A 273,220-nucleotide genomic window follows, 5' to 3' on the forward strand; every position below is an offset into this window, starting at 1 on the left:
TTGTTAGCAAAATCGGATGGAGCTAACGAAATGACTTGATTGTATCAATTTGCAAATTTTAGAATTTGATTGCACTTTCAGAAAGTTTTCGGACTCAATTGCTCGGAAAATTCTTATGACATGCAAAAAGGGAGCTCCCACTTTTTTTTTTTTTTTTTTTGTGGTCCCGCTTACCACCGGCTTTTTTAAACCTTCTCACTCTCTATTTGGAAATTCTAGAAAAAGGCTTTCTGCCAATGAAAAGGGCAACAAATATCAAGAGAAAGAAAAAAAATAACAATAATAAGACAAGATGAACACGCTGAAGACAAGGCGAGAAAAGGTAAGCGTCACGGGGGCTTTATCATACCAAACATTTGTAACCGTCAATGGCGACCTTCCACGTCACCATCACAAAATGGGACGTCATAACATTGGACGTTCCAGATTACATCACGGAAAATTTTGTTAATTTGTGCTTATAGATAGGTACACAACATTGGCCTATTCACTTGGTTGTTTTGCGCCTCTCGAATACATCTCACCTGATTAGAATTTGCCCGACAACGAAGATCAGCTGGGTTGAGGATAATCTTAGGTAAATCAAGTGGTATAAATTTGCTCTTGACATACACAAACTCATATTATAATGACTTTTTGATCATACAATTTCACATTATTTGAATTCGCTCGACAAATTAAAGTACATTTTACATAAGTCGGCTACTATTTCTATGCTTTCAATATCATAAATTCATTTTATGAATTCAAACCGGACATAGACGGGATTGCGAGGGGGACGAGTATCGCTGGACCGTACATAGACGGGTAACGAACCACGCCAATCTGAATTCAAACCGGACGAGGCGGGAGTTGGCCGATACGTTGAAAGGAAAGGTCAGTCACTCCGCTGCTTCTTCCAAAGAATCCAAACTCTAGTGACTTGCTTCGCCGGTTCACGCACCCTTCTTCAAACCACTGGCTGACGAGTCTCTTTCCCATCCATGCAGACACGAAACACCGTTGTCCATACTCGCAACCTTTTCTATTTAAGTAACCGTCCACCCACATCAAAATCTCCCCCCAACCAATCTCCCTCCCTCCCTCCCTCCCTCTCTCTCTTTCTCTCCGTGGCGAATTCCGTCTCGACACGCCCTTGTTCGCGGGGTTCTTCACGCTCTTTTTGCCTCCGATGCGCGTGTATTGGCCCGCGTGGAATCAATCTCCGGTGCCGCATCGGGGGCATCTCGCGTTTCTCTTCTAGCTCCACCTCCGAGCTCGGTTCGTGCCGGAGTCCTCGGATTCGTCGTGCTGCGAGTTCTCTGTCCTTGAGCTCTCCGTCGTTGAGGTGCGGAGTGATGGGTTCCGCGGATTCGGCGATTCCGGCTCGCGAGAGAGCGATCGGTGTCACTTGATTGGCCACTGACCCCGGGGTTTGGCATCTGAGAAGATAATTTCAGATTGAGAATTGGAATTCTGGGATTTTGGAATTCCTTTTTTGGGGTTGGAGGAGCGATGTCGAAGGTGGTGTATGAAGGTTGGATGGTGAGATATGGGCGTGGGAAGATCGGCAGGTCGTATATTCACATGCGGTACTTCCTGCTGGAGCCTCGGTTGCTCGCTTATTACAAGAGGAAGCCTCAGGATAATCAGGTTTTTCATTTTTTCTTTTTCCTTCTCACTCTGTCTGTGTTGGAATGGCGTTGAGCTGTTAATCTCGCAACTGGTATTGTTTCTGGTCTGCCCGCTTGAGAAAGCAGGCATAGAATGCTGGATACAGAGACACTGCACCTGTAACATGCTTGTTAGTTGCTAGTGCGAGAAATAGGAGCAGCAAGTTGGGAGAAGTGCACTGGCATTTGATTAGAAGTGCGTATGTCAAGAGGAGTGGAGACTCTCTGGGAAGTCCTGGAGTTCTTTTTTGGTTTCATTAACAATTTTTCAGTATTTCACTTCTACGAAGCATGCATTGGTTTCTCTGGTGGACATGAAATGTTCTTTTGAGCAGGGAGTGCTTGTTTTGTTTTTATTAGGTGCCAATCAAGACGTTACTGATTGATGGGAACTGTAGGGTGGAGGATCAAGGCTTGAAGAACCAGCATGGGCACGTGAGTTGGCTTGTTCACTCAATTATTCTCCGTCCCTTACATTTGTGAATATGCTGCAAGCCTGTAGGTAACCGGAAAAACTAAAAACGTGATCTCTGTTTTATGCTGTTCCAAAGAAAGAGAAAGAAAAAGAAAAACAGAGCCGTCATTTCAACCACTCTTTTAGGCATACCGTTGCAGAAATTATAACAGTGAGAACAAAGATAAATTGGCCTTTGTGCAGCACAATGGTGCTATGAGGATCTTTCATACGGTAGAGTACTCTACTCTATCTTCGGCCATACTCTCTGAAATGTAGAATAAGTGGAGCAAATCATCGGTAGCAATAGCCTTTGAAGTAAATGAAATGTTCGTTGCTCCTTTTAGAAATTTGCAGTGAAGTGATAGTCTGTTTAATTTTTGTTAGTGGGACATGGGAATGTCTCAACATGAATTTGCTTTATAGGGAACAGGAGATGAATGGCACACCGAAAAATTGTCGACATTGGGCATGAAAATGCAAACTTCGCCTGGTGAAAATTTTAACTTTTTCTAGGAAATGAGGGCCCGATCTCTATACAATTTGTTGGTGCCATGTAGTGATCAGTTTGGAAGATCTTTAGAGAAACAGAGAGATTGAGAGAAAGAGGGGCAAGAGTATTAAAGTTAACAAGAAGCATAAACCCTACAGTGACCTCCTTTAGTATTTATATTACACAACAACTCCGCAAATGACCATATTACCCTTTCTCATGGCTCCAGGGCAACTTAACCTACGATACACCAATACATATACTAAACAATTTAGTGCTGTCCTTATTTTTGTTATGTATAGAACCGTAACTTGTGTCAAAACTATGACTTTTCCGCCGGTGTGAATGCACTATGTTTGTATTGATCCAAGCTTTTAAATATTATCGAGACTTTGCAATATTGCTTTGGGATGTGTTGATAGATTTACTGCTGGTGCAAAAAAATGTGTTTTGTGGTAGCTCATTGACTGGGGCCTAAAGTGGCAATTGAGCTTTTTTCTAATAGGGTGAATGCTTTTGAAAGATAATATCGGTGTATGCCTTTCTCTAGGGATGTTGCCAAATGGTCAAGTGCTTCTGAATATCTGAATCTTTGAAAATCTTCCACTTTGTCCATACTTCATGATCATTCACATGGTCACTATGTAATCACCTGCTGAGTTATATATACAACTCTGCATCTTCCTCTTTGGAAATATCAAAGAAAAGCCATGTTAACACCAGATTGACTGACACCTTAAGGCATTTATGTAGGTCAATATTCTGACCTCCAATTCAAGTCACTAGAGCTCCTCATGTTAAATGGAGGGAGATTTTGTGTTGACCAGTACGGTGATGTCCTTTCAGTGTGAAGGGATTCGAACTATATAGTGACGAGTACGTCACAAGCTTGAGTGAGAACATTATTGAGTGCTCGTTCTGGAGGCTTCTTCCTTTTTATGTGTTTGGTTCATTGTGGAATGCTGGTTAGGGAGACAGTTGTTTACAATGGGACTCGGTAAAGAAGCATTTGCATTGCCTTGTCATTGCTTTTGTGAAGTCTTTCTCGTCAATTTTATTGAACCTAACATATCAGTTTATTTTTATCAAGATTACTGGATATTGTAATGTATAGATTGCCAAATGAGCGACATTGCAATACTATGGAGCACTGTTGCTGTCCTTTTCTTTTAGATCTTACACTGTGTTTGCTGTTTTTTCGAAAAGAAAATTTAATCAAAAGAAACTGTTCTGCTATATAATGGATATGCCAGAACAGATCAATTCTTAATTTGGATTTGGTTTTCTTTCATACGGATTCAGTTATTATGTTTCTAATATTTTGATAACGGTGCTTTTAGTATGGCATAAGTGAATATTGTCAATGAATTATCGTCTTCAGGACAAGTACCCATCATTTTGTATAATTCATATAATTTAATTTTTACTGCCAAAAATGTATAAGAGCTCATACATGATTGGATGTCCTATTCTAGTGAGCCTGGAGATAAATATTGTTAAATAGGTGTCGATTGCTTCTTTTTGTCATTCTGTACATTTGTTGGAAAGGGAGGGATTTGGGGGTTTGGGCAGGGGGTGTGCAGCGTTGGTTAGGGGGAGGTGTGATTTGAATGAGTGGTGCATATTCATGTGCCAAATATGCTGATATATGAAATGTTCTTCAATGTACCTCTTTATGGAATTTGCAAAATAATAGTTTTCATTTTTGGTGGCCTTTCTGTACAGATGGTTTATGTATTGTCTGTTTACAACATGAAAGAGAAGCACCATCGTATTACAGTAAGCGTTTTACTTTTCTAAGGAGATATATCTTTCTATTTAACTTTAGTAACCATTAACAATGTTTTTAACTGATTACATCTATATGAAGCAACAGAGATTAAGAAGGACCTTTCTATCATTGGTCAATTGCTTCTCTATACTTTCTCTTGTGCATGGTCCTGGCAACTCATTTTTCAGGTTTCTCGAGAAGGTTTGAATTGTGGATTTGAAGGCTTAATAATTTTAATCAATTTATGCAATCAAATTGAGGATTCAATGATTTAGCACCAAATTCTGAAATTGATTGAGCAGCATCAATCACATAATCAACTATTAATTTAGTTAATCTGTCATTATGTGTTTTTAAAATTACAGCAGGTGTCAAAATCAAGAATCGTACTGAAAAACTTATTTTCTTTTTACTACAAGGAATTAAACATACATCGTCAATGTGTCTTTCCATGAAAATTTTACGAGCATGAATGTCCGAGAACTGCATAAATTTGATGGTGTATTAGGAAACACTTCATTTTATTGATAGTAAGCATTTTGGAATCTTAGCTTGATTAGCCATATTTTGAACGTCTGGGAACTGCATAAATTTGATGGTGTATGTTATGCATGTTGCTAACCAACCTCACATAGGAAACACTTCATTTTATTGATAGTATGCATTTTGGAATCTTAGCTTGATTAATTTCTTAGGCAATTGTGTAATGCGTGCAATGTCACCAAAATTTCAGCTTTATTTAGCAGTGTGGTGCAATATATAGTATTATTAGGAACTATTAGTAAAGTGTGGTTATCCATTTTGCTCAATGCTTTTGTTTCAGATGGCAGCATTCAACATTCAGGAGGCATTGATCTGGAAGGAGAAAATTGAGTCAGTTATTGATCAGGTCAGTCTTTGGTCTTGGACCATGGTCGTAGATTGCCCCTTTTCCTTGAGTTTTTATGTTCAGCCCTGGTTAACAAGTGATGATGTCATACTAGAATCAAAATCCTTCCAGAGGTTAGGCTTACATTATGCAAAACTCATTTCTTTAGTTCCTCTGCAATAGAAGTTTCCTGAATTCTGTGAAGTTTATTGTATATGCATTCCTTTTCAGAGATGAGTTCTTTGACATTTTGCGAAGCTTATTAGTTTTGGGTTAGGGTAATTATATAGCTGGTGTAAATCCATCATTTTCAGGCCTTAGCATCGTTGAACAGGTAAAACAAGGTTGGAAGAGAATGATTATGTGAAAAACTTTGTTTGGGCAAAGCCCATTCTTCTCTATGCTCTTGCCCTTCTGTGGGAATACCTTTCCCTTTACATGCTTTAATTTGGGCCCTAGGGTTCCAGAATATTTGAAATTAGTAAATGAGACACATAAATGTGTTCCCAAGCCCAGAATTTCTGTAAAATCCACATAATATCAAAATTCAATATTGCTCTATGCTCATCTGCTTGTTACATTGGATTGGCTATGCATTTTTGACTCGCTCAATGTCTATCTGTGCAGCACCAGGAGTCACAAGTGGCAAATGGTAATAAGTATACCTCTTTTGAATGTACATCTGGGATGGGTAATGAGAGGACTGCTTCTTCATCGGACCGTGAAAGCCAGTAAGTGATTGGTCCTCTTAGTGCTTGAATGGTCATGCTTAGGTGGATGCTCTTGTGGATACTGGAAGGCTTATTGTGAATAGGATTCTGCCGATGTCTATTATCATGAAATGTGAAGCAAGTTTCGTGACACATGCTAGTTTACAGCATTTAGTGAGATTACTACCTCCTATGCTTTATTATTTTTGAGGTTCTTGATATTTGCATCTGTCATGTTTTCTACTTTAATTCTTTTCGATGAATATATTCTAGACTAGAAAATTGCACTTTTTGCTATCAAAGGGACTCAGTCAAAAGAACTTCTTTCTTTCCGCCTCATATCATCTCATCTTGTCAAGGAGGCTCATTTGAGGTCTAGAAGAAACAATAGGGCATTAGTTACTTTTCAACAATTCAATGTAGCATCTCTTAAAATGTTTTCACGAGGGAGATCTGAGAACTAATTAGTTTCATCTACATATGACCATTAATGGTTGAATTGTTCTTGATCTTGCTGGCTGCAAATAGATTGTTTTTTGTGACGCCCTTTATTCTCTTTTATGTTATCATCAATTTTATGGTCACTTGATAGTTGTGTACAGAACTTTAGATTGCCAAGTCTTGATCAATTTGTGTTGTTCTTGCACTTCCTGTTGTATCTTATTTAGGTATAGTGCACAGGAAGACGAAGATGATGCTCATCCAAATTTGTCACGAAGGACGACAATTGGAAAGGGTCAATTTTCTTTTCTTTGCTTGCTATTGTTTCTTTGTTAATTTCAGGTATATCTAACCTTCTTTGTGAATTCAACAGGTCCTCCAGAGTTGGGCTTTGACTGGACACAGGAAGTTGATTCAGAATTATCAAACCAGGATAACAATAATCAAGCATTTTCTATAAAGCATTGGCATCTTCTTCAATGTCAAAATGGTAAATGTTTGAACTGTGTCCATATACATTCGTATGTGTTTGCCTGCTTGCATGCATGTACCCCTTTGCTCCCACACACAGTTGTCATGGTCCACTGCCTTATTTGAAATGTCTCCTCCGTGTTCTTTGTCGGGATGTCAACAGGTCTTCGCATTCTTGAAGAGCTTCTTGAAGTCGACTACCTTGTATGAACCTGTCCTTTTTCTGCTCCTATAGAAACCTTTGTGTGAAATTGCTTCCTTTTGTGATCCATGTAGATCTCATATGTGCTATATGCTGTTTTAGGTCACATTCATGATTTATAATGTCTTTTTGCAGCCAAGGAGTAGTAGTAGAGCAATGAAGGCTGTAGGAGTTGTAGAGGCTTCTTGTGAAGAAATATTTGGGCTCATAATGAGCATGGATAGCACCCGATTCGAGTAGGTTTTCTCCTCATTAGATCATCATTTTGTTAAGGACTTCATAGCTTCACCGTCTCATTATCTATGACGAGAGAATTTACGCTCGAGACACTGAGCCCTTCATTCTGAGCGATCAGCTGTCAACGTTGAAGACCTTTTTCTAGACTCAAGTTTTTTTACGGCGTAGATGACCCAGAAACTAAATTCTGTCCAGTTAAGTGAGAAACCTAGGTTCCATATTCCTATCTTCTATTCGTTTTCGTTGAGCTTAGCTTGTGGTCTTTGCTCCATGTACCTTGATCCAGCTATCTAATAAATGGAAGAAAACTTTGGTTGGTTAATTGTCCGAAAATTGTTGTCAAATCCTTTACAGTCCTCAAGGGTATCCATTGGACCTAAATTCCAATTGCTCTGAATGGCTTTTTTTCCATATTGTAGTGAATAACTGCTGTCAAAAAGGGAAAGCAAGATAATAAGTTTACTTACTCTTCCCTGTGTTGCTGTTGGTCGTAAGTTGTACAAAAGGCAAACCTCATCCAAAGTAGGAGACTTCATTTTCTTTAGTGTTTCAAACTCTGCAAACTATTTTGACTTCTTCAAAATGTGTGAGATGACTGAGAAGAAAAATATAATGCAAGTTTTACTCGTGTCAACTTGCTAATAAGGGAGCTATTCATAGGACATGGCTATTAGTAAAGAAAGATAATTCATCTTGAATAAACTTGAGCTGTTATTTTCACTATTGGAGAATCGTTACAGTGTCGTGAATCATAAGTTGCCTAGGCATGGCTCTGTGACTTTGATCTTCATCCTTTATTCTATTTGTCTTTACCCTTGCAGGTCAATTAGTTTGAGCTTTATTTCTGTTCATTGCTGCTATGAAGTTCTCGTTCTTATTTTTGCCCTTGTGCAGGTGGGATAGCACCTTCCACAGTGGTAGCCTAGTTGAGGAAGTAGATGGACATACAGCAATACTGTACCATAGACTTCAGCTAGATTGGTTCTCTACGTAATTTTCTATCTAAATGATGATCTCCTCCCTTTTAATGCCTTTTGCTGCATTCGTGTTATCTCTGTTTTATTGCTTAATTGATTGTGGGTTGAATCCTTAAAAGAGGGATTTGAGTTGAGACAGATCAATGCTTCCTTTCTTGCTCTTGCTTTAACATGAGGATCCATGAGTAGTCCCTTCCCCTGTAATGGTCATGTGGCGCAGTTTGATCGTGGATAGAAATTTATTCAAACATCTTTGTATGTATGGTTTGAAAGAAATGTCAAACTCTATGACAAGATATCTATTTCTCTTCCATATTACATAAGCTGGTCATTGCCATAGCTTTTATGAATGTGGCAAGTGTTTCCAGTAATTTGCCAAGCATCTTGAAAGGCTGCTGTCCATTCCAAATTCCATATCCCGTATTAAGAAGTTCGAGTGATCTTTTGATATTCAAAAACAGAAGGGAGATTAGAGTGCTCTTAGGCTGGATTGTATTGTTCAGCTGGGCTGGGTAACTGTTTATATGGGGCTTATATCTGAGTATGCACAATACCATCTAGTAGTATTGAAAAAAACCACAAAGAAAGAAATTCCAAACCATGTATTGTTGCTAATAGACTACCGAGGTTGAATTTTGTCTTTTTCATTGAATTTCTCCTGTGAGCAACTGTAAAAGGCTGCAACTTCAATCACTATATTTATATGGGTTCAGCATTAAAGACTGACTGAAATGATGCCCCCAACTTTCTCTATACAGAATGTAAGTGGTATACAAGAGATCAATTTCACCATGTAGAAAGGAATTGAGGACTCCCAGTAAATATGGCGAGGGACATCGTAGTGTTTACACTGTTATGAAATGTATTTAAGTTGAAAATGATCAACTGAAATGATGACCTCCCTTTTTGGAGAGGGTGAAAATGTTTTTTTATCTTCTAATATCTCTTCGATAGACATTTCCTGATAATTAACTAGGAATATTGATGTGACAGAAATGCGTGGAGTCTTCATTTATCAGATGATTTTCAGCTTGTGTAGGCAATATTTTATGGTTTTTGGGGTCGACATCTTATGATTTGATAGTTGTATTGTTACAGTTCTTGTAGTTCTCTTTGCTTGCTTTTCATCAGGGAAGGCAAGATGTTTTTGTTAATTTCAAATCACTTATCTACTTTGACCAAGTCTTGAGAACTTCTGTCAAGGACATGGGCTGAGAAGAGAAAGTGTCTTTGCTCCTTGATATGGTCGAACTTTGTTGTAACAATGACTCTTCCAATGCACTTGCAGGTTTGTGTGGCCTCGCGATCTTTGTTACGTGCGCTATTGGCGAAGAAATGATGATGGAAGTTATGGTATTACTTCCACCGATAGGCTTGTTTGAAATCTTTGTTTACAGTTCCTGCTAGGACTACGTCCAGCTTCTTGTGTTTTGCTATTTGGATTTCGTTAGCTGTTATTTTGTGATTTTACTACTCTTGCCAATTCATTTCTTTTTGCAGTTGTTTTGTTTCGTTCCAGGGAGCATCTAAACTGTGGGCCACAGCCTGGATGTGTGCGGGCACATGTTGAGAGTAAGTTTTTATGTTGTTTTTGCTGATGCAGTGGGAAATGAACTTTGCACAGCTTCTTTACTTTAAACTGAGAAATGAACTGCACTTTCTTATGTCAAGCATTTTCTTGTACACGCAGGTGGAGGATTTAACATCTCACCTTTACAACCTCGACATGGGAGACCAAGAACTCAAGTGCAGCATCTCATGCAGATTGATTTGAAAGGATGGTTGGTGGGTTATTTTCCGTCATTTCAGCAACATTGTCTCCTTCAGATGTTAAACAGTGTCGCTGGTAAGTCTCCATCCTCAAAATTCACCTTTTACAGTTTTAAGCTTGTTACAGCTTAGGTATGAGTTTTGGTGGATTGGTATCTGTATCAGCTTACTGATCACCTGAACAATGGAAACTGTATATCAATATTTTCCTTTTGTCCTTACGCTTCTGTTTGTGTTCATTTCCAAGTGTAATGATGGGGCAAATTAGAAAATCTACCAGACAAACCATACTCAAAAAGATTATTGGGCTCTTGGATTTGGTAATAGTTTTTTTGGAGAATTTCAAATGAGGTCCTGAAATGCCCTCATTTTTTCAAATAAAAGCCTGAAGTGGACTTTGTTTCAAATAAGGGCTTGAAGTGGTCAAATCGTCTCAAATAAAGGCCTAAACTAAAGTGGTCAAATTGTCTTAAATAAGGACTTTTGGCCTGCCGGTGAGCATGTGACTATTCAAGCTGTCAGAGAAGGGGTATTTTAGTAAAAAAAGGATTCGTATATATATTTTTACTTTTCTTTTTTTTCCTTTTTTCTTTTTTCCACTTCCCTCCCCCAGCCATCGTTGTGCCTCATCCCTGCCATCGTTATGCCTCATCTCTGCTGGCCATCGATGAGGCAAAGCAATGGACGGGGGAGGGAAGAGGGAAAAAGAAAAAAAGAAAAAGAGAAGGAAAACAGAAACAAAATGGAAAAGAATAAACAAGGAAAAAATTTCAAAAATGTAAAAGACGAAAATGCTCTTCTGCTGGTGAGGTCAAGCCCTTCTTTGAGGCTGATATGGCCATTTCAGGCCCTTATTTAAAATAAGGTTCATTTCAAGCCCTTATTCGAAAAAATGAGGGCACTTCATGCCCTTATTTTGAATTTCCCCTAGTTTTTTGTGAATACTAGATTCACAATGTGCTTTGATGTTTAAGCCTGAGGAGATCGTTTAAAGAAGTCTGAATGTAAATGAGTTTTCTTGTTAGTTGCGTTGCAGAACTGGGCAACTTGTTTTAATCAATCTCTTTGTGAATTATTTGCTTCTTTTGGGAAGCAGAATAATTATTACACTTCATAAATCCCTATTCCTCTTTATTTGACCAATTTGACATTTCCAACTTAAATAATTGGTCCCATTTCTTGTTGAAATCAGGGTTACGCGAATGGTTTGCCCAAACAGATGAAAGAATTCCTCCTCCACGAATCCCAGTGATGGTTAACATGACTTCAACCTCTGCCTCTTCAAAGGCTCGAAAGCTGCAAGATTCTTCTGTTAATTCTGGCCCATCTCTTGAATCATTGAACTCTGGTAGAAATTCTGTGATGTTGGATGAATACTCTGATGATGACGAAGAGCAAGGCGCCGACACAGAACAGGAGGTCAGAATTACTCATGTTGGCTCTTGTTTAGTGGGATGAATATTGCTGCAGTCATGAAGTTTGCATTAACTCTATGTGAGAAACATTTTCAGGCATGCTCCACTGGACTCGAGAGTGATATCAAGAAACATGGTGCCTATCATTTGCATTATTTATTTGCCAAGAATGTTGACTGTAAAACCAAGTGATGGGCTAATTGGAGTCTATGCATGATTGAAGCAGTGGACGAAGAACAGGGAGAACAAATTGACTTATCATGTTTTACTGGTAATTTGCGGCGTGATGATCGTGATAAGGCTCGCAATTGCTGGAGTATTCCTGAGGGAAACAACTTCAAAGTTCGCGGCAAGAACTTCTGCTATGACAAATCTAAGGTATTCAGTTTGCTGTATGTCACTTCTTTTCTTTATTTCACGGGTTAACACTTTGAGGCCTTCGGTTTACTTACTCATAGCATTGTGGCTGTGAAGATTCCTGCAGGAAAGCATATGATGGATCTTGTTGCTGTTGACTGGTTCAAGGAAAAAAAAAGAATAGACCATGTTGCTAGACGAAAAGGATGCGCTGCACAAGTATGTGTAAAGCTACATTTTTTTTGCTTCTTTATTCCTTACGTTTAAGCTGCTAGAGTTATCTTGTAAACAACTGTGCTCTGTCTATGCCTCTAAACATGGAGCCAACGCATAAGTATAAACTAACGAACTTCCCTACTGCCCTTATTGCCATCTAACTTTTTCGAATCTATTATCAAATCAGATGTAAGACTGGCATTTGACAATTCTCGTGCTTGTTCCAGCTGACCTCAGCCCATGATTAGAGCTGGGTTCTTTGTATTTGGTGTGGGGAAATGTGGACCTGAGTAGCTGTTGTTTTTTCCAGAAAAGTTTTAACTGATGATTGACTTTTATTGAAAATTTAGACATCGAGGTCATTTAGGTCAAACATTGAGTCCCCATATTTCCTTCTTATACCACTTAGAGATCTTGGTAGTTTATTGGGATTACAATCTCATTTCTGCAACGTTCATTGCCTGTTTTAAAGTTCTTATAACAGGCACACAGTGAAATGTAATACACGGCATCACAAATAAAGTGAGTGCATACACTAATCAATAATGTGACATACTAATTTTTTTTTTTTTTTGGGAAAAAACCACCGAAAATCCCGAACTATGCCAATTGTGACACACTTACCCCAAACTTTTTTTTGTGACACCGAAAACCTCAAACTTTTACTCATGTGACACATTTACCCCAAACTTTTTATTGTGACATCGAAAACCCTAAACTTATAACCGTGTGACATATTTATCCTAAAATATTTTTTTGTGACATCAAAAATCCTAAACTTATATCTGTGTGACACATTTAACTCACCATTTGAGATAAATGTGTCACATGCCTATAAGTTTGTAGTTTTTAGTGTCACAACAAAAAGTTTGGGGTAAATGTATCACACGAGCACAAGTTTGGGGTAAATGTGTCACATACATACAATTTTAGGGTTTTTTGTGTCACAAAGAAAAGTTGGGGGTAAATGTGTCACAATGGGCATAATTTATGGTTTTTGGTGGCTTTTTCACTTTTTTTTTAAACAAAGTTTTAGCGCAATGAACTGGACGAACAGACCAAGGATGAGATGTCTTGTAAGCTACTTTTCCATCCGATAGTTAAACTGTTGTGTACATTCCTAAATTTGTCAGTCAAATGGAATGTTGACAGGTTTGTCCCTTACAGTATTGCTCAAAGACCAGCCGTATTATATTTTCTTTAACCTGTGATTTCTTTTATGTATATGTCCATTTCATATGGCAAAAATAGGATATATCACCTAGAATATGATATTCTAAATTCATATTCGATATTAGTGCTAGAGAAATAATGTGATGTTCAGTTAGGTCAATTTGTTTCTTGCCTCTATGCGGCAAATCAACCCCGAGATTAAATTATAAAAAAACCAGAGATTTGGTTACTGCCTATCCAACTGAACTTTAGAAGACAGTCCTAAATCAGCTTAAATTCTTTGAAGGGGTTTGTCCTTGTCTTGGGTAACTCAGATTTTCCTATAACAATGAAATGCTTGCTGCAACATTAGTCAATGTGATTGATAGTGACACTTGTAATTTGGTGATGCGTACTGTGTATTTTGTATCCGAAAGATTTTCCCCACACCAGTGGTTAATGTCATGGGATGTTTTTTCATAACACTACCCTGCATAGTCTTAATTAATGTCATAATGCACTTGGGGAGGGTCAGATGCGTAGCCTACCTCCCTGCCTAGCAAGGAGGTTGCGTTTGTGACCTGACTACATAAATTGGAGGAATTATGTACATCTAAGTAGGTAACTGTTACCTGCCTATTAAGCGATGTGTCTACTATGGTTTATATCATGAATTCAGCTAGATTGTTGGCCTCTTACTGCATTTATATTGGAGTTGAGCGTACTCTTATTGTGCAAGCAGGTTGCTTCAGAAAAAGGGCTTTTCTCTGTGGTCATTAATTTTCAAGTAAGTTGCTCCTCTTAAATACTATCAGTTCAAAAGTTCGGATGCAGGTTCTGGAAAAAGTTAATAGTGCGCTCCTGCAGTTGCCTGGGTCTACAAATTACAGTATGGTGTTTTACTTTGTAACAAAGGAGTTGGTACCTGGATCCCTATTACAGCGGTTTGTGGATGGGGATGATGAATTCCGTAATAGTAGGCTGAAGACAATTACTTCGGTTTCCAAGGTACTTGCCCCAGTTTCTTTTATGCCAATGTTGATGGTCAGAACTCGTCTGATGCTGTTTGAGGCTCATTCTGCATAGTGAAACTCATGCTAGCCATGACATGGGGTATTGGTGGATATGGGTGCTTGTAAACATTTGTCTAAGAACCTTCTAGACTATTGTTGGCTCATAATTGAAATTTTTTAGCCACCATGACCCTGGAGCTCTTTGTCAGTTGAGAGCCCTTTCTTGTTTATTTATTATACCAATTTACCCAGATATGTCTGTTTTGATGAGGATTGCACAGGGTTCATGGATTGTGCGACAGAGTATTGGAAGCAACCCCAGTTTGCTGGGGAAAGTTGTTGATTGCAATTACATTCGCGGCCCTACGTACCTAGAGGTAACGAATTTTCTTTATATAGTTACATGTTGCTTCATAAATTTTTCGGAAACCTCTGATACATTATACGAATTATCTCGTCTTTCTGCAGATTGATGTTGATGTTGGTTCTTCCACTGTTGCTAGTGTAGTATTGGGGATCGTAATTGGTGTTATGACAACACTGGAATTTGACATGGCGTTTCTTGTGCAGGTATGTCCTGTCCAGGATATTGGACTTTTATTACTCTTTCTTTTGTGTGGGTTTTCTTGTCTTTCTGGGTTGTGGCCTGGTTTTTTTTTTTTTTTTGTTCTCTTTTTTTGGGAGAGCTGAACTGTCTATAAGCCCAAAAGTCTGACACATATCCATACGTGCATGTGAGCACCTCTGCTGTGTCTCTGTCTGTCTGGGCATCTGGGCATGCATAGGTTTGTATTTATGCTGGGGTTGGGGACGTGTTTGCAGCTTGCCAGTTTAGAGCTTGCTTGAGCGCGACCGACATATTAACGATGTTGTTTAGATAGTATCTAGTTTGATTCCATCTTGAGATCTGAGTAAGTGTTTGCATTGTCTGTGAAGTTTAAAGAAGTTAAACATCATTGGTTTCAAGACAATTTTTTTTTCTTGCTTAAGATTTGAGGGCAGAAATAAACATCTTATATCTTCTGAATTTCCTGTCTATAATCCTCACAATCTCAATGTTCAATCTTCTAGTGGTCCACATTCTCCCAAAATAAAGCATGAGGGGATATGATTGAGGTGGCTCCTAGATTGCCAAAAAAGAAAAGGGGAAATATAGTCAGCTGAGCTCAGGCATGTTTTATGTTTGTTTGTTCTTTTTTTCAAATGATTCGAGTATTTGAATGGTTAACATAGATAGGGATCATTTTTTGGTAGATTCGTAGCTAGATATCTAAATCAACTCCAAACCATGAAAGGTAGAGGGAAAGTTTGAAAGAAGTTCATCACTTGAGGAGATTAGTTCAGGTTTTGACCATTCCCTGTAGGAATTCTCAGGCTGGTTCTTGTATACTTTTGGCAGCTTTTCTTTTTTTGTCTAATGCCGTATGTGTTTTATTACCGTCACTTTAAATAAATACAATCATCTTAAGCATTAGAAGAGCAAATAAGAGAAAAGCTGGATTTTGTTTGAAGAAGGCCAATTAAAGATGCTGACAAGAATTAGGGTACGGACTTGCTATGCTACTAGCTGATGTGGTCACAATCTGCGTTATGATTTTGCATTGCATCTTTTGATCATTTTGAGAAAGTTGAATAATATGTCTAAATTAAATGGGTTAACCCTTCTAGAAAACCGGCTCAATGCTAAGGGGTTATGTTCCAGGGGTCCTCCTGCCAACTAATTTCTCATGTCTGTATGTCAGCCATGTTTATTTGAGGAATCTTGACCCTTTGAGGTGATATCATGCAACAGGCTAACACTACTGATGAATTACCTGAGGAGCTAATTGGGGCCGTACGTGTTTCCCACATAGAGTTGTCGTCTGCAATTATTCCAGAGCTGGATCCAGAAACCCCTTGACAATCCGAAATACCTGCACAAAGATGTTTTTTTTTTCCCCAACTTGAAGATGCATGTATGCTATTCTTGAGTGTATCGCATCTATAACAGTTTATTGCTTTTGTCGGACAGCTCTTATTTATTTTCTTTGACCTTTATTCCAATACAGGATTTTGGGCAGCATATAGAGCTTCCCAGCATGCTTAGCATGGTGATCTGTAAAGATCCAATGCTTCCGATTCTCTCATTCACTCGTGGACTTGCAGACGTCAGTCATGCAATCCTTTTCCTTTGGAGATATGCAATCGGGGATGGGCACTTCCAATTCATTGAGTTCTTGCTTTATATATTGGGAATTCCAATGACTGAGGTATTACAAGGTGCTACGAGATTATCTCATTTCATTTTCGTTGCTAATACTGTTCAACATGTTCACACTTCACACGTTCTTCTCTTCGCCATTGGTTTGTGTATTCCTGAATTACAGTTCGCATTCAATGTCATTTTTAAGTTTGCATTTGCAAATTACAGGCGTATTACATTGTTGGTGGATATCTGCCTCTTATTATCGGCTCTGTTGAGCATATCCGCACCCTCATGCTGTGTTTGATCATCTGGACTTTTTTACTGGACAAGAAGATGCCAGATAAGATAAGGATAAGTAAAGGATAGGATTTTAAATTTCATTCCTATTTTGGGAATTACTGATGTAAAGAATCTTAGCTCTAGTACTGAACTACGGGGATATGGCTTCTGAAATGTTGTTGAGGTCCGAATATGATGTGGATTCAAATAAATAATGTTTAAATAAATATTTGATTTGTAAGATTAAAATGAAAAATAAATAACGTAAACAAAACAGGCCTCTTCTATGTGACTTTGAGGACGCCGACGGGTACACCATCTCGTTCTGCGTCCTCCCTTTCGCCGCCCTTGATCAATTTGATGGATTCTTTACGGTCGAATTTGTCACTTGGAGACACCCTCAAATTTGGGTTCTCCATCAGATTCCGGGGAACCAAACCGACAGGTACTGTAATTTCAACGATGCGATCCATCTATGCCCGCGACCCGTTTGACGGAATGACAAAGAGACCGCAGATCTGGGTTTCACTTGTTGGTGCCTTTATGTGGGGTCTGGGGAGAAAGAGAGAGATGGGGGAAGACTTTGGAGATCGAGGAGGAAGAGTGAAGGACCGATAAGGAGGAGAAGATTCGCAGGGATCTCCTCTGAGAAGGAAGAAGCAGGCCTTAAAGCTCTGGCCTCGCTTTTCCGGCTGCCAAAGGCAAGAAGCTGGCCGTCGCCAGTGGGAGGAGCGGTGGCCTGAGTATGCTGAGGCCGTCTGTTATAGGTTCTACCATGTGAACGCGTTGCATCAACTTCTTTGGGTTGCATTTCGCGAGTGACCTACATTTTTCCAGTGTTTTTTCCAAATTTCACGTATCCTATTAGGTCTATCCCACCCGTTAGGTTGGATTTTTTTATCCGGATTATATCCAGGCTATATCCGGCCATATTTGGGGTTCTCGTCGCTCCAAACACTGGATAAGACAAAAGTTATCGTATCTAGAGTTTTGTCCGGTTTACCAAACACAATCTCATTGTTTAGGATTGCATTTGGTTTAGCTTTCCTAAGAGACTTTGGGGCTCTAAAGTCATTTGAAAAAATTAGGGTGTAAGGCAAATATTTTTTGGGTGACTTTGGAAAAATGCAAGTCCAATGCTTAAGCTTTCAGCATTTTTGGAAGGGAGGTTCCAAGGTAAATGAATTTTTTTTATTTCCAAATTGCCACCACTAATATTTTCGTATTTGGATTTCGACCTCCAGGCTGTTTATCTTCTTCTTGCGGATTTGGACTTCGCGGAGGTGGAGGAGCTGGACGGACGCTAGTAAGGGTTCACACAATGCTAGCATTGCGTCACCTGGGTTCGAGTGGCCTTGGAGACCCGTCACTTGGCTCGTGCGACGTCTGAGTCCAAATCGAGTGCTTGGATCGTGCAATGCATGAGTATAGATTTTGCTCGCTCACCTGAGATTGCATGATCTCGGTGTCACCTTGTCTGGGGTTGCGCAACCTCGGCAGCCCTCACCTACCTAGGGTCATGTCGACCATTGGAGGGACTAAATTTGGGAAGCGCGACAATACAAAATCTAGATCTGAGAAGCCCAAGGTTGTGCGACCTCGGCATTGTTTTGCCTGAGGTCGAGCGATCCCGGCCACTCGTTGCCTAGGGTCATTCAACCTCGGCGATCCTTGCTTGGGGGGCCAGCCTCGGAGATGGGCCTCGCCTGAGCTTTCCTAAGCTCTTCTATGACGGTTGAGCTTCGTAGATTTGCTTGCTCGAGTGACAGTTGGGCCTCGTCAAGCTTTATTGGCTTTGCCTGAGATCTGCTATGATTGTAGACAAGATTTGCTATGACAAAGGTTGACACTTGCCTAGCCGATGATCGCCTTTGGTTGCCGTTGATGCTCGACCTGTGGTCGACATCGTCGTCAACTTGGTATCCCTACCTCTTCACCTTTGGTTATCAAGTTGTTGTGTCACGTAGGATGATCGACGCTAACTAAACCGTCACGTCAGCGATTTTTTTTTTATCAAAATTGACTGGAATTACTACATTGGCAAATTGTTTAAAGGTTTATGATTAAATTAGTATAAAAAAAAAAAAATAGGACTGAATTGAGCGCTATATAATAAGTTTTGAACTGTTTGAACAATTATCCGAGTTTGATTATCGTTAACTTGAAATAGATTCCATGTACAAACAATGCTATCTTTACCGAAAGAAAATGTTGCATGGTTTGAGACAGGAGCAATAGGTGGATTGTAGTACGCAAGTCATTATGACTGTATTGTCCGACGATAATACCATGCAAGTCATTACGATTCTCTTTAACGCATCTTGACAAGTGTAGCCCCGTCAAAGCATTTCAATTATGTCGGTAGAATCAAAAGATTACATTCAGCAACCTCAGACATTTTACTAGAATCCTTTAAGAGAGAGAGAGAGCATCCAGAGCAGCTCTTGAGCTCCCCGGGAAACTATTTTGCCCAAACCGAGACCGGAGCTCCGTAGCTCTGCTCATCACGTCTTCTTAGCCTCATCCCATCTGGGAAGTGCCCAGGCGCAGGCCCGCCTGAATTGGGCTTGGACCACCCAAATGAATGGCCATGGAGACTCTGCTAGTGCTAATGCATCAGCCAGTCCACTAAGATTCCTCCCGGGTCAAGCTCAGAGTACTACCGAAGGATCCATAAAGCACCAAGCCACGCGGTTTCGAGTCTATAGCCATCTCGCGACGTCGTCCTATCCTCGGTGATCTTGGATTGCCCCGTTCCCTTTGACCTCGCCATCGGTGACCACGGAGCCGTTTTTAGGCTTCCAGCATTTCTCGGGCAAGAGCCCACTCCCCAGGCCGGTTTCTTGAATCGTCTTGCCAGATAGTCGAGAAATGGGATCGCCGAACGTGTTGAACACGAGCCCGATAGCTCCCTCCCCCCTCGTCCACCCCAATAGGGCTTCTCCTCTTTGCCCTGGCGGGCCCACTGTGGCCGTCCCCTTTGCCAGCATAGGCCCAAAGGGCCTTCTCTTGATGTTCAATTGGGTCAGGCCCATATCGTGGGGTAGCCCGGGGAGCAAACGGACCTCCCCAGGAGCATTGAACACTATTGGCTATCTCATTACAAGGGAAAATGACATAAATAGCCACCGAAGCTTGGCCAAATATGCATCGTGGTCCCCGAACTATAGCCCGATACACAATATGATACTCGAACTTTTGATTTATTCGATGGGATCTTTGAAATTTTGGTACATGCTCAATGAAGTCCCTCAACTAAATGAAAATGTTCAATTTATCTCTAATCTTGAATTAATTAATGGCCAACATTGAACATTTCCACATAGTTGAGGGACTATATTGAGCATGTACCAAAAGTCTACAAACCATATCGAACAAATTAAAAATTCGAGAACCACAATGCACATTTAACCAAACTTCGGAGGCCATTTGTGTCATTTTCCCCGTTAAAAACCTTCTCCTTACGTAGGGTGATTTTTTGGGCTCTTGGGTTTGCCCTCGGTCCAAGTCTAGTTGTGTTGGTAGATTAGTCATCATGAAAACAAGCTATAATCGAGCAATCTTATTTTCAATTGCTTTTCGAATGTCTACCTAATGCCTCTTGGAAAAAAGCGTTTTTTCTTCCTCATTTCCTCTTGGATTTATGCCATCGTCTTTTATGACTCAAATGCACTTTCATGACAAGTTTTAAAACTTCAAATGCACTTTTTCCTACATCTCATAGTGACCGTACATTTTGAGCTTAGGAAATGAGGGAAAAAAGATTTTAAAAAATCCATTATCTACCATTACCCTTTTCTTCTTCCCATAATAGAAAAAGAAGTGCAAGTTCAATTCTGTCAAAGATGATGGTCCCCTTTCGAAATCTAGTAAAAAATATAGCTTAGACCTTTGTAGTTAATCACTTTAGTCCTCAATCTCAGGGTAGGTTTAGGTCACAATCCCTATGATATCAGCCTCAATACAAAAGATCTGAAATTGAAGAATTTAGCAGATTTAGGCTCCGTGAGTTTTGCGAGAAATAAGTGATTTATAAAACAATTTTCTAAAGATAATTGCTTGAAATACTTAATTAATGGAAATTATTCTCATTATCAATAAGATAATAATTTATGTTTAAATATTTTTGTGAATAGTGAAAATAGTTCTCGTTTATTCATTTTAGTACGCGATATATAAGCGATTGTTTCAAGAAAATATTTTTCAAATCACCTTAGGTATGGAAACCTATCAACCCACCAACCCTGCTAATTCGAATGCTCAAACACTTGCGTCCTCAGAGGAAAAGAAAATCGTGCATATGAAACATTTATATCCCCAGCTAACCCAAGTACTAGAAGACCTGAGAAGACCTTAAATTCAAACCGATGGTGTTCCGAAGGACACGAATTTTAGCATTTTACTATTGCTAGCAGCTGGTAATGTTTGATTTTTTTATTTTTTTGGTTGAAAAAATATGAAAAATCGGGAATAATTACCCAATCGGCTCTGAACTTCTTGAATTTGTCAGTGTAGTCCTAAATCTCAACGTGATTCTTCCGGTCAATTGTCGCCGAAAGTCGCCAACGTGGCGTTTAGTCGTTGCCGGCCGTCTTGCTGAAATGTCCACCATTTCGCTCCAACTACCGCATTGCTAGTCTATTAATACCCAGATTCTCGCACTCCTACTCCAGAAAAAATCCCAAAACCCCAAAGAAAAAGGGGAAAGAGTGACATCAAAACCACTGAATCACTCTAAACAGTTATTACTCTTGACATTGAAAAATGGAAATTAACAAGAGCAAGGTCCTGATCGTGGGCGGGACGGGGTACGTCGGGAGGAGGATCGTCAAGGCGAGCTTACAGCAGGGGCACGAGACGTACGTGCTCCAGAGGCGCGAGCTCGGCTTATACGACATCGAGAAGGTGCAGATGCTTCTGTCGTTTAAGAGGCTTGGAGCGAGGCTCGTGGAGGCCTCGTTCTCGGACCACCGGAGCCTCGTGGAGGCCGTGCGGCTCGCGGACGTGGTGGTTTGTGCCATGTCCGGAGTCCCCTTCAGGAGCCATAACATCTTGTTGCAGCTCAAGCTGGTGGACGCCATCAAAGAAGCTGGCAACGTCAAGGTATTTACTCATCAAGTATTTTTTTTATTAAGTAATATTTTTCAAATCATTCATTTTTTGTAAAATAAAAATGACTTTAATTGGATTGTTTTATCTCAACAAAGCGATTAAAACTTGTCCATGAGATTTATATTTATTAACTTGGATGCTGACATGAATAACCACGTGAGCAAAATCTACAAAATGAGAAAAAGAAGAAGAACAACATGAGAAAGGGGGGAGGGCGGGGTTTGCCGAGATGAGATTGTCTACAACTAAGGCCTTTTGGTTCAGATTTGGAGGGACTTTGAGAAAATGCAAATACCTTTAGGTAAGGGCCTTTTCAAAATGCAAGTAGTGTTTGGTAAAGTGATTTAAAAACACATTTAAAAAGCATTTAAAATGTTGTTTGGTGAAAAATGACTTTGTAAAATATTTTATTTTTTTTTTTGAAAAAAAGGGGGGGGGCGGGGGGGGGGGGGGGCAAGCAAGGTGAAAAATTAAAATAATAAAAAATTAGTTGCATTTGCCAAAGTCCCTTAGCCGCCGTGCCGTTTGCACCGGCGATGACTTGTAAGAGAAGGTGGCGCCGCCACTGTCGTTTCGCTCTACAACTAAGATTTAATAGTCATGTCAGTCTCATTAGCAAGGTGAAAAATTTAAAATATATAAAAAATTAATTCATTTAATTTTTAAAATTTAAAAAATTGCATCTTCCCAAAGTAGTCAAAAAATGAACCAAACACATTTGCATTTGGCAAGGGACTTTAGATCAATGTTTTTGAATCTTAAGATTTAATAGTCATGTCAATCTCATTAGCAAGAAAAATCAAATTAGTTCGAATCGAACATTCGAAAGATCAAATTGATCAAGATCAAAGTTCGACGACCATATTGAACATAGAGTAAGAATTTCAGCACCACCCATAATCTCGTATCCAAATCGGCTTGTTTTAAGAGGTTCTTGCCGTCGGAGTTTGGAATGGACGCTGGAAGGATGGGGCACGCGCTTGCGCCTGGAAGAATAACGTTCGACGACAAAGTGACTGTGAGGAAAGCGATCGAGGAGGCCCGCATTCCGTACACCTACGTGTCGGCCAACTGCTTCGCCGGTTACTTCATCGGCGGCCTCTGCGACTTCAACTCCCTCACTCCTCCGAAAGGGAAGGTCCATTTGTACGGAGATGGCAATGTCAAAGGTGCTCGGAAGTCCTAATACTTTCAAATAATAATTTGTGAAGCAACATAAGCCTATAGCGCTTTTTATTTTTTTTTTTATTTTTTGGTTGCAGCGATCTTTGTGGACGAGGATGACGTCGGGACATACACGATTAAGGCCATCGACGACCCTCGGACGCTGAACAAGACGTTGTATCTCAGGCCATCCGACAACATTCTCTCCCAGAGACAATTGGTGGAGATGTACGAAAGCCTGTCCGGGAAGAGGGTTGAGACCGTCCTCATTCCCGAAAAGGACTTCTTGGCCTCCATGGCAGGTGAGCCCCGTAATAAAACAAGGGAGAATATTTCATTTTGTATCCTTTCATATGATTTTTCCGGGTCGATGCTAAAAGTCGATCACAATGTGGCGAACTGAAGTGATCTCGACGTAAGAGATGATTATCGTGTCCACAGTTCAAATCCTTGGCGATGTATTTGATGCATGGGTTTCTTGTAAGCATGCATCCATCTCTCTAGGATGACGGACCTCATCGGATATCATCTCTAAATGCACGATAAAACAATACATCAATGAGAAGTTTTTTACTATTTCGAATGGAAGGGTAATATAAATTTAGTAGAACGGCTATCCACCTTCCAAAAATACTCATGATGTTTGGAAATGCTGAGAACAGGAAATTCGATCCAAGTTTTTTCATATCTTGATTTTGTATTGAACCTATAAAAAGATAACGATGCATATTTTGGCATGATATGTAACAAAATGTCTATTGTGATAATTGTGAGATTTTATGGGACTATTATCAGTTGTTCTAGTAGCTTAAATTGTTGAATTAAGGCATGATTAAATATCTGATTACTCTGTCGATAATACTCGGAACAAGTAGAATGAGCTAAAAATACGATTATCATTGGAATGTGGCAGGGTTGGACTACATTGGGCAGATAGGAGTGGGACATTACTACCACATATTCTACGAAGGCAGTTTGACTAATTTCGAGATTGGAGCAGGCGGTGTGGAAGCTTCGGAGCTCTATCCCGAGGTTCGCTACACTCGCATGGACGACTACATGAAGCAATACCTTTGACTTTCAGACAAGAAGAATAAAAAAGGATCATACTTTATAAATTAGCAGCATATGAAGAAGCACTGCATAACCATATAAGTGTCTCTGCTACACTAGTTATACCTCTTTCCTGTTGACCTTGAGTTATATTGAAAAATAAAAGATGGATTTTGAAGTTATGGGTTCAACTAAGTGATGAGGAAAAGGAGATCAGATTACTTCCCTTGTGGCTTGCAATTGATGTGCAAACAAGACTACTCCATCGTTTAGTGTTTGATTATCATCCATCCTCTTGGAATTGTTATACATTACCGTCCCGCTTCGCCAAGTTTACACAAATGGCATCGCCATCCAAATCTAATGCCCAATATCGGTGGAGGTGGCCGTTTGACCGTGGCTCGATCATCTCGTATTGGTAACGATTGCCAGCAACGGATGCTGACATTGGCGGGTGGCGGAATTCGTGGTTGTTCTTAAGTTAAAGAAGATTCTTGAAAGCGACATCTATTGACAGAATGAGAAATCAGAGAAGAAATCAACCAAGCTAATATACAATACAACTCCTGATTACGGTCGTGTCCGTGTGTTAATAATAAAATATCGATATAGTATAACAATGAAGCTTAACCTACATGGAACATTAGAGGCGGCCAAAAGTGGAGTGCTTGTGTGCTTGACGCTCCACGATTCTTTCCTTTTTATTGGCCTAAAGCATCATGTTGGGCTCTGATTTTGCTCCAAGAAAGTCATGCCCGCCTTTGATATTCAAGTCAAAATGAATCATCGACGACCCTCCTGGCCTCTTGGCCTCAACATCCTGCGTCTGTGGTCTCTCTCCTTCATAAATCTGGAATGCTGAGCCATGATTCTGATGTCCTCCTCTCCCGTACAGCTCTTCTTTCATGCCCAGCATCATGTCGACGAAGTTGCTGCTGTTCCTCTCTCCGCCACCGCCGCTTGTTTCTTCACAAGCGGGGTCGACATAGTTGGAGATGGCTAGATTGAAGTCGCCTATTTGGCCTCTTGCGGCCTCTAGATTCGCAGGATCGCTCGCATCGAGCGAGATGCTCTTTCGGGCTTTCTCTAGAATTGCTTGCAGGTACTTCCCTTGGGCCTCCATTCTCATCTGCAACTTTCTTTGCACCTGTTTTTTGTTTGGGATTTGAGTGATTTTTAGCATGGAATGATTTGGCTCTTTCCAAGGCTTTTTTAATCCTCCTAAACATTCGTGGAAAACTTACTTCTCTTAATTGTTTACTAGCTTAGTGAAGATTATCTTTGGACATATCTCTATGTAATACCTCTTGCGCTGACTCCGAGATTAAAGATCACATCGTATTGATTGTGATACGAATTTTAATCGACAGTGTGGTTGTCATGTTTGTGTTCCCTATATTCTCCAATGCAATTCTATGCTTATTACTATTAGGAAAAATTTTCAAATAAGAACCTGAAGTGAGGTTATTTTTTCAAAAGATGGCCCAAAGTGGATCTTGTTTTTAGATAAGGGCCTAAAGTGATCGAGTAAGTCTCGAAAAATGGCCTGAGCTAGCCAGTTGGCCAATTTTTCTTTTTCGGCTTTTTTAGTTTTTCTTTTTAATCTCTATCATAATTTATTTTAGACGAAAATGCTTTATTCCCGTCGACAAAGTCAGACCCTTATTTGAGGCTGACTTGACTCCTTTAGGCCTTCATTTAAAATAATGTATACTTTGGGCCCTCTTTTGAGAAAGTGGATTCGCCGCAGACCCTTCTTTGAAATTTTCTGCATTTCTTTTCAAAGAAATAAATTGCCAAAAAAGATTAGTCGTACCTCAAGTTGTTCTTGTAGCCTCTTTTGGACTTCCATCTGACACTTCAATGTCTCCTCAATTGGGATTTCTCTGCTGGGATGCATGATTTGTTAGCTCCAATATCTAGACGATAATGTGGAAAAAAAAAAACACACACACACACACAACTAAAAGTAATTTGAAAGATTATGAATCTCCACTTTGATTTTTCTTGCTCTTCGAGTTTAGATTATCAGTTTTAGAGAGGGTGTGAAAGAGTTAAAATTAAAGGACATACCCTGGCTGTAGGTGACCAGCTTGCGACGAACTAATGGCCATCCCGGAGGGACTAAATTGAACATGTGGAGTTCCTAAATTTATTTTTAAACGCAAATGAAATTAGGTCATTACCAGAAATAATTAACTGCAAAGGCGAGAATAGACAGCAACCGATTTCCCTAATTATCTATGAATAAACACATATATTTGTTCGAAATAACCAGTTACATTTTATGTGATCCGAGGAAATCTTATGAATGAAGGAGGGACTCACCATCGCTTGGTCTGGTGTTGTCGTCGCTATTTTGTCTCCGCATTTGTTGCCCTAATCTATATTTCTGCAGAGAATTCAACTTTGACAATATTAGATCCTTGTTTTTCATTTTCTGTTTTTCTTTTTTGTAAGATTAATGTTGCCAAATCAATGAAACAACATAAAGCAGCCGCACAAAATGAAGTCTTATAAGAGACTTTCAGAATGTTACCTGAAGATGGCTCTTTAAATGGTACAGTGTCAAGCCCTTCAAGCCCATTAATCTGTGCACTGACTTGGGAGTTGCTTCTGGCAATTGGGAATACACCAAAAGGTTCTCAGTGCTATGATGGTGATTAAACAACTTTGTCAAAGTTAATGCAGATAAATCCAATTCCATAACTTTATGTTTGTCCTAATGTAAAAATTCTTGGAATACATACTTATTAGTTTGGTGATTTAATCTAACCATGTGACCACACCCAATAAAATAAAATAAAATAAAAAATAAGCAAATCACCTTGAATATATTTCATAATATTTAGATAGAATCATAAATTCAGCGGTGAAGCATTTGTGTCACCATAAATATCTACTCTACAATTTAGATCACGTTAATATTGGATTAATTCGGTAATAGAGTTTTTTGATGAGATGTCTTACTAGAGATATATGGTCGTGGACCATTTCACTCTTTGCCTTTCCAATGGAGTTTAACAATTATCATGAACAGGCTGTGCATGGTTGTTTATCGAGCAGATCAGATGTGGAGTACTAAAATTTTTTGGAAGAATTGTCTCGAAAGTCTTAAAATACTGTACGTTGGCCAATTAAGTCACAAACTTTTTAATTGTGCTAATTTAGTTTTAGATCTTTTGATGATTTGCTAATGTAGTCCTTCAAGCCAATTATAGTCGGAAATGCCGATATAGACACCGACCATCCTACAAGATACAACCATCGCCAACGTAGACAATTTTTGCAATTTTTTTTGAGTTTTTCATCTCTTTCTTTTCTTTTTTCTTTTTTTTTTACCATTGTGTGATGGAAGCTAACCCATCGTTGGTTGTTGGCGAGGGTCGCGGGTCTCGCCCAAAATTGAGCAAGGGTCGCGAGGCCTTGCCCGGTCAGACCACCAGCCCTTAAAAGTTTAGAAAAAGAAAAGAAGAAAAAATTAGATAAAATTATAATTAAAAATAACAAAAATTTTCAATTCAGCTAGTATGCCATATAGGACAACCGATGTCCATGTTAGTTACATTCAGCCAAAATAACTGCATTGGCAAATTATCAAGGTGTAAGATGAAATTGATACGATTGAATGGTTTAGAATTTAACTGCTGTAGTACAACGCGTTTATCATTTTCTGGACAATGTTCACAAAATCGTTTTGCTGGTCCCTCATCTACCTACAATATCGGTAACACTGGTTATCCCTCATACCCTTTTACTTATCGAAAGAAGAAAAGAACTCTCGATAATCCTAGTCCACTTGATCAACACAAAAAAGCAGAATTGCATTGGATAAAAAAAACACATAAGTTATATTCGGGAAAATCATCCAAAAAGTCCTAAATCTATTATATTTTTTCCAATTTAGTCATAAATCTTTTCACTCTTTGCCCAATTGAGTTCATTCGGCTAATTTCTGGCAGAAATTGTTAAGCCATCTTACGCGGCACGACCGGAGTTAACGTGGATAATTTTTAATCCAGATTTTGTTATTTTTTTCCTTTTTTCTTTTTTTGTCTTCCTGTTACTTTTCACCTTTTTTCTTTTTTTTTTATTTTTCTTTTTCCTCCATCGGTGGAGGTCAACCTCGAGCAAGGGCGATCCTCACCAGCCTCGGGTGAGGGGTTGACGAGGGTCGCCCTCACTTAGGAGAGCATGGGTAGTCCTCATCAACCTAGGGCCTAGCGTCACTCGTCTGAGGTCGACAATGTTGCCTTAGGCCAATAGAGGGAAAAAGAAAAGAGAAGGAAAAATTGAAAAAAAAAAAAGGAAAAATTGAAAAAAAAAATTAAAATATTATGAAAAATTGTTCATGTCGGCGCCAATCATGTCATGTGGGACGATCGGGGTCTACGTTAGTGATTTCTGGCTAAAATTGGCTGAATAGACTCAATTGAAAAAACATGAAAATATTTAAAAGTGAATTGACAAATTTAATATATTTAGAATTGAATTAGAAAAAACGCAACATGTTTAGAACTTTTTTTACAATTTTCCCGGTTCTATTCACTGCATCAACTCTATAGATAAAGCTTATCTATATTCTTTCGATTTTTTTTCCTAATAAGACGTCATACACACATAGCTCGGTAGAATTAAGTCCCTTTCCTACGAATGATATGCTTCTTTTGCATCATGGGCAGACCGTTAGACGAAAATCGAAAATCGAGAACAAGAAGTGATCGTTGGGAAGAATATTTTGAGAGATGATAAAACAGAATCTCTACGTACGCTTTTATGAGCGATATCTATCTATTTGTATAGTTGGAAGCCATAAGCTCCGGACAAGCCATGTCATACAAATTAGATCCGTCTTTTGGACAATGAGGAAAAATGAACAGGAAACTAACTTCAAATCTTAAATCCTCTCTAACCTAGGAACCTAATTAAACATTCGAACGACATCTTGAAGAAATGAACATACAATACGATATAACCTTTTCAATTGTGTTTGATCCATTTCACTTCATTCCCTATATATTATCAGAATACAAAATGCCAGAGTCTGAAACTCCAAACGCCACTCCACATTTTCTGTTGGCAAATAAGCGATGTATATGCGAAGATTTTTTTTTTTTTTTTTTTGGTAATGAAATATATGCGAAGATTTGAAGGCAATATAATCGGAAAACATGCCGACTCGATGATAATAATGAAGACGTTCCAAAAACAAAACTAAGCCAAAATAAAAAGAGGATTGAAAGAAGTGGGACTCACTATCCGGGCCGCCGAGTTTGGTGACGGCGTCCACAAAGCGCTCGTGCAGGTCGGCCGTCCACCGCAGCCTCGGCTTCGGATCCCTCGTCATTACAACCCCGCCGTCCATCTCGCCGCCACCGCCACTGTACATTCTTCCACACTATTCCAGAGTCCCTCACTACCTATTTGATTCCCAACTATAATGACCCAACTCACTTTAGACCTCCACCACTCACCACCAACCAACCTTTATAAACCTCCTCCTCCTTTGCTCGTATCGTGTGACCCTTTGAACTCTCTCAAACAAAAGCAAAAAATTCGAAATTCTCTTGGACCGATTTCTTTTTCCCTCAAACTCCCCAGTGTCTTTCTTCTTTGTTCCTTTTCTTCCCTTTTTCCCTTTTGTTTTTCTGGTCACCCGCCTCTAAACAGCAGTGTTCCTTCGCAAGAAAGAGAGAACAAATGGCCCACAAATAGAGATCACAGAACAAGAGAGAGGACCCCTAAAAGCCAAGAAGAGGAAGGAAGCTGATACGAGCAAAAAGAGCAGGAATTTAACAAAGTGGGACTCATTGGGTTTGTCTGTTCACGAAGCGATTCCTTCTGGGTTGAAAGAGAAAGAGAAAGCAAAAGCGATTCTTCAAAGCAGCAGGCTTCGATATACAATCCAAAGTCAACCGAATCTGCCGACTTAATCACCCAACTGGCAGTTAAAGAAAGAAGGGAAGAGATCAAATGGAGGAATCGAGAGACGACCCTAGAACAGTGAGAGATGAAAGGAAGTCTTGCACAGAGCGAAGAGAGAGAGAGAGAGAGAGAGAGAGAGAAGCTTTTGTCCTGATAACGACATGCATAAAAGCAATTATTTGTTGTTTCACCGAAACCCCATATGAACCAAAAAAAAAAAAAAAAAAGGTATTTGTTAATAAAGAAGCAGAGCATGGAGGCACGACCAAGAACATGCAGAGGAAACCTCGGCGACGAATCTGAGGAAGCATGTTACCCCGACCCCAACGAAACTATAAACAAAGAGAGAGAGAGAGAGAATTCAATATGGCTAGGTGGAATGAATGAATGAAGCTGTGAATTTTGGTTGAACCGTTGGATGCGGATGTTCGGACGATCCAATCCAGAGGCGGGAGAGGGGCACGTGGATGACAGCGTGGAATATTCGCCGGCCGAACGAGGGGCGGTGGGGAATATTCACGGGACTCACGCGGCGGGGCGAGGGGTGGCCAAAGGAAAAGGAAAAAGTCCGGCCACTCCATGTACGATGATGCACCGTCATCCTCTTTCGATTTGACCCTCTGGCTTTTGCTGCGAAGAAACCGCGTTGAGGACGAGCAAACATATTTGTTCGTGATTTTTCAAGTTTTCAAAGGACGGCGATCTTATTAATTCCCAGGAAGTGATTCTTCTCATCCACGGTGACAATGTCGAATCTTCACTTGGAGGAGCATCCATTGTGGAAATGAAAATCAGGAATCAAACGAGTTCCGCGACTGTCTCGTCCATGGAGTCTGCCATCTCGCCAGTCCTCTTCCTTCTTCTTCCCACCTCCGTAGCTGAGCCATCGCAAACTCTCGAACAGCCACCGTGGCTGGAAAGAGAGGGCTCCAGTTGTCTTCTTATTTTTGTTCACCGTCAGTATTCTTCCTCTTGTTGAGGGTCGACATTATCGCCGGCGGTCATCACGAGAAGCCATTTCGTGGCTTTTTGTAGGGGTATTGAGCATGGTCCAGGCCGGTCCGATCCTAGCATGGAACTGGGGACCAGCAATCCGGTCCTATCCCAATGAGACCGAACATCAGCTGTTTATAGAAATCTAATCCTTGGATCTAAACTAATAACTTAAAATCTCAACTATCTAACCTAATAAAGTATACACATGACCATCGTCCAACCATAACACAAGTACTTATAATCCTAAAATAATGAGAAAAACCTAAATTAGGAAGAAAAACACTTAAAATAATTGAAATAGGATTATGTTTTTGCATCATTCTCCTCAAGTTGGAAAGAGTCAAGCTCAAATTGAAATTGCACTAGTACTTCACTAAATTCATGTGCAAACAAAACAATGAATTTGCAAAATATAATCAAGACAAAACACAATCGGAGACTGCATTATGAAGGCGGGACACGAGCATCGAGTAGAAGATGGGGAAATTAGGTGAACTAGTTCTTCGAACATTTCTATTTTTTTTCTAATTTTGTGTGTGTGGGGGGGTCCAATCCAGTCCCATCCACCATGGAACCGTCCCCCTCAAAGATCAAATCAACCGTATCGATTCAATCTAATTTGTTCACCCCTAGCTTTTTGTTTGGTGCCGCCGGGCTCGTGAGAACTTTAGGGCGTGTGCTTGCTGGTGCCGCACCTTGGTCCGAGGGCTTCTCCACTCCACTTTCCCAATATTTCACTACTTTTTATTTGGGCCACATTTTCTCACTTAATAACGTGCCTTCTTGTTAAATGCCTTCACTACACTAGGCCGCCTAATTGATATTAGAAAACCACCAAGGTGGTGATTTTAGAAGCAAATGAGTCTTCAATCTTCCATGAGATCACGAGTTCAATTTATATCATAAACATGATCTTGATGTTAGCTATCAAAGAATTATAAATCAATTGATTTACGAAATAATCAACAAATTCAAGGAAAGCAATTAAGTTCTTTTTTTTAAAATAACGTTAAACAATTGCAAAAACCTTTCCGACTGTGAACATTAGCTGTTGACAGCAATTAAGAGCTTGATTAACAACAAACATAAAGGCTAGCACATAAATTTATCATCTTCCATGTAGAATGATCAATCAATGGTTTACCAATAATGCACCAACTAAGCATGACCTTTCAAGATCGACCATTCTAAATCTATCGTATTTGTAATGAGAATGAAGCATTTGTGATCATTTAGATGTCACCCTTTATTAGTTATTCATGTTCACTTTTCTAATAAGACATTTTCGATGTTAAAATATAAATGATACAAATCAGACAAAAAAAATTTGTACATTTTTTTGATTGAAAATTTTTAGCTGATTTTAACAAGTGCCCAGAAATATAAATTAGAAGAAAATTTTTACTGTATCCATAGCAAGAGAATATTGAATATCACGAAAAGACTACATAACTCCCCCAAAGGAAAAACAAACCGATGGTCTCAATTTAACTGGAAGATCTCTTGAAATCTTGAAGAACAATCTGGGCAGCATTGCGTCCAGGTGCACCCATCACGCCGCCACCGGGGTGTGCACCACTTCCACACAGGTACAGCCCTTGAACTGGCGTCCTATAGTTCGACCTGCATTAACAGGGGGAAGAAAATGACCAGCATTGAATTCACAGACATTATTCTACGAGGAAAGTGAGGGCAAACAGGACTCGGCCTTGGCTCGAAAATTACCATCCCTTTACTGGCCGCATGAGGAAGAGAGAATCCAAACCCATGGCACCGTGGAAAATATTCCCTCCTGCCAAAGGATCCAGCAGAATTAGATTAACAAAGTCCTCAGAGAGTAATCGCGAGTTGCAGTCATCGCTAAATCTTGCTCATAATGTTCAAGGTAAAGCACGTCAACTTTCATAATTGATTGTCAAGAGGTACATCAGAAGCTTAAATAGGAGTGGACAACCATCACACATTGAGAAGGATTGTGTACGTATGACACATTCTGGAACCAGTTATGACAAATTGCTCAAAGTCTAATTAATGATGTGATTAGATTGCACTTCTTTTTCTCTGGTAAAAGATATTTTAAAATGATCGGATTATTTCTCTACAGATCTAAACAAGATCCAATCGACAATGTCATGCAGAAGGGGGCAGAGCCAATGACCAACCATGACAAATGGCTGAAAAGGACAAAAGAAAAGAGTAACAGGTAAGAGAAACACATGAACCTCACCATCTGAGCCAGGCCTCACTGCATGCATTGACTGAGATGCAAGGAGCACAGGCAATAAAATTGCATTACTTGCAAAAGAACTGACGTGCTGTAATTTTTGAAGATATGGGCAGCAACAAGAAGGGATATTCTCAATTGTCAACATGTACAGCGACTTTAACAAGAAACAGAATAATGCCACTTCTTCCATACCTTATTCACATACTAGTAGTCATAGTGGAAAATACTTGTATAGTGATACTCAGAGATACTGCAGATATGAGTACCTGTCAGACCAATTTCTCTTTCAAGATCAGGTGGAGTCAGCATATCATAGCCAATGACTGATGAGCTGAAACCAGGGCAATACTCATCAATCAAAGAAAAACATCTGTCTGCAAAGGATTTCTGCAAACAAAGAATAAGATTAAATAATGACGTTGAACAGCATATCACCAGGGAAATTAGCAATTGATATTCGGTCTCTAAACATAAACTCCAATAAGCAGAAAAATGAAGCCTGTAAGTGAGATACCAATGAGTCCAAAAGGTAACTCACCCGGTAAACAGGATCCATCCAGCTGCCATCTGATGGTTTATAGGGTGTGTATTGGATAAATAAGTTGATCACATGCTTACCTATATAAATAAAGGAAATTCTCATGACATGATGTGGCTGAATGATGCAGAAGTTTCCAAGAATGCCAATTGAGTAATGGTTACTACTCTTAAAAATTTCAAACTGGTACCCCATGACACATTTAGCCCAAACTAATTTTCCTTTCACAAAAAACCCTCAAACTGGTACACTACGATACATTTACCCCAAAATAATTGTCGTCTCATTAAAAAATCCAAACTAATAAACCAAAATATATCATCCATTAGCATTCCATCCAATATCCCATTAAATGCATACATGTCAACCAGATAACTGCAAGACAGTTCTAGCATGGAGAATACAGATCCGACATGGAAAGTGTATTGACACGTATGCATTTTAATCCAAATTAATATTCCGTGGGGTTACCAGTTTGAGATTCTTAATGATATTAGCATAGTTAACTAAAGCTCAATCCGTAGCTAGCATTTAAAGCTTTAACTCAATTCCTGGATAATCGGGAGTTGGATGGACCAGTGGGAGACAATATTCATGGTAGACAAGTAAGTGAACCTAAAAGGACACTTATCCTAGAAAAAGGAGAGAACAATAAAGAACACGAGAGAGACAAACCAAGTTCGTCAAACATACAAGGGACCAATTCAAAATGAACATGTATTTCTGGCATCAGTCAAAACAATTTACAACATCTGCTGCATAATTAGTTGCAAATGAAAATTCAACCAGAAATCAGTTCAGTCACATTTCCTCCAGATGTAGCTTATTGGCATTCTCAAGTTGTATTAGATGAATTAGCTACAGGCTCTAAATGCAATCAGGCATATTTAGCTGATATATTTGTAGATTAGGATAAAGCAAGTTGTTTTTCACTGAAAGACATTAGAAGTGAATCTTATTCAACAGATCACCAATAAAGTGCATCTACTCAGTCTGCACCTTCACTTTTGTAGGTCTTCTATGATTATTGTTTTGCTAAGGGCAAGAAGAGAAAGATAAAGTTGTTCCATGAGCTGTGGCACCAAGACAGCCATGGTCCAAGACAGCCATGGTCCAAGCTTTCTCTGCTCAAGGTTTGAAAAGATCAAACGATGATTTCTTAATACACTTCATTGTGAGAACATGGAATTAAAAAGATCAAATGATGATTCCTTCATTGTAAGCCATTGTGGGAACACTAAATATAGTTAAAGGAAGTTCTTGTACCAGGAGGTGCTATAGTCTTGTCGAGAACAGACGGTATGGTCATCTCAATAATTGGTCTTCTTGATGGCACTCCATTGACAGCATCTTGGCAAGCTGAGTCAATTTCTTCCATACTTTAAAATAAAAGTTGGAATCAGACATGACAGACATCGAATGATGTTCAAAAAATTATCAGGAAAAGGAGCTTAAGGTGGTACAAAGTATGTTCATTACATTTGGAAATACCAACTATCTTAGACAATGAATTAATAATCCAATTATCGCTAAGCAAGAGCTCTCTCTCATTCTTTCTGGATAAATCAACATATAGAAAGGGATGCATAATCAATTGCAATAAAGTAAAGGAGCTGGAGAATATCAATGTCATTGGCAATTCCTTTATCTGCATAACATGTTGAAACAACTTTATCATAAAATTCAACCAACAACCACCATCCTAGGTTTGATTCAGCAATCTAGGCTCAAGTCATGCTTGCTTCCCGCTGCTAAAGAACTGATCAATCTTGCAGCAATTTGAGGTCAGTTTTGCCAATCACTACCTAGAGATGACAAAATAATACACAATAGACTGAGAATATACCTCTCAGAACCAATATGAATTGTTCCCACATGCTGAGGACCTGCATGAGGATAACTCAACTTGCATGATTGAAAGGAAGGCAATCTGTCAACAGCAAGATTTATTTTTGTGGCTCCCTGTTAATTATATTTGACATCACAAAAAGAGGTGTAAGTTTTCACCAATAAAGGATGTGCACTTCATAGCTGTCAGTCGAAAAAGTCATGATGATGCAGGAAATTAAAGCTCCCAAGCTTGGCTTTCTGTAATTCACTTACCCACCTGCTGCCAATGGACAAATTCCACAGTGGAATCTAGATTAAAACTTAACGACATGAATGCAGAACTTAATATCTACACCAGTCACGTTTATAGGAAATCTAAGCTTCCTGTTATTAAGGTACAGAGACACTGAAAATGCAAATAGACAGTTTACAATGAGCAACACAGACAGTACTCATAAAGTTGTTGAATGCTGTCAAGAATAATTATCCAATTATAACTCCATACATATTGGGAATAATTGGGTTTCCTCTAGGACCTAGTGACCGAATGGACAAACAAGAACAATGCTTGAATGTGCCCCTGTAGACGTCTAACACTAGGTAAAAGATTTTACAGATCAGTCAAAAGCAACAATGGAGCTTACAGAGGTGTAATCAGCAAATTTGACAGACCGGAGAAATTCATCAGGAAGAACATCTTCAGGCACTAATTCCTGCAAAAGACACATTAAATCTACTAGAGGCAAACTTCACGCAACAGCAACTTGAGAACATGTATATGGTACGATTTTACAGATTAAAGGCCGAGTGTCATCCACCACTGGCCCACACCTTTTATCAGAATAAAGAGGTATATTACCATGAAGGTCTTATAAGGAGTTGCATTTGATAAAACAAGGGAAGAGTGCACCTCTGAACCATCAGCCAGCAGCACCTGAATATTGTTACCTATGCAATGTTAGAATAACTGTCTGTATTCGCCATATTTCGTTCACTGAGGAAATGCATATTTTGAAACTTACTCCCTTCGTTCTTCCATGCTCTTCAAGCATCAGCCGAGAAACCTAAACAACAAAATCACCCAAAACCTTATCAAAGAAAGAGTGAGAGAAGTCCGACAAAGGAAGTATTCACAAATACAAGGACTCCTGCCCGAAAGGTAGGATTACAAGGAGCTCAAGGAAGTTCATAACATACAATTGGTGCAATTGGCGACAATATGGATGAAACGTGTCTCAAAAGACAGACACCACCTAACTGCTATTTCCTAGCAACCCATTCACTCTCAATCAATTAAACAAGTAGTAGACCAAAATGGTGAAAAATCGTTTGCAAGATGTCTAACCAAGACAAATAAAATCGAAGGTGGTAAAGTCAATTAAACAGTTTCCAAAAGAAATCCCGCTGAGCATTAGAGGAGATGCCTCCACAAATATGCCTCTATAATTGACATAAGATACCCAATTCCAGTCTTGTCTTCACATGTCGTTTGGATAAAGAATCCCAATCGAACTCAATTATAAGACACAATCAGAGCTATATCCGTTGGGTCCCGGGGTAGGGTTCAGATTGTGGAAATAGCTTTTCTAGAAAATCAACGGTAAGGCTGCGTGCATCAATCCCTCCCACGATGACCCCAGTGCAGGGAGTCTTGAGCAACAGGAAGCCCTTCTTTTGTTTAACGAGATTACAATGATCCCAAGTCAATGATATATAGAAGGGGTTTGTGCACAACTTGAATTCAATCACTCATCAAATGAGGAAAAGATGAGGACATTTTAGATGTCTACACATTGATATAAGCCCTAGAGATGTGCATGAACAACAAAGAGCCTTGGATAAAAGTCTTGAATATTCCACTTACTGGTACTTCCCAACAATTGACCCTGGACGATACAATTTACAAGGCCACCAAAAACGAATTTGCATTTTACACCACGTTTTCTATGTTCTTCAAGGAAGGTAATTCGAAATCAGGAAAACAACCAACTCATCAATACCCCAAGCAGATCTGACAATTTTATGTTGGGTATCAGATAAAAGTGACATCATCTCTGGCTCTGACATAATTGAGAGAAATGATGACCGAGTAAGGCATTATAGACCCAGAGTTTCTAATAAATGATACCTCTGCATTTGTTATGATTTGAGCACCAGCTTCCCTTGCAGCATTACCAATGGCCAAGGACACCGCACCCATCCCGCCTTCTACATGCCTACATGAATAGCCAAGCATATCTCTAAACTGCCCATCCAAGTCCAAATCTAGGGCATGTCAGTTTAAAGAACATACACATCAAACAATATCCATAGCAGGGACAAAAACAATCAAGAATGAGGAATCAACTAATAACTCTGTATGTCCTGGAAACACAAAACATGTTGTAAAATGTTCAAAATAGAATCTGCCTCATAGCTAAGCTGGAAAAGTAACATGTTGGGAAAATGCCTAAAACGTGTTGACTCGTTGGACTAAACTTTCAAGCATGAGTAGAGGAAATGCTACATTTTACTGCCATGTTTTTGCATCACTGAAGCTTCCCAGGGGTCTATGATACTTAAAACATAATCAATGGTTTAATATATGTGCATTCCAAAAGCCTGTCATAATGACTTCATTCATGACACAAGCAAATGCATTAGTAGCATTTGTATGCTCTTACTCAACACAACTGAGCATCCTTCCTTTACAGAAGGTGATGCCAATAAAAAATGGAGAGGCTGTAAAAGTTAGATTTTAGTTATCTAGTGCTCCTTTTATGAGTGATGGGGCTCATAGTCTTCCACTACGAAATGTCTTGATAGAAGACCGTTGTGAATATTGACCCCTTATAATTACTCATGAATCTGGAGGAAATGCTTGGAAATAGTGATACATACGACCAAATCCCCTGAGCACCATCTGTTCCACCCATAACATGATGCAGCAGTACATATCCACTCCCTGGTGTATGAACACTCCCCTGCAGATGTAGTCGTGGGGCCAGAAGATTACTAATGTTTTCAATCTCCTCCTCAGATTATCGCAAGTACTTAGTTCACTAATTGTATGACAAAAGCTATAAACTGCTAATGAAAATGTCACTCAGCTAGTGCAAAAGCAAACCGCACCGTTGTCCCTATGACAGCATCTGTTGCAAGGGTTGCCTTCAGAACGTCAGCCTGCGTTAGTAAGAAATAGACAACATCAACTGCTGATGATCTATTAAAGCGATTAGTTGTACATCAAATATTTCTTCAAACATTTTGTAGTACGTATATGTTCATCATATAGTGCTTCATAAGCTTCGTCCTGCTTTGTATGATCTAGATGTACCATTAAGAAGACAAAAACTAGAAAAGAAAAGGTTTCATCCTTGAACAATCATCTCCCTAAGGGAGAATGTAATTACCAAGAACACACAGGTAAAAGTAATTTTCTCCTAGCCCCATGGGGCTAGCTTAGTGGTGAATGAATAAACTTGAGTGTGGATTAAGCGCATGACACAGAACGGACTCCCCATACAAGTGCAAAACAAATTCATGTTTGGGCTTTACTACCTGTACTTTGGCCCTCGTCTTACAGGGTCCATGAAATGAGATTAGTTGGATATTAGATAGCCTGGGGTTTACCTACTAGGCGGTCCTTTTCATTACAAGAAGAAAGCAATTTTCTTTACCAATTGGTCAGCCTTCTCATCTTTCCACTAAATTGTTATATGTAAATACCCCGACTGTGCGATGTCCTTGGGCATTTGAAACAATGCAGGGAGGAATTGGGTGATAGTTGAAGATATCTATGTAAATATGCAGATTAGAAAATAACTAGTAAAACATGAACGTAGTTAAGAAAATTGTGCTTTATTATATACAGTGTCCAAGGATTTAAAAAATGAGCAAAAAGGGAAACACATATTTATTGAAATAATTTTTTGATCAATCGCATTGGAATCTTATCAAGCAAGCTAGTATAGTGACGTTTTGATTTTTATTATTACAACATATTGTTCTATAGTTTCCATCCAGGATAATAAAGTATAAAGAATCAATGTAATTTACAACCTCAAACCATTTATTCAAAACCTTTGAAGCTGGCGAGAGTAAAAGTTCCATAAAATTCCTGCCAAAGTAAATAAAAACTCATAAGAAAACTATCGATTCCCAAATTCGTTAAGCCACACATGCGTCAACATTAGGTGGCACTGGCAATATTGGAACCTGGTAAATCTGAAACCAACCTCTAACTGAGTTAAAGAAGCCTTACACCATCTCATTTTGCCCCAGGTCAAGAGCTCGCCGTAGGCAATGAGCCCAAAAGACTGATCTGCGAGACCTATCTTTAAGCGTGTCACTGAAAGAGGCTTTCTCATGGGAAGTTTCTGGAGGAGGTGAATCAAAAAGGGGATCCATGAATTTGCAGAAGTTCTCTAGTTGATTTTCATATCTGTGCAAAATACTTAAGCTATCATGAAAACAATTTACCTAAGCAAAGATAAAGTACTCGTGTTGTGAGATCAATAGTAAGAGTATAGCACTTAAATGTTTATTGAAAATAGCAGTCAATTCAATCACAAAAATTGATGTTAAAACCTGTAGAATACACATAGTTCGTGTTGGCTTTTGATGGGTAACTGAACAGTTAGCAGAGTATTCATTCATCAGTTCCATTCTCCCTCTTTTCTTTCACTAAGACGATATCTTATCAAAGGCAATTGTTTGACATGATTTAAAGAAATGTTTCATTTCTCTCTGAGTAAGACTACCAAAGTTATTTCATGCAAATTAGAGAACTCACAGAATATCCAGAAACACAGAAAATGCAGAAACCCTAAGCTTTCAATTTAATGTTAGGTCCATTTCATTCGAAACAATTGAAAATATTCATACTGAACAGAACGTTACACACTAAAAAAGCTGAATCGGGGGGAATGTACAGTGGATTACACTCTAAACAAGCTTTATTGCCAGAGCCCCAAATGTAGAACAAATGAAACGCAAAAGAAAATGTAGAGCATAATAGGCCATTGTCCATTTTATGCAAACTACCAAGCAACATGCAAACCTAATACATTACATTACCCTTTGGAAGCAATCTTGAAATTTTTCTTTTCAAGAGGCATTTTTTTTTTAAAATACAGAAAGCAAATATCCGATCGTTTTTAATTCTGATGGTTTCTGTCAGTGATTCCATCAACAGCCCTGGATACCACCTGATTGATTGTGATTTTCCTTCAGCATTTGTAATTTTCCTCAGTAATACTGATTACCTATTACATAACATTTCGCAACTTTTCTTTACTGGACGTAATTTCCTTTTTCATAAGTTCTGTGCTCTTATGGTTCGTAATAGACCAAAAGAACAATAATAATTCGCCCAAATTCATTGTATATTTATTTTCCTATTGTTGGCAAATTACCAAATGGATCATAGCTTTCCGTTAGTGTACATAATTGTTTTCACTAACAGTGATTTCTTTAAAAGAGCGTAATTTCCCTCGGTGGTAGTAAGTTCTCTAGGTCCTATAACTCATAATATTCCGAGAAAAATAGTAATTTACCTATATTAATAGTAATTTCTTGCGCTATTATTCGTAAAATATCTAATTGACCTGACTTTCCTTTACATTTCATAAGGTTTTGAAACCCCCATGCATTAGTAATCTTCCTTACTCATCGTAAGGCATAATCAAATGTAAGTTTGTTCACCTTTGCGTTCATAACTTTCCTTCGAAGTCAGTAATTTCCATCATAAAACCTATTTTGCAAAGTAGATATGGACCGTGTTTTTTCTCTCTTTATCCGACATGAATACGACAGTTGATGGAGAGATATCAAGAAAAGAAAAAGGACCTACATATGGTGTTTATTGATCTTGAGAAGGCGTGTGATAGGGTTCCAAGAAAGGTTCCGTGGTGGGTTCTTGAGAAGAAAACTGTACCTTCAAAGTATGTAGAGGCAATCAAGAATATGTATGATGGTGTTACTACATGTGTGAAGGCTTATAATGGCACATCAAGTTATTTTCCAATCACAGTAGGCTTACACCAAGGTTCCGCTTTAAGTCCTTATCTTTTGCCCTAATTATGGATGAGCTAACAAAAGATATCCAAGATGAGGTGCCGTAGTGTATGCTATTTGCAAATGATATTGTGCTTATTGATGAGACCGGAGCTGAGATTGGCGCTAAATTAAAATTATGGAGAAGCACGTTGGAGTCTAAAAGATTTACATTAAGTCGAAGTAAAACCGAATACATGAAATGTGAGTTCGACACGGCAAGAAGAAGAGATAAAAAAATCCGTGAATATGCTCGGATAGGAGGTACCCAAGAAAGATGCTTTTAGATATTTGGGATCATTATTACAAAAGGGGGGAGAGATGAATGAGGATGTAAGCTATAGAATCAGAGCAGGTTGAATGAAATGGCGCAGTGCATCGGGGTTTTTGTATGCTCACAAAATCCCTCTTAGACTAAAAGGAAAATTTTATAAAACAGCGGTAAAGTCTACAATGCTACATGGAGCTGAATGTTGGCCAGCACAGAAGTAACATGAGCATAAAATGGGAGTAGCGGAAATGAGGATGTTAAGGTGGATATGTGGTCATATAAGGATGGATAAGATAAGAAATGAAGATATTCGACGAAAAATTAGAGTAGTACCGGTGGTAAAAAAGATGAGAGAACATAAATTGAGATGGTTTGAGCACATTCTTTGAAGATCCCTAGATACTCCGGTAAAAACAGAAGTTTGTTACCGAGAACATGACATGAAGAAATGAAGAGGTCGGCCGAAACTTACCCGAGGAAAAGTAATAAAACAAGATTTAATGAAGTGGGAAATAAATTCGCGTACGGTTTGTCTTAGGACGGAATGGAGGAAAGCTATTAGCATCGTAGAGGGGCACAATTCTTACGTTCCAAATTGTCCTTTTTAGTCATTTTTCCCTATATATATATTTATATATTTTTTATTTTTTTTATTTTTATTTTTATTTTTATATAATTATTTCTTTTCCCTCAATCAATCTTGCTTTTATTTTATTTATTTTTTGGGTTCATCGACTGTTGACCCCAACTAGTTTGGGATGAAGGTGATGTTGATGTTGATGTATCCGACATTGAATACGGAACCACTTCTGAAAAAACATGGGACCATAGAATTCTACTTCCATCAGTTAAATGGCTGTCAAAAACTATGGAGAAAAAAACTTGTTGGATAGTTTAGATGGACATTTAAGACTACTGGCTATGGCTATCTTTGCATCTATTTTCCAAATTTCATTTAAATAACGAAAAGAACGAAAGGAAAAAAAAAAGGAATAACGACCGTCAAGTATGGTTTTCCTATTTTCAGCAGAAAGAACAAGAACACTTCCCTAAAAACATGACCCAATAGAACAGCTTGACAAACAAGTCGCGGTGAACGACAATATTGCCAAAGAAACACTCAATTGCTGAGAATCAGAGTTCAAACCTTGGATAAGCATCAGCGTCGCGTTTCGAGAACTTTGAAATCTCCGCGCGATTAAGCTCCTTGTCAGGCCCTAGCAACAAGTACCGCCCGTCGAGACAGGGGGTGAACGACGACGGACTCCTCTTCAGTAGCTTCAGCCCGTGCCTTCCCAACTCCAGTTCCCTTCAAACATTCCAAAACCGCGCACACGTTGTAATAGGATCACGTACTCTAAACCTCAATCGACTCTGATATGCTGGGTTAATTCAATCAATCGGAGCGAATGTGGGGACCTACTTGATGACAGAAGGTCGGAGAAGGCTCTGGAGGTAGCTGCAGCGGGAGAATTTGAAGCCAGGGACGAGCTCCTCCGTCACCGCGGCGCCCCCAATGACGTGGCGACGCTCGAGGACGGCGACGGAGAGGCCGCCGCGGGCGAGGTAGGCGGCGGCGGTGAGGCCGTTGTGGCCGCCGCCGATGACGAGCGCGTCCCAGCGCTTGTCCTTGAGGAGGGCGCGTGAGGAGGCGCCGTCGCCGACGGTGGTGAAGGTCCTCCGCCACATTTTTGCGCTCGTGCTCGGCCTCTGTTGAGTTGGATGGAGAGTGCGCGCACGTGTTGACTGTCGTGGCACCGGGGTCGGGTCGGGTCGGATTCACGAGAGAGAGGGAGGGAGAGAGTGGACTACACAGCGGACCTGTCATAGATTCGTCTCTTTTGTCAGATGCTTGTCAATACTAAATTTTCATTTCCTACATTTCAATTCTATATAATTTGGCATTTTTTTTTTTTGCTAGTTTTCTAAGCATTCAATAAAAGATTATCATGTGAATTTTTTTTTTTTTGGTCTGACAAGCTTAACCAAATTGATGAATGTAGTAAAATGTACGAATTAAAGGTTTTAAATTTCAAATTTATTATAGTTATAATTTTAAAAACTTTTATTGTGATTGTCTTTTTTTTTAACACTACATTAGACGGTTTAAGGTAATAATAAAATGATTGACCAAAACAAGACAGGAAAGAAAAGAAAGGGGAGATAGATGGAGAGCAAGGAAAGGAAATCATATGTTTTGGATGTATGTTGGAGGAAAGTAGTGAGGAGGAAAATGAATTTAGCAAGGGAAATGAATGTGGAAAATAGTGGTCTTGTTTAAATGTTTCCTATGACCTTAAAAAAAAGGTGGCGCAAGGCTATCGTCACATCCAAAATGGCTGCATCCACACCCTCTTTTTTTTTTGTTTTTTTTTTTGCTGCTCCACTTGACAAATATACCTTTCTCTATTCCTTTGTCCTTGCGCTATCCATTGGGGGTCATTCCCATTTAAGAGAGCCCCGATCACGATCTGATCGCATCTTCGCCAGCTCCAAGTTCAATTGCTTAATTGGAGTGGTGTGCACAGCCCTCCACACTTCTTTGCTTTGCTCAACCTTCGCGATGAATTGAAGTCTTAACGCTTGGAAACCTCCCCCGAGCGGGCCGAGCCTACGCGATAGAAGTTTGGAAAAACGACACAATATGAGCCTCTCTAATAAAGGTATCTCTTTCTGAAATGAAAATAAAAAAAATTGGGAAAAAATTAGATTAAAATGACAAGAATCTACAAAATTAAAAAATAAATAAATAAAAGAGTGGAGAAAGTCATTTCAATTTATTGAAATTGCTTGCCACATCAACAGCCGACTGGTAATACTACACCGAGTATTATCTTGGGAGGCGAAAACAAGAGAGAATAATTAAACGAAGAAAGGAATGAAGCGAAGTCCCACAAAAAGGCTCCTTTCTACTTGAACGAGGCTAATACAGTCAATGTACGTGAAATGGCCGTGGTAAAAGCCGTTCGCGTGGAAATAAAGACAGGCGATCGGTTCAATTCTGTATCATCTTCGACAGAATGGAAGAGTTCCCAGTGAATCTGCATCAGCCTTCTCCTGTATGGCCCCAGTCAAGTTTGAAAGTTCCCTCCCTTGTCACATTGGCTGCGATCACTATACCTTCAAATGAGAATCACAAGCTACAGGTGCAAAACAAAAAACTGACCCTCTCGCTATGGTCACAGTTTCTCGCAATTGAAGATATCTACAAAACCAGAGGACACGGTCTATTGTAGCCTACAACCCAATCTCATGGAAATACCGGCTGATTCTTCACCTTCATAGGAGAGTCTTCGGGGTTCATGCAGGCTTAAAAGGAACAGAACATGAGCGGAACGAGAATATTTACAGGAATCATCTGCACCAGTAATCCATCAGACTTAAAGCAAACAGTTTACAGCAATACATTGAAACTTGACTTGCTAATTACGATCTTGCTTCTGAACCAGCAGAACCAGACCCTCATCAAACAGAACCGGCTCATTCCAAAAGCTTTGTACAATCGACTCCGCCAGTACAAATACATCCCACCGAATTTAGTTTCCTGAGCTACTCCCTAGCCGTTTCTCCAGTAAGGAACCAGGATAAAAAAATCAGGCAAGAAGAAAGAAACTGCAGAACCAACGTATTTGCATGAATTTTCTGGATCAAAGCCAGCAATTGCTTTTAATATTCCTACAAAACAGATGTCACTCGAGCATATAAATTCGAGAAGCTATGTCCTGAACCAACCAATCAAATCCCTCAAGAAGTCCCTCTCCTGTGTAGGCACTACAGCCCACTATTTTCCAGTGCCGGGTTTTGTCCATTGCTTCCAAGTTCAGAACCTGCTCCACAACAAAAATGAGAAGAAAAAAAAAATCACACCCCCGGAATAATCAGAGATTGTTTGTTCAAACTGATCACTTTGGAAAAACATCTTTGGTATTGTAGCAAGCAAGAAACTCGATAGTTTGACTGCTAAGGCAAAGAAGGATCTCTCTGCAGCAAGCACTGCTTTCTCAAGGATAAACAACTACAGCCCACGTAAACTAATAATCCATTCTCTTAAAATTTCAAAACAATCCAAAAGCTAAAAATGGAAAACAAATAGAAAAGTATAATAGCTTAACCAATAAAAAAAAGGAAACCAGCATAGCATAGTGAAAATTTTATCAAAAGCTAAAGGAACACGATATTATTAACAGCTCAAGGAGTTTTCACCTAAAAAAGGATCTTCTCCAGAAGATTAGTATAATTGTCCACCCTGAATTGAGGTGTTTTGAGTGTAAATACTACAAATTTATGCTTTGCATGTTAAACAAGAAGTTAAACGGATAGGCAAGCTTAAATATGGAGATACCATTCCATGGACTTGATTGGGAAAAAAAAAAAGAAGATGATGAAGAACAAGGTGTGCATTTTTGGTGTAAACACGCATGTGCACAAATCAGCAATTTATGTGATATCTTCTTCTGGGATTGTATAGGAAAAATTGGGACCTTAGGTTCAGTTGCAATCTTAGAAGTTCAACCTAACTTCACTCTCTCGTCCAGTACTCGTACTTGCTTTGCTCTCAGTAAATATGAACAAGTTTGCGTCACATTCCGCAATAGTAAGCGTAAAGGGAACTTTTGGAAAGTTAGGATTCTCTCTGGTGCAAATGTCTTAAGAATGAAAATATTAGATTACAAGGTCACAAAGGGAAAAATATCAAAGAAACCATGATGTATGTGCATTCACACAGACAAACTCAACTAATACAGACACCAATAAACGTCGCAAGCACACAACCTCACCTTGGCAATTTCTGCTGGTGTAAGAGCACCTTTAATATCCTGCTTATTTGCAAATATAAGTAAGGATGCTCCAGATAATCTCTGCCAAATGAGCAGCTACTTTAGTCCCTTTATCAACAAGTCTAAACAAAAGACTTTGTTACTCGAACCAATACATCTAGTTCTAGCCAGAAGTACCAATTCAGCAGTTCCCCATTTGAGTCCACATGAACCAGTTTTATGGACATTGATAGGACGTGCATAGTGGGTATTAGTATTAGGACCTTGTTAAGAAGTGCCCCCAAGAACTTGCTATCCAGCCAAATAAGGAGATACTGCAATTTCCAATGCACCAATTGTCCTCGTGATATGCACAATCAGTACTTTGAATATCGAGTATTTCCTCCCATATGTTTAAGAAGTGCCCCAGGAGTACTTGTGAACAAGACCGATCGTACCATTCCTTTTCAAAATATATGCCCACATTTGTAAGGTGTGCACAAGGATATTGTCCAGTCTACAGATTCAAAAGACTTGAAAGAACGATATATTTGGTGGGAAAACTTACAGACAAAAGTACACAAAAATCGGAAAGATTCTCCATCCAATTAGATGGACAAGCATTAGAAGAGTTTTACTGCGAACATGTAGTTATTATCAGAATATGCAGTCCCTTTTGGAATGGAAGACTAATGACTCATGAGATCTAGCAAAACGTAGATACTCAAACAATTGAGACAAAATTAAACCACACCAGATAAAAACAGAAGCAATGGGGAACAAATCAGCAAAAGTCGCCACATAGAAGCCATAAATAGGTTAAACAGACATTTTTTTAAAAAGCGAGAAAATTCTGCAATGGCATAATACCTCCTCCTTCAAGAGATTATCCAATTCCATTTTGCAATCATCAAGCCTTCTTAGGTCTGAACTATCGACTACCCAAATCAGACCATCTGTTTGCTCAAAATAGTTCCTCCAATATGATCTTATTGTTTTCTGACCCCCTACGTCCCAGATATTTAATGTATACCTGCCACAAAACATCAATTGGAGTTTGAAGATACAAATGTTTAGTACAACACAACATTGCCTAAGTTTCCATTTCTGACTAAAGCAGAGCTTAGTAAGCAATACAAGCAAAGAAATATCCTATTCAAGATAAATCCTAGGGCTTTTGAGATTTCAAAATAGAGTATAGTGTTGATGCGTAAAAGACAGACAGTTACAGTTGACTTCTTAGTTGATGCACAAAGAACTGAGTGATACCATAGATTTGATAGACTCTCTATCTCGCTTCTAGTTGTAAATGTAGGTCGTACCCCACTGCAACCCTTTCAACATATTTTCTCCTTTAAGATTTAGAAAGTGAAATATCAGGCTGGAGAGCAGCAATTGACAAATCAGTTCTTTAAGTTTTGCTAACCTTGTTAAGCATAGTCATAATCTGCACGAAAACACAATATATTCTTTGAAGTATATGATTATTACAATGTTTTCACTTAACATGACCCAATTTTTGAAGTACGATTGTTACTATGGATTCACTTAATATGACCATAACTTACTGCCGTTCAACAGTCAGCGACAGAGAGCCCCAGATACTAAATTAGTATTCCTTTATGAGTTATATTTTCTTTCCCCAAAGTAGGGGAAAATTCCCCAAACATGCTTCTCATTGGAATATCACAGGTTATGGACATCACCAACATGCAAACTTAACTAAATGTGGGTGAGGTCCACGATCTGTCATCCACCAATCAAAGGCATGGTCAGATAACTCCAACCAGAAATAGAGGAAAACATGGCACTTCCTCTATTTATGGTGATCTCAAGCTATTGAAAACACAATCATCTTTTTAATCTACAGATCTCTGTACAGATACATTAGAATTAATATGAGAAGACATTTGACACAGCAGGCTATATCTGTGGTTAATTAAAGTCGAGGAGAAAAGAAGAGAAACCGACAGTTCCTAGGTAAGCAAGTAATCGACCGAACATGGCACTAAGTAATCCTAATTTGCGGAGAGACCTGGACATACTTCTGGTATGTAATAGTCTTGATATTGAAGCCGAGAGTGGGGCTAATGACGCTAGTGTCCTCTCCATTGATCTTCAACACAATGGTCGTCTTCCCAGAATTATCCAATCCCCTAGAAAGCCAATTACAAAGCGCAACAACATTTGATACTTAATAGCGTACACAAAATGAGCACAAACTAACGAAACAAACTTCTCGATGAGGATGACACATACACCATGAGGATGCGCATTTCTTTCTCCTTCCTCTTGATCTTTCGGATGATGCTGAGCAGACCCATCACTCAACCTGACGTGATCAATCAGGAGAAAAAGAAAAAGAAAATCATAAGTTGATTTCATTTTTCAGCTGGTGTTTCTTGAAGGTTTATCGAACATCGGTCCCCTCATTTTATTTTTTTTCAAGCGCAATTCTTTCTTCATTTCGCATTGCACATAGAACAAAGAGCAAAATTGCTACCTGTGATACCCTACACTGAATGAGACGCAATATTTTACATATTCAACGGATAACAACGTCTAAGAGCCCCCTATCAAGTTTCAAACGTACAGAAAGGGAGCCCAATTCAAGATCCACAAAATCAAAGGCGAAGAAACAAGAAGACATGAGAGAATTTCACTCGCGAGCTTTTTGAAGTTCTCTTTTTGGGACGAGGCAAGCACGAGCTGAGACGAAGCTGGCCGAGTGAGAACGAATCTGAGGCGAGCGCCCGCTAGTGAGAGAGACGGACAGAGAGCGAGAGAGAGAGTTAAAAGTGAAAGCTGAGCCGCGATCGATCTTCTTGAAGGAGGAGGTCTCATGATCTCATCTCATGCCATTGAAGCATTTTGGCGCTTTTATTATATCCATTTTTTGCGGATTTGTTTTCCCTTTTTTTATGCAATTCTTTTCTTTTTTATCTGGTGCGATTTATTTCCTCAGGCTTGTTTGGGCATCTGCTTGTAGCAACATCTCATGAGTCTTCCGTTCCAGCGCGACTGCATAATTCTGATAATTGATTCCATTTTTGCTGTAAAATTCTTCTTGCGCTTGCCCATCTAATGGCATGGATTCTCTTTCCCATTGTTCATAGTTTTATGTAATGCACCATTGACCAAGTAACCATACCAATCCTGTTTTAAGTCATGCTAATGGAGAATTTCCTTTGTGATCGATACATTTGATTTCTTTTTTATTAGAAATTTCATCTACATAAAGTCGGATTGTGCATTTCATGATGTCCCAAATTTGACCACCTTTGCGTTCGTAGACTAATAAACATGGGGATGAAGACCATAATCGTGACGAAGCAGTGAGACTTCTCAACACAAATGTCGTGCATAGAAGAAAAGCACATCTTGTTTGAACATTGAACGTGCCTCTTCAATTCCCAATTAAATACAGATGATGGAACTTTGGAACTTTTCTTCTTCTCATAGACGTAGGACCAGCTTCCAGCAAACGCAATTAAAGCTATTCAAATGTATTGATGACGATCCCCCTAAAATCCTATGTAAAATCAAAGAAGTTCGCACTTGGTCTGTGAACACTGAAACCTTCACTTTCTTCTCCATTCATAATGAATCTTCGTACTTCGATATGAAACCAAGTTCCGAACATACTGTGCCAAAAAAAAAAAAACTCAGGACATCCTTTCAAATCTCATACACCACCACCATTTCACTTCCTTACTCCACAATAACCAAGAATTACAAAAAGACAGACAGAACTCAGACATAAGCACATAAGTAGATTCTAGTTCAACCGCAAATCTCTTCAATCCATCAATTTTCTTAGTGTGTGTGCATGGTGTGAGACAAATTAGAATATCTTCCCATCTATCATGAAAGGAAAAGCGCCACTGGGTTCATGATAAATCTCAAAGAATTGAAGTCAGCCAGTTTCAGTCTAAAATACGAAAGAATTGAAGCCGATGTCAAAGAATCATTGCACAAATGACAAACTGGCTCAACAAGGACTTCCTGTCTAATGTTGCAAAGCTTTGTGATCAACAGGAGGATCTAATGATTTCGTCAGTTCAAGATAAGTAGAAGTAGAGAACCTCCGGGGAAGGATCATATTTGGTTCATCCCCACTAAATTTGTGATATGCCACCCCCAAGGCGTAGCCCAAGGCCCGCGCCACAGGAATGGGAACTGCATTTCCTATCTGGCGGTACCTTCACATTGTAAAAAATATATAAACAAACAGATGAGCTTAAAAAAAAATTACATAGGCACATGCCAGACTGTATGTGCACTTAGCGACAAGATAAATTTATCCAGACTTAAGACAAATGTGATGAGACCAATATAAATTGTGGAGTCAGATGATGAAGCTAAAGGGCATAACAAATTTGCAGCAGAAAGAGAGAGAGAGATAGAGAGAGAGAGATGTTCATTTCTCAAAACATGAGTATGCTGTTTCCTCAATTCTGCGTATGGGCACTGAGGTTTCTATTTCACAGTTTGTCTGTCTATCACATTTACGATCTTACAATGCTGAGTTTATCAAATTTCTTCACTAGGTGGCCAACGGTTTCTCTCAAGATGAACACATTTCAAGAACCAAACCTTTCTTTTACTGTCCCGCCGAACCTATAGTAGTCTGGAAATCCTTGCAACCTTGCACATTCTCTTATTGTGAGAACTCGATCCTGCTCAGGATGCAATGCTGCCTGTACAAGTCTGAAATCAGTATATTACTCGCAAATGTTGCACCATGACATATAGGATGTGTCAAGGCAAACCTGGGTCCGATAATGAGGGAAGGTTAGCACGGTAGGCACCGTTTCATCCCACCATAGCCTCGCAAATGGTCTGCAGCTTTGTCTCTGGTTAGAAATGACATGATTTGATATAACAGTGCATAACAGAGATAGCAAGAAGGAAAGGTTTCACCTTTTCGACTTTCCTTGAACAAAGGTGAAGAGATAATCCGGCACCTGTATGTATGTAGATAGAACAAATCATCATTCTCCGTATCAAACATTACTGGAGTTCCATATGATAAATGTTTTAGCATGTGGTCCTATTTAACCAAGACTTCTTATTCAACTTCAGAACCCTTGATAACAGTTGGGCGAGTTTCTTTGGCTAATGTGCATTTCCTCGTACGTCATCTCAATCTTTACCTACACAATCATTTTCCTCATCACACAATAACGGAGTATATCAGAAACTGGGTTTGGTCATTGCCATATAACCATGAGGAAAAGCACGTAAATTGTTTAAGGAGGATGCTATGATGGCCCATGTCTGCATCTACTATAATATTATTTGAGACTATGGGATCAATTCTGCAAGCTCCAAACACATGAAATGAAATTAAAGACAAAAATGCATTACTTAAGATACAACAACAAAACTAATAACAGAGGCAAAAGATTCTAAGTTGAGGACTTGATGAAGTGTATGAACAATCACGAAGACCATAAATTATTGCCTCCACTGTGCTGATACTGTAGAGTTACAGAACAAACTCAACATCCATCAATGCTGTTTCCTTTGTTAACGGTATATACCACATGAGAGACTTTTTCTCTGTAATTTGAGCACAGCAAGCATGGTTTAAACCTTGCAGGATTAGTAGATTGCACATTATCCTTTCATTGATTGACACATTCAAATTGGAAGCCACATGACAATGAGGTTATTTGGCAGCATAATGTTCAAAAGACCATCAACTATGAGATGCAAAATCACATATTCAGTTGCCTGCGTAGCATTTTTCTCTCCAGAATGAAGCCCCAAAAGAAAAAAACCAAAAGGCCCTGCATGACCTCATTGTGGTTGCATAACAAACTCGAGTGCATTTTGGATGAGAAATAAACTGACAGGCAGCTGCAAGAACAGTTTCTTTGCTAAAATTTATGGGGATGAAATTACTTACCAGGGGCTCCCCAGACGGCAGCAGGTGCTCCTTTGTTTCATCACGCCGTACTGCATTATCGGCTCCTACAATTACACCTGGAAGGTCTCTGAAGTTCGCTCCCTGCATATGAGAAACGTAAGGATAAAATCAAAAGTTTCACTTGTGACTTACTTAAAGTATAATTCACATCCATCTACCTTCCTTTTTGGAATTTGGCAGATTCTTAAATAATTAACTCCCGATATTGGTAGTGGCCGATGGTCATACAGTAAACTTTTCATTCTTCTGCAATCATCTGATGGAGATCCGGTCATATCTGAAAACAGCAGAAAGAAATATAACAGTCAAAATTTTGTATCATCATCCTCGTAATCTCTCTCCATGAGCTCACAAGAGATCAGAAACTGAGTGCAAGTAGGAATGACACAAATTAACTATTCAGTTTACTTAATTTAGCAGACAAAAAGCACCAATTTTTCTCAATTCAAATCTGCATAACCTAGCGGCTTTTGCATCAGGATTAATAATATCATCAGACAGTTTTAACTCCTCATCTAAAGGACATCAGAGTACCGTATTTCGTTGATCTAATATACTTCTGGAAGTCCGTCTCTGGTAAGTTCTTGTATGGCATTTCCTCACGGGTTTCAAGGCTTGGAACCTGGAAGAGCCACTTAATTTCATAATGTGGGACATTGTGTAAGCAGATAACCACTACGACTACAATGCAGTAAGTTTACATCTGGAAGATCGGAGATAGCATCGCCAAGAACAGCCGCTTTTTCAAGGTCAGCGGTATGATCTTCATCAAAAGCCACCAAATTGCGCTGTAAAAGGTAATTGTTCCTTTAAACAGTATGAAATTGTTTACAAAATTTAGACTGAATGAAATAGACGAAAGGGAGTAACATTGCTTTCTCTGAGCAAAAGTTCAGTACCTCAAACTGTGGAGGAGGCCAATACCTAACAATGACATCATGCGTAGGGAGAGGAAACTGAGGTAGCTTCTGTTGGCAAAGAAAGGAAGGCCAAATATTAGCGAGCACAGCAGAATTACTACTCCCAAGATGAAGCTTTAACCCAATAGTTTCAATGAGGGTTGCTTATTCTTGCATCGCTGAAGTTGACTTTTATAGGTAAACCTTCTATACAATTGTAAATAAGACAGCTTACATATTGAAGCCATATACGAAATTAAATCACCTCTCTTGGATGAGCTCCCCAAAGGAAGACTCGCAAGCGGAACTGAGGGAGACCATAACAGCCAGCTGCCATAGTTCCTAACCTTGCTTGGTATCTCATATGTACCAATCGACTTAATGCATACCTTGCAAGTGAAGCATTATCTAATCTCAAGATGTCGGTTACATTTTCCATCAATACAAACTTAGGTTTTAGGAACTGCACTATGTCCATGAAGACAACAATCTGACGATTCCTTGCATCATCCAATGGAGCCTCAACATTCCTAAATCGATTGTAGCCACTGATTCCTTGGCATGGGGGACCCCCACATATGACATCAGCATCACCCTGAACCCACCATGAAGATATAGACACGGATGATCAGTACTGCAAATGTCGCTATCACACAGGGCTTTCAATCCTAGACATAAAGGTAGGAGTAGGACGACCATTTATCTGATACTTACGGGGAGTGGCAAGATTTTGGACTTGAAACCATTTCTGACAAAATTTTGCATTGCCTCTCCGCAGTTTCTGAGGAAGGAGATCTAAGATATCAGAAGCACGTATTGCATATGAAGATTGCGGTTGTTGAATATGGAGTACCTTAGGCCTTCAATTGGTTCCCATGTATCTTGCTTTGAACTGTAACCTTTCCAATGCACCTGAGGACAGATTAGTGAAATACTATTCATAAGCTGCAGGCAAGGAATAACTGAATATGAAAAGAAATTTGAGGAAACAAGAATTAAAAATAGGAATTAGATAAACTAGAAGCAGAAGTTCACCATCTGGTCACCTTTGGATAATCATATGAAGCTTTTTTTGGCTCACTGACAACCTTATAAAGCTGGTCAAGCATTAATTGTATGTCATTCATCTCTTCTAAAATTCAGGGGCCTCTTCAGTTCCATATAGCTTCCCAATTATCTGTTTTCTATGTACATTGTTCTCATTAACATTGAGATTTGAGGAATACCACTCCTGTTTTCAGGGGAACTACAAAAGGCCACTTTCCAAGTCCTTTGACTGAAATAACATTAAGGAATTTTATCATTGTGTTGACTTTTACGAAAGTGGTACCGAAATTATGAAGAGAGATGAAAAATAGAACTTGTAAAAAAGATACCAAAACAAATGGTTAAAACACACCAAAAAGTGCTAAAGTAAGTTTAGAAGTGGAAACAGAAAAAATTTTTACAAGATGTCAGCAACTCAAATCTAGAAACTATTTCGTGTACTGAATGCCACAAATGCATCCTAAGAATAAGGAACCTGGTTAAATCATACGATGCAGCACAAATGACTGAGGAAAGAGTTGAATCAATGTCCTCTAGATGTTTACACGTGGACAGATTCAAAACAGAAGTTCCAAATAATTTGGCACTGGAAACTTTATGGACACGTAAAATCACTAACTCCTAAATAATTTGTTGACAGCATCCTTTGAGATGAATTTAATTTCTTAGCCTTTGCTCTTGAACATCTCTACATGCTAATACTTCATTTTCATTAATAGTTTTACATATTGCGGTGTCGCAACAGCATGAGAAACAATAACGGGCTACAAAATCCATAACATGCAATGGAAAAAATTTCCAACACGATACTGAAGGGACAGCCAATTAAATTTAATAAGAGAAAAGAGATGAATCAGCAATATAAAACAAAAGCAATGAGCAATGACGATGAATGTAGATGGGAACCTTAAAATGTAGTCCAGGCTTGCCTATCTCATTGGGATCCCCATAACATATATTGACTAGGCTCGAAACTTCATATTCATCTTTTGGTGTATCAGCAACATCTGCAGGACTTCCATGACAACGGGTGACTCTACAGTTGTTTTCTCTCAATCCGTGCATACCATCAACACTATTCACTGCAAATTTTTTACATAGCTTTTCCCATTCCTTCAATAGTTTTAGGAACTCCGCAGCACCTTCATTCCTAATCTGAATAAGGACCGCGTGTTAGTATAACAGCTGTAGAGCTATGTGGAAAAACGGTGCCCAAGCCACCAAATTTGTGATATGAACTGTGTTTACGTGTGTCTCAGGATGATTTAACTTGAAGCTCTCGCAGGCAGACTCATCACAATCAAGGGCCCATCTCTAAAGCAAACAGCTGAGTCAGTAGAAATACAAATTAAAGGTTTTACGAACTCGCTTATTTAATGAATATACCGTCACAAGATCGGTGCAAGAAAGTCTGGCACCGAGATGTAGTCCAGTTGACATCCCTCCACACCCAGAATAAAGATCTAAGAGCGTTAATTCTGCTTTCTGAGTTCCACTTCTCAGCATATTCTCTAATGTTGTTCCAATGTCAGTTGAAGCTGAACCATTGAGGGAATTACATGACGGAGAATCATTGCCCTTAGCCGAACCATCTGATAGCAATACACAAAATTAGACATTGAAATGTCATCTGTATCTCACCTGAACTCATAGAGTTGCATTCAGAAAATCGAGTTCTGCAAGTCTCTCCCTCTAAAAATAGAAAGTGTGAATCTCAGAGAAGCTCAGAACCAGTGATGAAATGACCTAAAATTACCCCTGGCGTCAGTATTAACACACTCACCAGAAATCAACGTGCGAAATGTCGAATACTCCACAGAATACTCCATGTCATAATAGAAGTCAGACTGTAAGTAAGTTGATTTTACGCCAACCTGCCATGATATAGACAGACCAATAATTTCAGAAGGGGAGCATCAAAGAAAAGAATTGATTATGTAGACAGATAACAGGTGCCAAACAAGCACTACAGAACTTTCACATGATAAATCAATGGCGCGGGCTTATACCACTACGTTAATTTAGCATGCAATTCCCATTGACTCAGTCATTACAAGCTAGAAATAAAGCAACATGTGGAATACTTTGGTTTCCTTTGGGCCAGAACAGATTTATTGCTGCAAGCATAAAATGAGGTGAAGCAGGAAGGTTGACCCTCGGGAAGGGTAAGGCAACCGATCCTTACACACTTCAAGGATTTGTTATTTACTAAGGCAAGGCCACCTTCATCTGATGCCCCTGACCATACACAACAAGACGGAGATGGGTAGCTGCCTCTTACTCTACCAAGGCAAAAACAGGGAAAAGATAAAGGAAGGACTTCTAGTGCAGCGTATGACAATATGTTGAGCATTGAGTTGTTAGGAACAAAAGGCCTCAAATGATTGAATTATTGGTTTCTTCATGCATCTTTCCCTGATGCGAAAAAATCATGTAAAATTTTTGTAGTGGTCATATTTTTCCCCTCTTTTCCTTCCTCTTCTTTGTTTTCTGCCACTTCTACTCCATCATCTTTCAAGAAATTTCGCTCGTTTATCATCCTTTGATTCAGTATGGGTGCTCATTATCTGGGTAGAAAAGAATCGTCAACTGTTATCTAAATTTTAAAGCACCATTAAATTATACCTTAGGATTTAACCTTGCAACATTGACTTTTGAAACAATACAATCTACAGGATTGTCATTCTCCACAGCAGAATAAAACAGCCGCTTCTTGTCATGAAAAGAGGATTGATTTTGAATGACCTGAGAAACAATCAGCAAGAAAGTACCGAAAACATTAAAGTAGATGAAACTCTATACCAATCTATCCAAAGGAAAAGATAATAACCGTATCTTCAGCTCTGTAGAACCACTGAACCCTCAAATAATCTTCTTCATCAGTTGTTCTGAAGAACTCTAAGATCCTCCCCACGTGTTTCTTCCCTCCGTCACCCTATAACAATTTTCAAGAATGACTTATTGAAGCTCCCTAGCCGGAAATATCAGGTTTAAGTGCATCTTCCAGATGAAAAAGGTGCAAGATCTTTGTTCCTCATTGCATAAAGGAAAACAGCTATTGAGACCAAAAAAAAAAAAAAAATTCTTCCTGTGAAGCAATGTTATAACTAATCCTTCAAAGTTAACATATCCATAAATTCCAAAATCAAACAGCACAAAAGGAATTTGGCCAATCTGCATTGGACACACAGGATAATATGAACTTTTGAAACTCATACATTGGAAGACCACAACAACTCTATAAGTTATTTTTAGTGACATACAACGCCCCTAAATCTTGATACTTTCAATATTTATGCATCACCAAGGGAAATAGAGCATGAGGAGGAAGGAAAAGGAGAGCATCTTAGTTTTTTTCAATGGCACTAACATTTTTCTTAATTAAAATTCTACAGTTACAGGAGCTTTGGGGCTGACATATTTAAAATTGAAAGAGAAGGCATCATTAATATCTGTGACACGTCAAGTATGAGTATGACCGAGCTTTAGAATTTTGATCTCCAAGACAATCAACTGGTTCAGTGCTTGCACGAGAGAAGATGAGAAACTTTGGCCACAAGCAAATATGCGAGAGTCAATTGGCAGTGCAAAAATTTATCATCCCTATTAAAGTACGAAATGATGCTTAGGGAAAATCAAGCTGCGGTAGTAAGCAAAATTATAAACTTGTCTAAAATATTCCTGATAGTAGGACAACAACATTAAAAACAAGGATGAATTTTCAGTTTTTCAAAGTCAGCTGGTAGCTTGCATAATCTTGAGAAAAGTTGACTTTCAGATATCTTTAATTTGACAGAAGACAGATTATGTCGAATATATGACAGACTGACATTGATTTGCAGGTTTGACTGATGTAAAAAGCTTTACCCTTATATATGCACAGTCTCCAATTTCAAAAATGCACCCCCTAATTTCAGCTTGTTTGTAATGGCATTTCACGTTTGTAATGATCTCATCTTCGTCATCAGACCTATATGTCAAACCATAAACAACGTAAACAAGGAAGATACAATGATGAGCACAAATAAATTATGAAGAGATACCTAAAACAATTATACAAGAGACTTCCTGGCATAACTTACTCGAGTGATTTCTTTCCACTCTTCAATGTTTGGCTCTAAAAAACTCAATGGACATCAAGATCAGTAAGAACGTCTTCAGTGTTATGGAAGACAGATTGCAGATAAGTATAAAGAGAAGTATCAATATTCTAGCAATTAAATGGCACGAGAAAAACCATTTCAGTTATGCATGTTAGTAAGGAATGATCAAGAAAAGGCCCATTCTGTTAGAAAAGCTAACGGTAGTATTCAGTAAGAAGCAAGCCACATCTGATCTATGTCTGCAGAAAATAGGCATGCGAATATTGTAGCTTCCTACTGATCTAAAGCATGGAAGTTCCATAATCAGATGCTTGGGCAAGTCCAAACCCAAGAAATTATGCATCATCCATTAATCTGCATCCAGTTAAAACATATGATAGTACATGCATGGTTACAATGCAAAGCAGAGAAATGAGCCGAAAAACCGGAAACACCGTGAAAGTTTCAGTAATCTCTTTTCCTAAAAATTAGAGTTGCAACTAAACTTCCACAATGTTGTTGTTGTCCTTTGCTGAAGATCAGACAAAATTGAGAACACAGAAAGTGACCAATCTTATTAAAGTTTCTATATTCTTCAATTCAAATGCTTTTACGAAGATGCTTCCACACTTCCAATATGCTTTAGTCAAACTGCATAATAGGTGCCTCCTTCAATTCACCATCTTATGCCACAATCATACGCAATAGTATTTAATTACGCAGTAACAGATGCTTTATGCCCTAGGGATTGAAGCATGATTTCCATATTAACTGAATTGTTACCCACCCAACCCTTAGAAGGAGACCAATAGGGTGTCCGGAAAAGCACGTTGATTGACATTTAACCATGAGAATGCTACTAAGAGATGTTGAAACATCAGGAAAATTGAAAGATGGTGTCAAGTAAAATTAAGCTGAGTGATAGCCATTTATAGCAACTGTTACAATTACCTCAACAGGGATAGCATGCATGACAATTTAGTCAAAGCACTTGATGGGAAAGACGTGGATACAAGCTCAGTATATGTTAATAATCAAAGAATTATTCTAGCAATTGATTCTTCGATTTCCTGGTTTTCCTTTAGTATGTCATTCACTAGACTGTATCAAACTAACTTATAGATGATCCAACGTATCACTTGAAGATTGGTATCATTTACATAAACATTCTTCAGAAACTAGGGGACAATACCCAACTTCTACCTGGTGTGATACGCAGTTATAAAACTAATGCTGAATTTGTTATGACTAGCTGCTACGTTGATAAAGCAACACGAATTTTTCTTAGGAAATAAAATAAGTAATCAGTTAACAAGTCTTATGCTAAAAACATTTCTAACATTTACACTAACAATAGTATCCACACAAAGCATCTTCTTGCTTCACCTAAAGCTAGAAAAGAACATCAACTTAGTATATGATGAAACGGATTATGCAATTACCTTCATATCATAACGCCACTGCCACCGTCTTTTAGCTTCATCCTCGGGAATGGCATCTCCAACAAAGAAAGTAGCTTTTTGATTGTTCGATTTAATCGTTAAAGAAGCAGAAAATTCGGCTTCTGACAGAGTTTGTTCGCTTGCTGTCTCAATTAATGTAGTTGGAGCACAACAAAATCCATCATGTTCAGGTTTGATAGGCACGGCATACTCTGCTGGAGATTGCTTCAAGTAACTCTCGTCCAATCCTCTCGTATCTGAGTTCACTAAAGAGGGCATAAAATTCTTGAAAGGCTCTTTCTTTGATTTACCACTAGAGACATCCTTGACTTCAACATTGTCGCCAATGGGAACCGATGCGAGTTTTCCAGGGCTCCTTGATTGCCTACCATTCACAATGGACCTGTCAAAGTTTCTCGAGGATTTCTTACTGTCATCATTTGGAGTTGCCAAAACAAATCTTGGAGACCTTCTTAATAGCAGGTTGTCCATATTTCTGGGATCCTGGGGCATTGTATGCATGTGTGATTTTTCATCAACCTTATGCCTGGAGAGGGATAATCGCTTGACCTCACTAATTAAAACCTTCGATTTCAAATTACAACACTTTGCTGACAGGGATTTAAGACCGTCCTTTGGAGAGGACAGCAAGCTTTTGAAATGAATACTTCGCCCCCCTAATTCTGGATTATGCATTAAAGGCGTTGATGGATTCGAAAGCAATCTTGGAGATCTTCGAAAAATTCTAGCATCTGAAGAGCCCACATTTATAAACAGTTTTCTCTTGTAATCACTGCAAGGAGTAGACCGTCATATAGATAAGTAGAGAACTATTAACAAAGAAAAAAAGATCAGTCAGAAGATGCCTCTGGATATTGCTTACAATGAGCTGTGACCAGCAGATCCTTGAGACTGTGAAGTTCCACGACACACGCCGAAACACATAGGAAATAAGTTAGAAAATCATTGACACAGGTGGTATATAAGCAAAAAGAAAAAGTATCTACAGAAGATGGATATAACAACATATTACTAAAGCTCTCTCTCTCTCTCTCAAGAACACTTGCAGGAGGAGTATTAGACATTTTCATGCAACTTCAGGCTCTTGCAGAACTGCTGAAAATTATTAGAACCAGTAAAAGGTCGGATGATGGTTTATGTTTAATATGCCATTGATTGTTTCGAGTATATTCATTAGTGGTTAAGGAACAGAAATTTGTTTGCGGGTTTTGATTATACAAAGCACTTAATACAAAAGGTCTCATTTTGGGCACCCGCTTAGATTTTGCATCGCATGTTACTTGATTCAGTTTAGTGAGGCGGGCTTGGGGTTTACCTGCCCAAGGAAGGCTACTCATTCCACATGAAAGTATAGCAGATATTTCTTGAGATACCATGTCAAGAAACTATAGAGTTCTTGATTTTCTAACGGTTAATAAGGGCATATTTCTCAACTCATCCAAGATGCTGTTTAGAACATTAATTCACATTCCCTGCCTAACCACTGTGGCATAATAAGACAACCAGATAGAAAAAAAAAATGTTACATAGACAATCCAGCCAAAAGAAAAATTGAACACAGGGAGCACTTTTTCCATAAAATGCCACTACCAAAGAGTTCTCACTTTTTAACATTATATCCAGAAACAAATCAGCAACGCTGTAAAATTATCAGATAGAGCATCCTTTGGATAGGTTGTCTTTGAAAGGTACTAACACTGTTGGCCAGTGGCTGAAAGTTGTCCAGCTCTGACCTTCAGCTCCCAAAGTTCAAAAATTAAAAAAAAAAAATTGTTAATTATCCTTTTAGTGTTTGTTGGTTCCTCAGCCTCAATTCAGGCAGAGCTTGACCGATTTTCTTGCATGTGAAGCATCTCAAAGGGATAGACAGAGAGTTTGCCAACAATGCGGTGTATATCTCAAACCAAACAAATAATTTCAATTTGAAAAGTTCAACCCAAATCCAAATTAAACTGATAAGATCACAATCCAAATGAAATTGACAAAGGTTTATCGTACGTCGACTTGTCTTAGAACACCACATTTTCATAAGAAACTTAACATTAATGTAGACATCTGCATGTCCTACCTCACACAAGAAAATACAAATACCAATTATAGATTTGATATTTGGATCTAAATATGTGTCGAGAAGGGTACTCAACAAGGAAAAATATCTAAATACACATGCATCATTTAATTAATTATTTACAATCACACCAAAATAATAGCACCAATAATACAGCAAGAAACACTCTTTCTTCTATTTAACAACCAAAAGGATAGAGATAGATACAAAGTTATGCAGAAATCTGTATCTCCTACATACATAAGATCAAGTATAATTTTGATATTTGGGTCTAAATATGTGTCAACAAGAACATTCACCAAGGAAAAATATTTAAAATATAAGCATCGTTCAACAATTAATGATTTACCATCAAATCAAAGTTACATATTACCAATGATACAGCAAGAAACACTCTTTCTTCTATTGAACAACAAAAAAACATATAATATATATATCACTAGGTTTGTTAACAGAACCTAACAAAAAACAATTATGGCCTGGCAAGCTATGTAATAAACGCTGCCCCGCAGAAACATGGTCCGAGTTTGCCCAAAGCAATGCTAAAGGAACGGCTGACACATTGACACCAAAATGAGTACTGTTAAAATGAATGATTCCAATACTACATGGCCAAAAAGAATCTTTAGCTACTAAAATATCAAATTCCAAACTTAAAGGACTGCAGTGAAAAAGAATACACTTCATAGACCAGTTTGGCCATTCTCAAGCAAGAACGAGTAATTAAGGACGAGACGCACGTAATACTCAAAAGATTACTGCTAAAGAAGGTCGAACATTTTGCCGTGACAAAATTTGACTAGATAATGCCTACTCTGAGTGCAATTATATAACGCTGTGATCACTAAGTTTCGGGATAAAAGCAGAAAACATTCCTTTCACATGGATATCTCATCTTGAAACAAATACAGCTACTAAGTAGCATACCTTAACCGAAATCAGAGTAGTATTTCTCTTCCGAGTCCGAACATCCGACGGCACCAAACTCGAACTTCTCAAAGGCCTTTTGGCGGAATCCGCCGCACGGCGTTTCCTTACACCTCTCGCCGCCTCCCCGGGACCAGATTCGCTCGACAAATCGCCCAATGCAGGGGAACTGGTTGCCACATTGTCTATCTCCGTACAGGTCACGGCAAATCCCCGCCTCGGAGACCTCCTCAAGCATCTAGTCAAGCACACACCGGTCGCCATCCTCACACTGCTCTTTTCGGCTGCATGCATGCCTGAATCTAGCCTCGGAGACCTCCTCAGGCTCAATGCCGCAGCGACATGCCTCGCCAAGCGAGAATTGGGTTGACGGCGAGATTGCAGCCCAGATCGCGAGGGTCCTGGACTCGGAGAGAGCCGCGGCGACCGACGGAGAGATGGCCGGAGGACCGACAGAGGCGCGGGCTGGTCGAGGGGAGTGGAATGCGGATGCGACCGGAGGGAGAGAGAGGTGGCGGTGGAGCTGCGTTTGGAGGTTCGCGGCGGTCGCATGGCGATTGGAGCAGGAGAAGACGATCAAATTGGAGAGCCCGAGCTCAGTCTGGAGCGAATGTGGCGACTTCACGAGAGAAGGGGGAGACTTTTTATCGGAAGAAAATTTCAAATGAGGACCGCAGCGCCCTTGTTTTTCCAAACCAGACCTTAAATGAATTTTATTCCAAATAAGAGTTTGAAGTCTCATGCTTTTATTTTTAAAAAAATTGATTAAAAATATAATTGTTATTTACTCTTTTAATTTTTTTATTTTCTTTTTCCTTCTCTATCCTCCTCAAATCATGGGCAAGAGCCGCGATGGCTTGGGAGTGGAGACAAAAAGAAAAATAAAAAAAAAAACTCAAAAAAAGTAAAAAACGAAAATATATTTCGACCAAGCCTTCTTTGAAACAATAAAATAATAAAGCATTTTAGATTTTTATTTAAGAAAATAATGACATTTTAAGTCGTTATTAGGAATTTTCCCTTTATTGTATTTAGGATATATTCACTAAAAATCCTAAAATTTATACAATTGAATCATAAAACTTGTCAAATTAATACAATCTATTCCTTCCGTCTCTGTCCAATTTGAGTAACGAAAAATGACGACTTGACATTTTTTTTATTATTTTATCCCTCCTACATAGCGCCGATGTGATTGAAACAAGAAAGATAAGTACAAAACTACGTAGTTTTGGTCAAATTTTGATTTTTTTTTCTATAAAAGCTAGTTAAATTAATTTAAAAAATGAACTAAATTTAAAAAAAAAGAAAGGCAAAAGCAATAAGGACCTTGTAGAGCCCTCGCGCCACCCCCACCATTGCCAAAAGGGTTGACCAAGGTTGTTAGACCCCGGCTAGTGATCGGTGACCCTAGCAAACAACAAGTAAGGACCGTCGCTGTTTGGCGAGGGGCTGAGCAGTAGTCTGGGCTGAGGGCCGGCTACCCTCTCTTGATCTAGATGAGGGCCACGAATCTCGCCTGCAGTTAGCCAGGGTCGCAGCCATGGGCCAAGGGCTGCGACCCTCGGTAAGGTCATGATTTGAAAAGTCAAAATTGTTTTGTTTTTGCCCAAAAGGTAAAGTACTCACCTTTGGAATCATTAATAGCCTTAATCATAATCTGGTATTTTAAACTCAACTTCTTTTTTTCTATCACAAAAAACATGCGAATATATCCGCTTTTTGAGAAGAACATAAAATCGTCATCAGACAATAACTTTTAATTTTTGTAAGAGAGAAAGGAAATTTAAATTCTCAACGTAGTTACATATTATCAACTTCAATACGAGAATCTCTTTATCAATGACAACCGTCACCACCCAAGTTCATCGACTGCTTACGACTGCACATCTTCAAGCAGGTTTTACGCCACGGTCCAAAGTCCGATAAATCTTTCGAAGAACTTGCTAATCGGCTGAGAAAAGGGACATAAAGAGAAGCAAAAGAAAGATCCCCTTAATCCCATGATGATCACTTCAGATGCAAGAACAGTTCAATGGAGCTCAAGAGGCACACAAGCACTTCTTGGTGAAACCGATCCAGACATCATTGCAGCGTTCAGAAACCTCACTACACATACGAATATCATTACATGCGATATTTCTTCAAGCGATATGCTCCGCCAAAGTCAAAATCTTCACGCTCTTCTTCCTCAACTCGTGTGGAACTGGCCCAAACACCCTTGTCCCCACGGGGTCTTTGTCCTTGCTTTTACTCATGATGAGAACACAGGCATTGTCGTCGAACTTGATCTCGCTGCCGTCACAGCGACCACGCGGCATTGCGGCGCGCACGACTATGGCACTGAATTTATCCCCTTTCTTAGCTTTCCCATTGGGAAGTGCCTCCTTGATAGACACCTTTATCGTGTCTCCTAGCCTCGCCCCTTTCTTTCCTGCCTTCAAAGCTTGGATGCACATTGCCTTCTTCGCCCCTGAATTGTCCACGACTTTGAGAATAGTCCCCATCTGAATGAAAGTCCTTCGCTGCTGCGGAATTAACAATATATTAATCCAATTGGTGTTAAGAAAACCTTTTAAAATATGATACGGTAAAAGTTTCTTAACTTTAATACTTCCAAGTCCGCTAACCTTTGAAGCCACTGTTAAGAAACTTTCTTCTTTTCATTTTCTTTCCCGTTCTTTAAAACTGCCTAAACAATGAGATGTAAAGAATTTTCAAGGCACTGACCTGAGACAAGAAATTGCCGTTTGTCAAATTGGGCAATATGCTCCATGAATAAGAGTTGCTCATGAAACCACCCTGTCTCGTATGACCTGATAATTTTCCAATACAAATATACACAAAATGAATAAATAATTCTGAATCTCGAGATAATAACCTCATTGTCATGAAAGGCAGTCCAGATGAAAAATGCAATTCATTCCTGAAAAAAAAAAATACATGTCCAAGACTAGAAAAATATGCTCTCCCAATATGAACAGCTGTTGGATAATTTACCAGGCCTTCGAGTTATCAGTCCAATAAAATAACACACCTACACAACCATCAGTATCCTGACAATAGGAAACAACTATATTTCTATTTTTTGAGATGATTTACACAATACCACACAAAGGAAAAGAGGGATTTGATAGAATTTTGCACAAAAGATTTAAGACTTCTAGTGCAACTCCTTTATGAAGGATTTGACAGCATTGTAATCTCTGCGGTTACAGGTCACCTTAAGAGAGTGCATTTGATGTGTCAGACAACCTAGACATTCACAAATAACACCTATGGATAAGTTGAAAACCAATAATAGGACAAATTGACTACGGCATAAAAGATAGAACCTTCAACTTGCTATTTTCACACGTGAAATTCAACAATTTTTCCAATCAGAAATCATGCTTAGAATCATTCCATAGCCCTAGAGAATGAAGCAACTGAAACATCATCAATTCATCACTGAAAATGTCGAGTGTTATAAGTTTGCAAAAATGTGTCAACAACAGAATCAAATTGATCAGGGCACGAGCTGCTAGCATCAGCAATTTCTGGATAATGAAGCAATTTGTAGAATCATAGCCCTAGAGTGAGCAACTGAAACATCATCAATTGTCCTGAAAATTGTGTTATAAGTTTGCAAAATGTGCAACACAGTCAAATTGATCAGGGGAACGCTAGCACCAGCAAAAATTGTTTATAATTGTTAAGGCAAATTGTCAAATTTTTGTAACTACAAATTGCTTAGAGAGGCAAATTTGAGAGCCTCATTTCTTAAAACAGAAGCCAAAAATCCAGTTGAAGTGATATAGAGGCCAAAAAAATATTAATGTGAATCACATAGAAGAAATAAACATGTACCTTATAGTATTCTTTTTTTCTGACCATTTCCTTTTATTCTCTCAATAGGAAGAAAAGATCATCTTGTCAGAAGAAACCGCGGTAAATTACATACATATTGACAACTGAACAAGCTGTATGCTCTATCCATCAGTAGATACAACATTCTAGTTCCCAGATCATGCAACAATGATGGCCTATACATAAACTGTCGATGTAATTTTTGTACTCAAGATGAGATATTAGGACCTCCATCAGGGAATTCACTCACCATCGCAACACATTCTCTCTGCAGTTACACCCGCATTCGTTCTACTTCTACCAAGCCTTGTACACTTCCAGATTTGAGTATATATCCATCCTTTTATCAGTTCCCTTTTACTCAAAGAATGATACTCCCCTAATCGAGACCAATGACAGTGTGCCTCACCTAGCTCTAGTTGGCACCCTTGGTGAAACTTCTGCGAGATGACCCCAATATTTAAATCAACCATGTTTGCCCAATAAGTGGTCTTGACACCACAATGAGCTAGCTAGGAATTAACTATGAAGTTCCATATCATGCCACACAAATAAGTCCCAATGACTGCCTTGGTGACAATCAAAAGCTAACCAAGTCCTCGAAATTACGACAAGGAATATCAGATCCTTTGAGCCTTGGAAGTGATCAAAACAACTACTGAGCTCTCATAAGAAGTAGTCTAATATCAAAGAAAGCAAACGAGTTATTGTTAATAGAAAGAGACGGTGAATACCCTGGATCGGCATTGGCAAGTGGTTGCTGCCCAATTGTCCCACAGTTCTGCCACTAAAACGATCACAAACCCAGGACCAAATTCAGTTTCCGGGGAAAAAAACATAAACAAAAACCATAGTAGCTTTAGAGGCGAAACACTAAATGTGAGGAATGACCTGTTGATTGTAAAAAATGAGCGGTGAGGCTGGACAAAGTGGGCATCATCACGGCACAAAGAATTTCGCGAGGACCCGATCAAGGATCTCAAAGATCGGAGAAGCGAACCAGAACGACCAGCCATTTCTCTGCAACCTATGATCGCTTTCTTTAATGGGGTTTTGCATTCGGAAAAAATAAGAGAGGAAAGTAGAAACAAAAAAACAAACTTTCCATTGCAAAAACACGAGATTCAGCATTCCTTTCATATAATTAGTTCGTAGATTGCTGTAGTGGATAGTAATAATGCTTCAGTATCAATTAAAATCAGTCAATCACCAAAAGAATAGAAAAGAAAACAGCGCGCGGAAATATTTAAACTCTCAAAAAGAAGCAAAAAGTTCGGAACAATTTCAGTGGTGCAAGCAGCAAAATCAGACCAATCGACCACAAGAAACTGACCCGAGTGAGGTAACTTCACTTTGCATCCAAAGAGAGACTCAAGCTCTCAAGGGACGAGTACCTCAGACAGAAGACTTTGAAGAAACCCTAAGAATCGCGACGTCAGGACTCGAAATGCAGCTGAGGCTCACAGCAGGAACAGTCGCCGGCGGAGAGCGAGAGGCTGTATGCGCCTGCGCGAGTGCGTGAGTCTGGTCTCCGGTGTTAGCTAGACCGGTGGAGTGAAGACGACCCTTCCAAAATGGCACGTTAGGGTAAATTGTCTCCACTAAAGAGCACGCGTTGAGAAAGAATTAAGGATGTTTTTAAATAATACGTCATTATCTTTGAAAATAGTAAAATAAGTTGTTTAAAAGTATTATTTGCCATTGATAAACAGTACCTTCAAAAGAAAATTTTTTTGGGAAAAAATTTTAAAAAAAAGAGCGTGAAACGAAGGTTCTCTCTAGAGAAGCATTTCATAAAGAAAGTTTTCTTAAATTGAGTTTTTGTCTCAAAGGGCTTGAACTGGCAAATTAATCTCAAACAAGGAGGCTGACCTCACCAATCACTCGAATTTTGATATGGCCAGAGGCATTTTTTGCGAGAAGCCATTTTAGAAGATCCCCTTATGTGCTTCTGCATCGGAAAAGAAGACCCGCACTCCGCATCGATTTGATTTGAATTTAAATTGAGATCTCACAATCGTTTTACAAGCTTTGAAATTCGCCAAACTTCAGCCTGCTAGAGTATGTATGGCAACGTTTTTATTCTTGGGAACATATTTAAAACAGAAACATTTTTTTGTGTTTCTGTTCCCAGCCACGATTTTCGGGAACATAAACGCCTTTGTCAAGTATAAAAAAAAAAAATACTTTTTTCACCAAAAGGAATAATCTACAACCGGCGACGGTGGGGGCGGCGACCGGGGGCGGCGACGCGGAGGCGGCCGGCGACCTATGACAGGTGGCGCCCACCGCTTCAACTCCTCGCCGACGATGGTGAGCATTAGTGGCTTGCACAAGCTCACCCTCAAGTCGTTTCAAAAAAGTGTTCCAAAATCCATAAATAAGTTTTTTTTTTTCTCATTTTTGCTCTAAAAGTATTTTTGGAACAATTTTTTATCATATGTGTTTCTGGAATGTTACCATACGGATCCCTAGATTCCAGCAATTTTATCATTTTTTTGTGAAGGTAGATCAAAGAGTCAAATAGACCGCAGAAGTAAAAGGCTCTGTTTCTTGAAATCCTTTGCTTTGCTCACATCACCAAAATACGGTGGTTAGAGTTTTTTTTTTTGGTCAAAATATGGTGGTTAGACTTTGTTTGTGGTGGTAAAATTGTCTATCGAGCTTCTTGTGGAAACAACATCTTCTGCAAATCGTACAACATCGAGAATTCCTATTGAGTTCCGGTCTTGTCTATGGTAGTTAGAGTTAGAAGAATGGAGCAGGCCAATGGAAGACCAAACTACCGTAAATCTATCACCCAAATACGGGAAAAGTGTAAAAGAAGTCATAAATATATTATACTAGTGCCAATTCAGCTTTAAATTTTTTGTTGATGTCAATTCAGTATCAAATATTTTGCATTTCTGAGGAAAGTTGTCAAAAAAGTCTTAAACCTATTACATTTTTGTTAATTCAGTAATAAACTTTTTGCATTTATGTCAATTGAATCCTAAATTTTTTTTTTTTATCAATTAGTCGTAAGCCTTTTGCATTCGTACTAATTGAGTTCATCCGATCTGCTAGCGCCGACGTGGATGCCAAATGGTGCTAGGATGGATAATTATAAATAAGATTTTATTTTTTTTTTCAAATTCTTTATTTTGTTATTTTGTTCCTTTTCTTTCTTTTTTTTTTTTTTTTGGTTCATTTTCTTCCTTCATTGACGACCAGCTAGAAGCAAGGGCTGATGAGGCTCGACCTCTTTGCCACTGACGCTGCTGTCGTCGACCGAGGTCGAACCTCACCCAACCATGTATTCACCGTAGCTGGGATTCTTGCGAGGGATGGAATGACAACGAAATCAAAAAATCCATATGCACCCTCTCTCCCCTCCCCCTCTCTCTGAATTCTCAAGTTTGAGCGTCCTCCCGCCATCCTCTGTTGCTGATTCTTCTGCTTTTGGTTGAAGGAGTTACACTCATATTCATTTTGGATAGCTCGCATGAAGGTGACGCCAAGGTTGGGCAAGGCATGGGGTGGCTTGGCCTCACTAGATCCAGGCGAAGCCAAACTTGCCTAGCAACGGCGATGAACCCAATGTCAACCCTCGCCTCTAGCTAGTCATTGATCTGGCAACCGATTTGAGGAAGAAGATGAACAAAAAAAAAAGGAAAAAAATAAAGCATTTGAAAAATATCAAAATAATATTAAAAATTATCACATGAGTGTCGGGAAGCTAAAATTGGCCGGATGGATTAAATTGACATAAATACAAAATGTTTAAAATTGAATTGGCACAAAAAAAAAAATTAGTATTGAATTAGCACAAATACAAAATATTTATGACTGAATTGACAAAATTAAAAATGGTTATGACCGAATTGGCAAAAGTGAGATAGGTTTAGGACATTTTTGACAATTTTCCCTAAATTTGTGCTAATTGAATCCATCTATCCAATTTTAGCTTAAAATCGCAAACCAATCGTCCTACGTGGTAGGACTCCGCCGACATGGATATATGTTAATAATTATCAATATTTTTTTATTCTTATTCTTATTCTTTTTCCTTTTCTTTTATGTACACTTCTGTTATTGAGGGCCCGCGACCCTCGCTTGACCCCAAATCAAAAGAAGAAAAAGTACAGAAATGAAAGAGGAAAAAAAGAAAAAAATCATCAAAAAATAGAATATATAAGAAAATGCCAACGTCAGGGACAAAAGTGCTATGTGAGACGATTGACGTCCACGTCAGCGATTTCCGATCAAAATTAAATGGATAAACTCAATTTGCATAAATGCAAAAGGTTTAGGACTAAATTGGCATTAATAAAATATTTAGGACTGATGTGGCACTAGTGTAATAAGTTTGGGATTTTTTTTTTAATACTTTTTCCCCAAATCTTTTATCCCTTTAAAGCCATTATTATTTATTTGATAAAATATAGCTTCTGCATAAATCTTCCCTCTATATCAGCACATTATACACATCCTTCACCGGAAAGTTTTAATTATCTCGAACCAACCAATTCACCGTGTCTTGATTTTTGTGTTAGACATTTTCTTAATCATAATCTCATCACTTAAGCCATCAATTCTTGCTTATCAAAAGAGAGCTCAATAGCTCCTTTAATTGGATCAACATTTCAAAAATTAATCCCACAAACAACCGAAGGAGTTGCCAAATTTTCGTTTGATTAAGATGATAGTCTCCTCCGGTTTCTATATATTTTATTTCTTATTCCTTTTGTACTATCTAAAATCGATTGTCTTTTAGGACTTAATACTCAAAAAACCTTTAACTTTAGCTTTTGTCTCAATTCTCCTTTTGTCTCAACAAAAACCTCCAATTTTAGGTGCTGTCCCAATTCAACCCTAAACTTTTTTTTCTTCTCATGAAAAAACCCTAGCTTTAAGTTTGGTACCCAATTTAACCTTAAACTTTGCTTTGACTAAAAAAAAAAAAAATCTATCTTTAGATCCCGTTTCAATTTTACTCTAATTCTTTTATCTCGTAAAAGGTCATCAACTTTTATTTGAATTCTAAATCTACCTCTATTAACCCTCTGTCAAAATCACCTTGGTGATTTTGCGCTCGATCTTCGATCTTTCGTGTTTAGGAATGTTCCATCTTTTGTACTAAGGATGCTTGAATAACTCGTGCTCGTGAGTTTTCCATTTCTCGATTTTTAACGAGAAATTTTGGATGGAAGGTTAATGTGGGTAGATTTGTGACTCAAGTAAAAGTTTGCGGTTTTTTATGAGAAAAAATTTTAGGATAAAATTAAGACTCGACGGTATAATTGGTATAATCGGGACAATATCTAAAGTTGTGACTTTTTTACAAGACCCAAAAAAAAAAAAAAAAAATAGAATTGAGACTAGGTCAAAAATTTGGAATTTTTCGTGAGATAAAAGATAGAATTAGTTTAAGAGCTGAAGTTAAATGTTTGTTAGAATATTAGACCCGTCTTTTGATTGTTGTGTTATTTATTACCGGCGATAACACGACTTACATGTAAATTGCTTTGATTTTAAGATCTCGGTTTTTTGTCTAACGGTCGCGTGGACCTTCACCCATATGAAATCACAAATTTTCACCTTCCATTAGATGGGCAACGGGATTTTATAATTAGCGGCAAAACCACACGTTTTCTTTTCTTATGTTTGGGTCAGCGCAAAAACCACTTGCTTTCGCGTTTCTGGGTTTAACCTTTTGAATCTAAAACCCTACCAAGTCCTCCGTCGACAAAAGCTAAACAGGGACTTTGCCTCCCCTCTTCCTCTTCCGTCTCGCGCACACTCGCCCAGTGCGTTTTCTCCATCTTCGCTCGTCGCAGAGAGCTCGAGCTTCTCCGCTTCTACGATCGCCGAAGCTCGGACATGCCGCTCGGAGAGAGAAGCCCCGGCGACAAGGGCGAGTCTCGCTACTGTGGAGTGGAGTCCGAGTTCGACGGCGATGTCCCTCGCCTCCTCTCTTTCAATATCTCCTGCGGCGGCTTCGATTTCGTCGTCTCTCCTCTGGTTCGTCAAGCCCCGCGTCATCTGTCGATCATCGAAATGATCCATCGCAAGCCATTTCTATTTCTACACTTTTGAGCATTTCTCCCTCGGCTTTAAGCACGTTTCTGTATGCTTGCTTCGATTCCGTCCGGTCCGCGGCACCGTCGCTTCGGCGCCCGTGACTGTGCAAATTGATTCTGCTTCCAATAGCTTCTTTGGTGGCGTGTACTGGATTGTTCGTCAGTGGCTGGCCTCGTGTTGGCTTGATAGATGTGTTGGGTCCGTGTATGAGTTTGACCTATTGGGGCTCTGTGTTTGGTTCTTTAAGAGCTAGGTACAGGTTTCGGACTCCTCTGCATTTGAGGTGCATTTGCAATTGGTGTATAGGATATGGTTTAATCGGTGACAGTTGGTAGTGCTGTATGATCACTTGTGTGGAGACAACTCATTAGGAATAGCTGTTTGCACCACAATGGACTGCATTAAAAATGTGAGCACGAGGATTGCTTATGCTAGAATGGGTTTTTTTCAACAGCTTTGCGTGGTTGCTCATGTTGCAGATGAACCCGACTTATAGGCCAAGCTTATTTGAAAAAGAGGGAAATGAATCCAGTGTCCTGCCATTTGCTGGGTCGGACTTAATTTTGAACCCTTCTCAGTGGAGCAGTCATGTTGTGGGTACGGACCCTTCTCTTTGTCACATTCTTAGTTCTGATTTTCTTTTAAGTTTGTTTCACATTGGCATACATCTTGCATTGGCATACATAAGGTTAGGTTCATCTCTATATGAGGAGAACAAGAAAACAACATCAAAATGTCAAAAAGAAATGAGCATTTCTCATTAGTTGGGGCTTGGCTGAATGGCTTTTACAATCAAATCCCATAATGCATAGCATATCATTGTTCATTGAAGGTCGTTATCATATCCTATCCCCATAATGTAATCCAGGCGTCCTTATCTCCAATAGTTATACTTAACTTTTAGGTTTTATCTATACTTGAATCCATCCCACCAATCTGTCAAGGAATCTTCGTATGCATGTACCTATGTATGCATGTACTCAATTACAGGGAAACATGATTTGGAATTACTGGCAACGAATCTTTGTTACCAAACAAGCTGTGAATGTGCTTTGACTTTTCTTCTGTTTATGTTCTTTACCTGCATCAATATGGTGGAAGTTCTTCAAAATTTGGATTACTTTTTTTTCTTCCAAAAGAATCTTGGTACTTAAATATTGACACGTGTCAATTCCTTAGTAGAAAAAGCAATTAGTGTACTGTTTTTAGTATCTTAGTCAGACGGGTGGAATCATCTCCTCTAGCAATAGAAGAGATCCCAAAAATTTCAGAGAAGAAACTGTGTCAAAATGAAGTGCCACCTGAGACCAGATATGCTAGTTCCTCTATGTGTGTTTTTTTTTTTTTTTTTGGATAAGGTGGTCTCTTTAACAAGGAAACACCACCTTCTCGTTATTTTGTCAATCAGCACCATTTGTAGGAATTTGAGCATTGACAAAACCATCTTTCCTAGTTTGAAAGACATTTCCATTTCAATGTGCTTTGCTTTGACCGTCATCTGCTTATTTTGAGTTTTATGCCTTAAATTACAAATATCATTTATTATGAGAATCTTCTTGGTGATGTGAGCTTGTGACCATGATCTTCCTTTGTCGACGATGTTCTTGCTTAGGAAAAATTAGCTCGTGGATTGACCTGGATTCTGAGGACGAGATCCTGCGACTGGATTCTGAAACCACTTTGAAGCAGGAAATAGCATGGGCTTCTCACCTCTCCCTGCAGGTATAGATTGCTGATAGCTTTACACTAAAGTTTGCATGCTCTCTTCCAGGTCTCTTTTAGCTGCCATAACATGTAAAATTCAAGAAATCCATTGCTAATGATTGAAGAGGATTTCAGTGGAAATGTTGGCATGTACGGTGACCGTGAGCCCCAACACATGATGAAATCTATGTAGCAAAGGGATGTGATCACTCGAATTGGCAGCAAAACCAGTCTCGTTATACATCTCACTTTAATCAGCTGTTTGCTCCGCTAGAATTGTAATTTATGATGCTATGTTGGCAAAAATAATAAATGGTCAGAGTCATGCTTAAAAAAATGCTTTTCTTATAAGATCCGCTTGGCTTTGATCATCTTCTGCAGGCCTGCCTACTTCCTACACCTAGGCAAGCATCCTGTGCAAATTATGCTAGGTGCATTAATCAAATTTTGCAGGGTCTGACCAATATGCAGGTGCCTGATCGTACATTCCCTGTTTGATCACTGTCTATCTCTACTATATCTTCTCGTCTCTCATTTCTAGCTTCTTATGAACAGTTGTGGCTTCGAATTCCTTTGTTCAAGGCCGAGGATGATTCCATGGGTACAAGTACTGATGATATGGTCAGTAACATATATTTCCTCTTGTCCTCTAAGTCTCTCTAGTCCATTCTTCATAGTGCTTTCTTCCTTGTCTTTGTGATACATAGGTTTAGTTTAAATCTGATTCTGGGGTGAACATTGGGTAGAGAACATTCTCCTCAAAAAGAATAAAAAATTGAGATAAAATAGAAGAGTAAAAAGAAAAGGAGAATCATTTTGCTCGTCAAATTTTGGTTGAAATGTACTTAATTAGAGTATTTGACACTTGCCTCTAGACTGATTCTTGGGAACTGTGGAACTCCTTTCGCCTTCTCTGTGAGCATCGCAGCCAGCTTTCAATTGCTCTTGATGTTTCGTAAGTTAACTAAATTATTCATAAGTTAGATATTGTGGATTTATTAGTATTTTCCTCTAGTGTGCTTTGGAACTACATGTTCCCCATATGTAGTGAGAATTTTCTATTTCCAGGAGTACATTACCTTCAGCAAATTCGCTTGTCCGTTGGTTTGGAGAGCCTGTTAAGGCAGCAATCCTAAACACAGAAGTACTATATCTGGGCCTTGGTTTATTGAAAAAATATACTTATCGCTTTACTTGGGGCTTCTCCACTGAATCAAAAGTAAAGAATGGTTTATTAATGTGGCAGTGCTTTTTAACAAATGCACGGGGTTATCCTTGTCTGTCAAAACGACATCAGAAGCTTATCACTGGGTTTTTCAACCATTCAGTACAGGTACTGCCAAGTTCTGTGATTGCCTGCTGCTTTTTCTATGTGAAAGCTCTTTTCCTCTACAAATTATTGTCCATTCCTCGCTAAATGTGCGGCTCTTTATTGTGGACTCATGCATTGGAATTGACTTTGCATTAATGGAATCTTGTCATCGATACATAGTACATAATTGACGCGGTATATTCATAACATATGAATAAATAGTAAGAGCGAGATTCTTATTGAAACTAGAACTCATAGGGAAGACACTTAATTGATCGGTGGAATCAGATATGCAGTAATTGTAGACAAAAGTACTCGGTTTTATTGGGGCAGTTAGATATATTTAAATGTTGAATCAGCTCAACTAGGATAATCAAGGGTTTGGTCAGGCTCTTCTTTGGTGTCAAGGTCTGTATATTGGGACTAGCTAAAGTGAGTTGAAAGAAATAGTATTTAGTAGCAGCTTAGGAAGATTTTGTCAAGAAATGGAACAACAAGATAAAGGGGTTCTTGATGGAGGAGGCATTTTTTTAGGTGTTACTTGTGTTGGTGGGGGGAATATTTTGTAGCTTTGTCTCTTCAAGTAGATATTCACACGTTGGAGAAGATAACTATGAAATAAGCTTAAAGCCTCTATTTTCCTTGCCATTTTTCTGGTGTTTCGCATTCTTGGCAATGTGTTGTGACCATTCTGACCAATTATGCTAAGGTTAGTGGAGGTGTTGTTGACAAGGGGGATTTGGTGATCTCATAGATGTTTGAGAACTGATTGTAGATTGTATAGGGAGGTACTCAACTGCAAGAAAGGAAGTGGCATGGAACCAATACTAAGGTGGCTGATGATTGGTGGCAGAAACTTTCAGTCGCTACTTGTGTCTTACAAGTTGCGAGGTTTTACTCGCTGCTTTCTAGCTTGGCTAAGTGCAGAAACTTCTCATAGCAAGCAGCAGCGAGATTCAGCATATGATGAGTTCTGTTATTCATGCTAATGTTTCCCTTTTACTGGTGTGAAGATATTCAAGACATATTTTTGCCCTTAAATCTCACTTCTTAGTCTCTGTGAATCAAATACAAGATATTTGGTGACTATAGTTATTAATTAGAACTAATGTGGACAGTTGCCTTTTCCATTGCTTTTTATGCATGCCTTACAAAACTTATGTGCTTCTTGCAAAATATGTTTTTCTAGATAGTCATTTCTGGAAAACCATTACATAAAGTTTTGAAGGGAAGCGCAGATCCAGCTACTATGGATAATGGGGACAATGTTGGCTGTAAGTGTCCTCTTAGAATATTGCTCTGTGCTTTGAATTGGAGTTCTTATGATGCATCATTTTGTCACATCAAGTAATATGACTTGGTTAGAAGATTTCTTTTCATAAGCTTTGACCTGAATGAGCAAAAATATCTCTTTGGGTTTGAAGTTTCTTGAGGTAACTGAGGTTGGCCATTCATTAGTTTTAACACTCCTTTCATTTGTCCTTACTTGCATGTCTTGAAGTCTGAACTTTTTGACAAACAATAAACGATCTCATTAAGAAACTCTCGTACATCTTTGTGTCTGCACTACTACATTGATCCTGGCCTTCATCATTGTTTGACAAAAATGTTCTTAAGCTAGGTGTACAGAACCATTCTTTGAGGCCATACTTGGAGTATGTTGGTTATCTCTATCAGAGGCTGGATCCACTTCCTGAGCAAGAACGGTTTGAGGTAACCATCAATTCACTGAACAACAAACACAACAACCCCCCACCCCTCTTCCGCCCTACTACCTCCGTTTCCATTGGGAAAAAAAAAAAATGAATATAAGGATAGGGGGACCTCATCCTCCTTCCCTCCAAATGAAATGGAGAATTTTAGGGGGGGAAAAACAGAATAGAAAAGCAACAGTTACTTTGAATGTTTTAATATTGGCTGGTTTCTTTTGCTTTGGCTAACTCATTCTTTTGATCCAGTTGGGTTACCGGGACTTTTTACAGTCTCCATTACAAGTAAGTTTTCCATGTCTGCAGACATTGCCTTTTGCCGAAGTAAGTTTAGAATCCCGTTTCATCTGTGTTTTTGTGTTACAGCCTCTTATGGATAATCTGGAGGCTCAGACCTATGAGACATTTGAGAAAGATACAGTAAAGTACACCCAGGTATAGCTCTATCATGTTGGTGACATTGCTCGTAGAAATGAAATGTTTGTAGTTTTAAGATGTGGTTCTTTGAGAACTTGCCTTATAGTTCTGTGGTTTTAAGATATGGTTCTTTGAGAACTTCTGTCTTATGCTTCTGTTCTGTCATTTGCTCAATCTCTCACTGCAATTGTTAAGAAGAGAGTGCCTTTATTGCATGTTGAAGTTATATTTTTAATGATTTTTGTGAGTTGAACGTTTTTACCAAAAACTTAAGCTATAAGAAACAAGCACACAATGTGTTTCAACATATTTCTGAAAATGCTGTCTCATGAAACAGCGGTAACTACATTGGCGAGATAACCTTGGACTAGAACACGATAACCAAAGAAATTTGGAGGGAGTTTTAGGATTTGAACTCTTGACCTATGCTATAATGCCAATTACCCTAACGACAGTTTTTCAGGAAAACATAAGTTATTCGGAAACGGGACCATGACGTATATTAGCATATTTCTTAACAGTGTTCATTTCCGTTTCCTTAGATTGTGCAACTATTATCAGCGTATTTAATATTGGATGTAGAGTCTTATGAACATGAACAGTACTAGTGTGGGATTCATATCCACACTCCAGGTCTTTTCCCTATGTAAATTATCACTAGTTTTTTGGTGGATACATTTTCCTGTATTGTTTATGATCTTTTTTCCCTTTGACCTTGATTGTCTGCATTCAAATTTTCTTTTGCAGTACCAAAGGGCTATTAGTCAAGCTTTGATTGACAGAGTTCCTGATGAGAAAGCATCGGTTATAACCACTGTAAGCTTTCTTTCTCTCTTCGGCTTTTGGCGTATTCCTCCTCTGATTTTTTTGTTCTTCGTGTTGTTATATCTATAATGAGGTCAATTGTTATTCTTTGATATTTGCAAAGGTACTGATGGTTGTAGGAGCAGGACGTGGACCGCTAGTAAGGGCATCATTGCAGGTTGTACTGTTGATAATTCTGTTTGCTCATATCCCATAGCTGTGCATCTGATATGCGATTTCTTTCCTCGTCATATTCAGGCTGCTGAAGAAACTGGCCGTAAGTTAAAAGTTTATGCTGTGGAAAAAAATCCAAATGCCGTTGTTACACTACACGTGAGTCGGCTAATTTTTGGTGTCTACTGTGAACGTTTATTACAGCAATTCTGCTCATGCTTTTCTTGAAATCTAATATAATAATGTATATTTTTGACAGAGTTTGGTTAAATTAGAAGGGTGGGAAAATTCTGTGACCATAGTTTCCTGTGATATGCGTCACTGGGTTGCTCCTCAGAAGGCTGACATTTTGGTAGGTTTATCTAGTCAAATGTTTTTGATTTTTTTAATCTCCCTGTGAGCTAGTGTTTACTGTATTTTTGTATCTTAGGTTAGTGAATTGCTCGGCTCTTTTGGCGACAATGAACTCTCTCCCGAATGTCTAGATGGAGCCCAGAGATTTTTGAAGCAAGATGGATTGTCAATTCCATCATCGTATGTGTTCTTTTTAGTTATTCAAAATAACGGACAAATGCTGTCAGTTAGCTATTGCTTATGCATAAACAGGAAAATATATGGTGTGCATGGTAGGAGGACATCAACAGGCAACAAATGAGCTTGTCACCATCGTATGATGGATAGACTATATACTAAAACGTAATGCGCATTGTAGATCAACTGAAAATTCTCCTGCTGTCAGGCTCCTTAAATTTATTGCTCCAACCCTCTTCTCCACACCATCCCTCCACTCGATGAAACTATTAATGCGCAAAGTCGGATGTCATATTTACTTAGAAAAATGGTGAAAGTATTATTTTTAACTATTGGTCAGAATTCACGTTCTCAAACTATTATAAATGTTCGACCAAAAAAAAAACTATTATAAATGAGTTTCTTTGTCATATTGTAACTTTGGTTGTTTCAACACCCATTTTCATAGCTTTATATGTTGACTTGCCCCATTAGGGCCCTTCAGGGAAATCCTTTATTTGATGAAAAAAATTAATTTCATCTTCTCTTGTATGTATAATTTGCTTGGACATCCTCATCTTGACAACGCTTTCAAATGTGCATGATTATATCGGTTCCCTAATTTAAATTTCATGGACTATGAGCAGCTTGATTACATTTCTTTGGCATATCTCAAGTTGTGTTATTCTCCAATCAGAAAAGAAAGAAACTTTATGTGTGCACCTTTACTTTATTGACTTAAATTTTATAAATGAGATTCCTGTAGTCCATGTTGTTTTTACTTAAAGTGGATATCCAATACCAGCTTAGCTCATGTTGTCTCAGTTATTCACATTCAATTCTTAAGAACTTTTGACTCCACAACGCCAATCATTGATTGAGTTTTCTTTTCGAAGCACACAACATTGCAGCTCTTTTCTGCTTTCATTTTGTCAACCAAGACCATCATTTGTAAGAAACATTGGAAAAAGGAACTTATATGTTTCCTTATAAGCTCGATAATTATTTGGACAAAAGAGCTAAAGGTTTACTAATCAATGTCCCTCTGTTGAGGGCTTGATATAGCTCTGCTTTAATGGAATGAGCTAGCAAAGTATCTCTGGTTGATAAATGTTTATATTTGGAGTTTGTGTCACACACCTGACAAAAGGCAAATACCAAAATCTTGTACTTTGTGGACATTGAATTGATTAGAGTGATGTCTCAGCTTAATTAGTCATTAATATTTATTGTACTTTTGGGACTATAGCCAATTAATGACTTTCAAATTTTCTAACTGGCATTAAAGTTCATGTTTCCTGTTATCTAGGGACACTCACATGTAGCATGTCTCTATATGCCCATTTTAGGTACACAAGCTTCATACAGCCCGTGACTACATCGAAGCTATATAATGATGTATGCCCCTATCCTGTATCAGAGTTACCACTTATTATGTTGATGCTTTATCTCAAAGTTTAATGTGGCATTTGCAGGTGAAATCGCATAAAGATCTCGTCCACTTTGAAACGGCTTATGTTGTCAAATTGCATAGTGTAGCGAGGCTTGCTCCTACACAACCTGTGAGCTCTCTCTATCCCAATGGCATCTGTGACCATATGATTAGGAATCATTTACTGTTCTTATTTGTGACAAAAGGCACCGACATATGATTTGTTACTTTTAACTTGAGCTTTCACTCATTGTAATAGCTGTCCTCCCGTTGTGATTAGGTTTTCACATTTACCCACCCAGAGGACTCACCTCAGAGAAATAATCAACGTTACAAAAAGCTGCAATTTGAGATACCTAGCGATATGGGATCAGCACTTGTCCATGGTATGTCGTGTCGATTTTATTTCTATAATCTGCACAATTGGTTTCTGGAAGAAAACATATATAGGTCTCGGTATCCCTATTTTGTGAGTACAGCTCTTCCTGTGAGTAGGCCGAGTGTTCTACTAAGTCACACTTCTTGAGATCATTTGAGAGTACCTTCTTGGATAAAAAAGATGATGTGGTTTGCACTAGAATAAGTCATAACCAGTATGCCTTCGAGAATAAGGCATGACCAGAGAGAGAAGGATTTGGCAGAACTCATGTTAATTTGTTGTCGTTGCATGATCTGTAGGATTTGCTGGCTACTTTGATGCAACACTTTACAAAGACATTCATCTTGGCATTGAGCCATCAGTTGCCACTCCGAATATGTTTAGCTGGTAAGTCCACTTGGTGTAAGCTGTGCCTCATGTAAATAATGCATCTAGTAATCATCTTGAAAAGCTCCTTGACTGCTTTTATGTGTGGTTCATCTTCTTGTAAGTGTGTGTTCTTGCATCCGGTTGCTTTTAATAGTCTGAGAGCCATGCTTTAATGTTGGATACAGGTTCCCAATATTTTTCCCTCTAAGGACGCCGGTGTGTGTACATCCTGGTTCTCCTCTAGAAGTACATTTTTGGCGTTGTGTTGGTTCTATGAAGGTAAACTATTTCATGAATTAGAATTATCCTATCCATTGGCACCTTTGAGGTGCAATTTTTGTCACATTAGGTATTGTTTAACTATCATGTGCCTATATATTCATCTGTACTTTGGGACCTCTCTTTACCTCTTTGAGTTCTCTGCAATGGTAAGGATAACAGATTTCTCAATATTTGAACTTTGATGAAGGTTTGGTACGAGTGGTGTGTGACATCTCCATCTCCATCGGCTGTTCACAACAGCAACGGCCGTTCGTATTGGGTGGGACTATAAGACTTACCAGCTTTGTAGCATATGATAAATGACGAAAAGATGGCCTGCGTGCATGTTGCATGCGATGGTTGGATCTTCTGGTCCATCCTAATTAATCTTGTTCTCAGATTTCGTTGCCTTTTCCTTTTACCAGCTCTACAATGTTGTATCCAACAGGGGACGCCAAGTCTGACTCCACCAAGTTGTTTTTTTTTGGGTAAGGAGCACCAAGTTGTTCAGTTTTGATAAATCTTAAGTACTAGGTTTTACTGGGGTTTCGTTGTATTATGTTTCTATCAGTCCACCGGGAAAGAAATATCCTACTTGTCATCGAAATTGATCCCATCTGAGGGATTTTGTAGCAGATGGACCCTTTCTATCCAGCTATAGTGGAGTGCTAAAAAATTTTCACTCGATCTACACTACCTCCATGTATTGATATTGAGTTGGCATGGCGCGTAGGTAGCATCTCTATCCTGCCTAAGAGAAAGCTCTTTAATCACAACCCACGGGAAACGCTGGGTAGTCAGAAGAGGGCCAAATGGAAAACTAGAAATTTAAATTTCCGGTGAGGTGGTACTTCTTATGTCTAGGCTTAGGGTTTATTCTCCGTCAGTATCTAGTTCTCTATGCAGTCAGCTCGGTCTTTTGCATTTGGACGTACGCGTCTCATTGTCGATGTTATTCAGCAACTCAAAAGTGAGGAATGATAGCGTGGCTTTATCCTTTGCTACTGTGCGGTGGTTGCCGTTGAGACTCAAGTCTCATAAGAAGATTATTGCAGTCACCATCCTGATGCTTTCCTGATGTTGCCTTTTAGTCAAAGAGACTATGGAGCTGGGAATTCGAACCGGCCCGTCCTCAATTTTACTACAGAAACGGGGTCCCTCTTTCTAAAAATAACCAACAAATCTGAGCTTAAATTAACGCAGGAATGGAAAAACAAAACTACGGAAAGCATATCAGCTCTAAATCGAGTAGAATAACGACGAGCAAAGCCTCAAAAGTATAGATTCTAAATTAAAAATCTTGATTTGAACAGTTTCTACTTAGCAAAGTCCCTTAGCCAAATCTAATAATTTCCGGTTTTGACCCTTAAGAATTAATTTTTTTTTAATTTTATTTGCTTGAACCTGGAATCAAGCGGACTGAACCGATGATGCCATTTTTTCAAAAGAAAAATATTTTAAAAATTTTTAAATTTTAGTGGCTTTTTAAAAGTGTTTTAAAAATTTTCCAACACATTTTGAAAAAGCCTTTAGCCCATTTTATATTTTCCAAATTTATTTTGGCCTTAGAATTAGCCAAATTAATAATCCGGTTTGACCCTAGAAGTAAACCTTGAACCTTGAATCAAGCCTAACTGCTCCTTGAACAGGATCCAACACAATATTACAAATCCATTACATGTCACAAACTTTATTTTGTCTAAAAAAAAACCTCTAAACTTTAGGTCCATGTCAAATTTACCCCGAATTTTTTTTTAGAAAAAAATTACAACTTTTTACTTTAATCTCAAATCTTTCCCCATTAGTCCTCTGTCCAAAAAATCACTTAGTTTGGGAAAAAGGGTATGTGAAGGAAAATTAGGGTTGACGTGGAACATCTGCTCCACTAAAACTTTTGCGAAGAAGAACGGGGAAGGCAAATTGAAAGTTTCCCTCCAGTTTCCTCGCCCTGTACCTCCCAAACAGAGCATAAGTATCAAAAAGCAAATAAAAAATTAACAAAGGCAGAGTCATCATCACTAATTTGCGAATCAATTGTTCAATGGTTGCTTATCCAGCAAAAGAAGGGAAAAGAAAAATCAAGTGTTGCTACACGGTTAAGTTGTACGACCAAAAAACTCGGCTGACTTAAACCCAGAAAAAAGGAGCAGGATTTTTTTTCCCAAAAGTAAAAAGAAAGGTTGGTGTTCAACCATTTCCACCAGTTGCAAGCTCAGCCAGCGCAATGGACTGCAGTGATCAACTGCAGAAGCTGAGCTTCTTCATCACCTTGGCATATGCCAACGGCACAGTAGCTGGTTTTCGCAGCCTCCTCTTTGACTTCTTTGACTGCAGCAGGGCCATAAGGTCTCGTTAGCCTATTAACTTTTAATCCCAAGCATTAAGCATTTCATATGAATGGAACATGTACAAGTGGAGAAGCCTAAGATGCAATGAAAATGCTCTATTAATATAAGAAAGCTCGAGAAATGTCATATCTGCCTGATCATATAATAACATACTGGTATCACTCACAAAAAAAAAAAAAAAAAAAATTTTCATCACTAGACCTGCTCATCACAGTCTTTAGAACATACTGCATTCACCTCAACAGGAAGATTTCGACCTATATGTATAGTGTATACACAGAGTTAAAATGTCCCGGAATACCACTAGCTACTCAGGGCGGGGAAAAAAATATGGGAAGAATGATCCCATAATTGATTGTGGCAAGTGGAAACTTCATTTGAGTAGTATGAAAATCCAGCAAAGCGCATCCATGTTCCCCGATTAAAAACTTCTGGCAGTGACATCAGAGTACATCACATTAACAGCCGCCCAATGAGGCACAATGATACTAGAAATTGCAACCAATGACTCATCCGGCAACCAGCAACAGAAGGCCAAAAGCAAGTAGCATTGGTTGACCAGAAAACCTCATCCTCATTTATTGAGCCATCGTAGCAGGGCAACTTATACTTTTCCATGCAGGATCACCACTTAGAGCACAGTTTTCAAAGAATGTAAAGAAGGATAAGAAACTGGTTCATTGGAAGTAGTCAGCAATCAAATGTCCCTTGCAAGGGACCACTGTATCCACAATGTTCCAAACAAACTCCAAACTTAAAAGAATAGCCTTCGCAAGAATGCCAAGATGGCCAAAGCTTGACTGCTCAACAGTTCAACATAAGAGCACCAAGGACTCCACACGATAAAGTCCAATCACCGTTGGGAGGAAGCAATTTCCATGACATAATGCTCCAAATGTAGCACAAAGTGGGACAAGGACCATCTCCATATCTTCAGATTCTTAAGTCCCACTATAACTGGAATTGCCCTGTGTGACGCTGAATTCTTCGTCATGCTTTCAGCATTGGCTCACTCCATCACACCTCCACCATGTCCTACCCACAAAGCTAACTTACAGAAAGCCAAAAACTACTTTGCTCCACACAAGCACTGTTTTCTCTCCACAAAATCACAGGTTAAACCCTATTTTGCCGGTGATAGTGATCGCAATCCATTGAGATATGCTTCTACAAAATCAGAGGTATATGATATGTCTATTGTAATCCTGAATTTCTACCAGCAAGCTGTCGCAGTTTTCGAGATTCCAATGAGATAGCAACCGTCAACATTTTCTAAAAGATGAATGAGAAATGTTCTAATTGAAATACCAAGTGCATCTGTAGTGCACCACTCACACAAAGATGAACATCTAACCCAGGATGTCTCCTACCACATCTTTTGACACGCACACACACAGAGATCATTTTAAAAAAAAAAAAAATTTAATTAGCTGCATCATCGACTGACCGAAACTTCCATTACTGTGATTTCTTGTAATAAAGAAAACCAGCTAAAAGCCAACAGGAAAGAAAGGCCAACCTTGAGATGCGCATTATGGCGTTTGCCTTCCTTCCACCGTCTGATATTCCCATCATTCATTGGTCTGAATCTCGACTTGTACGATCTGAGAGATGACACACAGTCCATTTACACCATCAAATAATGCAGACTGCCCCATACACGAAAGAATCAGGTAATTATCAGCAGAGAGGGGGGGAAAACCATACGAATAAAATTTCATCTTTGTCTTCTTCACTTTGGAAACCATAGGCGTCATCGGCTTCCTCTTCTTCCTCCGGTCTCGAGACGACACGTGCCGCACTTGAGCCTACTAACCACAAACCAACATCAACACAAACAGAAAAGTCTCTTCCATTTCAAAGAATCCACTCAAACATCTGAAATCCCCATCCCATGATTAAGCCCGACCTACAGCCGATTGACAAGAAGCTCGATATTTTCTCTCCCCACAACCAAAATGGAAACAGGAACAACGACGGAAACGCAAGAGCAGGAGTCCGCAAGAAGCCGCATCGAAACTTACGGAGAACTTATGAGGAAGCCACCGAAAGCAGAGAGGTGAGTAGTGCGCATGAAGAGCAGAGTTCAGAAGAGGCGCATTACAGAAGTTCGGCGTTCGACGCAGTGCAAAGATTGCGGAGGGCGGCGGGACGCGCGCGGAGGCGTGGAGAAGACGGCGAGAGCTCGAGGCCGAGGAACAGCGAGTCGATTGAAGCGCCAGCGAACGAAGCTTCGTGCACCATCGCTGCATCATGCGGCGACTGAGACTGTGAATGGCGAGACGATCTTTGCTCTATCGCTTGCTCCGAAACCTCGACCGGTTCGATGGAGGTGAAAAGGTCGGAGACGAGAGTGATTTTGGGGTTGAGAAGAAGAGTGTTTGGTTAGCGGGTTTACGTAAAGCCAAGACATACCTCAACCTTGTTTTTGCTTTTTCTTTTTTTTTTTTTTTTTTTCCTTTTTTGCCCTTTTTCAAGCGCCCTTAATTAGACGCGGCCGGTTCGGTGGAACCGCCGGTTCCGGTTCAGGAACCGGCGGTTCGGTTCCACTAAAGGTGGAACCGGAACCGGCCGTGAAAATGCGGTTCGGTTTCCGCTTCGAACCGCGGTTCATTCCGATTCATTTTTAATAATAATTTTTAAAATAATAAATAATAAAATAAATATAATAAATTATAAATTATAAAATACAATTAAATTGTACATTGTAATAAAATATGGGAAAAAAAAAAAGAAGGAATGGGCTTGAACTTAATGAATTATCATTAAGCGACCTACATATCTTCTTGGGGATAGAAGAATCAAAGCCTATGTAGTTCTTTTTACCTTTGAGAACCCCAACTTACCTCATCGTCAATCGTCGCTACCCGTTGTGGTACCCGTGGCGGTGGTATCTCCAACATCATCGCTAAAAAATTCGTGTTCACGATCTAACTCTTGGTGTCGATATTTCGCCCTCGTCCAATCGCCGACACAAGCTTGAGCTTCCACAGTCCGGGCTTAATCTTGAACGCGAGAGTCCAAAATTAATTCTCCGTAACTAAATGCTTGTTCAACTGCAACCGTTGAAGAAGGGGTTGCTAATATTTGACGAGCGATGAGGGCGAGAACTGGATACTCGATTTGGTGACTCTTCCACCACTTGGGATTTCGAAATATGTACTATGTTCTCGCATCACGAAACTCAAATTGAGTGGTTAAATATTTTTCTAATTCAGAAATATTACCTGTTGCCCCTTTTATTTTTTTTGCCTACTCTTAAGCATATTATACCCTCTACTAAGTGAACTACCACCTTCGCTACGTGAGGCAAGATTGTAAAGATCCGGAATCACTTAAACCATATCTACTACAAAATTCTCCATATAATGCTACTATAGATTCTTTAACATGTCCTAATATATTTAAAATATCTATTGAATCATCCAAATGTAAACAATCATGATAATACACATTCAAATAATCTTGTAAACCGTCTAATTTAATACGTGGATCAAAAACAATACCAACTAAATAGACAAGAGGAATTTGCAAATAATAATGCAACCATTTTTCTCGCATTACTAAAATAGTTTGACCTAATTCGGTATCTTTTTCATATTCACTAAAAACACTACTAATATTAACACACTTTATTAAAAATAAATGCGTTGTAGGATAATAAATACCAGATAAAGTCTTAGTAGCATCATTAAAAATTTTCAAAATATCTAAAATTTTCTTGCAAACGTCCCAATGTTGAGGAAGTAAAGTAATTTCGGGAATATTTTGTGAAATAAACATACATAATAAATCTTTATATTCAAAAGTTTGCAAAGCAACTCGTACGTAGAATTCCAACGAGTGGAATATCTTTTGGAAATCTTCTTGGCCTTCTCCCATTTTGTTTACAAAATTTTCCCCATGATTTCATACATTGGGGACGACTCCATAAAAATTTAATTGCACTTTTTATTGGGGCGAGAGAAGTGTCAAGTAGTTAAACCATTTTGTACACATAAATTTAAAACATGACAAGCACATCTAATGTGAAAAATTGTCCGCCAAAAGTGGGTTTGCAAATATTTTCTAATTCGGGAATAGAAGCGGTATTTGGCGGCATTATCAAAACCAATTGAAAATACTTTTATTTATTAAATTATATTCTTCTAAAACTTGCCTAATTATTCTATAAATATTATGAGCCGAATGGCTTTCATCAAAACTCGGAATGCAATAAGTCTTTTTTGAATCATCCAATTGTCATCTATCCAATGACACGTGACACCCATATAACAATGAATTTGCCAAGGATCACTCCAAATATCGCTACCTATATGCACACGTCCATTGAATTCCAAAAAATTTTGCTAAAGATTTTTTTTTTTTTTTATAAAGATGAAAAACTTCGTTTAAGAGTATTTTTTGGAATAGTTGGCGCTATGGAACCAACGCAGTATTTATCAAATATTTCATATTAAAATTTTCACCAAGTATTAAACGGAGCATGATCAAGGGCAACATATTCACCTAATGTTTGTTTATAAAAGTGTTGTGGAAACGAAATAAAGGATGAGGCTTAGAAGTGGCGTACCCGGAAATTTGTTGTTGCGTATTGTCGATCCCCGCTTCGTTGGATGTTTTTTGTCAAATGCCGACGGAATGTTCCGTAACCGTCTCCTTTCGTGAATTTATAAGTTTGCGAACAATATTTACATTTTACATTATACTTACCTTCGACTTCATCACGTACCTTGTCGAAGTGTAGCCACAAGTCCGATGTATTATCTCGGCCCTTCCGTTGGCTCATTTGCCGTTGACGTTTCTTCGACACCGGTGGGAGGATGAAGACTTTCTTGTGTTGGGATGTGCTCGACGTTCGAATCGGGACATAGTTGATATTATCGTCGTCGTCTTCCCAACTTGCATACTCATAGGATCGTATTCATGAAAGGGATAGTCGGAATCTCCCATAGCCATCTTGCCCTTGTCGCATTTCTGCTTCCACTTGCCATTTTTTGAGAGAATTGATCGGGATTGAGAGAATTGGGAGAATTTGAGCGATTTGAGAGGATTTGGAGAGAATTCGAGAGATTGTTCGGAGAATTTGTGACAAAAATGAAAGGGGAAGCATATGTATTTATAGGCAAGAATCATTTTTTTTAAATTATTTTTTTAAAAAAATGAAAAGCAACGGCCAAATTGGCCGTTGCACAAAGCAACGGCCCAAAGCGGGCGGGGGAGAGGGGGCCGGGGCGAGAGCCCAACGGCTCCGCCCGGGCCCACCACTTTTTTTTTTTTTTTTTTGCGGTTCGAACCGCCGGTTCCGGGCCGGTTCCCGCGTTTCCGGAACCGTGGGCCCGGTCAACGGGCCGGTTCCGGGGCGGTTCCGGGCCCACGGGCCCAAATGGCACTCACTACCCTTAATTATGTATATCTTATTTGTGCAATAAAAATAAAACATTAGACGGGGAAGAAATTATTTCTATCGACATTTTTTTTTACTGAATCTTATTTATGTTGAAGAATATAAAAAAAAATTCAAAAATCAGGCTCTAGCATGCCACATGGGCTTGGCACCACCCGTCATTGTCACGAGACAACGTGTTTGGGCTGATTCAGGCAAAGCACGTAATTATCGATGTTTACACGACAGAAAGAATTATTTTATTTTATTTGCAAGTCTCGTACATACGAGAGAGATGCGTGAGACAAAAGTAAAATGTCCAAGCTAATTTATTTTTTCACATAAGTTAATTTACATCTTCAGATTTATTATCGAGAAATACTTCTTTTGTTGTAACACTCTTTCAAAAAAGAGTTTCCTTTGCTAAGAACGGGAAGGAAGAAAGGGAATCGGTATGGTAATTCCTCATCCTCAAATCTGTTCTTATCCTAGGGGTTAGTGTCCAATGAATAAGTAATTGTAGGAGTGAAATATTGATATAATTCGAAAAAACAAAGAGCAAGCCTCAGCCATTAAAAAAAAAAATGAAAAAACTATGTATTTGTTGACACCTAAAACAATCTAAGAAAGCTCGTGACAAGCACGTGAGGGGGCGATAATCAGCTACATGAAGGAACACTGAAGCAAGGTACGTACCGATCAAAAAGGGTGCCACGTGTCAGGGTAAATTTTGGCGCTACTTCCTTCCGTAACAAGAAAAGCGCGCGGAGGAGGGCCATAATCAAAACAGTTGTTAAAAGATTGGCGGTAATCCCCACGAGGTAAAAAGAAAAGGCGCGAAAACTAGGAAACCGTCATCCACGTGGCTTATGGAAAAGAGTAAAGCGTGGGGCCGAAGGAAGAAACCGCTCGGCGGTTATCAAAGAGTCTGCCTATAAATACCCCGTAGTAGCAACACACACACACACAACAACAACAAACACAAAAGCACCTATCTTTTCAACTAGCTTTTAGCCTTTAGTCTAGCCTAGCCATAGCTTTCCGATTCCGTCGTCGATTCATTCCGGCGAGTTTCATATCAGTCAGGTGTCGTTGATTAAATTCCGACGTCCGCTCACTAGGTTCAGTACCGTCGATTCAATTCCGATGTTGAACCCTTCGTCCATATTGTCTAGTACCGTCGATTCAATTTAGATTGTGTCCTATATCCATCCCCCGTTGATTGAATTCCAGCATTGTGTCCTACATCATTGCCCGATCCTATCGATTTAATTTTAGGATCGTGTCAAAGTCTGCCACATACTTCTACTATTGTGCGTATTGATTTGTCGAAGTTGTTGAAAGTCTATAACACGCCTTTTGTGTTAATAAAGACATCTACCGCATTTGACACTCTCTGTCCAAAGCTGATCCGGAACTCCTTTATGGAAAACGAACGGATTAAGTTCGATAAAAGATTCTAGCTTTAGCAATCTCTTTTGGGCTATAGTCATTTTGGGCTCGTAACCCATAACCAAGAAAGTCCAGTCGAAGGATTTCGACGCGCAATGTATTTTTTATATTTATCGAATTACATAAAGGGATTCGTAAATAAAAGCGCTAAAGCTACAACCAATCCTAAATTGTTAAAGCTTCCTTAAAAGCCAGACTACGCAATAAAGTATCTCGTATTAATAATTAAACCGTGAACACTGAAATACATTAAAAAGGAGAAAAATAGAAGAAGAAGAGTGTGTAGGTGCGAAGCAAAGGCAAAAACAAGTACGGATGGTGACACTATCTAAGAACAAACTTGTGATGTTATGAAGTACGAATTTACATATGTTTTTTTGTTCGAAAAGTACAAATTTTAATTTTTGTTTTCGGGGTCTAAAGTACGAATTTTCTTACGAGGAGGTAAAAGAAACAATGGTGAAGCTGAAAAAGGGCAAAGAATGAGGCAATTTTATTATTCCATCAGCTTGAATTCAAATGCAAAGACACTCTTTTCCCAATTTCACTTCAACGGTTCATCCCCTCTCCCACCCATGGAGAGGAGAGAGTTGAAGACCAGACGACGAAGACGAAGACGAAATACTCAAATTGCAACATTTTCTACTACGATTGCTATCTGCATTTCCTCGAATTATACAATTTCCCACTCTGATGATGTCCTCTCCCTCTCCCTCTCCCTCTCTACGGAGCCACAGACTGCTCCTTCCACCATCACTGCATCGTCGAACGCGTGCTCGGGCAATTCCCTCCCGCCACCGTCCTCCTTCACATGCCCAGCTCTCAATGCCCCCCAGTAGTCGCTCACGTTCCCATAGATCAGCACCGTCGCTCCGACGCCCGCGCCCAGGAACGCCGCTCCGAACGACGTGCCTACCTCCCCCGGAACGGCGGACGCCACGGCGAAGCCCGCGCAAGCTCCGATCCCTCTGACCCACGAGTGCCACGCCGCGAAAGCCCCTTCCTTCCCGCACGGCGCCGAGTCCAAGATCAGCACTCGCCCGAACGCGTGCAGTGTCCCCGTCGACGTCGCCTGTATCGCTGCGAACAAGAGTATGTGCTCCTTCCCCCATGTCTTTTCCCTGAAGTAGAACCCCATTCCTGATGTGAGCATCGAGAGAACGAACCCCAGGATTTGCATTTTCACTGCGCTTGTTCTGAGCAAGTGTTGGAGCGGGTGCAGCAGGGGGAGAGAGACTATGGGGAACAAGAAGTAGGTGAGCAAGAGGTAGAGGATAGACACTGGCTTTAGGCATAGTTGGCCAATGACAAAGAGGACACCTCCCGTGAAAATGCACATCGTTGTGAAAGATCCCAAGAGAACGCTGACGAGCCCCCCAACTGCGTGTGGAAATGCCAAAGTGGAGAAAAAGTGGGATATTGGTGAACTGGTTGAGGGAACTCCGGATCTTTGTGCGAGGGCGACATGGAGTATTCCGATCAGCCACAGGATGCCGCTGAAGATGGTGACCACCCAAAGACTGACAAACTTATTGCTGTTGTCGAGCATGTGGTGGGTGAAGGAGGACATGGTGGCTGAGCCTAAGGAGCCGATGGCAGTCGCCACGAGCGAGAGCCAGGCGGATGCTGCCCTGCGAAGGCGAAACTGGTCTCTGTCGACGGTAAGGCCGGTGAAGCCGCGGATCATGAGGCCAAGGTGGCGCGTGTGTGTGGCGGTGGCGATAGTGTGGGCGGCCACGATGGCTGCGATATAGGGAGGGAAGATCCAAGTTACGCTGAAGGATCCAGCGGGGAGGCAGAAGATGACGCCAATGATGGTTGCGGCTCCCGCAACGAGTTGTTGGTTGCGGCTGTGGTCGAGGTAGAAAGAAGTGAAGCCAAGGAATGGAGCTGCCAGGATTAGGCCTATGGCCCAAGAAGCTGATACCCACTCCAGGGGTGAGAATTTCCATGGGCCCGCGTGAATCGACTGGTAAGCTATGCGTTGATACCTGTTCTTGAGATCATATAATCATATGTTATGTCTGCACATTGAGTTGAGTTGATATAGGGTCATGTATTCATTAATCGCTCGCCTGTGGGGGCATATGATCACAGAGCAGGAGAGCATTATTTTCTACTTCATGTAACCTGGTATTCTATTTGGGTCATTGTTATTTTTCTAGTGCTCCTAGTTCCATATTCATTATTGTTCCATGGATATCTTCAATTCCTTCATAGGCCTAGGCTCGCGCATTGAATTCTAAAAGTAGCTTATGCATCATAAGAGTGTGAAAGAGTATGTTTGATGCATGCAGGGAATTACACTTTCCTAATAGGTTGAGCTTTGTGATATGGAGTCTATGCCATTCGGTCTTATACGACATGATTGGAGCAAATGACACTGTTATAGATGATTTCTTCATGCGCACGCACTATGTTACCGTCAATAAGCTATCTAAAATATATTTGTTCCGCTTGTTAGGAAATCACTTGGCATGAGGTTTTTAGTACCTAACTGTAATAGATGATTTGAAAATGCCACGGACTCGGAAAAAAAACTATTATGTATAGTTAGCCTTTGCCATCTTGTGAGTGAAAGTTGGTTAGAATTTTCCTTTTCTACCAAGTCAATTGTTCTGAATTCCCATGAGCTCTCTCTTCAGAAAGAAGTTGCAAGAGAGTGTGCGAAGACTTACAGCGTCATTTCCTGTTCTTTACAAGCCAATCCCCTGAAACTCCTGTCCAACCCTTGAGCGGGCGGAGGTACTCCTTTGAAAATTTGGCTGATGATGAGAGGGAAAACTATCGGCACAAGGGCCGTCTGGATGAAGTATGAGCAAAGCTCGTACAAGTACCAAGAGTAGACCTCCGCTTTGGATGGTTTCTCTTCGACGCTCAGATGCTCCGCATAAACTTCTCTCGCCCTCTCGATCTTCATTCTGGTGTCGTGAACGTCAGGCGTCGCTTCTATATCATTATCTACCGTGACTTCACCAGGACCGGTCACTGAGGCTTCTGTTTCCTCTCCCATTGAGTATCAGCTGATGTCCTATGGAACCGATTATGATTGTGTAATGGTCATGCAGAGAGAAACAGAAACAGAGGAAGTGAGGAGTGTGAGAGCACTACAGAATTGGGATGTGGAGTATAAGAAAGCAGAAGATGGCTGGAGAAAGAGAGAGTCCCCAGCTGGTGCGAACCTATCGAGGGGTTAAAAATAAAAAATAAAAATAGAGGCCTCGGTATGTATGTACATGGAGAGGGCATATCAGCATCATATTCTCTTGGGAATGTCACTTTGCCATTAGGAGAGGTGGCCTTTTGGGAGCATTAAGCTCTCTTCTGTCCTTGTCTATCTATGGTACAGTACATCTGTCATATGACCTGGGCATCGGTTTGTTTTTTCACCTTTGTACTCGAATGGTAGAAAGAAGATGTCAATTATGTTGGGCAAATTGTTTAAGAAATCTTAAACCTGTCAATTCAGTCATAAACTTTTTAATTTTGTCAATTTAATCCTAAATATTTTCATCTTTTCCTAATTGAGTCAATCCGATCAATTTCGATTGAAAATCATTAATGTAGATAATTTTTAATAATTTTTTAATTTTTTTATTTTATTTTTTTTTTTTTTGGACCAAAGGGCCGGCAGCACTGATTGAGGGTTGCGAAGCCCTCACCGGGCCGAGGGCAAGGGGTTGCAGCCCCTCGCTAAGGTCAGCGAGGGGCCATAGCAAGGGCGGCGGAGGTCGCCGGCCCTCAACCTAGCAACCTCGCCGACCCTTTGAACAAAAAAAAAACAACAAAAAGAAAAGGAAAAATAAAATAAATAAATAAATTTAAAAAATGTTAAAATTATCCACGTCGGCGCTGGTTATGTCATAGGTTGAAATTCGCGTTAGCGATATCTCATCAAAAGTGGGTAGATTGACTTAATTGACAAAAGGTGAAAAAGATTTAGGATTCAATTGGTAAAATTAAAAAATTTATTATTGAATTGATAAATATACAATAAGTTTTAAATTTTTTGAATAAGTTTTTCAATTTTATTTCGGACACCAAATTTTAGCCTTGTTGTTATAAGCCACCCTTAGTTAAAGCGTCCGTTTTCGTTGACCCGACCTTTCTATTCGTGAATTACTAACTTGTCACATCGAAAAACTCATCGAGGCGATACTAATCCTCCCTTCTTTACACACTCTAAGAAAGGAACTAAATTCCAAATTTGTCTCCCCGAAGTGAATGGGCATTTCTCAAAGCGCGGCCTTGTGCGGGCTAATTCTTTATCAATGGACTCTTAACATTTTGCTAAAGGACTTTACTCTAGTGTAATAATCTTTGGATTATTGTGAAAATAACAGTGTGATGTGAGTCATAAATTCTTAAAAGAGTAAATACCGCATCAATTTTTTATTAATTGTTTTTTTTTTTTGGCAAAAAAAAAAAAAGACTTTAAACTATTACATTATCAATTCCTTTGCTAAATGAGCGCAAACTCACTCCTGAACTCATAGCAATTCGGGTTTAGACGCACGATCTGTCCAAAACCTTTGACGGGTCTCGATATTTGTTTCAAAATATGCGGCGAAATGAGCAACTCGAACCCTCCGACCAGTCATTCGTAAAACGCGCCGTTTTACGAATAAGTAAGTGATGTTTCCATATTATATGACTTACCAAACCCCTGAAACACACAAGCATCCACTGTATTCCGACATTTCTTTTACTACGTCGCTGCCACTCCCGGCCTAACTCCTCACGTGGATCTAATCTACGTGGTTCAGCAGCTTCATAGGTTTTTCTACTTTTGAAATCGAACGAGCTTTGGATAAACAACGGTCGAAAATTTGAGACGAAGGCATGACGTTTTTGTTATGACATGAAGGTCACGCGCGAGCTTGAAGGAAGCGAGCTCACTCAGGACGATGATGAAGTAGCACTGGGAGCAGTAGTTGTGGCATTTTCGGACGTTGCCATCAAGAACAGGTTCATAGAGGAGTGGAGCTCAGCGCGCGAGAACCTTCGAGTACTGTTAGAGCTATGCCCTAAAGCGACTATGTAATAGTTATATGTTAGGGATTTCAGTTGTATTTTCAATTTATTATTTAATTAATGGCAAAGACGTATTTATTCATTTGTCCAATTATTTACTTATATGAATAAATTCCACAAGATCGGTTGTGGTTGGACCTATTCTTGAGACGTTGAGAATATGTGTGACGGGTTCACGGTTAAACTGAATCTTTAAACTGTTCCCGGTTGATGGATCATTGAATGGATATCAATGATCCTATTGAGACCGGTGTGTTCTTAACTTCACCATTGAGCATTGGATGCTTAAGGGAATGACGAGTCACAAGTCATTGGGTATTGCGATGCCCGAGTTAGAACACAGGTGCTTGTATCGCACAAGTTCATCGGACGTGACACGCATTGAACGATTAGCGACATGGAAGCTTTTGGCGCGGTCAATGTCTAATTGTTCATGCTTTGGTCTTGTGTAAATAATCCTTAGACCTGAGCCATAGTGTTGACTTGTGTGTTGCATGACTATGGTTCACGAAGACGCATATTGATGGTTCGTCGATCCGTCTCTGTTCTTGATGGTCGTAGTTCATGCACATACGAAGTCACACGTGTGCGCAAAATGGAATCTGTCTCCTTGTCACATGCAAGGTATGATATCCTATTCAATTTAATTATGACAATGCATTGAAATCCTCGGTCGGGGTTATAATCGAGAATGAAATGTTCATGTCTCGTATAAATGCATGTCGATTAGATTTGTGCATATGATCGAATCGGTGACTTGACAAATATTCCATGGTCTTTGTTCGATCGGGATATAGTAAGACGGAGGGATTGAATTACACTCGTAAGCAAAGGCGACGGGTTTATTATGTTCTTAAAGAATTCACACTGTCCGGGTAGCCATGACATATTGCTAGATGTCACTCGTGACTTGTAGGACCTAGAGGTTGATCGGGACAATCAATTCTCTTGGAAGTACTAATGTGTTAGTGCATGTCTTACTGCCAGCTCGGTGATGAACCGAGGGATGTCACACACCTTAACCAATACATGACGACGTTGAACGGAAAGACGATATTGCAAATATGTTTGCAATTACGTATACCGAATTAGTCGAAAAATTAAATTAAATAAGATTTAATTTGATTCTTATTTTTGGTCATGGACGTACGTGCATATGATGCACACGCACTCTTATAGTGGACACATATTGATGTATCCGAAATGTACATGTAGTCGCACTATTATGCTTTTATTAAATTATATGTAGATATAATTTTTTTTTAATAGATATATATATATATATATATATATATATATATATAATTGTGTTGCACGCACATATTGATGTGCGTGCAACAGACTTGGTCAGCACATGTTGTGCTGACCAAGTGTTTTCCTTTCTTTAAAAAAAAAAAAGGATTTTTTTTAAATACTTGATGCACACGGTGAGCAACTGCTGACCGTGTGCCTTGTTGTGCACGATCAGCAACTTCCGCTGATCGTGCACAACGTGCGATCGGCAACCGTTGCTGATCGCACGTAATAGTGTGATCAGCAACGGTTGCTGTGTGCGTGAGAGAATTTTTTAAGTGTTCGTAAAAGAACTATTGTAGTTTTCTCTCGAAAACTCTCTCCCTTTCGTGACCAAAATTTTTAAGATTGCGGAGTATTGTATCCACGACATTGCTAGCACAATTGAAGTGGTTATCATCTGCAAGTTCTTTATTCTGTTCGACGTTGCGATTGGTGGTGTGTCTGAACTAGAGGCTCGACACTTGTGGGGCTCGGATCGAAGAACGTCTGAATTTTTTTCGTTCCAAGCACGTTTCAAGAGGTAATCCGTTAACCCTCTTTCATTTAATATGATTTTCGATTGAAACGCACGAACTACGCCTCTGGAGATACGTGTATAGATTTTTATTTATTTCCGCTGCATTTATGTTTTATTTGCCTATGCATGTTACGTGTATAACAACAAGTACAACTTCCGGTGGCCTCGCCGGAACCTCGCTGCATCTTCGGCGTCGCCGTCCCACTCCTGTCTACAAGGGCATCGTCCGTGAATTCGTATGTGCTCCCCCTCTCTTGCAATGAAACCAACTTTTACTGGAGAGTGACATTAGATCGCTGCGCTTGCTAGGGAGTTAGCTTAGTGGCCCAGTTGCAGTTGAATTTGGATTGCGCCGAGGAATGCGAAGTAATCGCTCGGTGGCTGAACAGATAATTGATTCTATGGGTTTTAGCTTTGTGTACCCTTTGATTAAGGCTAACGATGCTTTATTACATCCCCCGGTGGATGGCATTGAGATTTATTGGAGTGTACTAATCGACGTGCCAAGAACATATATATGCCATTCAAGAATTTGGAAGAAGGATAGGCTCGGAAACGACTGGTTGCCGATGACAATGGTTTTATTGGTTTTCTCTTTAAATAATCTGGACTTTCGGTCGTGGGAAACACAGTTTTGAGCACAGTTTGTAAAGGGCAGCGCTGGAGAGACGTCTCCCTGGAGAAACGAGATGATGGCTCCATTCGTCATATTGAGTTCGCTTGGTGAAGCATGTTAAAAGGATGGTAAAGGGGGTGTTAAGGCAGATTGGATATCCAAGAATCATGCTGCACTCCACTGACTATTTGCTATTTCTGTTGTAACTGAGTCAATTGCCAAAGTGCACGAGCCTTTACATCCTTAACTTGCATCGGGACTTTACTCTGGAAAATAATATGGTCAAAGCCAGGATTAACGGGCTCACTAGAATTTGCCTTGTCACGTTAACCTTGTGGAAGTTCATATGCTCAAGTTCTTAACTACAATGATGTTCTGAACCCAACTGCTCTTCTATCTTGAGAAATAAGTGGTTAGTAGTAGTCTTTTTGATCTTTTCCCATCGGGTCTGGGATTGTTGGAGTCAAGTTCATATAGGGCGGGTTGTTTGACCACTAAGAACTCTAATTACTCTATTCTGAGATGACTGTATCTTCAACACTTGACGTGTGCTCATTGTTATATGTGTGTTGGCCCTCCTGGATGCTCTTTTCGAGCTGGTGCTGCGACTGCATTTGCTTGTGATTGATTTGAGAGCAAATGAGTTGGGTTACTGATATATTTACCTTGGACGGTGTTTAACAGCATATGCAGGATGAGGATAATGGAAGGCCATATAGGAAGTTCCTCTAAGTGGTTTTAAAGCGAAATGCCATAATAATTCACTATGGATGTGCTTGAACGGCAAAATTCGGATCAAGTTTTTCTTGTGAATCTCTTTGCTATGCCTTTTTAGTATTTCGATGTGCGGCAGCTTAATGATTATTATCGAACTTTGATTATTCCCATTTTTGTGGTTGTTCAACTCTAGATGGTCTACTGAAACTTAGGTGGTTCGAAACTGCTTGTGTTTAAGAACACTTCAAGGATTGATGGGGTTATCAGTTGATGGTCCTCACATATTCTTTACGTATGGCCAGATATCCTGTGACATTAACCAAATTGTGAAATGAGACCCCGAAACTTTGTCCGGAGACCTGATGGGCACAAGTCTCGTCGCCTACCTGTCTAACTCCATCTTTACGAAAATTGCCGATTCAATCGCGGGAGTTTGAAGTCCGAACGAGGCGTGTCGTCAAAGTCATCGAGGCCGAATCTCTATACTATTCAACTTTGTTCTCTCAAAGCTTAACGATTTGGGGTCACTTCCTTTTGGGATGGGTCAGTGAATTTTCAATTTTTTCCTGGTGAAATTACTCTCGTCTGGGAATGATTCTCTCGTATGATGCAAGCAATCTGTGGGCACAAGACCAACGATGGACGAAGCTACGTGCGTATGTGTGTGTCCGAGGGGGAGAGAGATATGTGTTTAATGTTGCATTTTCTTTTGGGTCTGTGTTTTGCCACGTGTCTAGTGCTGTGAATCCTTTTCTCTCTTAAGGTGGTTCCAAAATAGACCATTCCACCACTTCAAAACACAATGGATGTTTTATTCATTGGAACGAACCCAACTCGTGCAATAAGTTCTGAGCAAAAGCAAGATATTAATCTCTGGTCGTACATCCTGAAATGCAGCAAGTCGGCTTTGTCAATTCACTTGCAGAGACCCAATGGCAAATTTGCGGAAACTATATGGGCATTTCTTTTTCCTTTTTTTGCAATTTTTAGCGACCTTGACGGAGTCTAATTGTACGAAATGGTACATTTAATTTCTCTATCGTCATATCGATATTATTACAAATACTAAGAATGGCTACAATCATTAAATATTCCGAATGAGGCCAGGCTATTTGGAGCCCGAAATTTTGGCCCGGCCTGAACATAGATATGAAAACCTACCCGGAGAACGGATCGGCCATTTTAGGCCTATGAATTTCGGACTAGTTCGGGTCGGGGACAGTCCGAATTCTCCGGCTTTCATGTATTCTGTGGTCATATCTTTTCATTGCATCCTCCAAAGGCAAGAGGTGAGGAAGACCATATTGCAATTGAAAATTAATAAGTGAAAGAGGTGAGGAAGACCATCGGTACAAACGATCGCAAAACTCGTGACCTCGTAGAAAACATACGACCCTTTACCAGTAGACCGCCAAATGTGGTGATAATGATAATTGAAAATTGCTCATTTAAGTATTAACAGTTTCTCATCAAATAAGGTTATGCAATGACTACGTATAGATTTTAACAATGTAACTCGGAAGATCTTAATTACCATCAATTGCCTTTTCTGATTGAATAAATACTTACCATATCAAGTGAATTTCTGATGAATTAAAACTTTTAATTCAATAATGGTAAGATTATTAAGCAAGTCAATCTCATTTTGAGTACTGTTTTTTTTTTCCCTTTTTCCATGCTTTAATAAGGTTGTCGTACATGCCTTTTGCATATTCGTTTGCGGTCAAATTTGTTTCCATAAACATCGACAACTTCATTCTATATTAGGTAGATACTCTCGACGGGCCATTTAAGCCCTAAGGATAAGTCAAATTGAATTTAAACATTCTTATTTTGGAGCTCGTTTGACAAAATTGAAAAATAAGTGATAAAAATGTGGCTACTGAATATTAAGTGTTGAAATTCTAAGGACTGAAAATGAAAATAAGAATCTATTTGATTAGTTTCCAGCCAAAAAATAACTTTGTTAATTTCTTGCCAAACGTGGAATAGTTAGCATAATTGAAAAGTTCTGACAAATTAAGTAGTTTTATCCCTCTTTATTTATCGCATTTAGTGATTTTTTTATTTAAAACAATCGGAGAGTTGTGCGTAGATAATGTGATTATTATTAGGGCTGGCGATTCGTGTTGTATCATGCTAATTGTGTTCTGTCGAAACAAGCGTAAAACACGAATATGATTAACATGAGCACAACATGAGCACAACATGGTTAATAAATGAGTCAAACTGTCTTGATACAGAAAACAACACGTTTAATAAAATGGGTAACATGATATCGCACGACTCACGTGGTTATCAAACGTGTCACCATCCACCTAGTATCGACACCATATGGTATGTTAACCAGTGCACACGATAAACATGTTACACACAACAATTTATGTTTCATACTTTTAACATATTTCTAAACAAATGGGCAATTGTGCTTCGCATTGATCTGAAATGTAACGTTGAGTTAGATTTTTTGTTAATGTTTAATGGCCTTTGTATTCCTAAACATGTTTGTATTTCACATTTTTTTTTTATGGATAATGACACAAATGGCCTATGTATTTTGGCTCATGTTTAATGGTCTTCGAGTTTTTAATTTGTTCAATGCGATCTCTGTGCGTTTGATACATGTTCAAACTAGTCCGTGCGATGCCATTAAAATATTCAATGTTGTTCTTGAATTTAGGTTAATGGAAGGATGACGCTGAATACTTTCACATAGTCTAAGGACAAGTTTGAACATGTACCAAATATTCAAGGATCATATTGCACACTTGATTAAAATTTAGGGACAAACATTGAACAAATTAAAAGTGGATGGATCACATTGCATATTGAATTAAAGTCCAAGGATCGTTTATGTCAATTTTTTTCTCTTTTCGGACATGGGTGTTGTTTTAGTTTTATAAGGCCTTAGGGATTAAAAAGATCTTTAAATATGAATATTAATTAACACGTGTTTAATCGTGCCTAGTTAAAATGAATGACACGTATATCATTATCAATCACTGAAATGGCGATCATTTTGTGCAATTTCGTCAAAAGCACTTTCTACCGGCACTTGACAAAAATTGCACCATCCGCGGTCCTTTTTTAACGAGCAGATATAGGGAAGAAAGGTAGTACTTTTACTTTAGAAAAAAAAATAAAAGAGAAAGAGAAGGAAAATAATGAAAAAAAGTTGATCAATTCACGTAAAAAGTAGCAAATATTCTTTCCTTGCCCGTTTCCTCTTCCCCGCCACCACCACCACCTTGTCTGTGCCGCTGCCTGCTCTGGTCCAAGTTCCTTCCTCTGCACCCGATTCCCATTCTCTTCCTCGTTCACACACAACATACTCTCTCTCTCTTCTCTCTCTCTCAAACACACACCTGTCGCGACCTAAAAATCAGGTTTCTAGGCTAATGGATTATTAGGTCAATTATTCAACCAACCTAACTCGGACTCTCCCAAGTCCATACCAAATCGCAACTTAACATGCAAATATTTGAATTGGAGTCGCCACTAATCGTTTTTGGTAGGTCGATTAAAAACCTAAGTAAATTAGCGGGAGAACTAAATTACTTCTACGAACTGGAGATTCTAAGTCCGGGGACTTGATTACGCTAGATTACTCTAACGCCCTTTCGGTACCATTTTATTTCATGAAAAAAATTTTGTCGTGCAACATTAATTGATTTTAACCTAAGTCACTAACAAAGGTTATCATGCGATTGCACAATCAATTAATTGAACATCCAAGTCAAGGTAATTGCGGGAAGCATATGCCAAGACAAATTGTTCTCACTTTTGAATTTTTGCTTTTTAATGGGATAAAGACTAACCTATATGCAATGCATGAATTTAATCTAAGATGCAAATGAATTAAATTAAATGCAGAGAAATCCTAAGCATGCATATGAAATTAATCCAACTATATGACTAACCTAGATGACATGCAATTAAATGAAACTAATGCAGAAATGATGTTACGGTCTAATTAAAATGACTACATGGCTTACGAACTAATTGAAGACCTAAACATGCAAATTCTATATGATCTAAACCTAGCATGCAAATGACATGGCAAGCTTGTTTTAATTTTTTGTATTTTCGGATTAATGAATGACCCTAAATAAAAATATGTCTAAAGATGATTATCTTTACATATTTTAAGGTTCAGTTTGCCTAATCCCTAACATATTAAAGATAAATTATTTTAGACATGAAAATCAATGCAAATATGCATGTTCTATCCTAGAATGCAAATCTAAATTAACTTGTTCTAAAATTAGATTAACATGCAAATATCTACATGATTTTAATGCAATTTTTATCTAAAATGCAATGCAATATCTTTTAGAATTTTAAATATCACGCAAGAGCATATTCATTCTAAAGATATTACGCCAATCAAATCAAGTGGATATCTCAACCGATTTTTGAAAACATTTCGCACATATCTGAATCCAACCTTTTAATCCGTAATCTTACGGTTAACGATTGAATTCAAATCCTTGCTCGTGGCAAGTTGCGGATTAGGAGATTTTCCTAATCGACCTGTGTTTGTGCAAGATAACACAATAAATGCTTTGACATTTGCAACATATGCTCCAAGATATGCAATATTCGAATATGCAAAAACATCCTCAAATTAATCAAATTTCGAGATGGAGGATGTACCTTGCCTTTCAAAGATTGCTTTTCTTTTTTCCGACTTGCACAAAAATTGCAGCTCGACCTAGGACCCTTTGGACGTGATATATGGGGGCTCACGTGTGGCGATGGTGAGAGTTGACACGCGCGGAAGACCGAAGGCTCAAACGTCTACGATGACGCTCATGGTGGTCATCCGGTGAGGGTGTTTCACTGCATGCACTACAACTGCACCCCCTCCAAGGCTTCTCCGAATCCCATCTCAAGATTCAATTAGTCAACATGGTAGACTTTGTAGTTAATTAACCAAAGAACATAAATTTTAGACTCTGTTGACCAAGCAAAAAGACGACAAAAAGAAACCACCGAAGGATTTCACTTTTCTGATGATGGTAGTATCGCTTTCTTTTCAAATTGGAGACCACATCGGAAGGGCTTTAGTGAAACAAGAACAGCAGAACTACGGGCAAGGACACCAACGTAAGGAGACTCACTCGTGCACGTCTGGATAGCGGCTCCGTTGTCAAGAGTGGAACTCGCTTCAGTCCTGGTTCGGCCGTCGTCGAGAGTGGAACTCACGTGTTTTTCATCTTTTAGAGCCCATTTTCCTCAAGAATGCTCTCAAATGGTGGACCTCACTGGACGACTCTCCTCTTTTTAACGAAGCTCTCCCTCTCTCTCTCTCCTCTGATTTTTCTGCACTTCAATGGACGAAGCTCTCCCCTTTTGACTTTTCTGCACCATCCTCCCCCTTTGGTTTGTGAAACATCCTTATAGGCGAGAGCTTTTGGGCTCCTGAGGAAAAGACGGGATCTCGTACCAGACTCATATTTTATAAAACTGAAAATCTTTGTGAATCATTCCCATTGCCGAAAATATATGGCCTTCTTAACTGCAGGAGATCTGGAGGTATGTATCCTCAACATCATTTGACTGAGTCTTGCTATACCCAAAAGCGACGAGGTTTGCCCTCTTCGTTTTATATTTGGTACCCCAATACAAATGCGCGCATAGGTTGATTCAAATTGTTTCTCATAATCTATCCAAGCTCGGCACCCCACGTGCAAAAATTTCGACCATGTTAAATGATTAAAGAACCTCGCTATATTTTCAATTTGTGAGGCTAAGTTTAATCAAATTCCGAAACCACGTTGCCTATGTGAACCCACCATCGATCCGAATAAAAATGTAAATGCAATGTGATGAATACTAAATTAAACCAATCTAAGTAAATGTGATGAATGCTAAGTTAAACCAATCTAAGTAAATGTGATGAATGCTAAGTTAAACCAATCTAAGTAACAACTAAATGATTTTAATGTTTTTGTTAGAGACTAATGTTAGTCCCTAATTTTTATGCAAAAACTAATGACTAAAAATGATAGTCAAAATTTAGGTGCCAACAGATGCCCCTCTTTGAGTGGAGGCTCGCAGAGGTTTCGCTCAAAGACAAAATTAAGCCTAAATTTTGACAATGCGAATGGTGAATGAATATTTTTTGCGGGGTTTTAATCCCAATTTTCAAATGTAGTGATGCATGATATGCAAAATGCAAGCAATAAGGAACGCATGCTAAGGCTTCTTACTTCACGCGGAGCGGTAAAAGAGCCCTACATACGGATCGCATTAAAAAAAGCACCCAAGTGAGGGAAATCTTTATAATGCTGGAACTCCCTTGATCTTCGAACTTCTATTCTACTAGAAGTAGGTTCTCAAGGTACATGGTTGCCTGTTTGTTACCCGTAATTTCCGACGGATGCGAAACAGGGCATGATATGATTTAAAAATCATTTGAAGAGATGAGAAACGTGTTGCCTATACCACTGGGCAATCACGAAAAAGGACCATGCCACCTATTCCACTGGGTGAACATGAGGTTGGTTGTGTTGCCTATTCCACTGGGCGGACACAAAGAAATATGTCACCTATTCCACTGGGTGAACATATAAGAGGGATCATGTCGCCTATTCCATTGGGCGAGCATGAGATGGATTGTGCTACCTGTTCCATCGGATAGACACAAAAAGTATGTCACCTACTCCTTTGGGTGAACATACGAGAGAAATCATGTCGCCTAATCCACTGGGCGAACACGAAATGGATTGTGCTACCTATTCCACTGGGTAGACACAAAAAAGTACGTCACCTATTCCACTGGGTGAACATACGGGAGAAATCATGTTGCCTAATTCACTAGGCGAACACGAAATGAATTGTGCTACCTGTTCCCTTGGGTAGACACAAAAAGTATGTCACCTATTCCACTTGGGTGAACATACGGGAGAAATCATGTTGCCTAATCCCTGGGCGAACACGAAATGAATTGTGCTACCTATTCCACTGGGTAGACACAAAAGAGAAATAATGAAGAATAATTTAGGAGACGTACCCGAATTCTTCTTCGCTATAAAAATGAGAGCTAATTGCCTTGCACTTGTTTTTACCCGAGATAGGGTTAAAACAACACACGCGCACGTGCAAAGAGAATAGAATTCATGAATCATTCGCATTACCAAGCTTCACCTGGGAATTTATCAATGAGAAAAATAGTTTCATCCTTTTGACAATTTGATCACATTAAGTAAGGGACCTTCAATCGGAAAGGACTTTCCACTCGCTCTCAATGAAAGGCTTTTGACCCGACCCTTGATGCGGGTATAAGAATCACTCAACCTCTCTCCATCGTGCTTGACGAGGGTCTGGATATTCTCGAAATTAGTATGACCTGACCAATCCGAGAGGTCTTTTGAGGGACTGAAATGCGAGTTTGGTCAAAGTTTTAACAATGGGGACTCATGGGAGTCACGGCTTTGAAAGAATTGATATCACACATTGCTCCGGGTTTACAAGTCGGAAACCTGCAAAATGAGATAGAAAAATCTTGCTTGCACTTCTTCGAGCAACATTTATAAGCATTTAAAACTCTACGTTAACATAAGTGCCATAATAAGAGACTTTGATAGGGGTTGTAACGTAGGTTTGGGTAGGTTTGAAATGAATGGCCTATTTTCATCAAGAGGGTATCATTTGAGGAAGCTGGGGATTGGTAATCATTTACTAGGCTTTCATCATAGATTTTTGCTCTGGCAATTTGCGAACTCCTCTTGGGATCCTTTCAAGTGATTTCCTTCCGAGAAACAATTTTGCACATCAAAATTTTTCGAGATTTCTCTCTCCTTGATTGATTGTTTTTTTTTTTTCGAGAGGGATTTTCTCTCTTTTCCTTCCCCCTTCTCTTTTTTTTTTTTTAGAGAGAGATCTCTTTTTCTTCTTTTTTTTTTCTTTTTAGAGAGAATTTAATTTTTGAGGAGTTCTTTCTCTCTTTTTTTTTTCAAGAGAATTAGTTTTTCTTCTTTTTTTTTTTTTTTTTTATAAGAGAGAGAACTTTGCTTGATGGAGTCCTCTTGCGCCTTTTCTTTGACTTCTTCTGAGCTTCTTCCACTTGCCCCAAATAATCTTGAACTTGCTTTGAGCTAATTTCATTTGTTCACCATGGGAATGATTACCAATCGGGTTGAAATGAATCTACCGCACAAATTGGGTATGCAAAGGGTATAGTGTGTAGGGAGATAGAAAGAAATGTTCTTCGTCATTTCTAAGGCACTCAAGCTAACACAAAATTTGCATGCAGTAAATATGCTTGAAGATTGATGCAAGTGAAAGCAAGAAAAATTCTAACCATTTTTGAATTTCTGGGATATTGCCCCAATGTGGGGTTGTTCCTGACAGGGCTAAGAAATGAATCTCCGCTCAAAGGGGTTAAGCAAAGGATAACCTGTATTGTTTAGATAGCAGAAATGAATGTCTCACGTCACTTTGGTCATCATACTTTTCTCGAGATGACCCTTTACCTTGTCGCACGGAAATTTTCACTCAACTCGCTTGGGGATTAATAATCGGACGTGTATGGAAAAGGCTTGCCTTTCGTCATCCCGATGTCTCTCACTTAATATGATCGTTTCACAAGAACCAAACAGATCGCCTTATCAAACCTTTTCTTTCAATAAAACATGCATGGAATTTTGCAATATATGAGCAGCTTTTAAGTATGCAAAATGTAGCAATTTGAATCGACTTGTCATGTTTCATGAAAACTTGTGCATTTTCTTAATTTGAACAAATTATGCAAGCATATTCAAATTTGTAAGAAAATCCTCTTGGATTGGGAGATCATGGATTGCCCCTGAACTTCTAAAAGAATCAAACAAGTCGGTGAGTCTGTTCCTTGAGTCGGAGCTCGTTCTGAATCTACCCCGAGTATAAAGAGAAACATGCACGAAACAAGTCAAGTGAAGACTTTGAGATGCCCTGGCTTGTTTAACAGCAACGACCATCATGGTTAGTCATATGCCCCTGTAAGAAAAAAGTAAAGTGTCACCTTCGAGCCAAGTAGGTAGAGGAGAAATATACTCCCTTTTTAAGACCGAGGTTCATTGTCAATTTGCCCCGGTTTCATGGGACAGGCTCTATCGGTACCCATAATCTGGAATTGCCCCCGGTTATGCTCCATGTTGAAAGTTTGACTTCGGCCTTTAGCGGAGACTTCACTCTATTCCTAATCCTGCGAGAAGAAAACAAAATGTCATCTTGAATTTGTCGAACTCGTAGAGACACTCCTCTAAGGTCGGGTGGCCTTGGTTTTGCCTCGCCTTCGTTAGCTAATACAACACGATCGAAAGATCGGTTAAGGACAAAGCATGGATTGCCACAATCGGCCAATGGAGTGGGACTAGCCCGGGATTTCTAGTTTGCTCGATATTCATGTACGGGGCTGTCTGGGATGATCGGTGGTGCATATAGTTAAAAATATTCCCTTTGCCCTGAACATGTAGTAGATGGATCAAAAAACAAACAAGGTTAGACCGCATGCCGCCAAAATTTTTTCAAAAAACATTTTTTTCGAACACCTTGGGACGAAAATTCTTGAGAAGCCCAACCCTCGGTACTTACCATAGATGACAAAATTTTTCAATCGTTGGTTATCGTCATCAGGTTGGTTTGGGATACTTCACCAAGATTTCAAAATTTAATGAAAAAGTTCGTAATTATATTGATATCAAATCAATGAATTACATCTTATTGAAATGCAAATCCTAAAGTCCAACATGAAAAGAAAAGGAAATCCTAAAAAGCAGTAAAGGTTTCCACGTAGGGGAAATGAAAAGACTAAAAAATGATTGCTATTGTGGGCCAAAGCACCGTCTCCATCGATGACTCTTCAAATGTCGATCGAATGATCGGTAGTGGGTTGTTCGCACATTGGGTTTATCGCCGGTTGAAATGCAAATGCCCCGGTTTCAAGTAGATCCTGGATGCGATGCTTGAGTACAAGACAATCATCGACCGAATGACCCATTTCGCGGAATGATAATCACACTTTTTCGTGGGATCATACCTAGGATACTCGGGGGATTGGGACGTTGCGGCTTAGAGGACAACGGACCCTTCTTTCGTAAAACCACGGGACTTGGGAAAGTGACCCGGGGAGTGGAGTAAACGGCAAGGTTTGCTCCTGGCGTGGGTTCTTTGGCTTTGCTTGCCCATAAGAGGTCGATTTGGGTGGTGAATTGCAACTTCAAAGCCTAAGTGGTGCCTTCGTACATAAGTCATGTTGACTTCGAGGGACGGACTCCTTCTCCTTCTTACAGAAAAATCTCTTGCTAGATGCACCCGACTCACCGTACCACCCCTTCTTGAGCCCGGACTCAATTTCCTCTCCCATGGAAATGAGCTCACTAAACGTTCGGACCACCGTAATCGGCATGCGTGAACGGACTGCGTGCGGAAGAGTCGATACAAATATCTTCATCAAATCTCGCTTTGAAGGTTCGGGCATAATCGTCCCGCCATGTTCCTCCAACGAGTAGCATACTCCTTTAGAGTTTCGCCTTTCTTCCGCTCGCTCTCTCTCGGATCTTCCCTGTAATGGTGACATCGAGATTGAACTTAAAATGTTTGATGAAAAGATTCGCCACCTCTTCCCATGAATCCTTTCGGTTAATCGGTGGTTAGTGTACCACCTCATTGCGGCATCCTTCAAGCTTGCCCGGAAAGTTTGGATCATTAGAGGTTCATTGGACATATATCTCGCTCATGTGCCCCCTGGTACATCTCAATGTGTTGCATTGGATTTGAGGTGCCATCATACTTATCAAAGGTTGGCATCTTGAATTTTTCAGCACTTGAACCCGAGCAAAAATGGACGGATCAACAGCGGAACACTTTGAGTTCCCTCTACTTCTCGCAACCTCTAGTCGAGCTTTGCAACTTGACATTCTCATCATTTAAGTGTGGATGATGAACATGGGCTACCGGAGAGATACTAGTATCGGTCAAAATGACATCATCCAAGTGAAAAGTTGGGTCGGTATCCACCGCATGAGCCTTGTCTGGGCGACGACCTTGGCGAACCGGAGGTGGAATCTCGGCGAGAGCCAACATTGACTTGCTGTGCTTAGCCATGAAATCATTCATCATCTTGGACATGGTAGCCGCAACATGTTCATTCATTGCATTCATGTGTTCTTTCGGCTTTTCATCGATCAAGGCCGCAATCTCGGCTGATTGGCCATCCTTCTCTTTGTCACTAACCGAGTGTTATAAGAATGTGGAGGATTCGTAGTAAATTACCCGAAAAAAAATGATCGAAATGAATATAACAAGTAAAAATAGCGAGTCGGTCCATGACATCCTCTAGACCTCAAAACGAAATAAAGGACTACATCAGGAAATTTCCAATTTTGTCGATCCTCATGAGAAAATTCATGTCAATTCAAAAAAATGATTGAAAAAGATCACATTTACGAACTTAAAGTCGAATTGATGATGAAATAAATCAATAACATTTACAGAAGACCAGAATGTCGATCTGAAGAGTAACCTTTATTACAAGAAAAGCCCATAAAATGATGAAACATAATTACAACTAAGATGAAACTAACTAAGAGCAAAACAATGACTCCTAAACATGGCAATCAAGTTGTTTTTCTCTTCTTTGTGAGGACACGATCTATAGACGAACGGGCCTCCAATTCTTTCCGAAGTCGTGCATTTTCCTTAGCCAAGGTCTCCATTTGCTTCTTAGCCTTTTGCGCGTTCTTCTCATAGGCCTCGATCTCGGCTTCACGAGTGGGCTTCACGGGCATCAATGGGAACTTTGGGAGCATATGGGCCGGTATGAAATGATGCTGGATATATTGGGCTCTAGCATGATAAAGCCTTTCCTTTCCCTTGGGCTCCGCTTCGGTAGCAATAGTTGGCGAGTTTCGGACTCAAGCCAAACTTGATCGATATGTCTAAGCTCGGTTGCATATTTTTCGGCTGCAACGAATTGGACTTGAAAAGCATCAAGCCCCGAGTGGTGGTGGAATGTCCCGCAAAACCCCATATTGCCGTACCACGCGAAGAGGATGATATCTCGTCACACCTGTAACACCCAACAAGGGTATGGGCTTCCGCTCACCGTGATACAAGCGGGCCTCGGAGACTCGGAACCATATAGCTTGCCATAAGAAAACCTTAGGACTCGGATCTTTAAGTAAATCAATCCATTGAGAATAAGACAATCCTTTAAAATCTCTTTGCGGTTCTTGAAATTTTGCAATTGGATTTTCATTTTCACTTATTCGAGGTATAATCATCTTAGAACCAAACTCAGCATAATGAGAGAAAAACCACATTTGCAAAAGTTCAGGTGAAGCATGGAATGTCTTATCTTCCTTTTTTATGAAACGAGTCGGGGATATGAAAGTTTCAGCTAGGATAGCATTAATGAAATTCATTCCACTACAAATTTGCCTAACTATCCAAGCCATGGATGGATTGATGAAATTCTTTTGAAGTGGAAAAATCACAAGCCCAAAGAAAGCTAGAATGAAAATCCTACCTTGCAAGTATGAATTGCTTTCATAAAAACGCTCCATGAGAAATGAGAAAGGACACATTTGACATTTTTCTTTCAAAATTTTTCTCATTTTATTCTCGCTAACTTTCAAAATTCAGCTAAAAAGAGAAGCTGGATCAATTCCCACACAAGGACGAATTAAATCTTTGTCTAAAGGTTTTCCAATGGCAATGCTATATTCTTCCAAAGTCGGAGTGAGCTCGTGCTTACCTAAAATAAAGGTAGCGGTATCCGGGCACCAAAAATATGCAAGTGCCTGTATAACCTGATCTATAATCCAATGTCCAAAAGTGGCAACATGTTACCCATACGGCTAAGGACGTAATTCCGTGCATCGGCGTTCAAATGGCCCCACATCTGCTTCAACTCGGCCTTCGGAACGTACACGAAACGGAGATCCGAATGCCCCATTGTCTATAGATCACGTGCCACAAACCTAAGTATCATGGACCGACCCAAAAAAAAATAACATAAGACAAGATAAAGTTCGGGAGCATACATTACCGTAGGATAGGAAGATAAACAATCACATGGACATGCACATGATTCGTGAGTTAACCTTATTCTATCTATCCTAGAGTCGACAAATTGAAGCAAAAGACTTGCGGCAAGGCGACAATCTCGCGCACATAATCAAGATTAATCGTAATCCTACGATATAACCGGGATTAGCCGGGTCATTTCACTTGGCTTCTCGAGTTAAAAATTATAACTCTTGCTTCGGTAATCCTACCGGGCATGAGTTCTAATTTTTGAAACTCATTTTTGGAAAAAGATTCGGGATTGAATTTGGACTAACTTTCGACCATGATCTCACGGTGAACGCTAGAACCAATCTCAATACCATCCTAAAACTAGTGGCCCAGTCCCCACGGGTTATTGTGTGGTGTAGTGCTAAAGCAATTAATCATGCACAACAAATAATATGCAAACACCGCTTCAAAATTGCAGAAAATAAATCACGAAATTCCAAACTCCAATCCCTGCAAAACAAGGGGTTAGCCACACACTCCACCCCTTATATCTCCCATCTGCAAAACCATTTAACACTTAAGTTAAGACTTACCTGGAATCCAATTGCCGGACAAAAATGCAGTTTTTCCCATGAAATTATTGGCCTAAGTCCACTAAGGTTCCTTTTAATTCTTCTGAAAATTAAAGTGATTAATCAATCAATTTTATTTCGAAAGAATTAAGAAATCGATCCCCAATGGAGTCGCTAAGTTGTCGTGACCTAAAAATCGGGTTTCTAGGCTAATGGATTATTAGGTCAATTATTCAACCAACCTAACTCGGACTCTCCCAAGTCCATACCAAATCGCAACTTAACATGCAAATATTTGAATTGGAGTCGCCACTAATCGTTTTTGGTAGGTCGATTAAAAACCTAAGTAAATTAGCGGGAGAACTAAATTACTTCTACGAACCAGAGATTCTAAGTCCGGGGACTTGATTACGCTAGATTACTCTAACGCCCTTTCGGTACCATTTTATTTCATGAAAAAATTTTGTCGGGCAACATTAATTGATTTTAACCTAAGTCACTAACAAAGGTTATCATGCGATTGCACAATCAATTAATTGAACATCAAGTCAAGGTAATTGCGGGAAGCATATGCCAAGACAAATTGTTCTCACTTTTGAATTTTTGCTTTTTAATGGGATAAAGACTAACCTATATGCAATGCATGAATTTAATCTAAGATGCAAATGAATTAAATTAAATGCGGAGAAATCCTAAGCATGCATATGAAATTAATCCAACTATATGACTAACCTAGATGACATGCAATTAAATGAAACTAATGCGAAATGATGTTACGGTCTAATTAAAATGACTACATGGCTTACGAACTAATTGAAGACCTAAACATGCAAATTCTATATGATCTAAACCTAGCATGCAAATGACATGGCAAGCTTGTTTTAATTTTTGTATTTTCGGATTAATGAATGACCCTAAATAAAAATATGTCTAAAGATGATTATCTTTACATATTTTAAGGTTCAGTTTGCCTAATCCCTAACATATTAAAGATAAATTATTTTAGACATGAAAATCAATGCAAATATGCATGTTCTATCCTAGAATGCAAATCTAAATTAACTTGTTCTAAAATTAGATTAACATGCAAATATCTACATGATTTTAATGCAATTTTTATCTAAATGCAATGCAATATCTTTTAGAATTTTAAATATCACGCAAGAGCATATTCATTCTAAAGATATTACGCCAATCAAATCAAGTGGATATCTCAACCGATTTTTGAAAACATTTCGCACATATCCGAATCCAACCTTTAATCCGTAATCTTACGGTTAACGATTGAATTCAAATCCTTGCTCGTGGCAAGTTGCGGATTAGGAGATTTTCCTAATCGACCTGTGTTTGTGCAAGATAACACAATAAATGCTTTGACATTTGCAACATATGCTCCAAGATATGCAATATTCGGAATATGCAAAAACATCCTCAAATTAATCAAATTTCGAGATGGAGGATGTACCTTGCCTTTCAAAGATTGCTTTTCTTTTTCCGACTTGCACAAAAATTGCAGCTCGACCTAGGACCCTTTGGACGTGATATATGGGGGCTCACGTGTGGCGATGGTGAGTTGACACGCGCGGAAGACCGAAGGCTCAAACGTCTACGATGACGCTCATGGTGGTCATCCGGTGAGGGTGTTTCACTGCATGCACTACAACTGCACCCCCTCCAAGGCTTCTCCGAATCCCATCTCAAGATTCAATTAGTCAACATGGTAGACTTTGTAGTTAATTAACCAAAGAACATAAATTTTAGACTCTGTTGACCAAGCAAAAAGACGACAAAAAGAAACCACCGAAGGATTTCACTTTTTCTGATGATGGTAGTATCGCTTTCTTTTCAAATTGGAGACCACATCGGAAGGGCTTTAGTGAAACAAGAACAGCAGAACTACGGGCAAGGACACCAACGTAAGGAGACTCACTCGTGCACGTCTGGATAGCGGCTCCGTTGTCAAGAGTGGAACTCGCTTCAGTCCTGGTTCGGCCGTCGTCGAGAGTGGAACTCACGTGTTTTTCTCATCTTTTAGAGCCCATTTTCCTCAAGAATGCTCTCAAATGGTGGACCTCACTGGACGACTCTCCTCTTTTTTTAACGAAGCTCTCCCTCTCTCTCTCTCCTCTGATTTTTCTGCACTTCAATGGACGAAGCTCTCCCCCTTTTGACTTTTCTGCACCATCCTCCCCCCTTTTGGTTTGTGAAACATCCTTATAGGCGAGAGCTTTTGGGCTCCTGAGGAAAAGACGGGATCTCGTACCAGACTCATATTTTATAAAACTGAAAATCTTTGTGAATCATTCCCATTGCCGAAAATATATGGCCTTCTTAACTGCAGGAGATCTGGAGGTATGTATCCTCAACATCATTTGACTGAGTCTTGCTATACCCAAAGCGACGAGGTTTGCCCTCTTCGTTTTATATTTGGTACCCCAATACAAATGCGCGCATAGGTTGATTCAAATTGTTTCTCATAATCTATCCAAGCTCGGCACCCCACGTGCAAAAATTTCGACCATGTTAAATGATTAAAGAACCTCGCTATATTTTCAATTTGTGAGGCTAAGTTTAATCAAATTCCGAAACCACGTTGCCTATGTGAACCCACCATCGATCCGAATAAAAATGTAAATGCAATGTGATGAATACTAAATTAAACCAATCTAAGTAAATGTGATGAATGCTAAGTTAAACCAATCTAAGTAACAACTAAATGATTTTAATGTTTTTGTTAGAGACTAATGTTAGTCCCTAATTTTTATGCAAAAACTAATGACTAAAAATGATAGTCAAAATTTAGGTGCCAACAACACCAAACGTACATTCTCTGCTCTGCTCTTCCATGGCCACCCTCCAAGACATAGCCGTCTCGGGATTCATAAACATCCTCACCGCCTTCGCCTTCTTGCTCGCCTTCGCGCTGCTCAGGCTCCAGCCCGTCAACGACCGGGTCTACTTCCCCAAATGGTACCTCGACCGGGCGAGGACGAGCCCCAGGCGTTCCGCGAACTTCGTCGGCAAGTTGGTCAATCTCAACCCCTGGACCTACCTCACTTTCTTGAACTGGATGCCTCAGGCCATGAAGATGAGCGAGGACGAGATTGTTCGCCATGCGGGGCTCGATTCTGCTGCTTTCCTCAGAATCTACACTCTTGGGTACGCTTTCACTCTCTTCTTCTCCCTACTTTGTCTTTAGCGCGAGAGAGGAACGAGAAAACTAGGTGGAGGGTTGCTTTTGTTTTTTTATTTGGACTTTCAGCGTTGCTTCACTGAAAGAAACTGAAATGCGTGCTACAGAATCGTAAGAGTCCGTTATTGGGACAATAGTCATGGAAACTGCATGTTATGCAACGACTGTTCTTTTTCTGGGAACTTGTTTGGGTTCTGGGAGAAGTAGAGCGAGTCTTGTCATTAGCGTGCTTTAAGCAAGCATTCTTGCTCCACTGGCTTACAAAGGTTTGATCTTTTCCGACATTTTCGTGTTTCCCTTGCTTTGTTGGGTGCAGTCATGAGTGAGCTTGAGCTACTTCCTCATCTTCATTTTTAAAGTCATCCTTGCTCCTGCTTCTTCTTACATTCGACCTTAATAACAATGTCTATGATCTGATAGTCTTTGACCTGACTCTGTATCACCCAATCTGAAGCATTGATCTGAGATTTCACGTTTTGGGACGACCCGGTTATGTTCCTGTCATAATGTTATTTGGGACTTGTGGCTTGCATGTGGCCCTAATTTCTTCAGACTAGAATCTGGGCTTGTGATGGTGCACGTCCCTGATTTTTGGACAAAGTTTTCTCCGCTTTCTAGCATAATTTCTTTTTTCCATCTTTTCATGACCTGAGAAATTTCCCTCTCTCCGCAAAATGATTTTGCATTCGTTTTGGCTTTTCTAAAGGTGGTCATGGGGTCTGTGACGTGCATACACACGTGTTTGTGTCATGTCCACATATACATGGATGGATTAGATGACTTATGTTCCTATAGCAGAGAAAACGGCACTGTTCCACGTCCATCGGCAGTTCTGATGGGGGGAAGCATGGTTATTCAATGAAGCAGATGTCTATATCATTTGTGCTATAAAAGTCCAAATGTAAGAGCGGTGGTAAATCAAAAAAAGGAAATAAATTAAGCAACGCATTTGTTCGTGAACATTTCAAAGCTTTTATTTGCTCTGCTGTAGGAATTTTCCTTAAATTCTCTGTGTTTTCTCTAATGGTAACATAGGTCCTTGGCAAGCGGTATATCTCCTTTCAGCATAACACTCATGCATTCAACCGGCACTTTCAGACACTTTCGCCATGAAATATATCGCGACTAATATTTTTCTCTTCTCTGACAGCTTAAAGATTTTTGTGCCGATCACAATCATTGCGCTTCTCATTCTTATTCCAGTCAATGTATCAAATGGAACATTATCCTTTTTGAAGAGAGATCTGGTTATGAGTAACATTGACAAACTCTCTATATCAAATGTCCGTCCTCGATCAGTAAGGTAAACTCATGTTTCTTGTACATAATTATAGATATCTGTTGAAGACCCAACTTTGTGCACTCATGCAAAAGATTGTCCCATGTTTTTACTTTCATAGGAGCTAGACAATTGTAGCTGTTCTAATCACCTAATTTTCATTTGGCTCTCTCTTTCCATCTAGAAGGAGTTCCTTTTGTAAATTTTGCCTGTAGTGTCTTAATGGTGAGCAATTGGGATAACATTTGTGAGATCTTTATTTAACATTCTAAGCATCTCAACTATATCTGTTTCAGGTTCTTTGTTCATGTAGGATTGGAGTACCTGTTCACCATATGGACTTGTCTCATGCTTTACAAGGAATATGACAATGTAGCATCAATGAGGCTTCGTTTTCTGGCTTCACAGGGAAGACGTGTTGAGCAGTTCACTGTGAGTTGACTCTAAGTGCACCCACCCTTTTCTTTGTATTTAGTTTTAAATCATACACCATGTAATGATCTGCCTTTGTCATTGTAGTGCTCTACAGTTTTGATATTTCTCTTGCAATATGGGCTGAAGACTTCAGCTACAATTACATAGCACAAACTTAATCCACATTCCATCGTTAATAATTAAGAGTCTTCTTTGAAGTCTTAAGTTTCAGTCATCTGCTTCCAAAAGTTCCGAACACCTTTATATCTCATTCATGCACGAGCAGACTGGTAGTCTGTAACCTTGATTTATTGAGCAACTTAAGTTGCCAAACAAAGAAATGTGAGTGGTTTGGACAACGGAGTACCTAGGCACATAATATAACTGTTTGCTCCTTATTTTGCATGCAACTACAAATTACTTGACTTTAAGTGATCTTCACTATTCTCTAAGTGATGACGATCTCTTCAAGCAAGAAGACCTTATCATCTATGTATGCTAAACAAGTCAGTTTATCATGTACATTGCACAAACTGATTTAGCCTTACATGAGGATAATTGGAACTCATATCGCACCATGTTTGAAACAGTTAAAGTTCATTAAGTAGAGATGACCTGATATTCATATAATTTCTTAAAGCTTGGTTTAAGTAGATTCTTTCTTGAGTTGCCCATCATAGACAACACGGGAATTGATTGGTAGAGGAAAACTGGAATTCCAACTGTGACTTTTCTCACCCCCGTTTTATTTAATTATTTTCTTTTTGGGAGATGTAATTTGTTCAGGCTTTGTATCTAGCATAAGCAACTATGATGCGGAATATGACTGACTTCTAATTTCCCGATGGCATTGTTTCTGTCACAAGTCGTCAACAAGATATACTTCCTGGAAGTCCACCATTGGATTGGTCATACGTAATATGAACTAGAACAATCAACTGTTGATGCTCCACATAGGATTGGCCTGGTCTATTCTGGAGCTAGCAAGGTTGGACCTTGTCTGTACCATTGACTGCTCTATTGAATGAGCTAGCAACCACGGGAAGGACAACATGCCTTTTGCAGTATAACGTGAAAAGTCTTTTTGTGGGGATTTAAGAACTTAAAGAGTTTTCTTTGGGAAGGTTTTGACCTATAAAAGAGGAGACCCACTGGTAATTTGCTTCAGGCTGCAAGTAAAAGATGCAATTTCATGTATCTTCTCAGTATTGACCTCATCCTTTCATGTATCTTCTCAGTATTGACCTCATCCTTTTCATGCTTTGCTACATTAATAAGAAGTACGGCAGATACATAATTTGTGCCTCTAATAACTTGGAAGTCGTGGCAAATCACTTTAACTGTTTGTTAAGAAACTACTGTATTGTATCTCCTGCTTATTGTTCGAGTAATTATGTCTATTGTGTTGCTGAAAGAATATTTGAGCTAGAGGCCTGCTCACTTATCTTCATTACGTTTGTCTGGGTTAGAATTCAGACATACTGATTACTATTCGTTCACTTAACATATGTCAGCTATATGTTAATATGATTTCCAAATGCAGTAATGGTTTTCTTACTGTCTTTCTTCATGTAAGTTGCTTCACCGTTCGCATGCTCAAACCATGTCTCAATGTTCTCATGATCTGTCAATTACCTTTCATCTCATCAAAGCTATGGACATCTTACTAAAGACAGATCAGGTGTAAATGAGAATGTCATGGAGTTGTCAAAGTTGAGAAGGCTTTGACCAATCTGACGCAGAAAATAGTACTTAAAACATTAATGGCATTTTGTTAATTGTTTCTCGTGAGGATATGCATAATTTGGAGGTCTGAGCTGGTATAGTTCTTGATATAATGGAACTTTACTTGCGTAAATTTCATGATCTAGTAATCTTTGCCACAGTTCTGCTATTTGAAAGACTTCTGTTAAACCATACTTTTTTGCAGGTAGTAGTTCGAAATGTGCCTCGTGTTCCTCGCCAGTCAATATCAGATACTGTTGGCCATTTCTTTCGAACTAACCACCCTGAGCACTATCTTTGTCACCAAGTAATAATTTATTTTCTTGATGGTTCTGTCTATGTTGTTTGTTGACAATTTTTTTAAGCATTTATCTTATAAGTCATGGGCATGCCTCCATGGGTACAGTTGTCTCTTTCTATCTTGAGGTCTTTTCTTCTGTCTGGAGTGATGACCTTTTTGTGTTTTGCTAAACTCCAGGGAGTGTACAATGCCAATAAATTTGCTAAACTTGTGAGAAAGAGAGACAGTCTTCAGAATTGGCTCGACTATAATCAGCTCAAATTTGAAAGGCATCTGGAGAAGAGACCAACTAAAAAGGTAAATCGTAGTTCTTCAAAAATAATCTTCCTAGTGTGTTTGTATTGGGTTCTTATCACACACACATGTATTAGCTTTGCAGTTATATGAATGAAAACTTCTCGATAGTTAGAGCTTGTAAACTAGATAGTCTTACTCCTTAATTTGCAGAAAGGTTTTTGTGGGCTTTGGGGTGAGCAAGTAGATTCAGTTGACTACTACAAGCAGCAGATAAAAGACCTCGAGAAAAGAGTAAGTGATATGTACATTTTGTTTATGTGTATATTTTCGTTCCTTAATCAATGTTTCCCTCTTCATTCATAACCAGTGACTTTCTGTACCCTTGCATTTTAACACTTGGCTGCTTTGACATTGTATATCAGATGGCCATAGTGCGGCAGAAAGTTATTAAAGATCCGAAATCTATCCTGCCAGTGGCCTTTGTGTCCTTCAATTCGCGTTGGGGTGCTGCGGTTTGTGCGCAGACACAGCAAAGCAAGAATCCAACCCTATGGTTGACCAACTGGGCCCCCGAACCTCGTGATGTTTACTGGAAGAACTTAGCCATACCATTCTTTTCACTGAGCATTCGGAGACTTGTGATATCCTTGGTAGTCTTTGCTCTGGTGTTCTGTTACATGATACCAATTGCTTTTGTCCAATCTCTCGCCAACTTGGAAGGACTTGAAAAAGTTGCTCCTTTCCTCAGGCCAGTGATAGAACTGTAAGTGAAGTAACCATGTTCTTCAAATTTCTAATGAAAGGGGAAGGAATAAAATTTTTCTTTGTGGAGGCTCTTGCAAAATGTGTAATTCTTCTTGCTTTACCTTATTCTGAAGTGTGCATTATATTCCCTTGATAGACTAGTGATATGTCAAGCAAACAACTAGAATTTGATTTCTTATGAACTTCGTATAATATAGAAGTATTAGAGAGAATTGTATTTTGCATTTGGAAAAATCTCAAACTTTTGAAGAATTTGATCTCGTTGCTCATGCACTCTGCATCCTTGTGACTCTGGCAAATTGTTTCTGCTTTGTCATTTTCCGCCATTTTCATTTGCTGTTTAACAGTGTCCTTGCCTGCCATTCCTTGTTGCATATTTGGAGGTTTTGCAACTAATGTATCAAAAATTAAAAAGTCTATGTAGTTTCTTCACTTGGTTGATATCAGTTCCTTGGTGCTTGAGTCTCCGATTTTCGATTGCCACCGTTGCTTTGGTTTTCTTCACTTCAATCTGATGTATTGCATGTATGATGAAACAATCGGAGATTCGGTCATTTTCAGGAGGAGACCAACTCAATATGGTCTCTGGTTCCGTTTCTGTAGCTTACCATGAACTCATCGTTATTGCAAATGCAGGAAATTCATCAAGTCATTCCTACAGGGTTTCCTCCCTGGTCTAGCTCTCAAAATCTTTTTGTTCCTTCTTCCTAAAGTTTTGATGCTAATGTCAAAAATCGAGGGACACATATCATTGTCGATGTTGGAGAGGAGAACAGCATCAAAGTACTACTTTTTCATGTTGGTGAATGTCTTTCTGGGAAGTATAGTGACTGGAACAGCTTTTGAGCAATTGCGTGCTTTTCTTCATCAAGCACCTGCACAGTACGACTTCTTATCCTTATCAATGGAGGCTTCTTTTTTTATTCCTGAATTTTGTAGCCAATTTCTCGTTTGATTCACAATTTCCAATTCGATGCCTTCACAGTGAAATGGATGGAGTGGTTAATAATGTGTATACTCTTCAGCTTATCATGGCTTTTCTATATGGGTTTTTCCCCTGAAGCATATATATTTAGTGTCATCTAACCAAATATACTTTTGTAACGTTGTCATAATTGGTATCTTCTGTACAAGTTCTGTAATTTTGATGAGTTGAGTTCACCATTGCGTACCCTCAACATGGTGAATTACTTCACAGCATGCATTCTCCTTTTCCCCCAGTTCGTGGTCATATTCATGAAACTTCAGTTCCTAGGTAACTCGCTTATGTGTGATATGATTTTTTTGCAGGATTCCTAGAACCATTGGGGTGTCAATACCTATGAAGGCCACTTTCTTCATCACATACATAATGGTGGACGGATGGGCTGGCATTGCCGGGGAAATTCTTCGTTTGAAGCCCTTAATTATTTTCCATCTCAAGAATATGTTTTTGGTGAAGACAGAGAGAGACAGGGAGAAGGCGATGCACCCGGGAAGCGTGGATTTTCCAGAGACTCTCCCTAGTCTTCAACTTTACTTTCTTTTGGGGATCGTTTATGCTGTGGTTACTCCGATTCTCCTGCCGTTCATACTAGTTTTTTTTGCTTTTGCATATCTCGTCTACCGTCATCAGGTCAGTTAATTGACTCTATATTTTTTTATGTATAATCTTTTAGTCTTGATGGACCATTTTTATGTGTTGGCGGGGAAGTTCACTTACATCTGATATGTCTGGCTTCCTCTGATGGTTAATGTTGGCAGATAATTAATGTCTACAATCAACGTTATGAGAGTGCTGCAGCGTTCTGGCCACACGTTCATAGTCGGATAATTGCAGGGTTACTAATATCACAGCTTCTTTTGTTGGGGTTGCTCAGCACTAAAAAAGCCGCGCACTCCACTCCTTTGCTTGTTATCTTACCGATACTTACACTGTCCTTTCACAAGTACTGCAAACATCGATTTGAGCCAGCTTTCAGAAAGTATCCACTGGAGGTAAATTTCCATGATTTTCGAACTTCCGTTATGAATCCTTGATGCTCATTTATCCAAGCTTGTTAGAGATACTTCTTTCATTGATTATTCAATTAGCATCCCTTGAACATGTTGGGGGTGTTGCATATTCTTGTGTTTGTAGGGCTTCTTGAGCCAGATCCAAATTGAAAAACCCAAATAAACTATTGCTCCATGGTGATGTGAATAATGTTGCAAACAGAGTAAATAACTTAGAGAAAGCAGACAATTACTGAAGATCAATATGTTACATTTTAGATTTGCTACGTTCAAGTAAGCTTGTCTTGCAGTGCCTGAAAGTTGCCTACCTAATGTGGGTTTCTCGTCATTAACAAAAGGGCTTGCCTTTCACTTACTGGCAGTTGTTTCCACAGGCATAACCTAAGAGCCCCAATGATTGTGGCTATCAATGTGCACTTGTAAACCCTTTCCCATCTAGAGTCTTAGGGTCAAAGACATTTATCAACTTTGCCTTTAGTATTCTGAGGATAGAATGTCCACATTCCTCCTATTGGGTCTTTTGTGTTTTCAGCGCTTATACAATCCTTTTTTTCCTTTTCAATAACACATTATCTTGTAATATTTAGAAATTGACAGTATCCTCCTCACCATGAGCTGATAGATTTTGTTTACATCGTTAAAATGTAGATTTCACTGTACAAGGGTTTCCTCATCAGAATGGATTAACTTGCACCATAAGATTGCAATATTATCACATTACAGGGGAGGTCAAGTCAACTATAGAAACTCTGATATTATTTATGATGAATGGCTTTTTTCACTAGTGTCGGAAGTACTAGGATTTCAATTGAAAAAAAAGAAGGGTACTGGGATCACTTGACAAATGACTTGAGGTATTGGACATCAGCCCTCATTCTCAAGGATTAAAGGGGCATTTTGGGATTTGGAGTGGTATATTTCTCATTGCGGTTGTTGTGCTTATTTGTGTCATTGGTTTGCCTAACAGAATGACGAGTCAAATGTTCATGGTTAAAAGTCTGACAATAGGGTACTTGACCCAAAACATTTTCCAACAAAAGAAGAAACATGATGCTGAGCTCTTTTCACTTGGCCAACATCCTTCGAGGCCTTCAGCATGGTTATCATGCGTAATTTATGCAGATTGTCCTCTCGCTGTCCAAACCTACATCTTTGGCATCTCTAAGAATGTGGTTTTAGCTGTGCTTTTCTCCTTTTCCTGCAGGAAGCCATGGCAAAAGACCTAGCGGAACGGGAGGCAGAACCGGACCTAAACTTGAAGGCTTACTTAGCCGATGCCTACTTGCACCCGATATTCCAGTCCTCCGAAGCAGAGGAAGAGGAGTTACTTGAGGTTAAAGTGGACAGACGGTAGTAATCTCATGTTCGGAGTCGTCCTTGGAATGTGAACACTGAGCATAACTCCCTCCTTGTCATCCCAGTACATCTATCTCCATGAGACCAAGCTCCTTGTATAATTCCTCTCCACGCAAGGCCAAGAGCTTCCATTGACGGGTTAAACAGATCAAGTCTAACTGATTGTTTCAAGAAGAACACGACATCAGTTATCATCACTTATTTTGGATGATAGATTGTCGCTCTCTTTTTCTTGTCGCTTGTTTTCTTATTTATTGGTCCTTCTGTCCCACATATGATGCGAATAGTTTGCAATATTTTCTGGAGATGAATTTACTTTGACTCAGCTTCCTCTTCTTCAGATATTTTCTCTTGGAAACAGTTAATTTTCTTGGTGAGGTTTGGTAAGGTGATGGTCCACCCTCACTTGTACCTAGAGGCCCTCAGATAAAAATGTAGAAGTGGGGTTAGTCTATAATTATCCATGTCGTGAGGACATCAATGCCCTTACAATTTAACACGGTCAGATCGCCAACAGTAAATCTCAGCCATGGCCGATTCACGGCTGAAATTCGAGGCAGGTGATTCAAATGGTCATATAATCCATGGGCACGATGCCATCTTGGCGGGATAGCGCTTATGTATCTTTTGCTTTGTGCAGTTGGGTCAACTGCACCAAACACGACACAATAGACAAAGACAAAAACACAGTAGAAATATATATTTGAGAGAATGTCCTATCAATAGTGGGTATTGAAAGTTGTCTTCCGCATTCTATAATGAATTGGATAGAGAATTGGTCGATTTTCATAAAGAGCCGATCAGTTGATCATCTTCATCCGACGCCTGTTCAAGAAGTACCAGCGTAGGCTTAACCAAGTAAATATTCTTCTTCTATACATGCCATATTGAAGAAGACTGTCAAAGGACAGCAATAAAGTGGAGGAAGCAAACCCAAAAAGAGGAATTCAGGTTCACAAAGTAGGTAAGCTCCTCATAATTTCTTTCTAAAATTAGAGTGCATTGTCAATCCAAGAATATTTGATCGTGCGTGCGGTTATTAACCGATAAGCTAGTTCTTTTCTTCAAAATAGGGGCACTTCTTTGACTATATCAAACCAATGGGGGCACTTTTAAACATATTTCCTTAGGAGGGTACCCCATTTTCAAACGGCCCCGATTTGCAAAATCAATTCAATTTAGTCCTTAGCAAATTATGTTTTCTTATCCTAGTGCCCCTATCTTGAAAAAACCGAACCATTGAAAAATATCGTGCCTTACTATCTATTGCCTTACTCGTATATGTTTGCAGTCTGATAGAAGCATTGCATTGTTCTGTTCTTTATATTCGCTTCTATCAATGTTTAAATTTTTTTTATCTTCGAACTATCTTATCAAATTTAATTATAATCACCTATTCAGCCCTCTAAGTATAGCTTTAGCAAACAACATTTTCATTTTTTGGATTCACCATAAAATCGTGTGTAGGTGTAATTGTAGATTTAGGTGAAATTCGCATTAGATTGAATCGATTAAGGTGAATGCGGAGTCAAAACAACACGAGTGCGGTTCCAAAACAGGGGATTCTTTCCGTTTTTATGGCAGGCATCAATTAAGAAAGGCCTCCAAATCTTAACCGCCTCCAATGGCTCGCATTTCTTGCACGACAAACCATCCACGGGATCCACTCCTTGGCTCTGCCCGCTTCTCCATACTTCTGCTTCTTCTCTCTCTTCCTCCTCCGTCGCAAGCCTGCACGCACGCACGCACTGACACAAACAAACAAACAAACAAACAAACACATTCCTGGCACCTTCTCTGTAATCACAGCATTCCCACGAGCTTGACCAACCAATCCCTCGAACATGCAGACCAGCCCACGAACGACACACCCTCCTCACTGGTACTCGCCAGTCACCGGAATCTACTGCAGCAAACACCCTCCCGTCGATCTTCCTTCCGACCCAGTAGACGACGTGGCTTCCTACCTCTTCTCTCGCACCGCTGATGACGGCTCAACCGCCCTCGTCGATTCTTTGTCCGGCTCGTCCGTATCCTACTCGGAGCTCCGCTCTCTCGTCCAATGCATGGCTTCAGGGATTCGCAGCATGGGCGTCTCGCAGGGCGACGTCGTCCTGCTCCAATTGCCCAACTCCGTCTACTACCCTGTCGTCTTCTTGGGCGTCCTGTTCGCTGGCGGGGTCGTCACCACCATGAACCCGCTGAGCAGCGTGTCGGAGATCAAGCGACAGATTTCGGATTGCAATGTGCGTCTCGCTTTCACTTCCTCCGACAACTGCGAGATGTTCAAGGCGTTGGATGTTTCAGCCACTGCTGTGCCAGAGGACGTATGTTATGGTTCGAGAGATTGCGAGTTTGTGGATTTTCGCATGCTTTTGTCGAGAAAATTTGAATCTTTCCAGAGGCCCATCGTGAAGCAGCAAGATATGGCGGCGATAGTGTACTCATCCGGCACTACGGGCGTGAGCAAAGGGGTTGTTCTCACACATGGTAATTTCATCGCCATGTGCGAGCTCTTCGTGAGGTTCGAGGCCTCCCAGTACGAGTACCCGAGCTCCGAGAATGTGTATTTGGCTGTCCTGCCGATGTTTCACATATACGGCATGTCGCTCTTTGTCTTGGGACTGTTGTCGTTGGGGTCTACTGTGGTTGTGATGAGGAGGTTCGATCCCAACGAGGTGGTCAAGGCCATTGATAGGTATGGAGTCACCCATTTCCCCGTGGTTCCGCCCATATTGACTGCTCTGACCAGGACAGTGAAGTGTTCCGGTGGAAGTGGCTTGATGAGCTTGAAGCAGGTCTCTTGTGGGGCTGCTGCTCTCAGCAGGAAGACCATTGACGACTTTGTTCGGACTCTTCCTCATGTTGACTTCATTCAGGTAGGGATGATGAAACTTGCATTTCTCTAATTGTTTTCTCGGTTCTACATCTCTGCCATGCCCAATCAAGCCTACTAGTTTCTTTTCATTTCTAGGACACGCTGATTTCCCTGCTGGGGCTCTGCAAGAAATAAACTGAAGTTTAGTTTTTTTTTTTTCCTTTTTTTGGGTTTTCTTGGCATTCATTTGATCCGCAGACATTAAACAGCAGTTGAAACACTGAAATATGCTGGAAGTCTCGACTTCTTTTACCCTTTTTCCCATCACTTTTTAGATGGAAAATTTTAATTCTGAGTTGATTGAATTTGAACTTATTATAGCATCACTTGAGGAGCCGTGTTTGCATGTCGGGGGATCACAAGGATTTCTGCTGTTTAGGCATGTCCTGCCATTGATAATGTTGGTTAGCAGGGTTACGGCTTGACTGAGTCAACTGCAGTTGGAACCCGAGGCTTCAATACTGAGAAGTGTCCAAGATATTCTTCCATTGGACTTTTGGCTCCAAATATGCAAGCCAAGGTATTGGACTGCAAGACGGGATCCTTCTTGCCTCCAGGCAGCGGTGGCGAGCTTTTGTTACGAGGACCTGCAATCATGAAAGGTAAAATTATCTCTCTCTTTTTCTTTTTTGAATCTCTCATTCAACTCTCAAGCAGGTAGTAAGAAATTTGTTTTGCTAGATTTGTTTTAACTTCTGGAGAAGAACCACGTGCGTACTGATGTGCTCGAATTACTTTTGCAACTGTGGTACTGTGTCTGTCTATTAACTGCATAAATCTGTGAGTATAGGTTGTATATTACCTTCATGCTTAGAGTATTCTTCTAGTGTTTCTTTACTTCTTTCTGGCTTCTGGAGATTCCATAAGTGTGCTAGATTTGTTGGCCTTTCAGTTAAGAGCTCTTTTCACCTGATTTTCCTGCAAAACAAAGGGTGTGCAGGGTCTGTGTGCTTGTGTTACTTCCCTATTTCCTTTTAAAATAAGATATTCAAACTGCCCACAGTTTTTCAGGGTACTTGAATAATGTCGATGCAACTAGGTTAATGATCGATGAGGATGGATGGCTACATACTGGAGATATTGTTCATTTTGATCAGGATGGATTTTTACATATACTCGATCGAGTGAAAGAAATTATAAAATACAAGGGCTTTCAGGTAAAAGCTTTACAGTTAATGTTGATGGTTGTCACAGATTTGCTGATATATTGCTTTTCCTGGTGGCTTTTAGAGATAGGTCAGTTCTCTGCATTATGCTGTAAAGGGATGATGGTGCCCCAGTTTATATCTTCACTTCACCTGATTATATCAAAAGGAGATTATTACAGAACACAAATTCCTAAGAGATTATCAATTGCAATAAGCTCTTACATGGTCTTTGACAAATTTTATAATACTAGCTAACTTTGTGTGACATCTTATGCTGCCAACAGATTGCTCCTGCTGATCTCGAGGCTGTATTAATTACCCATCCTGAAATTGTTGATGTTGCAGTAACAGGGTAAGCGAGACTTCAATGCCCCCACCCTAACTTCCCCCTAAAAAAGTAACCTTGCAAGTTTGGATATGAAAATCGAGGGTAGAGTCAGTTCCTTCCCAGTGATATAGATTAAGCATCTCAGTTATCTCGCAGCTGAATTGTCTTAATTTTTTGTTTCTGGGAACTAGTATAGTCAAAAAAGATCAAAGAACCAATCCATCTTTGCTACGAAATATGTCCGTGACTGGAACGAAGTTTAATCATATGCTGTTTTAGTTGAATTTCTTTAGATGCCTTATTTTTCTCGTAATGTTGATCTGGTGATGTACCGTTACTTAGTTACTTTGTACCATACAGTGCCCTTGATGAAGAATCGGGTGAGATACCAGTGGCATTCGTGGTCAAGAGAATCGGAAGCGATCTTTCTGAGGAAGCTGTCGTGGACTACTTAGCTGCACAGGTTTCATCAAGTTAATTTGATGTCATCCCTCATGCACACATCCACAAACTAAACATTTCCCAAGTTCTGTCGCTTATAAAAGATAATAGCAGTATGAAATGATTTTTATAGTGGTAAACATACTTGACCAGGCTTCGTTCGTCTTTCTTGATGATCAAATGAACTAAGCTTTTCAACATACACATCTTTGTGCTTATAGGTTGCTCCCTACAAGAAAGTGAGAAAGGTAGTTCTTACCAATTCAATTCCGAAATCAGCTGCTGGAAAGATTCTTCGGAGGGAACTCAAGAAGTTGTTGACTTCTAGATTGTGAGGGCCATAATTTCTGGCTCTGATTCCTGAGCTGATAGCTGGGCAAGATAAGATGATATGATCTATTTCAATTTTGATGAGTCCTCCAAAAAATTGCAGTTCAATTATGATAGCCGCAAAAGATTAGAGAGTTCTGTGTTACTCGAGTTACCATTTGTTTCATTTTCTTGGAATAGGTGGCTTTAATATTAGCTATTGAGCGTCTCATCATTTTGTAGAAAGTTGCTCACACTTTTGTGTTGTTTTTCCATTGATTTTCCTGAAGGCTTTTTGTATGTACTTTCACTGCATAGTGGCAATCGTATGGTCGTCTTAAGAGAGTTATATCTCTGTGCTTGAATTTTATTGTAATAGACAACATGGATCACCGTCTTTGATCCTTGACAATTATTATTGAGCATACAGGAAGTGATCTCATTTTAGATACATTCTGTTTTCCTTTTACCTGTAGTGGAAGCCTCATCATTTTTCTCACCTGCTTGATTTGTCGTTGCCCCTTGGTATATTTAACTGAGTTGGATGATCGAAATACAGGCATTTTTCATGTTCTGTGTGGACTTAATGGGTATTAGACAATTTTTAGACAGCGATTTGCCAGTATCTCTCTATATTATTTCTTACTTGTGTTAGAATTTCATGATGGTCTAGGGCCTGCCATATCTTCTCTATATCTCCAGCTGACTTTCTCTTATATTATGGACATGGCAAAATTTATGCACTTTGTTATGCTGGTTCAGGTGACAATCTATTTACGAGTGGCAAACAATTATTACCGCATGTATTTAGGTCGAAGTTTAGTTAAGAACAATGACTTGACAAGGTCGTCACGATTCCTTTGTTTTGAACAGCGTGATTAATTTTTTTCTTGATATCACAAGTTCGTCACGTATAATGCACCGTCTTGTCTCCTAATTGCTTTTGTAATTAAATACGATTTTCTGCTATCATTCCTCTATGTTACAAATTGGATTGAAATTACACGGGGAAAAGTATATACATGCTGAGCACTCCCCTCTACTCTTGTTGAAGCGTGAAGGAAAAACAAATTGGGTGATGAAGTAGAGATGAAAAAAAAAAAAAAAACAAGAGAAAAATAGTAAAGGAGAAAATAGGGCATGAGGGACTAAGATCAATACGGGTGGTTTTTGTTTTTCCTGCCATGTAGAAAGTTTCAAGCTTTTGCTGCTTCCAATGGAGCACCAGTTTTGGTGGCAACTATTTGTTCCAAGAGGTCTCTGATCTTCAAGCCAATGATGGTTTGGAAGAGGCCTGTGCCATTGTTGCTCCCAGGGAAATCAGAGTGCTTGAGCATTTGCTGGGTGATCTCTCCATAGAACTTGGTGGAGAGGTTGCTGAGATGGCTCTCCACATATATCAGCTCATTTAGTCGGTCAAATTGCCCATCCATCTCCAACACAGACACCTGCAATTAGAGACCCCAAAAAAATGAAGTAGTCTTGTTCACCCTGCTTCTTTTTCCCTGTATATTCTTTGTACTGAAAATATACATTCCTGAGAGACAGACAGAGAAAGATCGACACAGACAGCCAGACAAACAACTAGGATCCAAACGAATTTCTAGGGAGAATTGAACCACAACTAGATTTGATTCATTCATTCAATTAATGAGAAAAACTTAGACAATGAAGATCCCACAATGTACAATATACAGAATGCATGGCCTCGATACGTTTTCTTTGCTGCTAAAATTCTTAGTTTTGGAGAACAAAACATGAAGAAATATATGGAAGCAAATGATTACCTCATGACCAAAATAAGTGTCAGGGCTGTAGAAGAAGTTGATGCCAGGGTAAGAGCAGGTGAGTTTCCTTCCACAAGGAACCCACGAGATTGTTGAGCCCTCATCGAAGAGGTAAACTGGTTTGAAGTACTTCACTCCTTCCTTCATTATCAGTTTCACTCTCAACACCTTCCCTTCGTTGTCGTCAGGAATGAGCTGGGTCAGCAACACTTCGATCACTGCATCTGCGTATTGCTTTTGTGGATCTGCAAGTTTTGACAAAAAGGCAAAGAATGCTGAAGAGTCAATAATAGCTCAGGTTTCCCCTTTAACAGGGAAAGACGAGCATGGCATCTACACGGATTATGGACGCTAATATTGACGTCTCGTGTGAATTTGTACCTAATATGCAACAATGGCATAGTATCAGCACTAGCATGAGAACAGAAAGTTCATAGTAATTTTTTTTTCCGAAGAAATTTAATCAACGAGAAAATGGGTGTTATTTTTACCTATGTAAGCATCAAAGTCTGGCTTTCTGGCCTCAATGCTAGCTTTGATGCTTTCAAGACTGTGTCCTCTCTCAGCCATGTCCCTCTGCAATTTTTGTCATAGTTTTTTTTTTTTTTCTCATCAGAAAATGAATCATGCATTCTCAGGCTGTCCATTGTGAGAGCCCAAAAATTCAGATATCAGCAGATTCGTGCTACCTGAATCTTCCAAGCAAACTTGACATCATTGCTTATGTCCAAGTAAATACTGAAGTCCAGCAAGTCCCTCACTCGTGGGTCAAACCTGCAAATTCCCCCAGTTTGTCACAATGATTAAATTTGTGGGTCTAGACTTAACCAGTGATGAAGCTCCGTTGCTTAATAGGCCAAGCTCATGAGGGAAGTTCTTGTTTATGCTTCCAGGTCAAAGGTGGTCGATGCCTAGTACTTCCATGGAAGACATGGCCCAGTGTATGGCCCAGCTATTAAAGAAAAACGGAAAGATTTGATTTAATCGATTTGATAAGTTTTAAGAATTGATTTTTGTAATTTTTTAAAATTTTAGGATTCAACTTCTTTTTTTGACAAGTTTTAAGATTTAATTATACTTTTTAAAATTTTTACGACTTAATTACACTATTGATGACAAGTTTTAAGATTTCCAACACAATTATCCCTAAGTGTAATAAGTAAAAAAAAAATGTGAAGCATATCAAAGCATTTTTTTTAATCTCCGAAGAGGAGGATATAGCAAAACTATTAACAACAAACACATAAACCGATAGTAACACTGGTCTATCTAATTTTTTTCCCGGTCTATCCCGAAATTTTCTAACTCTCAAACTACTCACGAAATCTTATTCCTCTCTAAGAAGTAAGAACTAGTCCATGTAACACCAATTTGAAAATTCTTTTCTTTCTCTACTACATGATAAGAAGTGGATATTCCCAATTCCCCTGACTAGGAGACAGATAAGTAACATACATTGGGTGCAAACCCTCGATGACAAGGATCTTGGGCGGCACGATGAGCTCTGGCGGGTCGAGGTGGCCGGTAATGTGGTTGTAGATGGGCTTCTCGACTGCCTTGCCTTCCTTGAGCGCCTTGACCTGCTCGTACATCAGGTCAAAGTCATTGGCCCGCGGGTCGAGCGCAGTGACACCCTTCTCCTTCCTCCCTGTCCTGTCCAGGGCGTGGTAGTCATCCAGGCATATCACAGTCGTCGTGTCACTAATGAGGGTGTTGGAGTCCGGGTTCCCGCCCTTGGGGGGCCCGGCCCCCCCTCCGAACACGCTTGTCAGCCTCCTCATGAAGGTGCTCTTCCCGCACCCGGAGTCGGCGGCCAGGCCGATCACCAGCGTGTCATCGCTGCCGCTGCCGCCGGTCGCGGAGCAAATCAACACACAGGGCGATGATGGGTGGTTCTGGACGATGACCCCTCCTCTCTTGGTCATCATGGCTCTATTGCCATAAGTGCAGAAAAGGACCTGATTCTGGTGGAAGCCAAAGCTTCCCAACTGGACTGTGTGGACTGTGCACACTGCCATTTCTTGAATACGATGTGATGATGTTTCTCTTTGCCCTTCTCTGAGGAAATTTTGGCAGTGATTAAAATCACTGAGATGGAGAGAGAGAGAGAGAGAGAGAGAGAGAGAGAGAGAGAAGGGCAAGATGATTTATAGAACATGTGGTCGGGCAACCGGAAAGAATCAGCTTGTTTTCTTGGACAGGACGTGAGATGGGTGCTGCTTTCTGGGATTCAAGAAACCGAAACCGGAGGAGGTTAAGGTTGATGGAAAAACGTAGGCAGTTTTTCGAGAGGGAATGAAAAGAAACAAAGGGTTTTCTTTCGTTGTTGTTGATGATGAAGCGTGACATGTCTTTTAGCTTATGGGATTCTGTGACTACCCCTAGTTTTGGACAAATTGGGAGGTGATTTTGAGGTGGCAATGGGGCATGGATGTCCTGGAAAATCCCCGGACGATGGGTTAAAACTGTCCTAAAATGATTAGTGAAACACGAGGCTGTTCTAATCTCATTTCTTCTTCTTCTTCTTCTTCTTCTCCACTTTTCTCTGCTGGGGAGATGGAATTGGGTGTTCTGTGATTGGGCAAAGGGCATGGAGAAGCATGGTGGCTATTTGTTTCGGTTTGGGATTGTTCAGTCCGGGGGGGTGGGATGTAGGAAGGTGTGGAATGGAGGAGATGTATAGCCCATTGTTAGAGAAGATTCACAATCACAACATGAATTCTCGGATTTCGATTTCGATTTATAAACGAACATGTCATGTGCGTGAGCATGAATTTATGTGTACTAAACGACACGATAGGACACGACCAATTTGTTCATATAATCATTTGCGACATGTCGTATCACTCAATATATCAATTATAATAGATCTATCGTCACTTTCGATAATAGACAGACCTTATCAGATTGAACGATGGCTTAAGCATTTCATTTGAGAATTCGTAGTTTTTGTCCATGCCCACAAATTTCATTTGAGCCAATGTTGTGTTGCATCATGTTCAAGAGGAAAGGAAAGGGAGAGGCAACTTTGCTTCACAGACGCTCCAAAAAGTGAGCATTTTCTTAGGATTTGGTCATTTGGTCCAATGGATTCATGGAGCTTTATGTAGCATGTATGCAATCACGAGTTTTGAAGAATAGGGACTGTCCCCACTAATCATTGAACATTAGAATAGTACTTCTAGTATATCTATAATCTAATTTATTGGACGAAGTAAGTCGACCATTTACACGGTTATATCCTATTTAACAAATGAAATGGTAAATATAATGTATGTACATGCCCGCAATCAGGTTATCAATGCATGTCATATTTGCCGAGTTTTTTCGTATACATTTTACATTATTTATCATAATGGATTGACTGAGTGGTTAAACGCTTGATTTGAATGTAGCAAATTTTCTATTTAAATCACAGTGTCAGCCACTTATATCAATTTCCGGGGGCCACGCCCGCCACCCCATGGGTGGAGGTTGAGCCGTATGGATTAGTCGAGTAGCAAGGTTTTTTCTAGTATTTCATTTTACTGAAAAGAAAATCAATTGAGCTTATTTTGGAAATGTTTGTTCATAAGAGAAATGAAAACAAGAAAGCATATCTTAATGTGCAATGCTTATTCTAATCTAAGGTAATTGGTTTCTGCAACTTAAACAAAGATGGGCAAAAAAGCACACAGGATTAACAATTGTTGGATCCGGAAAGTAGCAAAATGCGGGTTGGAATTCTCTTACTAATATAATATTATTTTTCTTATCTGTGCTTTTTTATAAAAAAAAAGAGTAAAAACAAATGTGAATTTGTGGGGTCCACATCAGCCATCAACCCGGTTTCTTGCTTGTCCAGCTTTCCTGGACCCCTCCTCTCGCTCTTCGGTCTGGTTTTGGAGGCATTTTGCTGGTTTTCTTAGGTGGAGTTGACCAGAATTCTTCAAAATAAACTAATTTATTATCTACATAGTGCGACTCCCACATATTTTAACTTCAAAGCACTTAATCATGCTTTGCATTTTAATTATGGTTATATAGAATGTGCTTATCGCATTTTAGGTCGGTGTCCACGTCAAAAAACGAGGAAAAATTATCCAACCAATCATAATTTTTTTTGAATAGATGCCGCTTCAGTTTTAAAACTTGTCAATTTTCATCAATTTAGCCTTAAACAACGACACAAAATTATAGTTGTTTGGGGTGAATTTTCACCTAAAATAGCCAACGTTGCGGTTTGATATTGTCGGCCGTTCTATGACTGAGCGGACTACATTGGAATGTTGCACAAGGTGTAAGACTAAGTTGGCTAAATTGATAATTTTTAGGACTAAAGTCGCATCCGTATAATAAGTTTAGGACTGATTGAGTAATTATCTTCTTCCTATCGTCCCTCTTTCCTCTTCTACGGCATCCACTAATTCAACTTCCCTCTCTTTATTGAGTTCATCATAAACCCATAAAGAAAAATAAGTTTGAGGCAAACGCTCCACATTTGCATTTAGATTTCTCCTCCTACCATTGATTTCCCTCAACAATAGTCCAAAACTATAGACATGGGCTTTGTAAGAAATACTGTGCATGTCCGTGTAAAATAGATCGGGTGCCACATATACCTAGGATCCTCTTGCAACAATCAACCATATAATTTTGCAAGCCCAAAGTTAGAAACTTTTGGAGTAAAATTCTAGTTTGGAAGAAGGTTGTGAGGCTTGATGTTAAATGTAGTTTGCATGTTGCATCCCCAATGCAGATATTCCATTTCCATAGCCACAGCAAGAGGGATCGCATAGTTGGGGGACATATGAAGCATGGAAAATCATTAATATAGCATCGCGAAGCATGCATGATGAGACAAGGGATATGATTGGGAGGTGATTTTGAGGTGGCAATGGGAGGGGGGGCATGGATGTCCAAGAAAATCCATGGACGATGGGTTAAAACTGTCATAAAATGATTAGTGAAACACAAGGCTGTGCGAAACTCATTTCTTCTTCTTCTTCTTCTTTTGAACTTTTCTCTGTTTGGGAGATGGGATGGGGTGTGTGTTGATGAGGTGATGGCCATGTTTCTTTCTGTGATTGAGCACAGGGCATGGATAATCATGGTGGCTATTTGTTTCGGTTTGGGATATTCGGTATGGTTTTTATGTTCTTGTCTGAATTTTGACGTTTGGAGGCATTTGCTGGTTTTCTTAGGTGAAGTTGGCCAGAATTCTGAGAATTGCAATCTCGTGGGTGGTTCTCATCATCACTTCTCCCACTTCGTTACACAAACAATTTTCCATAGCCATGTGTCATGGCCAATCGATCTAGCACTAACTTGCCCGTGCGATCTTAGGAATTTCTTCCCAAGTCAGCCTTTGTGAGTGTGTCAGCCTTTCCTTGCTCACGCTCACAACGATCGTAGAGAGAGATACTAGAAAAGCTCTTGAATGTATTCACTTGTGAATGAGATATAGAGGGATCTCATTGATCTAATGGTGGAGATTATATCTTCCCGATACCTATCTACACGAATGTATTACAAGAATCTGTAATTCCCTTATTGGTGGCCCCTAGGATCATTCTAAAATATTCAATGACATCCTAGGAGATTCATCCAATCTCTCTTGTAAGATCACGGTCCACAGAGCATAAAAAACCTCTGGATCTGTGCATATCTCCCAAACCGTGTCACATGCACATAACTTCTAGGGAACAAGTATCAAAATTTCATAAACTTATTATACCCAAGTTAATCTTAAACTTTTCAGTTGTGCTCATTTAGTCATTAACATTATTACATTTTGTCAATTGAGTCCATTTGGCCAATTTAGATCGGAAATCACGAACATGAATGTCAAAAATCCTACGTAAAACAATTGGTGCTCACGTGGGTATTTTTATTTATAATATTTTAACATTTTTATAATTTTTCTTTGTTTCCTTTCTTTTCTCTTTCCCTTTTCTTTCTACTGGTTTGGCCAAAGGCCACAGGCCAGGGCAGCTTCGTCGAGTGTCGGTCGGGCAAGGAGGGCCCTCGCCGGCCACTGGCGAAAAGAGAAGAGAGAGAAAAAAGAAAAAAAAAAATAAAAAAATAAAAAAAGATTTGCACGTCAGCACCAGCATGGTAGGATTGCATACATCCACGTCAACGATTTTCGGCCTAAATTGATTAGATGAACTCAATTGGCAAAATTTGAAAATTTTAAGACTAAATTGACACAATTAATAGGATTTGGACTTTTTTTATACTAAAACCAATTAAACTAATATCTATATAGTGCGATTCCACACAATTCAACTTTAAAATACTTTATCATGCTTCACATTTAAATTATTGATACATAGAATATGTTTATCGCATTTTAGGTGAGTGCGCACATTGAAAAATGATGCTCGGATGCCGCAAAAAAACTGCGCTAACAACTTCTACAACATCATACCACACGTGATAGCTGCTTAATGTTGTCGTGAATGGTCAAACTACAGCTTGTCTTTATGATTTTGACGATGAATCCATAATGAAATACTTAGCAAATATACAGCCGGCCAGATTGGTGGGCAATGATATAATATTGAATGGGTCGTGGATGTTAAGAATATCCATTGGCTTTCCGGACAATGAATAATGTATAAAAATTAATGACAGAAATATATTTCAATCATTGTCCACAAAAATTTTTAGGCATAAATGATTGTTGATAATGAAAATATTTGTTATTAACTATATTTCAAGTGATATAAGCAAACATTTTTAGGAAAATATTTTTCAAATTATTAATTTTTCTCGAAATAAAAGGAACTTTAATGAGATATAAATAGAAAAGAAGAAGAAGAAGAAGAAGAAGAAGAAGAAGAAGAAAGATCTATTTTTCATGAGAAAGAGTGTCCAACTAAAAATACATCATGCGAAACCGGCAGTGCCAGGCATCCGTTGGACGACGTGATGAATTTCTCTTCGGAAGGTATCGAATCCGGCAGTGCCATTTCGCTAAAAACCGCCTCGACCATATCAAATAAGACCAACGGTGTAACGATTTGGCCGTGGACGTGCGCACGAGCGCACCAACAGATGAAATTTTGGAAGACCACTTGATGGCCTAATCTTTTGTTATGCCAAGAAGGGAAGATATTGCCGATGTTCTTCCAGGAATTGCTCCTCAAGCTATAAATCTGCGCTTGAGAAAAATGACGGTGTGGGTGCGTTTCAAACTTGTAATCTACGTAGACCACTTTGAAATCATCGAGATGGCCACTAAGAGGATTGAATCCAAAAGCAATCAATCCTGATGCCCGACAGTGATGTTGAGGAACGACCGTGCACTCATGGATTGATGGGTTCCATATAATTGTATCGGAAAGATTGGGGTTGTCTTTGTGATAAACGGATAAACAAAGGACCCCATTGCATGAATCGACGACGTCGTATCCACCGGGATGATCGAACGAAGGATTAAAATGAGATGACTCCAGGTGATGCGAGCAGTAGATCCCAATTCTGGAGGAATTGTTGTCGTCGTACTTGAGAAGACCGATGGTCCGGAATTTCGACGATCGATCGAGATGGGCTTTGATGGAACAGGGGCCGGTGAGTAGGGATTTCCAAGATTTGGACACGCACCGGAACCGAGCTAGCGATTTCACCGGAAGCCGGGATAAGATGTCTATTGTTATGTCGTCCGGGAAGGTTGTCATCTTCCTTGCGCTCCTTGAAACGCACTATTGGTTCGGATTGGATATAAATGATGATGAACTACTTTGCATGTAACGATGTTTTCAACCTCATTTGGATGTTCTTTCAGCTTTTCCTCTTGTCCTGTTATTATGAAGACGATTGCAAGCATTACTGGAGAATAATCCGGGTTATTGATAACCACGATTACATCGCCAGAGTTTCATCCCCTAAGCATATTACCAAGACGCGAATAATAAGACACGTTGCAAAGTCCACCGCATTGCTCTCGTCTTCTGTGTTATAATGTAAGTTGACGTTGTGATATTGTATAACCAGCCATTTCTTGTCCCGTTGGCAAAAATCAATTTAGAATTTGATCTCCTTGATAAAGATAAAGGTTTTGCCACACACACACAAAAAAAAAAAAATGGTCGAATGTGTAAAATCGTCTCCTTTACGAGTAAGACCGTTGATTTAGAATGCTCCGTTGTCACGGTATGAGCCATTGGCTCTAGCTCAAGAACCGCGTCATGTGCTATATACCAACTCTACCAACGCAAAGAAGTGCACGCTTAGTGTAATTAATTAGATAGTAAAGCGCCGTCCTTAGAGATTTCTCTCCAGACAGTTCCAAACCTCTCTTTCCACAGTCGATAGTAGTTTTTTTTTTTTTTTATAACCAAGATGTCCCGCGGCCGGCGAGCTTGCGCTCAAATCAACGGTGGAGCACGACTAGTCCTCGGGGGCAACTGCAAGACCCCACCACCACAGCACGGTCGATAGTAGTTCTCACCCGAACAATAGAAGAATCATGCATGCGGTCGAGATTTCTCTTACAAGCGAAAGATTATAGCCTCAAGTTACTATTATTATTTTTTGCGGTCGAAATTATTGCCCGAGTCAACACCTTGATTTTTGCCGGCAAATGGAACATGCAATTTTTTTAAATAAATAAAAAGAAGTAGTATTAGAAGTAAAAATAATAAAATTAACAACAACAAGAATACTTATAATAAGAATAACGCAAAAAGTTGTTACATGTTATTGGTTCCAGAGCCATCCAGGTTCCATCTAACTAGAACTTACTTGTCGGAGCAGGTTCTTTAATTTTTTGAAATCTGCAATCTATCTTACATACCATGAAACCTGGAATTGGACAGGTTTCCTATATATTCGGTTTTAGGTTTTACTCCGAAATCATGCTCACTCTTACAAACCGGCCCTATCTCACCAGTCTCTTCTCTCTCTCTCCATCTCTATCATTAGTGGTAACACTTCCCAACCTCTCTTTCTTCGATTCGATCACCAACTGAGGCTAAGAATTGGCTCTGATTTCTAAAGACATTGGAAGTTACAGTTTTTTTAGGTCGGAAATGTGATGATGTGGGAAAAATCACTCTTCAAGCCAAGTTTCTTTTTTTTTTTTTTTGGGTCAGACAACTCAAGTTGATTGGTGAATTTCACTGGTGTTAACTTGCGAGTCTTTTGAAGTTCTTGTAAAGATCTTTTTATCTGTTGAAGGTTTAGAGAAGAATTCATTTACACTATCTAACAAGGTGGTGCTAAATTTAGTAAATTAAGCTAACAAAAAAAAGGGTCTATTTGTAACTTGTGCAATCAATGTTGCCCGCAACCGCATATGCGACTTACTCTTTGGAGCTCCAAATATATTACTGCATTTTTCTTTTCTTTTCTTTTCTTTTTAACTGTTTTTACCTTTTTTTCTACTCGACTTTTGCGCTTATGGAAAACCCATTAATCGAACTTCCTATTGCACAAAGATTGAAAGTTGTTTATGGAAATATTTTATGGAACTCCCTGTTGATTACACCGATATAGTTTATTCGTTTTAGTTTCATTGTTGAAGGTTTACAGGAGAACTCATCGAGACTATCCAACACGTGGTACTGAAGTTTTATTGTCACCTGCGATCGGGGGTGAGCAACGAGAACCGATCGAACCAGACCAAACCGGCCGGTTTTGGGCGGTTTTCGAGAGGACATGTCAGATAGCACCAAGGGCACATCTCCAAGTAATCATCTCCCTTTGGCAATTTCCCAGAAAGCGTTCCACTGAAATTCCACCAAAAACACTTGGCGCAAATTCGCCCAATCTAACATCAACTAGTATATTGCTGATTGAGAATATATCTAGAATCTAATCATTCATCAAGATCACGTGTTTATTTATTTTTTTTAGCATTGTGGTTTGGTTGATTTTGCCGTAGTGCTGGCGCCCATCTATCACAAGAAACATATAACATCACAAAACAATTAAAGCAGTATGAGCCTTAAACGAGGGAAAATATTAACGCCCCACATATTTTAACTTTAAAGGACTTTTATCATGCTTTGCGTTTTGATTCCGGTTATATATAATGCGTTTATAGCATTTCAGGTGGGTGTGCACATTGAAAAGCAAGGGAAAATTATCCAATCAATCTTAAATCTTATGCACAGATGCTACTTCAGTTTTAAAACTTGTCAGTTTTCGCCAATTTCTCCTTAAACCATTTCACAAAATTCTAGTCCTTTTGGTCAATTTTCAACGGAAATAGCTGACGTGATGGCTTGGTATCGCCGGTCATTCTATGACCGAACGGACTACATTGGAATATCGTACAAAGGTGTAAGATTAAGTTCCCAAGATTGATAACCTTTAGGACTAAAGTAGAAAACCGTATGATAAGTTTAGGACTAATTGAGTAATTTTCCTAGACAGTGATTTTGGCATGCACCATGCAAAAGAAATCGGCGGCAAAGAAATTGCACGGGCAACTTATATAACAACATATCACTCGTGACTTCTGCCTAACGTTGTTGTGAATGGTCAAGCTACGGCTTGTTTATATGATCTTGACTATGAATACGAAATGATATGCTTGGTAAATATACTGCGGGCCAGACTGGTGGGCAATGATGCATCACTTAATCCGGCGCGGATGCTAAAATACTTTGTCGGACATGGAGCATGTCCCTACTGAAACCACATTTATGAACTCCCAAACTCCAACCCTAATCTCTAGTTACAACAGAAACCAAACTCTCTGTATAATTGACCAATCGGCTGCTACAATACGCCTCCACTCCAACTTTAAATTCTTCGAATTCCCTTCTCCTTGTGTCGTATGAAACCACGTAGCTAGTTAGACTCAATCGCAACTCACAATAGAAGCTCTTGACGAAGAGAACTTCTCCGGAGCTCGCGGCTCCGAGCGGCCAACACTGCAAAAATCCATCCATCAACACGGTGGTCGTGTACAGCTTGGCCCAAGACTCGGTGACCCCGAACTCTTTCATGGTCCACACTTCGTAACACTGCGACGAGGGGTTCTGTACGATTAGAGATAGGCATCCCTCGAACAAAGTGATGAATTTCTCCTCGGAGGGCATCGAATCCGGTAGAGCCATTTCGCGGAAAACCTCCTCGACCATATCGAATGAGACCAACGACGCAACGATTTGGCCGTTGACGCGAGCATGAGTGCCCCAACAAATGAAATTTTGGAAGATCACTTGATGGCCTAAGTTTCTGCCCAGCCAAGAAGAGAAGACATTGCCGATTTTCTTCCAGGAATTGCTCCTCAAGCTATAAATCTGCGCTCGAGAAGAATGGCAGTCTGTGCGCGCTCCAAAGTTGAAATTTATGTTGACCACTTTGAAATCATCAAGATGGCCACTAAGAGGATTGAATCCAAAAGCAATCAATCCCGATACACGACAGTGATGTTGAGGAACGACCATGCATTCATGGATTGACGGGTTCCATAAAAATATATCTGGAAGACCGGGTTTGTCTTTGTAGTAAACGGATAAACAAAGGATCCCATTACATGAATCGACGACATTATATCTACTGGGATGACCGGACGAAGGATTAAGATGAGATAGCTCACGGTGATGCGGACGGTAGACCCCGATCCTGGAGGAATTGTTGTCGTCATACTTGAGAAGACTGACAGTACGGTATTTCGACGATCGATCGAAATGGGCGTTGATGAAACAGGCGCCGGTGAGCAGGGATTTCCAAGATTTGCACACGCACCGGAACCTAGCCACTGATTTCACCGGCAGCTGGGATAAGATGTCTGTGGTTATGTCGTTCGGGAAGCTTGCCATCTTCCTCGTGCTCTCAAAACATACCTTGAAACGCACTATTGGTTCGGATTAGATATAAATGATGATGAACTACTTTGCATGTAACGATGTTTTGAGCCTCATTTGGAGGTTATTTCAGCTTTTCTTCTTGTCCTGTTATTATGAAGACGAATAGAACATTGCAAACATTACTCAAGAACAATTCCGTTTATTGATATCCACGATTACATCGGCGAAGTTCCTCCCCACTAACAAAGCAAGTTATCAAGATGCGAACAATAAGACACTTTGCAAAGTCCACCGCATTGCTCTCGTCTTCTGTGCTATATTGTAAGTTCATAGTGTGATATTGTATAATCAGCCATTTCCCGTTTTGTTGCAAAAACCAATTTAGAATTCAATCTCAGCTTGATAAAAATTAAGGTTTTGCGAAAAGAAATGGTTGAATGTGTAAAATCATCTCTCTTATGAGTAAGACCGTTGATTGAGAGTGCTCGGTCGTCACGGTGTGAGCCAATGACACCAGCTCAAGGACCGCGTCATGTATTATACCAACTCTACTAATGCAAAGAAGTGCACGCTCAGTATGTTAATTAGAGCGAAAATTTCAAATAGGGGCCTCGAATGTCATCATTTTCTCAAATAAAGATATGAAATGAATCTTATTTCAAATAAGTGTGTGAAGTGCCATCATTTTCTCAAATAAGGGTCTGAGGTAAATTTTGTTTCAAATGAGAGCATGAAGAGGTTATATCGGTCTCAAAAAAGGACCCGACATCACCGGTTGGTTAAGGGCATTTTCGTCCTTTAATTTTTCTTTAATTTTTTTTTTATGTTTTTAAACTCAAAAACGAAAACACAAAAAAGGAAAAAGAAAAAACCCTTAGCCAGTATTTTTTTAATTAAAACAACTAGTTTTCTAATATAATTTAACTAAAATTTAGGTTAAAATCACTTTTGAACAAAAATGCCTTGACAAATTGGAATAATTAGCCGGTTGGCGAGGTGAAAACCTTATTTGAAACAGTCCCGGTCACTTCGGACTCTTATTTAAAACAAACTCTACTAAAGGCCCTTTTTAAGTAAATGGGAAAAATTATCAAAAAAGTCTTAAACCCAATGCACTTTTGCCAATTTAGACTTAACCTTTGAATTTTGTCACTTTAGTCATAAACCTTTTACATTTGTGCCAATTCGGTTCTAAATCTTCTTTTTATTTCAATTCAGTCCTAAACCTCCTGCATTTGTGCTAATTTAATCCATTCGATCAACTTTGCCCCGGTGACACTGATGTGGATAATTTTTAATAATAATTTAATATTATTTAATTATATTTATTTTTTTCTTTCTCTTTCCTTTCAATTTTTCCAATTCAGTTTTAAATTATATCAATTTTGCCAATTTAACCTAAACTTTTGCAGACAATTCAATGTAGTTCTTATGGTCAATATAGCCGACATGGCGGTTCAATTATCGCTGGCCGTTCTATGATTGAGCGCACTATATTGAAATTCCGCGCAAAGGCGTATGAATAAATTGGCAAAATTAATAACTTTTAGAACTAAAATAGTGTTTGTGCAATAAGTTTATGACTGATTAATTAATTTACCTGAACAATGACATTGGCAGGCACCGTGCTAAAAAATCGACGGCAAAGAAAATGCAAAAAAAAAAAAAACTTATGTAACATCAAAACGCTCGTGATTGCTGTCTAATGTTGTCGTGAATGGTTAAACTACGGCTTGTTTATATGATTTTGACTATGAATACGAAATGGAATAGTAAGCAAATGTGCTGCGGGCCAGATTGGTAGGCAATGATGTATTATTCAATTGGTGATGGACGCCCAAAATATCCGTACCACAATTTCAAGACTTAAACAAAAAGAAAAAGAAAAAGAAATAGCTATATTTCGGGCAAAAGTACTTGCAGAGTGTCAATATTTATGCACAACGCTCACTTTAGTGCCAATATTTTTGTTATCGCTTAAGTGTCAAATCGAAAAAAAAAAAAGATCACTCAAGTGCCAATTTCGGCTAAAAACAATCACTTATGTGCAAATTCCAACGAAAGAGTGCACGTGACATTTTTTTTATTAATTTCTTAATATTATATGTATTTTTTAAATAAAAAAATTCTATCCACGTGGACGTCACTTGGAACTTTTAAATTAAAAATTAAGTTATTTTTTAAAAAAATTAAAATTAAACAGAAAAATAACTTAAAAAATAAATAAATAAATAAAACACACACACGCACACACAAACACAAACTTGCAATTGTAGCGGGAAGGCCGTGAACCCTTCTGCCACTGACCCACCAATGCTAGCCGGCAATGGGTGGAGGAGTGCTCGAGGGGGTCGCCGAGCCCATCGAGGCCTCTCTAGCAAGGGTCGATGAGGCCGGGTCGTGGCCGGTCAAGGCCTCATAGACCCCATGGTGAGGCCGGAATTGCCCAACCAACACTCGGTGTGGTCATGGTTGGGCGATTCCGGCCTCGCCCAGCCACCGTGAGGCCACGGCCAGGCCTCACCAACCCCCGGCGAGGCCACAACGGAGGTCGTCGGGGCTCAACGACCCCCCGGGCACTCGCCCACCCATCGCCGGCGGGCGATGGGGACGGTGGCGAGGGCTCACAGCCTCTCGCCGCTACAACTTAATTTTTTTTTTAGCTTATTTTTAGTTTTTGAGTTTATTTGTACTTTTTTTAATATTACGTGGATTTTTTTTTATTGATTTTTAATTTTTTTTTTGCTGACCGGGATGCTTCGGCGGGCCACGTAGATGCCTTGTCAGATTTCCGGCAAAGCTCACTGGAGTTAGCACTGAAATAACCGTTTTTAAAAAAAATTAGCACTTAAGAAATTCAAAAAAAAAATATTGGCATTAAAGTGAGAGCCGTATACAAATTTTGACACTTCTAGTGTCCTTTTACCCTATTTTTCATGAGTAAAAGTGTCCAACTGAAAAAACAACAGAAAAATACATGATACATCTTATACATAAAATACTTTGTCGGAGGTAAGGCCGGTTTCTTGTGAAACTTCATTTATGAACTTCCAAACTCCGACCCTAATCTCTAGTTACAACAGTAACCAAACTCTCTACGTAACTGACCAAACGGTTACTACAATACGCATCCACTCGGCACTCCAACTTTAAGTTCTTCGAATTCCCTTCTCCTTGTGTCATGTGAAACCCCGTAACTAGTTAGACTGAAACACAAACAGGAATAGAAACTCTTGACGAAGAGAACTTCTCCGGAGCTCGCGGCTCCAAGCGGCCAACACTACAAAAATCCGTCCATCAACACTGGTCCTGTACAACTTGGCCCAGGACTCGGCGATGCCGAACTCTTTCATGGTCCACACTTTGTAACACTGCGACGATGAGTTCTGTACGATGAGAGATAGGCATCCATCGAACGAAGTGAGGAATTTCTCCTCGGAAGGCATCGAATCTGGCAGAGCCATTTCGCAGAAAACCTCCTCAACCGTATTGAATAAGATCAATGACGTAACGACTTGGCCATTGACGTGAGCACGAGTGTCCCAACAGATGAAATTTTGGTAGACCATTTGATGGTCTAAGTTTTTGTAGTGCCAAGAAGGGAAGACGTTGCCGATTTTCTTCCAGGAATTGCCCCTCAAGTTGTAAATCTGCGCTTGAGAAGAATGGCAATCTGGGTGCACTCCAAATTTGAAATTATGTTGACCACTTTGAAATCATCAAGATGGCCACTAGGAGGATTGAAGACAAAAGCAATCAATCCTGATACACGATGGGGACGTTGATGAACGACCATGCACTCATGGATTGATGGATTCCATAGAAATATATCTGTTACAGCGGGGTTGTTTTTGTAATGAATGGATAAACAAACGACTCCATTGCATGAACCGACGATGTCATATCTAACGGGACGATCGAACAAAGGATTCTATGAGATAGCTCACCGTGGTGCGCACGGTAGACCCCAATCCTGGAGGAATTGTTGTTATACTTGAGAAGATTGACAGTACAACATTTCGACGATCGATCAAGATGGGCTTTGATGTAATAGGCGACGGTGAGTAGGAATTTCCAAGATTTGCACACGCACCAGAACCGAGCTAGTGATTTCACCGGAACCATACCCTCTACATTTGCATTTAGATTTCTCCTCTTACCGGCCATTTCCACGAACCAACATTTCAAAACTATAAACATAGGCTTTGTAAGAAACATCACCCATGTCCATATAAAATGGTTCAGGTGCCATATATACCTAGGATCCTCTTGCAACAATCAACCATATTATGCCATGATCATTCAGATACAATTTTGCAAGCCCAAAGTCAGAAACTTTTGGACTGATTCTAGTTTAGAAGAACTTTGTGAGGCTTGATGTCAAAGTCTAGTTTGCATGTTGCATTCCCAATGTAGATATTCCATTTCCCTAGCCACAGCAATAGGGATGACATAGTTGGGGCACATATGAAGCATTGGAATCATTAATATACCATCGCAAAGTATGCATGATGAGCCAAGGGACACTACCAACTACATCATAAAAAAAAAACCGGCATGGCAAATTCGAATCTCCCCACAATGGGGAGGCTACATCACCAACGTACTCATGACTGTGTGAAATAGATATGATAATTACAGAAGAAAATCTCATCATAACAAAGCAGCTCGAACACCCATGGCAAGACAGCCAACCCAAGCCAGTGATGAAAAAGCAGGATATCACTTGTGTCCCCTGAAATACATGTAGGTTTTCTGCAGACAACAGTCAACAAAGTAATAAGCAGGATGACGAGAGATTTGTTTACGAAGAAAAGAGTCTCAGTGCATGCCAAATGCAAAAACTAGGAAGGCAAATTGCATGTTCTTCAAAAGACTATGTTATCTTTGACTATTCCAGCCTTTCAAATTCAAAATCTTGAACTAAAACACTGAGTTTCTATGTACACAACATATACTTTTTTGTTGATTTGCCTTTCCACTTTACCTGTGTAAACACGGAGTTTCTAGGTCCACATCAGCTCTAAATAAAACTTTCCATCCGTTAAGGTGTGTAAACGACATTAGCTCAGTCCGAAATGTTGCAATTAAAACATTTCTCATTATGCATGTTGACTTAGAAACAGCTAGAACTCATACTGTTTTTTCTATGCAGCTGGCTACAACATGTTACATGATTTCAGCACAAGACTTCTGGATGTTACTCATTAATCCTTTCAATTAAAGAAATGCATGACAAATTGCTTTCTAGTTCACTTAATTAAGACAGCTCGGAAAGCTGTACCATTCAGTGCCAAGTAGATAAGAACGGATATTGACTTCCAAACTTAAGCTAGGAGGAGGGAGAGGATTCTATAAGGAGTGTTAATTCAAGGTTAAGTAAAAAAACTCTTGACAGCGAAGAGAACATGAAAGATATTTCAGTTCAATTGTTGCTCAACTCAAGATGTTCTTCAACAAGCAACTGAAAGAAACCCTAGATGATGCTTCTGCTCATTTGGCAGATCCCAGAAAACAAGACAATATGAAAAATCCATTCTCTCACCTGAAGAACCCAAAAGCTCAGCAGTGATTCCAAGCAAAATAAAGCGAACCCAACCAAGTAGAAAATCTGCACCAAAGAAATAGTCAGCTTTGCCGAAAAGTTAACAGGAACAACAAAGGAAAGTAACGGAGCCCGAACCAAATTCAATAAAAAGATCAGAAAATGCAGGGATTATTGCTGAAATAAGTAGAGACATGGTTAACAATATTCCTTCCTTCAAGGGTCTTAAAGGCACATATCAAAGAGATGGTACATCCCGAGAGCAAAATGAATTCTAAGTTTGGTTGATGAGAGCATAAAATATGTTATTCACCAGAGGACTACATAAATGGGAATACATGCCATATGCACACTTCCATCACCCATCCAGAAATCACCACCTTATTTACTATAATGAAGAATTCCATGAAAATCTTCTCAACTCATGAGGAATTTTGAAAGCCAAATCTAAATAACAATGTGGTTCATCTAGCACTGTATGTCACTAATGGGTCCCTTGACTCAAGCGTGTAGTATCCTATGTTCGCTATGTAGGAAAGCAGCAGCTTATGCAATTGGTACAAAGTCCGGCACTAACCCAAACAGCTGCTGAATCATAATAAATTTTGTGTCCAAAAGCTAAGAGATTATGAAGTTAAAACAAACAATCCAAGCATTTTGCATCCCCTTTGTCACCATAAGTGGACATGTACAAAATAAATCAACTTTTGCAGCAATCATTAAACGGCACAAAAAGGTTGGAGTGCATGAAAACATACCCCAACCAACACATGGCCAGAAAACAGGTCAACCGCAGCGAGAATACCCCTGAAAAGAAAGAGATTTTTTGTTAGAAAAGAGCTAGGTACTTGGGGTCAACTAATGATAATTTCAAAGGAACTGTAGCTTCAACAAGGCAAGCAGACATGGTCTTAATCCATCTATTCCCACTAGTAACACTAGTTCAAAAAATTCCAACAACCAGCACATTATTTTTCAGGATAATAAAGTGCAGTAATTAAGAGCTTACGTGAGTGATTTCCCATGAAAGACAATTGGTGGAGCAATAGCAGCAAATATGCAAAAGCCAACATGCAGCTGTATGGACGAAACCATAGACATAAAACCATAAGCAACTTTTCACAAAAACGGTACCATACGCTATCAACTCTAGATTTTCAATTTTCAAATCAAAATCCTTCACGAGTTGTACTAATAAAAAAGAAAGCTTACCAAATAGAAAAGGAAGAACCAACTAAAGTTCAATGCACTGTCAGTCCTGTAGATACAGACAATTTAACATGCAAAAATGAAATGATATAGAACTAATAAGTAAACTCCACAAAACTCATATGTCTACCCAAGTCTGACCTCATTGCACGGTATAGGGGCCTGTACCACAATACATAGGACAGTGGGCAACCCATCAATGCATAGATTATTGCCAGGAAAAATATTTTGACACCTGCAGAACTCATGAGAAAAATCAAATCAGACCTCATCCCTAGATCTATACCAAAAACCTCCATATAAAGAACATCATTAGGAAAATTCAAATGAAAAAAAGCTTACCCCCGCCCCTAATCCAACACACCATCACTGCAATGACATTGAAAGCAAGGCAAAGAACTATACCTGCAAGGCATGTCGTAAATAGTACAAAGATGCTTAGTCCAGGAAAGAAACAAAAAATCTCTCCACATCATTAGTAACAATAGTCGCTACTTTAAGCGAAAGCTGTTATATTGTAAGAATAACATGCGGCCAAGAGAAGTTGGTAGAAGTAGCTTCATTTAAAATCAGAAGTATTGTCTCAAGTAGGCATACCTAACCAACTTGCAAAAGCCAGATATTGAAGCCGTTGCGCATGGACTGGTATCTCATTTGCTATATCGTGATGAATAATTGGAAAAAGGGGGGGCCAGTTCTTATCATCCAATGGGACACCAGCTGATACATTGTGACAAGTGAGATAACCCACATGACATCACTGACTATTCTAATGGAAAAGGCTCATGAAACGAGATTATTTGAATCTGACGGAATTGCAATCGTAACAAGGATACCTTTAGCAATAGCATCTTCTCTCCGCTTTATTTCCTTTAGAAGATGAGAAATAACGGTTAATTGCAAAATCGGAAATGTTATATTCAATTTATTTCGCTAAGGAAAAAATGGTAGAATGAATAGCTAACCCTCTCTCTTCTTTTCAGATCTGCTTCCCAGGAAGCTAATTCTTTCACTTTTTCCTTGGAATCCTGTAAATGTAACCAGGGATTGTAACTTCAAGCTTCTGGAAAGTATCATCAAAAGAAAAAAATAGAGACAGAAAAAACATAAAGAGGAGGTGCTCTACACTCATTGTATCCAGAGGTATATCCACTGTCGCGTCATATTTCTGACCAAAGCCAAGGGGTTCGGATGCAAGTGGAGGAAGGCGGGACTTTGATGCTGGAGCAGTACCATTCTGTAAAATTCCAAGATAAGTGTCAAATGGATAAATAGGATGACCTAAACATATTGAAAGATACCAAATAGGACAGTTTATGCAGCTACACTCTGTATGCACGCCCAGGATTTATGAGCTCAATCAAGAGTTAATGCCAATTTAGGTGATTGGCCTACTGAAAGACAATAGCAACAGTCGTAAGAGTTAACGCCAATTTAGGTGATTGGGCTACTGATAGACAATAGCAACAGTCCTCATTTATCCAATGCACAGCACAAGTTGAAAAATTACAAAGACCAAGATATTTAGGATTTCTCTTTTACTACAATATCCCCAACACTGCACTCACAAGTAAGCATTCAGAAAGAGGCATCCCTAATGAGTGCATCTCAAGTGCAATGTCACAGTATTGGCGATGATCTGAATTAATTGACCTAGAAGATCCGTAAGATGAAGACTCTTGCTCCAACTAGAATCGTGCACATGAATGAAGGGGAACCAAATTAGAGCCACACATTCAATCTCATTGTATGCATAGTGCGTTGTGCTGGGCAAGTATGCCACCCACTGGAGTCTTTCTGCCAACTTTTACAGTACAACACAAGAGCTGGCCCAGTCCAGCCAGGCCCAACACGGAAAAGGTGGCCCTGGACCGCCATGGGGCAACCGTTCAATGAAGATAACATAATTTGAGAGAGTCGAATACAACATAGTACGATCACGATTAACTCAAAACCACAATGACCTGATATATCTTGACCTTTCTTGTCTGAAACCATGGGGAAAACTACTTGTCATCCTTTGGATCATAACCAGGAGCACATAAAGATGTTTTATCCATTTTATTTTTTTTTGGTTTCTTATTACAGGGACTCTCTCTTCTCTTTTGTGTGTGTGTGTGTGTGTGTGTGTGGAATTGTTCAAATCGTTTCAAAAAGATAACAGTCCATTTATTATGAACAGAGGTAACAGTTGGTTTGAGCATCCTGAACTCCCTGTCTTTTTACTAAATTTGACTCGTTCAACTTTCTCAAATAAACAAATATTGGTTACATTCAAATTAGACATTCAAGTGCAATTCAAGTGCCATGTCTTCCAGCCATCTCCATTATTCAGTTAAATTGCATGACGCATAACCTCACACCAAAACAATTAGAGGCAAAGTCCAATCTTTTGATAACTTGACCTTGTACTCTTATTCCTGCATTATTTGATATGTAAAATGCACCATAATTTGTAAATTTGTTGGTGAGAAGAAACTTCTTTCATGACCCGATACCCTTTTAGGTACACTAAAAGTTGTGGAAACTTTTGGCATTGGCAGAGTTAGCAGAGTCTAATAGCAGCAGACATATGATCAATATTCGGGTTTGCTGAGCTTTAAGGTCAGAAGTTTCTAACCCCTCATTGCAAATTAAATCTGTTGTTGCTACTTTTACTACTCCTATAACTTTTTTATGATGTCTCGAAAGGCATTTTTGCTATCTGGTTACGATTGTATCGTATCCTTACCATATATGCTAGTCAATCTTCAAAGGGGACAAAAAGATGTGCACTATATTCCCGTGGAAACTAGCTTTAACAACTGGAACTTTAGCAAAGCGGGGGGTGAAAGAAAGGCTAAACACCTCGAGGGTATGCCTGCAACACTCTCGGTTATCCCCTAGTCTACAGATGCGGTGGCATCAGTTCAGATAACTCAATTCAGCTGCAGCTAAACAATTGAGTCTACAGCCACGGCGAGACAACAACGCGGGCCTCGAATTAAACATTACTGCAAAATCGGACCCCGATCGCGCACTACAACCACAGGAGAACCAGATCTAAAAAAACCAAACAGCGCCGCAACCGACCCGCGCCCCTCGCGAGACCACTGAATTCGGCTTCGGTGTCGAAGCATGCTACGGCATCCGACCACACAGAGCGAGCGGGAGCTCGATTCAAGCGCCAAGAAAAAAGAAGCGATCGAAGCGCAGATCTGCGCGGGGAGAGAGAGAGAGAGCACTCACAGAGAACGGATTGACCTCTTCTTCCTCGTCGAAAGGGTTGGGATCGCGGTGGCGATTCATTGTAGCAGCGGAAAGCTCGTCCCCTAGAGAGAGAGAGAGAGAGAGATTTGAACCGAAAAGAGCAACAATGTGATCTGTGTGCTGTTAAAGCAAAGTATTCAGGGTGAGAGGGCAGTCCTTATCTCCCTCCCTCCCTCCTGCCCTGGCTTAGCTACTACGCGGGACAACCGAAAAAAATGAAATCGGTTTTCTCTTTACCCCCGAAGAGACCTCATATTTACCATTTTGCCACTGGTTCGAGAACGTGAGGCCCCCACCACGAGGTGCAATAGTCATTCGTTTTCAAATTTGGAATTTCGGGAGACGTGTGAGTGGGAGGAGTCTCGCGTGAGCTCTTGTCGGTGTGCTCGAATCTCATTGGTCGGAATAGCTGGGTTAGTGTGGAATTTCCCGCTTCCGATCGCAGCTCCCGGGTGATGCGTGCCGCGGATTCAGGAGGCGCGTGGGTAGGGTAGGGCTGCATTGTACGGTTATGGAGTCGGGCTCGGTCATCTAGATCTCACTACAAATCTCTTCTATCGATCCAGCGGGACGATCTCAAAAAACTCTCAAATGAATTTTCATTAAATTTTAGTAGAGGAGACTTGGAGCTATGAAAAATTAACAAAAAGAACTTCCATCTTGAGATTTTGTCCACTGCTTTCAGATTTGCTAACTCATTTGTTTTTATAATAAACGCCTTTCATTTGATGATTAGGTTTCTTTTGTTTCATGAAAAAAAATGAATTATATAAAAATAAAATTTTGCTTGTAAAAAAATTAAATAAGGGCATGAAGTGTCATAATTTTGTGTTATCGTCTTCTCAAATAAGTATTCGAAGTGGATTTTATTTCACAAAAGGGCTTGAAATATCCTTTTTTTTTATTTCAAAGAAAGGCCTAACAAATGACATTTTCTTAAAATTTTTTGATTTATTTTAACTTTTTTCTTCTTTTTTTTCCTTCTTCCTTTTGTTTTTTTTCCCCTACCTTCCTAGCCACCGGTGTGGGCTAGCCTTGTTAGATTTGGTCGACAAGAGTGAGGGGAGCCCTTGGCTTGCTTAGGTGAAGCCCTTGTCGGCCTCGAGGGTGGCCTTGCCTAGATGAGGTGTGCGAGAAGCTAGGGAGAAAAAAAAAAGCAAAGGGAAGAAAAAAAATAAAGAAATTTACGAAAATGTCATTGGTTAGGTGATTCTTTAAAACAAAGAGGGTGTTGGAATATATAGATATTAAACCACGCCTTCTTCTATCCGCTTAAGCTTTTAGAGCGGTTGGTCGTGGTTTCATCAAATCTTTCGTGGTATCGGAGCGGAAGGTCTTGAGTTCAAATCTTTACAGGCCTCTATTTGCCTCCCCAATAAATATTTCCACGCGACCCCTAAACCCACGAAGAAAGTTCCGCATCCGAGAGAACAAGTAAGCGCTCGCGATTCATCCGAACAATCATCGGCCCTAGTAGTTGAGAAAACCTGAAGCTCTGTTAGGTTTCCCTATTTTTTGCCCACTGCCCTATTATGTTCAAGTGCCCTATTTCGTGGGCCCGTGTCGCAAGCCATAGTCTATTTTGGATCGAGCCGTATCTTGGGTAGTGGGCACGAGTGTCCGGGCCCACATGCTACTTTTCCTAGGCCGTGTGTCAAGCCCGTGGGTCAAGTGGCCGGGAAGTTGTGCCGATTTTCTAGGTCATGTCCCAAGTTGTGCTAGGCCGTATCTTAGATCGTGTTCTAAGTTGTGCCCGAGCCGAAGATTTTCAAGGATCATCGTTACACTCGCCTCGTGTAATTGACTTTGAGCCGACCTATAATCCTTTGTTAGGAAGCTAATTGCGTTCAAATTAGTTTAAATAGATGATTAGGGTGTTTAGGTAGAAATGAACAATTCAACCATAATGATAAAGTGATCTAAAAGACTGACAAAAATGAACACTATGGTAATAAACATATGAATGGCGATTAATGACTTTACTATGGTGGAAAAATGGCAATTAATGAAGTGTTCATTTCCAACTTCAACTCGTGTAATTTACTGTCATTAAGTGCTAATTGGTAATAAACATTATCGCTCTTAACAAATTTTAGGAATGGGCTGATGGATTGCGTACCCGCAATCAAAATATTTCTAACCATAATGTTGAATACATCGGTGTAGCGCGCGTGCAACCCATAACATCTAATGGCATCACGGACCCGTTATTGTCTCAAACTTCCTTGGCTTAAGCGGCCATAGTCTCTTTAAGAAGCTGGCTGTGGAGATGTACATCAACATAGCTAGTTAGCAAACCGAGGTCTCGTTCGTTATCAAAATTAACTAGACAAATCGCTCCCCCAACTAAGAACGGCCATGCACCACCGCCCATAGAATCAAGAAAGAGCTCTTAGTCCGTCAATCCTTACTATGTCCGGACTTGGTAAGTTTCCCCGTGTTAAGTCAAATTAAGCCGCAGGCTCCACTCCCGGTGGTGCCATTCCGTCAATTTCTTTAAGTTTCAAAGATTCATCTTTGTTACCTTATATCGAAAGATATATTCCAATAAGCGTTCTCAAAGTTATGGCATGGCGTTTTTCTATATAGTGAGGGGGAGTGTTGGAATATATAGATATTAAACCACGTCTTCTTCTATCCGCTTAATTAAACCACGCCTTCTTCTATCCGCTTAAGTTTTTAGAGCGGTTGAGTGTGGTCTCATCAAATCTTTCAGAGGGCACTTCATGCTCTTCTTTAAAATAAGATCCATTACAAATTTTTATTTGAAATTTTTTCTTTATTTTTTACGAAATAGACAGGAGCTTGTGGATGGTGAGTCACATCCACGCTCGCCGCTCCCTCTTCGTTGCCTCCCTTAACTCTTTGGGCTGGACTCGAACTTGAAGTTGAAATCTTAGACCTGGGCTTCAGGTGATCCAAATCCGGTCCCAACGTCCCTTTGGACACGATGACACCTTTCTCGATGGCCAAACTTGGGATCTCGGTTGACGAACCAGGGGGAATCAGTGAGTGAAAATTGTCTCTTTTCCCTATTTAGTTGTTTAATTATTAAGAATTCATTGCATTAAATGTTGCATTTGCTCCAACTTAGGGTGGGAATTTCCTACATGACACCACCGAATTAGAGGATTTGGATTGAACTCAATTATTTGATTTGATTTCGTGTCGGCCCACGAAACACGATTGGTAAATCGTGTCATGTCCCGATTTAATCTATTAGGCGCGAATTTGACTCGTATAATCGCTTAAATTAACAGGCAACTATTGACATGTAATGTAATATATGTGATCCGTTTTAACAAGATTAGTTTAAAATAAAGGTTATCATTCTCAAGCTACTCACCATTATGATTTGAAATGGTGATATTTAGTTCGTTATGAACATGTTATTTTAATGAACTATTATAATTTACAATAAATTACATATATTTTGTGTCAAGTTTGTGTCGGTTATCATGTCATTTCTGGCACTAAACTACTGCTTATAAAGTTTATCACTCTCGCATTTTTGTTTCTAATTCTCATGTTTTCCATGCAAATTTTTTTTTTGTTTTTTGGTCGAAATGTTCTCCATCCATGCAATAACGAATCGAATGATTAGACAGAAATCGGTGGAAGGAAGAAAAAAGAAGAAGCGGCAAGCCAGAGCGAAAAGTCAAAACCCTAGAATAAAACCCACCACTTGCCCCCACCTCCTGATTTGGCACCGATTCGCTCCTCTCCCCCCCCAAAAAAAACCCACCGTCTCCTGCTGGGCAAGCTCCAGCGACGGCCATGGGCAGAAGGCTGAAAGAGTCGTCGACGGAGAGCGAATCGAGTGTCCTCGAGGGGACGAACGGTCATGACCTCAATCCAGAGAAGATGAAGAGGGATAAGAAGAAGAAGAAGAAGGACAAGCATGGAGACAGAGTCGTAGACTCGGACCTCCAATCCACCGAAGAGCTGAATCGGTCGAGCCAGAAGAGGAAGGAGCACGGTGGAAACGGAGCTGAAGCTGAGGCCATTACTAATAAGAAGAAGAAGAAGAAGAAGGAGAAGCACGAGAGAGACGCCCTGAGTGAGGTGATCGAAAGTGGCGGGAGCGGAGCTGATTCTGTTGCTAATGGAAAAGACGAGGAGGTTAGGAGCGGCAATGTGGTGGTGAGCGGGAGGAATGTGAAGGATCCAAAGTACTCTCCTGTGGAATTGTTCGCAGACGCGAAGTTGCCGGAACCGGTGCTCGAATGCTGCAAGGGCTTTACGAAGCCGTCTCCGATTCAGTCCCGGGCGTGGCCATTCTTGCTAGACGGACGTGATTTTATTGGGATCGCCGCGACCGGTTCAGGTAGTGTTTTGTTTTGAGGTTTTAGTTCTGCTCTTCTATTGGAGTGGGTTTAGTGCTCGTTGTTTAGTGAGGATTTTACTGAATTCTGTGGTTTAGGTAAGACTCTGGCCTTTGGAGTGCCAGCCGTTATGCATGTTTTGTGCAAGAGGAACAGTAAGATGTCGAAGGGGAGGCGTCCACTTTGCCTTGTGCTGTCTCCGACGAGGGAATTGGCTCAACAAGTACGTATTTATGATTGATGCAGTTCTTGTTTTGTTAGCATGGATGTACGCATTTTTTGCACGCTTTTCATTTTTTGTGACTGAGTTAGTGAGAGCATGTTTTGTGGATTAGTTATGTGAATTTCTGCGGTGAAACTCTTGGCAATCGTGCATCACGGTGCTCTGAAAATGGTTGGATAGTCTGAGATGGGGTTACAACATTAATTTTTTTTAAAAATTGTGAATCTGAAAGCGCGAAAATGGATGGAAATCATGGCTTCTGTTAGGTCAAAATGACCTGTAGTCACATAAAAAAGTTGCAGGGGAATTTTCACTTCCAGAAGAAGACACGCCCAGAAGTGGAGCTCAGAAAATATAAGTGAAAAACAAGAATGTGTAGCATTAGCATATACGAGGCATGCATTTTAGGCCAAGGTAATTGACTTTGTTGTTGTCGTGCAATAAAGGTGTAGTAAGGGAGGTGCAGATGCAGGTGCCGAGAAATAAAGCAGGTGCCAATGCCAGTACTTAATTTCCCAGTTAATTCATTGCCTTTTGTTCTAAGTTTGCTGCGCTCTATGTATATTCTAGTTCTTGTTCTTAGTATAAACAGTAATGTGTTTAAACAGATAACAAGCTGTAGCCTTCTCGATTTGGTACCAGATTTCAGATGTTCTGGTTGGTGCTGGAAAAGCTAGCGGTGTGAAATCAGTATGTGTGTATGGTGGGACCCCCAAGGAACCTCAAAGAGCTTCTATGAAGTCTGGTGTCGTAAGTCACCTTATTTTATTAGGATGTGCATATTAATCTTTTATATGTCTGTCATTGTTTTAAGAATACTCGCATGCCATATTTTTGCTGATGCTAATGTAAGTGGTTGTCACATTTCAAAGATGTTCTTGGTGACGAAAGTTCACTTACTCTAATATTTATATGTTCTTCAAATGCTTGACAATAATTTGAGTAGTCAATTCTAAGCATAAAGTCCTATCTTGCGAAGAAATGCATAATGGTCTTGCCTGCCCATTATGATTAACGTTAGATTTGCTTGTATTCTTTGTGGGTCTGGCGTTGTTGCCATGAAAGAGTTGCTATTGATTCTTTCTGATGGTGTACTTGCAAAATGCAAATTGCTCATTGTTTGTGCCTGTCCATCATCTAGAAAGTCGGTGTAATTTTACTCATAGAGTCGTCCTATTCATCTGTACTCAGGACATTGTCATTGGAACTCCTGGTCGTTTGAAGGATCTGATTGAAGAGGGTGTTTGCAGCTTAAATGAAGTAGCTTTTGTGGTAAGTTGACTTTTCCTATAGTGTTTCCCTGTGTCGTCTTAGGTCATAAAGCTTGGTAGCAAGGAGTTTCAATTGTCAATGTGTCATTCAGGCGACTGTCCTATTGCTCTTTGACAAGCGTGGTGGTTTATAATGAGTTTTCAACTGATTGGAATGTATGTGTGGCATAGGTATTTCCAACATAGTCAGCATCTATTAATTCTTTTTCCTTTTGTCTTCAGGTCCTTGATGAAGCAGATAGAATGCTTGACATGGGTTTTGAACCAGAAGTTCGTTCCATATTGAGCAGCACATGTTCTGGTATGTTGCAACATTTCTTTACTTGACATCCGCTACTGTAATTTCCAGAGTAGTTTTGTCATCTGAAACGTTTATCATTGTCATTGACCATCCGGGCTGTGCTTGCGTGTAATTAATAAGACAGTCTTTAATTCGAATTCTGCAACATCTTGGTTTCTCTAAATTCGGTTAATTTGCGACTTACGACTTCGTATTTGTAGGTAGAACTTACATGTGAACTAGAAACTGGTGGCAATTTTGTTCCCTTTTAATATTGTGTGCAAATTTGTCTTTGCAGTTCGCCAAACAGTAATGTTCAGTGCTACATGGCCTCTTCCTGTTCATCAATTAGCACAGGAGTTCATGGATCCTAACCCAATTAAGGTGTGGATCTTCATGGTTGAGCAATATGGTTTATTAATTTATACGAGTAAACTGGCAAGAATGATTAGCTCTCTTTCAGGTTGTTATAGGTTCGGAGGATTTAGCTGCCAATCATGATGTTATGCAGATAGTTGAGGTATGGATTCACAATTTGGCTTTGGTTATTCTTTTCGACATCATTTGTCATCTGTTTGTTTCACTCTGTTGCCTTTGCAGGTACTAGATGATCGTTCACGTGATGAACGCTTGGTTACCCTTTTACAGAAGTATCACAGTTCCAAAAGGTACTCTCTATTTTTTATACATACTAATGCTTTTTTTAACCTCGTTTTGTGGTCTTTCATTCTGAATTTGGTCTTGCTAGGTTGGGTCTCTTTTTATTATGACTTCTTAAGTACGTGCAAAGCTAACAGAAACCATGTGCAAATAGTTTATCTTGATGGTCTTGCAATAGCAATGACATCGTGCGCCATCTGATATGGTCAATTTTTCCATTTATCAGTAACAGGGTATTGGTCTTTGTCTTGTACAAGAATGAAGCTTCTCGTGTAGAGCAGATGCTTCAATCAAGGTATTTTCCTGTCAAGTCAGGTCACGAAATGGACTAAGTGAATGAACTAAAGCATCTCTAACCCTTCATAGTACTTTTTTTTTTGTCTCATTCTCCGCTTTCTTTTATAGAGGCTGGAATGCTGTATCTATCCATGGCGATAAAAAACAACATCAGCGCACAATGGCACTGTCATTGTTTAAGAAGGGAACATGTCCTTTGATGGTATGTTTTGTCAACCAACGTTTTAGTTTATGTCGATTATGTGACTTTTTTAAGACAATAAAACAGTAGTCGGCTCAATGGAGCACTAGTGCAATTTCTTAACAGCAGTCAGGCATCATAATTTCTTTTTGCTGCATGGTGGTCAATTCCTTAAAAAGTTGAGTTGCCTGATATCTGCAGATTGCAACTGATGTTGCTGCTCGTGGATTGGACATTCCAGATGTGGAAGTTGTGATTAACTATAGTTTTCCTCTAACAACAGAGGATTACGTCCATAGAATTGGAAGGACTGGACGTGCTGGAAATAAGGGTGTAGCGCACACATTCTTCACAAAAGAGAACAAGGTTACCTATGAAAGACCCTAGGATTATTTCTTGCCTTAGGAATTAGCAGTGGTGATGATTGACCTGTGGCTGCTGGCAGGGGCTTGCTGGGGAGTTGGTCAATGTTCTCAGAGAAGCTGGGCAAGTTGTGCCTGCTTCTCTTCTGAATTTCGGTACTCATGTGAAGAAGAAGGTGTGTGGAAAATAATCAAGTTCGTTAATTGTAATTACAAATTTATTTTCTGTTCAGGGACTTACTATTTTATAATCTGATTCAGATTCATATTATTTTGATTAATTTGTCCTGCAAATGCAGAAATTTATGTGGTTTTTTGGTGTTAACCCAAAGTCCTTTTAAGGTCGTGCTATCCATGTGTTACCAGAGAAACTGCATTACTATCTTTGTTTTTATGTTCTTTTCTCACTTGGCAGGAATCCAAGCTTTATGGAGCCCACTTCAGAGAAATTGCTGCAGATGCTCCAAAAGCTAAGAAAATCACATTTGACAACTCTGATGATGAGGACTGAATTACTGATGACAGTGGTAAGTAGTGGCTTTAGCTTGCATAAAAATGGTTTGGTTTTAAGTGCATTTGTGAGGCTCTTTTAATCTCGACTTTTTTTCTTTTCAATTTTTAAATAGTGAATGTGTTCTTTGGAGGATGCTTCACAGAAATATCACTATAGTGATTCTGAGTTGTGCCATCAGAATACCCGAACCCAATATGGCTGATCATTGGGTTCCGGAGCTGTGTTCTTGCTCTATTTTGGAGATTTTAATGTCTTTTAGTATTCTAGCTAATAGGTCAGGCGAATGATATTTTTATCAAGGAGACGAGGTGGCTCCACCATGTACACCTGAGGATCATATTATTGTTGCCAATTTGATTGCATTTTGTGTCTGCAAAATCAATGAATGTGTTGCCACTGTCGACTTTGCTTCCCTGTGATATTGTATTGGAGATGCTTCATGATATAGTTTCTCACAGAGTACTTGCTGCTTCTATATTTGCATGCTCTTGATTTCATCGGGTTCAGCGAACTCTGTTTAGTTGATGCATTAGAAATTTAGAAGAGGATAATTGTGTTCAATGAAATTGGACGTGGTTGGTTTGGATGGGAAATGCTGAAAGTTGACTGATGTGCAGGTTTGTTTGAATGTATGTCCATTGTACTAGCTTTCGTTGAACATGTTTCTGAGTTGAATTAGGTTGCACTCTCTGGAGAGGATAACAGAAGGCAATTGCACTTGCTACGAGGCTTCTTCACTTCATAGTTTGCAATATCGGTGTCTGTGTGTACAAGTTGCATGTGGACCGCTTTCTTTAGGAGAAAGTATATCCCAAACGGCTAACGTCAGACAAAATGGGACAACAGAGTTCGAGGGTCTCATGTTGCTAAACCATCCATGGAGATAGGAGTTGCCTTTGGTCAGCCAGCAGAGGAGGAGAATGCAGCAGATCGTAGAGTAAGTGGCGCAATGAGTCATATAGAATTCATGTAGGGTTTCTCTTTATGGGAAACTTCTGGTTTTTTACTTATTTGAGCTCTTTATATGGGGTATTGCTTTTGTCATCCTTACTTTGTTATTGGCATTGATAAGGCGAGTTAAAATAGTGAGCACGAAAGGAGTAGTAATTATCTTCAACTCGTATTTGGTTATTTTATTCTATCAATGGAAGATAAAAAGGAAATTTATCCATGGTAATTTAGTTTACTGTGATCGTGAGATCATAGAATTCAATGTCGTAATATGAAAGGGCTTTCCGATCTTCTCCCTCTGTGCGATTTGAAAGCACACGCTTTTGCTTTTAGAATCTTCCTCGATAAGTGTGAAGAATGAGCTGGTGTATCATTTTCGTTGGTCGCCACACGCGGCATCACTGACGTCAGGATGATTTCCAGTGGATTGTTCCTTATTACAGCAGCCAAAGCATCCCCAATTCGTTGCATCTTTTAAGGTACATCAGATTTCATGACCCGATCTGACCAACTAAGGTCATTGGATATCCTTACGAATCTTATTTTTCAGCCGACCAAAAAATGGAAAAGATTTGAGTTTTTATATACCCTCTGGAAGTTACCATAACGTCCGGTTTGATAAGCAGGCTCGTTGAGTCGCTCCGTCAAAACTCTATAATTCGCTTGGAGAATCATATGTCAAAAATGTTGTTGCCTATAAGTGTTCGTATATAAAATAAAGTTGATCGACAAACCCGAAATCAAGCAGAAAGTGAGAAATTCGAATATAGACGAATGATCCGAGCCCAACGAAATGACATTGTGTCCTTAAGATAAGTTGGTTCTCTCAATCGGTACTTAAGGTTCTTGGACAATTGCCTCTCAAGATAGAACGAATCGTTTTTCCTATGAAGCGGTATTTCTCCAAAGGAAATCTTCAAATGCAACTTTGCAGATTAATGGCACAAATGATAATAATGAAATGGGAACGCACATTTAGAAGAAAAAATGAGAGAGAGAGAGAGAGAGAGAGAGAGAGAGAGAGAGAGAGAGAGAGAGAGAATTTTTTCGAGCAAGTCATTTGAACCAACCCTTTGAAGACTATTTATATTAGTATAAAAATGAACGTCGACAAAGAGTTACAAATTTGTACAGTTTCGTTGATGAAGGATTACGAACCTTCATGAAAGAACACGAACCGAACAGCTCTCTTTTTTCCGAACAAACATGGTTGTTCAATCAAAGAAACAATTTCCGAACAAACATACATGTTCGGACATGCCCATTCGAATTGGGTCCGTTCGGTTTAAAAAGAATAGAATAAATAAAATTGATAGGTAAAAAAAAAATAAAAATAAATAGGAATGTGCAGGACTGAATCAAGAGGTGGTGCGTGTGTGTGTGAGCCGATCTAGTTTTGCGTAGGTCCTCTCCCTTTCACAAAAGTAAGGTATCCCTTAGGGTTCAAATCAAATTATGAGGTTTCAATATTTAAATTCATCTTTCATTTACTCTTTTTTTCAATGTAAAACTCTCCATTCTTCACTTCTTATTCAATTTCTTACGAGATTTTAAAATCAAAGTCCCAAAAAAAAAAAAATCGGCATGAATGCATATGCAAGTTATGGTCACGTTGAAGTACCTACTCTCAAATTTTTATTTTTTTTTTTAAAGGGTTGTGCTGATCTTTGCGCCTCGTACTTGCCGATGTTACTTGTGATGTGATTGAACATATTATTAAAGACATCCTGTAGAATACACAAAATAGTCTCGATTGGCTGCGACGAATCGCCTTCGTTCTCGACCGTGTCATGATCATGACTTTTTTGAAGCAAAACGCAAGGGTAAGGGTGGCAAAACTGTCGGTACATGAGTCATTATTGGAATTCGTCCTTCTTGACGGAACGCTTCCATTGGACTCGTGTGAAGTACGAAATGGACAGGAAATGATATTAAAAGACTAAGGAAGACTGAAACGCTTGACGGAGGTAAAGTCGCTTACAGAGTCATTTGAAAACCAAATATTGGCTCAACAATCTCAGCCCCGACCCTGATAATTAACTTCATTATTCTGTATGGTAATATAATGTTGACGGTAATTATGCTCCACCAAATTTCAAATGGAATTTGTTATCCATTCATAAAGAAAAAAATAAATATTTATATGGTCATGTTTGATCAAGAACATTTCAAAAGAACACGGACCGATAGATTGGTGACTTATACAACGAGGAAACGTAAATTCACGGAAGTCATAAAAATTTCATATCGATATATTTTTCCTTACCCTTGATCTCGTGATATTAACCGTCCCTGTACCCAAAATTTCTTTGCCGGTGGAGTCGCATATCTATTGGGAGAAAGCGGGTACTTTGATTTCAAGTTTCCATAACAAGTGGGCAGAAACAAAAAGGAAGAGTCAAAATTTCTTTGCCGGTGGAGTCGCATATCTATTGGGAGAAAGCGGGTACTTTGATTTCAAGTTTCCATAACAAGTGGGCAGAAACAAAAAGGAAGAGTCAAAATTTCTTTGCCGGTGGAGTCGCATATCTATTGGGAGAAAGCGGGTACTTTGATTTCAAGTTTCCATAACAAGTGGGCAGAAACAAAAAGGAAGAGTCAAAATTTCTTTGCCGGTGGAGTCGCATATCTATTGGGAGAAAGCGGGTACTTTGATTTCAAGTTTCCATAACAAGTGGGCAGAAACAAAAAGGAAGAGTCTTGTGTCCAATTCTCCAGCCCCTATTTTAATCCGATCGTGCTATACGTCAGCCCACTTTCGTCAGCACACTTTGCCATTTTGTCTTGCAGCTGGTGTTCTATAAAAGAAGAGGAGAAGCAGGGGAGAGAGAGAGACAGAGAGAGACAGAGAGCGCGCGAGGAAAGTTTGGATTCATCGAGCCAGTGGATACATCGACACGCCGGATCAACGTTGTTTCGAAGCGCTCGGTAAGAATTCCAGGTCTTGATTCCTTTAATCGCAGATTATTTCCTAGTAAAGTAATAGTTTCCAGCGGTACTGTTAAGTTCTGAGTTAGTGGGTTGGCTCTACAGCTTGTCTACTTAATCGCATATTGTAAAGAACTTTGGGGTGTCGTGGACATGTAGAATCTTACACAGGTTGACTGTTTGATCGGGATGAAACTTTAAAGTTCGTTATGCACTGCTGGAACCAGATTCGAACTGTTGTGTGTCGATGCCGGTTTTTGAGTTTTAACAAGCACTTTGCTGAAACAACTACAGGGGCTCCCAAGTTCGGCTTGTTCATTTGTGATTCTTCCTTAGGTGATCAATTCGCTCTGTCTGAAAATTACTCCAAATTGCTTGACATAACGAGAAAATAGTGCTTTATAATCATAGATTCAGTATGTAGTTGAGTAAGCGGTCCATACGATGCAATGAACTTCAGCGTCAGAAACCAACATCAACATGAGAAGTTGAGATATATGCGTTTGCATGAGGAGAGGCATATGATCATAAGCTAGTACATACTTTTTGTTTTGGCCCTTTTGAGAACAGAGTGAGCATGAGCATGTCCAAGAATGCAAACGTATCCACCTAATGGATGGCGACATTTCAATGAACAATCCAATTCATCTGCAAGAAGCAAGCATTGTTCATAATCATCCGACAATACGGCTCATTCATCATCATCTTATTCATGATCGCGCTTTCAAACTGAGATGAACTAGTCGGGGTTTAGTGGTCTCATTACTGCGAATTCCCAAATTTAAGACGTGCTTGACCATGCATTATTTAGACCGAAAAAGGGTATTCCCTAGATTGAGATACGGGTCATTTATAATGTAAGTTCTGGTCGAACATACACTTACTGTGTGAAAAGTTAAAAAAGACGACTATGTCAATGAACTGAAGAGTCTGCTATTGCGTTTATACAAAAAAGATGAGCACCTTGAAGATTAGCATGACTTAAGTAGAGGTGTATAAAAACGATATGTACATCAATATGCTTTGAGGTGATTCTCTTTTCTGGCTTTAAAGAATTCTGGGGTCACAGAAATAGTTGGCTCGTTATCTTGCAAGAACAATCATTTCTTGAACACCATAAATGAATTTGACCTCTGCTCTATCCACGTTTCGGGAACAATGAGCCACTGAACCTCACAAGTCTAGAGCTAAAACCAGTACTTAAATTTTAGACAGTTCTGAGAGGCCTCAGCTTTTCCAGACCATTTGCACAGTTTTAGATTTTTGAGTGGGACCTGAAATGCTCGAATAAATGTAGTGAATCCACAATGCAAAGCATCAAGAAGCGGAAATCTTAAAATCTCCGAGAGCCAAGCGAAGTTGGAGATAAGAGACTAGTAGCTCTAAAAGCAATACATGCCCTGAGAAAGTGTAGTCAACTAGTGCTGCAGGAGTAAACTTTATCTAAATGGTTTTGGAGCCCAACATGTTGAAGCATGGAGTCTACCCTATATACGAGCACATTTAGTAATGCACATCAATTTGAATCATAAAACCGCTGACACAGTTTGCAGTATTGTGACAGCCACTGACCTCTGATCTTGCAAAGTTCCAAGCAGAGAATGGCAGAAAGTGCAGTGCTGTATCTACTTAGCAAGCTGGAAAGCTTTGTTGGGAATGGGATTCAGCAAGAAAGAGATGGTCACGAAGAATGGATGTCTCTGATGAGAGAATTTGAGCGCATCAAGGCCTTCCTAAAAACTGCAGATTCCATGGAAGAGTGCAATGAAGAAGTCAAAGTATGGGTTAAGCAAGTACGAGAAATTGCGTATGAAGCTGAAGATGTTCTTGATGAATATAAGCAACTCTCAGGGCAGGATCATCAAACTGAGGGCTTTCTACGAATGATTCAAACTAGTGTCAGAAACAGGAAAGCTCGACACCGACTGATTTCAGCTATGAAAAGCATCAGCCCCAGAATCAAAAGTATCTGTGAAGGACAGCAGAGACTGTTTGACGGTTTCAGCACAACTGAGAGAGGTTCAAGCTCAACCTCTTCTTACGAAGACAACAAATGGCAAGACCATCGAGGTGATGCACTTCTGGTAGAAAAATCTGATCTGGTGGGCATCGAAGAGCCCAAAAAGGAGCTTGTCGAATGGTTGGTCCAGGGTGTTTCGCAATGCGAGGTAATTTCAGTGGTTGGCATGGGAGGTTTGGGGAAGACAACCCTGACAAAGCAAGTTTATGATGACCCAGCAGTGAAGAAACGATTCACAGTACGAGCTTGGGTCACTCTTTCTCCCTCATTAAGGACGGAAGATCTGCTGTTAGACATGCTTCAACAGATCACCAGTAGCATCATGAAGACGGTTCCAGCGGAAGCAAAAACTCGCGATAGCAGTTGCATTAGAACGATGATCAAAGACCTCCTCCAGAAAAGGAAATCGAAATACCTAATCGTCCTAGACGATGTGTGGGACATGAACAAATGGGATGCAGTCAAATGTGCGTTACCCAACAATAACAATGGCGGTCGGATAATGGTCACAACAAGGAAATCAGATCTAGCATCAGCATCCGGCACTGGATGTGCAGGGAAGGTCTACAACATGAAGCCCTTGTCAGCTGAACAGTCACATGAACTTTTCTGTAGGAAGACGTTCAAAGAGAAAGCGTGCCCCAGCCATTTGGAGGAAATTTGTCGACACATCTTGAGAAAATGTGAAGGACTTCCCCTAGCCATTGTGGCCATCGGTGGTGTTCTGGCCTCAAAGGACACAAGAAGAATTGATGAATGGGAACTTGTCCGTCGCAGTCTCCGTTCCGAAATCGAAGACAACGAAAAGCTAAAAAATCTGAAGCAGGTTCTTTCATTGAGTTTCAATGATTTGCCTTATTACTTGAAGTCCTGTTTTTTGCATTTGAGCGTATTCCCTGAGGCTCACAATGTCGAGTGTATGAGGATAATCCGACTCTGGGTAGCAGAGGGCTTTGTTGAAAGGAAAGAAGGTAAGACCCTGGAAGAAGTTGCTGCGGACTACCTTGATGAGCTCTTGAACAGAAGCCTCATCCAAGTGGCAGAGACAACCAGTGATGGAAGGGTCAAAATGTGCCGAGTTCATGGCCTTTTGCTGGAAATAATCATTTCAAAGGCAAGGGATCAGAATTATGCAATCATAGACCAGGAACACAGCGAACTGTGGCCAGAAAGAGTTCGTCGCCTCTCTGTACACAAAGCGTTTCAGGTTGCGCAGCAAAACCGATCACTTTCCCATCTCAGATCGTTGTTAATGTTTGGCGTGGACAGGTCTTCTGTTGATGACGCTCTCTCATCTGAATTCAACCTTCTCAGAGTCCTAGATTTATGTCATGCTCCAGTAGGCCGCTTCCCAGTTCAGGTACTTGACATGAATTGTCTTAGGTTTCTAAGCTTGAGATCTAGTCATATTCAAACCATTCCAAGTTCCATAGGGAACCTTCAGAACCTAGAGACGCTAGACCTCAAAGACACTCATGTCATGGCATTACCTGTGGAGATAGCAAAGCTTCAGCGACTACGTCATCTCCTTGTGTATCGGTATGAGACAATAGCTTATTCGCACTATAAATATGGTTTCAAAACCCCTGCAGATATCGGAGCTCTGCAGTCTCTGCAAAAGCTATGCTATATAGAGGTAGATGACGAAAGAAACCGTCGCAATATTTTGGGGCTGGGGAAACTTGATCAGTTAAGGAGGTTGTGTGTGTTAAAGTTGAGGAGAGAAGACGGAAGGAATCTGTGCTCATCGATAGCAAAGTTAACCAACCTCTCCTCACTGGCTGTCTATGCATTCGATGATGAAGAAGAACTCGATCTGCATCACCTTTCTTCACCTCCGCCACTACTTCAGAGGATCTTCTTGAGGGGACACTTACAGACCTTACCAAGCTGGATTGCGAACCTCCACAGCCTCGTAAAACTACGCCTGAGAATGTCCTGTTTAAGGGATGATCCACTGGAATCCCTTCAAAATTTGCCCAGTCTGGTTCATCTCGAGTTGCTGCATGTTTATAATTGGCAAACTTTGCGCTTTGAGGCCAAAGGGTTCATGAAACTTAAGACATTGGGGCTCGATCTTTTCGATGAGCTCGAGTTCATACAGGTGGAGGAGGGAGCAATGCCCTGTCTAGGAAAGTTGATCATCCAGCGGTGCAAATTGCTCAAGGATCTGCCATTAGGAATCGAGCACTTAAAGATGCTCAAGGTGTTGGAGTTCTTCGACCTGCCTGATGAATTAGTCCAGAAACTTAAGCCGGACGAACAAAATGAGGACTATCAGAAGGTTGCGCACGTTCCTGAAATTCGTTACGCTTACTGGAGAGAGCAAGGTTGGGATGTCACGTCTGTAGAGACATCGGTCGAGGAAGAGGGCTCTCGTTTGCAGAGTTCTAGTATGAGGAGTAGTGAACTACCTCCTTGTTGGAAATAAGTGTCTAGTAGTGAACTACCTCCTTGGTGGAAATAAGTGTCTATATCTTCTGTGAATCAATCTTTTCCAGGGTGTTTATGTTTACACTGCCATGGAAAATTCGATGTAATGCAGTTTACAGTAAATGAATTCTCAAACATATTCGAATGTTCGTTTTCGATTTGGCAATGTTTGGTCATTCAGTAACATTTTGTTCCTTACAGGGCTCCACCATTTATGGTTACCATTCCATGAATACAACCGATTTATACAGGATGGATGACATATCTCGTGCTGACCAATAAAGATAATCGAAGATTGAGATTTTTTCTCTTTCATGCTTGTTATAAGCGGTTGGGCCATCAATTGTAAAGTAAACCCTAGATCATTCATTCATAGAGGTGTGAAATAGATGGGTCGGGTCGGGTCGGGTTTAGATTGGGTCGAACATGGTCCGACTTATATTGACCTGTCTAGCTCGTTGTGACCTATATTTAATGATCCATACCCAACTCAACCCGCAACCGAACCATGCACGACCCGACCCGTTTTTGACCAATATTAACAAAACACTCTAATATTCTAAAAAAACCTACACTATTCATTTAACTTATTTTAAGCTTTTCATATATATATATATATATATATATATATATATATGTTACCTGAAAAAAAATCACATTAAATAAAAAAAAGCAAATTAAACAATAAAATCTAGTGAATTTTGACTATGCTACTTAATCATTCATTAAATAGATAATTAGAGATCGACTCTGCTCTTTAATTGGACTCATGCCAAATGGATTTAAGCACTAGCTCTATTCTTAATTGAATCTTGGGGATTGAGCCCATTGAACTCGGTCAATCTTTGGTTAAACCCGGTCTTCTCTCTTCCCTTCCCTCTTGTGAATCCACGAGAATGACCGTCGACATTTCATTGATTTATTTTTTTGGTCAAAGATATTTCATTGATTTCAATTACATAAACTGACGAGGCCCACGCTCCGCGCTCGAATTTTTCCTTTTGCAGGTTCTTAGCCACACCCTGCACCCTCCCCGACGCTACAACTAACTCTCCGGAAAAAGCTCACCACGGGAGGTGGCGGCGACCGGCTGACGGGCAGCGGTCGGCAGGGGAGGGCGGTGGTAATGGTAGCAGTGGTTAATGATGGGCGGGCGGTGATTGACGGGCAGCGGCGCGGTGGCTAGCGGTGAAGGCGGTCGGTGGCAACGGTGGTCGGCGGTGGTGATAGTTGATGGCGGCGGCAGGAGACGGTGGTCGGCGGTGGTGGGCGGCGGCGGTTGGCGATGGCGGCTGCTGGAGGTGGTGGTGGGCGGCCCAGGTACAGCGATGACTTAACCTTTTGATGGGTCGACAATATATCGAAAATGGGTTCTATATGGGTTACATGTGTAATCCATTTTTGACCCATTAGATTTATTTTCAAATTTTTGGACCCATTTTTACGGAGCCCTCTAAAAGCTAACAACCCATATAAGACTCATTTATTTAAAATATGGGTCAAAAATGGATGATGGATCCGTGCTCTAATCATTCATGAATTTGGATATGATTTAACCAAACTGAAAAGGATTATCAGTGGTCGGCATTATCGCCTAGGTAATGAAGATTAAAATTAAGGAAATATCCTCCGAATCGATGATTTTCCGGGAGACAAGCGGACCATTAACTTTCCGCTGACTGTTTCACTTCCAAATGAATTTGGTCTTAACAAAACAAGGAATGAACTGCTACTGCTTATTCAAACGTAGCCAAACGGCAAGCAATAGTCGAATTGATGGGGCTCGACTGTCAACTTCACCGTCATCGATTTAGGTCTACTCACCAAAGTTCATTGCATTTAGCGCATTATTGTAGCTTCAAGCACCATTATTGTATAACTGGTAGAGTTGGAAGACAGTGGAAATATATATCTGTTAGGTACATCAAGCGATTTCAATCCAATTTTTTTTTCAGTTAGGTTTGCTATCAATACTGCAATTTTTGCTTCACTAAGACAAAACCAAATTACGCTCTAGCAATAGAAAGGGTTCGGGCAATCGTTTATTTGACTAGTCGAGCTACTCGAATTTGACTCATGGATTGCTCAAACTCTGCTCGGTTATTTTTTAGTTCAACCAGCTCGAGCACTTATCAAGCAGAGCTCAGTCTTGAATATTGCGAGCCCAATCGAAAATTACACATACATTTGTAAATGGATGTAAAACTAATAATATACTCATTCAATAGCATGCCGAGTCGAGTTGAATCAAGCTCTGAGCATCGAACTGCATTGACTCGACTCGACGACATCCCTAGCTGATGCTGCAACCTTTCGGCAGCCTGTATGATGAACTGTTCGGAGGAACAAATTGAAGAGAGCCGTAGGACCATATTCTCTATCCCAATATGTTATCAAAACCCTTTGTGGGAAAAAAGAAGCAGCCTCCCCATCCTCTGCATTTTCAATGGTTTCCGATCAGTACACGCAAACGAGGGTTTGGTAAAACGGACGAAGACGACTGTCATGCATGTGCACAGGCAAGACGAACGAGAGGACTTCCTCTTGACCGAGGATGGGGCATTAAATTCATCGAATTTGACAGGGCTTGACCATCCTTCACGCTTAATCCTTATCTTGCAATCCTGGACTTCATGTCAAGCTCACGATCTTATCGGATTCGGGTCAAGAAAATTAAGTGATCAACATCATTTAATTAACAGTCAATTATGGGCGCTTGGTGCTCCAGTAAAGAAAGCTATAGCAAAAGTTGTTTCTTTTAAGCACAAAGGTCTGGACTTTAGCAAAGAAAAAGCAGACACGCACCCCCAATTTGAACCGTGAATCATATCTCCTCCACCTAATGGACGGTGACTATTGAATACACTGAGAGAGAGAGAGAGAGAGAGAGAGAGAGAGAGGTGTGAGTGTTGATGATAGTCTCTTCTTTATAGTTTTGATGATTATCGTGTCTAACCTGATTTCTCATCTACAGGTCACTGCTTACGTTAGTTTGCATATTGACCCCCAAGTGCTAATTTAACTTCTTTCACAATCTTCTGTGCGTCAGCCCACTCTACGTCACAGTGAATTGCCTCACCAAACAATGCAATTCATTGCCTAATGTTTCCCTCGCTCAAGAACTTGGATTACAATACTCTAACCAGAGGTTAACCCTAGCTTAAGTCTAATCAAGATTATAATTAAAAAAAAAAAGTAGTTGAATAGCCATACAGACCACCGAATTGCTCCTTTGTCCTTGAACAAGAAGACAAAGTGTGGAGAGGTTACTTGGATACCTCTTGTAAGAACCCAAGTACCTGAAGGAGGTAACTAGAAGACGTCACCCTACCGTTAGCTTCTTTTGCAATATGTCCGGTCGGACATGGATTCATGACTGCATTCGATAAGTTTTCTTCAGTCTAGAAATCCCTTTGTCATAGGTTATGAATTTGGGAATTTAAACAGATTCTGACATGGAAGGGCCACGACTAACTTGCATGACACAGATTATGTCCTGTGAAATTTTCCAGAACAAAGACATGTACGAACTGAGAGCTAAAGCTAATTATGCAATGGATTCACCAAATAGCATTGCTTCGAGGAAAGCAAAATGTAAATGAAGGCACAAACCGCGGGGACAATGATGGACGAAATCATCTCGGTGAGTCCCTCGATCAAAGTTACTCCTAGGTGAACATCAAATTTCACATCACACTAATGACATCAACTTTTCCCTATAAGAATAAATTCAACTCTTCCCATTTTTCTCAGGGTAACAAGCAGAAACACAATGGTCAGTCGTTAACACAAACCTCAAGTTTAGGCATTTGAATGGCTTTGCTTTCAGGATGCATACACTCTATCCAGGACTACTGTACCTGTAAGCAAGCTAAAGAAATTCAGTACAAAGCAGCATATACTTAGTACTGAATAATTTGAGTAAGAGAAGGCAAAGATTTAAAATACGAGAAACGGCACTAGAAGCTGCAAAAGCAATACATAAGTTTGCATGTCAACATGATGTGAAAGACATAGCAAATGAGCACCAGTTCAATTGGTCTGGATGTAGAGCCCCACCTGACTTTTTACGATATAAACTGAACTATAAATTTAAACGTCAGAGTCATTCCCATCAAGCTAAACCTAAAGGAGAAAAATTGGAATCAATATTCTTAGGCACTATGAAACCCAGCAACTCCTGAAATTTCAGAAAGCCAAGTGTAGAGAATGGCCGAAAGTCCAGTGATCTATCTGCTCGGCAAGCTTGCCAGCTTTTTCGAGAATGAGTTCCAGCATATGAGACAGGGCCGGGAAGAAATGATTGTGCTGAGAGGCGAATTCGAGCGCATCAAGGCCTTCCTGAGAGTTGCAGATTCCATGGAAGAGAGCAACGAGGAAGTCAAAGTATGGATCAAGCAAATAAGAGAAGTCGCATATGATGCTGAGGATGCTCTTGATGAATTCAAACTGCTCTTGGCACATGATCATGAGGGGCGCGGTCTTCTTTACAAGATCCCTTGCTGTATCAGGAATATGAAAGCTCGATATCAGTTGACTGCTGCAATCAAAAGCATCAGCTGCAGAATGAAAGACATCTGTGAAAGCCATCAGAGACTGTCTGAAAAATCAAACAGAGACCAAGAAGGTTCGAGCTCCACCTGTGAAGACGACACGTGGCAAGATCATCGAGCAGATGCAGTCTTTGTAGAAAAATCTGGTCTGGTGGGCATTGAAGAGCCCAAGAAAAAGCTTACTCAGTGGCTTGTTGACGGCATTTCAGAGAGGGAGGTGATATCAGTTGTTGGAATGGGAGGGTTGGGGAAGACGACTCTGGTAAAGCAAGTTTTTGATGATCCAGTTGTGAAGAAGCACTTTCCTGTGCGTGCTTGGGTCACACTTTCTCCATCTTCGAAGACAGAAGAGCTCCTAATGGACATGCTTCAACAAATTGCCAGTACCATCATGAAACCGGTTCCAAGTGGAGCAGACACCATGAACATCGATTGGCTGAAAATGATGATCAAGAGCTTCCTACAGGGAAGAAGATCAAGGTACCTGATTGTTCTTGATGATGTCTGGCACATGGACAAATGGGATGCTGTCAAGTATGCATTGCCCAACAATAACCGCGGAAGCCGGATAATGATCACAACCCGGAATGGTGAACTGGCACAGGCATCCTGCACTGAATTTGATGGGCAGGTCTATGAAATGCAGCCGTTGCCGGTCGAACAATCATGGAAGCTATTCTGCAGGAAGACTTTCAAGAAAAACTTGTGCCCCTCCCATCTGCAGGACATCTGTACCGACATTTTAAAGAAGTGCGAGGGCCTGCCCCTAGCAATTGTGGCCATAAGTGGCGTCCTGGCTACAAAAGACAAGCGGAGAATAGAAGAATGGGATTTGGTCCGCCGTTGTCTTCGTTCAGAAATTGATGGCAATGACAAACTCAAAAACATGAAGAAGGTACTTTCACTCAGCTTTAATGACTTGCCTTACTACCTGAAGTCCTGTTTATTACAGACATCTATATTCCCTGAGGCTCACATAATTGAGCGCATGAGGCTAACTAGACAATGGGTAGCAGAAGGTTTTGTTGAAATGAAAGATGCTAAGACCATGGAAGAAGTTGCAGATGGTTACCTAAATGAGCTTGTATATAGGAGTCTTATCCATGTGGTGGAGAGAGACAAGGATGGGAGGGTGAAGTCATACCGAATCCATGGCCTTTTGCGGAAGATCATCATTTCAAAGTCAAGAGACCAGAATTTTGCAGCAATAGTTGACGAACAAAGTTCAGCGTGGCCAGATAGAATTCGTCGCTGCTCAATTCACAATGAGCTTCAGATTGGACAACAGAACTTGTCACTTTCCCATCTCAGGTCCTTGTATGTATTTGGGGTAGACAAATTTTCCCTATATAGAATTCTATCTGGTGATCTGAAACTTCTTAGTGTTTTGGACTTGCAAAATGCTCCATTGAGGAGGCTCCCGGTGCAAGTTGTAGACATGCGTTGTCTAAAGTTTTTGAGTTTGAGGCATACTCAAATTCAGACAGTTCCAACATTCATAGGAAGGCTTCAGAACTTAGAAACTCTAGACCTCAAACACACTTATGTCACTTCATTGCCTGTAGAGATCATGAAGCTCCAACGCCTTTGCCATCTACTTGTATATCGTTATCAAACTGTATCATATACGCACTACAAACATGGCTTCAGCACCCCAGCACATATTGGAGCTCTACAATCTCTACAAAAGCTTTGCTACATAGATGCTGAGGATGATAGAACCAACAATGTTATAAGTGAGCTCGGGAAGCTAAATCAGCTGAGAAGACTATGCATTCTAAAGTTGAAGAAAGAAGATGGAAGGAAATTGTGCTGGTCAATTGCGAAGTTGACAAACCTCCAGGCCCTGGCTGTTTCTTCATTAAGAGATGATGAAGACATTGATCTGCAGTACCTTTCATCTCCACCACCGCTACTTCAAAGGATCTACCTGAGAGGACGTATGCAGGCATTACCACATTGGATAGCAAACATGCATAGTCTTGTCAAATTACATTTAAGATGGTGTTGCCTAAAGGAAGATCCACTGCCATCCCTCCAGGATTTGCCCAATCTTGTACATCTCGAATTACTTCAAGTTTACGATTGGCACACACTATGCTTTAAGGCTAAAGGGTTTCAAAAGCTCAAGATATTAGGTCTTGATTATTTTGAGGACCTAACATTTGTACAGATAGAGAGGGAAGCAATATCTAGCCTAGAGAAATTGATCATCCAGCGATGCAAACAGTTGAAGAGTATGCCATCAGGAATCGAGCATCTCACCAAGCTCAAAGTGCTGGAGTTCTTTGACATGCCTGAAGAATTAACCGAGAAGCTTAAGCTAGCAGAGAAGGATGAAGATTATCAGAAAGTGGCACATGTTCCAGAACTTCGTTATGGCTACTGGAGAGATGGGGCTTGGGATGTTACTTCAGTTGAGAGGTCAGGAGAGGAATGGAGCTCTCGACCTCAGGACACTATGACGAAGAGAAGTAATCTTCCTCCTTGTTGGAAATAATGATATGCTATACCTTGAGTAACACACTTTTTCTCGATTTGCGCCCGTGTATTGTAACTAATGAGGCTGATAATGTTCATGCAAACATCAAAGGTTTATTGTCTCCAAGAAAACTGGGTAGGCCATTTTGTAGCCTGGAATTGCATCTGATATAGTGTCTACGCTATCCACCATGTGCATGTCGCTCGGGTGCACACCTATATATGTAGGCTTGGCAGTTCATCTATCCTTCATGGCAATATCTTCCGTATATGGAAGAGATCTTTCTAAGATGACATGTCAAATGACACCACATTTCTAACACATTAAGAAACAAATTTTTCATGCACCAATATGTTATTACTCATATAAAGAGTTAGTATAACTATGTTGCATTATGTGAATTATACGTAAAATTAGGTGTTTAAATGCATCTAATTAAGTCAAGAGGGTTAAACCATACATAACACCTCCATTCCCCATAAAACTCGATCAAGCAGGCTATGCTCAATTACATATCGTTGGTGTGCCATGCAAACCAGTGGCATCATAACATTTATACCTCCATCCCCAAATTCAGTGACCTCAATCACAAAATTGTCCTAAATCACTCGAGCACATTTAAATTCTCCGAAACAAGCATGTTCCCTTCATCAAGAGGGCAAATTTAGGAAGGGTAGAAGAAATGATGCCACTTTTTCCGAGGAAAGCAAGGAGACGTGGCTGGTAACTCCATTGTTTAACTCATCCAAGAAATGCGGATAAGAGAACGAAACATGTCTAAACACCACATTTCAGTCCGACTTATACAGCAGGACAAGAAGTTACCTTTTTCCCCTGTGCTTTCCAGTTCTTTGACCGATGGAATCGGAGAAGGATTCATCCGGAATAGCAGTGCTACTTGAAGGATAGGCACCAATCACTTAACTGAAACGAACTACGAAACCCTTAATTGTGTTCAAAGAGAGAGAGAGAGAGACATAGAATCAAATCGTTCTTTCAGCTTAAGACCATGTAGACATGCGAAGAAATCAGCAAAACCAAACAATCGATTACTCAATCTAGAGGGTCATCCCGTTCAACCTCGACAGTCGAAGGGATAAATTTGAGAAGGCTAGAGGATTTAAAGTGAGGGTTCGTCGATCACGGACTTCCCAAAAGGCCAATCTCTAAGGCTGGTGGTGCCCTCGGAGCGTACGGACAAGCATTACGACGCCGATTCGGATTCGACACTGGCACTGTCGCCATGCGAGGAGGAGGAACGATGACATTTTCACAGTTCTTCAGAGGAGAAGACGACCACAACGACGAAGCGGGAAAACGCGCCAAAAAGCGCCCCGGCCCCCGTGACCCATTTTGATTTGCAACCTCTTTGCTTACGCTCCAACGAAGCAAAAATTTTCCTTTCATTAAAAATTTAGAAGGATAATTTCAAATAAAGATTCAAAGTGCTCTTATTTTTTCAAATAAATGTCTAAAATAGCCACACAGTCTTAGAAAAGAGTTTGACTTGAAGGACATTTTCGTCATTTACTTTTTTATTTTTCTCCTTTTTTCTTTTTTTTTTCCTTTTTCTAATTTTAAAAATTAACTTTTAAAAAGAAAAAACACAGGCGGGAGGGGCCTAATCGCCACCTAGAGGCGAGGGCTTGTTGGCCCTCGCCAAGATTTTGGAGAAGGTCATGGCCTTCTCCCGGTTCGAGCCCTCGCCTCCGATTGGCGAGGGCCCGAACCATGAATTAAATTGAATATATATCAAAAGTACATAGACTACATTGAATAAATTTAAAATTTAAAGATGACATTGTGCTAAGATTTAGGGACGACGTTGAACAAATTTGCATGTCAAGGATTGCGTAGCATATTATGTCAAAGCTAAGCGACCATTTGTGTTACTATCCCAAAATCAAAATCAAAATCATGATCATGAAAATACTATGGAAGTCTAGTAGCATTGTTTGATTGTTGCTAAAAAAAAAATGAAAGAATTTTAAGGTTTAAATTAAATAAGAACAAAAAGTATGCATCGAGTAACATCATCTACCGTAAATAATATAGTATCGGCGGTGATAGGCAGTGATCTGCCGCCATTTTTTCTCGGATTCTTGTTTTGGGATAAGTAGGACTATGCATTGGCAGCTTTACTCTTACATGCCCAATTGACTTCTCATTCCTACTGCAGCATAATGAACTTAAATTTAATGGGTAGATTTATGTGATGATGAGATCTTGTTCCAACTTCATTTGCTCTACGAAAATGGACAGCCTAGGAGTTCTTGAAGAGGCAGAGGTGAAATTTGGTCCATTGGAGGCTGGACTGGAGCCAAAGTGCTCTCGCGACTCTTCACCTACGTGAACCAGCAAAGTCTGCGTTCCTCTGAATCAGACCGGTTCAAGAACATGCTCATCCGGACAAGGAAGCTTGTCTAATTGGTAATAGACTGAAATATACTATAGCCCAAGAAACCAAACGAAAAACCAAGAAAATCTGGTATTTGGCAGCATGACATCAGTAAAAAATCCCGATATTTTGTGGAAATAAAGTGCGGATGTTCATACCACTGTAATAACAACTTTTGAGGTTGTCAACCTTGAGAATGGCAGCTGCTATAGTAACCAAAGTGCTGAGAAAGGTTGGGAAAATTTTCGAGAATGAGGTGCTGAGGGTTAGAGATGGTTGGGAAGAAGTGAATGCTGTGAAAGAAGATTTTCTACGTGATGCAGATTCACTAGAAGAGGGTAGCCACTTCATCAAGGAATCAGTCAATAAACTGAGAAATCTTGCGTTTGACATCGAAGATGCACTCAGCTACTGAGGGCGCAAGATCATGGCCGTGGACTCCTTTAATTTCTACAGGAGTCACATAGCTATGTGAAGAACTGGAAAGCTTGCAGAAGGATCATGCTTCGGATGAGGGAAATAAGTCCTAAAGTCAAAAGTACCAGTGAAGAACACCAAAAGGTGTGTTATAAGTTCAAAAAAGCTGCAGAACATGGCTTGAGCTCCCCCTCTCCATCCAGCACATGGCAAGACTAGCGTGGGAACGCCCTTTTATTGGAAACGGCTGATCTAGTGGGTATTGAAGAGCCCCTTGAGCAACTGGTGAAGCGGTTGGTGAAGGGTCCTCCTGAGAAAGAAATAATTCCAGTTGTGGGAATGGGAGGTTCGGGGAAAACTACCCTCATAAAGCAAGTTTTTGAAGATCCAGCGGTGAAGAAACACTTCACAATCCGCACTTGGGTCACTCTTTCTCCACACTTGAGGACAGAGGACGTCCTCAGGGACATGCTTCGGCAAATCGCTAGCAGTAACATGAAGTCCGTACCCAGTGGAACAGACAATTTAAGTGCTGATCTACTGAAAATGATGATCAAGAGCTTGCTGCAAAGAAGAAGATCGAGGTACTTGATCATTCTTGATGATGTGTGGGGTGTTGGTGAATGGGATGCCATCAAGTATGCATTTCCCGACAACAAAAATGGCAGTCGAATAATGATGACAACAAGGGATGTCATGATAGCATTATCTTCGTGCAAGGAATTTGCTGGAGAAGTCTATAAGATGAAGCCTTTGCATGCTGATCAATCATGGAAACTTTTCTGCATGAAGACATTTGAGGGTCACTCATGCCCTTCGAATTTGAAGGAGACATGTGAATACGTTTTACAGAAGTGTGAGGGGCTGCCCTTGGCAATCGTTGCCATTAGTGGCATTTTGGCCACAAAGGACAACGACAAAATAGATGAATGGCATCTAGTACGTCAAAGCATTCGTTCTGAAATTGATGGCAATGATAGGCTGGAGAACTTGAAGAAGGTACTTTCTCTTAATTTCAATGCCTTGCCTCACCACCTAAAACCTTGTTTCTAGCTTTTCAGCGTATTCCCTAGACCAACAGATTGAGCATATGCGGTTAATTCGATTATGGGTGGCGGAAAGACTTGTTCAAACCAAAGAAGGTAAGATGCCGGAAGAAGTTGCAGAAGAGTACAATAAGGATCTCCTAAGCAGGAGCCTCATCCAAGTTGCTGAGCTAACAAGCGATGAAAAGGTCAAGACGTATCGCGTTCATGACCTCTTGTAGGAAATTAGCAGGACAGAGTCTGAAGATCGAAATTTTGCAGCTCTAGTTGATGAACATCATGCGGTGTGGACGGACAGAGTTTGGCACCTTTCAGTACACAAAACACTTCAAACTGCGTGGCCAATGAACCACTCTGGCAACTTCGCTCTCTCTCTGTTCATGTTTGGGGTAAGCAAATCATCCATTTATAGAGTGCTCTCTTCCGGTCTCAAACTACTCGGAGTTCTAGACTCGCAAGGTGCCCCCTTGAGAAGGTTTCCAACACAAGTAATTGAATTGCGTCTTCTCAGTTATCTAAATCCTAGGTGCACCAAACTCAAAAAAATTCCGAGTTCAATAGGAATGCTTCAGAACTTGAAGACCCGGGATCTTAAACATACGTTTATTTCTGTGTTGCCAGCGGAAATCACAAGGCTCCAAAACCTTCGCCATTTACTTGCATATCGTTATGAGAATATTGCTTATTCGAACAGTGAGTTTGGCTTTAAGAGCCTTGGAGATATTGGGGCTCTGCGATGTTTACAAAAGCTGTGCTACATAGAGGCAGATGATGAAAGAAGCAGCATCTTGATTAGACAGATTGGGAAGTTGATGCAACAGGAGAAGGTTATGCATTCTGAAGCTAAAGAAAGAAGATGGACGGAAGCTATGCCTATCAATTGCCAAGTTGACCAATCTCCGTGCACTTTCAATTTCTTCTTTTGAAGATGCTGAAATTGATCTGCGACACCTTGATTCTTCTCCACAGTTTCTTCAAAGAGTGTACTTAAGAGGAAAATTGCAGATTTTGCCACATTGGGTTGCCAAACTCCATAGTCTTGCCAAACTTCACCTGAAATGGAGCCATCTCGAGGAAGATCCAATGTCATCCCTTCAAAGTATGCCCAATCTGATACACCTTGAGTTACTTCAAGTCTTTGGTTGGCAAAAACTGTGCTTCAAGGCTAAAGGGTTTAAGAAGCTGAAGATATTAGGTCTCGATTGTTTTGAGGAGCTTACATTTATCCAAGTAGAGGAAGGGGCACTGCCTTGCCTTGAAAAGTGGAGCATCCAGCGCTGCAAATGTTTGAAAAGTGTCCCATCAGGAATTGAATATCTCAGCAAGCTCAAAGTGCTGGAGCTTTTTGACATGCCTGATGAGTTGATCGAGAAACTTAAGCCAGAAGAACAAGATGAAGACTACGGGATAGTTGCACATGTTCCAGAGCTTAGTTATGGCTACTGGAGAGATGGTGCTTGGGATGTTACATCAGTTGAGACAGCAGTTGAGAGATTGGGAGACGAACAGAGCCCTCGAGCTCAGGATACTACCAAGAAGAGAAGCAATCTTCCTCCTTGTTGGAAGAAATGTCTAGCTGTGTATAATAAAAGTGCTGTTTTTACTGATTTATGCTCATGTATATTGGTACTGCATCTATTCCAACAACTTTCATGAGATACTGTCTGTGCATGAGATAGGTGTCCATGGGGTTAGCTAGTTTAGTACTGCCTTGTACTCTTGTTTTGGTTAAAGAGAAGTGACCACTGTTTATTTTGTTTTTCTTCATGTTATAAAAGAGTGAATGTGATTTCATGGAAAATTCGAAAACTTTTATAGAAGTTTAGCTTAGTTGCTGATGGTTTAGTATTTCTCTTAAATCTTGCCAAGTTGTTTGCTTAGCTAGAAACTTGTTATAAGTTCCAAAAGCAGATCATCATCAGGAAATGAGTTTGGTTAATTGACTCTTTAAATGCCCGTCTCTTGCATAGGTTGGATTAATATAGAGAAAACTGCTCAGCAGATATAATGTTTATTTGGATCTCATTGATGTTATAAAAAATTCCTCCATGTCTGAATGAAGCGCGAACATGAATATCTAAAAGAAATCTCGAGTACATGTAAGTTCTAATAGTGAGATTGAATCTACTCATTTCGATAGACACAACCTGTTTGTGTTTCTGCAACTGTGCATTTTAGCCGGCCTTACCATTGAGAGCTCCATTTTGAGTTTGGTCACTCTCAAATCCAAAACAAAGCAGCAATGCTCAACTCCGGTACACAGCACACTGTAATCCGGCTTGTGATAGTGGTGTCATTTCTCGAGCGAGCATAGTGGTCAACACGATTGCATAAAGAAAACATAAAACTACCCATTGGAAATTACAACAACATCGACTGAATTTCGAGTTCGACCGTAAGAGCATGCTCGACACAAAGATGGTGTCCTTTTTGAGACATTGTAACTTTTGCACACGTTTTGAATAAGCTTCCCTCCCTGGATAGGATTAGGAGTTGGTTCTCTCCTCCACTTACTCCAATGTGTGTGCGTTCCGGACACTGTAATGAGACTAGAGACCGCCTGCTTTTCAAGTGTAGCTAGTCTATGGAGGTGCGGAAGAAAGTTTTGCAGCTGCTTGCCATTGAGAGATCTATTGGTAGTTTGATGACTGAGTTTTTACTTGGCTTAAGCAGGAGGAAGCTTGTGGTCAAAGTTTCAGATCCAGTTTGATTAAATTGGCTTGGGAGTTGGGATGGCAGTGCTTATCAGGGGTGTCAACGGGCCGGGTCTTGGCCCAGCCCGAAACTAAACAGTGCCAAGCCCGACCTGGACCAAACCCTCTTTAGGCCGAGTCGGGTCTTGTCGGTTTCTCTTTTTTTTTTTTTTTTTTTTTTTTTTTTTTGAATCAAAATCACTTGACATGTCCGTCGAATGAAAGAATATAAAAAATAAAAATGAAAATAAGATAAATTAAAAAGAAAACGTGGATTAAAAAAAAAAGCGGGGACTGGGCCGGCCCGACCTAGCCCATCCTAACAGTACCAAGCCGGCCCGAAAGGCTTGAAAATTAGGGTGAATTTTCAGGACGGGCCAACGCGGGCTTTTTTGACACCCCTAGTGCTTATTACATTTAGAAAGCAAGAAAATTAATTGGTAAATGGGCATATTTGCGCCTCCCGTGAATCAAATGATCAACAAAATCATATTTGCTGTCAAATTTAGGAATGAAGGTCGAAGTGAACTCAAGCACAGAATACTCCCTCCTTCTCGGGCTCTATTATGTTCTAATTGGCACATTCCTTTCTGAAGTGTGGATGCTGTGGTGACTTGGTTGCTTGTAGCTCGGTTCTTTGATGTAGCAAATACTTGTTTTGGGCAATGTGGGAAGACCGGTCTACTCACCCTTTGTAGGGGTGAACGGTTCTAAGTTCTTTTTACCCGTCAAAGCCGGTTCCCCATTTTTTAGAACTTGGAACCTACCCGTCGGAATTGGTTCTCCAATTTTTGAAATTTGGTACCTAACCTGCATATCCTGTAACTTGAAACCTAGCCTGCTTTCATCGATTCGATTCTCCGATTCTCAATTCTAACTTAGAACTGTGCTCACCCCTATTCTTTTATTGTAATTGAATGAGAACTTAACTTAGCCATAAAACAGTGGCCGGTACAGGCCCACATGAACATGCAGCATGACTTGCACTTGGGGGACATGACATCAATGTTTTCCCAAGTTTCAGCCCTTATAATCTCTTAGAATCTGGACCAAACAATAAAGATGGTCTCCTCATGCTCATCTCTGGCCTCACAGCCAATTTGGCAAGTTGGGTAAAGCATTGAATTGCTTTTTGTTTGTTGGTATAAAACAAACACCCACCGCAAAATGCCTCAGCTTTCGTGGATTCTCTCTCTGAACCCACCTCCTCTTCTTTAATGCTATTCCCTCCTCTTCATTCCACCATCCAAAAACTAAATAAAATCACCATAATCATCACTATCAAAATTAAAGCAACTATATAATCATCATGATAATAATTTTAAAGAAGCATACCGGCCTATCGAACTATGGTAAAATTATCATATCATCGCTATCGATGATTAAATGATAATTAGATCTCGGGATTAGGGGTGAGCGATTTCCGGTCCGGTCCAATTCTCCTCAAGGAGCTAGAACGAGATCGATGGTGCCGATTCCCGAGCGATCTAATGGAGTAAGGCAAATATTATCAAGGACATTATTTTTGAAGAAATTACTCTAAAATAGTATATTTTTTTTTCAAAAAAAAAATGAGATGATAGAATTTTCGAGCACAATCTAGTAACACGTAGCATTCGATGTTGTTGGGCGGAGCTATGGCAATAGAAACTGCAAAATAAACATATGATCCAAGTTTTAACTGCATGAAACCCCGTAAATGCAAAAATATAAATTAAAATTGACCGGTTCGATATGGGCGATCCGGTCCGATCTTGTACTTCTGGAATCGGGAATTGGATAATCGATCTGAGCGAATTCTGATCCGGTCGGTCCACTTGCTCAGCCCCAGCATGCCCAGACAGAGAGTATCCACCCAACACAACAAGAACAAAAGAACACCCACCACGCCACGCAAAGCAAAGCAAAGCTGAACCAACCAATAGCCTCCCCCACATGTTCCTGTCCCTCCTCATCTTTCTTTCGTCTCGAAGAAATAGGAGGGAAGCAGCTCCTTGTGGTTGATCTTGATATTGTTGAGGTCGACTCTCTGTGGGCTCTGTTTGAAGTTTTGAAGAGAGAGAGAGAGAGACAGAGACAGAGACAGAGAGAGAGACAGAGAGCGCATGGGAAACGTTTAGGACAAACCAGGACAAGATCAAGACACCCTTTTTTTCTAGTGATTTCTATTTGGTGATTGATAGGATAGTTCCTTGGCTGCAAGAAAAGTTAAAGAAAATGGTGGGTCTTTTCTCAAAGTTCTCTGTGCACAGAAGTGGCCATCGACGAGCTCAAAGTGCTCTGGTGAGTAATCCTTCTGTTTCTCTTTCTCTTTCTCTAAGTATGCGATCCTTGGTTTTCCTTATGGAGCTTCAGTGAATTGCCGTTTCTTCCGATTGTTTGTCGGGCCTAGGTTTGAAAATTAGCAGTTCAGATATGCTACGTTCGATGAGTTCTTTGTAACTTTCGTTTACCTGTTCGATTGATGCAGTTTTTTTCTCTTTTCTTTATGAATTGGGTTGATCTGGTCTCTGGGTGCCTTAATATACTTGATTTCACTCTTGCTCGGTTCTGACATGTTGGATCGGTTCTCACAAGGAAGTTGACTGGTTTTTGTTTTTTTTCTCTGTGAAATGCCTGATTTTGAGGGGTTGTAGCCCCCCTTTCAAACTTTCAATTTGGTCGTTCACTTGGCCTGATGTTCGAGTTTATCATCAAAATTGTTGTTCAATGAGGGAAGTACACTGTCTGTACTGCATTCTGATGCGTCCATAGATTATACTGTTTGCTCTGGATCCGAATGTGTCCATAGGTTATACATGTCCTAAGATAATCTGTGTGTTTCGAATTTCAGGTCTAAAATTTTCCCGTTACTGGTTATCGGTTTCGGTCGTGTTTGTATTTATATCAATCTCACTAAAATTAGTCCTGCTATAGACAGTTGTCACAAAAAAAGCTTGCCTTCCTTAAGCACGATTGGATAAAGTATCATATACTTCGTCTTTTGCTTCTCATCTGAAGATACACGTATGATTCTGTGTGATCCAACTCATGATCCTGTTCACTATCTTGTGCTTCTAGCTCTTCACACCGCCAATTTGCTCACTAGCGAGCTTCTTGTGTGCAGGACGGGAAGGAAGTGGGGCTTCCAAATGCAGAGGTTGCTAGCGCTGCCACTGCCGCAGCTGCTGCTTCTCATGGAATTGAAGTGGCCGTAGAATTTAAGCCTGTCGAACATCCAATCGAGCCTCTTGATAATGACCAACCAATTCAGTGCCCTCTGCCTGAACCTTCAATTCTAAATGTGAGATTATACTCTTTCTTTCGTTTTATTTCTGCTTTCTGGTGACATCCTTTGTCCTCACCATATCAATATAATTTTGGATTAGTTAGCTAAGTTCCGTTGTTTTTTCAGTGTCAATACCTCCTGCTTAAGGTTCATTGTCCCCCTACCCCTTTTTTCGTCTCTCTGAGCTATACTTGTTTCACTTTTATATGGATTATAGCCACAGAAGAAGGAGAAACATTTTTCTGCTGGGTGTACATTCTGCTGTATATAAGTAATGACTAACTGGTGAAGAGAATGATGACCAGAACAGTATCTGTGCATAACCATGTATTAAGTTTATTGAAGCTGTTAAAGGTTTTCACAGGGAATGTATTTTCTACTCATGAAATTTGCCCTCTCTAGATGCAGCTACTAGGCTTTTGGTATATATATATATATATATATGAGAGAGAGAGAGAGAGAGAGAGAGAGAGAGAGAGAGATGTTCCATTCTATTATTTTTGGTTTGGGAGGGTGACTCAGATGTCAATACAAATGGGCAAGGGATTGCTTCTCAAGAATCGTCAGAGCTTGACTTAATTAGCATCCACGAGAGTAGGAAGTAAGTAAAGAGATGAAAAATTGGAATTGATTGGTTACCTAACCATTCACTGAATAGTGCTTGAAGTAAGTAAATATATGGAAAATTGGAATTGTTCTATAACCTAACCATTCACTGAATAATCCTTGAAGTCTGGTGTCAAGCAACAAATTCCCAATGTGTACTTAGTGCTATGGTGGATGTTGGTGGGATTGCTTAAGCTCATACACCGTGACAGTTATCCAAAGGTGTAGAATCAGTCTTGGCAACCAGCTTTACTAATATTGTTGGCACTGTTGATTATTGGAAGAGTCCAGGTGCTGTGATGGGTCAACAGAGAACATTATAAATTTGGAGATGCCCTTTTCGTTTCCTGCTAAGTGTTGAGACTTGTTGTTACAGTTAGTGATATAACATTTTACATAACAAACAAGGTGGCATGTCTTCCCCGGTTAGGCTCTTTGCACATCTCAAAGAAGCTTTTCAATTCCACAGTTCGATTGTAGCCTAGTTGAAAATCAGCAGTGGACCCTTGCATCTAATCAGTCTGTCTTGATTGTGCTTAAAATGTGAACCCCTTAAGCTTTACATGAGATCCCAAAATCAAATCCTTAAGTTGCTTGATGATTGAAGAATCCTCAGTAGGGAAGCTGGTGCATCGTCACATCACGCCATCAAACCACAGATAATGGGTCTTGTTCGGTCGGTTTGGCCTGAAACTACTAGTTGATTTTGCCTTTAGATACTTTCAATTATATAGGGTATTTCATTTCGTTTACGGGCATTATTTCCATTCACAATAATGGCTGATAAAGTTTTGTGTGATATGTGTTCTTTTCGTTGCCCGCTAATATGAAGCGTACTAATTTTCTGATATAGCACAAATGCTTGGTAATTAGATGGCTGTCGGCCTAATCTAGTTATGTGGGATTGCTATCTGGCGCTTGTCATGCCTGATAAATACAACGAAGTGGAATAAGTTAATTGGCAAAAGTATAGAGTCTCGTAGACCTTTATATGAACTTTGAAACTGAAAAGTGTGCCCATCAGCTTTGTTTTTTAAGCATGAACTCATGGATGCAAAGTGGGCAAGAAAAAAACAAAGAGATTCTTATACTATATTCTTTTCATCTTGGAGTTGCTTCTGATAGTGACAATTGATGTCGAGTTATTGAGCTGGCACAGTTTGTGCACGAGAACAGGAAAACAATTACACATTTCTGCACATTTGCATCATAGTAACAATTGCATGCATATTTCGACCAAAAAATGAAACACAATTGCATGCATGGACATGTTTGCAATTTCTGGGTATGAATTTGATTGTAGTTTCATCTTTGGCATCAGCGGTTCTCTCTTGTAGGAATTTATCTGCACTGTATCTGACATTTAGTTCTTCAATTATCAGGACGGAAGAATTTGGAAAGAACGAGTATCTGCGACCGTGCGGAGAAGAGGTGACCTACCCATCATGAAAGAAAGCGGGTCTATCGAATCTGAATCTACTGCTGGGATAAGACAAAGACCGGCCACCTCCAATCGCATGATTTTGCCCTCGATAAGCGCCCCAGAACATAATCTACTAAAGTTACTAGAAGAGTGTAACGCCCCGGGGACGTGATAACTTCTTGCGATTCTCATCTTTCCAGTCGCTTGAGAAATCGAAATCGACAATTTGTATACCCGTTCCTCACTCACCTCCTTTACTGTTTGTACCCTTAATTTTGTGTTGGTTCATGAATATATATGTATCCACAGATGAGTCGATTGAAATAAATGGTTTACCCATCTATATTATCGTCATAAGACATAAAAGTTTCAATTTCTGCATTGTGACTTTGGTATATTCCTTGTTTTCATTTTCGCAGTATGCCTTCGACTTGTCGGTTGGAGTTTGTATTGTCGCAAGTCCAAGATTAGAGTCTGATCCAGCTTTGCGATTCATTTCCTATGAAACACTGCACCATTTGCCTTTCTTTGGCTGGATTTGGATAAATACTTGCCCTCCAATGTTGTTATCCTGCCTTTTCTGTCGTGTAAGGACACTCGGAGCCTGGAAAGTTGCTCCCATTCCTCGGAGAACTTCAGAGGCAATGTGCTTGGTCTCCTTCAGAGGCAAACACTCTCAAACGAATCATCAGCAAGTGTGGTCCTAGTAAAGATCCTCTCTCTCTCTCTCTCTCTCTCTCTCTCTCTCTAGTAACAAGGGATCCTCTCTCCTTTCCTGTACTCTACGTGCATCGCTCGCCCGATCGATGAGACAAGCCGCTATCCTATGTTCATTAAGGTGCTGGATATTGTTAATAAGTTTCCAGGTTTAACCTGTGCTTTGCATGGAACTGTCGTAATTGCCCTGTATATTGGTGAATTGCCCAAGGCTTATGGATATCTAATTGCACAACGCCCAGTCCTTGTTGACATTTAAATAGACACCCCACCGATAAAATTTTAAGTCGAGAGCCTGCCGTCATTGTCTCGCAAATGTGCAATTACTGCATAGTTAGGACAATTAGGACAAGCAAGCAAGAACACTCCCACAAGTTCCTAGACTTCCCAGAAACTGATCATTTACAATAGGAGAACCTTGATCGACACTTGAGACTCCAAGGAAAACATTCTTTGGGGAAAAAGGAAAGAATGCATACATGAAACTGAAAACTAGTCCCCCTGGAAAAATTACTGGCAAAGTGGTTTATACAGGCAACTTGGGAACTTGAAACGGACGGTGGGCAGTTGGGTTGACCAGATGCTTCCGAGGGCCGCGGTCGCTCCCATGGTTCATCCATGGCTGCTTCTGCCATGCTCCGCCGGACGTCTGCGCTTGTTCTTGTCCCGCAATCGCCGCCGGAAGAGACGACATGGTGGCGATGAAGATGAGGAGGAAAGTGAGGATTGTGAATGTGACTCTAAACCGCACCATTTCTGCTGCTTTTTTCTTGGGGCTACCTGCGATGTGTGTGGTAATGGTAATGTGAGAGAAGGTGGGCTTAAATAAAGAGGGTTTTGTTTCAGGAGACGACGACTTTGCTTTGCTTGGAATTCACGTGAGAATCATTTCGCCTCCCACAAGAGGCATGAATCATTGAGGCTTTTGGCCGGTGTGAGGGTTGGTTGTTGCCTGTATCCCTCATGATTATATTAGGAGAATCTGGCTAGCATAATTTAGTTTAATTAGCACCTAATTGACACTATTTATTGAGTGGTCTGATATCTGAGTCTTAGGAAGGCATGGAGGATTGATAGTTGACCATATGAGTTATCAAATATACATAATCACCAAATTTTCAAAGGCAAATGCCAATGCCTCCTCACATTATATGCTTGGATATGCATACAGAAGAGAACACATTAACATTACTTTGAATCTTATGACCACTTCTTGAGACGGATATACACCTTTGAATTCGAGTTCGAACTCAAACTAATTTTTAGACTGTATGAAGTGAATTGAGACAGTCTTCATATCAATAGGGTTCACACGCATCAACTTTATTAATTTTTCGTGTCCAGATGGAGTAAGTATCTTTGTTTTGCATAAACAGCTAAATCGGAAGCCGCTAATTTCACATCGAAACTAAGCTATTTTCTCGTGGCAACCATACCTGGTGTCATGTCATGACATTGCTTATAGAGCATTGTCAAGTGCGTAAGTTGTCTAGACTTGGAAATTTAGAAAAAAAGGAAAGAAAACAATGGAGGAGGGAGATTGTTATCCGCTCCCTAGACCTAATCATGGATCGGGCGGTATGTTGAGTCTATCCGATTGCATCGGACACAAAATATAACTCGAGTTAGGCTGGGCAAGAATATTCCTTCTTGGGCTAGCTCAGCCCATTTCGACCCAGTTAGACATACGCAGCCCACATGCTCGACTATTTTATAACGAATATCAAATGTTGTTTGCACACGACGAATAGGCATCAGAGGACTTGCGGGCATATCGCCTAGGCCCGTCTATGATCACGTCTACGCAGGAAATGGAAAAAAAAAAAAAAAAAAGACAGGAAAAGATGATAGACAAGTGTGGAAAATAGTAGGGGTGAGCAAAATGAATCGTCCGGATCGAACCGAACCGGCTAATTCTATGTGATTCTCTGAGCGCACCGATCCGATTTTCGATTCCAATTGTTTCCGTAACACTTGCCCCTTTCCCAATGTATTGCAATTTTTTTTTTTTGTGTGTGTCAAACAATGTATTGCATTAACTAGCACCTTCTATCAACAAAAGGAAAATGAAAAAAATAATTCAAATAATCCCCCGAAAGAAACGCAGCAATAAGTCGTGTACCATGCACACTCGTGAAATAGAGGACAAGAAATGAAAACACTGGTTTCATTAGCCCATTCCAGAACTGAAACTGGCCGAAAACCGATCAATCCTAGAAAATAAGTGTGGGATGTTGGAACATTGCAATCAATTGGAGAATTACAAAAAAAAAAAAAAAGTCTAAAATCAATTATAATTATGTCAATTTAGTTACAATTGTATTGAGTCAGTCCATCCGACCAAAATTTGACTGAAATTTGCTGATATGGACACCGGCTATCTTACGTAGCGCAACCAATGTTGACGTGGATAACTTTTTAATAATATTTTTATATTTTGTCGATTTTTTTTATTTTTTATTTTTTCCCTTTTTCTTCCCTTCCTTCTTTATCCGGCGAGGTCAACCTTGCCAGCTTGTTGGCTATTCTTGAAGGATTACATTGGAGACGGCTTAATCTATCGAGTTTCCTTGAGAGAGAGAATCGAGCGGGATACTAACCCTAAAGGCCCAAATCAAGTTTTAGAAAGGAAAATGGCAGCTCGGAGATATGCTAAGCATTAGAAACTTGTTTATTCGGGCTTTATTTTTTCTGCTTTGTGTTTCATTTCTTGTAGGATCGGCCAAGATTTGTTGAAACCTTGCAGGCACGAGGGGAAGGAGTTCATGCCAATTGCCATGGGGCAAGTGCAGTGCAATTCTGCATGCACGCACGAGCTTTCCTTAAAAGATTCATCCAACTAGTCGGTCAATATAGATAAGAATTCCTCGCGACCCTAGGGAGGTTGTGTGCCGATGACAACATACAAGGAAATCCGGGGTAAATGACGAGCAAAGAATTAAATCCGACGATTTCGAATTCTTTATCAAGAATGTCTATGGAAATGAATATGTCCGCGTGAGATTCGTGTGCAACAAATGACTTGATTTGCAATGGTCCCCACTGATCACAAGTTAAAGTCATGCCGCCTCTTGTTAAGGGCCTCGAAGGCCCCAATGATGCTCTTGTTCGATGCCTTTTTCTCTCTTACCCGCTCTCTCAGAGCAAGAAAAGGCGACACATATATATATATACTTGACAGCATTCGCTAGTAATCATGCCTCGCTCACTCTATCAAAATTAATTCAATGGCGATACGATAGTAAGCGTGGGGGATGACTAGAGAAAAGATGAATGAGTGTTCCCTATTGCACAAGCTTATTAAAATCGAAAATTTTCATTGCTTTTTCTCTTGAATCTTCTTGGGCATGCAATTCAAATGGGTCCCACGTAGAGGGGGCAATTTGGGCCCGGAACCGGCCTGGAACCGGCCCGTTGACCGGGCCCACGGTTCTGAAACGTGGGAACCGGCCAACCAAAAAAAAAAAATTTAAGTGGGCCGGGGGCGAGAGCCGTTGGGCTCTCGCCCCGGGCCCCCTCCCCCCCTTTTTGGGCCGTTGCTTTACATAATATAGAAAAAAAAAGAATTAAAAATGATTCTTGCCTATAAATACATATGCTTCCCCTTTCATTTTTGTCACAAATTCTCCGAACAATCTCTCGAATTCTCTCTGAAATCCTCTCAAATCGCTCAAATTTTCCCAATTTTCTCAATCCCGACTCAATTCTTTCAATCGGATTTTCGATCAATTCTCTCAAAAATGGCAAGTGGAAGAGAAATGCCGACAAGGGCAAGATGGCTATGGGAGATTCCGAGTATCCCATTCCCGAATATGATCCTCGTGAGTATGCAAGTTGGGAAGACGACGACGATAATATCAACTATGTCCCGATTCCGAACGTCGAGCACATCCCAACACAAGAAAGTCTTCATCCTCCCACCGGTGTCGAAGAAACGTCAACGGCAAATGAGCCGGAACGGAAGGGCCGAGATAATACATCGGACTTGTGGCTACACTTTGACAAGGTACGTGATGAAGTCGAAGGTAAGTATAATGTAAAATGTAAATATTGTTTGCAAACATATAAATTTACGAAAGGAGACGGCTACGGAACATTTCGTCGGCATTTGATGAAAAAACATCCAACGCAAGCGGGGATCGACAATACGCAACAACAAATTTTCGGGTACGCCACTTCTAATCTTCATCCTATATTTCGTTTCATTCAAGCACTTTATAAACAAACATTAGGTGAATATGTTGCCATTGATCATGCTCCGTTTAATACTGGTGAAAATTTTAATATGAAATATTTGATAAATACTGCGTTGGTTCCGTAGCGCCAACTATTCCAAAAAATACTCTTAAAGCGAAGTTTTTCATCTTTATAAAAAGGAAAAAAATCTTTAGCAAAATTTTTTGCGGAATTCAATGGACGTGTGCATATAGGTAGCGATATTTGGAGTGAACCTTGGCAAATTCATTCTTATATGGGTGTCACGTGTCATTGGATAGATGACAATTGGATAATTCAAAAAAGACTTATTGCATTCCGAGTTTTTGATGAAAGCCATTCGGCTCATAATATTTATAGAATAATTAGGCAAGTTTTAGAAGAATATAATTTAATAAATAAAGTATTTTCAATTGGTTTTGATAATGCCGCCACAAATACCGCTTATATTCCCGAATTAGAAAATATTTGCAAACCCACTTTTGGCGGACAATTTTTTCACATTAGATGTGCTTGTCATGTTTTAAATTTATGTGTACAAAATGGTTTACGAACTCTTGACACTTCTCTCGCCCCAATAAAAAGTGCAATTAAATTTTTATGGAGTCGTCTCCAATATATGAAATCATGGGGAAAATTTTGTAAACAAAATGGGAGAAGGGCAAGAAGATTTCCAAAAGATATTCCGACTCGTTGGAATTCTACGTACGAGTTGCTTCGGCAAACTTTTGAATATAAAGATTTATTATGTATGTTTATTTCACAAAATATTCCCGAAATTACTTTACTTCCTCAACATTGGAACGTTTGCAAGAAAATTTTAGATATTTTGAAAATTTTTAATGATGCTACTAAGACTTTATCTGGTATTTATTATTCTACAACGCATTTATTTTTAATAGAGTGTGTTAATATTAGTAGTGTTTTTAGTGAATATGAAAATGATACCGAATTAGGTCAAACTATTTTAGTAATGCGAGAAAAATGGTTGCATTATTATTTGCAAATTCCTCTTGTCTATTTAGTTGGTATTGTTTTTGATCCACGTATTAAATTAGAAGGTTTGCAAGATTATTTGAATGTGTATTATCATGATTGTTTACATTTGGATGATTCAATAGATATTTCAAATATATTAGGACATGTTAAAGAATCTATAGTAGGATTATATGAAGAATTTTGTAGTAGATATGGTTTAAGTGATTATGGATCTTTACAATCTAATACCTCACGTAGCGAAGGTGGTAGTTCACTTAGTAGAGGGTATAATATGCTTAAGAGTAGGCAAAAAAAACAAAAAGGGGCAACGGGTAGTATTTACGAAATAGAAAAATATTTAACCACTCAATTTGAGTTTCGTGATGTAGAACATAGTACGGATTTCGAAATCCTGAAGTGGTGGAAGAGTCACCAAATCAAGTATCCAGTTCTCGCCCTCATCGCTCGTCAAATATTAGCAATCTCTTCTTCAACGGTTGCGGTTGAACAAGCATTTAGTTACGGAGGATTAATTTTGGACTCTCGCCGTTCAAGATTAAGCCCGGACTCTGTGGAAGCTCAAGCTTGTGTCGGCGATTGGACGAGGGCGAAATATCGACACTAAGAGTTAGATCGTGAACACGAATTTTTTAGCGATGATGTTGGAGATACCACCGCCACGGGTACCACAACGGGTAGCGATGATTGACGATGAGGTAAGTTGGGGTTCTCAAAGGTAAAAGAACTACATGGGCTTTGATTCTTCTATCCCCAAGAAGATATGTAGGCGCTTAATGATAATTCATTAAGTTCAAGCCCATTCCTTTTCTTTTTTTTTCCCATATTTTATTACAATGTACAATTTAATTGTATTTTATAATTTATAATTTATTATATTTATTTTATTATTTATTATTTTAAAAATTATTATTAAAAAAGAATCGGAATGAACCGACGGTTTCGAAGCGGAACCGGAACCGCCATTTTACACGGCCGGTTCCTGAACCGGAACCGGCGGTTCTACCGAACCGGCCGTGACTAGTCCCACGTAACTATGGATGAACCCAGAAAAGACATCGTGGATTCTAGTTGGACCTCTTCCAATTGATCCGACCCACCAGGAATCGAGATGGCCCGACCCGAATTACCCCGATGCTCGTCGTTCTTCTCGAGAATAAAACAGCAGAAAAGACGAAAAGGAAAAACGGAACGCAGAGAGGTTTCCAGATTTTTCTCTCGCGAGCCGAAACTCTCTCTCGCTCGCTCGCTCGCTTTCGGCGGACATGGCTGCTCTGCAATACTTGGATTCGCAGCGGAACGCGCATCCGGAGCTGGCGGAGTGGTACAATGCGCTCGAGGATCTGTACCAGAAGAAGCTCTGGCACCAGCTCACTCTCAAGCTCGAGCAGTTCGTCTCTCACGCCGCTTCTCAGGTCACTCCCTCTTCTCACTTCTCCTTGTAACTCTCTGTTTGATTCCTGCGTGCGAGCGTGCGTTTATGGCCATTGAGGGATGTAGATCTTGCGGAGGCGAGCTCGAGTTGGCCTGTTTGACTTTCTTGACTGCTAAAGTTCGCTTTTGTAGCTGCTTAGCGACATAAATTAGGGGTTCTGGAATTTTCTCTTTCTGCTCTTAGTTTTAGTTCGCTTCGCTAAATGATGGAATTTTTTGTGTGTTTTAGGCTCATTTATTGGTTGAGTAAATGAACTTCCCGTTCATGTGGTCCTTTGTGCATGGCCTATTGGAATTTATGTCTTCTTTGATTTTACTCGGGATGACTAGAGTTTCCATTCACTTATTCTTTAGGTGAATTGGGTGTTCTGTGGTTCTTGTTTAGGTGAACTGATTTGAAGGTCGAGGAGATCTACCTCTGAGTCCATGGGCACCTGAGATTTCCCGGTTTCTGGCCTTTGAATTCGTGGATTGTTGGCCAGAAACAAAATAGGATATATAATATGAAAGTGTGGTCAAAAGGTTGTGTAGCCCGCTCTCGTCTTATAGAAGCAAGAGATAGGGTTGAAATGGAATGTTATACAATAGGTTGGTGGAAACAAAATAGTCCTTTTTTGATGCCTAAGCATGGTTAAATAATGATGAGCTGGTTGAGTGGAAAATTTAGATAACAAGGTCAGATGAGCTGAAGCTGAAGAATCTGGTCCATGGTTTATGGTTCTTGCCAGAATGACTGCTTTTACCTATATTGACTATAGTTGGGATACACAGGTTGCTCGGTCTTTGTGTCCAGCATGTAGGCTTTCAACATGAATTTTAGACTTCTAACCTATCAAGGAGCATGGTTAGATTAAGAACCAGTGAGCATTATGTGGAATTGGATTGTCGCTTATCTGATATATTTCACTTGATAATTGGTGCTTGGTTTCGCTTTCTTAACGGTATGATAGTGCCATTCACTTGCAATCTTGGTATCAAACATCTGCTACGTGCCGGGAGTAAAAGTTTCAGAGCATTTGAGTATATATGGTATCAAAGTGCGGTGGGATTTAGTGAATCTCACATCCTTGGTCATGTTCTCTTGGTGGTTTGGATTATGAATGAAGCTTTAGAAACTTTTGCACTCATATAGAGAACCTAATTATCTGTTATCATTGCTACTTGTAAACTCCACGTCCACATCTTGTGGGAAAGCACTTGCTGATGTTATTCATGCATTATGACCTTAGTTGTTACCACTTGAGTACTCCTTTTGAGATTTGGTTCATGTTTAAAGGGCTGGGTGATTCCAAGGGGTATTAAAGCAGATCTGTTCCTGTAGATGTGTAGTTCGAGGAAAAACTAGGTGGCGAAGTTTGGGAAACCTTAGTAAAGACACACCTGCAAATGATTGCCATTTTGATATTTCCTTTTTGGGTTTGTACTGACCTGGATCAAGCCGTGTTGTTACACCACTTATGGGGATGTTCATCTTTTAGTACAACTCATTCTGGGGATATTTGTGTTCTGGGTGGGCTTAACTAGTTGATGAATATAAGCAGTCTTTGACTTTTGATTATTATTGTGGCAATTGGCATTTGGGATCTTACTGTTTTTTGGCCATCTACTGTATTTTGTAGTTGACCTGGCTTATTGCGACTAATTCTGGCGCATTGCCCTCTCAAGAGGCTCTGCCCTGCGGCAGGCCTCTCTGACAATTTCTCCTCTGGCTTCCCTTCTAGAATTTTTTAACATCTGAATATCATTTCACATCTTAGCATATAGAATTTTTTCTTTTATATCAAGTAAAATTCTTAGGCCGTAGTGTAGAAGCAGGGAAGCTGCTGGATTCAAGTTTTTAGTAAACTGGATGGCCAGACCGCTTTTTTCCAACATACCAGCAGATGTTTCTGCATATCATAGTAGACTGTAAATCTTAAAATGAACTCTTCAATTCATAGATCATAAACCAATGCCCATCAAACACTTACGCACATATCAACCATCAAGCTTGCAATCATTATTTCATCTTTCCTTTGGGGTCAGTACCATTAGTTTCTTAGAAACATATGCTACTGTTATCATAAGATTTCTTATGGATATTGGTTCCCTTTCAGGAACTGCATTTTCTTTCAAGACTGCTTATCAACTATTGTCTGTTGATTCTTGTTTCAGGCTGGAGATATGTTGATTCAGTTATATCATAATTTCATCACGGACTTCGAGACTAAAATCAATCTCCTTAAGCTTGCCCATTTCGCTACTATAGTCTCTCGGCAGTATAAAGAGAAAGAAGCTGCCATCAGTTTTCTTGAAGGCATCATAGAGAAACTTCAGTCTACGAGGGAACAGCGTATAGGGGAGCCCATCCTCTACATTAAGTTGCAGATAGCCATGTTCAAGCTGGATAATGACCAAAAAGAATGCAAAAAGCTTCTTGAAGAGGGGAAGAGTACCCTCGACAGCATGACTGACATTGATCCATCTGTCTATGCCAGCTATTACTGGGTTTCATCACAATACCATAAATTGCGCAAAGAATATGCGGAGTTCTACAGAAGTGCTCTTTTATATTTGGCATACACATCAGTAGATTCACTCTCAGATTCATTTAAGCAGGTATTTCGGACAAATATTCCACTTGTTAAACAGCATTTTATTGCCTCAAAGACTATCGTTTAAGGGGTTTAACTAGAATCTATACATATTTTCTAATGTAAAATAGGAATTCAACAGATAGCTTAAGAAACTCAGCAGAATGAATCTCATCAGCTCTGTTTGATGCATTGTTATAGTTCTTTTATTTCCTTGGTTTTGCGAATTTGAACTAGGTCATCAAATTACAGAGAATACAGTCTAAATGAGGGGTCTAGTTGTAAAATTCTACCAGTCGTACTTGATGTCTCAATTCTATTATCCTGTCGGGCATATACGTGCTCAATTAGATTATCATATTCCTTCATTGGGGTTTTTGCATTGCATTTCTTTTACTGTGTTTGCTGATGCAATTCAAACGCTTTTCTTTAATGTGGTTTCAGGATGTTTACACACTAATTGTTTTGCAGAAATCTTACTTCAAATGTAGTTTGAAAATGATATTGTTGTTTTAATATAAAGGAAAGAATAGTCTATGGTGTTTCCTTGAACAAATACATGTTTGAAGTGGTTGCTAGAGCGTTGCCATTTTGGTTTATCTGTCTGCTAGCAGGAATAGATGCTAGTGCTTCGGTTACATCTCTGGCTAATATAAGTCACTGCACTAACTAATCATGGTTTTCCTGCTGCTTTCTCATTATCTTGATACAAGAGTTCTAAGTCATGTATGATCCAATGCTAACACTAGAAATTTGAATTTCATGTTTAGGATTTGGCATTTGATTTGTCCCTTTCTGCCTTGCTGGGAGACAACATCTACAACTTTGGGGAACTGCTAGCTCATCCTATTGTAAGTATGCCTTGTTCTGAAATTTCTGTCAGAATTGTAGGTCTTTGATCTTCGGGTACGTTACAATTAACAAATTCTCCAATGAGGTAGTAGAATCTGGTCTTTCTGGAAATTTAAGGCATGAATGTCAGAAGAGGGATTTGAGGCCCTGCTCTGTGAAGGCTTGGACACAGGCTCAACCATCTGACCTGTGCATACCTTAACCTTAAAGGTGGCAGGCAGATAATTTCTAGTCAACATATATTTTTATCCCATTTGAATAAAACGTTGAATTGCAGTGCAGTTAACCCGATTGCACAACCTTTAACATCTTGCAGTGCTTACCTGCCGTCTCGGATGGGCAAATTTTAAGTCTAGTGTATTATTTTTGTAAGGAATTTATTTTATTTTGATAAGGTTTTTTACTGTGCCTAGTTTAACTGGTTAAGTCACTAATCTAGTTTGGATCTAGTTTGATCTACGCTACAATTTTGAAAATTGGTTAAACATAGGGTTTACTGCAGATAAGATACTTTCAAGTCACACCTTCATCATTATAACTTTGAAATCTTTAAACCTGATGGTCAAATCCCATAACATCTGATTAGAACTCTTTTGAACACTGGAATGTCAAATTTCATATTGAAAGGTTGGATAATTTCTCTTTTGGGTTGGACTTGATGAGTTTTCTTTTGGCTTGTTGTTAAATTTGGGTTTGCTCAGTACATCTTGCCGTCCAACATTATTTTGGATATCAAGTTTTTGTCTTGCCTCAAGGTTGATACTCTATAAGGGGTTGGGTCCACACTTAAATATTCACAAGATGCTTTCTTTGGAATCCACATTGCAGTAAGCAAGTTGTGAAATTTCTCCAACAATTTTATATTGATTTTACGCTAGTCGTCATTTGATGACAGGTTCACTTTCACCTTTTCTCCTGACTAGGATGGTATAGTAAGCTAATGTCATTGTCTTCTCATGGGATTGTAATGGTCTTGCTGACTACCTTGGGAAATATCCATCCCAAAAACTTGTAAAAGACTATCCAAGAGAAGGGTGCCATTGATTTAGATGCCGACCCACTCACTGGTGGGAGTTGGTGGAGGCTTAAGTAGGATAGTTCTGGTCTTTTATTGTAGAACATTGCTGGTGGCTGGAGCTCATATAGAGACCCTCTTGGTCAGATCTTTGTCACTTAGCCACAAGCATTACTGTCAGTCTATTGTCAGACTTACGACTTCCAACAGCACGAGTGACATGGTTTAATTCTTCTCATTGATAAGGATTGCTTAATACTGAAGCCTGGAGGCTTCTCTTTATTGGATTTATGAGATTAATGGCTATTTTCTTATTGACTAGTGTTGTTGATAAGGTCAAGTTGTACTGATCTATCCACATCTTTCCTTGAATGCTGCAGATAAAGAGCCTTGTGGGGACAAAGGTTGAGTGGCTATACTATATTCTCCAGGCATTTAACACCGGTGATTTAGTTCGTTATAGGGAACTGTGCCATGTCCACAGTGCTGCTCTGAATGCCCAACCAGGGTTGGTTGAGAATGAGAAGAAGCTGTTGGAAAAGATCAACATTCTGTGCCTTATGGAAATCATCTTCAGGTATGATTATCCTTTATTTATTGGTTTGGTATGATTACCTTCCTTCATCGCTTTTGGGGTTGTCTTTATCTTTGTATTAATGCATAGGATCTTTGTCATCCTAATGCTGATGGAGAACGGCAATGTGAATTTTTGCAGTCGACCATCTGAGGATCGAACCATTCCATTGTGCGTTATTGCAGAGCACACAAGACTTTCTACACAGGATGTTGAGCATCTTCTCATGAAGAGTTTGTCTGTAAGTTTATTTTCTAAGGTTTGCATTATTTTCACTTTAATGAGTATCCACCGTGTTGCCATTACCTGTGAGGAGCTCCCAATGACTGTAAATGAAGCAAACAAAGCTTCTGTTGTTGGTTCATAATACAGAATTAGTTAAGATCCAGGTTTTTGTTTTGTGGTACTGACTGCCTAAAGCGACAGCTTTGAAAGTGCGCCCTGTTAATATATTAGCTAGTATTAATTAGCCATAAATAGTTTTGTGCGATAAGTGTCACTGATGTGAATCAGCATTTCTTTCTATTCTTTCACCATTGATGCTAAGTTTTATAATTGAGGGTAGAAGATGCTTGAGTTATTCTTGCTTGTGAACTGACCACCACTAATCCTTGTATAAGGTTAAAAGAGCTTTAGAAATGCATCAGTGTCTGTTTCTGAAAATTTAGAGTAACATTTTCCTTTTCTGCATACACCATTGTGGCAAATACTTGGATTTAATAATTGTTTGCACCTGTTCGGCTCTAGCATATGTCCTGGAAAACTGATATCGAAGCCTTTACCTTACTTTACAGTAGTCTAACCATTAGAATCTCAACTCAGGTTCATCTTATTGAGGGCGTAATCGATCAAGTTGAGGGGACAGTATACGTTTCATGGGTGCAGCCAAGAGTTTTGGGGATTCCGCAGGTCAAATCGCTGCATGACCGTCTGGACAATTGGCTGGACAAAGTACACACAGCCTTGTTATCTGTTGAAGCAGAAACTCCAGATCTTGTCGCTGCATGATTCTTACCAAGTTCCTGTTCTTCGTTTTGTAACGATCTTCCGATTTGAACTGAAAGAAGAGAGAAAAACGAGCCACTTCTAGCAAGGCTCGGGATCAGGCAGTTATGCAATCTCAGTTTACTTCCTTGGTGCTTCATTGTTTTATGCCCAAATCTTCTCCGGAATCAGCAATTCCTCATACTTCCTCGCCTTGAGGATTACGAATGTCTTAAATCTGTGGTGACTCGGCTTTGCCCTTCGGGTATGGTTATTGGAACATGTACTGATTTCTTTCGCCTCGGTTGTGTCCTTTTTGATCCACCATCACGTGGATCAACAAATGCTGTGGGAGAATTTTTGTAGCTTTGTGACTTCCAGAATGAATATATTTTTAGATGAACGCACGATCTGTTCGTAGCTGCCTTGTGGGGTGCTACCTGTGTACTAATGCATTGGATGGTACTACCAACTCCAAAGTGCCCAATGCTGAAAGGCATACGAGCCTTATGGGGATATATGAGAAAAGAGCAATGCCGAGAGTACGAAACAGACAGAGAAATGTGACTCTAGTCGTGTACTTGAATATTGCTCATTTGTTGAATATTTGGCTAGAGCTTCTTAGATCATTTTGGTGATCAATTTTGTAAAATCGGTCTTTGTACTCTTAGGTTATGTTTGGTAGTCAAGCTACAAGTATCCTATCCTGCATTTGTTTTTTGGCTCTAAGACAAGATAACGATGGATAATTTTATTTATAAGAGTTACTTTTTTAAATAATTTTTTTTAATGATGTAGGAGAGTCTAAATTTTAAATAAACAAATTCAACCTCGAAGGTGGTTTTTCTAATTTTTAAAGAATGCGGGCTAATGAGATTTCTTAAAAAATCTAACTCCTCTGTCTACTTCTTGGTATCTCTTATTTATATTGGAATTGCAGGGCTCCTCCCTAATTCTTAGGTACAGTCAAAGCTCTATAAAAACGACAAGAGAGTTGAGCTTTTCTCATTCGTAATTTTCTGGTTCATTTTAAAAGTCCACAAAAGCAACGAGAATCAAAGCTCCTTCGTAACACTGTGATTCAAGTAAAAGTTTTACGAAAGTAGTGAGAAAGTCGAAGCACCATAATTTTTAGAATTTCTAAGGTGATTTATAATGTTTTTTCTCTTTTACTAGATTTGGCATTCTCTGTCTGATCTATATTATTGATATTGCTATAGCCCATTTACATTTCGTATCATAATCGAACTTTAAAGATATGAAATATTACAATGATCTTCTTAATCATTAATGTGCGTTTGTGATTTCTTTGACAGTGAGTCATGAGAAATTGTCACTATCTTCATCTGCATGAGAAATTGTCACTATCTTCATCTGCATTTTGAAGTTCATATGCACTAATATGTCGTTCATACCAAAAAATGGATACGAATGAATATAAAAATATCCGCCTTTATCACTACATTCATTAAATAGGGAAATCTCTAAATTTCATATCTTATCTATTCAATTCTATCCAATTTAGATGACCAAACATAGCCGTAGACTTCTGTAAATAAGTAAACGTATGATTCGACCGAAAAAAAATGGTAGTAAACGCATGGTACTCCTACATGAACAAAATTTGTCTAACTTCTTGGTTGTCTCCTACTATAAAACCAATAGTGCCAAAACGGATCATTCTGAGGGGCCTCAGTAATTTCTCGTCCGCTGCGTAACCGCTGCAGTTATCTGCCTTAATGTTCAAGGTCAGATTCCAAGTTGCTTGAACAGAACATCTTGTCGTCCATTCTGTTGCATTCATCAACACAAGAAACCATTTGCTGGCATACGATTAATGATCTTCGGACCATTGCCTTTCAAGCCGTAGGTCAGCCTGAGCTATGTGCCTCCGGTCTTTACTATCAAGAACCTTTAATGTAGTCCTTCAAACACCAACATTCTATGGCGAAGAAAGAATAACTACCATGCCAGGTTCTTTTTAGCACTAGGTCTTAGCACGCTCATCTAAATCTAAATTCCTAAAATAGGGACACCAAAAGAAAGTGTGTTGGGTATTTGGCTCCTTTACTTGTTTACCAGTAACAGTAATGGGAACTTACCGAGAAACAAGGATTGCAAGACAAGCCTTTGAAACATCCCGACACGAATATGCTTTAAAACCAGATTACACAATTTATATTAAAATTTGGCTGCTAAATAGTACATTTCAAAGCTCCAAATATCTCAAGCTACTGAAACTTACATGTCACAGGAAACAAAAGTATAGATATTTTATAGCCTTTTAACTAAATCTACCCGCCAATGGCACTCTATGAAAGAAAATGGCAAGTGCATGATTGAATAGGGAAATAACCTATACATCTTGGCCCGGTAGACCTGCTTAAATCACCAAGCAGAAATCGCTTTCATCCTGCTAAGCCATTAGTAGGAGCCAAACACTCATCGACCATGTCCACCAGGTTAGGGTTCTCCAGCGCAGCAGCAACCCGTTCTTTGTCATTTAGTTGCTTATTTACTGCAATGTTGTACGATGTAGAACCCACATCATGAACATTGTCAATGACCAAGATAAAATCACACAAAGTGAAAGGACACACGATTCTTCGATCAAATCATTTCGAAAGATAATTACAGTGCCTTCTCAAAAGCTTTGTCCCCTGACTTCTTTAATTTGCCCAACAGATTTCACAAGCAATACATAATGACATAGAGGCAGTTACTTGCAACATCAGTTTCCAGTATCTACCATCGTAGTATTGCAACAATTAAGCAGAAGCAGCAGATCGCAGCAATGTTGAGGAATTCGATAATGGATGTTTTGGCAAACAAGCAGGAGAGAGAGAGAGAGAGAGAGAGGGAGAGAGAGAGAAACCTGCAGCTTCGGTTGCATGACTACCAGGTGCAATCCTAATATCCACCTGAGAAAAATAAAATCTTTGCTGATCTCTCAAATACAGAAATGTAGCAAGAGCACATGCGGCGGATATGCTAACAGAAAACTTGGTTAAAAAGTGAATTGCACTCCATCACATGTATAATCATTAATTATCCACTTAAAGAGAATGTGTGTGCAATTTGAGTGAGGAGGATATAATTGCCAACAAGCTCAATAACAGGAATGTGGGGACTGACCAGATCTCTTCTCAAGAGACAACTAGCAGTAATTTAACATAAACAGAAACAATAACAATATTTATTGCTGCATGGATCTCATTATATATAATTCATAGCAGCCAATGCAACTAGCTTCCAACATAATTAAGGTCTGCCAGCCAGAATAAGATCCGCAAAACTTCCTGTGGATACTCAGGCCACTGGAAAATTAATTGGAAAAACCGCAGACCAAATTCTGCATTCTGCCGACAAAGCAAAAAGGAGGCATAATTTACAGACGACCTTGTGCGTGTGAACATACACAGCAATAGATCAACAACCATCGTAGCCATGTACACAGCAGTGCTGAGAAGCCACAAAAGCATGTGTTTTCCCTATAGTCATATCTGGCTTTCCTTATTATCCATCTATGCTCACAACTTAGATTCGTTATATTGGACAAGATTAACTGCAATCTGCAATTTCCAGACCTTGAACTATTTCAGTAACAATTGTAACAAATGCATGCAACTTCTTTCACTACCTAAAGAAAGGATAGAAGGAACCGGACTCAATAGAAAACACCTTGATATACCATTATATCAACCCAATACACTTTCCGACCAAAAAGAAAAAAAAACCAATACACTTTAAGCAAGCTATGGACAATTCTGCATCACGCTAAATAAGAAATTTGACACAACCAAATCAAACTATTATCCCATAATCATAGGAGGCTTTGCATATGTAATTGGGCATCCACCCAAGTAATCATCTATAATCAGATAAAAGTACAATGCAACCAAAGAATGTATGTCATACCTTGTATCGTGTTGGCAAGCTCCTCATAAGTTTCACTCTTAGGCATAAACCAATTATTGTTGCCATACTGCAATGTTCAACTGTTGGAGTAAATGTGACCCTAAAGAAGATTGTCTGGTTAAGACTCCAATTCCAATGGAGAATATGCAATGGGGATAGGAAAAGACAACTTACCTGACATAACTATTCGAATCATCTACCTCGATGGCATCTTCGGTGATTACCTTCAGCTCTTCCAAAGAGTATGGGTGTTCCGGGTCCTTTATATCTCTGAGATGATGTATGACCGTTAAGGATTTCAACATATTCTCAACTGATCGGGCACGGACAACGTCAAATTCAACTTCCAAAAGCTCTCCATGTGAGAAAAGAACATCAAATTCTTTTTCCTGTGCGCAGTGTGAACTCTTGAAAAATACATTCAAGAGTTCTCAGCATCAAATAGTAAACCCATGAGTTTGAAATGCAGAAAAGATCAATCTTACTATCAACTTATGGGCTTTCAGGCATTAACTCCTGAGACTCGCCAATAGCATAAGTTAGTCTGGCTAATCATTTTCTTCTCTGACATACTAAGATCACGAAACTCGAAATAAAGAACAATACTAGTTACAGATATTTCAACCTTTCTGGAATTTCATAAAGAAGTTACCTCATTATAATCAACCGATCATAAAAAAAACAACTCATTAGCAAGTTTAAAAAATAAACACAGTTATCTCATTTTTACATGGACATCGATTTTATAGGTGCTGACCTCACCAAAATACGATGATCAGCAGGTGAACTTTCGAGAGGAACACCAGTTTGAGTACCACAGAGCAATATGGCCAAATATTGATCCAAACTGTGCATAAACTTATATCAATTTCTAGGTGGCTACATCAACATCACTTGAAAATTAGAATCTGAAACCGGTGGTCTACCCTCAAGGTGGATACAAAAGCTGCCAATGCGCGCTCACTTCTGCACAGTAGACTTAAAACTGCAACCTTTGACTTTACTCTCACTAAATAAACTTCCTGTATCTCATGTCACAAGTTCCTGAATCAATTAACTGTCTACAAAGCAAAAGGAACTTACCAATCATTCACATACCTGAAACTAAGATTATGCACAAGCATAAAACAGCTAAAAAACAACTGACCCAAAAAGAAAGGAATTTGAACCAAATCATATCGAATTGAATCAAGTCAAATCAAACAAGAACTAACAAAGAAGAAAAGGATATCGAAAATCTCTAGCTGATCGATGGGTTCGGCAGCGTATTCATCGAGACATGACGGCGTGCTCCGAACCCGGCGTTCCTTCTTCTCATACACCACGGGATTGGCATTGATTAGGTCAGACACCATTTCCCCTGCACAAATTCTCAATCATCACGAGGCTAAACACAAGTGCAAACTTAGAAAACCAAAAACCAAAGGGCGTAAAGAAGGAAGGGAAGAGGGACCGAAACAATGAGAAATTGAGCTCAGATGCGGGGCATCAAGACATTACGAGGAATTGAACAAAAATTCAGCGCTCAAGCAATCCAAGACTCAAGACCCGTTCGTTCAACGAAATCGATGAATGGGTATAACCTACCTGGGGTTTTGGTTGAAAAGTCTGGACCTTTATTAAGCGTCTCTCCGAGTTGCGTAGCTTCACACAAGAACTTGACTGCGACAATGGCCGAGAGAGAAAGAGAGAGAGATGGGCACAACCGAAAGACGGCGGCGGTCTGGAGGGGGGGGAGGGGCCGGGCGAGCAACGACAGAATTCTTGGGGCGAAATTGCCGGCACCGGCGTAGCAAGGGGTGAGATGCGTTTATTAGGAGTTTCTACGAACCTGCGATTTTTCCCCCTGTTGATAGCCGTCCATGTCCAACACTTGGAAAAACGGACTTTCACTCAAAACTTTTTTAATTAATTTGGGATAATTGTCCCCAAATATCCCAAAATTAACCCTAATTCTCCATCAGCAACTTAGTTATCAAAAAACAAAAAAAAAAAATTCTTTTTTTAACCGTTAAAGTTAAGTTAGAGCATGCATGCCTTTAATTTCGATTTTAATTTGAGTCTCCACTCTAGAAATTAAGACTCCAATAACCACCCTCAGCCAATGTCCTATGGGACATGAATAACTTAAGACTAACACAATCTCACATGAGCACTCTGTTCTACATTTTGAAAACTTTCAACCATTTCGCATTTAGGGGGCAAAGACAAATTACATCCGAAATATTTTTTGTATTAACAAATATGCAATTGCAATTTTTGGATTTACATATATATATTTCTTTTCTCTCTCTCATGATGTTATAGAAAAAGGAAAATATTAACAATAACGCTAGCAAGTTCAATTAAAAATTTAAATCAAAGCGAGAAGTGTGATTCGATTCTATTCGGTTCATTGAGTAAGATGGGTTTGATTTTGATTCGAGCTTTTACCAATGAATTGGCCTTCAAAAGACCGCATCGTCCTCACTCTAATTCACAAATTCTCACAATCTCCGGAATGTACAGAGTTCGCGGTGTGCCTCGAGGACGAAGCCACATGGATAAGCGCAACCCCCATAATTTATGCGCTTCTCTTTCTCCCTTGCCACAGGCTGAACAACGAACATGAATGGAACGTCGTTCGTGTGCAAGTCGACATTGCGACGGCAAAGAAGCCTCGTGCCATCTCAAGTCATTTTTACGACCGTGGCGATACGGGGCAATGCAAGGCAAAAACGACTAATTCCGAAACCAAAGTTCATTGCACTCGTTTTAAATTTTTCAAAAAACAGAAATATGGAAGGACTTGGCGCTGAAACAAGATGAGACAAAAAAAAGAAAAAAGGAAGAGAGCGATTGAGGGAGGGTCAAAGTATGAGAGATGATTCAAATCGGGTGTCCCAGAAATAGCATCTGAGCGGTCTCTTTGGCCACAGTTGGTACAAGTAAAGCTGCATTTCCTCTTCAAGTAAACGCAAGGGCATGTCTAAAAAGAGACCGCAGATCTCAGAGCAGAGAAGAGAAAAACTCAACGCTCTCTCTCTCTCTCTCTCTCTCTCTCTGTTCAACGATGGATATTGCCGGAACGGAGACGAAGCTGGTGTTCCTGTCGTCAGTGGGCCGCGGGAACAACCGGCCGGACCCCATCCTCCTCCGCGTGCAGACCCAGAAGAAGGACGACGTGTGCTACCTTCTGGACCGGAGCGTGCCGCTCGGGGGCCTCATGGCCGACTACTGCGTTCGCATGGACTTCCCCCACGAAGCCGTGCGGTTCACCTACGACGGCACGCGGGTCCCGGAGGAAAAGTAGGCGGAGGATCTCGGCATGGACGACGAGGACGTCATCGACGCCTGGACCGATCAGCTCGGCGGCTAGGGGTGTGTTTTGCCTGTGACAATGTGCAGCTTGATGAGTGAGCAGTGCGCGCGCGCGCGTAGTCTGCGTGCTTTTGTTGTGTGTCTAGATGAAGTTAAGGAGAAGAAGAAGAAGAAGAAGTAGGAGGAGGAGGAGGAGGAGATAGGTTTGGATGTACTGCTAGGCTTTGAGCTCATGGGCTATGTCTATTGTTGAAAAGTCGCGAGCTTTTTTGCGCCATTTCTTTGTTTCCAGGTTTTTGCGTTTCGCCTGTGTTTAGGGTAGCCTTAGAATGAAACATAGGGTTAGTTCTGGAGCACACATGGCCGTCGCCAACTCGCCATTGCTGGAGCTTGGTTAATCTCTCCTTTTCTTCATCCCCAGAGAGAGAAAGAAGGGTTTTGCTTTGGTTCTCTTTCGTCAGAAATGGACAGCGATGGTGTTCTCTGTTCACGAGCAGTTGAGTCGAGTCCTGGCTTGAATTTTCATGGGCCGTGTGAAAATGTGTTGATGGAGGGTAAAGAAAGATGCTTACCCATCGAGTGGGACAGACGGCAAACAAAGGCAAAAGAGGGAAGGAAGACATCGCGACCGAACAAAGACCTGACCACCATCTCCTAAAATATCGCCGGAAAGATATCCTTTGCTGAAAATCAAAGGTTGATTTTTGCAAATGTTTTTTTTTTCTTCAAATCTACTCTTTTTCCTGTTCTACTAGCGAGGTTGGCACGTAAGACCCTTAGTGTCCGCATCATCGATTGGTGACTAAAATTGATCGGAATAGCTAGATTGGTAGATTGTCAAAATGTATAGGATTAAACTGGCCAAATAAAAAGGTTTATGACTGAATTGACATCCGCATAACGAATTTAGAAGTATTTGGATAACTTTCCTCCCAAACTTGTGTCAACAACCCAAAAATACCCTCCCTTATACTTCCTTCCATAACGACGGTCAATGTGGGTGAATGAATGCGCGACGGAAGGCGTATGTGGGTTACTGATACGACTTTAGGATTTTTGCTACGACTTTCCTCTAGTAATTCTTGTAATAGATGCGGTTGCTTTGATTGTAATAGAGCTGTTATGTTACACGGTACTAATAAACAATTAAACCTTCTTAACTTGATAGTTAAAACTGTGGGCAAACGTACTGTAAGCATTATTTTGACTTCAGCAATCAGCATAACCACAATGGCGTATTTTAACATATTCCATTCAAAGTAGCAATATTGATATAAGTCGGGATAAAAATTATCCATGTTAGCGTCGGTCGTGCCGCGTAAGATGGTCGGCGTCCACGTGAGTAGTTTTCGATTACAATTGGTCGGATGGATTCAATTGGCAAAACGTGAAAAAGTTGACGACTCAATTGATAAAATTTAAAAAATATATATGATCGAATTAGCAAAGCATAATAGATTTAAAAAAAAAATTTGGACAATTTTCCTAGAAAGGTCGTGCCCATTTCGCTCCCGCGAAAACCGCCTCCCAGAACTGACCTTCTGCGCCTGGTTCGGCCCCACGATCATCACCTTCCTTTCTTTACTTGAATTCTCTCCCACCACCTTCAGCTTCATCGCGTCTCCCTCTCTCTCTCTTGGCTTCGAAGCTCTCTCCCAATCCTCCAGCGATAGCATCAATGGTATCCTCTTCTCACGCTGCTTCGCTCTACTGCGCCCTCGTCTTCGCATCCCTCCTCATGCTGCTGAGCAGCTCGCTTGCGGAGGTCGGCGGCACCGACGCCGTCAAGGGCGCTCAGATCCTGGAGCGGCCGTGCGACGAGATATACGTGGTGGGCGAGGGCGAGACCCTGCACACCATCGGCGCCAAGTGCGGCGACCCTTTCATCGTCGAGCGCAACCCTCACGTGCACGACCCGGACGACGTTTTCCCGGGGCTTGTCCTGAAGATCGCTCCTTCTTTGAGGTCTGGAAATTGAGTTCATGGTATCCCCAGTTTAGTTAGCGTTAGGCCATTAATATTCGATTTTTGCTTGGTTATTCTTCCTGGTTTACATTTATATATCATGTGTTTCTGTAGGTACATACATTTCCGATTCGCAGTTAGACCGGTCTCTTAAAGTTATGTGAACATATTTTGAGATTCTTGTGAAGCTGCACTGATCCTGACAATTCACAGCTTAGCTCTGTGGGCTAAAATTTAGCATTTAACCCATCTTTTTTTTTTTTTTTTTTGGTCGGAACATTTAACCCATCTTTAGGAGGGCTTTTTTCTTGTCAAAAAGCTTACGTAGCTTACTTAATACGAAACTGGGGTTCATCATCATAAAACATGGTTTTGCTCTGCGGGTTATTACAGCTACTAGGATCCATGAATGATGTGATAAGATCGTACTCTATGGAAAAATCAAGATTGAAGAATGGAAGCCCCATCGGTCAAAAGTCTTCGGCTTTTCAAAAGTTCAACTCAGCACTTGGTACGTGGGAGAGAGATTAAACAAACGTATGGATCTCTTCTTCGCATTCATCAAAGTTGTCGGCTTTTCAGACTTTTCAAACTGAATTGATGTTCGAAAAAGGAAAATGGAAAACGTTGTTTCACGACCAAAGTCAATTTGCATCCGCACCTTGAGTGACCCACACAAGAGGATGTTCGTTTAGGGATGGGGGTTATGGACTCTTATAAATGACTCAACATGGTCTCTCCCATCTGATATGGGACTTGAGATGACACAAGCTCCCCCAACAAACAAAAAAAGAAAAAAAAAGACGAAAACGAGCTCCTCGTTAGTTGGCCGGTATTATTCAGCGATACTCCCCCTATCCGATGTATATTCTATTTCATTTATGTCATCTCCGTTATCCTAGAAGTCTGTCAAGAGCCGCACCTTATTCGAATCCTCTCATCTCGACGATCGCTCTCTACTCTCGTTGGATTGGGTATGAATCTGGTCTGCTCACGAACCGCATACCAACCGGAGGGCGTCCTACTCTAATATTACCTGTGATGACCCAATCTGTTCCGCTGGATCAAGCCACCAAAAGGAGAACTCCGAGTAATCATACAAGGTGTTGACCAATGACGGTTTCTGTAATATTGTCACTTTATGACACCTCACTTATATGTCATAATTTATTCAAATAATATCTAACATGATATAAGAATGCCTCGTTTTGTGATTTGGGGGTAAAGCAAATGGATTTGGATACGATTGATGTAAAAGGTATAATTTTTCACATTGTAATCGCTTAAATTCATCCAGAGGTGCACATTTAAATAAGGTCTCTAGGTCCATCCAATGGTCGGTCGAAGCTGGCAGGAAGATAAAATTACTAAATCCTTGAGAAGTAAAATGGACCAATGAGAAGTGAAAGCACTTATCCATGTGATCAAACGAGGACCAATCAAAATATAGGTCAACGTGTGTCTTTGACTCTCCAAATTGTTTTTTTCCCGCAAGACACGAACTTAAGAAATCCTTTGTTGCTAAGTAACCGCAAGAGGAGGAAAGAATCAGTGGAGAAACGCGGAAAATTTGTCAAAACAATTCTATACCTATTATATTTATGTCAATTTAATTTTAAATTTTGGCTGAAAATTATTGACGTGGACGCCGATCGTCCCACGTGATACAATTGGCGTTAACGTGGACTTTTTTTTAAAAAAAAATTACATCTTATAATTTTTTTTCTTTTTCTTTAATTTTTTTTCTTTTATGTACTTTACTTTATTGATTGAGGGCCGGCGAGAGTCAATGGTTGACCTCTACTGGCCCTCAATAAAAAAAAGTGTACAAAAAAGAAAAAGAAGGAAAAATAAAAAATCATAAAAATGTAAAATAATATTAAAAAATCTCTAGGTCAAAGCTAGCCATACCACATAGGACAATCGACGTCCACTTTAGTGATTTTAGATCAAAATTGATCAGATTGACTTAATTGTCATCAATACAATAGGTTTATGACTTTTATGATATTTTTTTTCCTGAAAACGCTCAAACTCCATCGTTTCTCTCTATTCAAGCCTCCCTCAGTCATTTTGGAGAAAATGATATTATAACTACTATAACTTTTGTATGAGTAAAAAAAATTTTGAGTGATGAATTAATTGTCACTTTCTTTTTTGGTCAAAACTTAAGTGTCACTTTGATTAAAAGAAAAAGAAACGATCACTTTAATGTTATCGGCAATATGTGTGGCAGAAAAATTTGACGTGGCAACATTTTCATATAAACCTTCCGACGTGGCTTGTCGGCAGAGTGAAGTTGGCATGATTGGACCTAAATGGCGTCCGTCGGTCATTTATTTGCCCCAACTTTACGAATTGGGGCAAAATTGCTTATATTCTTCAAAACAACCCTCACCCCATTTCCTTCAATTGGGGCAAGATTACTTTCTGAAATTTGCAATGATCATGTAAGGCGACAAAAATCAGATAAGCTAAGTCGTCAATTTTTTTTTCTAGAATAACTTGAATTCTATTCTTCTCAATTTAAAAATGAAGTAGAAATTTTTCAATCACCAACAATAATTATTGATAGAAGATTTTGTATTAATAATATTTCAGAAGTAAAAATTTTCAACCTCTAACAAATGGATTTTTATGATCATAAATAAACTTATGAAGTTATAAGTTGATTTCGAAAGCAGAAGTGTTGCCATGCGCGCCCCAAGTTGCCAAGCAATTTGTAGTCTTCGTCGAAGTTCTGGCACAAAATCTTCTCGGCTTTGTCGTCGATCCCGTCCGTCATCTTTCACCAGTAGGAGTAGTCCAGAGAAGCCCTAATTCATCTTCTGACAAGAAGTTTTATGTTAAATGTATTCCGATACGAGATCCTGAATGAACTTGGTGATTAGATGGCGCCCTTATTTTGTTGTTGTATTCTTGATTGAGGCGTTTGCCGGTTTGAACTTTCAGTCTTTTCCATGATCTTCATGATCACATAGAGAGGCAACGAAGCAAGAGAGAGAGATGAAGCATCATCATTTTTACGCCTTCTCCTTTTTCCACTGTAAACTAATGCCTTGACATGAAACTTACGCGAAACTTGAAATTCTTTTTGAAAGCATGGTAAGAGGAATCGTGGAAACATGTTGCCAGTAATATTTAATTGATCATTTTACCACTCATGTGGCACTCAAGTGATAGCTATGATACTTTTGACGTCTTTTTTCATTAAAGAAAAAATATGTTAGAAGCTCACAAAAACCCATAAGAAAAGTATAAAAAAGGTTATATATGTAATGTATTGATACGAATTCGGTCAATTTTTTAATTGGACCAGTTGATTATTAAATCTTTTATATTTTTACCAATTGAGTCTATTAAGTTAATTTTGGATGGAAATTGTTAACGTGAAAACCAATCATCCTACGTGGCATGGTCAACTAAGATTGCACATTTTAATAATACTTCAATAATAATTTGAATTTTTCATATTTTTTCCTTTATTTTTTTTATTCTTTGTGCTTTGCTTTTTGTTTTTGGCTGTGGCTCACCAAGAGCCGTCTATTGACCCTCGCCGGCCACTAGGGAGAGAGCTCACGCAGCCCCTCACCTAGACCCTACAAGGGCTACAACGCCCTCACCAAATCTAAGCGAGGCGAGGGTGCCGTGGCCCTCATAAAAAAAAAAAAAAAAAACATAAATTCATAAAATTATTGAAATGTTATAAGAAAAATTTCACTTTTGTGTCGATCGTGCCACGTCGAGCAGTCGATGTTTATGTTAGGGACTTTCGATCAAAATTGACAAGAATGACTCAATTATTACCAATGTAAAAAGATCTAAGTCTGAATTGGTACCAATGTAATATGTTTAAGAATTTTTTTTGTGCTTTTCCCAAGACCCACACATGGTTGGACTTGGATTTTCTAATCCTATCACGACATGTTAACAAAACCTTAAATAACTCATATATATCAAACCCAATCTTTTAAATTTGAGTTCAAAATTGGAATTGATAGACCATTTTGCCATCTTTTACATACCACGTAAAAGCAATGGAGGACATTAATCGGAGGCAGAGCCACATGAATCACCATGGAAAGAATTCCCAGCTTCCTTTTTGGTCGATAATGGATTGGACTACGAGGAAATCGGTGTCGACACAAGGAGTGGGTGGAGCTTCTCAAAGAATCACAAAACGCACTCTTCATCCGGCGACTTCCATTAAAGACTTAAGAGAGTTTTGTCCTCTCCCTTCAAAAGCGGTTTCGCAGTCTTCGTCTCATATCTATCGCCCGCTTCTTCCATTAAAGACTAGAAAGTTATGCAAGGTTTTAGCGCCAGTTTCAACCACCAGATCTATTTCTTATCATATCTTGATATGTAAATGGTTGAGCCTCTTACTAGGACAAATCCATAAAAGCTTAGATCAAATCCCAATTAGTTCAAACTTGTGATATGTCACCAAGGGAGATTAAGAGTGTTATGCTTGACATTCTGAAGGTGGCTGTGAGTGAACGGGTTCCCTGTCCCACATTCTTTTATTCGAAACAGGAACAAACGATGCATAGTTAGCTCAAGTTTAGCATTCTCTGTCATTATAACATCCTGGCTAAACAACAATCCTGAGATATTGCCAGTTGAGGCTATTAAATGATGCGATTTGTTAGTTCACGGTAATTTTTTCCTGCCAAGCGGGTCATGAATACTTAGTCTGGAGAGTATATTCTTATTTCAGGAAGTTTCCTCTGTAAGACCCCAGTAGAGATTTCCTTCCAAGTTTTGTTGGCAGCGGAAATTATGGTCTGCGTCGGCATACTCTTGAGCTTCCACATATTCATTCCGTACCCTGTGCTTCAGGACGTCTGCTCCGCACTTGTAACATTCATTTCTGCCGAAGTCCTTGAGGGAAAGCTCTTATCGCTCCACTAAGCTGTATACCAGACCTCCAGATTCGCCCTAGATATTTTTGTTATTCACATTTCTTGTCGCTCCACAAAGTGGTATATTGCATGTAGGAATTAAGTTTCAGAACTACAAGTTTACAAATGGAAAATCCCCGTCAACTTGATTCCCCGATGAGAGCTTAATGAAGAAAAAGTCGTCACAGATCCCATTTATGGCTAAATTAGTCCGGCCGACATGAGTTCGCAAATTATCGGCAGTCTTTTTTTCCCCTTCTTTCAGTTAGAGAATCTTTAGATAACTTGGAAGTTAGTTCTTCGTTAACCTGAAGTTGATAACTGTATGCTGTTTGCTCTGCCAATTCAGGTGTGAACTTGTCTCTACCATCAAGGGTCGCGTCGTCGAGGCGTTCTCGCGGGACCTACAATGGGGTTCTACTTTCAACAGAAGCCCGGGACTCCTGCTCGGGGTAATTGCAGACGGAACAATCACTTTGTCCGGGTGCTTGGGGTCACCTTACTTCCTTCCCTCTTCGTCTGTATCTCCTCCATTGCAGCTACTTGTTTGACGCCCAACTCTTTGTACTAGTAGTAGAGCAACTGTCCCCTCTCCCAATTAGCCTTGTGCAGTAGCTTATCACATTACTGGATCTAATACAGTCTACATGTGTAGCTCTAGTTTGTGCACTAGTAAAATTTCTAATCCATCGTAACTTCCATTTACATATCGTATAGTTTGCCGATTTTTTTTTTTTTAATATGAGTATTCACATTGAGTGCGATTCCGATCCCTCAAACCACTTATTGAAGCATAATAGAAATCCCCGTTCATGTCCCCTCCACTTTGGTGATGGCTTCTCTTTCTTGCGATTCGTTATTCTCTCGGGATTATTACCTTCTCATAATGCTTTCAATACAAATTCCAAGGCGGCTCTCGAGGGAGAATTACCCAAAAATAAAGCTCTACATCTATTGTAATTGTGCCAATTCAATCATAAACCTTTTGTTTTGTCAATTCAGTCATGAATCTTTTATAATTATGTCAATTCGGTTCATTTGGCCGATTTGAGCCGACGTGGTAAATTTTTAATAATAATTTTTCAAAATTTTTAATTTCTTAATAAATTTTTTCTGTCTTTTTTTTTTTTTTTGGGGTTTTGGCCCGTGGCAAGCAGCCTCTTGCTAGCCCAACCGAAAAAAAGAAACGACAAAAATAGATAGGAAAAATTATTAAAAAATCAAAATATATTAAGATGTTATAAAAATTTACCGCGTCAAGATCAGCAGGCCAAATGAACTGAATTGACACAATTACAAAAGGTTTAAGACTAGATTGACCAAACAAAAAAAGTTTAGGACTAAATTGATACGATTGAAATAAGTTTATGGCTTTTTTGGTAATTTTTTTCTTCCAGGGTCTTGGGGGTTTCGTGAAACAGAAGATACAAATGTATTTGAAGTTGAGAAATGGAAAACCCAAAGGTTGAAATTTTCTTTATGGTTTGTTTGTAACTCCGTATCCTTGTTTTAACTCTATTTTCCTTCTTTTTTACTTTTGACATGGGGAGGGTTCTCACGTGTAAATTCACCTAGTGCGCGCACCATATAGTGCTATTAAAAAAAAATGGAGCTCCATGCTATAGAAAACGCTCATTATGCATCTTAATAAGAACACTGAATGCATGGAAGGATGTGGAATTTTCATAATTCAGTTACTTAACAAGTGTCCCTAAAACGTTGGTTAACAACTTGCCTTAAAACGTTATTATCTTATTATATCACACAGCTTATATGTCACATGTGATGCTTCGCTTTCCTGCTCGTTTTGTTTACATATTGTCCGTGTTGTTGAACGCTTGTCGAAAAAGCAAAAAAGTAAAGCTTTCTTGCTTTCACAATGAAAAAATCAATCTTTTTGCTTTTCCAGTCAAATTAAAAAAAATGGTTATTTATAAGAAAAAAAATTATGAACATTAGATGTGAATACGTGTGTCCGGGTGTCAGCGTTTCACAAGTTTCAGCATATTCGAATTTTGAGGAAAAAGTCAAGAATGAATGGACCGCGTGATTTAGATCAAGCAAACAAATCAAGCGAAAATGGAACTCAATCTTCATTGACCTTGCTCACTTACCGATTTCCAATCTGTTTTACAAAACATGAGTCCATCAAATCATTTGATGAATTTTTGTATGTCTTCTTCCAAACGCGAATTTCTTATTTTGAGCATTTCAGTTTCACAATCACAAACATCTTAATCGATAGACGGTCGATGATGTCCAACTCTGTGTTGTATCGTACCTCTGAGGTATTGTCCGCTCCAACTCTTGGCCTCGCATTTTTGTGCTTATTGAAAGGGCCCTCTTGAAGAAGCCACGACCAACAATCTACTGCGACGACTTGTCTCTCCTTTGCCAGTTTATTGATAAAGTTGTCCATCCTTGCTTCCATCCGTGTACGGCTCAGCCAACTTGTTATGACAAAATGTAGACCTAACCTTAAAGAATAAGCAACCCACAAATAAAATAAAGACAGAGCACAGCATAAATATAGATCCCGCTTTGTGCCGAATAATTACATTGTTAAAGGGGAACTATAAGATGATTAGATTACCAATTCAGATATCATTTACCATAATCATTAGTTTGAGATATACATAGGAGCGATCGAGCAATTCCGACAGGAACTTTTCGAATGGTTTGAGTGCACCAAACTGTCCAGAAATAAAAGCAACAAAAATAAAAAAAGCGAAGTGCTGACTTAGGCACCAAAGTTATTGCTGACTTGCTGTGACATTTGTTCTCTGAAGTTGGAAAGAAATCAGGCATAGCAACACAAAAGAAGCCCCCATCCAATATCCAATGTTGCTTGTTCTGTTCCTCCTTTCCTTTCATGGAGTAGCAATATCCTATCAGAAAGAAACCCCTGATTTTGGAGAGCGGGTTCTGCCGAATTTGGCAAGAGATTCCGAGTCCGAGATCGAAGATGAACACACCCATCGGATTTGAAAGTTTTGGGATTCAGCTTGCCCATTATGTAAAAGAGGAAGGATGTCATTGGTAGGTAGGTAGCCAAGAAAGGATCTCTAGGTATTAAGCAGTTCCCATCTGTCCAAGAACATTTTTAAAAAGGCAAGCTAAGTATCACGATGATGGGGATGGGGATGGGGATGGGGGTGCCCATTCCATTAGGTATCAAATCAATCTACTGCCAACTAATGAGCTCTGCAACGATTCCATCCCCGTGCAACCCAACTCGTTCTTTCTTTTTCCCACACTCGATACAGCAAAAACAAAAGCCAAAAACCAGAAAACAGCTCTAAAAATCGGAACTTTGCAATGATGATGATGATGATAGTGAAGTTTCTTGTTAATGTAGCATAAGGGCTTGGAAAACAAATGGTTTTCTCTATCTCCTTTCCGGGACATCACACCATAAAAACTTCCCCACCATACAAAACCAAATAATTGGGCTCCCACCATCCAATCATTACCCCCAGACGCACCAGTTGCAAAAAGACGAGATGGTGATCGTGGGTTTGTTCTCTGTAGGGTCTGTACAGAGTTGAACGGTTCGTGTGGCGTGCCTTTGGGAGCGAGAGTCTAAACTCCTCCACGAGCAAAGACTTGACAACTGAGTTTCAAAAGTTCTTGAGTCAAAAACCAAGAACCAGAGCGGAACGAAGACTCCATCATAATTCGATTCCCCAAAACATCTGCTGCTTCATTATAAAAATGACGGACGATACTGATCTCTTCTTTTTCTTTTCCATTTGCACAGACTCTTCACTCCCACCACACCACACCACGTGACTCTTAATTTACTACTGATTACCAGATCCGCTTCTCCCTCTAGAAATTATTTATGAACCCGGTTAACGTAAACTAAGCTCTGTTTTGATTCTTCGTCTGTTGTCTTTTCCTCTAAATGAAAAAAAAAAAGGGGGGGTCAAGGATGACACCTTCACTCGTTTGCCACTTTTACAGAGTGCCGCCTGCCAACTGCTTTCGATTCTGTCCTCATATTCTAACTCTTTTTTTTTTTTTTCCCTCAAGCTGCAACATCAAATCCAAAGCTGTATTTAAGAATGAAACAACTGTGCAATTGTATGGTCCTGTATTTACATGCCCCCTAAGGACAAGTCACAAAGTGAACTGACCCAACCAAAGAATCCTCCAAACAATTCAAAGGCGCAAAGGAGAAAGGGGGGGCAAAAACCCAAAAGACAGAGAGCCATATGAAAGGTTGATTTTCTGTTGTAAAAGCAAGAAAGCTCCTAATTGAACTTCGTGTAATGGATCAGTAACTGCATGCGTTGGGAGAATGGAAGAAGCAGCTTCTCAACTGTATTCTCGGCTCCCTTCGAGAGCTCTGGGTTTCCCAGAACTCTCTGGCCAGCGATTTCCTTGAGTCCCCTTGCAGGAACATGGACTAGGAGATCCATCGTTATTGCGGCCCACCCCAACCTCCACCCCCACCCCCGCGGGCGGTTACAAACAAAGAATGAAATCGTTTTTGTCCTGAAAAGAATTGTTTCATCCATCCTTTTGCCCTGAAGCCTCGTCGAAAGATGGAGACTTTCTGGTGCTTTTCATCCTCAGCAGGCCATACAGTTTCCTCAGATCTTTCATCGCGCTGCTATCCTTGAGGAACACGCCACTTGAATCGGGCGATCCGTCCCCCGGCTTCCTCGACCCGTCTGTGGATATCCGCCGTCCAATTTTGACAGTGCCGTCGGTCTGTAAGGCGGTGATGACCGACTTGAGAGCGCGGCTTGGGGAATTCCTGTTCACGATCATCAGCTCACCAATCTCGGCAGGGCTCAAACTGGCTCCACCCTGGAAAATCTCTTCCACCTGAGGGAAAAGCTTGTGATCCTTGACCCCTAAGTAACTATTAGCTAAGGTCTTGAATGCCGAAAAATCGCACAGCGGGAAGTGTATGTGAACATCGACGCGACCCGGCCTCAGTATAGCAGGATCGACGTGTTCCTTACTGTTCATCGTGAACACCATGATTCTCTCCTCGGCGCAGCACGAACTCAATATGCCATCCATGAAATTCAATATGCCAGACACACTCAGAGCTGTCGAATTGTGCGCCAAAAACCGGTCCAGGTCTTCCATGACGACCACGGACTTGGCGTTGGTTTCCATCAAGAGCGTCTTGAGATCCGAGTCGTCCTTCACCTTGGACAGATCGACGTCGTAGACATCGTAGCATAGAAAATTAGCCATGGCAGCCACGAAGCTCGATTTCCCGGTACCGGAAGGCCCGTACAAGAGGAAGCTCCGTTTCCAAACGCGGCCTAGACGGTGATAATATTGCTTGGCTTTGAGGAAGGAATCGAGATCGGACTTCACCTTGTCCTTGAGGTCGGGCTCCATGGCGATGGTGTCCAGAGTCGAAGGGTGCGTGAACGGGACGGATCTCCATCTCCCCGACCCCCTGTCGTTGACGACCTCGTCGACGTTTATGTGGAGCTTCAAGTCTCGTTTTTTCCGGTCGATCTCGTCGGACACGGCGTGGATGTGCTGGAGGTACGGGCGCAAGATGCTTCTTTTATCGGCCCTTCTGATCCTCAAAACGAAGGCCCTCCGATCGCCTCTCTGGTCGTTGGTCCAGGAGAGCCTGGCGCCCAGGAAGACGTCCTCGATGGTCTGATTCGCGTCGAGGTGGAGGAGGATGTCGTTGGGCTTCTTGCCGGAGAAGAGGTTGGTGAAATCGGACTCCTCCAAGGAAGGGAGAGAGTTGAGGTAGGCGGAGACTCTGCGATAGAGGGGGTTCTCTTGCATGGCGTCGTTGGACTCGGGGACTTTGAGGACCTGGTAGACGTAGAACCAATCCTGGGTCGATCTCCACCATCGCTTCACGAGATGGAAAGGACCCGTCTTCCGGAAAAGAAGACGGAGCAGGAAAAGCGACGCCGCAGTGCAGATGAAGACGCAGAAGAGATTGATAATCGTCGTCATCATCACCACGGCGGCAATCGAAGGAAGCAAGGGGGGCCAAAAAAAAAAAAATGGAACTCGGATTAAACATCCATGGAAAAGATTGGATTTTGAGGATGGGGTTTTACTCTAGGCACGGCGACGGCGGGGCGGGTGCAAAGAGAGGAGTGAAAAAGGAGATGCGCGTGGCGATGCTTTCGGAGGAGGAATCGGGGAGAAGATAAATTGGTGCAAAGCGCTTCTAAAACGCGTACTGCTGATGAGTTGGGGGACCAAAGATGATTCACTAGACAACGCTAAAGAAAGGGTCTTCTTCCCCATATTTAAAAAAATACTTGATTGGGGTTTTAATTTAACTTAATTAATTGAAGGGGACGGCCCCAGTAAGATTTAAATTTTGGAGGATTGGCAGGAATTTCTGACCTGCTATCGCCCGGGGTCAGCAACTACCGAGAAAGGCCCATAGGAAAATTCGTTTCGAGCTAGACTTACATGTTAAGTTAAAGAGTTGATAATTTCCATGCCGGTCTTTATACGAATTCAATACATAATGAGCATGTGCCGCGTTGCTTCGCATGTCAATTTTGACAGACCGAGCATTTCCTACCATTCGAATGGACACACTCGGCAGGGATCTAATCCAAGATGGCGATTCTTAAGGTTTCATAGTTGCTTGCTTTTCCATCTAAGGTAAAGAAATTGTGTCGAGCAGGTGAGAGTTAGGCCATCCACATCCGTCGATAATCCGGAGCACTTGGCGTCGCGCGATTTGATTTTACCACGCCAACCGACGATGGACAGATGCAATGAAACGAAACCAAAATACCATCCGTGGGACATTAGTACTACGCCCCACTCTCGGAGTCTGCTAATTTTAAGGAATTAAACCAACCTTTCTCTCCGCATCACACGTCACTGCTACAGTTTTAAGGTGTCCATGGTTGGAAGTTTCAAGCAGGGGTAAAACAGGAAAATCCAGACTTTACACGTGTCGCGACGTCGTAAATGGAAGGACAACTGGGCATCTCCCTGGTGGGAGCATTCGATACAATCTTTTTTTGAGTCGGCGATTTGGATTTCGCGGGGCAAATGTTCGTTTCGAATTTCGATTTAGCTTTCGAAAAAGTTTGGAGGGCGAGTCGCGGTCCTCGTCGACGTCGTCGTGCTGGTTAAGTTGTGGCGGATAATATTGACAAGTGGATGGAAATGGCAGTGGAGGTTCACGAAGCAGCATCTGCCAAACAACAACGGCCCCGTGGCTGGAGAGAGTCGCTCTCCGTTGACTTCTCCAATCCCAAGGAAGGGAAGGCCGCTTTTAACATCGACCCCGGCCTGCCACTCGAATATTCTCTTTTTAACTTTTCGGTTTCGGTTTTGTATTGTTGTATAATAGGTTAATAACCAAAAAATGTTAGCTTTTATAAATGTTACATTCCTTTTGAATTTGTAGGACATGCTACTCATCTTGCTCATCGCATAAGACAGCGAAGGAAAAAGTCGCATTGAAGACCCACATAGGAGAATCGATTTCACACGCTCGCGTGTTCGTTTTTTCAACCGGTGACTTTGATTTCGGAGGGGTACGCTGTAATTTGACACGGAAATGTAGTCGGATCGTCGAAGAAACTCGAGAAGGGAAATATCCTCGAAAGAAGGTGACTTATAATTCGAGGCTAAGAATGAGGGAGACTAATATTAAACACCTCGGTGGTCATTGATTTGAGATGGATAGAGGTTTAGTAGGGACAAGTAATGGGTAGTGTCTCAATCCACAAAACTATGGACCTTAAGAACAAATTCCCAATGGGAATGAATATTCTTTACCTTTCTTATTGCTGAAGCATTGTTAAACAGAGTTCTAAATTGTTAGGATTAGGCGCACAAACACAATAAAATAGAAAATAAACGCCAAAAAGAGAAATTGAGACACGAGATTTATCCTAATTCATTCTTAAACTAGGGTTACATGTAGCAGATGATTTCAATGAAATTAATGCCTCACACCTCTTTATTTCAACTCACAATTATCGGAGAAATAGATTATATACATACGGCCCAAAAAAGCCCTAAGCCTCTCCATAGCTATTCATGGGCCAAAACTCAAACTATCAATAAAATACGGATTCAAACTATAACAACCCTCTAGAGTGGAACCTCCAATGGTGAGTATGAACCACATCCCAACATGAATCAAAGTCTCATTGAAAAGTGTCACAACCACTCCTCACGCAAAAGTAAAGATAGATTTCAACTTTTAAAGGGTCTCAATCGTTTTTTTTTTTTTTTCAAAATGTCCTTCATTATTTGTTTTACAAGTATATGAACTCATATGCAAATGCTTAGATCAAAAGTAGAATATAATCTCAAAATATTCTAGTAAATAAAATCTGAGTACATTGAAATACCGGATTGCTCCACACAAACATATGCATTACACATAGATATTTCCTTCGTCACTTGTGTATTTTTGTCAATAACTTTTCCATTATTGGATCATCCAGACATTTAGTACTAAAGTCATTTTGCTCGATCTTTCAAAAATATCTAACTTATGCGACACGCACAATGCGTGTCCATGAAGAGGACTCGAACGACCTGCAAACCGAACTCTAAAAGGCGAATTTCATTGAGGACAAACGGTACGCAACACATACATGCTTCCGGCCTTGCACGTAGCAACATTCATTGCGTAGGATTTCCACAATGTAATAGGGATAGTTCATTGTCGTCGACGGGACCATCGATACAAATTGGACCTTCCTTTTTGAAATTCGACGAATCCTATCGAGAGCATGTGATACAACGACGATGCAACAGCGATTTTAACTCTTCCACCGTCAAATTTCATGGAGTTGGCGGCCTCCGAGTAGATCCAAATTTTTTTACCTTTTATTGCTTGAGATGATCGTGCGCCCCTCCTCTTGTTCCGGCTCACATCACGAACTTGTACTCAGAAGTTGACATTGAGCTTCGCATCGGGAGTCAACTTAATTAAACCTATGGTTAAATTTTTCATTTTCGGAATCAATTTAGCCCCATTTCCTCACCCAAGTCCAAGGTAGACTTCAATTTTTTTTTTGGAAGAGTCGCATCGGATTCAACAATTCATTAAAAAAGCCATCCTCGCATGTCATGAAACTGGAGATCAGATCGTAGGAATTAAACCCCTAAACGAAAAAGATACGGCAAATCATTGCATTCACATTTCTTAGTTAACGGACAGCTATGTTCGTATTAAACATCAACCTAGGCAGGATCACCAACTTTTATGGAAGGGTCCGCACCGACCCGCCCCGACCCGACCCGAAAATCCTAAGAAGATTAAAAAAAACAAAATTTTTTTTAGAGGTTTGAGGTGGTGGATGCAGAGCACCCAGGCCTGTAGTGCGGGTTAATGGGATATTAACCCAAATTTTCATGCCAAAGCCTGAGCCAGTATGTCTCCATGGAATCTTGGCCGGACATTAGTACCGCCTTCAATTCATTTGCGATCTACATTAGGAATAAGCGCATAAGCACAACGAAATAAAGAGTAAATACAAAAAAGAGAAATCGAGACGCAAGATTTATCATGATTCACCTTTAAATTAGGATTACATTCAACAAATGATTCCATTGTAATTAGTACATCTCACCTCTCTATTCCAACTCTCAATTACAAGATAAGGAGGTTACATAAGCCATTCAGTAGCTATTCATGATCTCAAATCCCGATTTACCAATAAAATACGGATGTAAACTATAAAAACGCTCCGCCAGCCTAAGGCCCTATCTCCTGCAACTATCGTCTATTCATCGGGAACCAAGGAGCAAGACCTCAGTGCATTTCTATCGATGGAAAGTATGAACAACATTCTGACAATCTACAGAAGTATTCATCAACATTGCTTTCACCACATACGCTCGTGCTTAGCCATTGGCGCGGCGGCGACGCCAATTCAGACTTGAGCTACAGGAGAGATGGGATGTAAAAGCTACAAAAGCAGGAGTTCAATCGACAGGAAGAGGCACAACCTCTCTCCACGGTCATGTCAATATTTTGTTTCGTGGGGGCAAATGCAAGGAAAGGCAGATGAAAAGCCAAAGGAGTCGGTGAACGTGAGATGGCACGTCAAGCCGGGCTCATCCCTTTCCTTTCTGCTTTGGATATAACGTGTGCGCAACCCCCCACCCCGTGACGCACGCTCCTTCTTCGTTTTGGGAAATCTCCCATCCTCTCTCAATACGCCACGCCGTCACCATTTGCGTTTCGTTTCGTTTCGATTCGATTCGATACCTTATACCAATCATTGTCGCTTCAATAGCGCAAGAGCTTTCGCGACTAAAAGTTGCGGTGGACATAAATTCTGGCCTTAATTTAATCTCTCCGCGAATGGCTGTCGACTTCTTTGCTTCTCATTTTTTGGCGCTAAATCATTTCTCTACCATGCACTACTCGCCCCATGGGACTCTTCCCTCTTGAAGACAGAATCTCCCCCCGGACAACGTTGGACAGGGTTTTTCTTGTCCTAATGACCAAACACCTTGACGTCCATTTCGCACTAAATATATGGTTGGCCCATTGGAATGATAAACAGATACAGGGACTCAAAATTCCTAATTGTCTTTATCAATATGACATAGATAGCAATCAACATCATCTTTATAATAACGGGAGAACATACCTGGTATCTTCAAGGAAAATACCTAATAGGAAGAGTTACTGAAAATTTTGGATTTCCTTACGATTGCTTATTTTAAACATTATATTTCATTAGAACTAATGTTGCTTTTTTTTTTGGTTGGACAAAACTCACGGTATTGAGAAGCACGTATCCTAATTGGAAGCAAAATGAGCAAAGAATGCAAGAAAAGTACTCATCGCAATGAAAATTGATTGATCCATCAACTCGATGTGAATAATGCCTTTCAAACAAAGCGCCTTGATAGTGGTTCTACAAGTTCACCATAGCCTTGAGAGAGGTCGGCCACGAACAATCCGAGGCCGATTATTCCCTCTTTACTTGTGCTCGTGGCAATAGATTCGCCGCCGTAACTTTTTTACGTCGATGATGTGGTCGTTGCTAGTAATGACGTTGCTCAAATAAGTTACCTCAAGAATTATTTTTGCAGCCGTTTCTAAATCAAGGATTTGGGCCGCTTAAAAAGTTTCTTGCTATCAAAGTTGCTCGAAATTCAGATGGAACTGTTCTTTGTCAACGTAAATATGCTCTTGATTTGTTGCATGATGCAGGTGTCTTAATTGCTAGCCTTGTGACTTTCCTATGGAACAAGCGGAGGGTAAAAATCCACACTTTCCTTATAATTATAAGCGTCGTAGAGTGATAAACCAATGAGTCTTGAACAATATCAGCGAGGACAGATTCATGAAGCATGTTTCCTCAAATGACCTCTCGTTGACATAATTTAGTAATGCATACACCAAAATTGGAACAAAATGAAGTAAAATCCAAACAAGTTCGTCAAATAAATAGGGCACTTGCATATCATTGTCCTGTTGTGAATTGGAAAAAAAAAAGGAGCAAATTAACATTTGAATATTCCAAGGAGGAAAGATGGGAGAGTGTGGGTCAATTTATATGTGCAAAAGTCCTTTATTTTTATGAATGAAGGACAATAAGCTAAGTGGGTTATACTCTACTATAATCGCGTGTGGGTGCACGGTTACACTTATTGTTTTTCATTAAAACCTTCCAATTTATGTATGGTTAATTTTTTTTTATCATTATTTAATTTTGAAATTTATTTCGACCAAAAAAATTTTGAATTTTATTTTTTTGTCCAACGGTTATTAAGTTCTCTAACAACCTTTGGAAGGTTTTATCTATTCGAACATAACTTCTTAATTTTTGAAAGATTGTGTTTGTTTGGACTTAACTTCTTAACATTTAAAGGTTTGTATCTGCTCAAACAATTTTCTCCATAAATAATTGAACGCTTCCGTTCAATTTTTAACTTCCATTTCTTGTTCATTTCTTTATAAAAGAAATCCCTTTTTTTTTCAATTGTTTTTCCTTGAGGATTCTTGGAGAAATATCGAAATTATTATATGGTATTTTTGTTTGATACTCTGCTGTATCCTAGAGGATTTTTTTTAAGTAACCATTAGCAACGTTGTGTAGGCAAATAATTACTCAAAGAAAGTATTATCACGCCTGAAAATTCGATCATATTTATTCCTATTTGATCATTATATTTCCCAACCCGCTTTATATTTCAGCCAACTAGGTGTCTCATGAGTAAATATCACATACTCTCCTCGGCTAGGGTTTTCTCTCTAAGAAGCAGCCGTCGCCACCTAGCTCAAAAACTTCTGAGCTGCCCCTGGTGGGAGAGAGTTCCTCCACATATGTTAAATCCAAATATAGATTTGGGAGTTCCTTACACATATTTATCTGTGTTCTTTCAACATGTTGATATCGGTGTTTCCGCAAGGTGACAGTGATGAGAGTGTCGATCTTAAATGCGCACCGCAAGTCTTTGTCAATGGAGTAAGCGAGCTCGGTGTGTGCTTATCGTTTCATCCGGTGATCGGCCATCGAACGTTTTACATTGGTAGATCTGTTCTCGAGGACCGAGCGTGTGCTTCTAGCTACAAACCGTGCTTTGTTATGTGCTTTTAAGTTTTTGTTTTCTTCTACAATTATTTGAAATATTCTAGGATTGAAAGCATTTTATGGGCATCTTCATTATTCTAATATATGTTTGGCTTCTTTTGACCAAAAAAAAAGAACTGGTGTCTCATAAGCACATGGGAGCAGGTGGAAATTGACCGTCATTTGCTTCGCGAGCGCATTCAAGAAGATTCCGGCGCCACTGGCTATGTTCCGTCCCATCGACAGCTCCGTGACATTTTTCCAGTGTAGCGCTTGGCCACGATCTCTTTCGCACTTTATCGGTCAATTTGCTCATTCGCAATCTTCTGCACTATTCGCAGCATTTATTGTTGTATTTCCTTTGGTTATGAGGTTTTTTTTTTTCCTCTTTCATTTGTCAGGCTCACCACATAAAAGAGATTCTCCCCTCCTTGTACAATTGCTTCATTTGAAAGGAGCAATGCCGTTCTATTTCCTTTTTGAGAGGACAATATGGGCAAGTCAGGGGGCATCAGGATAGATTCATAAGGGAATGCTAACAAACACTAAATCTTCACATGTGCGATCTGCGTGCTCGAGAGACGACCGATCATTTTTTCACGGGTGACTACCAGGGGATGCTCATTCATGCACACTTATCATCAAGTAAGCCAGGGGAGTGTCATTTAAGGCCAATTCAAATTTCGGGAGGTACTTTACGAAAAAGGATCCTGCTACTTCGCGGGAGGGTTAATTGAAATTTTACCAAGCCTCAACAAAGGACAAACATATCTTATGTGACGGTCACACGCATGACGTGGCATAATCGATAATCAATTTTCGCAAGTAAATTTCGAAACACGGCTCTTTAATTAACCGATCATATCATATCATGTGCCACTATGGTGAGGTGACTTACTTTGCTCCTTCGTGTGGAACGTTATAAAGGAGGAGGACCAGAGAGGCCCAGCCCATCTTGGGTCCTAAGTCTGAACTTTGCGGGATTGGGCACGGAAAAATCGAAATCTCCAATTCCTTATCTCTTTCCTATCCTTTAATCTCCTCCTCCTCCTCCTCGGACAGAGACAGAGAAGGGAGTATGGCCAGCACAGCGAGCTTCCTGAGGCTCCCATGTCTTTCCCAGAAGCCTTGGAACAGCAGTGTCCTGCCTCTCCCCAACCCCTCCATCAAGCTCAAGCTCGGCTTCTCCAAAGACTCCGACAACCTGCTCTCCTCCGCCTTGGACCAACTCCGCTCGGCTTCTCTCCCTTTGACCGCCGTCCCATTGCCCTTCGTTCTAGACGCCAAGGCAAGTCTCCCGAGTAACCCTCTTGGTTATACATTACCCCTGGCTCTGCGACTGTGCAAGCGTTAAATGGTGCAGGATGCGCTTGCGGCGGGAGGTGAGTTCGGGATACTGGAGGGGAGGACGTTGGCGCTCATTCACCCCCTCGTGATGAGCGGGCTGTTCGTGAACACGCTGTGGGCCGGCTACTTGGGGTGGCAATGGCGACGGGTGCGCACCGTCCAGGACGAGATCAACGAGCTCAAGAAGCAAGTCAAGCCCGCCCCTGTCAGCGTCGCCTCCGACGGCTCTTCTTCTCCACCCCAAGAAGCCCCACCTCCCTCCCCTGTCCAACTCAAAATTCAGCAGCTCACTGAGGTTCCCCCACTACCCTGTTTCCTTCTAAATCATGTTTGGATACAATATTCCCTCGTTTTTTTGTCAAGTTGAGTAAATGGATGGAACAGGAGCGGAAGGAGTTGATAAAGGGAGGGTACAGGGACCGACATTTCAATGCCGGGAGCATACTCTTGGCCTTTGGGGTGTTCGAGTCAGTCGGAGGCGGCCTCAACACCTGGTTCCGTACCGGCAAGCTCTTCCCCGGCCCCCATCTCTTCGCCGGTGCCAGTCTGTATTCGTTCCCCATTTATTGCCATCGCCTTCGTAATTGGAATTTTGCAATGTCAGGCTCCTCATCATACCTCTTCTTTTCGTGCAGCAATCACCGTGCTTTGGGCAGCAGCGGCAGCTCTGGTCCCGGCGATGCAGAAAGGCAGCGAAACCGCTCGCAATCTCCACATTGCCTTGAACTTCTTGAATGTCGTCCTCTTCGTTTGGCAGATCCCCACCGGTATTGAAATTGTGTTCAAGGTCTTCGAATTCACTAAATGGCCTTGACTCTGCTCCTCCCTTTCAACCTTACTAAGAACCATTTGTTATACAGAGCATCTGGTATATGATAGTGATACCCTTTAGGGACTCCTAGCTCCAGTCATTGTTTTTCTAGTACCATACTCTTGCATTTAAGAAAAATCAATGGAGGAATATTACTTTCCTGGCGGGCTCACTGTATTTCTTCCTATTTCAAGTACCCTTACGTGTATAATGTACAGTCTTTACTCGTATTTTTCCATAATTGGCAATTGTTAACGGATCGTTCTTGTTCTTACCTGTTGCGCAATTTATTTTAGTTTAGTTATTGTAGAAGATGGAGTTACTTTGCCAACAAAGATAGCACTTTGCCGAGACAACTTTTGGTGCATGTAATTTTGTTACTATGTTTTTTTTTTTCAATCTAGCACAAATGCTCGATCTTTGTAGCATCCGTGATAATTTTAAGGGAATTACAACTTTTTTGAAGTCTTACTTCAGAGACCATAGCCTTTTTTTTTTTTTTGGCTGGAAAGTAAGCAATAGTAAAATTGCAAATAACTTCTTTGGTGACTTGCATGTGGTTGAGTCATGTGGTTCAATCGCATGTGTGAGCAATACCAAACCGACTTTCATATGTTGAAGAGATATCAGTAGATTGTGAAGTCGCGCTTGTGCTCGGTTCAGCGTTGAAAGTGTCATGAACCCCTCCAATTGGTGAAATCATCTCCAATTTGAGAAACATGGAGGGTGCGCTCTGCTCCTAGGAGTCTTCATCTGTCTGAATTGCATTGCATCGGTGGCCTTCTTAATCATGCCGATGTCCGTCACTATTCCATCTGTTTGAAAGAGATCATAGCATCCTTCCTCTGCATAAACCCAATTCCCTCATATGCATATGGAGTTCATTACTTTGCTTACCTGTTGTTTTTGCATACTTCCCTTTGCTCCTAGGCATGCCTCGAGGAAGCGCCTAATGCAGCCTAGTCCATATCCTTCTCGCATGTTTTAACTTCTGTGCTTTGGGACAGGAGTATCACGTGTACATTTTTTATGCCAAATGGATATCTGACTCAATTCCTCCCATGTTAATTTGGCACATTGAATTTCATATAGTTGAATGAAGAGCACTACTTTTTCTTCCTCAAATACTTATGCTTGGAGAAATCATCTTGTTATTAAGATTACGTGACACCCATGAAGCTGAAATGTCTGGTTGACCAATTGCAATAACGGTGAAAGACGGATGCTCTGGGAATGACCATTGCCTTCATGTGCTGTTCTAAGCTGAAATACTCGGTCTGTACTTTTAAGCAGATAAAACATTACACCTCGTACACGTTACATAACAGCAAAGCACAAACACTGCCAGGAAAAATGTGGACGTCCAGCTTCTTCAGACTCCCTTGTCTTAAGCACTAAAGTGCTCTGGTCATCTTGAAGTGAACATCACTATCAGTTGCATCACCTGGGTAATGCAAAGAGCATCCAAGTCCCTTCATCCTTTTGACAAAATTGTATGTGGAAATTTCACCATCCGTCCATGAACATATGCGATTGATGATTCACCACGTGGTTGGTACTTCACGAAGAAGACCATGCAAACCCAGTGCAATGTTTCGGCTCTGTAAGCCAGGTGTTCACTGTGAGGAGGATAAAGCTTTTGAGCTGTAATTAACTAGCATAAAGAACGTATAGAATCAGGTTGGCTGAGCTGAACATAATTTAAGAGAGAAGTAAAACTCGGGATCCAGAGAGTAACATTGACAACTGAGAAAAATATGAAAGTGAAAAAGGAAAATGTTCTGTGGACCCACCTTAGAATGGACAAAAAATTCTTCCCTCCTCAGAAGATGGTGTAGAGGTTTTCATGCACAAAAGAGGGCGACTCTTGGTAATTACGCATCTCTACTTAATTTAATCCTGTTTTGGATCCCTAAATCAGAGTGTTCCTGGACAAAACAGGGGAGTTCTTGTAAGAGTACAGGATCCATTAAGTAGATGTTAAAAGGAGAGAAATATGTTCATCTGCAAAGGAGAGAGATCTGTTATTACTGCATCCTTTATGTCCATTGCAGTAATGTTGAATGAATCAAAGCCAATGAGTTTCTTGCGCGTGAAAGAGGCATGAGACTTAGCTTGCAACATACATAGATTCCCCAAATCAAATGACGTGAATATTTGAAAGACACATGAGAATCGTAAAGGTTAGAAAAGCCAAAAAAAGGAGGAGAAATGCAGTGTATGAAAAGCATTCAGCACAATTTGATCTCTCACTCTAATAACAAGCAAAGTCGGAAACACGACATGGACAGCAACGGACGCCAGAACCATCGCTCTTATCATTTGTAGAATCTATTGATAACTGTTGTTTTATTCAAAGTGAGAAAGCTCAAGAATTTCAACCAGAGATTAGTTTATTCTCTTGACTTGTTGGAGAAAGGGACAGGGGAGAGCCGCCGCAAGCACAGTTTTCACACTGACATCTAACCGAGACATCTTAAAGAAGATTTGTGGAACATGTATCTAGGACGGTGCCCATCAAATTTTCATAGAAGAAAATCGTCCAAGTACATATCAGTGAATATTTTTGACTGGCGAGGGAAATGCCTAGGGACAAATGAACAGATTCTCAAGCTGGTAGTATGATGTAACGAAGATTTTTAGACAGAACAAGGAAAAATTTCCGGTGAGATTGCGGTTTTGTCATGTGAAATAAGAAACGGAGGTGAAGTCGGCGGGTAGAGAGGTAGAGAGAAGAAAGAGAATAATCACGGGGTACAGCAGGGGAGGAGAAGATGCCATGGCAGTAGCAGGAGCAGTAGCAGAGGAGGGTCGGCTTTGCTTTGGGTGGGAAGCAGAATCTGATGCCTTGTCTCCTCTCTCTCCCCATCCCCCACACACTGCACTTTTTAAAATTTAGTCCCAAATTTGGCCAATCGCCTCATCTCAAAGTCTTGTCTTGTACAATAACAATTTTAATGAGCCTCTGTCAGATCTGATGTTGTTCGGATTATATAAAGGAGGGAAGTCCCTCCCTTTCCCTTCATTCCTAGAGCCTCCCTTTCCCTTCTTCATTCCTTGAGCCTCCCTTTCCCATTCTCTTTGGTTCTCCAGGAATCGATCAAATTTAGTGTTTGAGGTGGGCATTCATGGCCGGCCAACAAGCCCCTTCTAGGCCATGGCTCCGCTTGACCTCCATGGCTCGCCCTGTCGTTCCTCCGGCTCCTGCTCCTCAGCCGCCGCCTCAAGCTCCTCCTCCTGCTCCTGCTCCTGCTCCTGCTCCTGCTCCCGCACCGCAGCCACGACCAACCATTTCGCTTTCCACATTCAGACCCACCGCTCCACCTCCACCACAACCTCAAGAACTTCCACCCCCACCGCCACCTCCTCCCCCCATGTCATCCCCTCCACCTCCACCTCCACCTCCCTCAGTGCCCCGTTCGCCACCTCAGCAACCAGTGGAACCACTGCCTGATGTGTCCACTGGCACCCTGCCCCGCACAACTACTGCAGTGACATCATCTCCTGTAAAGCCTCAGGTTCCTTCTCCGGCACGCAGATCGCCCGTTCCATCGCCCCCCAAACCTTCTATCATTGAGCCTACGATCGTAATGCCAGGGCAAATGCCAATGCGAATGCCGTCTCCTAAAGTTGTCAAGCCTGCTGCTCGGACTCCCCCTCAATCCCCTTCCGTGAAGCCAGTGGCTCCACCTCCATCCCCTCTGGTTCTGCCTCCCCCCCAACTGAGAGCTGATGATCAGCCCAGGATCCCCCAGGAGGCACAGCAAAAGACTGTCCTAGTTCAAGAAACCGTTCCACCCCCTCCCCCTAGCTACAGACTCCCATCCCTCAGTGGTCGCGTTTATTCTGATGAGATTCCAAAGGCCAGCATTGTTCGTGATACCAAAAATGGAGATGCAGAAAGGCACAGAGGTCCCCACCCCAAGAAGCACCTGGACTCTGGGGAGGTCCCCAGCATGAAGGTCATTACCCTTGCTGGCGAGAACAAAGGTGCAACGATGGAGCTCACACGTTCCCCGAAACATCCTCCTCCCCATCATCTTCTTCATAACAAGGCAAGTCCTACATCCAAGAGCAATGGCCAAGAGTCCAGAATCTCATCATTGCATAGCGGCGGTGGCAGCAGCAGCAGTGATGAAGGAAATCAGAAGATGCAGATGAAAGACAAGAGTCAGCAATCGAAATCCTTCGCCTCTCCTCCGATCAGCGCCTTCATGAACAGCAATGTGCAAGGCGTCAACAACTCCATCGTCTACAACAGCTCTTGCACTCACCACGATCCTGGCGTCCACCTTGCTCTCTCCCGAAAGCCATCCAACGGCTCCTTGCACATCAAGGACCTCGTCAAGGGGGGACACCAGCCTTGATTATTTGCGCGACAATTCCCTCAACATGAGAATGACCGGATTTGCATTGTTTATGTTTCCTATATTAAAAAGTCAGAAATTATGTTGCTACTGCGAATAACTGAGAGAGAGAGAGGTTCGATAAAAAGAAAAAGAAGAAGAAGAGTGGAGTGGATTCTTATTCATATTCTTAGTAGGACATGCCAGGCCCCTTCTAGTGGATGTCATGTCACCGGAGATTTCCCAATCTCCTATGTTTTATTTGGATTCTCCTCTATACTATCTATATGTGGAACAGTTATCCTGTCGTGAAATTTCAATAAACTTCCGGATTGCTATGTTTTATGATATGTATGGCGAGTCGTACCTATTTGATTGGTCATGGATTGATAAGCTCCAGCGAGCTGAAGGCCACGCTAGTTTCGCTATCGGACTAGATAGCACGTCCGTACGCAACTACATTTTTGCAGTCACCTGTTTGCAGCATTCTGGTTATTCTTGCTGGTGTCGTCACATGCCTTGGAGCTAAAGCAATGCAAAAGTAAAAAAAAAAAAGAAATTTGTTCCAGAATTCTCTTTAGAGGAAGGAGGAGAAGGGAAAAGAGAGAGATTCCATGTACGGCAAAGCCTCGCTTAAAGCCAAGGGTGGAATTGAGTCCATGTCCCATTCAAGAACATGAAAAAGGGAACAAGCTAAAGACACGGGATTCCTGGTCCTCTCATGGAGGCCAAGCTTGATCCTAAAGTTGAGATGTCATCGGCAGTACATGTCTGTTGTCTTTCTTCCACTCAGTTGACAGCGAAACGAGAATAATTTGCAGCAATTCGCAGTGAATGGTTTTTGCGTTCCACTTGAAACCTAAAAAAAAAAAAAAAAAAAGGGGTGAAGAATCATGGGCCTCGAGTGGATATTGGGCTTTACCCACGTTTCAGCTTGTACCTTCCTCGAGTGGATATCGACGTCCGTTACTTGATCCATGTCCATGCTTTACCAACGCAAGCCCACCGACTGTATATATCATACGAAAAAGGCCCGACGAGAAGCACACAACGTCCGAAGAAAAATGACATAAATGGTCCATGAACTTTCGCCTAATATATATAATCCCAGAACTTTTAATTTGTTTAATTTCATCCTCAAGCTTCAGCTCAATGTGCAACTGAACTTTTAATTTATTCAATGTGGTCCCTGAACTTTTTGGTCCGTGCTCTATTGAGTCTATGCACATGAACTTGAATTGATGAAACTATAACATTTGGTATTGTCATATTGTCTATGGACTAGATTGAACATTTACCAAAAGTCTAGGGATCATATTGAATAAACTAAAAGTGAATGGGCGACATTGCATATTGGGATGAAATTCAGGGACAACATTGAACAAAATTAAAATTTCATATACGATATGGTACATGAGCCAATATTCAGGGACCAACTGTGTGTATATAAGAAAAACACTCTTCAAATAAAAATAAGATGAGAAAAAACACGTTGGTGCCATTTGAGAACACATCCACATTTTCTTTGTACAATTAATAATAGTAAAAGAAGGTTCTCGCAAAGGAGTTGTGTAAATTCGTCAAACGTCTGGTGGACTACTAAGCCACTACAGAGAAAAGAAAAACCAAGAGAACCATGAGAATTGGGCTTCGAACATCTTCAATGATGAAAGAGGAAGTAAAAGTCACATGTTTATCAATTTGTCAATTCCTCGACATAAACATTCCTTCTTGAAGTTAAATGAGATAAGAAAGGAATGTAAAAGCAAACCGTTTTGAGTAGATATTCTCGTTTCCTTTTGCTATTGGAAATTGACAAAGGAAGTACACGCAAGGAGAGATAGAGATCGCAGATTGCCTTCTCCAAATTCTCGTACACGTGGTTTGGATTTGATGTGTTTTACATGAAAGACTGCCCTTTGCTAATCTGAATTTGAATCCGAGTAAGATAATTGTTATTAGGGGTGTCAAAAAAGCTCGCACCGGTCCGGCCCGAAAATTCACCCTAATTTTTGGGCCTTTCGGGCCGGCTTGGTACTGTTAGGATTGGGTCGGGTCGGGCCGGCCCGGTTCCGACTTTTTGTTTTCACTCACGTTTTCTTTTTAATTTATCTTATTTTCATTTTTATTATTTATATTCTTTCATTCGACGGACATGTCAAGTGATTTTGATTCAAAAAAAGAAAAAAAGAAAAAAAAAGAAACCGACCCGACTCGACCCAACCGGAACCCTCTTCGGGCCGGGTCGGGTTGGCACTATTTAGTTTCGGTCCGGCTCGGGCCGGGCCGAGACCCGGCCCATTGACACCCCTAATTGTTATCACATTCGGTGTTTGGGGACACCCTTCGAATCATACAAATTCAGATACGTTCAGATAAATTACCAGATGAAAATCTGGAAAAAAAGGGATAAATTCGGATTGGATAAGTAAAAAATAAAAAGAATAATAATAAAAAAGGAGAGGACATTGTAGGCATCTACCTCATGTCAAGTGGATCCAACTGGTCTTCTAGGAAGCGTTGTGATAGGCACCTGTATTATTGGAATTTGGGATGCCCGTCAAATCTTTTAATTTTACCAATTTAATTTAAAAAATTTTCACCTTTAATCAATTTTGATTAAAAATCGCCGTCGTGGACACCTGACGTCCTAAGTGGCACAGCCTCGTTGACGTGGATAATTTTTCATAAGATTTTAATGTTTTTTGAATTTGTTTATATATATTTTTTCTTTTGTTTCCTTTGATTTTCGTTTTTGTACTTTGCGGCGGGCAAGGGTCGCAAAGATCCGGGCAAGGCTAGGGTCGCCCGTGGTCGGTGAGGTGTTGCAGCCCTTGCCGGCGGCCGCAAGTGCTCGGTGACCCTTACCCTTACCGACCGCTAAGAACATAAACGGAAAAAAAGGGAAAAAAATGAGAAAAAATTAATACAAAATCCAAAAATATTAAATTATTATTAAAAATTATCGATGTCAGCACTGGTTGTGCCACGTAGGAGGACCGACATTCACGTCAACGATTTTTGGTCAAATTTGGCCGGAAGGACTCAATTAGCCAAATGTGAAAATGTTTAGGATTAAATTCGCAGAATTAAAAGGTTTAGGATTGAATCGGCAAACGTACAATAAATTTAGGATTTTTTGAATAATTTTTCCCCGCCTGAATGACGAATCTAACCAATGATTGCACGACCTCATTGACAAAATGATCAATATCGTGGTGCACAAAAACAGGATTTCGCCACGACGTGAGAATCCTCACAGAGGACACAGACCTATCGAGGGACGAGAGGAAGATGATGATAGAGAGGCTAGAAAATTTCGGCATCGCCGGCAATCTGGACCTCCATCATTCTGAGGCAACACATAGGGACGCCTGAAATTGCCCCGCCCCCTCTCTTTGTCGCGGTCTACGGATTTGCATCGCTGCTGCACAGTAATGTTGGCGGCCGCCGTTTTCGATTGCGGCCGCTGGGGCCGTGTGGACTCACACAAGCTGTTCTGCTTGGTATTAGCGAAATTCCTTTCACCAAAGGTTGATATTTGATTTTTATTGAATCGGGTTTTAGTGGCGATTTGGACTTGGAATTGGGTTCGCGTAACAAAGATGAAGAACACTAAATCTAGAAGAAAGTAAATGCAAATACTGGAAATAGACAAAAATGAAAAATTGAAACTGAGAAAACGCATTAATTTGTGTTCATGGTCAAGGATATTCTTTACAAAAATTCAACACAGCTTTATATAGCATACTATAAAGTATAACTGCTCATAGGCAGTTAGTATTTAAATTAATGGTTACAATTGCATCTCCAGAACATTAGGCTCCATGATCAGATGTTGGTCTTATCCACTAGCGGTTACAACTCCTCAATTACCATTGAACTTAACGGTTAGTCGATATCTTCATCTTCCATTAGCATCTTCACTTTGTCTTCTTCGGATTTAATTTGCAGTCAACCAAATTTGTTAAGTGATTCTCGTTGGTCGTACGTATGTCGACCATTATATAACATGTAAGTTGACCAATCACTATAGTATGTCGGCAACTATAAATGATGGTCATCAATAATTATCAGTCATCGATAAGCCTTCATATCGTACTTAACGCCGAGATCTATATCCATTCGGATTGCCATCAACGTCGATTAAAAAGGCTTGATCATTTTTTGGTGTCAACACATATATTGAGAAATTGGTTTAAGAAAGTCACCATGCCTCTGACAAGCAATAGGGTTCGAACAATCTGCTGCAAACAATGTTTGTTTACATATCGTCAAGGGACTTGGTGTGTTATAGTACTCATTTACATTGTATGGCATTAATTTAGCGGGAAATGATCCTGCTCACATGAAGTCAATCAAGCAACGTTTAAGCATGTGTTTCAACATCAAAGATTTGAACGTTCTCAAACATTTCTCGATAATGGAAGTAGAACGTGTTTCAACGTTTAATCATCGGTAGAAGCTTAGTATCGAGCAAGGTCTGCTACTTCTAGTGAATTGCTATGGCGTCCTAGTCATTTTTTGGACCTGCAAGTTTCGCATCCACAACCTATGCAGCCATATCATGATAACTAAGCCGCGATGCACATTCAACCTGTTTCGTTATTTCCTGAACGAAAAGAACTCATGGAAGTAGAATGTCATTTTGTTCGAGAATGAATACAGTCCTTTACAACATAGAATGTCATTTAGAAAATTCGATCTCCTTTCCTATCTCAGAAAATGTACATTTATGTGTTTACGAAGTTTCGAATCGTAAATATCCTTAAAAAGGCTTTGGGTTGTGACAAATTCTGTTCTTTGACAACAAGTTAGGCGTCATAAACCTTCATGCACCAATTTTAGGGGGTAGTAGCGAACGACGTGACCTGTAAGTTGTTGTCATTGCCAAAGTACTTTATTTGATGTTCCATATACTTTCCTGGGGTTTCCCTTTTCCTTGTATGGTTTAGGTATGTGTCTTATTTCCTGGTGCATTACATGTTGACAGCTCAATGAAGATTCAACAATTGAGGGCTCTTTAGAACGGACTTTGTTAGCATAATTTTTTTTTTTTTTGGTGATTTTGAGACTAACAGTAGGTTGTGAGCCATAAAATCTTAAAATAGTAGACCCCATAATAATTATTAATTATTTTTTGTGGCCGAAAACAGCAAAGACTGTTAGTATGATAGTTCTCATCTGGAAATTTACAGTATCACACAATGGTTGATAGTTATTAAAGACATGTAGAAACAAAAAGTGAAAATGTGCAGTAGCAATGAATTAGGGGAAAATTACCAAAAAAAAAAAGTAGTAAACATATTTCACTTATGTCAATTCAATCATAAACCTTTTAAATTAGTAAATTTATTCCTAAACCTTTTGACAGTTTACTAATGTAGTCCATCCGGTTAATTTTAGCTATATCACCGACGTGGACATCGATCGCCTTATGTGGCATCATTGGTGTTAACATGGAAATTTTTTTAATTTTTAATCCATTTTCTCTTTTCTTTTCTTTTTCCTTTATTACAATTGGCAAGGGCCCCGGTATCCTCGCCAACCACTAGGTGAGGGCTTTCAAGCCCTCGCCGGCCTTGGCTAATGGAAGTGCGCAGCAGAAACCCGATACCTTTGTCTGGAAAGATCATTAAGAGGGAGCCCAAATTCGAGCCCATTAATATATCTAATCAAACCCGCATTCACTTAAAAGTTTAAGCTAATGAGTTATGAGCCAACATGGATATATTAATTGCTTTAAACCACTTCAATTTTCAATGTGGAATTTCTTTAACACAACTCACTTACATGTGCATCCTAACAATCCCTCCTTCACGTGAGAGCTCAATGTTAGGTTCGCTCCTCCTTAATTCGGGTATCATTTCACATCAGCTTATCTCAAGTTGAATCTCCATCAAAACCCAACTTCATAACCATGAAGCCCACCTTTGGGCCTACTCGGTAATCTCAAGGGACACCAACAATCTGCTCTGATACCATTTGATGGGAGCGCACGTGCGAAGTCCGATACCTTTGTTTAGGGAGATCACCAAGAGAGAGCTCAAGTTCGAGCCTGTTAATATATCCAGTCAAACCCATAGTGACTTTAGAAAAGCTGAACAGAGAGCACTTCGGGACGACGGACTCTAGAATACGCGGAGATTAGTATTGGGTGGTCTTGGGCTCTCTCATCTCAAAAGCTAGCTCAAAGGGTGAGCCTTTCCCTTACGTTTATAAACCGACCACTAGCCCCTTTCATAACCGATGTGGGACAGCCCTCGCAATCTTCCCCTCACATATCGGGCCATGGGTAAAAAGCAGCAACAACCCGTATTTCTCTCGTATGATTGTTGGGTCCAGACTTGTTGGTAACCTTGGCTCTGATACCAATGTTGGATAGTCTTAGGCATCTATCATCCCAAAAGCTAGCTCAAAGGATGAGGTTTTCCCTCACACTTATAAACGGACCACCAGCCCGTTCCACAACCGATGTAGGATAACCCCAACAATCTCCTCCTTACACATTGGGCCATAGGTTGGAGGCAACGACAACTCGTATCTCTCCTGTGTGATTGTTAGGTCCAGACTTGTTGGTAATCCGGGCTTTGATACTAGTGTGAGTGGTCTTGAGCCTCTCTCTTCCCAAAAGCTAACTCAATGGATATGGCTTTCCCTTATACTTATAAACCAACCACCAGTCCTTTCCACAATCGATATGGGACAACCCCAACAATCTCCCCTTCACACGTTGGCCCATGGGTGGGAAGCAACGATAACCCGTATCTCTCCCGAGTGATTGTTGCATCCAGACTTGTTAGTAATTTGGACTTTGATACTAGTGTTGGGTGGTCTTGGACCTTTCTCTTCCCAAAAGCTAACTCAAAGGATGAGGCTTTCTCTCACACTTATAAATCGATCACCAACTCTTTCCACAACCGATATGGGATAACCCCAACACCGGCCAAGGTCACGGCCCTCACTTGTTGCGGGTAACGGCGGTGACCCTCGCCAGGTCCGGGTGAGGGTGCCTTGTTTAAGCCCTCATTGGCTGATAGAGAGGTAACCCTCGCCCAAATCTTGCGTGGGTCAACCTCTCGTCCGGCCTACGAGAGCAGCACTCGCCGGATTGGGTGAGGGCGACCCTCACCTATCCTTCTCCGGCCATAGCACTGGCAGCTTTGCACGGGACGATCAACGCTAACTAGACGGGCATGTCAACGTTTTTCGATCATGATTGGTCGGAAGGACTATATTAACAAATCATCAAAAGGTTTAGGACGTAATTGGCACAATTGAAATATTTATGATTAAGTTGGCACAATTGTAATAGGTTTATGATTTTTTTTTTTGTAATTTTTCATGTAAAAAATTACATAAGTGTTACATCCCAATTTCACATGTAAAATCTATAATATTTAAACATGAACTATAAAAATTTAACCTCTTTCTTTTGTACTTACACTTGAAAATGCTTGCCGTTAAAGACTTATAAAATCTGCAAAAGCACTGATTAGGAATGACTCAACAAAATTTTACACACACGGATATATGTCATGACTAATTTTATTCGACATAGCTTTCTAGAAATAAATTTGAATTAATGCATGCAATGTGCAAGGCAAAACACTAGCTTTAGTCTGATAACCACTTTAGTTGTACAACTAAAATCAAAGTGTTACGTAGAATTTTATTAATCAGTCTAAAATAATTCGTGTTTCAGGTAAAAGTATTGTCATTATCCGCATGTTGATTGGTCTAAATTCAAGATGGCGATAGTACTTGAATGATACAGAGGAGAGATTTTTCTCTTTCTAGCGTTTTTGCTTCTAGAAATAATTTCTAAGCAGAAATGATTCTTCTGATTTTGGTCCCGGGAATAGTTTCTGAACAGCCCTAAAAATTTATATTCCTAATCTCTTTTGTATAATTATAAAATATCAGTGGAGGCAGCGGGGACCGGAGGCGGCGACGACAAGTGACCGGCAAAGGCGGTGATTAATGACCGGCGATGGAATTGTGGTTGTAAAGACGAGCGTTAAGTTACACCGAGTTTATTTTTATAAAATGACATTGTTTCTCTTTTTGTTCTTGAGAATAAAAAGCTACTTTTTTTTTACTTCTTGTTTTTGTTTTCGAGAACAAAAAATCAATTAACGTACACTAATAGTTTTTTTTTCTATTCCAATGGATAAAAGAATAGAAAAATAGAGAATTAGAACCTTTATGAAACCAACCCTAATCATAAAAGTGAAAGGTTAAATCTTAAGTTGATGTTCTACATCATTCGTCGTCCTCTTCATCATCCTCTTCGGGTGTCTCTCTCAACCACGACACCATCAGAAAGAACTTGCAATTATTGTGAGGAGTCAACATAGGATTAATACCACAAAAAACCCCAAACTAGTACACATGTAACAAATTTACCCCAAACTATTTTTTTATTCACAAAAAACCCTAAACCGATACACTTGTGACAAATTTATCCCCGAGGTGGTATATCGTGATAAATTTACCCTTCGTTAGTTTTTATTAAGTCTAACCATCAAATTGCTGAGTTGGATGACACATGACATTTATTGGGATTTTTAATATCACGGATGTATCAATTTAGGATTTTTTGTGGTATTAACTCAATTTAATGGAGGGTAAATTTGTCACGGATGTACCATTTTAAGATTTTTTGTGGTCAAAATAATTAATTTAGGATAAATTTGTCACATATGTACCAGTTTAAGTTTTTTGGTAGTAAAAAAAATAGTTTAGCATAAATTTGTCACGGTTGTATCGGTTTGGAGTTTTTCATGATAAAAAAATAATTTAGGATAAATTTATCATAGGTATACCAATTTGAGATTTTTCATGATATTACCCCGTCAATATAAGAGGAGAAGTGGACGCTCATCTCTGAAAAGAAAGGAGAGGGTTAGAAGAAGAAAGTAGAAAAAAGAAAATGGGTACACCAAGTCAAGTCAGTTTAACTTCTTTTTGCAATGCTTGATAAGGATCCAAGCCCCTTTGTTTATCTAATCGGAGTAATTTCATAGTTAAAACATAAATTCGAAAATAAAGATTAAAGCGTTGTGGAGCCATGGGGTTTAAAGAAAATTGATTTGGAATAACAATTTAGTCGGAATGAAATTTTGAACTTTCGCACTCGAACTTTGGATTACATAAAGCTTTGACTATCTGTTTTGAACGAGCATTTTGTTGGCGCATAAGAGTCATTTTGCCAAAGACTAAGCTTAGGTTGGTTGATTTGTACTTGAGGTAGCGTTTTAGTTGATTTTTTACGTTGTTTCTCGCGTATTTAATAGGATTGCGAGTTCAACGGTTCGAGTAAACTTCGTAATTTAGTTTTAAGCTTTCTCGAGGGAGTGGTGCTTATCTATTCTTGGAATTTAGAAAATCATATCACGAATGTGATATGAACTAGTTATGTTATGAGTTATGAAATTGCATTGTTGTTGCATATAATCTGGATCACGCATTTATCATTTTTTGGTTATATACGAATGGTTTGAAAAATATGTTATGAAAGGTATTGTGAAATTTTATTTATATGTATTGCTTTTTGAATATAGTTTATGAAGTGAATTATGAAATGATTTGAGAAATACTTTAAGAAAGGTATTCTGACTAATGAATCGAGTTGTGAAAAACTATACACATGATCGCTATGAACCAGTTAGGAGTTTCTAATTATGCATACTAGTTTCAAGATATCATTTTATGTCGAGTTCTTGTCTGATAATAAATGGAGACCTTACGAATGGGGAATTTTGGTCGCTTTGTCATGAGGCATTGTGTCATGACCATGGTAGGATATTGAACACTTAATTGATCAATGTAATAGACTATTGACATATGTTTTAATGAAGATTGGTCAATAGACTTGACTATTCATGTTTGAATTGTGATGGTGGATTAAATGAGTATTTCTGATTTATGTAAAACTTTGTCAAAATAAAACAACTCATATTTGATTTGATATGTATTTTATATGTTGAGTTTGGATTATGAGCTTTTGGTATTGGTTTATATGTGCATACTGCATAGTGGATACTCAATCTATTTAAATGATATATACTAATAATTGAGTTGTGGTTACTCATATCGTTTGTCTTTAATGTTTTTCAGATTCTTCGGTTAGTGAAAGTAAGGTGAAAGTGCTACCAGCCAAAAAAACTTTGATGGTAGGATTTTTTAATATGAGTTAAGTTAGTTGTATATTTTTGACTTGTATATGATTGGGATGAGTTTATTGGGTTTAATTGTTAGTTGGATATGTACACATTCCTTTTGATGAATTATAGAAACTCTATTAGTATCGTAAACTTGTCGATTTATAAGAAATTATTCAAAAAATCCTAAACTTATTGTACGGCTGTCAATTCAGTCCTAAATTTTACAATTGTGCCAATTTAGTTCTAAACATTTTGAAAATTTGCTAATTTAGTCCTAAACATGTCATTTGTGTAAATTTAGTCTTAAACATGTCAATTGCGCCAATTTAGTCATAAATCTTTTGAGGATTTGTAAATTTAGTACTTCTAACTAATTTTGGCAAATAATCACCGATGTGGCTGTTTAGTCAATACCGGTAGTCCTACCCAGTATGGTAAGCGCTAACGTGGACAATTTTTGCAATTTTTTTTTTCAATTTTCTGAATTTTTTTCTTCTTTTGTTTTCTTTTCCTTTTTATTTTTTTCCCTTTTCCCGGCCACCAACCATCATCGGGCCTTAACGATGGTAGGGCATAGGTTGCATTCTCGGGTGACGGCAGCCCACGTCAGAGGGAAAAAGGAAAAAAGGAAAAAGAAAAAGATAATAAAAGTTATAAAGAAGAAAAAAATTGGGAAAATTCCGAAAATTGAAAAAATCATCTAGGTCGGGGTTGGCCGTCCCGACTAGACCACCACGTCAGCGATTGTTGGCCAAAATTGGCTTGAATGATTAAATTGACAGATCGTCAAAATGTTTAGGATTAAATTGGTGCAATTAAAAAGCTTATGACTCAATTACTGATTAATTGAAAGGTTTAAGACTGAATTGGCACAATTGAAAGATTTAAGACCGATTCAATTCAATCGCCATACACTAGAGTTAGGACATTTTGGATAATTTTCCCCCGAACAAGACCGTCTTTTTAATTGACATGATGGCAAAATAAAGTTCGTTGTTGAGCGATTATATTATCAAGGTATTATGGATGGCGGAGAAGCTTGTCGATTACCATTATTATCAACGACCATGATACAGGTAACGACATACGATGGTGACTGGTTGACGACTGATACTTAAAACAAAACCTGGACAAGTTCTGGAAACTAAAGACAAGGTGAAGATGTCAAGGAGAAGATGCAGATTGATAGTTGAGTCCAATGACAACTGAGGAGTTGTAATCGCTTATAGATAATGATAACGTGCGATCATGTAACCGAAAATAATGAGAATGCAATTGTAACTGTTAATTTAAATAATGACAGCTTGTGAGCGGTTGCACTTTGTAAGAAGTTATATAAAACCATTGAATCATTGTAAAGTGCATTCACAATCATCAAAACAAATTATGTATCTTTCAAATTCTCGCATCTATTTTCATTTAGAGTAATTAGTGCTAGTTCTTGTTACGCGATGTACTTCTCGTCTGAATTGCCACTGAACCTTACTTAATGAAATTCGAAGGTCAACTTACGGTAAAAGGTATTTCACTGCGTGGATCAATTCCCACGAAACAATATTGATCAAATTACAAGGCGTCACCTAACAAGTCGTATGCTATAAAAAATTCCTGAAAATGTCAGTGACAAAGACACTTGGGAGAGTAACGAATATTGACGGACTCTTGTTTGTGTTTTGATTTCCATATACCATAACAAGATTAATGCACATCAGATTGAGATTAAGAAGGTATTATCTGTCGAATATCTAAATTCGATCCTATCAATGATGCAAGAAAGTAATGGAAATTCGCACAACACAATAATTTACGTGGTTCGGCAGCGAAGATGTTCCGCCTACCTACGTCCATGGGGATATGAGTCTGTTTCACTAATAACGTAGAAAAGTATATAGCCGCTCTTTCTCACACCCTCTCTATATAATAGAGACATGTTCCGCCCTAAATATATATAGCGAAACCCTACATGGCACAAATTACAAAATTGCCCACATAGCCTAAAATATTTAATTTTCCCATAAAAATCATTCTATAACTGAACATAAAACGCCTTTGGCGGCTTGGGAGCGCTGCCCCCGTGCTGTCCGGTCGCAGGGGGCCTTTCGGAACCGCCTCATAATCTCTTGGATAACAGAATACAAGACATCAACTTCAACATTATCCCCAATCGACTTTTTTCCGAGACTATGAAGGGATATCCTATGGAATCACTAAACGCATCTTCTATCCAATTACCTTGAGTTTGGAGGCACGAGACGATGTCTTGCATGCCCAACCAAAGAAGTGTTCGTCGCAAATTGAATAAGTCCACGACCCAGAAAGTGCCAGAAGAAAGGGATGAACTGTGAATAATCCCTGCCCTACGACAAGAAAAAGGGCATGAGCTATGCAATGTCCTGTGTTGTGAGAGGTGGATTGACGTAAATCGATTGGCTTCTACCAGGGGCGATCGGTTCTCGCTCCGATCCGGTCACACTCTGGAATCGAGAACCCAACCGGGAGGACCTGTTTCGAGTTTCAAGAACTGGGAATCGGAACGGACTATCCCGGGACCAGAGCGGTCTGGTTCCCAAGCGGTCCAATCATTAGATCGGCCGTTTTTTTTTTTTTTTTTTGTAATTTATCGTTAAATTTTTCTTGTTAATCTCTCGTTAATTGCATCGCATTGTCGCTAAACCTGAAAGTCATATTAAGCATCCTAAGTATATTAGGTTTAGGTTTAAGTTTACATTTAGTGATTTTTTTAGAAAAATATTATTTAGTATCGGATCGACCGTAATCGGTTCTAATTTTATAGAACCGGAAACTAGACCGGAGCCTTCGAAATCGGACAAATGAGCTGATTTGTTCGATTCGTCATGCTCAACCCTAGCTCCTACGCCGGCTCTGGACATCAAATCTGAGAAGATGGGAGAGAGAGATACACGGATAATGTGTCGAATGGATCAGCCTCCTGAGCTCCCATCAATTATTGTCATCACCTATGGTTAAACCTAATCTGATGGCGATTAGACATTAACTAAGGAATCAGCTTAAAGGGCACCGCTTCATGGAATGTGGTCATTGAACAGCTTCCGTGCAATACTCATTATGCTTCCACAGCCTCTCTAATCTTTTTCTTGCCTGGCCTTATTTTTGCAAACTCACTCCTTTATCGTACGGTATATGATAAATCACATGCAATTCTTTCCTGTGTTAATACAATTATCTCGAGATGTATTAACCGCGCACATCAACATCTTCGATGCCTTATAATTAGGTTTTAGGGAATCAATTTTGGCCGTTATAGAAAAATTAGATCGAGGCTCGAGTGTACAAAATTACAATATAGATAAAAGTCCATAGAGCAGCACATAAAGTTCATCTTTATGCCAATTCAAGAAACTTTCTTTCTTTTTGGAGGGAAATTGTAAGTATTGTAAAGTAGATGAATTACAGCAGCATAGGGGCATCTCTCAGTATTACAAAATGAGCTAATAATTCGAAAAGATGGATGTAGGAAGTCTCCATATAATACCAATACAACGTTTGTCTAGGAAGATCTGATTTTTTTTGTAGAGCGAAGTTGATCTATTACATTTTCACGTACCTTAGCCATAATAATATGGAACTCAATTGACTTGTTATGAAACCGTCTCATATTGTGCTCCATCCAAATGCAATATATGGTTTCTAGGACGGATAACTCAAGGAGTCTGGCAGCCAATTCATTTTCCTCTGTTTCCATAATCATCCATTGGAGTTCCTCATTCCATCCTCCTAAAGGGCGCCATATCCCATGCCGTGCTGGGATACGGCGCCAATTCAAGAAACTAATAACAAGAAAAGTTCCTTTTTACGCGAATAATCATTTGGGGAATGTTTGTGGATTCTATATATGCATATCAAAGTTAAATTACATCTTCCTTAGCAGCATATAAAAGGGTAAACGGGCATGTCCAAAGCTGATCCATATAAGAGAGTATGAGCCTTTCTTTTATTCTGATGTACATATTAACTAGGGCAAGAAATGTGGTCCCACAACACATAGAACTAAAAAAACATGCTAAGTTAAAAGCAAGTGGGCGTTTTGATATTGCCCTTGCGAAGCATATGCCTGTTTGCGATAAAACAAAACGGATAAATGCAATCCATCCATCCCCGAACATCTTTAACGGGGATTGGATCAATCATCAAACTGAAAATAGTAAAGAAAACTCCATGATTTCTCCCTACGTGGACCAAAGGGAAGTGATCTTTTCCTTTGTAATTTGCATAGGAATTGTCGTCTTGCGTGGAGCTTGGTTTTCGCGGTCGCTGTCCTCGTCTAGGAATCGAGAGGGGGAGCCTGTTCTGCGGGATTAATCATCATCTTTACGAGCTTGATTCGTTGGGGCGTCCGTGTCATCACTCCCCCACATTTTTCACATCAATCTTACGATGGTGTTCAGTTTTAGATCCTTATCGGTGCGGACTCCTTAAAAACATAACGTTACTGTCAACCGTCTTGATTATCACATGAGCCAAACGAGCGACAACAATTCCCGATCAGCTTTGTGTACACGTAGGGCGCTTCGTTTTTGTAATCGGCTTTGTTCCCCTTGTCTAACCCATGCAACTTCCAAAACTTAAAAAAGAATACTAACTCCATTCCTATCATTACAAAGCTGCACGCCTGTTAAGAATCCCCTCGTCTAATTGTCTGTTTATTTCCTATATGTAGTTGATATTGTGAGTGAGGATGCTGACAACTACATAAGTATACGAGTGGCAGCTCGTCTTAAACGACCTGCTCAGGTTATTTGCGCGACGACGACAACACTCTCCCAATCATGCCTCCAGAGGCAGCACGACAGACTATTCGACTCTTGCGGTACCAGAGATTTTGAAGCGATACAAGCCTCCTTGGTAAGTGGCGTGGAATTACCTCGAGTTTGCTCGATGTTCAGCCGTGAAAAGGTTCATAGTGAACCAAAGAGAACACGACAGCATCTTAGCTACAACAAACACCTTTCACTGTTCGTGCACTGGGAGTACTGAATAGGAAGAAGGGACCGCGGTACAAATCAAACCCCCGGTCATCAGTGACGCTCGGCCGGGCCGACCAGTGATGCAAATTACGATTACTATAATCAGACTTGTTGACCCCAAGTTTTTTTTTTTTTTTTTGGTCGATGTTAACCCCGAGTTGATCCATCATCATATGTCATTTGGACAGTTCCCTGAAAACCATGGACTCGTCGCTAGATGTACACATTTCATTGGAGAGGATGGAAAATGACCCCGACAATCCAAACTGTCTGCTAAATAATCTTCACAGATTGATTTCGATTTTGCAAGCGCATTAGTTCCACCATATCCCATAGAGCCTCCACCAGGCACTGGCTCCTGTTTATTATGTTACTTACTCGGTTCTATCTTCCGTTGGAGCTTCCAGGATGAAGTCATAGCTTAACAAGCCTCGACTGCAAATTCATCGTTACAAGAAACCTCGATCGCCTTTCTCCTCGACTCGTTTAGACGTATGACTCTTACGTTATTAGGAAAGTACGCCGCAATCGCGACGAATGATATGTCTAAAGAGATGGTAAACATTCAAAACCACGCTTTTTGGGTAAAAAATATTCTACCACATCTGACATCGGGGTTTAGCATTTACGCACACACTATTAGAATGGCGATAGCAAATCTACTTGATTTAATTATATATCTATATTGAGCAAACATTTGGCTTTGTTAGGCAAGTTACATTGAAGACTAGTATATGGTGGCGGCGGATTGTCGCAATCAAGGTATCTATGAATAAATTTCTCGTAGGTTTTGGGCCTCGTTAGTAATTAGAATTGCGGTGAAATGCCCTGCCTCATGAGTAAAGAGCAGCTTATTCTCTCTCTCCCATGCGACGCCGATTGCGTCGAAGACATGGTGGGTTTGCACTTGCACAAGTAGTAAAATTCAATTCCAAGTTCGTTACGTCTTGAATGAACGACGGGCTGAGCCGATCTGCACCCCCGTTAAAGCGCGCGTGCGTGGCTTGGTTATTCGATCTGAATCCTTGGAACTAGGTAAGTGATCACAGGTGGAGAAGCTCCTATTAGTTTTGACCAGTATGTACGCCGGCTAAAACATTCGAAATCAAGACCATAATATACATCTCCGACAACGTCGAGCTAATCAAAGAAAAAGAAGAAAAACCCCTGCAACTCCGAGACATGGACCCCACAAGAAAACCTAAAAACTTAAAATTCGACGACACGCAGACCCTCCTCCATAATCTTAACCTACTCTTTGTTCTGGTCTTTGGCAAATCTTTCCCTTTTGAAAAGAAAAAGGCTTATTTGACGATATAATGGTCTTTTTCTCGGTTTTTATCGTCTCAAGAGGGAGATATTTTGGGGCTGACGTGTGCAAAGGCCACACGCCTCGGTCGGAGTCTGACGGCGAGAGGGTTGGCCATCTCGCACGAAAGCCTGAGAACCTCCGACAAGTCAACTTTGTCCTCACTCGCCGCCGCCGCCCTCCACTCGCACTCCTGCACCATCGCTGCCACCCAATACGTGACAGTCGTCAGCCCCAGCGTCTTCCCTGGGCAGGCCCTTCTTCCCGACCCGAACGGTGCCAGCCTGAGGTCCGACCCGAGCACCGAGAACTCCGCCCCTCCGCCCAGGAACCTGTCCGGCCTGAACGCGAGCGGGTCGGGCCAGACATGGGGGTCCCTGCAGATGGCCCACATGTTGACCATGGCCGTTGTTCCCGCTGGCACGTGATGCCCGTCCACGGTCGCGTCAGTGATGGCCAATCTGGCCCACGACAGCAGTGGGCCCGGCGGGTGCAGCCTCAGCACCTCCTTCACTACCGCTTGGAGATAAGCCAGGTCCCCTATCTCCGATTCGTTGACCTCCCTTGACCTTCCCACCACCCGGTCCAGCTCCTCCTGGACCCTCCCTTGAACTTCCGGATGAACCACCATCCTCGCTAGGATCCACTCCATCAGCACCGCCACCGTGTCCGTCCCTCGAAATATCATTTCCTGCACACTCCTAAATTTTAGTACCAACCTTCTCGTGAAGAACGTCAATGGTAGACAAGTACCCATGAAAGGACCTCCCCAAGTTTTGACTATTCCTACGCAAAGAAAGTCGTTAAAAGCTTGGTGCTTACCCACAGAACGGCGATGACATCGAAGTCGGACAGTTTATCAGAACCCTGAAGTGAGAGCAGAACGTCCACAAAGTCCTGGTGGTCGGAGGTCGGTCGAGCTCGATGCTCTGCGATGATTCGGCCTACAAAGCGGTTGACTTTGGGCACCATCCTGGAGCACCTGAATCTGATCTTTTGAGGATCAAGCTCTGCCATCCAGGGGAGATGATCAGACCAATTCAGCGTGCCTAATAACTCGTACCCTTCATCCACCAGCTCCGTCAGCGCTTCCACTTCACTGCTCTTGCAGCTCAAGTCGTAGGATTGCCCAAACACGCAGCTCATCATGTGGTTCAGCGAGGCTCGCTTCAGCACTTGGCGAATGGTCAAGGGTTGCTCGCCGGAAGCGAACAGAGCTGCGACCATCTGAGATGCGATGGCTCGCCGCTGAGACTCAGAAGCCTTGATTTTGTTCGGGCAAAAGAGGTGAGCAGCGGCAATTCTCCGGAGGGTTCGCCAGTAGACGTCGTGGCCAGCGAAGCCAATTGCCCTGTTGAACATCAGCCTGTAAGCTGACTCTTTCACAGGGCGATCAGCAAACACGGAGCTGTTGAGGATTTCTCTGGCGACTTCAGGGTTACATGTCACGATGACCCGAGTATCGCCCAGGCTGAAGGCCATCAGGCGCTTGGCCCCGAAGGCTTCGGCAGCAGCAGCAACCCGGTGATGAGCTAAGTGGAGCATGAGGCTCATGCTTCCGAAAAGAGGCAATCCCCTGGGACCGGGGATAGTGCGGGATGGGGACAGAGAATAGGAGGATGGTGAGAGGAAGAGTGCTTTCCGCCAGAAGTATTTGCCCCAGGCAGGGCCACCAGGGTGAGACCAGTGGAGGAAGGAGATGGCAAGCCAAGTTAAACCCACCAAGAGGAGGGACCAGGCAATGTTATCATAGGTAAAGGCTCTGCATTTGGAGGCGATGGCAAAAAGCCAGAGGCGTTCGACATCTGAACTCATGGTCATGCTTAGTTTAGAAGGAGGTTTAGAGGTAAGTGAATGGTTTTGTTGGGGGCTGGTATTTATAGGGCAGAGCACTGGGGACAACCCCTGCATAAACTAATGGATTTATAGTTAGAAGAAAAAAGGAGGGTGAAAGGTGAGCGAGTGTATTGTATTTAAACACTTATATTCGTATATGAATAATCGTTGTGCGTTTCTGTGCGCTATCTTATTTTCAAAAAACAACATCCAAGACGGAGAGGAGAAGAAGACGACCAAAGAGAAATGGCAGCGCCGTCACAGAGTGCATGACATGAGTTCAGTGTAAAAAAAGGCAAATCCCATGCTTCACTCGGGGGAATATCTTACTAAAAATTTCACCGCTTGATGTCGGGGCAGTGTCTCTTAAATCTAGTCGCTAGGGAACACGGCTTGTTATTATAGGTCCCATCTATAAAATTTTCAAACCAGTGACGATTAGTATGCGCATGCCAATACTAAAACAGGCGAGTCCGATGAGAGCCTCGAACAGCAAAGCAGCAGGATCTCGGAGTCAGAGACATCTCTTTTGCTGGAATTTGTTCCCGTCTACTTTCTGGTTGAGAATGCCTATTGGTTGAGAAGAGAGAGAATGTTACTGGTACGGTGCTGTTATGAAAGACGTATGCTCTGCTTTCCTGCAGCGGAACTCCTCGTCCTATTCGATTCATTGGTAGCTCACCCCCCCCAAAAAAAAACAAAATAGGAAAAAGGAAAAACAGAGTAGAGTGACGTGATATGGAAAGTCAATGAACCATTCAAAAGTCAGCGACGGCTCCTTTTAATTAATCCCGAGAACTTTCTACGGGCAAGACGAAAGGGACGCCCAAAAATTGTTTTTCACCAGCTCCTTTGAACATAAAAGAGAGTGAAAGTTTTTTCAATGCACGAAGGGCACCGGACATTTCTCGGTAATGATCCTGTAGTTATTTCATTTCATTTGACTCATTCATTCGCCACAAAAGCAGCCATAGTCTCCCATTTCCTGGAAGGCGGGGAAGGATACGACCCTTGTAAATACTGACTCTGTTTTGCTTTCTTCTTGGTGGAAACAGAGGAAGGAAAGTACGACCAGATTCCTTTTTCTCCAGGAAAAGTTGAGGGAGAGGACCCCGACATTAATTCTTTTTAATTAAATTAACAATCTATTAATGCTTGCATAAACTATATCCAATCCTAAGTAGGAGTTCACTACATGTCTCCGAGTAGCAAATCGGTTTCGGTATCTCTATTGTTTTCTTTCTTTGCTTTATGATTACACCTTGACAAGATGCACATACATGCACCGTGAGCATATATCCAAGGATTTTCGGACTCACTCCCTAAATATTCCAAGGATGGCTAATCAATCTGATTTAGGCGTTGATGGTTGTCGCCTTGGAGGGATGCAGGTGGCAAGATGACTTGCAGTCAAGAGACTTGCCGTTCCTGACGGGCCTTGACTTTGGAACATATTCATATCAGGTCGAGATGGAGTCTTATTTTCTTCCACGTTTCTTCCTTAATTTTTAAACCCCTTGTGTCTTTGACTGGGAGTGGGGAGACCCATTTCAATAAGTCATCTTGAAAATAAGTTGCCCTTTTGTTAAATGAATTTGGAGGAGAGTCGCTCCTGTTTTAGTCAATTCAACTTGATGGATTCCACATTTTCCTGGATGGAGAGCTGCCCGATGGTGAATCAATTACCCCTTACAAGAAACAGAGGAATCGTTACCTCATGCTGCACCAGTCCAGACCGCAGTAGTCGTAGCTACTCGCGACCATCTCCTTCCCGGTCTCTCTCTTCGACTGATTACCAGACTTAATTTCATTGGTCTGTTTCACGTGTTCACATCTGATGAGTAGACCGCGTAAGCCATGGATGGCCGCTAGTTTATTCTACTGGCTGGCATTCATTTATGTTGTTTCTGCAGAGGGGATGCTTCTTGCGAGTCAAGTTACAGGTTGCACATGTCCTCTTTACAGGGAAAACACGTAGCCCCCAAAACCAATACACACTATGATCATTTGGTGATTCGAAGCGGCATATCTCCACATTAGGAAAATTTGAGGCAATAGGATGTCTGCAACTGCGACTAGCCCTCTTTTTATATAAGTACAAATTGAAGGGAGCAGCACATGCTTTGGAATATTTACTCTGCCTTTGTTGTTTTGTTGTTCCTTCCCCTTTCAGTTTCAGAGTAGGCATAGGCCCCCCGCTATTGATAACCTCCAGGAAGATTCCTGCGTGAGAATGAAAGCCATCATTAACAATGCGATATTCTAAATTGCCCAACCACATCGATACACGAAGAACGTGTATCGCACTTCAGATATAGAATTTAAATATGTGTTTTCTGCCGAACACCGAACGAGAAGCACCCCATCACTTCTACTACCCCATTTTCATGAGCTGGCCTTCTCGACTTGAGGTACTAAAATCTCTCCTCTGGATCTGTAATCTCCGTCCGAATGAAAAGTGGACATCCTGTATAACAAAAGGAGCTTTCAAAATGCTCAACTCAGACTAGCTAGACTAGAGAAGAAAAGATCCTGCCTCAGAAGGAACTAAGCCAGCTGGGTGCGAGACAACAATCTTAATAATATAATGTATATGGACCAGACTTACAATTCCAAATGTCTGACAAATTTAATAAGGATATAGATGACAAGTGATGATTAACTATATACAATGCCATGCGACTACGGAGCGACCTCAACCCAGAAGTTGGTTGGTTGGTCTTAGCAATGGAAAAATCTAATAATAGGCAACTCATGAATCATCGCCGTGGTCATCATGATCATCAATCATGTTGCTCCCTCCAATTGAAGACCCTCAATCACGAGACACGTGGGAGTCGCCTTCGACATCAATCTAGAAAAGAACGCCCCCTAAATCAGCTGACGAAATCTGCGTCGAGGAGTGCCACCTTTACGCAAGCTTTGTCTGATCTGGTGTATTCAACCAGCTGATGAGGATGCCCTGAAACAGAGATCAACCCTTTGAATATGAGAATGAGCATCTCAAGGAAGAAGTAGACGACACGGGCTGGGCGTACAAACGTAGCGCATGCGATCGACGCTCCAAATCCAATATGGTAATGGTGGGGGCTGCCAACCCACCACTTGCCATAAACAACCCGAGTGATGATTGGATTCGATGCGGAGAGATCCCAATTCTAACTGGCTATATCTTGGTTTTGGTGGTGTGTGGGGCAGAGAGTGCTCTGGAAAAGATTGCAGATTTTTCTCAAAGTTTGAATCTTTGAATTGGAGGAAGCAAGAATATGTCCTCCTCTCCCTTCTTCCATTTCCGTGGTCCTTTCACAAAAGCTCCTTTTGCTTCAGACATTTCTTGTGGCTTCCCTGTGCCACTTCTCTCTCTCTCTCCCTCTCTCTCTCTCTCTCTCTCTCTCTCTCGGCTTTTGACTGAATAAACGGCTTTTCGTTTCGTCACACTATTACATTTAACGAAAGTAAGTAGCTGCATCGATCTAATAGTGCAGAGGGCATACGAGGGGCGTATCTTTGGATTCCGTGATCGATCTCATTATGCAAATTTTTGATTGACACAACTATAGTGGAGTGTCTATCCGCCACCTTTTTAGCTTGCCTACAGATTATGTGGGAATATCACCTTGTTTTTAACAGCTAATATGGAAAGTAACCCATTTCTAGTGGAGAGGTCTGCCAAATCAGGATCGCTAGGTCACATCTGAGTGGTGGGTTGGTCAGCACGTTGCTTTGCACCTGCAGTTCAAGTTTGGTCGGGAAATCAAAGCACAGTCATTTCTGCACTGTAATTTACACGTGAAGATGCTATCTCCCGCGAACATATCTATGTTTTCCGAGAATCAGAACACAAGATAGATGTATAGATAGATAGCTAGAGCCTGCCTTTATGCTTTGAGAGGCCACTCACTCGTCGAAGTGCATTCGTCCCCGAGTTAGAAAAAGCACAATCTTGCAGATAATATTCTCCTTCCTTCGACTGTGAAGATATGATTCTCTCGATTACTAATGAAACAACTTCAGGTCGAACAACTCAATTGGGGTTTTGCAACTTGCAAAACTCAATCTTCGCCACTCGTGCACACTGATGTAGGTTTCCAAATCTCTTTTTGGGGATTTATCTCCCTTTCTCTGATAATATTTAAGTAATGGAGAGATGGGTTGGGTGCCGAACAACTCATTTGTCCTCGCACAGTAGGACTATTATTCTTTGGCCAGAGCAAAACAAGCGGCATATTCCCAATCCTTCACCTTTCATTCTCGTCATCGATCTCCACACATATTTAATTAAACCTAGGCTGTTGACCACACCTACTTGGCTAAACCTACATATCCAGTGACTATTTTTTTCCCCATTTGCCTGGTGCATGTATTCTCGCGGGTTAATGACGTTAGCCAAAACATCAGTAGAGATGACCAAATTAGACCGGATCGGAGGGGTTAGTCCGGTCCTTGAGAAGGGCGGTCCGGTCCTTGGTTCTAGGTGGATGGAACCGGCCCGGATTGCTTGGACCGAACCACCCATAATACACACACACACACACACACACACACACACACACACAAAACTAAAAAAATAAAGCTTTCGTTTGTTTTCAATGTTCATTTCTCGAGTCATTTCCATTGTTAGGCTGTACATTCTTAACAAGGTATCTCCAGAACATTCTGCATAAATTGCATGTCATTTGCCTATCAACAATGATAGAAATCGTGAAAGAATTGAGTGGCAGTTCAATTGAAACCATGAAAGCATGTCCGAGTTAAACGCTAGTGAAACCACTTTACAAGAATAGTTTATATCAACTTCTCTTTGAAACTCGGACTACCCCTTAATGTTATAAATGCAGTATATCCTATTTATTATGGTCTTTTCCAGTGCATTGTGTCGTGAGTGTACACTGGTATGTTCTTTCGAGAAAGAAATAATTCAGCCTGTTTATTTAATATAGTGGTAGCAGTTTCTTCTTGTTCATGTGTTTCATTTGTTCATTTCAATGAGTAGTTATGTATTTTGTTTTCGCACACTGCTTGGATACATAATTCATTTAGTGAACAAGATCACTATTAATATGTTTTCGCTAGCCAAGTTTTTTAAATTATGTCCTTTATACATCTCTATTGTGTCGCGAGTTAGACCAATATCATTGTTAAGCTTACCATTCCGTGAAGACATGCCTTTATTATGAAGGTGAGCAAACCTGGACCAGCGTGTTTTTTATTCAATCTGGGGTATAGATTATAAATTAACATGCAATCGAAGCGTGATTCAAGGGTTAGATTTCTATAAGCAGCTTGTATTAGCGATCCCATAGGGCTAGGATTGGGATTGGCCCGGACTGTCGATCTCGATGCGGTATGGTCCCGATCCAGTCATTGGTCTCGAAAATTTGGAGACCGGGACTACTGGTTCGGTCCCCGGTTTCATACTAAGATCGAACCGGTCCGGATTATGCACACCCCTAGTGGTAAGCGATGAAGGGTTTGGAAGGAGCCCATGTTTGTCTTTAGCTGCAATGGAATCTCATAATGATCTCCCTCAACCAACCATCATATTCCCCGATCATTTGATATGCATGTAGACCCCTTAAATGGGTGGAGCCGATCGGGTCATAAATGATCCGATCCAAATAGACCCATTAGTTGCAATGCAAATCTAGTAACTCATACTTCACCGACCCATATTCATAAAACACTTGCACATTTAGTCTAATCTAGAAAAACTCATAACCAAACTGTGATGAAAGTGCGAAGTGAGTCCGAGATTAATTGAGGACGAGAGAGAATGAAATAGAGTTGTAGAGTTGAATAGGGTCTGAATAAGTTGTAAATCTATTTATAACCCATTGACGACTCATTTATGATCCATTTAACACTTATAATATGATCGAACTCATTTATGACATATTTATTGAATATAACTATCCCCAGCTATGCCCATTATTTATGGTTAAGAAATGGGTTTGTAACTCATTTTGACAGGTCTATATGCATGTATAGCTCTTCCACATGCCTTCCAGAGTTCTCATATTATCAAGAGGATCGAGCTGTATGTGCATGCGCGTGTAGGTTATGTACAGCTCTTCAACATACGACGGTACTTCCAAGAACACTTCCCAACCGATTCGGTATTAATCCTCCTAGTGCTCGAAAAGGAGCTTCATTTTGACTCAAGTACCTGCCGCGATAGGAAGCCTCTTTCTATAATTGATGGTGGAAAACTGATGTCCAACAAAATCTTTGGCGCGAAGCTAGTGTCAAAGCCATAAACGCTCGACACTTACGCAGCCTAATCCGTGACCTAACCACAAAATTCTACCTACTTATACGTGCACGATAGGATCTACCGAGTTGACTGAGATGTTCTTTGCTAAAGGGTTGACCGAGAAAAAATGAGTCCGAAGTACACTATGTGCTGGTGAAAAAGATAGGGAGTCAACTTTTGATGCAAAAGTTTGTAATGTCATCCCCCCAAGATTAAGACCACAAAGTTCATCTGGACTGCCCAACTTTCGTACGCATGGAGAATAGGTCAATCTACACGGCACCCATCATTGCCAAGGATAGATTAAATAAATGACTTTTCAAAGATTATGAATCAAGGAAAAGAGGTCTCACTTTGTCAAAGAAGTAGAACTTTCAACACTGTATAAACACTCTTGGGATGAATTGATTTGCCCTCTAAAAGGCAGAGCAGTCTCGTCCCTTGGAGTAGTTCCCCGCTTATTATTCGAAACAATTTTGAGATGTCGAACTGCATAAAAAGTTATCTCGGTGTTAACATCTGTTTTCTACAACCGTGGTTGTACAGCAGGCCGGGTAGCGCTATGGGAGTGCCGTAACTTGGGTGCTTAGTAATGCATGTTGCAAAGCTGAAACACATCAAAATTGGGTGAAGTAGCTTCCTAAAAGATGCGGCTACCGTGAGTAGAGTTTGTCAAAATACCTGCAGAACCCATTTCCCAACTGTAGCTGCTGCGGAGAAATGGTACCAAGCAAGCACTCAAAAATGTTGGGGTCACAGAATGTTTTCTCAAATAGTTAAGAGGTAAACTCGACTGGAAAAAAAAAAATACAAGAATAAAGAGAGAAAAATAGAGGTTAGAAGATGCGTACATTGCGCAAAGATGGTCATGTGAAGTTGTTCTTCTTACTTGTTCTCTAATGTTCGAATAAGAACTGTCAAAATGAATCATGGATTCATTTCTTAATTCATATTTGATGGGCTAAATGGGTCATAATTGGATTTAGAATGGCAAGATCTAAAATAATATGGGTGATAAATGGGTCTACAACTTACTTACACCTAACTCATAGCTATGGCCCTCTCTTGCCTCACTTGATCTCGCGCTCGCTCGTTCCGTACTCTCAGCTCAATTTAAGTATTGGATTTCCTAGATTAGATTAAATAGGAAAGTATTTTAGCAATATGTTGGGTCGAGATATGTATTGGGTATGGTTCGGATCGAGTACGAGTCAATATATTTGTATTGCATGAAAATTAGTTGATTTGGGTCAGACTGTTTTTTTACACGACCTAACTGTTTGACAAGTCTAGTTTGAACCAGTGGTTCACATAGTGTTTATAACTACGACAAGTTGTAAATACTTTATTACAAGTAGTTTCGGTCTTTTTCAGGGAAGCAATTCTTCCAAAGAAAGAATTGCAAGTTGGGATAATTTTTTTTTTTTTTTTGTCAGACGAGTTGGGGGAATTTTTTTTTTTTTTCTGTTTAAGAGTTTGGGAATTAAAAAGAAGCATTCCTTTAATTGGCTTCAGAAAATTGAAACGAAAACTACTAGTTCTTCAAAACATTTTAGCGGAGTGAAAAGTAAGAACATGTTTTCTCATTTCTCTAAAACTTAGTAGTCATTGAATTAAAGTGACGTAGGGCTATAAAAAGATGGGTTGAGTGAGTTTATCACACTTAAATGGAGAGTACCAGGCGAGGCAAGAAAATGAGTTACTATGTAAAACAAATGATATAAATGATCTCCGAACTTTATTTGAATGCATAAGGCCGTTCATGAATTTTTAATTTATTTGGTGTGATCCATAAGCTTTAGTCCAATATGTAATATCGTCCATGAACTTTTAATTTATTTACTATGGTCCCTCTGATGTTCAATATGGTGCATGAACTTTTAAATAATTTCATATGATTTAGGAACTACATTGAACATTTGACCAAAGTTTCGGGGATCATATTGAGCGGATTAAAATCATAGGGACGACATTGCACATTGAGTCAAACTTCATGGACCATATTCTACAAATTAAAAGTTTGAGGACGCTGATTGCACAATGTACCAAAAAGCTTAGAGATCATTGGTGCTATGCTATTATCACTTGTTTTATTTGAGGGATTAGGCCTGCCAGACTTGTGGACCGGATGGGCCGAAATTAACAACATGCTCGACTTGGGGCCGTTTCAAGGGAATCAGCCCAATGGCGAGATGAAGTTTAGCATTGCCGCTATATTTTTGTGCACTTCCCGCAACATGGTGGATCCACTCGACTTTCTGTAATTAGATTCATGACCATTGTTTCTTTCTTCTTCACATGCTTTGTTGTTCTATCCTTAGTCATTGACGATCATGTACGTTCGGTCGTGGTGGTCGTCGGAAACAAACATGTATAGCCCACTGGATAGAGGCCATTTTACTGAATGATTACTCTGTTAGCATCAAGAATTGCTACTTAGTGCGGTCTCAATAAGCAACTTCTTGTTCTTGTTCTCCACGCGGGCTAGATAACCAGCTAAAGCTTAGAACTTCCATGCTTTGCTAGGTGCGCATGTGAGGGGGGTGTGTCTAGGAAAATTTCCAGAGAGCAAACCCAACTATGTAATTTGGAGCTTGCGCTGTCGCAGCTGGAGCTGGAGAATTTAATATTTGGACAAAGATTGTCAGGTCATGTCGACAAGCTCCAGACCTCCAGCCCTCTGGATGCAGCATGACACTCGTGGACCGGATCATCAAAGACTTGGCAGCAAACTTTGCCAGGAATGATGGATATTCAATTGGCAAGAAGTGAAAAATCGGGGAAAATATCATAATTTCTCTCTAATACCGTCACCTTGGGGTGGAAATGACTGAATAAGGTGTAGACATGACGCAGGGGAAGAGATAATTGAAAAAAGCTTTCCAAAGGATATACTAAAATTTTATAGAATGAATTATATCCATTACGTAGGGCGGATGCCCTTTATATAAATAGAACTCCTTTGAAATTAGGACTGAAATTAAAGATAACATAAAACGAGATATTTAAAATCAAATCTAATCAGAATTCAAATCAAATATTGCGATTAGATATATCGCAAAGTTGCCTAAAATCGAAAACTGCCTGAAAATCTATCTAAACAACTCCGAAATGCAAAAATATGACATCAATCACAGCAAAATTGTGCGTATTGATCGGAAGCCCGTTTCCATGCCACCGACCAAATTTGAGCACAATCCGAGATACACAGCGAATCAGTGGTGGCAGAATTGCCTGATTACTGGCGATGGCATTTTTCAAGGAAATCGTACGCCCACTGTTCTATATAAAGACCCCCTTCTACATCAAGACCCCTGCAGGACCTTTGACGGTCTTATGGAAGCTTCGCCATACATTGCGGAAGCGTTTGGTGCTTGGAATTGGAAGCGCAGAAATAAAGATTGATTCAATCATGAAGAAGCCGCGGTTTTGCTTATCATGAGGCCGTCGGCAAGTTGGGGACTCTCCGCTTTGTTTATGGAGCTACATTAGATCTATATCTACTGATTTAATCGTGCTGCGCTCATAGTTTTGTCACAAATCGACTTGGAAGTGTGTGTTCATTTATGTTCCTCAACCGATTTGCCCGAACGGGGTAAGTTTTAGCCTGCCGATCATGGTGACTGTTATGTCATCTGTGGCACACAGAAGATCGACAGGGTCATTCGGTGTGTCCCCTCAGGTGGTGTGGTGGGTAAACTTTGGTAATGCTGCTTTTTACTGAATATAGTCGCTGGGTTTTTCAGATCATATTTCCAGTTCAGTTATCGGAGTGCTGGCATCTACGAAGTATACTACAGAAGATCAAATTTTGATCATGGGCCCTGATCTTGGATGTCATACGCCACATCTGCCTGAATTTTTCGCCTTCCTGCATTCTTTCTACCATAAACAGATTCATTGGACTAACTACTGATAGAACATGGACAAAAATCCTCCTCTTATTATAGGAGTGTTGGACATTTGTATATACATGTTGGTGGGAGGTTCTCGCTTGTTCTGTGATTCGTTCAGTGCTCAACATCATCTTTAAATTACCGCCTAGCTGCAGCAGCAGCAAACTCCCACTATTCAGGGATCGTCAATTGATTTTCATGCTCCTCTTTCTTGGGATGATGCTTGTTTGGAGTCTTTTGAGTTGGTTCAGATGCTTTGAAGAGGGTACCTCATCCCTTTTGGGGGTTATTGTTTGGTTTGGGTAAATCTGTTTTTCTAAAGAGCCCCGTCCCTTCAAGACCAGAAGTCCCACCACTGCGAGCTTCCGGACGACTGGTTGAGAAGATCATCGGTCTCCAAGCTGCCCCAGTGCTCCGGTGATGTCAAGGAGCTATCTGCAGGGGCAGGTTCGGGATCGGGTTCGGCCATGTTTAGGAGGCTCTGCTCCCCTTCTAGTCCAAAGTAGTCATCCTCGCATGGGATTCCCATCAAACGCACCGATTTGTCCGGTAATACAGCAGGCTGGCTATCTTCATGCTTTGGTTCCCCATTGCCGGATTCGCGATCGATGCTGTTCGTTGCCGAATCATGCCTGGAGCTCTGGCTATCTTCTTGCGGCTTCTCAATCAGTCGGTTGAGTTTGTCAATCTATCAGCGACACATCCATACACATGTTAGTAGCTGCTGCTGCTGCTGCTGTTTCCATTAAACACACGCGACTTGCGTCCCGAGCGATATTGAAGGAGGAGATTGAGATTGAGATTGAGATGATTATCTAACCTGGGTGATAAGGGATTGCTTCTCTTTCTTGAGAGATTCGAACCGGGAATAGAGAGCGTTGTAGTTGGCGCGAAGGATGGCGAAGTCACGATCCAGCTGCTTGGACTTCCATCGGGCTCTCTTGTTCTGGAACCAAATGGCCACCTGGCGGGGCTGAAGCCCCAATTCCCTGGCGAGCTGCATCTTCTTTCGAGGCTCTAGCCTCGACTCGGATTCGAAGATGGACTCCAATGACCTGATCTGTTCGTCACTGAACCTTCTCTTGTTCACCAGCTTGTTCTTCTTCTTCCTCGCGCTCGGGAGCGAGTTCATGCCTTCAAAGGCGGCGGCGGCAGCAGAATATTCTCCCGCATTAAACATGTTAAAAAGAAAACGGTGCTGCTCTGCTCGCTTGAGTCTAATCTAATCTAATGTAATGCCACAAAGCAGTTACTTGGCCCTGTACTGGGGAAGATAAGAAAGGTTGGGGATTTGGAGTTTGTTGAATTGCTTTTATATAAATAGAGGGGGGAGCCGTGAGGCGCTTTTCCTTCACTACTCTCTCTCTCTATCTCTATCAATACCATGGCTAGTTTGGCTTCGACGGCTCGGCTCAGCAGGAGCTGGGAGGCCCGGGTTACCAAAGGAAGGGAATCATGGGGCTGTGATCCTGGGATTCGGACCACTTAGCAACAAGACAAACGGAGATGATATTTTTATTCAATTAGGGGTCGCATGAAACTCCTCCCCCCACCCACCCCCCAAATGTTGGCCGTCGGGCGGGTCATTTTCAGGATCGGCGAAGCGTATTTTATGGCAAACCCCTCTGGAACCTCGCTCGCGGTGCATGAATCACGTGCTGTGATGTTGATGACCAAATTTGCAATCATACAAAGATACAAAAGAAGCGCTCTTCTCCAAAAGCAAGAATCGGCTGGAGCCATGAGCCGAGGGAGGGGCTCTCAAAGTCGCCATCAAAGAAACAAGACGTAGTGACAACGTGCCCAACTCTGGTTCATACTTATATGCAAAGCCAATGAAAAGGGAAGTTACCTGTTACCCGTCACACGTCGCCCAATCATGCTCTGCCACCTGACCTCCCCGGTCAAACAGATGAGGTCGTCGTTTTCCGCGGGGCCAGCAACGTGGCAGTTGGAGAGCTTCTTTTTTTTTTAACTTGCTTTAGAATTTTCAGATGGATCGGACCGGATCGGATCATATCAAAAGGGTTGTTTGGTCTTTTGGAGAGGGGGTGACGCGTCCCGAGCCGTAACAGGTGGCTGCTTGTTTGTCATTCCTTTTGCCTTGCCTTTCCTTTTCCACACTGGGGGGGGACGGCTCCTCCAGGGGCACGTGGCCGTCGCCCCTGTCATCGATTCGGCATCCTGCGGATGGAAAATTAATTAACATCGACGACTAAGTTACGATGGCCATAATTAATTGAGCCCCTAAACCGAATACGCTGTGTATTTTCCGTCAAACCCCGAGTCTGATATTACCTTCTCTCCACACGAGCAACGCAGCCCTCGAATTCAAATCGACATATTCGAATTTATGTCATTGAACAAGATGTAAGTATATATTTCTAACACGTACCCAAAATTTAATTGTCAAAAGTTTCTTGCTGTCAGTGCTCTCATCCTACTTGATGCTAACTGAGTGACCCGATAAACATGATGAGAAAAATGGTGTGAGCAACCACCGAACCAGTAGTAGCAAATATCTCTTCTAAACAAATCGAGCACACGCTATACATATTTACCATGTAATATCAAAAACACATAATCCAAACCTAGTATAGAACATGTGTAAAACACCAAAAATGAATTATATCTTATCAACAAAACTTTATACGTATCAGAAATACTCATTTTAAATCAACAATATCGAATCATCCGTCAATGGTTAATTCCATTGATCAATCTCATACCACATGTAAAATAGTTTATTCCGTTAATAAATCTCATATCATATCACATCTCAAGATCCTAGAAGTGGCTTCCACGAGACTCAAGTCGTCATCTAGCACTTAGCTCTTGAGTAATACAAGGCCGTAAAAGTGGCTCTCATGGGACTCGTATCCATGCGTAGCACTTAGCCATTATATAGTATACATACTCACAGCTCTTTATTGGGTTTACAATGATCATGCACATCAATCCATCATTCCCAATATTTCACAAAATCGATCAAAATTCTATATCACGGATCGATTTCTCAAATCAAATCGTATCACATTTCACACCAAAATACTTTTCATCAATCAAAATATATTTTGTTTCACAACTCAGTTCATCAATCATAATATCTTTTCTATAGACATATCTCAAATCATTTAACAATTCATTTTATTGACCGGAATATATGTAACCATATATATAGGTCAAACCACATACAAATACGCAAGGTAGTAAATACTCATTCCAGACTTTTATGCAATAAAAGGAAATGTCATTCCTTAACTCATAGTTTGACCAATTCATATCGCTTTCAAAATATGATTTTACAACCTCGAAGAAGATTGCTCGAGCTGATGCACTTATATTCCTATCAGTTCATAAAAGAATGATATAAATTTTTGGGTTAATACCATGAAAAACCCTAAACCGGTACACCCGTGACAAATTTACCCCAAACTATTTTTTTGACCACGAAAAACCCCAAACCGGTACATATGTGACAAATTTACCCCAAACTATTTTTTTTACTACCAAAAACCCTAAACTGGTATATTTGTGACAAATTTACCCTAAACTAATTATTTTGACCACGAAATACCCTAAACTGGTACACATGTGACAAATTCACCCCCCGTTAAATCGTCACTTTGTTTTGGCTTTTGGTCCGCTACGGTATGGGAGGACACAACCCTTGGTGCTCCACCCATCCGTGCGCTATGGATGGTGTCATCGTACAAGAAGAGACTACTGAAGGAAGGAGGTTCACGATTTGACATAAATAGGTAAGCCTTAGGGGCGATCGGCGGCGAAGATCCCGACCATGGAGACCATGGGGATAACCTGGTAACAATGATACGGAAAGCAAGTCTTCGATCTTATAAAGAAAGGCGATGGCTCGAAGACCTCATCTCTAATGCTTTTGCCTTCCACGAGACCGTACACGTCGGATCCGAAGATCGTCTATCTCAAATTGATAAACCCGTAACAAATAGAGGGTTAAAACCTCATATTGGTATACCCGTCAACTATCACATGTCACTAAATCAACAATTTGATAGTTAAATTTAATGAAAATTAACGGAGGGTAAATTTGTCACATGTGTACCAGTTTAGGGTTTTTTGTGGTCAAAAAAATAATTTGGGGTAAATTTGTCACAAGTGTACCGGTTTGGGATTTTCCATGGTATTAACCCTAAATTTTTTGAGTAATGTACTATTTTAACGAACGACTCAATTAAACTACGTTTAATCATCAACCAATCGACTCCTACCCATACTTCGAAATCAATTTTCGTCAAACCCTTCGGCTTCACAATACCCTAAACTATCATTTCCATATGAATCCACTGTTAGGATGCACGCGTGAATGAGTTGTGTTAAAGAAATCCCACATCGGAGAATCGAAGTGGTGTACGGCGATTAATATATTCATGTTGGTCATAACTCATTAGTTTAAACTTTTGAGTGAATGTGGATTTGACTGAATATGTTAACTGGCCCGGATTTAGTCTCTTTCTTGGTGATCTCTCGGGATAAATGTATCGGACTTACATTGCGTACTCCCATCATCCACGGCTTAACAGCCCAACCCTTTTGTTGCGTACTCCCATCATCCACGGCTTAACAGCCCAACCCTTAGAACATATTACAGTCTCAAGTGGCAAAGAATCGATATCGATGTATCAAGCCTTTCCGTCGATGTGACCTCTTAGGAAAGATAAGCATTACAAATTTTTTTATGACTAGATGAATAGAAAACTTGAATCAATATCAGGCATTACAAAGTGGAATTGACTCGACTTGTCAAGAGTGTCCGAATCTCTTTTCCCTCTTGTTATTGTCGCCGCTTTCCTTTCCGTTTTCTTTAAACGCACGAGAACCCCTTTTAATTTCTTGTTTTGTCCACTGGAGTCGTTCATCCTCCTTCTTCTTCTTCTCTGTTTTTTTATTTATTTTGAAGGTGGGTGGGTGGGTGGGTGGGTGTTGGTGGGGGAGGATGGGGTGGGCAGGATGGAGGAGGAAGGCGTTTAATGTTGCTGAAGAGGAAAGGAAAATGGGTTGGGGCGTGGTTTTAGAGGGCATCGTCCTGGACTTTGGGCTTGAAAAGGCTGTTAGTTTTTTTCTTATAAGCCCACTATTACATTTTCCTTGTGAGGGTCGACACGAAATGGGAATGCTGAGGAGTTGAGTATGCATCCAGGTGATCATTATCATCGTACTCAGATTGGTAGCTGACAATGCCTCATCTATGAAAGAGGGAACCAAAAAGAAGAGGAAGAATGAAGAGGACATCGTGGGAGGTTGAGAGAAGAACGAGATGAGTCAAATGCTTGCCGGAATAATTAACGCAGAAAGGCAACAGACGTGTTAAAATTTATGTACAACGGTCATTTTACTGTCAAAATTTTTCACCGGCTCATTTATGTGTTGTAAAAAAACGATCACTTTAGTGCCAACAATTACTGATTACGGCCAAACTAATTATGTGGCATTTAATAGTAATTTTTAATATAACGTGGCAAATTTTTTTTAAAAAATCAGTCCACGTGAAGTCTACATGGAAATTCTTTTGAAAGATATCATTCCATGTGGAAATTTTTTTTAAAAATTAAATTTAGAAAATAAGCTAAAACCAAAAAAATTAAAGAATAAATAAAAAACGAAGGACTTGGCACAACCCTCGTTGCCCCACCATCGTGGTTGTGGCCGATGACCCCACCAAAAAAATTAAAGAATAAATAAAAAACGAAGGACTTGGCACAACCCTCGTTGCCCCACCATCGTGGTTGTGGCCGATGACCCCCCCCCCGATCGCAGACGAGGGCACGACATTGCCTAACGACGGCCGGGACCCGTTATCCCTAGCGAGGCCTCGCTTTCGTCGGTGGGGCTCGGCGGCGGCGAGAGCTATGCAATCCCTTGCCGGTGCAACCCTTCCATTTTCTTTTTTTTCTTCTTTTATTAATTTTATTTTTTTAGCTTACTTTTTAGTTTTTTTAAATTTTAATTTTTTTTATTGCTAACTAAAATGCTCCAGTGAGCCACGTAGGGTTAGCTTATTAATAATAATAAAAAAATGCCATTAAGATCTCCGGCAAAGTTCATCGGAATTGGCGTTCAAATAATGATTTTTCAAAAAAGTTGGTATTTAAATGATTAAAAAAATTAGCTTAAAAATAAGCGTCGGATATAAAGTTTGGCATTTCTTTTCCCGAAAAAACACGAAGGATGTCAATCAAGATAAAGGACCAGACCTTCGGAGGTGGATCCTGGGTTCGCGTGGCAGGCAGTGAGGTCTGCCAGAGGAGGCAAGCTGGCAAGGGATCACTTTTAACATCTCTTCAGCAATCACAGTGGCGTTGAACCCAGTAAGCTACATTCCCTTTGATTCGTCAAGTGATTCTTTGTACTTTTGATTTCCATGCAATCATCGGCGGACATCAACGAGATGTTCCATTATAATTGGCAAAGAGTATGTCATAATCGAATAAGCCCCATAAAAAATTAATCAAGAAAATCTTTCACAATAGGTTTCTTTGATAAAATTATCAAAAAAGTCCTAATCCTGCTACAAGTAAACCAATTCAATGCTACACACACACACATATATATATATATATGTGTGTGTGTGTGTGTGTCAATTGAATCCTCAACATTTTTGCAGTTGCATCAATAAAGTCCATCCGGTACTGACGTGACAATTTTCATCAATATTTATATTTTTTGCAATTTTTTATTTATTGATTTATTATCTTTTTCTTTTTATTTCTTCTTATTTTCCTTCTTGCTCCATCCGATCATCAAATCGGCGACCGACCGCAGGCGAGGCTGGTGAGGTTCGGCCTCGCCCAACCATGACTTGCTTGAGCCTCGAGTCGTGGGGGGAGGTCAAGCCTAGCCTAGCCATGGTGAGGTTGCCTTCGTCTCTAGCCGATCGCCGGATTGCTGACTGGTTAGAGGAAGGAGAAGGAGAAGGAGAAGGAAAAAAAAAGAAAGAGAATAAATAAATAATAAACAGATATTTCGAAAAAATATTAAAACATTATTAAAAATTGTTGGGTCAACGCTGATTGGCCAAAGTTGGTCGGAAGGCCTGAATTGGCACAAATGCAGAAGATTTAGGACTAAAGTACTACAATTATAGATAAAACGAAGACACGTTGAAATTGGGTGTCTTTTTTTTTTTTTTTCCTGAGACTCGATATATAACTTGCTGAGTAGTATTATTGTAGCCCAAGTGAAAATTCAATGCAGATACGGCTGTTTCAGTTTGTGGGGATAGCAGTGACGTGCGATAAGAAAGGGAACTGGGGCCTAGCCAGGATCGGACATCCTTAGTTATGGGGGCCAATATAGCTAAGCAAAGCAGAGTATCTTATTTTGGGCAAGTCTTTCCATCTCCCTTTTCCAAAGGAGCCGCCACGCCATGGAAGAGATGTAGATTATATCTACCTCGTCATTCCCATCATCCGCTGTTCTCCAACAATGTCTGTCCCGTGCTCGGTCTTCCCGCTCCGGCGACGGGGCTCCCGGGAAGGACCCGAGCACCAAGATCTTTGGTGTGATTGGCAGATGTTGACGACTTCATTCACTTGTCTGATAACTGCGAGCGAGCTCAAGAAGCACCCTCCGACAGCCTTCTCACCCTCGTCTGCACTCCCACGAACTGCAAGTATAGATGTCGGACATGTCTTCCGGGGGACCTGGCCATGATTGATGGCGGAGCTGACACCTACCTCCGCAATCTGGTAGCTTGATGTGCTGCTCTCCCGATCCCTGTTCACCATCTCAAGGTAATGAGATTCTGCTGGTGGTGAAACATGATTGAGACAAAAGCCAAATTGGCCAATTACCAGCAGCATCTTCAGCTTCGCTTCTTTTTTTTTTTTTTTTGGGTGTTAAATGGGCAATGAACGTGTATGGCAATTGGATTATCAAATAGGCTCGAAATGACGATACGATGATTAGTCCATTTTTCCGTGAGCTAAAGGGGAAAAAGATGGAAGAATACGAAAAGTGCGGTTTTGGATTTCAATTGGCGCGTTTGGTAAGACGTCGTAGTACTTCCAACAGACATTAGTTGGAAGAAAGCGCTGACGGGAAGGAGAGACCAAGAAGAGAGCACACACCCCCAATCCATCCGTGCATCTTGCACGTTCCTTGTGCAACAGTTTTCTATCACGCCATGTCCCTCTCTCTCCTTGTGTGGATCACATCTTCTGTTTACCATCATAAGAAACAAAGAAGAACATGGCGGTTGCCAGTTGCCACAGCGGAGGAGCACCCGTGGCACTGGAAAAAGACTTGTGTTCTGAGAGTGGGCGCTTAGTAGTAGGAGTTCATTTTACTTTGTGCCTTACTCGCACCCGAAAAAGACCTATTATATTAGTGCCAATTCAGTTGCCACAACAATTTTAACAGTGCTAATTTAGTCATAAAAATTTTGCGTTTGTACCAATTGTGTCCATCCGGTCAATTTTGGTTGAAAATCGTTGATGTGGACACCGATTGTCCTATGTGGCACGGATGGCGATGACGTAGATATTTTTTAAATATCTTTTGGTTTGTTTTTCCTTTTATTTTCTTCACTATTTTATTCTATTAAGGGCAGGGGAGTGTTGCAAGTGCCAGCAAGTGTCGCAGCCCTTGCGGGGTCCGGGTGAGGGCCGCGGTGCCCTCACCTGGCCCAGATCCGGTGAGGGCGTCGCAGCCTCTCCCCGATTACCATGAGGGCTCTTGCCTAGTGGCCGGCGCCGGCCCTCAATTGGAAAAAAAAAAGAGTAAAGAAAAGAAAGTTTTAAAAAAATTAAAAAGTATAAAAAATCACATAAGCGTCTATCATGCCACGTAGGATGACCGGCGCCCATGTCGGTAATTTCCAGTCAAAATTGACTTGATGGATGCAATTGACACAAATGCAAAAAGTTTAAGGCTAAACTAACACAATTAAAAAGATTTAGAAAAGATTTAGAATTGAATTGGTATCAACGCAATAGGTTTAGACTTGTGTACATGACATCCGTTGAGATGTGTGTTTATACCACCTCACGAACTCATGTTCTTCTATTGCTTTAGCATCATACCAATTACAACTTCCAAACGCGGTGACCATGAGGAAAACACGAGTAAAACTCGCAAGAACTGCGCATACCTGCGGGAAAACACTCATAGAGTCATATTCAGGCAATTTCTCTTTGAATCAATCACAACAAAAGGGAGAAGAACAAGAAAATGTATGCCATCAAAACAAACCCAAAACCCGTGCTATAAAGTTGGAAATTCATCCTAGACTATTTGGGCTACAGATATCAAATGGGATGGTAACCATGCTCAGAGAAAACTTCCTAAACTTAGACCTATTCTAGTACAAGTACTCCGTAAAGCATAAAGTTCCTTAGCTATAGCTTGACGCCACTCGGTATGTTGTACTGCTTCGCGGTAGCTTGTCGATTCCCGCACATCATGAACAGCAACCAAAAAGGAACCAAACTTGGCAAAATAAGAAGCAGCAACAACATAGCGAGTAGGGATGACGATCCCGAGGAGGATTATGACGCAACTCCAAAGAGGTTGAATTGCTGGTGGCAAGGGGAGTAGGAAGGGCAATAGCATGAGGGAGCTCATATGGAGAAGGAGGAATAGAGATACTTGGAGGAGGAGAAGCAAAGGCATGAGGTGGCTCGGGACAAGGATCGGTTGCGAAGTACATGAAAGGAATAGGTTTAGACATTGAAGACTTAGTAGTAGTAGAGAAGTAAGGAACGTGCTCATGAAAAGTGGCTTACAAGAAATACCAATATGCTGAGCAATCGGGTCGTAACAACGATAGCCCTTGTGTTTAGTGCTATAGCCCAAGAATGCACATGACATGGATTGAGCAATCAATTTTGTACGTTCGGTGGGAGAGAGAAGCACGAAACACGTGCACCCAAAAACTCGAAGATGTGTATAAGTAGGAGAGCAAGAATGAAGTCGTTGAAAGGGTGTAGCCCGATGAAGAACCGATGAGGGAAGGCGATTAATGAGATGAACCACAGTGAGAAGAGCTTCAACCCGGAGCTCGGTAGGAACCGAAGTAGAAAGTAAAAGAGCATGAGTAGTTTCAAGAATATGTCAATGCTTACATTCAGCAACC

At 40.2% G+C, this 273,220-nt stretch overlaps 25 protein-coding genes, 1 long non-coding RNA gene and 1 pseudogene across 60 annotated transcripts; 14 read left to right on the forward strand and 13 right to left on the reverse strand.

Annotated features, from left to right (window-relative positions):
* Positions 1-913: 913 nt before the first annotated feature.
* On the forward strand, positions 914-16,603 carry LOC115744331 (protein ENHANCED DISEASE RESISTANCE 2). 9 transcript variants are annotated; one of them, XM_048285031.1, is made up of 24 exons: positions 914-1,632; positions 2,013-2,087; positions 4,325-4,378; positions 5,194-5,259; positions 5,866-5,969; positions 6,617-6,684; positions 6,763-6,879; positions 7,024-7,064; positions 7,198-7,298; positions 8,194-8,289; positions 9,565-9,629; positions 9,777-9,848; positions 9,967-10,122; positions 11,239-11,465; positions 11,558-11,597; positions 11,685-11,839; positions 11,936-12,037; positions 13,929-13,973; positions 14,054-14,194; positions 14,481-14,576; positions 14,668-14,769; positions 15,992-16,154; positions 16,248-16,302; positions 16,376-16,603. In XM_048285031.1, the coding sequence occupies exons 1-22, from the start codon at positions 1,495-1,497 to the stop codon at positions 16,097-16,099; spliced, it is 2,169 nt and encodes a 722-aa protein (XP_048140988.1). In that variant the 5' UTR covers positions 914-1,494; the 3' UTR covers positions 16,100-16,154; positions 16,248-16,302; positions 16,376-16,603. The 9 variants fall into 9 exon arrangements, with proteins under 9 accessions (XP_048140988.1, XP_048140987.1, XP_048140990.1 ...); XM_048285030.1 differs by having other exon boundaries at positions 16,260-16,302; XM_048285033.1 differs by having other exon boundaries at positions 15,992-16,114.
* A 4,824-nt stretch (positions 16,604-21,427) lies between these two features.
* LOC115744354 (isoflavone reductase homolog) lies at positions 21,428-24,026 on the forward strand. Its single transcript, XM_030679474.2, has 4 exons — positions 21,428-21,766; positions 22,704-22,944; positions 23,038-23,241; positions 23,853-24,026. Exons 1-4 carry the CDS (start codon positions 21,428-21,430, stop codon positions 24,014-24,016), a joined length of 948 nt encoding a protein of 315 aa, XP_030535334.2. The 3' UTR covers positions 24,017-24,026.
* Positions 24,027-24,524: 498 nt separating this feature from the next.
* On the reverse strand, positions 24,525-29,549 carry LOC115744333 (myb family transcription factor PHL11). Of its 2 annotated transcripts, none has more exons than XM_030679443.2 (6): positions 29,249-29,549; positions 26,532-26,608; positions 26,321-26,384; positions 26,066-26,138; positions 25,809-25,878; positions 24,525-25,139 (listed from the first exon to the last, which is right to left on the reverse strand). In XM_030679443.2, the coding sequence occupies exons 1-6, from the start codon at positions 29,379-29,381 to the stop codon at positions 24,702-24,704; spliced, it is 855 nt and encodes a 284-aa protein (XP_030535303.2). In that variant the 5' UTR covers positions 29,382-29,549; the 3' UTR covers positions 24,525-24,701. The 2 variants fall into 2 exon arrangements, with proteins under 2 accessions (XP_030535303.2, XP_030535302.2); XM_030679442.2 differs by having other exon boundaries at positions 25,809-25,881.
* Positions 29,550-32,231: 2,682 nt separating this feature from the next.
* Positions 32,232-43,581, reverse strand: LOC115744332 (pyridine nucleotide-disulfide oxidoreductase domain-containing protein 2-like). Its single transcript, XM_030679438.2, has 16 exons — positions 43,239-43,581; positions 42,963-43,124; positions 39,752-39,931; positions 39,550-39,607; positions 38,620-38,670; positions 38,389-38,471; positions 37,637-37,724; positions 36,531-36,572; positions 36,368-36,442; positions 36,153-36,221; positions 35,525-35,640; positions 34,945-35,057; positions 33,679-33,758; positions 33,407-33,527; positions 32,639-32,705; positions 32,232-32,536 (listed from the first exon to the last, which is right to left on the reverse strand). Exons 1-16 carry the CDS (start codon positions 43,502-43,504, stop codon positions 32,401-32,403), a joined length of 1,707 nt encoding a protein of 568 aa, XP_030535298.2. The 5' UTR covers positions 43,505-43,581; the 3' UTR covers positions 32,232-32,400.
* Positions 43,582-45,162: 1,581 nt separating this feature from the next.
* Positions 45,163-49,408, reverse strand: LOC115744334 (ADP-ribosylation factor-like protein 2). Of its 5 annotated transcripts, none has more exons than XM_048284746.1 (6): positions 49,240-49,408; positions 48,832-48,904; positions 48,608-48,728; positions 47,443-47,622; positions 46,594-46,674; positions 45,163-45,642 (listed from the first exon to the last, which is right to left on the reverse strand). In XM_048284746.1, exons 2-6 carry the CDS (start codon positions 48,894-48,896, stop codon positions 45,505-45,507), a joined length of 585 nt encoding a protein of 194 aa, XP_048140703.1. In that variant the 5' UTR covers positions 48,897-48,904; positions 49,240-49,408; the 3' UTR covers positions 45,163-45,504. The 5 variants fall into 5 exon arrangements, with proteins under 5 accessions (XP_048140703.1, XP_030535304.1, XP_048140705.1 ...); XM_030679444.2 differs by having other exon boundaries at positions 47,443-47,605; positions 48,618-48,728; positions 49,240-49,404; XM_048284748.1 differs by lacking the exon at positions 49,240-49,408 and adding an exon at positions 49,076-49,218 and having other exon boundaries at positions 47,443-47,605.
* Positions 49,409-50,247: 839 nt separating this feature from the next.
* On the reverse strand, positions 50,248-63,669 carry LOC115744424 (DNA (cytosine-5)-methyltransferase CMT2-like). Of its 5 annotated transcripts, XM_030679599.2 has the most exons (23): positions 62,994-63,669; positions 60,861-60,889; positions 59,978-60,770; positions 58,536-58,570; positions 58,321-58,423; positions 57,284-57,388; positions 57,079-57,198; positions 56,237-56,327; positions 55,840-56,045; positions 55,702-55,767; positions 55,360-55,608; positions 54,260-54,318; positions 54,121-54,187; positions 53,672-54,001; positions 53,407-53,475; positions 53,209-53,295; positions 53,042-53,129; positions 52,666-52,784; positions 52,487-52,588; positions 51,496-51,539; positions 51,345-51,414; positions 51,169-51,272; positions 50,248-50,774 (listed from the first exon to the last, which is right to left on the reverse strand). In XM_030679599.2, the coding sequence occupies exons 1-23, from the start codon at positions 63,543-63,545 to the stop codon at positions 50,582-50,584; spliced, it is 3,681 nt and encodes a 1,226-aa protein (XP_030535459.2). In that variant the 5' UTR covers positions 63,546-63,669; the 3' UTR covers positions 50,248-50,581. The 5 variants fall into 5 exon arrangements, 3 of the variants coding, with proteins under 3 accessions (XP_030535459.2, XP_030535461.1, XP_030535460.1); XM_030679601.1 differs by lacking the exon at positions 60,861-60,889 and having other exon boundaries at positions 62,994-63,114; XR_004015803.2 differs by lacking the exons at positions 50,248-50,774; positions 51,169-51,272; positions 51,345-51,414 and adding an exon at positions 52,171-52,295 and having other exon boundaries at positions 51,502-51,539; positions 52,469-52,588; positions 62,994-63,269.
* LOC115744355 (protein arginine N-methyltransferase 1.5) lies at positions 61,016-82,628 on the forward strand. 2 transcript variants are annotated; one of them, XM_048284739.1, is made up of 26 exons: positions 61,016-61,032; positions 63,178-63,188; positions 72,612-72,845; positions 73,385-73,502; positions 74,518-74,627; positions 74,991-75,080; positions 75,165-75,230; positions 75,485-75,564; positions 75,678-75,753; positions 75,856-75,942; positions 77,111-77,195; positions 77,543-77,634; positions 77,880-77,915; positions 77,997-78,065; positions 78,795-78,863; positions 78,976-79,029; positions 79,110-79,184; positions 79,285-79,377; positions 79,456-79,559; positions 80,885-80,933; positions 81,011-81,097; positions 81,248-81,353; positions 81,646-81,733; positions 81,901-81,994; positions 82,185-82,449; positions 82,480-82,628. In XM_048284739.1, the coding sequence occupies exons 3-25, from the start codon at positions 72,705-72,707 to the stop codon at positions 82,266-82,268; spliced, it is 1,953 nt and encodes a 650-aa protein (XP_048140696.1). In that variant the 5' UTR covers positions 61,016-61,032; positions 63,178-63,188; positions 72,612-72,704; the 3' UTR covers positions 82,269-82,449; positions 82,480-82,628. The 2 variants fall into 2 exon arrangements, with proteins under 2 accessions (XP_048140696.1, XP_048140695.1); XM_048284738.1 differs by lacking the exons at positions 61,016-61,032; positions 63,178-63,188 and having other exon boundaries at positions 72,558-72,845.
* LOC115733282 (50S ribosomal protein HLP, mitochondrial) lies at positions 64,739-68,401 on the reverse strand. 5 transcript variants are annotated; one of them, XM_048284745.1, is made up of 5 exons: positions 68,237-68,401; positions 67,734-67,862; positions 67,577-67,629; positions 65,724-65,809; positions 64,739-65,518 (listed from the first exon to the last, which is right to left on the reverse strand). In XM_048284745.1, the coding sequence occupies exons 2-5, from the start codon at positions 67,856-67,858 to the stop codon at positions 65,138-65,140; spliced, it is 645 nt and encodes a 214-aa protein (XP_048140702.1). In that variant the 5' UTR covers positions 67,859-67,862; positions 68,237-68,401; the 3' UTR covers positions 64,739-65,137. The 5 variants fall into 5 exon arrangements, with proteins under 5 accessions (XP_048140702.1, XP_048140699.1, XP_048140700.1 ...); XM_048284742.1 differs by having other exon boundaries at positions 64,739-65,521; XM_048284743.1 differs by having other exon boundaries at positions 65,724-65,812.
* Positions 82,629-83,972: 1,344 nt separating the features above from the next.
* On the reverse strand, positions 83,973-86,706 carry LOC115731231. 4 transcript variants are annotated; one of them, XM_048285822.1, is made up of 5 exons: positions 86,349-86,701; positions 86,032-86,132; positions 85,844-85,928; positions 84,200-84,304; positions 83,973-84,167 (listed from the first exon to the last, which is right to left on the reverse strand). In XM_048285822.1, exons 1-4 carry the CDS (start codon positions 86,577-86,579, stop codon positions 84,215-84,217), a joined length of 507 nt encoding a protein of 168 aa, XP_048141779.1. In that variant the 5' UTR covers positions 86,580-86,701; the 3' UTR covers positions 83,973-84,167; positions 84,200-84,214. The 4 variants fall into 4 exon arrangements, with proteins under 4 accessions (XP_048141779.1, XP_048141778.1, XP_030517734.2 ...); XM_048285821.1 differs by having other exon boundaries at positions 83,973-84,304; positions 86,349-86,699; XM_030661874.2 differs by lacking the exons at positions 83,973-84,167; positions 84,200-84,304 and adding an exon at positions 84,536-84,759 and having other exon boundaries at positions 86,349-86,706.
* Positions 86,707-98,192: 11,486 nt separating this feature from the next.
* On the forward strand, positions 98,193-99,506 carry LOC115732966. 2 transcript variants are annotated; one of them, XR_007199736.1, is made up of 2 exons: positions 98,193-98,249; positions 99,310-99,506. It is a non-coding gene; the product is annotated as an uncharacterized LOC115732966 (long non-coding RNA). The 2 variants fall into 2 exon arrangements; XR_004014433.2 differs by having other exon boundaries at positions 98,193-98,245.
* A 3,157-nt stretch (positions 99,507-102,663) lies between these two features.
* LOC115744409 (CSC1-like protein At1g32090) lies at positions 102,664-124,524 on the forward strand. 2 transcript variants are annotated; one of them, XM_048285787.1, is made up of 12 exons: positions 102,664-102,694; positions 115,753-116,078; positions 117,263-117,415; positions 117,688-117,823; positions 119,736-119,837; positions 120,009-120,128; positions 120,279-120,359; positions 120,491-120,831; positions 121,470-121,715; positions 122,124-122,448; positions 122,577-122,810; positions 124,033-124,524. In XM_048285787.1, the coding sequence occupies exons 2-12, from the start codon at positions 115,765-115,767 to the stop codon at positions 124,180-124,182; spliced, it is 2,202 nt and encodes a 733-aa protein (XP_048141744.1). In that variant the 5' UTR covers positions 102,664-102,694; positions 115,753-115,764; the 3' UTR covers positions 124,183-124,524. The 2 variants fall into 2 exon arrangements, with proteins under 2 accessions (XP_048141744.1, XP_030535432.1); XM_030679572.2 differs by lacking the exon at positions 102,664-102,694 and having other exon boundaries at positions 115,738-116,078.
* Positions 124,525-125,737: 1,213 nt separating this feature from the next.
* On the forward strand, positions 125,738-129,853 carry LOC115744451 (4-coumarate--CoA ligase-like 6). Its single transcript, XM_030679636.2, has 6 exons — positions 125,738-127,063; positions 127,475-127,664; positions 128,074-128,219; positions 128,495-128,562; positions 128,899-129,001; positions 129,201-129,853. The coding sequence occupies exons 1-6, from the start codon at positions 126,029-126,031 to the stop codon at positions 129,312-129,314; spliced, it is 1,656 nt and encodes a 551-aa protein (XP_030535496.1). The 5' UTR covers positions 125,738-126,028; the 3' UTR covers positions 129,315-129,853.
* Positions 129,854-130,229: 376 nt separating this feature from the next.
* On the reverse strand, positions 130,230-133,061 carry LOC115744356 (phosphoribulokinase, chloroplastic-like). The gene is made up of 5 exons (XM_030679476.2): positions 132,531-133,061; positions 131,765-131,849; positions 131,567-131,651; positions 131,076-131,320; positions 130,230-130,736 (listed from the first exon to the last, which is right to left on the reverse strand). The coding sequence occupies exons 1-5, from the start codon at positions 133,001-133,003 to the stop codon at positions 130,485-130,487; spliced, it is 1,140 nt and encodes a 379-aa protein (XP_030535336.2). The 5' UTR covers positions 133,004-133,061; the 3' UTR covers positions 130,230-130,484.
* Positions 133,062-141,733: 8,672 nt separating this feature from the next.
* Positions 141,734-142,837, reverse strand: LOC115744357 (F-box protein At3g07870-like). The gene has a single exon (XM_030679477.1). It carries the CDS (start codon positions 142,835-142,837, stop codon positions 141,734-141,736), a length of 1,104 nt encoding a protein of 367 aa, XP_030535337.1.
* A 4,454-nt stretch (positions 142,838-147,291) lies between these two features.
* Positions 147,292-152,940, reverse strand: LOC115744428 (secretory carrier-associated membrane protein 4). The gene is made up of 12 exons (XM_030679605.2): positions 152,808-152,940; positions 150,706-150,816; positions 150,545-150,607; positions 150,416-150,449; positions 150,177-150,299; positions 149,922-149,984; positions 149,721-149,814; positions 149,583-149,628; positions 149,380-149,447; positions 149,129-149,177; positions 148,371-148,436; positions 147,292-147,580 (listed from the first exon to the last, which is right to left on the reverse strand). The coding sequence occupies exons 1-12, from the start codon at positions 152,865-152,867 to the stop codon at positions 147,548-147,550; spliced, it is 810 nt and encodes a 269-aa protein (XP_030535465.2). The 5' UTR covers positions 152,868-152,940; the 3' UTR covers positions 147,292-147,547.
* Positions 152,941-156,518: 3,578 nt separating this feature from the next.
* Positions 156,519-162,072, forward strand: LOC115744422 (DEAD-box ATP-dependent RNA helicase 5). Its single transcript, XM_030679596.2, has 14 exons — positions 156,519-157,155; positions 157,252-157,376; positions 158,019-158,126; positions 158,568-158,648; positions 158,870-158,948; positions 159,226-159,311; positions 159,391-159,447; positions 159,528-159,595; positions 159,814-159,882; positions 159,993-160,086; positions 160,267-160,431; positions 160,511-160,603; positions 160,843-160,954; positions 161,621-162,072. The coding sequence occupies exons 1-13, from the start codon at positions 156,606-156,608 to the stop codon at positions 160,936-160,938; spliced, it is 1,671 nt and encodes a 556-aa protein (XP_030535456.2). The 5' UTR covers positions 156,519-156,605; the 3' UTR covers positions 160,939-160,954; positions 161,621-162,072.
* Positions 162,073-164,740: 2,668 nt separating this feature from the next.
* On the forward strand, positions 164,741-169,422 carry LOC115744452 (disease resistance protein RPM1-like). Of its 5 annotated transcripts, XM_048285539.1 has the most exons (3): positions 164,746-164,805; positions 164,886-164,887; positions 166,409-169,422. In XM_048285539.1, exon 3 carries the CDS (start codon positions 166,422-166,424, stop codon positions 169,269-169,271), a length of 2,850 nt encoding a protein of 949 aa, XP_048141496.1. In that variant the 5' UTR covers positions 164,746-164,805; positions 164,886-164,887; positions 166,409-166,421; the 3' UTR covers positions 169,272-169,422. The 5 variants fall into 5 exon arrangements, with proteins under 5 accessions (XP_048141497.1, XP_048141496.1, XP_048141494.1 ...); XM_048285540.1 differs by lacking the exon at positions 164,886-164,887 and having other exon boundaries at positions 164,741-164,820; positions 166,419-169,422; XM_048285537.1 differs by having other exon boundaries at positions 164,746-165,355; positions 166,419-169,422.
* A 3,645-nt stretch (positions 169,423-173,067) lies between these two features.
* Positions 173,068-176,728, forward strand: LOC115744438 (disease resistance protein RPM1-like). The gene has a single exon (XM_030679621.2). The coding sequence runs from the start codon at positions 173,483-173,485 to the stop codon at positions 176,324-176,326; it is 2,844 nt and encodes a 947-aa protein (XP_030535481.1). The 5' UTR covers positions 173,068-173,482; the 3' UTR covers positions 176,327-176,728.
* A 2,174-nt stretch (positions 176,729-178,902) lies between these two features.
* Positions 178,903-181,943, forward strand: LOC115744358 (annotated as a pseudogene).
* A 2,791-nt stretch (positions 181,944-184,734) lies between these two features.
* On the forward strand, positions 184,735-188,540 carry LOC115744446. Its single transcript, XM_030679630.2, has 4 exons — positions 184,735-184,926; positions 184,959-185,145; positions 185,969-186,145; positions 188,119-188,540. Exons 2-4 carry the CDS (start codon positions 185,080-185,082, stop codon positions 188,329-188,331), a joined length of 456 nt encoding a protein of 151 aa, XP_030535490.1. The 5' UTR covers positions 184,735-184,926; positions 184,959-185,079; the 3' UTR covers positions 188,332-188,540.
* Positions 188,541-188,877: 337 nt separating this feature from the next.
* Positions 188,878-201,922, forward strand: LOC115744443 (26S proteasome non-ATPase regulatory subunit 13 homolog B-like). Of its 2 annotated transcripts, XM_048285440.1 has the most exons (7): positions 188,878-188,900; positions 195,329-195,502; positions 197,676-198,119; positions 198,865-198,945; positions 200,342-200,538; positions 200,677-200,776; positions 201,358-201,922. In XM_048285440.1, the coding sequence occupies exons 2-7, from the start codon at positions 195,353-195,355 to the stop codon at positions 201,541-201,543; spliced, it is 1,158 nt and encodes a 385-aa protein (XP_048141397.1). In that variant the 5' UTR covers positions 188,878-188,900; positions 195,329-195,352; the 3' UTR covers positions 201,544-201,922. The 2 variants fall into 2 exon arrangements, with proteins under 2 accessions (XP_048141397.1, XP_030535486.1); XM_030679626.2 differs by lacking the exon at positions 188,878-188,900 and having other exon boundaries at positions 195,259-195,502.
* A 1,731-nt stretch (positions 201,923-203,653) lies between these two features.
* LOC115744444 (protein AE7) lies at positions 203,654-207,290 on the reverse strand. 2 transcript variants are annotated; one of them, XM_030679628.2, is made up of 6 exons: positions 207,025-207,290; positions 206,669-206,797; positions 205,612-205,717; positions 205,438-205,537; positions 204,395-204,440; positions 203,654-204,037 (listed from the first exon to the last, which is right to left on the reverse strand). In XM_030679628.2, exons 2-6 carry the CDS (start codon positions 206,790-206,792, stop codon positions 203,928-203,930), a joined length of 486 nt encoding a protein of 161 aa, XP_030535488.1. In that variant the 5' UTR covers positions 206,793-206,797; positions 207,025-207,290; the 3' UTR covers positions 203,654-203,927. The 2 variants fall into 2 exon arrangements, with proteins under 2 accessions (XP_030535488.1, XP_030535489.1); XM_030679629.2 differs by lacking the exon at positions 207,025-207,290 and adding an exon at positions 206,938-206,960.
* An 11,986-nt stretch (positions 207,291-219,276) lies between these two features.
* LOC115744442 (AAA-ATPase At2g46620) lies at positions 219,277-221,761 on the reverse strand. The gene is made up of 2 exons (XM_030679625.2): positions 220,077-221,761; positions 219,277-220,045 (listed from the first exon to the last, which is right to left on the reverse strand). Exon 1 carries the CDS (start codon positions 221,559-221,561, stop codon positions 220,122-220,124), a length of 1,440 nt encoding a protein of 479 aa, XP_030535485.1. The 5' UTR covers positions 221,562-221,761; the 3' UTR covers positions 219,277-220,045; positions 220,077-220,121.
* A 7,346-nt stretch (positions 221,762-229,107) lies between these two features.
* On the forward strand, positions 229,108-230,562 carry LOC115744456. Its single transcript, XM_030679645.2, has 4 exons — positions 229,108-229,421; positions 229,497-229,775; positions 229,865-230,024; positions 230,116-230,562. The coding sequence occupies exons 1-4, from the start codon at positions 229,212-229,214 to the stop codon at positions 230,292-230,294; spliced, it is 828 nt and encodes a 275-aa protein (XP_030535505.1). The 5' UTR covers positions 229,108-229,211; the 3' UTR covers positions 230,295-230,562.
* Positions 230,563-233,419: 2,857 nt separating this feature from the next.
* On the forward strand, positions 233,420-234,987 carry LOC115744440 (SH3 domain-containing protein C23A1.17). 2 transcript variants are annotated; one of them, XM_048285439.1, is made up of 2 exons: positions 233,420-233,630; positions 233,679-234,987. In XM_048285439.1, exons 1-2 carry the CDS (start codon positions 233,420-233,422, stop codon positions 234,656-234,658), a joined length of 1,191 nt encoding a protein of 396 aa, XP_048141396.1. In that variant the 3' UTR covers positions 234,659-234,987. The 2 variants fall into 2 exon arrangements, with proteins under 2 accessions (XP_048141396.1, XP_048141395.1); XM_048285438.1 differs by having other exon boundaries at positions 233,420-234,987.
* A 15,741-nt stretch (positions 234,988-250,728) lies between these two features.
* LOC115744454 (cytochrome P450 78A3-like) lies at positions 250,729-253,017 on the reverse strand. Its single transcript, XM_030679642.2, has 2 exons — positions 251,944-253,017; positions 250,729-251,812 (listed from the first exon to the last, which is right to left on the reverse strand). The coding sequence occupies exons 1-2, from the start codon at positions 252,940-252,942 to the stop codon at positions 251,159-251,161; spliced, it is 1,653 nt and encodes a 550-aa protein (XP_030535502.1). The 5' UTR covers positions 252,943-253,017; the 3' UTR covers positions 250,729-251,158.
* Positions 253,018-263,133: 10,116 nt separating this feature from the next.
* LOC115732565 (homeobox-leucine zipper protein ATHB-12) lies at positions 263,134-264,342 on the reverse strand. The gene is made up of 3 exons (XM_048284901.1): positions 263,927-264,342; positions 263,412-263,794; positions 263,134-263,374 (listed from the first exon to the last, which is right to left on the reverse strand). The coding sequence occupies exons 1-2, from the start codon at positions 264,284-264,286 to the stop codon at positions 263,441-263,443; spliced, it is 714 nt and encodes a 237-aa protein (XP_048140858.1). The 5' UTR covers positions 264,287-264,342; the 3' UTR covers positions 263,134-263,374; positions 263,412-263,440.
* Positions 264,343-273,220: the final 8,878 nt, after the last annotated feature.

This window comes from Rhodamnia argentea, chromosome 9 (genome assembly GCF_020921035.1).
Source record: "Rhodamnia argentea isolate NSW1041297 chromosome 9, ASM2092103v1, whole genome shotgun sequence".
NCBI classification, from domain to species: domain Eukaryota; kingdom Viridiplantae; phylum Streptophyta; class Magnoliopsida; order Myrtales; family Myrtaceae; genus Rhodamnia; species Rhodamnia argentea.

Excerpts from the sequence above, each read along its gene's own strand:
- LOC115744331 (XM_048285029.1), top strand. The coding sequence starts at position 1,495 with ATGTCGAAGGTGGTGTATGAAGGTTGGATGGTGAGATATGGGCGTGGG. Across the intron at positions 10,123-11,238 it reads GATGTTAAACAGTGTCGCTG|GGTTACGCGAATGGTTTGCC; the intron begins GTAAGTCTCCAT and ends TGTTGAAATCAG. Across the intron at positions 11,840-11,935 it reads TCTGCTATGACAAATCTAAG|ATTCCTGCAGGAAAGCATAT; the intron begins GTATTCAGTTTG and ends GTGGCTGTGAAG.
- LOC115744354 (XM_030679474.2), top strand. The coding sequence starts at position 21,428 with ATGGAAATTAACAAGAGCAAGGTCCTGATCGTGGGCGGGACGGGGTAC. Across the intron at positions 22,945-23,037 it reads CGGAGATGGCAATGTCAAAG|CGATCTTTGTGGACGAGGAT; the intron begins GTGCTCGGAAGT and ends TTTTGGTTGCAG. Across the intron at positions 23,242-23,852 it reads CTTCTTGGCCTCCATGGCAG|GGTTGGACTACATTGGGCAG; the intron begins GTGAGCCCCGTA and ends GGAATGTGGCAG.
- LOC115744333 (XM_030679442.2), bottom strand. The coding sequence starts at position 29,381 with ATGTACAGTGGCGGTGGCGGCGAGATGGACGGCGGGGTTGTAATGACG. Across the intron at positions 26,139-26,320 it reads CAACACCAGACCAAGCGATG|GAACTCCACATGTTCAATTT; the intron begins GTGAGTCCCTCC and ends AAATAAATTTAG. Across the intron at positions 25,140-25,808 it reads GGCTACAAGAACAACTTGAG|GTGCAAAGAAAGTTGCAGAT; the intron begins GTACGACTAATC and ends AACAAAAAACAG.
- LOC115744332 (XM_030679438.2), bottom strand. The coding sequence starts at position 43,504 with ATGTGGCGGAGGACCTTCACCACCGTCGGCGACGGCGCCTCCTCACGC. Across the intron at positions 39,608-39,751 it reads CTGGGGCAAAATGAGATGGT|GAATTTTATGGAACTTTTAC; the intron begins GTAAGGCTTCTT and ends TTACTTTGGCAG. Across the intron at positions 33,759-34,944 it reads CAAGACTATAGCACCTCCTG|GTAAGCATGTGATCAACTTA; the intron begins GTACAAGAACTT and ends TTATTTATATAG.
- LOC115744334 (XM_048284746.1), bottom strand. The coding sequence starts at position 48,896 with ATGGGTCTGCTCAGCATCATCCGAAAGATCAAGAGGAAGGAGAAAGAA. Across the intron at positions 47,623-48,607 it reads CATACCAGAAGTATGTCCAG|TTGATGTTTTGTGGCAGGTA; the intron begins GTCTCTCCGCAA and ends TTCAAACTCCAA. Across the intron at positions 46,675-47,442 it reads ATAATCTCTTGAAGGAGGAG|AGATTATCTGGAGCATCCTT; the intron begins GTATTATGCCAT and ends CTCATTTGGCAG.
- LOC115744424 (XM_030679599.2), bottom strand. The coding sequence starts at position 63,545 with ATGCGACCGCCGCGAACCTCCAAACGCAGCTCCACCGCCACCTCTCTC. Across the intron at positions 54,002-54,120 it reads CCAAAATCTTGCCACTCCCC|GGTGATGCTGATGTCATATG; the intron begins GTAAGTATCAGA and ends TGGTGGGTTCAG. Across the intron at positions 53,296-53,406 it reads GGCCTCCTCCACAGTTTGAG|CGCAATTTGGTGGCTTTTGA; the intron begins GTACTGAACTTT and ends TACCTTTTACAG.
- LOC115733282 (XM_048284740.1), bottom strand. The coding sequence starts at position 67,858 with ATGGCTGGTCGTTCTGGTTCGCTTCTCCGATCTTTGAGATCCTTGATC. Across the intron at positions 65,813-67,576 it reads CTTGCCAATGCCGATCCAGG|CAGGTCATACGAGACAGGGT; the intron begins GTATTCACCGTC and ends TTGGAAAATTAT. Across the intron at positions 65,522-65,723 it reads ACGGCAATTTCTTGTCTCAG|CAGCGAAGGACTTTCATTCA; the intron begins GTCAGTGCCTTG and ends TTAATTCCGCAG.
- LOC115744355 (XM_048284739.1), top strand. The coding sequence starts at position 72,705 with ATGCCGCTCGGAGAGAGAAGCCCCGGCGACAAGGGCGAGTCTCGCTAC. Across the intron at positions 75,565-75,677 it reads TCAATTGCTCTTGATGTTTC|GAGTACATTACCTTCAGCAA; the intron begins GTAAGTTAACTA and ends TTCTATTTCCAG. Across the intron at positions 81,354-81,645 it reads GGGATCAGCACTTGTCCATG|GATTTGCTGGCTACTTTGAT; the intron begins GTATGTCGTGTC and ends CATGATCTGTAG.
- LOC115731231 (XM_030661874.2), bottom strand. The coding sequence starts at position 86,579 with ATGATGCAGCGATGGTGCACGAAGCTTCGTTCGCTGGCGCTTCAATCG. Across the intron at positions 86,133-86,348 it reads GGCTTCCTCATAAGTTCTCC|GCTCAAGTGCGGCACGTGTC; the intron begins GTAAGTTTCGAT and ends TGTGGTTAGTAG. Across the intron at positions 85,929-86,031 it reads ACAAAGATGAAATTTTATTC|ATCGTACAAGTCGAGATTCA; the intron begins GTATGGTTTTCC and ends GTCATCTCTCAG.
- LOC115744409 (XM_048285787.1), top strand. The coding sequence starts at position 115,765 with ATGGCCACCCTCCAAGACATAGCCGTCTCGGGATTCATAAACATCCTC. Across the intron at positions 119,838-120,008 it reads AGCACTATCTTTGTCACCAA|GGAGTGTACAATGCCAATAA; the intron begins GTAATAATTTAT and ends GCTAAACTCCAG. Across the intron at positions 120,832-121,469 it reads CTCAGGCCAGTGATAGAACT|GAAATTCATCAAGTCATTCC; the intron begins GTAAGTGAAGTA and ends TTGCAAATGCAG.
- LOC115744451 (XM_030679636.2), top strand. The coding sequence starts at position 126,029 with ATGCAGACCAGCCCACGAACGACACACCCTCCTCACTGGTACTCGCCA. Across the intron at positions 127,064-127,474 it reads CTCATGTTGACTTCATTCAG|GGTTACGGCTTGACTGAGTC; the intron begins GTAGGGATGATG and ends GTTGGTTAGCAG. Across the intron at positions 127,665-128,073 it reads AGGACCTGCAATCATGAAAG|GGTACTTGAATAATGTCGAT; the intron begins GTAAAATTATCT and ends ACAGTTTTTCAG.
- LOC115744356 (XM_030679476.2), bottom strand. The coding sequence starts at position 133,003 with ATGATGACCAAGAGAGGAGGGGTCATCGTCCAGAACCACCCATCATCG. Across the intron at positions 131,321-131,566 it reads AGACTTTGATGCTTACATAG|ATCCACAAAAGCAATACGCA; the intron begins GTAAAAATAACA and ends CAAAACTTGCAG. Across the intron at positions 130,737-131,075 it reads ACACTTATTTTGGTCATGAG|GTGTCTGTGTTGGAGATGGA; the intron begins GTAATCATTTGC and ends CTCTAATTGCAG.
- LOC115744357 (XM_030679477.1), bottom strand. The coding sequence starts at position 142,837 with ATGGCAAGCTTCCCGAACGACATAACCACAGACATCTTATCCCAGCTG.
- LOC115744428 (XM_030679605.2), bottom strand. The coding sequence starts at position 152,867 with ATGAATCGCCACCGCGATCCCAACCCTTTCGACGAGGAAGAAGAGGTC. Across the intron at positions 150,300-150,415 it reads AGAAGATGCTATTGCTAAAG|CTGGTGTCCCATTGGATGAT; the intron begins GTATCCTTGTTA and ends ACAATGTATCAG. Across the intron at positions 149,985-150,176 it reads GGCTTTTGCAAGTTGGTTAG|GTATAGTTCTTTGCCTTGCT; the intron begins GTATGCCTACTT and ends CATGCCTTGCAG.
- LOC115744422 (XM_030679596.2), top strand. The coding sequence starts at position 156,606 with ATGGGCAGAAGGCTGAAAGAGTCGTCGACGGAGAGCGAATCGAGTGTC. Across the intron at positions 159,312-159,390 it reads TGGATCCTAACCCAATTAAG|GTTGTTATAGGTTCGGAGGA; the intron begins GTGTGGATCTTC and ends GCTCTCTTTCAG. Across the intron at positions 160,432-160,510 it reads TCTTCACAAAAGAGAACAAG|GGGCTTGCTGGGGAGTTGGT; the intron begins GTTACCTATGAA and ends GGCTGCTGGCAG.
- LOC115744452 (XM_048285540.1), top strand. The coding sequence starts at position 166,422 with ATGGCAGAAAGTGCAGTGCTGTATCTACTTAGCAAGCTGGAAAGCTTT.
- LOC115744438 (XM_030679621.2), top strand. The coding sequence starts at position 173,483 with ATGGCCGAAAGTCCAGTGATCTATCTGCTCGGCAAGCTTGCCAGCTTT.
- LOC115744446 (XM_030679630.2), top strand. The coding sequence starts at position 185,080 with ATGGTGGGTCTTTTCTCAAAGTTCTCTGTGCACAGAAGTGGCCATCGA. Across the intron at positions 185,146-185,968 it reads GACGAGCTCAAAGTGCTCTG|GACGGGAAGGAAGTGGGGCT; the intron begins GTGAGTAATCCT and ends TCTTGTGTGCAG. Across the intron at positions 186,146-188,118 it reads CTGAACCTTCAATTCTAAAT|GACGGAAGAATTTGGAAAGA; the intron begins GTGAGATTATAC and ends TTCAATTATCAG.
- LOC115744443 (XM_048285440.1), top strand. The coding sequence starts at position 195,353 with ATGGCTGCTCTGCAATACTTGGATTCGCAGCGGAACGCGCATCCGGAG. Across the intron at positions 195,503-197,675 it reads TCTCTCACGCCGCTTCTCAG|GCTGGAGATATGTTGATTCA; the intron begins GTCACTCCCTCT and ends TTCTTGTTTCAG. Across the intron at positions 198,120-198,864 it reads TCTCAGATTCATTTAAGCAG|GATTTGGCATTTGATTTGTC; the intron begins GTATTTCGGACA and ends TTTCATGTTTAG.
- LOC115744444 (XM_030679628.2), bottom strand. The coding sequence starts at position 206,792 with ATGGTGTCTGACCTAATCAATGCCAATCCCGTGGTGTATGAGAAGAAG. Across the intron at positions 204,441-205,437 it reads GCTTGCCAACACGATACAAG|GTGGATATTAGGATTGCACC; the intron begins GTATGACATACA and ends TATTTTTCTCAG. Across the intron at positions 204,038-204,394 it reads TCATGCAACCGAAGCTGCAG|TAAATAAGCAACTAAATGAC; the intron begins GTTTCTCTCTCT and ends ACAACATTGCAG.
- LOC115744442 (XM_030679625.2), bottom strand. The coding sequence starts at position 221,561 with ATGATGACGACGATTATCAATCTCTTCTGCGTCTTCATCTGCACTGCG.
- LOC115744456 (XM_030679645.2), top strand. The coding sequence starts at position 229,212 with ATGGCCAGCACAGCGAGCTTCCTGAGGCTCCCATGTCTTTCCCAGAAG. Across the intron at positions 229,422-229,496 it reads CCTTCGTTCTAGACGCCAAG|GATGCGCTTGCGGCGGGAGG; the intron begins GCAAGTCTCCCG and ends TAAATGGTGCAG. Across the intron at positions 229,776-229,864 it reads AAATTCAGCAGCTCACTGAG|GAGCGGAAGGAGTTGATAAA; the intron begins GTTCCCCCACTA and ends TGGATGGAACAG.
- LOC115744440 (XM_048285438.1), top strand. The coding sequence starts at position 233,420 with ATGGCCGGCCAACAAGCCCCTTCTAGGCCATGGCTCCGCTTGACCTCC.
- LOC115744454 (XM_030679642.2), bottom strand. The coding sequence starts at position 252,942 with ATGACCATGAGTTCAGATGTCGAACGCCTCTGGCTTTTTGCCATCGCC. Across the intron at positions 251,813-251,943 it reads ATGTCATCGCCGTTCTGTGG|GAAATGATATTTCGAGGGAC; the intron begins GTAAGCACCAAG and ends AGGAGTGTGCAG.
- LOC115732565 (XM_048284901.1), bottom strand. The coding sequence starts at position 264,286 with ATGTTTAATGCGGGAGAATATTCTGCTGCCGCCGCCGCCTTTGAAGGC. Across the intron at positions 263,795-263,926 it reads AGCAATCCCTTATCACCCAG|ATTGACAAACTCAACCGACT; the intron begins GTTAGATAATCA and ends TGTCGCTGATAG.